Here is a 207,163-nt window from a genome sequence, read left to right on the forward strand (position 1 = left end):
TGCACTTCCGGACATGCGTAGATGCGACTTTTGAAGCCGGCGGCAGCCATTTTTGGTGCCCATAGAAGGGCAAATCGAAAAGAAAAAAATGGCCGCCGGCAGGAGAAAATATCGGAGAAAAACGGGAGACGAAGTGATACGGAGGAGCACCGGGAAAAGGTAAGTAAAAACGGGGGTTTCCCGGGGAAAACGGGGTACTTGGCAGCTATGCCCTTTCTCTGAGTCAAACAGAATCAGTCTGCTGAATCAATCACCTCCTTTCCCATTCATATATCTTGCTGTAGAACTACCAAGGTCATCTTCCAATTTCTGCTTTGAGCAGCCAGATGGCCACCACCTTCATCTTCTTGGCATTTGGCTCCTGCTTCCCCATTTGCCTGCCCAGTTCTTAACCTCTGCCATATCTGGGAGGTGGAGCTTTGTGATTATGTACCTATGGGCAGGGAACAATCCCCATAGCTTCTTTCAGATTGCCTCTTGGCCATGATTCAGCACTCAGTTTGGTCAGCATTTACCCTTTCCATAGAATTTATTTTGGAAGAGTAAAACACAAGAGGCCTGAGTATTACAGGGTTGTTGAGCATATCTACAGGAAATAAGTCACACTGGAACTGACTTCTCAGTAAATGTCTCTAGGCAGCCACATCAATGTAGGAATTAGCTGTGTTTGTGTTGAACGCAAGTGTCTCCCCACGGTGCCCATTTGGGGCAGTGGCTGTTGCAAATCAGCTGTGCAATTTGCCTTGAAGGAACCATGAAATGTTGTAGCTTTGAATTGGGTGCCAATAAGAAGGTTAGATAACAGTACAGCATGCTTCCTGATTGGATGGCTAGAACAGTATATTTGCATAAGTGAGGAAGAAGAAATATCATAGGGTGCTCATCTGTAACACTGTGCCACAGCTTTTTCTCTTGTTTCTTGTGACAGCAAAGAGGCAATAGCAGTGGGAGATGTCCCTGGTAATTGTACGGATGATTGATGTTGCCTGACTTGGTTTTCCTTCCAATATAAGATTTCTTCTTCCTCTTCTTCTTATTTCCATTATTATTTAAACAATTTTTGTACCACTTAACTACAATACCCACTGGGCAGTTTGCAAAGATAAAAATAGGCACACCTATGTAGCTAATGTGAGATAGAGTTTTGCCCTGAGAGAGCTCACCAAGCCACATTTCTTTGAGAGAAGTCATGATGGTTGAGCTGGGTAGGCCTATGTAACTTCCATAACTTTGTATAGACCAGGCATCCCCAAACTTCGGCCCTCCAGATGTTTTGGACTACAATTCCCATCATCCCTGACCACTGGTCCTGTTAGCTAGGGATCATGGGAGTTGTAGGCCAAAACATCTGGAGGGCCGCAGTTTGGGGGTGCCTGGTATAGACCATTTTGTACACTTCCAATAGACGTGTGACCACTGCTGTGCAGTTCCTTTTGTACCCAGAAGAGGGCAAAACAGGGGCAGAATGGGGCAATACAGGGCATAACGGGATGGGCTTGTACGTGCTCCGCTGAGGCATGCAGGATCCAGGAACAGAAACCCCATGCAAAATGGTAGCCACCTGTACTGCATATACTCTTGGCTCACCACCACAGTTCCTCCAGTGATACATACTTCCTTAGGTTCCTACAGTGCAGGAACCCAAGGAAAGACAGTGTTTTGATGCAATCAAAACTAGGGCCAGGGCCTTTTCAGTATTGGCCCCAACTTGGTGGAACGCTCTTTCACAGACCAGGGCCCTGTGGGATTTGTCATGTTCCGCCTGGCCTTTTGTCATGTTTGCCTGTTCCGCCTGGCCTTTGGGTTGGATTCAGTCTGACTCCTGTGTTTTCCTCCCTCATGGTTTGGATTTATGGACTACTTGAAATGAGGCTGCATTTTAAATTTTAAATTTTAATATTGTTTTTAATCTGTATTTTAATTAATTGTTTTCTTTTTTTATGTCTTATTGTAATTTTATTGGTGTTAGATACCCTGAGCCCGGTTTTGACTGGGGAGGGTGGGGTATAAATTATTATTATTATTATTATTATTATTATTATTATTATTATTATTATTATCCCCAGGCCAATTCTTACATTTCTACAAAAAACACTTGCGATGTGATTTTTGAAGACTCCTTGACCAATACCATGCAAAAGGTTGTCCCCTGATCTTTCTTTATGCATGCCACTACTGTGGCTCATGTTTGTTAGCCCAAAAATGGAAATCGTGCGAAGTCCCAACTAAAGAAGAAAGGCAACTTAAATCGATGGAATATGTGCAGCTTGCAGACCTAACATATAGAATAAGAGAACAAGAAGAACATACATTTAAAGAAGACTGGAAAATGTTTATTGAATATATGGAGGAAAATTATGTTTATTTGAAATCGTGGGCAGCATTAAGACGTCCCAGGTTCAAACCCCAGGTTCTCCAGACAGGGCGGGGGGGGGGGGAATCCTGCCTGAAACCCACAGCTGCTGTTACTAATATGGACAGTCCTGAGCTAGATGGACCAAAGGTCTGGCAGGGCAGTTCCTTGTGATTTCTTCAATTGCTCCAAGCCAAAGTGACCAGGTGATGGCATGAGATGTAAGGTTTCAATGTGCAATGGAGAGACATCCAAACCTAATAAAGACCTCCCTGCAGGCATATCCCAGCTTGAATAAAAGGCCCATTCTCTGCAACAACAACAACAACAACAATATTTTTTTATTTATACCCCGCCCTTTCCAGTCAAGACCGGGCTCAGGACGGCTAACAACAAATAATATCAACACAAGTATAAAAGAAACAATTCAGTTAAAACACAGATTAATACAATGTTAAAATTCAATTTTAAAATTAAAAATCTACGAATAAGATAAAACCATTATGAAATAAAACCTTAGGGGAGGGTAACCGTGGGGTCAGACTGCGTCAGTCCGAAGGCCAAACGGAACAGCTCTGTCTTGCAGGCCCCACGAAAAGATGACAAATCCCGCAGGGCCCTAGTCTGCTGGGACAGAGCGTTCCACCAGGTCGGGGCCAGTACTGAGAAGGCCCTGGTCCTGGTCGAGGCCAGCCTAACCACCTTGTGACTCAGGATCTCCAATATGTTATTCTTTGTGGACCTTAATGTCCTCTGTGGGTTACACCGGGAGAGGCGGTCCCGTAGGTACGAGGGTCCTAAGAAGAGGAGAAATGTTTTCTTTCCGAGCATGTGTGCTGTGTTTTTAAAACATAATGCAAGAAGCAGGCCCCTATCTCTCTGTTAATCATCTCAGGGTTGAATTTTATGTGTCACTTGCCTGTCTACTTCAGATGACATCAGTTTCCATTTGGCCCCAGCCTCTATCGGGAGGGCACCCTGGCTCCTCGTGCCTATGGTAACTCATGCAAGTATTGAGATGAAGCCCTTCAAGCATGAATAATAAACTAAAACACACTCTGGAAGATAGATTAAAGCACCCCAGCACTTTGAGATAGTGTTTGTAATGCAGATAAAGCACTTGTACTTTAATTTTCCAGCCAACAACAACAAAATAAGCAAGTGCGCAGGAAAAGCATTTTTCTTTTAAAACCAGCTCCCAAAATTATTCATATTGAAAGAAAACAAGTGGAAATGGGTTTTCGAGCAACACGGGCGGCGCGTGCAGAAAGATTATGCTCCCTTATCAGCATCGCAACTGTAACCTGTCCGTTTGAAACACGAAGCATGAAGAAGACACAAAGCTGTTTTGTAAAGGATCAGAGTGTGCTTTAAGTCCAATTAAACAATGGATTAATGGGGTTTGTGGAGGACTTGGAGACTATTGGAAGGAGAGCCAAATATGATCACAGCAGACATAAAAGAATAATTTATGGTGGGCGCTGCTGCGGTTTATATATATTACCTTTCTCTACCAGCATTTCTCCAAGACTCTTGCAGTGGGCTTATGTGGGCCTCTCCCTTCCTTCCTTTTATCTTCACAACAACCTCATAAAATAGGGGAGAGGGAGAGAGGGGGGAAGGGAGGGAGGGAGACTGCTCCAAGGTCACTTGGTGAGTTCCCTGTCAATACAGAGTGGGCTTATCTAACTTAGGTGCAATAATATCAATGGGTCTACTCTGAGTAGGACTTAGTTGACCCCCTGAGATTAGAATCAAGTTGTCTTGCTGGCATAGCTGCCAAGTTCCGGCCTGAGAAATAAGGGACTGGACCAGAAGTAGCAGACCGGAAGTAGCGCTGCCGCCATTTTGGAACTGGGCGGAGCATGCTCAGAAGCTACTTTTGATGCTGCTCTGCCCAGTTCCAAAATGGCCGACACGCCAGAATAAACCGGGGGAAAACAAAAAAACCCGTTTTTTCGGCTGGAAACAGCTGGAAAAATGGGGGTTTCCCGGGGAATACGGGAGACTTGGCAGCTATGCTTGCTGGTCCTAGCCCAACACTCTAACCTCTCAAATTTTCTATCTCCAGGGCTCACTTGAGAGGACTGAAAATTACTAAGGCCCACCTGTCACAAAAGTTGGTGCAGGGGCAGAGCCAGTCACAAACTGGTGGCAGTGTTTGGCATAATCAGCTGGCAGTTGCTGACTTTCTTTTCTATAGATACCTGATCCCTCTGTAGAAACTGCTGGGAGGGTTTGCTATAGCCTTCAAGTTCCACAGTTTAGCTGTGAGCTATTTGCATTGACATCACCACACACCACCACTTGACCAGACTAGTTCTTTTTTAGGTTAAATAACTCAGAGGTGCTTTGCTTGTGCCTCAGACCAGCTGGGAACTGGGTCATGACAAGAAGAGGGTGAGAGGAAACTCATGTCAGTTTGGAAGCAGAAGAGGTAACTAGAGCTCCAAATGAATGCAGCAACACTGATACACTGCAACCTTTTACAGATGCAAATGGGAATACTGTTGCAAAAAGCCTGCTTTTACAGCAAGGATCACTGCTCCCCTCTCCCTATTACAGTGGTACCTTGGTTCTCGAACTTAATCTGTTCCAAAAGTCCGCTCGACTCCCAAAACCGTTCAAAAACCAAGGTGCAGCTTCTGGTTGGCTGCACTCAAGCAGAAGCCGCGTCAGACGTTTGGCTTCCAGAAAACGTTCGCAAACCGGAACACTTACTTCCGGGTTTGTGGCATTCAGGAGCCGATTTGTTCGACAACTAAGCCTTTCGGGAACCAAAGTACCACTGTATATTACACCAGCTTTCACCAACCTGGGGCTCTCTCCAGATGTTTTCAACGGCATGGAAACTGTGGTCCAAAACATCTGGCGGGTGCCAGTTGCATTACACATTCCTGAACACTCTGCTTTGTCCACAGCAGATTCTTCTGCACGGATTTAAATGAAAATAAGGACCTGTTTCTCTGAGTTAAAGATACACTAGAAAAGCATGGTTCTTCTGCACTCTATTATCAACCCTGCTATGAAATGTCAGGCTCTGCACTACATACAGCCTTGCGCTTTATGCACATGCATTGAGATTTGTGTGCATTAGAGTCTTGGAGTCAGTAGTGCCCACCCAACACTGGCATTGCTGTTGCTTACCTGGGCAGCACTGAGGTGGGCCAGGGAGGCAACATTGTCAAGGCTGCATCCCCACAAACTTGACCTCAACACTGCCCTACCCCTCTGCATTCAGGTAAGCACATGAGTCAATACCACTCTGAGTTACAGTGGAACCTCGGTTTATGCCTACCTCCATTTACGAACGCCTCCATTTACGAACGCCGCAGACCTGGAAGTGTTTACATCCAGGTTCCGCAGTGTCGGGTGCGCAGACATGATCTGCACAGCTCACACATGTGCAGAAGTGATCTGTGCAGCATGCGTGTGCGCAGAAGTGCTCTATTGGTGCTTCGCGCATGCGCAGAAGCGTGCCTTTGGTGTGTGAATGCCTCGGCGAGCGAACGCCTCCGTGGAACGGATTGCGTTCGCAAACCGAGGTACCACTGTATATTCAATGGTTGCATGGATTGATCTTTCTTGGTTGATTTTCCTGAGGAAAGTACATTACTACTTCACATAGTAATGTGGAAATGTGGGGGGAAGAACCTAAGACTAGAAAAACAGAGAAAAACCAAAATTAATTGAATCATCTATCTCAACTTCTGAAGAATGATTTCTACAGCAACCCACATGGACAACATTTGAAGAAGCCACCTCCCCAATGCAAAAACAGAGCCAAAATGAAGACAGTGATTTACCCCCAGACAAGGACTAGAAAAGATGGGCTTTTTACCTGATCCGAGTGAGCAGTTTGTGTGCATGTGCATATTTGCCAATAAAGTAAGATTGTGATTATTTGAATTAACAACTCTGATCATGTAGAGCTTCGTAAAGGCACAAGAGATGAGCTTAGTGGAAGAAGAAAGCATGTGGCAGCAATGCTCAGGAAGAAGAAGAAGAAGAAGAAGAAGAAGAAGAAGAAGAAGAAGAAGAAGAAGAAGAAGAAGAACTGGAGGCAAAGCTGAAAGTAATAGTTGCTATTGGACTAGTAGCTAATAAAAAGCCAAGAGGCCCAAAATCTACACAAACTCTCTTCTAGAGCTTGTAGTAAAATCCATTAGAATACTGTAAAGCTCTGCACTTTTATTGCTAGTGTTCCAGGAAGGTTTTCTCTCCCCCCCCCTCTGCTTTTAACCGTTGGCTTGGTAACAGCAGCTGTTACTGTCAGGGGTGGCATGAGGGCAACAGCAACACTTATCTCTTCAGTTCTTCAGGAGAGCCTCACAGTGTCTCTGGCTGGATGGCAAGATTTAATAACAGCAGGACCCTCCCTAGAGGAATGCCACCGTTCTTCTCTCAGGTTACGATCTCGTACATAATTTGGCGAGGCTTCCTTTGCCCACGTTTAACAGACAGGCAAGAGGGCAGACCCCTGGGCTGGGCTGCCCCTGCACTGGGCCAGCCAACAGGGGCCGTTTTGACGCAAGATGGTGAGAAAGCCAAACGTTGGCTTAGCAGAGCGCCGAGGGCAAGGGCCACAGCTCAGCGGGAGAGCATGTGCATTGCATGTCAGAAAGGCCCCCAGGTCCAATCTCTGGCATTTCCAGTTAAAAGGATCAGAGTGCAGGGGATGGGGAAGCTCACATTGCCTGAACCTCATAGGAAGCCACTTACCTATAGCTCCTCAATGTGACCTGCGTTCCTGAATAATAACAATAAAGGCGCAGTGTTTAAACATGGCTACACAGAGGGATGAAGCAAAAGAAATAATACAATAACAGCTAGCGGTTGTGAGATGTTTTCAGGAGCACAGAATGGTAAATTAAACAAAGGACCAGGCCTGTGAGCAAGCTTACAATCTGATGGGGAAAGAAAATGAAGGATCTAGAAGGAACACAAAGGGAAGCGAAGGATGGAGTAGAAGAAGAAGCTAATTGACGGAGGCCAGGGCGGGGTGTGTGTGTGTCTTCTTCCGCCGCTGTTTTAAAAAAACCAAACCTGATGGAGATGTTCTAATCAAGAGGCAGGGCATCCCGGAGAGAAGGAATGAGAGGAGGGGAAAGGGCGCCAACCCAAATAACAGGAGAGATGCCAGTTTTGACAAGAAGCTCTGTGTGTGAAGAGCTCTGTGTGGATAGAGCAAGAGGGAGGATAAAGAAATAAGAAAGCAGAAAGATAAGAAGGACTTGGAGTATGAAGACATTTATAAGTTAACAAAAGAAGTTTAAATTGAATCCTAGAGAAATGGAATTCAATGCAGGGCAGAGAGAAGAAAAACCTGGATAAAATGAGGAGTTGGGAGGGCTGAAGAGCGGGGGATAGGGGCGGGTGTGGAGGAACAAAAACAAATGAGCTGCAGAAATTAAAATGGAGGGAAACAGCTGAAGGTAAGAAAAAGGAAAGGCCAGATAGAAAGATCATTACGATAATCGTTACCAGTCTAGACACTATAGGAGAATTAAGCAGAATCTTTCTAGTATCAATTGAAAGCAAAGAACAAGGTGGATGAGAGATATTGAAAAAGTTGAAAATTGTGAGATTTAACTGTAGCAGAAAGGGGGGGAAGAGATAGGAGACAAAAAAAAGAACCCTGAAATAATAATTATTGTTTGTTTTTTGTATCATCATCATCATCTTAGGGTGGTGGTTTTAGTTATGATGATGATGATGACTAGATTTCTTACTGGCCCTTCCCCATAGGGTCCCTGGGTGGATTACAATGATATAAGAATGCAGTGTTCGACTCAGAACAATTGTGAACTGATAAGGAAAGGAAAGTGCATTTAGATCTAAAAGAAAGAAAGGGAAAACATTGAAGGAAGAGAAGCAGAACTAGGAAGACAAATGAAAACTTCAGTCATAAATAGCAATATTCCCAAAGGAAACATTTTCCTAGAATATGAATAATGCTCAGTTGCATTACAAAATCAAGCAGCCTTTCTCCAAAACACTTGGAAGAACCCGCACTCAGGTCCAGCTTCTGGGCTTCCCATAGGCATCTGGTTGGCCACTGTGAGAAAATGATACTGGGCTAGATGGGCCTTTGGCCTGATCCAGCACAACTCTTCTTATGTTCTTAAGGCAGAACCAAGTTCCTCAGTGGTGGTGTCACCAAGGTTTGTCCTTATCTGGTAGTGAATATGAATCTGACCAACTCATGAGCATAATTCATCTGCCCCCTCCCCTCCCACAAGGTAAACTAAGAATTTGCAGGTGCATTTGCTAAGCAACCTTCAGACATTTTTGTAGGCTCATATGCAAAATTATGGAGCACGAGGGACAACCTTTCATTGACCAGCTAAGCAAATCACAGTAAAGTGTTGCTTTCCTTTTCAGCTTGAGTCTATTTTTTGTTCAAGTCATAGACAGTAATCACAGCTCAGACAGAGCTGTGAAAACACCCCCAGAGGGTGATTTTTAAGGCTCCAGGAATTGTGGGAAATCCCAGGGAAGCTCCAGAGCCTGTGATTAGCCTCCACAACTACAACAAAAATAGATGAAATTGTGAGGAGCAGTCAATAATAATGATAGTAGTATGTTAAAGTACAGTCATTTTTATGAGTCAGTTTAGACTCTGACCCCTCCCACACACACAATGTCACTATTTCTGAGTACGCACAGTTCCTCACAGAGCTTTGTGACATGTAGTTTTCCAGGCGCCTGGGTATGCAGCAAGGATTTCAGGTGCCCTGAAAAGTAAATGTCTCAGGATGTATAGACATCACACTCCTGGTGCTGTTTAGTAAATGAAGTTCTGTAGCTTAACGGTAGAGCATCTGCTTTGCATGCAGAAGGTCCCTGGTTCAATTCCCGGCATCTCCAGGAGAACATCACCCAGCTGAAACTCTGGAGAGCTACTGCCATTCAGCGTGGACCAGAGGCAGCCAACATGGCGCCACCTAGATGTCATTGGACTACAACTCTCACTATCCCTGGCCATTGGCTGGGGCTGATGGGAGTTGGAGTCCAATAACCTCTGGAAGGCACAACACTGACTCACCCTGGTGTGGACAATAATAAGGCTGCTTGTTATGGTGCAGCAAAACTGATGTGCTTGTTAATAGAGAGCATGGAAGGCCATAGCTGCCAAGTACCCCGTTTTCCCCGGGAAACCCCCCGTTTTTACTTTCCCGGTGGTCCCCCGTATCACTTCGTCTCCCGTTTTTCTCCGTTATTTATTTTTTCTGATTTGTCCTTCTTTGGGCACAAAAAATGGCTGCCGGCGGCTTCAAAAGTCGCATCTACGCATGACCGGAAGTACGTAGACACGACTTCTGGTGTTGGCAGCGGCCATTTTTTGTGCCCATAGATGGGCGGGGCGACACCGGAAGTTGCGTTGACGCACTTCGTCATGCGTAGAAGCTACTTTTGAAGCCGGCGGCGGCCATTTTTGGTGCCCATAGAAGGGCAAAGCGACACCGGAAGTTACGTCGACACAACTTCCGGTGTCACACGGCTGCCGGTCCCGGATTCTGCAGTCCGGGACTTGGAAAGTAAGTGGAAGGCTCAGGTGAGAGGCTGCAAGGAACACAGCACGGGGTCAGGAGAAGATCAAGCCCGGTTGTACATCTTCTAAATCTTATCCAGAATGCAGTGAAGTCTCTGAATTTGGAACTGGGCTTCGAAAAATGACAAGACTATTGCTGAGTTCCAGACTGAGTTCCTATCATTTGTTTTCTTAGATAAATTTGTGTTTTTTCAATAATAATAATAATAGAAGATATCTTTGATGAGAGCTGTCAGACAGGCAGGGATAAGAAGAAGAGTATATCAGGAGTGGAAAGATGACAGCTGTAGATCATAAATGCAAAAATGATAAAGGAACAGACAAGGGAGCCCAAATGAAGTAAGTAACTAGAAATGGACCCAGAACAGAACTCTGCAAAACATAATGAAAGGGTTAGAGGGCCTGTCATTTAGGAAGTTAGATGAGAAAGGTACAATATTGCCTTCTTACACAAGAATAATGGGAACAATAAGGGGAAGCTCCTGGTTTAGGATTTTGGCCAGTTATGAGCTATGGGTATGAAGAAGGGCCATTGCTCAGTGGTAGAGCATCAGCTTCTCATGCAAAAGGTCCCAGGATGGATCCCCAGCATCTCCAGGCAGGCTGAGAAAGATTCCCCAGAGCTCCTGACAGTCAGTGTAGACCATTCTGAACTCAATGAGCCAATGGTCTGGCTCACTACAAGTCAGTTTCCGATGTTCTTATATTCCAAACATCAAGAAGCAAATTAAGTCTAAAGCCACCTAGTGACTAAGGTATGTAATGAAACTATCCATGCTTCTCCTCCACACCCTTGTGTTTTAAAAAATTAAACAAAACAAGTACCATTGAACTAATGAACATTTGGTAACTGAGGTCATCAGTTACCAAATCATCTCTTAATCTCAAAGGTATCTGTGTAACTGAACTAGAACACATGGTGATTGGAAGAGAGGGTGGGAGGAGGGGATTATTGGCTTGCTTTCGTTCTTGTTTCTAGTGGTGTGTGTGTGTGTGTGTGTGTGTGTTTAATATACTGTATTTTTGTGTTGTGAACCACCCTGAGATCTATGGGTGGAGGGCGGTATACAAATTCAATAAATAAAAAGTAATGAAAATTAAAAACATAGCTGTCGGTCTTGCAAGATTTCTCAGGCAGAGTTTCAGCAAATGAACACTGAGGTTTTAGGTACCAATTGGGCATTTGGCAATTGAACCTACTCACCAATAGAAAGAAGATGTCATGGGTTACTGTTCCACATTCAGTATCAACAGAATATGATCTTGGCGATCCATCCCACCCCCACCCCCTGTAAAGTAGCTAGAATCTGCCCCATTTCTCCCCCCCCCCATTTCATAACAATTCTCTCTCTCTCTCTCTCTCTCTCTCTCTCTCTCTCTCTCTCTCTCTCTCTCTCCCTGTCTAGTAGTCCTTGCACTGATTTTCACCAGTTACAGAAAGTGAAATTGAGACTGCAGAGCTGCTAAGATAAACCGGGGGGGGGGGGGTTGAAGAAGTAGGGAGCATAGATCTAGAGGTTGTGTGTGTGGAAATGACTGAGAGGCAGAGGAAGGGAGAGGGGCATTTTTCACAGAATCCTTCTTCCCTTCCAGCCACTTCTGTCTGCAGAAAGCATGCTCAATTAGGTTCTGGAGAGACCCCCAGCACAGCGTAGGAGTGAGTGTTGGGAGTGGGGAAGTCTGCAGTGTGAAAGCGAAATCACCTCTCCCCTCCATAGGATCCTCTGCTGGATCCCGGCACCTTTCCATGAACAGAAAGAGCCCTTTCTGTTTGCAGAAGGGAGACTCTGCATTTGCAAAGGATTGCATGTCCCCAAAGCTGTGGGAAGCACGGCTGTAGCCCTTGTTCCTCTCCCACTCACACCATCCTTTTGACGGTCCCAACATGATCTTATAGAGAAGAAAAGACAGGGACCCTGGGGGCCTCTCTGCCGCACCGCCCCCAGTGCTTTGTGAAGAAACAGAAACTGTCTCTGCACTGGCATCAGGCAATTGGCCACCACTCAAGGGAAGCACAATTTTCTGCATGCTGACACTTTAACAGGATGGTGACATGACAAGGAACCATCAGTCGCAGCATTAGCCAGAGATGAGGACAGAGAGGTACAAGAGTAAAAGGGGAGCATTTAGCTTTTCAGAAGCTGCCCCCATAATTTAAGTGTCAGTACTCAAATGTTAGGTCAGCTGTTTTGATCAAATGTCAGGAGGGATGGTGTGCCAGGGAGTTGTGCTTCGCACTTATCTGACACCGCCGAATAATGGGAAAATATTCCAAAGTGACACATTTTTGTCCCCAACCTTTTTCGAAAGAGAGAGGTGGGAGGAGGAGGGAGAGCGAGAGAGCGAGAGATGAATCAAGCATGAATTGGCAATGGCCCTACGTTGTTTCAATAAATGTGAAGCTTTTTCTTGCGGGGCACATTTCAAAAATGAAAACAGTGGTAGGCCAACCTAACCAGAAAAGAAGCATGATTTGTATATCCCTGCAGATGTTTTCTCTTGATCTTTCTTAGGCAGCCAGCTTTTCTTCTTAAGAAAGACACTGCTAATTTGCCAGCCCCACGTGACTTGAACAGAGCACAATTCTGTAACCTTTTAGCATTTCACGCAGAGTACCTGTGTGTGACTTACTTTTGGCTCATCAAATTATGCAATGATGACACGAGACCCTGATAAGATGCTTTAAATAGTATATGCCAGGAATCCATTCTTATGAGGTCCAAACTAGACACAACAAGGAATCGGGATGGCTTTCTCCCAATGGTTTGTGGTTGTCGCTTACTGGGGGTGGGGGTGGGAATGCCTTGGAGGCTGTAGTCAGAAGTGGAAGAGGACTGGGGAGCAGAAAAGCATTGGGGAGAGAACTGTTTAACCCTTTCTCTTACTGCCAGATTCATGCCCAAGACAGTCCCCCCAATCTACTTTCCTGTAAAGAAATACAGGAACCCCTTTGTCTAGGAGAGCCCTCTGCAATCTAGTCCCCTCCAGATGTTGTTGGACTATGACTGAGCTGGCTGTGGCTGCTGGCAATCATGGTCCAAAATATCTGGAAGTCAGTAGATTGGTGAGGGCTATGCTAGAGCATCAGAAATTGAGCTGAGCATCTCAGATCACTGTCTATTAAGCTCAAATTACATGGTTTCTGGACTTCAATTACTTTTTCTCTGCTTTTTTTCTTCTAGGCATGCAGCATCAATGGAAGAACACCCTTCTTCCATTGTTTCTTATGTAATTTTTTATTATTTATATTTATTAGAAATATAAATATGCCCTTCAATATTGCTACATCCAAGTGCAGAAAGTCACTAAAACAATTTTAAACAATACAGTGGTACCTCGGGTTACAGATGCTTCAGGTTACAGACTCCGCTAACCCAGAAATAGTACCTCAGGTTAAGAACTTTGCTTCAGGATGAGAACAGAAATCACGTGGTGGCGTTGTGGCGGCAGCGGGGGGGGGGGAGATTAGCGAAAGTGGTACCTCAGGTTAACAACAGTTTCAGGTTAAGAACGGACCTCCAGAACAAATTAAGTTCTTAACCAGAGGTACAATAAAAAGGCAGAATTGAAAACAGCCATGTCAAACACATCAGGGTAGAGAATATCAGGAAATCATGGCAGTGAAATAAAGCACAAATTTGGAAAGCCTGGAAAAAGAAAAAGGGTTTCACTCAGAGCCAAAAAGACATAGGAGTAGGCATGAAGCAAATCTCTATGGGGAAGCCATTTCAAAAGCAAGATGCCACTGCTAACAAGTCAACAACCACCTAACGTTTGACAGTAAGGGTCCCCAATATGGGTCTCTGAGTGTGATTTTTGGTGTAGGGACTGATTTATATGAAGAACATGCTCCTTGCCACCTCCAAACTGATTGTTCATCTGCTGGGAGGAAATAGAGAGAAACTGAGATAACTTACGTCACATAGATGAAAAAGCATCTTGGGGAAAGTGAGAAGCCCTCTTTATGATCTGTTTATAGTTAACACACCTGGATAGGGATGCGGCTGAGCTCTCTGGAATGATGAGCGCTTTGGGCCTCTGATGCAGTTGGGTCGTTTCTTTTTTTTTCCAACCAAGCCCCACCTTGAAAGCCTGGACTCATTGATTCATTGTAGGGAATAGTATAAGGAGCCCAAAGACACCTGGAAACCTTGTCAGGTCACCACTTCTGTTGTTGTGCAAATGTTCAGGGAGGCAGGAGAGGATATATTGTATAATTATATCCTTTCCAACTTGTGTTAACAAGTTCTACAATTTAGCAGAGTAGCACTCCCCTTTTAAACTTGTGCAGCGGATAACGTTTGTCAGGCTTGTATAAGCCTCTAAAATAAGTTTCCTAGTATTTTCCCCTTTAGTCCCTCATAAAAAGAATAGACACAGTCTTGCATAAAAGTATATAAAATAGTTTACTCACATTCTGTTCGCAAATGGATCCCAGAAGGCAGACTTAAGTTACAAAATATATACACCTGGAATCTATCCCATAATGAGATATGTCCTTTGTCCTCTCTTGCCTGGAAGCCAAGAGAGCATCTCAGGCTAAGCAGATGTTGCTTCTTCGAAGAGTGGAGTCAGAGAGAGATATGGCGGCATCTGCTGAGGTATTTTGTTACCTGCACAGGTGAGGCCACGCCCATCTCATCACATGCAGAGGAAGTTTGTCCCAGCCCAGAAGAAAACAGGAAGTTGCGACTGGCTGGTCCAGACATCCCCTTTTTATGTCCACTCTAGGGATGTTGTATTTGACTGCTCTGTGTTTCACATCCCATAGTTGTTCCCAGCGTTCAGATTGGCTCTCCTTCTCCGAGCCTGACCCCTGGGTCGTTCTTTGACCATGTACAAATTTGTGTACAAGACTGGACTTTGCCTCTGACCTACTGATTTGACCCTTGACCCAACCCTGACATATGTTCCTGCTTGGTGATTGTATTACTTTTGCGACTTGCCATGCAATATGACCCACTGACCATTTCAACTTGCTCTGTCCTACTTTCCTCGCTGCTTCCGCTCCAGACACTGCTCTCCATCGGAGGTGGCTGGTTAATATATTGCAGTGGTGTGCACAGTCTGGTAAGACTGCTGGGTTAAGGGGAAATTAAAACTTAAGGTTTACTATGCACGGTAAACAAAGTTATTCTAAGTACTGTGTAGGCTGACATGTGGCCAGGATGGAGCCAAGAAGTTAGCACCAGCACATGCTACATCAGGCATAGGCAAACTCAGCCCTCCAGATGTTTTGGGACTACAACTCTCATCGTCCCTAGCGAACAGGACCAGTGGTCAGGGATGGTGGGAATTGTAGTCTCAAAACATCTGGAGGGCCGAGTTTGCCTATGCCTGTGCTACGTCATACTCATACTGGCTTGGACCAACTAACTTGGGGAAGAAGCAGGAAGTAAAGTCTAAACAGAAGTGATCTGCTTCACCAGCAAGTGGTTAATTAAAGAGGAATCAGTGAGGGAAGAATGGGTTGCCTTTCTATCGCCCCCAACTGGTTCAGGTAATGTATTGCAAGCATCCATCCCATACATACTGCCCATGGCTCAGCATGATGCAGTAAAAGGAAACAAAATGTAGAGGAAAGGATCACAGAACTCTGTATAAGACAGATTAATCCTTTGATTCATGTAATATGTACACAACATAAATGGTGTTATGTTTTCACTTCAGTTGCCTGTGGAGCATTTGTACTCACTGAGAAGCAGGATGGTCCAGGAAGCGAACAAACAGGCTTAGATCAAAGGGGTTGTCGTCTTTCTCAACTGTGGTCTCAAAAAATAATTGTGCATGAAACATAACATTGCATCATTTTCCAGAATGTAAAACAGAAATTGCAATGCTTGATCTTGCACCATGGTTATTCTGAAGACGCATGGGTAAAAGTCATAATTTTTAAATTGCCATATAAATTACCGGCTGTAATAAGTGTCTTGCAATGATGCTACAAGTGTGGGTTCCTATATAGAGAAAAAAGAAATAGTGTTAAATATTCCTACAGAAGAAGAGGAGCCAGAGAAACAAACTGATTTATTTATTCCCCGCCAAGTCTATTAACTTTCCCATAAAAATGCCCGAGGCAAATGAACAGCCAAATGTTTAAATACAAAAATCACACAACATCAATATGAAAAATCACATTAAAGTCATGTAACACCCTCCCCACACCCCAACACACAAATAACCCAAGAGCAGTGATAACAATATCCCAAAGTTGAAACACATTACGAGGTTAGTTAAAATCTAAACTAAACAGCAAGTGGTTTTTAAAAACAAAATTGCTTTTACTTCCCAGACACAACACTGAGCATAGTGATTATTGTTGCTTTCATTTGTTTGGAGACGGGGTGCCAACTTGAATAAAATATTGCGGGGGGGGGGGGCAGGTAAGCCCTGCCCCGCATAACCGACCACATGATGTGGTGCGCACACACCATTTCAATGGCAATGCCCATCAACTTGGGGGGTGGCCCCCTCAAATATTTTATTGTAGGGGCCAAGGAGTTGGCTCCTATGTCTGTTGGACAGACAGACGTGAAATCTGTGCCACTCCAGATGTTGTCAGACTCCAACTCTCATCAACCCCAACCATTGGTCAGGGGAGATGGGCACTGGTGTCCAATGACATCTGGAGAGCTACAAGTTTCTCATCCCAACACTGTGGAGATCTCTCAGTGCCAGCATATTATGTGCTCATGCAAGGAAGGGTCATGTCCATAATATCAGTTTTAACCTAGTATTGCTCTGTGTCTGGAAAACCACCACAGGACCATGCCTAACATTTGCAGTTTGGGAGCATTTATATACTTTTCTATATATGAGCATATTCATATTTTGTATTTTTATATTTATTTGTATAGTTTCTGTACTTATTTTTGCATATTCTGCTTTTGTTCAAAATAAGAGGATGCAGCAAATTCTTTTTTCCATTTTCAGAGCAGCACAGGATAGCAACTGCATCTGGAAACTCTGTGTGTGTGTGTGTGTGTTGAAAATCAGTCAATTTGTAATTATCTTGCACATGCTTCCTGTTTTACGTGATCCGATCTCATGACCAACAACATCTGGACCATTCTTGTCTCCATAATATGTGCCTGGCTTCACCACAGTTATCTATTGCTAGAGAGATCAGCAATGAAGCACAGTTGATAAAGGAAAGCTGGCATTTATGAACTAGGGAGACAGTAAATAAATGTAAAATGGTTTGTTGAATTGAGCAGTAGGGTGCCACAAGAGGCGTCGCAAAGCAGACTGGCTTTCACACCGTCTTTCTCCAGTTTTCCCAATCATAATTTTTTGTGTGTTGGTTTATATGCGACAGTGGCTGCAAGAATTTTAATAGCATCAAATTGGGAAGGAGAAAAGATACCAACAAAATTGGAGTGGCAACAAAAACTAATGGAGTACGCAGAACTGGCCAAAATATCAGGAAGAATAAGAGACCATGCAGATCAAGCATTTTTTAAATAAATGGGGTTTATTTAAAAATTATATAAAAGATGGCAACAACATAAAATCTGTGGCAGCTTTTGAATAACTTCTGTTATACATTGAATGAACAAGACTAAGAAAGTACAATATCTTAGCTAAGCAATTATTTAAAATAGATACAAATAGTGTGCTAGATAAATAAACATTCAAAGCTAGATGGAATTGGCGGGAAGTCAACAGAACTAGAAGAAGACTGTGATAAAGTGTAATAGATATTGTCAATTTTTTGATGTTTATTTGTTATGGATAACTTTGAGTTTGTGTTATTATTGTTTTTCTTTTTAAAGTTCAATAACGCAATTTTAAAAATCTGTGTTGTGTGTATGTTGAACTTACAGCAGTACTAACAAGGCTGGTGGGCTTCTGGGGGAAAGTAGAGACTTTCCCAAAATGCCTTCTGGTGGTCCCAGTAGCAGAAGGCTGACTCACTGCTGTTGACTGGGAAGGAGTAGGGGAGGCAGCAACAGGATCACCCCTGTGACCAGGAATGCTTTTTACTAGCTCTCGTCAGAACACCAGCTACAGTCATTCATAGACCACGGCAGCCTGACCACATTGGACCATGTATTGGTCTGATTACTGTCATGCACTTTATGTGGGGCTGTCCTAATATCTGGTCCTGAAGCTTCAACTGGTCCAGAACGCAGCGGCCAGACTGCTCAAAGGAGCAGAACACTGGCAACATGTTATACCGCGGATGAGAGAGCTGCACTGGCTGCTAAGTTGTTCCTAGGCCAGGTCAGGGGCGGAGGAAGGGGGTGCGGTGGGGGTGGCCACCCCGGGTGTCTTCACTGAGGGGGGTGACATTTGGCAGTTGCGGGTAGGTGGCGCACCGAAACTCCGCCGTCGGGGCTCGCTCTGCCCCTGGCTGCATGCGCCACTCCATGCACCCGAGCGGCTATCTTGCACCTGGGAGGGCACCCTCCGCGCTCCACCCCTCTCGGGAGCACGCCCCGCCCTGGGCAGCATGGGCATATGCTCCGCTGCTGGGCCAGGTTCGAGGTACTTGCATTAATTCGCAAAGCCCTAAACAACCTGAGCCCAAGAGGGCTATCTGATTCCTTATACTCCACCTTGATCACTGAGATTCTCTGATGGAGCACTTCCAGTGGTTATCCACACCCCTGAAGTTTCGTTGGCCCTCACTAGGGGCAGAGCCTTAAGTGTGGCAGCCCATGTCCTGTGGAACTCCCTACCTGGAGAAGAAGCAAGGTGAGATACCAATGCTGTAAGCAAATTTGGGTTGCGATGCTTTGGGCATCCCACAGTTTGTGCAGAAACAAACAGTATAACCCGAAATGATTGGCTGCATAATCACTATTTTAATATATTACATATACCAGAACATAATTTTGATTTTTCCCCTCCCCCATTTTGCAGATGAGAAACCAAATCTGTGCGACATTACCCAGAGAGCCAATGGTAAGAAACCAGAACTGCAAAGTCCAAATCCAGTTCTCTTCTCTTGAGCACACCAGCTTCCTCTAAATCCAGGTGCAGACGGTTCCAGCTCCTCTTCATAGCTTCATTTTAAAAAGCTGCCTTCCCAGCACTGGCGGAGGAACGGGAGTGCGAAGGAAGCGGACCACCCCCAGCATCACTATTCTGGTAGGGAGCCATCATGGAGGCCTTCCTGGACACGCGCCGTGCACGGACCAATCACCATGCCCCCACAGGCGGCATGTCACGCAGCCAGAACGTGCACCACGCCCCTGCAGGTGGCGCGTCATGCCCTCGCAAGCGGCATACCATGCCCCTGGGATGCGTGCCACGCCCCCAGGGGCACCAGCCACACCCTGCCTGCTCTCCGCCCCCAGTAGTGGAGCATGCAGCTTTGCCACTGCGAGATGTACTCAAGGTTTAGAAATGTTTAAGGGGTTTGTGTTTAAAATTGGCCACAACATCCACAGACTGCCTTTCTTAAGTGTGCATAGTTTAAAACTGCAAGCTTGCTTCAATTTTTTAGTTTAAAGAAACCATGTTGGACCTGATCAACTTAAACATGGCATGTTTCTTAACACTCAATTTGGAGCCACCCAGAGTGGCTGGGGAAACTCAGCCAGATGGGCGGGATATAAATAATAAATTGTTGTTGTTGTTGTTGTTGTTGTTGTTGTTGTTGTTGTTGTTATGTAAGTTCATCTCATCTTGCTGAAATTAACTATAGCTTTTCCCAGTTTAGATTATTCAGTCCTGGCATGTAAACTAACACACACACTCTCTCTCTCCTCTCTCTCTCTCTCTGTGATATATTTGGCTATTTGTTATGAATGAGGATCCAGAAGTTGCAATACTTAATTCTTTACCATTCTGGTCACTGGTGATTAAAATTCTTTAGTTCTCTTACAGTGTTAAGTGGCTCTGATGTCGAGCAAAAATGCTTCCCATCCAACCCTGTTAGGCTTTGATGCACGGCACTGAAAGAATCTGCTGAGAATGCCTTTGAAACACAGCCATATATACATGGGCATACATATATCATACCCAGGCGCATACAGATGCAGGGATTACTATATAAATAACATTTACAAACAAACAAAAAAACCTGTTACACGCTACACTGGGTTCATGAATTTATAGCACATGGCACCGAAGCAGTCGGAAAAACTGTAAACTATAAAGAGGGTTTACACAATTCCTTCATTTATCAAGTTGCAATGAGTAATTTGTTCACCAGGCAGGAAGGAGGAAATATGCACAGCCAGAATGTGTATGCATCTCCAAGGTTCACGGTAGAGATTGTCTTAGAAAACACACACATGATTTGAATTCCAACTTGAAAGAACTCGGCAGCAGTCCCAGAGCTAATGTTATTACAGCAGCAACAGAAGTACTTTAAAACCTAAAATCTGGACCCGGCTCACGCAAAAGCAGCCCATGGAACCTGGAAGGGCACACCCATGTTATAGTTAAGGGATATTCACAGTAAGGGAGTTCTAAGCTGCATACCAGAAAACTGCAGGGTGTTACAGTCACATATTCAGGTACAGTCATACCTCGGTTTAAGTACGCCTCGGTTTGAGTACTTTCAGTTTATGTACTCCACGGACCTGTCTGGAACAGATTAATCCACTTTCCATTACTTTCAATGGGAAACTTCACTTCGGGTTAAGTACACTTCAGGTTAAGTACTCCATGGACCATCTGGAACAGATTAATCCACTTTCCATTACTTTCAACGGGAAAGTTCGCTTCAGGTTAAGTACGCTTCAGGTTAAGTACAGACTTCCGGAACCAATTGTGTTGGTAAACCAAGGTACGACTGTAATCAAGATTGCCCTTACTACCCGAGAAAGTAAAGCAAGTTTGGGGAAGTGAGTTGGTTTCACAAGAGCTCCACCTCAGCTTTAATTGTGCAGCCAGAATTCCCTGCCATGCGGCTGAATCCCATCCCTAAAGAGTGACTGTCTGGAAGCACCCTCTGATACAAGTTGAATCTTGTGGTTGGGGAATTCACACCAAGCTCCAGAGCTAGGAAGGATACTGAGTCTTCAGGGGGGGTTGTTTGGGGCGGGGAGGAGGGGGGGGAGGACAAACTCAATTCTAAAATGGACCACCCTCGACTGCCTACCTTCATGGGACTCACTCGTGGCAGGAGGGGGCCTGTGGAGGGAGAGTTGGAAGAGGGTGGAAATATGTTATGTATACTTTGTTTCTTTTACTCTGAAAAACTTAATAAAAATATTATAAAAAAGGAAGGATACCGAGTCTTAATTTAATTCCAGAGATATGAATTTGAGTCAACTTGCCCCAGCAGGTTGAGCCCTGTTTTGAAATGGAAGAAAATGACTGTTTTGGTGGTTGAAATACATTACAGAGGGTCAGAAGACATGGAGTGTGTTTTGAGCTCTGCAACTAATGCGCTGCCTGACTTTGGGAATTTCATCTCAAGCTTCCTATCTGAGAGGGAACCTTATCGACATCGATCTCACAAAGGTAACTTGGACTGACAGCTCTAAAGCATGTGTCTTGAGATTATTTCTTTGCTGTTTCTCCCGTTTTCATCTATTCCAAAACCCAGAAAACAATAGTAGATAAGATGGGGACTTAACAGGTATGTTTAAGGGAACTCTTACCTCGCTGTAACAAAAGCAACCCTTCAGCCTTAGTTCTGCAGGTTGGCGTGATCAGAGTTAATGAAGATTATTGATCCAGTCATATTATCCTGAATCAACAATTCTTGCTTACCCAGGCAAGTAATCTCAGTGCATGTAAGCCACACATCTTTCTTTACTATCTCAGATCATGGCTTGTTTGCTATGAATTATGAACTCTAACCATATCAGAATGCATGCTATTATTTACACAGTGGTTAGCAACTGGCAGACCCCGGTTTCAACTCTTCCAAGAAGGATTGCCAGCTGGCTCACCAAAGAAACCCCTATCCCAGGTTATCTTCAGTCTCTTCAGACAAGAATAGCAGCAGTCGTTGTCACGGGAGCTTTACACCTGCCTTGGTGCTTCCAGGAAGCTTAATAATTGGGAGTTGGCAGGGGGCAAGATGAGGATTTGAAGAATCGCACAGGTAGATGCTAGCTAATCCATTTCCTGTTTATTTCTTCCAGGTTATTACAGAATGGGGAAATGCTTGCACAGTTTCCAGGCAACCACTCATAATTCCTTTTATTTTCCTCAACCACTTTGATGATGAAGGGCTTATCTCCACATTAAAGAAAAATAGTATGTTGTCCTCTGCTTCTAAGATTGCATCACTTCAGCAAACAAGGTTGTGTGTGAAAAAATGTGTGTGTACCATGTGTGTAAGGAAACCAAGTTATCTGTGGCCCATAGGAACTAACTCGTAGGGGATGCGGTTCCTTCACCCCCCCCAATGAAATATTTGAGGGGGCCAGTCCCCCCAAAAAAAGTTGATGGGCATTGCAAGGCAGGGCTTATCTGCTCTCTCCCCAATAAATTGTTCAATTTGGCACCCCTGCTCTGGCCTCACTTTCTACATCAGAAGCCCAATTTCATTCAGAAGGTAACCTGGATGTCTTCAGTTGTGAATAGCTCCTGCTGGTTTTTTTTTTTGTTTTGTTTTTTGTTTGCTTGTTTGCTTGCTAGGATGTGGCCCTCCAGATACAGTGGTACCATTCATTCTGGAGGTCCATTCTTAAGTTGAAACCATTCTTATCCTGAGTTGCTATTAGTGAAAGCGCGGCTCTGGCACGCGACTTCTGCTCGCATCCCAGGGCAAAGTTCGCAACCGGGAGCAACTACTTCTGGGTTAGCAGAGCTCGTAACCCGAAGCATGCGTAACCAGAAGCGTTCATAACCAGAGGTACTACTGTATTGCTGGACTATAACTCCCATCGTCCCTGATTACTGGAGGAACTGTAGTCCAATTTCATCTGCAGGGCCACCAGTCCCCTATCCCGATTTAAATTTTTGCATTGGTTTTATTGCTTAATTTTAGCATGAACAGCTCTGAGAGCCATAGCCTGCATGATAAAAAAAATGTGTAAAACCAACAGCCCTTTCACTGAGTTCTGACTACTTTTGTTTCTCTTGTGGCTGATGATAAAAGTCTCTGGGTACCCATGGATAGAAATATGTTCCCACAACCCCCCCCCCCTTTCGGACCACATGGGTCTGTAGGTCTGTGCACATTTGCAATGCATTTTTAAAAGTGCATAATACATGTCACATGCTGTATCTGGGAAATGGATTTCTATTCCCAGTGGAGAGTATGAATTGTGTAATTTTCATCCTCGCCATCCTGTCCCAGTGCAAGCTGTTCAGATCTTCCTTTTGTTTCAGCCAAGGCCCCATGGAACACTTGAGCCGGGTTTGGGCTCTGGGGTCATTGCTAAGCAGTTTCCCCTTTCATCTCTTTTAGCGCTGGCAGATGCATCTTGAAACAAACCTACAAGGTGCAGCTTTACAGCATCCCCTTATTCGCTGGCACCTTTGAGACTCCAGTTCATTGATAGCAATAAAACCACATCATCAAAAATAATACAAAATAATAAAAACCTTTTGAACAGGCTTTGGGCTCTGCTGCGCTACTTGGTGATGGATATTCATCTTCCTGGAAATTGTGCTGCTTGATTCAGTGCTGCAGTATGAAAGCACCAGCTGCCTCCCTAGCCTTGTTAACCCACTGAGTGCCAATGCTGTACTCTTTGAACAAATATGACATTTTCTAATTGATGCAAAGTGGTGTGTGTGTGTGTGTGTGTGTGTGTGTGTGTGTGTGTTGTTCAGGCTGCAAGCAAATCACGCATATGGTCAGAGGAATCTTCTGCTCCAGGAGTGAGGTAGCACTGTATGTTTACACATATGTGGGATGTGTCACAGATGGCAAAATTAGTTTTGTGACACTGGTGGCCCTCACAGGGGCCTCCAAAAGCTGCCCTTGGGTCTAAGCTTCCTTTTTGTGGTTAGGGTGGATGGTGCTCTAATTGCATTTGATGTGATTCAAAGGAGTTCCTGTTTTACCCTTTAGTAGTTTTGGCAATTATGGTGGGTTTGCTCCAGCAGAAAGAAAGCTTTGCTCATCTAACACAATAAAAAGTGGCTTGCCACCAAAAATGGGCAGGACTTATTCCATATTGACAATATACTAACCAATCAGCATGGACATGGAGAAGCAGCAAAAAAAAGCAAAGGTGTCATGAAGTGGCAAGAAAAGTATAAGCAAAGCTACTTTCACGCATCTACAAGGGATGCAGATTACTGCCGTTGCTGTTCTGTTTATAAACTTTGAACACTCTGTAGCCAAATGGGCAGATACTCCTCCCCTATCCCCAAAAGCAGAGGGAGATATTCATTGGCGCCATTGCATGAGTGAGGGATTGTAAAATCCTTCCTCCCTCCCTTGCTGCACTCCTGATCAAGGTCCTTCACCCCACCCCACTACAATTTGGAGGTGGGGTGAAGGAGGTGAAGACAAAGCTATTTAGAAATGGAAGGGTTAAAGTGATGGAGTCAGTCCCTAAAGAGGAAAGAGAATACAGGAAAAGGAAATGTGCAGAGCAATCTATATACGCCAGAACAACAGTTTGATAGGCCATCTATACCTAGGGAAATTGCACGGCTATTTAATTCAATTAAAAAAACATCTGAGTTGGGGTAAGAAGGATGCTGAACAAGAAAAACATGAGAGGGGATCTTTGTTCATGATGACATGCTAATGCCCTGTAAAGAGTAACTGGACACAGTCTGGTTACTCCATAGTAACTCTCTCCATAGTAACTTATCTTTGCATTAGCAACCATTCAAGGTACAAAAGCTCTTAGTCAGACGATGTGAATTTGGGTCACCCGTGTAACAACTCTGTAGCAACTAACAATTTTTCTCTTCTGCAGTTTTGCAACTGGCACTTCAAACTTTAGAGCCATTTTGCCCATTGTCTGCCATTTTGTGTAAACATTTTGTCTGTATGTAGCTCAATATTTGTGGTTGTTGTTATTGTTGTTTGCTAATGATGTTGTCTTTTAAATCATCTTCACATTCAAAGACTTTTCTTTATTCATTTAGAGCTTTACAAATCAAAAATTGATTTGCTCCATTTTTACAACTACCCTTGTGAAATTTTGTGCAATGTAACCAGCTTTATTAATAGTCTTACAATGCATTACATATACAGTGGTACCTCGGGTTAAGAACTTAATTCGTTCTGGAGGTCCGTTCTTAACCTGAAACTGTTCTTAACCTGATGTACCACTTTAGCTAATGGGACCTCCTGCTGCCGCTGCGCTATTTCTGTTCTCATCCTGAAGCAAAGTTCTTAACCTGAGGTACTATTTCTGGGTTAGCGGAGTCTGTAACCTGAAGCATCTGTACCCTGACGTACTACTGTATATAGCACATCTCGTAGACTAGAGTAAATTGAGATGTCAATCATACACACATACCCACACACAAACATATACTGTACTTGTCTTTTCTTACATAGCTATAAACCTTAAGCTTCAGCTGTGTTAATAACCGCATAAAAAGTAGCATAAACAAAGATTATTAACAAAAAATATTAACAAAAAATATCATAAAAACATTGGACTTCCTGTCAATTCCTGTTGTATGCTTTTATTCCAATAGTGAATGTACCTACCATTATTAATCTATTCTTTATATCTTCTCTAATACATTCTTACAACAATTTGTACCATTGAACTTATTTCTCCTATATTTCTTTATCCAGATATACCAATGGTTTTTCGTCTATAGCAGCATTTTTTGTCTATGTAGTTCAATATTTGTTGGTTCTGACTAATTCCCCCAGTTAAGCAAGCATGTATTGGCTTTACTAAACGAGCACTGACATGGTACAATAACCACTGTAACAATGTCTCCATATTAAAGATATCCAAAGTTACAAATCTGTGGATTCGCATGTAACATTTGTGTTTACATGCACATGTAAATGGAAAACCAGCAGGTTTTGAATGATCTATTAACAGATCATTCGAAAATACAAAAATATGACAAATACAAACGGAGGAATATGAGAAGGAAAGTAGGCATGTGACTTTAAATACCACTGAAACCTAATGAATTGGAGTCTGGAGTGCCAGATTCTCAATGGCTGGTTGTTTCATTGATGCCCCCTTAACATATGCCAAAGACAAGGCGCAACTAGATTAACCTTTGTGCTAATGGTTTTAGAAATAGGGGCAATAACAGATTCTGTGTCAAATCCTGCAAATTCATTGCCGGCTGAATGAATAATGCAAATGTTGTTTCATCTAATAAATGAATCACATTTGATGGATTAGACACAAACTCCAATCAACATCAGCAGAAGCAGTAACTGATTATGTGAGAGAGTGTGCCCTGTGTTTACTAAGGCATCCTCAGATGACTGTAGCGGAATAGGAAAAGGGAAAAAGGCAGTGGAATTAGGGAAGGGGTTCATGGGGAATTAAAATGAGCCATGAGGTTTGGGAAAAAGTCAACCAGTCTAGTTCTGCCTCTTCACAAATGAGTGTGCCCTCTACAACTAAGTAAATGGGGCTTGATCCATTATTATGCAAGGCCATTTGTTAAAATGGCTCTCTACTGAGTTCCAGCATTTTTGCACTTCGGCAACACAAACATCGCCAAGAAAAGGCAGCGTTTACCCGGGCTTGATTCATTAGAAGTCGAGATCACCAAAGACTTCCAGCATCTTTTAAAAATTTGATTAAAGCGTGTGAAAAATGGAAGGATGCTTCTCACCTGTGTGTGTGTGTGTAACAGACCACCTCTCTGTAAGTGTGGTTATATCTCTATTGCAAGGATTGGTTGTGTACCAGTTCAACTCAAAACTGCAAATTGTAATTTATAAAAAATACATGTTAAAGATCTCTGCACCCCTTCACAGAACTACAATTCCAAGCAGAAGAGATAACTCTCTAAACCAGTTTGGATCTATGGTGTAGAAACACCCTTACATCGCTTACGTGTCTGAAGATTTACAAGTCCCTGGGCAAGAATTTTCTGGACACCCTTAAGCAGGTGTGTCTGTGATTCTACATGAGTTCGCCTTCACGTCATTCACACATGACATTCCGTGCCCAGAACCACACAAGACAGTGCCCATTGTCAATGCACAATCTTCACTGGAGGAAGCAGCAACAGCACTGCAGATCACTACATGTTTGCTTGCATCGAGGCGTTAAAGCATAAGAGTTTTCTGTAGAAACAGCTCATAAGCTACTGGAGCATTCATTGAGAAGGCAGCATCTCTTTATAAGCTCTACATCAAAAGCAGTACAAAACAACTCTAAACCTCCAGGCTACTGTGGGATTATACAGTCATGAAATACTTTATCCTGCCTTAAAAGCTGTCTTTGACTTTCCGCCTTGGGCAGTTTTTAGAAAAAGGGCCCTGCTCCCAGCTGCACAGTGGCAAAAGCTGAGCTTGCAAGATGTCTTTCTGAAGGAGAAATGCAGACACCCCAAATTTTATCCAGCCCAGAGATCTAGGGCAGATAAACTAACATTAAAATATCTCTGCCCGCTCCCCCATGTTGCCTGATAAGTCATCCTTAGGATAGGCAATTGCTGGAACACCTGCTGCTTAGTGGCTGGAGGAGAAAGCTAGCTCAGAGCAGGAGAACATTTACTGGGAAGCTGTGATTGTGCCAAGAGCCGCAATATGCTTTTATCACATGTTAGAGAACCGGTAAGCTATGCTGTGATTTGGACGCACTGCCATGGAGATGCAGGAACAGTGTTGGCTGGGACATCGCATTGCTCCCTGCAACAGGCCAAATTGATATTGTCAGAATTGCCTGAAAGAAATGGTGCTATGAAGAAAAGAGACGAGGCAATGCAGAAAGGAATAGGCTTGCTTTTCAATAGCTGGGGTCAACAGGACAGGGAACAAATTTAGCATCCACTCCAGTGGTGTCATCACAAGTACATAGGATTTCCTTTCTGCCATATAGGGTAATGGTTGCCATTCACTCCTATGGAGAAAAATTAAGTACTGCATTTGCAGAAAGGGCAAATTCTGCTCTAGCCCAATCAGAATTGCCCTCTTGTGTGGAGGAGCTCTACAGACAAACATTGGTACTCACCGGGACCTTCCTGTGATGTGCTTCGAACATGCAAAGGCAAGGGGCATGGTCTCCAGAGGTCATTGATGACTGAGGTTTAGGTCCACGTGGCCCTGTGATCTACAAACACATATTCTTTCCTTGTGTGATGTGAGAGGCCCTCATTTGCTTCTGAACCTAGAGCAATGCTATGCAGATGAAGAGATGGGCTGGTGCAGAATAGGAGCAAGCTGGAATCTGATGGGCTTAGCAAAGCCCAAATAACAAGTTCAGCCCCTCTATCTTTAGCCAGGGGTGGGGAACTTCCATCCCACAGGCCAAATCAGGTCTGCCAGCCCAACCAATCCAGCCTGCATCACCCAGCTTTCTGGTTGCATCACCCCTGATGTCACTGACTTGACACCAGATGTAGGACAGCTGCAGCTGCCCAGGAGCAAATGGCAATGCACAGGTTAGGGTGTGATGCTAATTATTCCTTTGCAACGGGTCTTTGATTGGATATTGTTCCAACCCAGCAATGAATGCAAGCCCTGCTGCTTTCTAGCAGGCTCAGATCCACCTGGTGCTATATGGTATCAGGCGATTGACAGGTAGATGGACCTGCAGAAGGGTGGCTAATTTTTGATTTGGCCATGCCGGACAAAAGTGGTTCTCAACTCCTGCTCTATGGTGTCCGCAAGCATCCTATAAAGTCCACGAGCACACTCATTTACTTTCCCCCATATAAAAATTGTGGTTGCCATTCATTCCTTTTTCCTATAGGGAGGGAGAGCACTGGGGCTGTTTGTCCATCTAGTTTAGTACTGTCTACTCTGATTGGCCACAATCCTCCGGGGTCTCAGACAGAGGTCTTTCACATCACCTGAGAGGCCTTTTTTAACTCATCTGCTGCCATTTTAACTGGATTAAACCTATGAGTACTCTGTCACTGAGCTATGCTCCCACTGCAATCAGAGACACTGTAGAGCAGGTATCCCCAAACTTTGGCCCTCCAGATGTTTTGGACTACAATTCCCATCATCCCTGACCACTGGTCCTGTTAGCTAGGGATCATGGGAGTTGTAGGCCAAAACATCTGGAGGGCCGCAGTTTGGGGGTGCCTGCTGTAGAGCAAAACCTGCCCTACTTTTAATAGTGGCTGGCCTGAGCTCCACAGGCTGCGATTCTGCAGGGCAATGCAACACACCACAGCCCTTTCTCCAAACACACCCTCCCCACTTTAACAATGAGCTTTTTTGCTACTTTCCAAACCCTGGTTTGCTTTGTGCTATCCAGTTCCAGGTATGTCACTGTCAGCCCCTCGTAATTGTTTCTGGTTAGCCAACCATGTTCAGGATTGGCTTCCCCAGTGGACATTATCTCCGAAACACATTTGGGGCTGAGAGGAAAGGGCAGGCTGTCGCCACATTCAGGCTAGCCAAAGTGTCAGTCACCTTTCCTGCTATGTTGATCCAGACAGAGACATCTAAATGCAGAAACTCATCCAAATGGCAGTGTGTTCATCTGCTACCAATAAGCCTTCTGTTCCAGGGAGGTAAGAAATGCACGCAAGTAGCCAATATTCTATGAATCAACTTTAGCAGCTGTTCTTACACATAGGTTCTTTTACCAGGTCTACCATCCAGGGAGCTCAGGGAAAACTCAGACTTTCTGGGAAAGATACGGAAACTTCAGCTCCCTCACAAGTATCTTAGTTCCTCAAATAATCACATGCATGTCAGTTGGAATGAATCATGAACCTCTTCCTTTTCCTTGCAAACTCCACCTCCCTCCAAGTGCCTCTCAAGGCAGGGAAAGGTTTTCCCAAAAGCCTCCACATTCTACAAACACATAGCAGTGATTTCCAACAGAGGGGAATGGCCTAGGGCAGGCATAGGGAACCTTTTTGACCCAGACCCTTTACTCCCCACCCTACCCCCATCCCTATGGGCCAACACACCTGTCAATCATCTGATGTCCCAACCAACCACATCAGGTGACTGACACCTGTCAAAGCTCCTTGCGCAGTGCTTCCCAAACCACCAGCTTCAGAAGTGTTGCGAAAGAGTTTCACGTGCATACATGAAGTGTGGGGAATCGTTGGCCCTCCAGATGTTGCTGAACTACAACTCCCAGAAGCTCGAGCAAGCATGGCCAATGGCCAGGGATTTTGGAAGTTGTTGTTCCCCACACCTGATACATGATGCCATTTGTAGGGCAGGTGTTTGTAAGCTGCCTGAGATGACCTTGCAAGCCAGATGTGAAGGCCTGGAGGACCAGGGAACCCCAGCTCCGCCCTGGAGGCTGAGGACAAAGGCTTGCTACCATTGCCTCCTAACACCTGCTGTCTAAGACAACCACCTCTTACTCATAGTAAATGGCAGGCCACTGTGCCAGTTATGTGCAATGAGACTGCGGCTGGAGAGGGGGTGTGGCCTGAAGAGTGGCCAAATGGACAGAGAGGGAAAGCTGGAGGGCCACACTCAGTCCTTGAACCTGAGGTTTCCTGTGTGTGCCTTACAGTTTATATTATACTGGGGGAGAGCGGAGAGAACCTGAACAGAAAGCTCTCCTGTCACAGAATTACTTTCCAGCCCACCTGAAAGCGTTGTTGATTATGTTCTATTTTTGCTGTGCCTTTCCAAAGGACAAGAAGGTAATAGCTCCTTCCTTTTTGAAGCTATAGGGTATGTGCTTTCCCTATCTTGGCAGTAAAAAGGTCTTTTCCTCTGAACTGCTTCTAGTTGCCTATGTTCTTCTACTGCGTGTTGAATTGCTTCAGTGTGGCTATCTCTGCTCATTACAAATGGAGATGAGGGTTTCTGTTGAAAATGCACCGCAATTACCAGCAGTATATTCAGAAGGTGGCATTGATTTGACAAAGGTTAGGAAAGTAAATAATTAAATAATAAAAATAAAAATAATAAAAATAACACTTAGGTATTTATAGGGCGCATTTCAAGTGTTTCAAAGTGCCTCACTTATAATACCTCAGTAATTCTTAGAAATGTTCCGCAACATTATCCATATTGCAGGAGTGGGTGTTGAGACTGAGAAGAGCTGTTTTCCTAATGACACTTAGTGGGTTTGCGTGGCTGAGGTAAAACTGAAAATGGGCTTTGTAGTTTGGCTAGTATGTATAGATGAGGCATATGACAGGGATGGGGAATTGTTTTCGGTCTGAGGGCTGCGTTTCCTTCTGGGGAAAAATCTCTCCGGGGGTCTCATGCCAGTGATGGGCGGCGCCAGACACAAAAGTGGACAGAACAAAATCTACCCTCCTTTAATTTGAGCCCATCTCGTGTAGTCCTCCTGCCTGCTGAAGGCAGCAGAAAACAAGGCCATGTCCACACCATACATTCAAAAGCACTGTTATACCACTTTAAACAGTCATGGCTTCACCTAAAGAATTTGGGAGCTGTAATTTGCTAAGGGTGCTAAGAGTTGATAGGATATCCCTAATCCCCTTACAGAGCTCCCTGTGATGAGGAATTGTTAAACCACTCTGAGAATTGTAGCTCTGTGAGAGGAAATAGAGGTCTCCTAACTACTCTCTTTTTTTTTTAAAATATATTTTTATTAATTTTCCAATTAAAACCAATTATATCACATTCATTATTTCAAATTATACACATATATATATATCAATCAAACCGAATGTTATGCCAAATCGTCTAGAGAGTTTTTTATTTGGGTTCCCATGCTTCAAGAAATTGGGGATTCCTCGCAACCGTCCACTGCCGTCTTTTTTCTAAAGTTCAAATCGTCCTCCAAGTTCATAATAATCCAGATCTTCCCCTTACAGTCACATAGATGTTTTCCACTTTCAACCGATTGTTTCCCAGCTGCTGAGATAAATATCAAACAAGGTTTCACAGATGTTCTTTCTCCTGTGTGGGTTAATCAGTCCAGCCTCCCCATAAATCTTCTTGGTCTGGAGCTCCCTGTTGCGTCGACTCTCAACACGAAGCAGCGCCATCTTAAAAAAACTCAAATCACTTTCGTTTTCTCTCATAGCCATGAAGATTAACGATCTTTATAGAATTTACAGCTTTTCCAGGCAGAAGACCCAAACATCAAACCATAAACTCTTGGTAAATTAATGGATCTCCTTGCCCTATAGCTGAGCTTAGCTTCAGGTCGCTGCTCCAATTCAAAGTGCGTCACAGCTCATAAATCCTCCGAACGCGTCCAGGACTCCTTCCGTCCGACTAGGGGGGGGGGCTTTTCTCATCGGCAACTCCACATCTTTAAAAAATATGCTCAGTAACAACAGTTTATAAAGTTCAACTCACACAGTCTTTTGCTTCTCTTTCACTCCAAACAAGCCAGGACATCGCGTCTGGGAAGGTACGAAGTAACTCATATGAAGAAAAATAAAAAAAAAACTCAATTCCCTTATCGCTCCGTCCCCATCAATCCTTCTTCCAGATGATATACAGCCTTTGACTCCTCTCCCTCAGCAGCATAAATTTCTCAGCAGTAAACAGCGCTTCTTCCCCTCCTTCTGAAGTATGTCCATAGTTTTAAGCCTAATTATCTTCTTTAACCATGGAAATCCCCGCCATGCAGATTAGCGTCCGGGAGTCCTGGCCCTCGTAAGTGCTTTTCAGCCCAAGCTCCCCCCACTCCATAAACAGTCGGAGTGGGTCTGGGGGCATCGCGGGCCAGCGGCCCCTCTCCGTAACCCCCGGAGAGGGTAGGGGGTTGCCATTTACTCCCCTAGCAACCGCCAAATTCCTTACGAAGGTCAGAGGGATGGAAAACAGGTCCGCCATTCCTGCCGGCGGAAACCGGAACCCGAGGTCTCCTAACTACTCTCAGAAGGGACCCAAGTGGCACTGTGGGTTAAACCGCAGAGCCTAGGGCTTGCTGATCAGAAGGTTGGCGGTTCGAATCCCTGTGATGGGGTGAGCTCCCATTGCTCGGTCCCAGCTCCTGCCAACCTAGCAGTTCGAAAGCACGTCAAAGTGCAAGTAGATAAATAGGTAAAGCGGGAAGGTAAACGGCGTTTCCATGTGCTGCTCTGGTTTGCCAGAAGCGGCTTTGTCATGCTGGCCACATGACCTGGAAGCTATACGCCGGCTCCCTCGGCCAATAATGCGAGATGAGCGCGCAACCCCAGAGTCGGTCACGACTGGACCTAAGGGTCAGGGGTCCCTTTACCTTTAACTACTCTCAGCACCCTTAACAAACGACACCTCCCATAATTCTTTGGGGGAAGCCATAACTGCTTAAAATATTATCACAGTGCTTCAAATGTATGGTGTCAATGTGGCCCAAGCCTTTGCCCTCTTCTCTGTGCAGATAGGATTAACCAAAGTTGTAGTATATTCAAAAGTAACAGACACCATTCACGTGGCTTAAGTCTGCACTTGTTCGCTGTTGAATCTTCACACCTTTGCCTACAGATTCCTTTTCATTAGATTAATAATTTCAAATTAACATAAGCAGCAGGGCTGTCAGTCATCACATAAGTCATGAGTTTGAATATCAAACCAGGGAGCGCCAGAGAGGAAGGAAATCATTAATTACTTTTCTGTAACTGACACATGCTTTTTTCTACTTGCTTTTTTTTAAATGACATTTTCTCTGCCATTAGTTTACTGTGAGCATCTTCAGCGCTCCCCCTGCTCCCCCTTGCAGCCATCTCCCTCAAGAGCAAAATTAAATTTAAACTGCTAAAGTCAGACCTTTTCTGAAGTCAAGATAATCTTTAGAATAGATTTTTTTAAAGGTCGTTTTGAACTTTGTCGGAGCATACAGGCATGGAACAGAGACCCAAGCCATTCAGCTAAATAATGCCATCCAACTAGCTCTGTCACTATTACTAGGAGAAATTCATCACTTACTTGAAATTGTCTTCTCCTTTCCTTTCCCTCTACATACCATTTTCTGAGAACCACTCAAACTAAACATCTCGCACAAAAGCCAGGATCTTTTCAGAGCTCCCAGTTTTGGCTAGAAATAAAACCCAGAACAGAAGATTTAATTCAGGGGTTGGCAAGGTTTACCTCACCTGGGCCGGTTCACTCCATGGGCTGGATCACACACACGATTTCTGGCGTCTGTGCAGACACGATTTCTAGCACAACACGCAGGGACTCACCAAGCGGGTGGCTTGGTTCGGGGGCAGCTTGTGGGCTGATTAAATGACCCCCATGGGCCACTTGTGGCCCATGGGCCTTAGGTTGCCGACCCCTGATTTAATTCAACTTTTCAAGCAGCCTATTCAGGGAGTGATCTCCGCAGCCTAGCACTGCCCAACAGACATGTAAGGTGGCTCACCAAGGGTTGGATAATCTTCATTACTATGCTTGTCCAAGTTTCCAAAACGACAGCTTTTCAAGTGCTTACCAGGCCTCAATTCACAGCTGGTGGAGTGCATTGAACTTGTTGAAATGAGAACTGTGCTATAACATGTCTTCCAGTTTCTTTTAAGTTTTCTTCCCCTTTGAAAGAGGCTTACATTTCTCTCCCTCTTTCTCGGAGCACTGTAGAATTTGGGTGAGTGTAGAGCAGGCATCCCCAAACTTCGGCCCTCCAGATGTTTTGGACTACAATTCCCATCTTCCCTGACCACTGGTCCTGTTAGCTAGGGATCATGGGAGTTGTAGGCCAAAATATCTGGAGGGCCGCAGTTTGGGGATGCCTGGTGTAGAGCTTATCATATCATTGTTAAATGGCCTTTTCTGACAATTAATTATTTCACCAGTGCTCTATGGCCTTCCAAGGTTGCCTGCGATCCAGATCTAAGAAATATGGCAACTCCCCCTGAGCTTTAGTTGAAGCTGGGGAAGTTGGCTACTGAGCAACTTACCTTGGATAGATAATTCAGGATGTAAGAAGGCATTGCTTTCCATTCTGACCCATGTTTGTCACATGCAGCGCCATTCCACTTCCGCTGCAGTTCGACTTCTTACAAAAACTATGCTATTTGTCTTGCTGTCTGCTGTGGTAAAATTTTACGTAACCAATTACATGATGATTGTGTTTTTCCACACCGTTCATTTCAATGCAAAAGAAACACAATGCAAATTGGGGGGGGGTGTGGAGTTATCAATCACATATTGTTTGAGAACAACAACATTGAATACCAATCACTTTCACTGGATTGATTTCCATTCCAGACATGGGGCAAATAAGTAAATGTCTGGCAATTTCCACTTTTTTTCTGATGGAGTTCTTTGGCGTCCCTAGAGAGCACTGGTACTGCTTTCAAGTGAAGTTCTTTGTTTTACCTTTAAAAATGAATAAGTAATCATGTCACACCAACTTCTTTAAAAGTTTGTTTTTTAAAAAAACACCATTCACTTTAACAAACAACAACAACAACAGGTGCCAGATCCACAATAAACAGCCTTCCTGCAGTCTCATGCCTACTGATAACATCCTATGACTTTTGGGTGTGCTTGTGGGACCAGATGTAGGGAGTGGGGTTATTGGTTTGTTTGTTTTTTGTTTTTATTGTGTCTTTCATGTTTTTATCTTGTATTTTTTATGCTGTGAACCACTCTGGGATCTATGGATGAAGGGTAGTATACAAATTTAATAAATAATAATAAAAGATAATGCTGGAAAGCCCAGGTGAGGGTGTCATGAAGTTTTCAGGAAATGTGGGCTCCCAGGTAGGCTGCAGAATGCAGAGCACCAGAGAGATGATTTATAAACTGGATACTCTCAAAGACCACTAAGTGGCCATTAAGTGCAACAAAGCCCCAGCACATGAGAATTTCTTACATAGAATCATAGAATCATAAAATCGTAGAGTTGGAAGAGACCACAAGGGCCATCCAGTCCAACCCCCTGCCGAGCAGGAAACACCATCAAAGCATTCTTGACCTATGCCTGTCAAGCCTCTGCTTAAAGACCTCCAAAGAAGGAGACTCCACCACACTCCTTGGTAGCAAATTCCACTGCCGAACAGCTCTTACATACTTTCTCTCTCTTTTGGAAATTTTTTAATGTAGTTTCTTTTCTCATATATTTGGAGAGCAGTGCAGAAGCAGGAAAAAATTTCAGCCCAGGACTAGCTGAGACACAGTATGGACATAACCAGTTTAGAATCAGCATGTTTTAAATAGTCAGTTCATCAAACCAAGTAACAGGGTTCCAGTTTGCCAAAACCAGAAGGAACAAAATGTCCCAATTATTTTTCCAATGGCAGAAGTATGTTCCACCCACTATAAAAAGGTAAAGGTAAAGGAACCCCTGACCATTAGATCCAGTCGTGACCGACTCTGGGGTTGCACGCTCATCTCGCATTATTGGCCGAGGGAGCCGGTGTATATTTATATACCACCATTCATCAAAATTTATTTCAGGGCAAGTTACAATAATCTTTTTTTAAAAAGCAATACAATATGGTTGAAATTGTGCAATACAATTCAACACTTTATATTCTGCAGTCCCACCTCAGAGCTCTATAACAAGGCAGCTACTTACCGTACATAGCACTGTGTCATACTACACACTTAAAATCCCAAATCTCTATCTCCCAGTTGTTCCTTATCTGCCCAATGGGATTAAGTGGCCCACCTCAGAAAGATTTTGTGAAAATAATGAACTGGAGGAATGTGAGCATTGGTGGTAGCTCAGTCCTCACCATGTTACGTGGCTGCTCTGTCTCATTTCTTTCGGTGGGATCTATTTCCAAGGAAGCATGTTCAGAATTAGATACCAAGAATTGATTTCTGGACGGCCTAAAAAGAATTGATTTCTGGACGGCCTAAAAGCTAGGGCAAGGCAACATTTGTGGGGAAGCGGGTGATATTTTGAAAGCATCAGAGTTCCCACAGTTGAGCCAAAGCTCTGGTGTGAAGCTGAGAGCCAGAGAAAGACAGAAACTTCCTGTTGGGTTGTCTCTCTCTTTTACAGGCTCCTTCTGCACAAAAACTTTATTCCTGTTTCACACAATGTAATTAACCACTGGGATTGCCCCTGCCCCTGCAGCGCTCACACTTCCTCAGTAGCAATTATGCTCCAGTTGAAATGTAGCTAATGAAGGAACGCTGAGCACCAATTATACTCGCTCCTAAATGAAAACAACATACCTTGCAGTGTAGAAGGCAGCAGGATAACCATCTTCCTTCTCCCCACCCCCAGCCCTTTTCTGCCTAGAGAGTGTGTGTGTTCCCCCCCCCAATTGCTTCCTTACAAGGTATAAAGCAAGGTGGGAACATTCCAAGCAAAGGATTATGAGGTGGTCTAAATTAACTCTCCAGTCAGATGAGAAGCGGGGAAACATCAGAGCAAAAACCCAGGAGTACCTGGCTACATTAGTAAAATTATAAAGGAAAGCTGAGGTGTGAATGGAACAGAAGCAGTCTCTTCACTGCCTGTATGAATCAACAAAATTGTTTCTGTTGTACTTGTTCTCCTGTTGCAAAAGGTATGCATGAGGAAGCCAGTCACAGCTGAAAGTGTGCAGCTATAATCGCCTAAAATGGGAATATAAACACTTCAATGTGCCTAGGTTTGAAGCCTTAACTTGACAGCCCCGCTGAATTCAGTAGGACTTATTTCTGAGTAAATGCGCATAGGGTTGGGCTGTATGTCTGCTTAAGTGCTTTTCTACGTTGGGGTCCAAAGAAACAACTAACCAGTCTTTGCTATTGTTGTTGTTGTTTAGTCGTTTAGTCGTGTCCGACTCTTCGTGACCCCATGGACCATAGCACGCCAGGCACTCCTGTCTTCCACTGCCTCCCGCAGTTTGGTCAAACTCATGTTCGTAGCTTCGAGAACACTGTCCAACCATCTCGTCCTCTGTCATCCCCTTCTCCTACCGTGTTTCTCATATTATAAGTCATGTCTTATAATCTTTTTTTCTCAAGAAAATAAGCCTATGGCTTATTTTGGGGGGGGTGTTTTATTATTTTTTAAAAAAATTACAGTATGGTACCTCCCCTGTCCGGCGCCCGGAACTGGCTGCTGCTGCGCTGCTGGGCGCGTTGTCGGCGCTTCAGCAGGGCACGCTGCTGGGTCCCGCCGGGTCGGGGCTTCACGCGGCGCGCGCTGAGGCTCTTGCCGGATCCCGGCTCGGAGCAGCGCGCGCTGCGGCTCTTGCTGCGTCCCGCAGCGCCAGCGCCAAGCGCCAACCCAGCAGCGGGACCGGCGGGACCTGCAGCGCGCGCGACAGGAAGAGGAGGGACCAGCGAGTGGCAGCCGCGGCGGCCAATGAAGGCTCGGCCGGGTGTTTTTTGTCGTTGTAGCTGCGTCCCGCTGCGTCCCTCCTCTTCCTGTCGCGGCTCGGCGCCCGGAACTGGCAGCTGCTGCGCGCGTTGTCGGCGCTTCAGCAGGGCACGCTGCTGGGTCCCGCCGGGTCGGGGCTCCACGCGGCGCGCGCTGAGGCTCTTGCCGGGTCTCGCCGCCGGGTCGGGGCTCGGAGCAGCGCGCGCTGCGGCTCTTGCTGCGTCCCGCCGCCGGGTCAGCGCTTGGTGCGGTGCATGCTGCTGGACATTTTGGAGGGGCAGCAGCAGCCGATTCCGGGCGCTTACAGGCATCTTCCTCTTCCATGGCGCCATCCAGACCTGCTCCCACCACTACGGCTTATTTTTGGGGTATGTCTTATATTTCTTCAACTCAGGAAAATCCTGCCATGGCTTATTTTGTAGGGATGACTTAAAATATGAGAAACACGGTAGTGCCCTCCATCTTTCCCAACATCAGGGTCTTTTCCAAGGATTCTTCTCTTCTCATGAGGTGGCCAAAGTATTGGAGCCTCAGCTTCACGATCTGTCCTTCCAGTGAGCACTCAGGGCTGATTTCCTTAAGAATGGATAGGTTTGATCTTCTTGCAGTCCATGGGACTCTCAAGAGTCTCCTCCAGCACCATAATTCAAAAGCATCAATTCTTCGGCGATCAGCCTTCTTTATGGTCCAGCTCTCACTTCCATACATCACTACTGGGAAAACCATAGCTTTAACTATACGGACCTTTGTTGGCAAGGTGATGTCTCTGCTTTTTAAGATGCTGTCTAGGTTTGTCATTGCTTTTCTCCCAAGAAGCAGGCGTCTTTTAATTTCGTGACTGCCGTCACCATCTGCAGTGATCAAGGAGCCCAAGAAAGTAAAATCTCTCACTGCCTCCATTTCTTCCCCTTCTGTTTGCCAGGAGGTGATGGAACCAGTGGCCGTCTTTGCTATTATCTTCCATCAAGTATACATCTTCTTCCTCCAAAGAATCCTGCTAACTGTAGTTTAAGGATGCTGGGAATTGTAGCTCTGTAACAGGTAAACTACACTTCTCAGGATTCTTTGGGGAAAGTCATGTGCTTTAAATGTACGGTGTGGATGTGACCATCAAGTTTGCCGTGTGGTGGGGGGAAAATGCTATGATAACCAGGTTTGAGTCTAGCTAGACTAGGGCTATGTAGACACTATACCTCAAAAGCACATTCTAAGTGCATTCTTTCCCTCAAAGAATTATGGGCACTGGAGTCTGTTAAGAGTAGCCAGGAATTGCAATTCTGTGAGGGCTCAAATGCTGAAAGTAGGTCTATTTCTAGCATTGAGGTGGGGGAGTTGGAGAGGAAGAAAGGGAAGCCTATGGGCCTGGAAGCAGTAAGAGCTTATTTTGACACCCCCCACTTTCTTCCATCTTCCTTAAATCTATGAATAGAAGAATGTTCGTAGATTCTACCTGCAGATAGGGTGCACATGCATTTTCTCCTTCTCCCTGAACAACCCAAGGATTAGCAAAGAACAAAGACATGTTGCACTGTAGGCTAATGATAATCACAGGAGACAAGTTTTTTCCACGAATTCCCATAAAGGTTTGTCATCACTGAAATTAAGCTCATTGATGAACCTGGGGAAAATGGAATCAATGCGTACCTTCACCACTGTGCAGACTCCTCGTTCCAACTCAGTTATCTGTGTCCTGAAAGAAAATGGCATGATTGCTGGCAATGAGCTTCAGAAGGGCGGCAAAATAATTCATACCTTTGTCTTAAAACATAATGGTGGCCATGTTTACATCATCAGCAACAAGGACAGTTGCTCCAGTGTCCCTGTTGCTGATGATGTAAGGGGGAAGTAAGGGGGAAGCTGTCTTAGGGAAGGGGAACCCTTTTCACCCCAAGGGCCATAATAATAATAATAATAATAATAATAATAATAATAATAATAATGATGTATTATAATTTTTTTATATACCCTGCCCATCTGGCTGGGTTTCCTCTGTGATGAGTAACAAGTAACTAAAGAGTTAACTGTGTACTGTAGCACCTGACCACTGAGGAAGATCATGTTACAGAATGTACCAGAAGTGTTTCTGTATGTTGCAGTTGGTTTCGTTTCTGCCTGGGAGACGGTCGCAAGATGATGGGTGCTGCCTGAGTCGATAATAAAAGTGAAACTGTCCTGTCCTTTGTTTCGGATCGTTGCTAAGGCAGCAGAAAGACGGCTGACAGGCTTATCTGGAGTTTTCCCACGTCCTCTGCCTCGGCGCTGCTGGCTGGTCCCACGACCACGTCCGCTGGGTTGCCTGGCACCTGGCTGAGTGACCTTGGCTGCTTCCGGAGCTGGGCAGAATCTCGCTACGTGCCCAGGCTGCTGGCACCGATAGCAAAGCCTTGTTGCGCACGCACTCACAGTGGATTCCTCAGTGCTTTTTACTGCACCCCCACTGGCTTCTCTGTGCCCATGGCCCCCCTTCTCAGCCGATTCTTTCTGGCGTCTCAGTTCCTCATCCGCCAAACGCCCAGAAACGTAAGCAATCGTGAGTTCAGATTCAGGCATTGACTCAAATGTTAAACACAAATGTTCATAGGCGTTTCCCAAACTAGACAGCAAAATATAAACTTTTTCCTTCTCTTTGAACACAAGCTCATGCCGCTGCAGCTTATGGAATGCATCAATCACATTGGCAATGTGCTCCTTAATGGGTTGCCCTGGTCTCAGTCTCAACTCAAAGAGATGCCTCATAGCATGCAGCTTAGCTCCAGCTGTTTTTCTCTGATGGACCCTTTCCAAACTGTCCCAGGCTTCCTTGGCATTTTCAGCATTTTGCACATAGGGCAGTTGTGTAGCATCGCAGCTCATGACAATGGCACATAGAGCCTTATTGTCTTTCCTGGTTTCTGCTGCAAACCTCTGTGCTTCAGCTGCTGAATTATCAGCGACAGGGGTTGGAGGATTTAACACACAAGTCCACAAATCCTTTCCCAGCAACCACATTCTGGCCCTTTCTCTCCACTCTGCATAGTTGTCGCCATTCAACCTCTGGAACGGCACGACAAATGACTCCTGTAGCTGCTCCGCCATCTTGTCCACCCCCGGGCTCCGTGTCCAGGTACTCACTCAGAATAGCTCACGTTGCTCCTCCGGGTAGACTGCGGATCCCAGCCTTCTGGTACAGGGTCTTTCTGCTAGCGAGTGCATCTATTGATTGCCGACTGCAAAACAACAGGTTTCTCCCAGCTAGCTCTTTACACCGGCTTTCTCCACGGCTTTTACAGCTGCAATCACCTTTTATTGCTTTGGTGATTGATTAGGTTCTATGACCCATAACCTGTGACGCGTATAGGGCTCCGTTGAGTTGTTTATGACTCAATTAGGAGCCTCTGATTATCGCCCGGCGCGCTTCCTCTCCGCTTCTCTGCTTCCGTAGAACCGGGCTGGCAGTAAAACACACACACAGCAGAGATCTTCTTCTCACACAGCGAAAGCTTGTATAGCCGTTGGATAAAAAGCCTCTTAAGAACACACAGAGTCCAAAGTGTTCTTAATAACTACTTAAGTTTATTCTAGAGAGAAAATAACAAACAACCTGGTGAGAGCGCAGACATCTTGCGACCGTCTCCCAGGCAGAAACGAAACCAACTGCAACATACAGAAACACTTCTGGTACATTCTGTAACATGATCTTCCTCAGTGGTCAGGTGCTACAGTACACAGTGTTTGCAAAATTGCCAGAGATGGGGCTGAGCTGGTAAGCGTTACTGTTGGGTCTGATGGTCTGTTTGTCCTAGATGGGAGGGGGCAAGCAGGTGCAAGTAACACTGGTGATGCTCAGGCTAGAAGTGCCAATACCCCAAAGGGCACAGAGGGCGCTATACATAAGGATTGTATTCATGCTTGGCACAGGAAATATTGTCATATGTCTTTTCCTTATGTGCAAAAAGCCCCTGATTTTGTCAAAGGTTGCAGGTTCAAGCCATGTCGAAAACACCTGCAATGCCGCGCATGTGCGAAAGCGAAGACGAAGAGATGCTCTTATCCTAGGTCTGAGAGGAAGAGCACAAAGCCATTTCAGTTAGTGCACTTGGATATTTCTGGGCCTATGTCAACGTTAAGTTTAGGTGGTTCAAAATATGTTTTGTGTCTTCTGGATGATTTCAGCCATTTTTCCTGGGTCATAACACTGAAAGAGAAGGGGGAGGCTGCCAGAGTGATACAGGAGTGGGTAGCCGAAGTAAAACTACAGTTCTCCGTCACTGTCCAGTGTTTTCAGAGTGACAGGGCGGGAGAGTTTTTGAGTGCAGAACTACAAGGGTTTTTCCGAAGCAAGGGAATTAGGCACAGAAAAACCGCTCCTTTTAGCCCACAGGAGAATGGTTTAGCTGAAAGGAAATTTAGAACGCTGTCTGAACTGGTGGAGGCAACGTTGTTTGATGCAGGACTACCCCAGAAGTTTTGGGGGGAATGCTATAAATTTGTGAATTATTGTTCAAACCGCGCTTTTAATTCAGTTGTGGACAACACACCCTACTACATGTTGTATGGCAAAGTTCCGAAGGTGCACTATTTCAGAACTTTTGGGTGTGAGGCTTGGGTTCTAATTCCAAAGCAGAAGCGCAGAAAGGGAGGATCAAGATCCAGAAAAATGATCTTCTGTGGTTACGAACCAAACTCAAAGGCTTGGAGGTTTGTACCAGCAGAGGGGGACCAAACCCGGGTTCACATTAGCAGGAGTGCTACGTTCTGTGAACAAGAGGGCTGGAGACGCATTCATGCTAACCCCGAAGTTCTTCTTGACTGGTCTTCAGGTTTTGACCAGGAAGAGGAAACTCAGGTAGCTGATGCTGGAGTTCCAGGTGCTGCAGGACCAGATCCAGGTCAGGTAGCTGGTCCAAGTGGTGTAGCTCCTAGGGAAGTGAAGCGAGTAGTCAGAAGCGCACCGACTTCACCCCAGGTCAAGCCTGGGAAGTACAGCAAACGTGGTAGGTCACCCACTTCACCCAAAGCAAGCCCAGAGGGGGCTGCAAAGCGTAGTAGGTCTCTTGACAGTGCTGCTAGTCCGAGAGAGCCACAGTCAGAGACAAGCAGTTCGGATTTTAGAGGGGGAAGATGTGGGACCAAGGCGTTCAAAACACACCACGAAAGGTAAACCACCTGAAAGGTTTACAGCTGTCAGTGTATGGGCGAACCTAGCAGTGTGTGAGCCTGAAAGCTTTGAAGAGGTGCAACAGTTGTCAGTAGAGGAAGCTAGGAAGTGGAAAGTTGCAATGGAGAAAGAGTTGAACTCCATGCAATCTCTTGGTGTGTATAGCCTAACACAGTTGCCAGAAGGCAAGAAAGCAGTCAGTTGTAGGTGGGTTTACAGGCTGAAACCCACAGTGACTGGAGAGCCTCAGTACAAGGCTAGATTAGTGGCTAGAGGTTTTACTCAGAAGAAAGGAATCCACTACACAGATGTCTTTAGTCCGACTTCGAGAGCGGAATCTTTCAGGATGCTTTTAGCGACTGCAGCGCAGAGAGGCCTAGTGGTCAACCACTTTGATGTGGACACCGCTTATTTGAACTCTGACCTCCAGGAGGAGTTGTACATGTTACCTCCTCCAGGGTTTGAGAGTGACGTGCCAGGTCAGGTGTGGAAGCTGCACAAGTCGATCTACGGTCTGAAGCAATCCGCTAAAAATTGGAATTCATGTCTTGATTCTGTTTTGAAGAGCCTAGGTTTCAGGAAGAGTCTAGCTGACAGTTGTCTGTATCTCAGAGGTGAAGGAGAACAGCAAGAACTGTTGCTTGTCTATGTTGATGACTTGATCTGCTTAGCAAAGAGCCAGATGCAAGTGCAGAAGTTTGCAAAAGAGCTAGGCAAGAGGTTCAAACTCAAGAATCTAGGTGCAGTGAATGTTTATCTAGGTGTGCAGATAGACAGAACTGAGGATGGAAGTTTTTTGCTCAGTCAGAAAGGCAAGATTGAACATTTGCTTGAGAAGTTCAGAATGTCTGATTGTAAAGGGGTCAGAACACCCATGGAGACAAACTTTGTGAAAGATTCACAAGTGAAGGACAAAGTAGCGTTTGAGAGTCCTGAAGTGTTTCAGTCAGCGCTAGGGAGTCTGTTGTATTTGTCACAATGGAGCAGACCAGATATTGCTTTTGCAGTCAATTTGCTCAGTAGAGAAGCATCGAATCCTAGCGTGCATGCTTGGAATGGCATTAAGAGAGTGCTTAGGTATTTGCAGGAAACCAAAGAGTATTGTTTGGAGATGTCAGCACAAGGTGAGCCACAACTCACTTGTTTTGCAGATGCTGATTGGGCCAATCAGGAAGACAGGAAGTCAGTGACTGGTTTGGTAGTCAAGTTTGGAAATGCCCTGATTGGTTGGCGGTCGCGCAGGCAAAGCCTAATAGCAATGTCTTCCACGGAAGCCGAATTCTGTGCGTTGTCTGCGACATGCACTGAATTGGAGTACTACAGATGTTTGGTCCAGGAAATCTGGGGTGATTGTAGCCAGCCCATCACTGTTTGGGGCGACAATCAACCATCTTTGAGACTGGCGGAGTCTGGACAGTTCAAAGCCAGAACCAAACACTTAGACATCCGCTTCCGAAACGTATGTCAGAGCATACAGGTAGGCTTGGTGAAGTTGAGGTATTGTCCAAGCCAAGAGAACCTAGCAGATGGGTTCACAAAACCCTTGAGTTTCCAACGGCATGGGGAATTCTGTGAAGGGTTGGTTTTGGGGTAAGTTTGGATACCCGCTATCCCCAGTGTTCAGGTGAGAGGGGGTGTGATGAGTAACAAGTAACTAAAGAGTTAACTGTGTACTGTAGCACCTGACCACTGAGGAAGATCATGTTACAGAATGTACCAGAAGTGTTTCTGTATGTTGCAGTTGGTTTCGTTTCTGCCTGGGAGACAGACGGTCGCAAGATGTCTGCGCTCTCACCAGGTTGTTTGTTATTTTCTCTCTAGAATAAACTTAAGTAGTTATTAAGAACACTTTGGACTCTGTGTGTTCTTAAGAGGCTTTTTATCCAACGGCTATACAAGCTTTCGCTGTGTGAGAAGAAGATCTCTGCTGTGTGTGTGTTTTACTGCCAGCCCGGTTCTACGGAAGCAGAGAAGCGGAGAGGAAGCGCGCCGGGCGATAATCAGAGGCTCCTAATTGAGTCATAAACAACTCAACGGAGCCCTATACGCGTCCACAAAAGTTGTGGCAGCAAAATAATTCATACCTTTGTCTTAAAACATAATGGTGGCCATGTTTACATCATCAGCAACAAGGACAGTTGCTCCAGTGTCCCTGTTGCTGATGATGTAAGGGGGAAGTAAGGGGGAAGCTGTCTTAGGGAAGGGGAACCCTTTTCACCCCAAGGGCCATAATAATAATAATAATAATATGATGATGATGATGATGATGTATTATAATTTTTTTATATACCCTGCCCATCTGGCTGGGTTTCCTCAGCCACTCTGGGCAGCTCCCAACAGAATATTAAAAACACGGTAAAACATCAAAATTAAAAACTTCCCTAAACAGGGTTGCCTTCAGATGTCTTCTAAAAGTCAGATAGTTGTTTATTTCCTTGACATCTGATGGGAGGGCGTTCCACAGGGTGGGCGCCACTACCAAAAACACCCTCTGCCTGGTTCCCTGTAACCTCACTTCTTGCAGTGAGGGAACCTCCAGAAGGCCCTTGGTGCTGGACCTCAGTGTCCAGGCTGAACGATGGGGGTGGAGACGCTCCTTCAGGTATACTGGGCTGAGGCCATTTAGGGCTTTAAAGGTCAGCACCAACACTTTGAATTGTGCTCGGAAACATACCCCTTGCAGCCATCCTTCTGGGGATTTTGTGCCATGGTGGATGTGACCAAACAAAAAAGTGGGTGCAACCACTTCTCTCTCTGTGTGTCCTATACACACGCATGCATTTTTACAGACACATGTATAAATGCACACACCCTTTCTCACACATCCACTCTACCCAAAGGCTTCCAGAATGCCACAATAAAACCTGTAAGTCCTTAAGATGGCCCAAGACTCTTTGTTGCTTTGACTGCCTTTGACCGCCTTCTACATCCTTAGATTTATAAACAGACACAAGAGATAAAATACAGGAAGCTGTCTTCTACTAAGTCAGAACACTGGCCTGTCTCATTGTCTGCACTGACTGGCAGCAGTTCTCCAGGCATTCAGATCAAGGTCTCTCTCCGCCCTACCTGGAAATGCTAGGGATTGAACCGAGGCCTTCTACATACAGCAGGTGCTCAGCGACTGAGCTATTGTCCTTCCCCAACAAGTTAAGGCAAGGGCAGATATAATAATTCAAGGATTTGTCTCAGCACCCTTGCCCCACTTCCACCCCACTCCTCTCTCCCATCTCATGGCTATCCATTTCTTCCCCAGCTGCCTCCTTCCTGTCTTGCCGCAGGCAGAGCGTAGCAAGGTGCTAAGGGCAGCTGCTTTATGAAGGGCTTCGGGATCCTTCCAATTCCAAAACCCCACATTCAGCCATTGATAAAACATTACATTATGATGGGTAGCCAGCCTGCATTATTGCCATCTGTAGTTCATGATTCCTCCCCTTAATGAGGCTGCCGTTGAGAACCATACATAATCGGAAAAGATACTGATGCTAGCAGTTTCCTATTACTATAAAAATTAAAGCAGTCAAATCATTACCGCATAAAAAAGATTGTCTTTTTTAAAAAAAGAAAACCTCAGAAACCTTCACATTTGTCGGAAGTACTTTTAATTTTCCGTTATTTAGTTCTTCGGGCACTAGAATGGCCCGGTTCCCATCCATGCAACATAATTCTGTGAATTTTACACTGAAACCTGACAACACACTGCCCTCTACTGTATTTTTCCCGCAACTGGCATGTTAAAATATAAAAAGGAAGAGCCTGTCTGCTTGACTGCACCCATCCTTTGGCATAAATGGATACCAGCAGATGGGTTGTTTGGATTTATCAAAGGCTAAAACCCAAAACGTCTGTGCAAGAGTATCAGGATTACAGAATCCAAGACAGGAGAGGACGTTCATGCTGCTGGCAGCTCACAAGTTTTCTCTAAAAGCCATTGTATCTGTTGAGAAACTGACAAGATATTAAAGGAGATTTTCTCTCATTTTTCCATTTCACACCCCGTTCCTCAAACTCCAGATTCCACACTGATCCAGCATTTTCCTAGGAGACCAAAAGTGATAACTAAGACAGATAAAACTGAGTAGATTTCAATAACCACGACTAATGTTTTGGAGAAATGGTTTGGGAAACATAAGAGCATATCTGGGTAATCAGTAAACACATGTAGCAACTGCAGCTTAGCCATTTGGTTTTATAGACTCATGAATCCTCCTCCAATTTTGTTTCATGTCCTGCTTGTATACAAAAAGATTCATGAAATGCCAGGGCATGCCTCCATATAAGAAGGGATAGTAGTCTAGGTGAGTGTTCCTGGGCTCATTTGATAAACTCAGGCAGTCAAGTCATGTATTCACAGCAGTGACCAGAGGAGAAATGAATGCTGGGAGAAGCACAGAGAGAAGAAATGTCATGGTGCATCTGCAGCAGCACAACCAAATGACTTCATCTGCCCTAGCTGCAACAAAACATGTCTGTCCTGCGTCAGCTACAGCAGGAGCTGCAACCTGCCAACAGCTTGACCTCACCCCCAAAGGTACACTCCTCCATTGTCTCCCAAGACAGACAGATGCAAATTTTGCTTTGATTTAGAGCTGGATATTTGACCTCTTTGGTACAGAACGTACATTCCCTTCAACATTTTATGGATGGATCGAACGCATTAAATTTAACTATGGACAATATTAACAGTCCCATACCAAGTTCTTTACTGCAGAAGTACTTACCAGAAGCAAAAGGCAATGGCTGATCTCGTAACTGGGAACAGGAAGGTATTATAATACTTCTAAACTTTTAGTTTAGTTCAAGATGGGATTGGATTTTTTTCCTGCATCATCTTTCCTGCATTTTGGAGAGTGCATTTCCCCAAGTCACCTGGTCTGGGCAGAGGCAGCTCAAGACATTTTGGTGTCTGAGGCAAAAGCGGGTGGCCAAGCACAGCGGGGTGGCAAACTCCACAAGGGCATCTCCTCAAGAAGCCCTCACCAAGCCTCACAAGCCTGCTGGGTGGGTGGAGCTTCTGAAAAGGAGATTGGCAGCAAAGCTGGACAGCAGAACACTCTGCTGCTACCAAAGCGTCCCTTACTTGGGTTACTTCTGTGGTGGCACTGAAGCAGGCAGGGCACTTGCGGGGGGCGCCACCTCTTCTGTTTCCACCGCCTGAGGCAGCTGTCTCAGCCCTCGTCATGGGTGAGCCAGCTCTGGGTCTGGGGGAATGTTGGATACACATTAAACAAAGATGAAACACTGTCTGTGATGGAGAATGCATTCTATTAACAGTATTTGAAATAAGTTTTGTGTTCATGTAAGTTCCTGTAGTGGGACGCAGGTGGCGCTGTGGGTTAAACCACTCAGCCTAGGGCTTGCTGATCAGCATAGCTGTCCACCCTCCCTTTTTTGCGGGAAACTCCCTTATTCCAAGCCACAGCTGTCAACTTTCCCTTTTTTGCTGGAAATTCCCTTATTCCAGCACCGTTTCCCACTGCTATCCTGGATTGTTAGATATACCGTAGACTGTCCCCGGGACAGGTGAGGCTGCTGATCCCTTACTGTCAAATCCGAAAGTTGACAGCTATGCTGATCAGAAGGTAGGTGGTTCGAATCCCCGCGATGGGGTGAGCTCCCGTTGCTCGGTCCCAGCTCCTGCCAACCTAGCAGTTTGAAAGCACGTCAAAGTGCAAGTGGATAAATAGGTACTGCTCCAGCGGGAAGGTAAACGGCATTTCCATGTGCTGCTGTGGTTTGCCAGAAGCGGCTTTGTCATGCTGGCCACATGACCTGGAAGCTGTACACCGGCTCCCTCGGCCAATAACGCGAGATGAGCACCGCAACCCCAGAGTCGGTCACGACTGGATCTAATGGTCAGGGGTCCCTTTACCTTTAAGTTCATGTAATGACACCTTGGCTAATTTCCCTTTTTACATTTCTGTAATGGTGAAATGACCATTTGCATGTCATCCTTTCAACGACAAATTCACTAAATCTATTTTCAGTCTAGCGAAAAATAAGCATAAGAATTACATCCCAAAACTGTTTGTGGTAACTCAGAGGAAGTTAAGCCCGACAGAGTTCAGTATGAATAGGATGACGTCCTTAAGTATGTGCTTAACTCTTCCATTGAAATCAATGAGACTTAACCATGCATAATTTTGGTTGAATTGCCCCGTTGCAGTTTGCATTTGCACATTAGTCCTCCAGTCATGGAATTATATCTGCTTCAATTTTGCTTCACCCAAACTGCAAATGTTGATTAGGAAAATGAGTGATTGTGGTAGTTTCTGAGATCACTCTTCAAAGAACAAATGAAAGGGCAAAATGGTTTCTGGGGCACTGCATTCTATGGGAAGAGCACTCCGGTAGCAAAGAGAAAAACCATGTAAATAGAATTTAAGAGACCAACTGCTAATACATCTGCGACAAAAGACAATGTAAAAATCTGTGTTTTTGAATTATTATCTGACCTCCCTGCTGTGTATACTTCAGCTGCTGCAGGATAAAATAAATTGGCTGCTCGAATAGAACGGCAGGAAATGTTTGAATATTCCTTACCCAGAAATGTTAACCTTTTGTTGTAGCTGGCCTTCCTGTCAAAGCTAAGGCTATGCCTTTAGCAAGGAAAGAATCTGGAGCTAAAACAAAAATGGAACTAAATCTGGTAGGGATGTGCCTTGTGTACCCCCAAATAATGAGGCGAATCTGGGTGATCCAGGGTAGTATTTAATGTTACCAAGTTGAGTCATGCCATTGACAAGGCTTGTTGAGGAGGATCTGTAAGGTGCTTAGCTTTCTGATTAACCATGTTGCCTCAGTTTTCCCCTTTTTCTTTTCGGGACTGTCCCCCCAGAAACTAGAAGAGGAAAGTGGATTTCTATTTTGCCACATCAAAATGGTAAAGTCTGCACTTGCAAGAGAATCACTGCACCTATCTTTCTGAAATTTACCGTAATAAGCTTCAGCCTCTCAGAATGGAGGGCCAAGGCTGAAATTTGTATCCAATTCTGGCAGAAAATAAAAAAGTTAGAGTTTGATTTTTTAAAAATAAATATATACTAAAGGTTCCCTGTGTGCGCGCACACACACACACACACACAAACCCCTTGATTGTTCTTTCTTACAGTTGGCAGGCTCAATCCACTCTAGAAGGGTTCTTCTGCCTACAAATTCCTTCCACTTATGTGAAAAGGGGGGGGAAGTTACAGCCATTTTTACATTCTCCATTAAAGTCAATATGGGTAAAACAGAGCTCCTGACTATTGTGTTGTTTGTTACAATATATTTGTTCAGTAACTTGCCAAATATACATAAACCTTTAAAAACAGAATTGCTAATAAAACAGAAAGAATCTACAGTATATCAACAATCAACTCTAAGTAGAACAAAAAGCAAAACAAAGAAAAGAAAGACTTAGAAGGCAAGATATTCACAAATCTCAGTTCACTGGGAATCCGAGGCTTCTACTGTGCTTGCTAATAAATAATAATTGTTACTGTAATCAATAGGTAGAATTCAATATCGTGCTCTTCCAAGCATTCTGTCTTTGCAAGCATTGCAGCTTGTGAGATGGAATCACCCCCCTCTCCTCTCCTCTCCTCTCCTCGTACACTGTTCTTGGGGTTCTCCTGCCCTGCAAGACAATTTCAGGGTAGCACAGCGGAACGAGAAGGGGCAAAGCCCCACAGGAGAAAAGCCACATAAATCAGTCGCTCCCTGATCGGTACTTTTGGTTTAGATGGGGGCATAAGACTCTTAATCTCGGGGTCACGGGTTCGAGCCCCACGTGAGGCAAAAGAGTCCTGCGTTGCCGGGGGTTGGACTGGATGACCCTCGGGTTCCTTTCCAACTCTAGAATCCAACCATGTTGACGTGCAAGTTTGTTTCATCTTCTCATTCTTTTTGCTGGGCACCAATGCTTTCCTGGTGTGCCAGTAAGTGAGTAAACAGAAAGGAAAAATAAAAATAAATGAGCACCCTTCCCCCTAGCCCAAAGGCACGTTTTTTACCTCACAGAGGAACAGACTATAAATCCCAAAATCCTTTGGATCTGGGAAAAAGGAAGAAGCCAAGGACTACTAGGATATCCCAGGCTGCCTGTTTCCTCTGGCTAGTCCCAGAGGGATTTTTTTTTTGCTGAAGGGCAGCAAAAAAATAAATTGATTTTTTTTTGAAAAATCTGGACATTAAGAGAAAATCAGGAAAAATTATAATCCCATTACAAAATAATAATAATAATAATAATAATAATAATAATAATAATAATAATTCCTTTAAGAGTCGGACACGACTAAACGACTAAACAACAACAACAGTAGCACCTTAGAGACCAACTAAGTTTGTCATTGGTATGAGCTTTCATGTGCATGTGTATCTGAAGAAGTGTGCATGCGCACGAAAGCTCATACCAATGACTTACGAATTTTTCGACCTACAAAGGTGCCTTCGGAACGGATTAAATTCGTAAGTCAAGGCACCACTGTATACAGCTTGGGGTTTTTTCCCCTTTACACTGTTTCCGTTTCTCTTTTACTCTCTTATTTACGTCTCACCATGTTTAGTGCCTGTATAATTATGTACTTTTGGAACTTTCAATAATTTTTTTTTAAAGTTATACTGCTTATTTGGCTTCTCTTGCTTTGCTTAAAATAGCTTATTCCTGTTCCTTCATCGTCACCAAAGAGTACATTGAAGTGGAGAATTCAAAAATGTTTTAAGCCATGAGCAAAATATTCCCTTCGCTCCTCACCTCTGAAACAACATTTTTTTTGTCACAGAAGACAAAAAGCCTCCCCAAAATCCTTGGTATGTGAAAAATCCTACTTCCTCCCCCTTTTAAAAATTTCATTTATTGAAAATCAAAGCAGTGCATACAAAACACTCAAAGTCAGAAAAATACTGTCAATCCATTCAGATACAGATACATGGTGAATTGCTGCACATCCCTTAAATCTAGAACCAGAATCTCAGACCTCCTTAGCTAGAACTAAGTTCCCAGTCTAGAGCTTCTTCCAGATGTTGGTGTAATACGAACAATGGGTTAAATCACACAGCACTTGGTCTCTTGTCTAGAGTTAGCATATCCCCCACATCTGGATGTTCAGAGATAAGAGAGCAGATACACTGGGTTACCATAGCAACACCAGCAAGGTGGAGGGTAGGACTTGCTGAGTCATTCACATCTGCATGTGGGTATAACAGTCTCTAGGGCAGGGGTCCCCAAACTAAGGCCCGGGGGCCAGATTCGGCCCAATCGTCTTCTAAATCCTGCCCCCGGGTGGTCCGGGAATCAGCATGTTTTTACATGAGTAGAATGTGTCCTTTTATTTAAAATGCATCTCTGGATTATTTGTGGGGCATAGGAATTCGTTCATATTTTTTCCCAAAATATAGTCCGGCCCCGCACAAGATCTGAGGGACAGTGGACCAGCCCCCTGCTGAAAAAGTTTGCTGACCCCTGCTCTAGGGCATTGCTTTCATTTTGTCCTGTTGCATGTTTGTGTCCTGTCCTGTTTGCTGTCAGGGTCTGACTCTGAATCTCCAAGAGTCGGGGGAAGAGGCTGTGGGTTTTACACAGCAGCATTGGCAAGTATGGTGATCGTGTTAATAACTCACTCTGTACATATGTATCTGTATTTCAAAGTCCAGAAGAACTGTATATATTAGATAGCATTATTTAGCTTTGTTTTGCGTCTGGAGACAACACTTTGTTACAGTGGTACCTCGACTTACGAATGGGGGTAATGGCCACGCGCTTATGAATGTCTTGACATCCGGGGGAAAACAGCAGCGGTTTTAGATAGGGTTGCTTCGACTTACAATTTTTTCCGTTTTCAATGCATTCGTATGGGAAATCGCATTTCCAATGGCGTTTTCCGACTTATGAATTTTTCGACTTACAAAGGTGCCTTCGGAACGGATTAAATTTGTAAGTCGAGGCACCACTGTACTTTGAACTGTGTGGGAGAGGAGCTTTTCTAAACCAGAGACTCTGGAAGAAGCTGTTCTGCTGGAAGTGGGAAATCTCTGAAGACACCGCTGGGGCTGAGGTGTGGTGAACTGCCAACTGACTTCCACAAGTCACCAACACCAAATAGGTGTTCCCGGTGGGATCGCTGTTCCTAATGCATGCAAGATTCTCTTAAGAGTCCAGGTGATGTCCTCTGCACCAAAATGCTGGGCTGAATTCCTTCTCATTGTACAGTGATGCTTCGCTAGACGAATTTAATTCGTTCCCCGGGTCTTTTCTTATAACGAAAAATTCGTCTAGTGAATCCCATAGGAATGCATTGATTGATTTATTTTTTGCCCATAGGAACGCATTAATTGAATTTCAATGCATTCCTATGGGAAACCGCGATTCGCTAGACGAATTTTTCATAAAACGAATTCTTCTAGCGAGGCAACCTCCGCTCGAAAAATCCTTTCGTTAAGTGGATATTATGTTAAGCAGGGCATTCGTTAAGCGAGGCACCACTGTATGTGTGTTTTACATAATAAAAAACGATTCAGAATACTTTGCAAAGTAGTACTATTTTCACCATTTGGGGGGGGGGAAGGAATTAACACTGAGAAATAGGCTCAGAGTCCATTAACCTGATATGCTTGCAGAAGCCAGTACAAGGGCTCCTGCTAGCACAGTAGGGCTTCCCCCTCTTCCTCCCATGTGTCCCCCATATCTTCCCCAAATCCACTCTGGAGGGTCGGGAAATCCTACAGAACACTGGGGGAAGAGGGGGCTTGTTCCATCTGCTAAGCAGAAACACTTGCACTGACAGAACAATCATCATAGTATGCCGTCAAATTCTTCCCATACTGAAGAATCCCCTCCAGCCATGTGTACATATACCTGTAACTCAGGATAGCACATCATGCATCTGATGAAGTGGGCTGTCATCCACAAAAGCTTCCACTATAATAAACTGGCTAGTTTTTCAGGTGCCACAAGCATAGCTGCCAAGTTTTCTCTTTTCTCGCGAGGAAGCCTATTCAGCATAAGAGAAAATCCCTTAAAATAAGGGATAACTTGGCAGCTATGGACTCCTGGTTGTTTTTGCTGTATTTTCCTGCTCTTCAGTGGATAAGTTTATCTCTTTTCAATTTGCACAGGCTGTCTGTGGGTATCCTGATCTCATACCCCTCCCAGTTTCGAAGGCAAATTTGCTGTGTGAATCACACACAGTTGCAAGTTATAATTTACTTAATGGTGCTAACATATGCGAAACTGCTTCAAAGATCTTTTACCATAATTTGCTACCGACGTTAGTAAATCCAAGATGACAGCTGTTTCCATGTCACCCAAATGACCGGATACCAATGAAGCTTGCGACAGTCTTCTCTGGAATGGCTGCCTCATTTCATCATTACGCCTGCAAAGTAGATCAAAAGCCCTTAGGATAAATATCTAGGGCTGCCTTCCAGCATATGATTGATTCATGTGGTTACCTACGTAAGGTCAACCCATTACCATCTATTTCAACAGAGGTACCAGTTCCTGGTTTTCTCCAATGGGTGCCTTCAGCACCTCAGATGCATTTTTGCATTTATTTTCAAAATACTTACACTGACTTTCCAATGCAATTTGCTCAGGGTACGCAAAAATGTACAAAGCTGCTTTATCCATTTCAGCTCTGACATTGCTTACAATGATTGGCCATTCCAAGGTTTCAAGGAATCTTTCCTAGCCTTACAAGAAGAGGCCAGAGATTGGACCTGGAACCTTCTGCATGCAAAACCTGTGTTATATCACTGAGCTATGGAAGTACAAAACAATAAAAAACATGAAACCACAAAGTTTGCAAAAGCTCATAAAATAATTAGGAAAACATAACTTTAAAGAGCAACAGAAAAAAACTTATTCAGGAGTGGTCTGCACCTGGTTTTCTTACTTTTGTTTGTTTCAGCATAGGAAATCTGTACTGTTTGAAGTGATCCTAACTGCCAACTTTCCCCTTTCCCCTTTTTTGCATTTTCTCTTATTTGATCAAAATATTATGGCTACAACTGGACAGAAGTTTAGACATGCAATATGCCATCTGTGCAATTTTTATGCGTGTATATAAACTCCCAAATACTTTCTCCCAAGCACTGATCTGCATTCTATATTCTTTTTTTATATATTCCCCAGAACAGAAATTCAGCTTAAAAGAGAAACGGCATTTCTCGACACAGTCCTCCAGGTGGCAGATTTTGCCAGGTTTTTGCAACCCTGAGCTCCAAAAGCACAATATAAAAAGGACATGCATGTAAAAGTTTGCAGGCAGATGTTTTAAAGTATCGCATACATCTAGGAGAGTTCACACCATAGTCTTGTGACACGTATGTACTGTAGCATAAGTTCCCATGGGTTAGAGTCTGCTTCATCAGATATATGTGACAGCTCCACGTGAAGCTTTAAGATAAACAGTTACTATTTGCAACAGCACTACATGGTGATAACATAAAGCACACCAGTTTTGCTATGTTAATTAAGACCTGTAGTAGGACAGGAAACCATTATATGGGTTCAAGCCCAAAAGGATACAATCAAACTTCTTCGTAAGTTCAGAAATTTCATTTTCATTTTTGCTTGGAGAATGGCAATTAGGGATTTAATCAGGGATACTCCTTCAGCTTTAACATTTGTGGAAATAAGAACAGGCTACTGGATCAGTTCCGTTGCTCAACACCACTGTTCTCACAGTGGCCAACCAGATGCCTGTGGGAAACCTTTAAGCAGGATTCAAGCACAAGAACAATCTTCCCTCCTGTGGTTTCCAGCACATCGTTGCCTCCCAACTGCGGAGGCAAAGCATAGCCATCATAGTTAATAGCCGCTGAAAGCCCTCCTCCTTGAATTTGCCCAATCCCCCTTTACAGCCATCTTGGGAGGGGGCCATCACTCTCATGGGAGCAAGTTCCATAGGTTATGTGTACTTTATCTGCCCTGAATTTTCCTACATTCAGCTTTATTGGATGTCCAACTACAGCTCTAGTAGTACAAGAGAGTGAGGAAAATGTTCCCCTCGCCACTTTCTTCATGCCATGCATAATTGTATTAACTTCTGTCGTGTCACCTCTCACTTACCCACCCTTTCTCTAAGCTTAAAAGTCCCGAACGCTTCAACCTTCCTTCATAAGGGAGTTGCTCCACCCCCTCGATCACTTTGGTTTCCCATATTTGCTTCAAACAAGCAAAACATACGGTATTTTGAAATTGAACATATTGTTACGAAGGTTGCTCACCACCCAAAATCTCTGCTGAGCAGTAGCAAGATTACAGGGGGTTCCAGGGTAGTGTTTCTGCTGGGGAAATCGAGGCACAGTGGAGGCTGGTGTCTTTAAAAAAGATGGTTTGTTTTACACAGATTTACACCTAAAGTATTCAATGGAGGGGGGGTGCAGAACATTATACCCCAAGAGCATCTCTCATTGCCCCTTTCATGGCTTCAGCAAGCTTGGGTCAAAGGCAGCAGCCTTGGTCTCTCCTCCAGCCAGCACTGCATGGAGTTCTGCCTGCTTCCTCCTTCTTGTTCCCAGAACACCTTTAGACTTCAAAAAGGACACATTTTTTCTGTGACATCATGCCCTCTGACACCTTGGCAACCTCCCAAATCTCCTGTCTCTGTCTGTGCTTCAGAGTAGGTGGGGAAGGATAGCTTTTTGCATTGCCAATGGCCTCAGTGACACAGTACCTGGCTTCCCATAGTTTCTCAATAGCTCTGCACTCAGCTAACCCGGCTAGGATGGTATGCATAAGCTAACCAAGGAATTTCTTGTCTGGCACAGTTCTGCAGCTTGCATTTTCCCTTCATATCCCAAATATTATCTAAATACTACCGTCTATTGGTTTCTACCATTCACTAACAGACTCAGGTACCCCAGATCTACAATATGCAGTCTTTATTTTGAAAATACTGTAGGTAATGGAAGCCCAGCCAAGCAGCAAATGTATTTTTCTCCATACAACGCAACACTATATAGCGCAATACAAGGCAAGTGGGCACGGCAAAGGCATTTCAAGGCAAGTAACACCGGCTGTACAGTGGTACCTCTACTTACGAATTTTATGCGTTCCAAACATTCGTAAGTTGAAAAAAATTGTAAGTTGAATCCCATAGGAATGCATTGGGAGAAAAAAATCGTAAGTAGAAGCAACCCTATCTAAAAATTCGTAAGTAGAAAAAATCCTATCTAAACCGCATCCAAGATGGCGGAAGGAGCTCCATTCGTAAGTAGAAACATTTGTAAGTAGAGTTATTCATAAGTAGAGGTACCATTGTATACAGATTGTAGCCTTGTGGTTGCTTATTCATCAGTTCTTCCAGTCGATTGATAATAATAATAATAATAATAATAATAATAATAATAATAATAATAATGCTCCTTCAAGTATTTGTTTGATTTGATTTGTTTTATTTGTTTCTACAAAGTTCGTGCAGAAGTAATGCAACATCCACTATAAGCTGAGCATTTATTCTGAGTTGCATCCAACTAAAGCAGTGTGTGTGTGTGTGTGTGTGTGTGTGTGTGTGTGTGTGTGGTGTAACTTGTACAAGAGCAGCATAATGTCCCCTCTCTCTCTCTGCTCCCCTGAGATTCATAGAGTTCCAAGAGCAGATTTTGGGGGCAGGTGGGGGAGGAGAGGGAGAAGTTCCATTGTGTTCATATTGCATGCTCTGAGAGCAGGATGCTGGATTAGATGTGCCATTGGCCTGATCCAGCAGGCTCTCCTTATGTTCCTATGAAAGTGCTTTGAATAATCACAGCTCCTGCCTCCTTCCTCTGATCGCTAGATATGACACTACCGGTATTTCCTTTCCAGGCTTTCACAAAATCATCAATTCTACATGTGGTCCTATGAAAGGAACCCAGTGCGAGGTCTCATGCAAAAATAGGAGGCAATATCCATGGGGCATTTGCACAGACCTTCTACAAGACAGATTTGCAGCTTTCTAAGAATATGGTGAGCTTGGAGCTAGACACGTTCATGCAGGATCCCTCTTCGTGTTCGACAGGAAAGATGCAGATCTTACTGAAAAAATGCTATATTCATCTGAAGCCATGCTGTTGCAATGACATCTCTGATATTGGGCAGACTGGCTGCACACTTGAACTTGAGGTTTAAAGTGAACTTCTGGACTTTCATTAGGTATGTGAGCAGCACTTGTCCTGATTTCACTGCTCTTAGCTACGTCCATGATTCATTTGACATATTTGAGTGTGTTTCTAAAGCAGTAACAGGTCAAATGATTGACAACCTGGTCCTCCTGAGCTTACATCCTTGATAGTCTCTGTTCAGAAGTAAGATCCAATGGTGTCACTGAAACTTGTGTTTAGTAATACATGACATTGCATTATGTAGAACTTCCTTCTCCATAAACATTTCTGGGTTAGAGTTGCATGTACAGTAACTTCGTGGGCAGATCCAGAGCAGGCTATAAATCTCAATATGATGTAAGACACAGCTATCTTTGTGTCTTAAATCTATTTGCCCAAGAAATTTGTTATGCATGTTCCCAGGTTAACTGATCACTAATTACTTTTAATACAGAAATTATATCCAAAGTCTTCACTAAATCTGCTGTTTTCTAGCAAGATCAAGCAGGCTTTGCTAAATATATTCATGGGTCGGAAAAAGGAAGAATATTACTGAATATAATTACAGCAAATAAACAAAGAATCCTCATGCATTAGGAATCTTGTCATCAGATGCTGAAAAATATTTTGTCTGTGTTAGTTTTTTGCTAACTCCCTATTTATTCACTATTGAAAGACAGCCATATCGTTATTATTTTCCCCCATGCTAACTCCTTGATGATACCTGATGGGTGCTTATTTTTATATGTTTTGTTGCAAATATTGTGTATGTGTGTTTTAAATTCTATATTTCCTCTCTGGTTGTTTGCGGGGAGTTATTGGGTTGTTCCGGTTTTTATTTTGATTATGTATTTTGTGTTTTAACATTGTGATTTTATCTTGTGAACCACCCTGAGACCTGCGGGTATAAGGCGGTATATAAATTTAATTTAACAACATCAACAACAGTCCAGCATCTACTACAATAATAATCCATGGCTGCTGCTTAACATTATTTGCTTTGCAAATACAGAGATACAAAACAGCATTTGCCCTCATCTCTGTTTTGGTTAATCTTGCACTAGAGTAACTTGTGCAGTTCAGTAGGATAAGAGCCTGCTGGATCAGGGCAATGGGGCAACATCCAGTCCAACATCCTCTTCTCATTGTGCCCAACCAGATACTCATGGGAAGCCTGCAAGCAGCACATGAGCACCACAACATTCTGCCCACTTGTGATTCCCAGCAACTGGTATTCAGAGAAATACTGCCTCTGACAGTGTAACTAGAGATTGAGATACAATGGAGGCAGACCAAAATACTTTTAAATGTAGGTGGCAAGCCTTTCACACTTTCACATATTGAATGGTTTTTGGAACTTACTAACAGCTTCAGTGAAATGTCAAGATTGCAAAATTAACTGGAGGAAAGTAATACAGCAGGTCCCATTCTGTTGGCTAAGTAGCTATAGGATTTGGCAGAAGCACCTAGAGACTGGCTTTGGGAGCAGAAGGTCCCAGGTTCTATCCCTGCTGCCTTTCCTGGTAGGGCTGGGAATGTCCCCCACCTAAAACCCTGGAGACCTGCCACCTATTAGTGTAGACAACACTGAGCTAGATGGACTCATTGTCTAAATCAATATGCAGCAATTTCTTATGTTCCTAGAATACCAGACACATGGCCACCATGACAGATGTACCAGAAGAACAGCCTTGATACACCCATTGAGCAATCCAGCAAAGGTGTGTCATTGGGACAGTTAACTGGGGGAGTCATTGCATGGATGCATAGCATGGACTCTGTATCCTACACTCATTTAATGGTAGCATGGGCTTGTGCCAGCAGAGTGAGGCTTCTACTGATTCCTAAAGCTCTGCAGCTGGCAGACTGTGAATAAAGGATTGTGTACTTTGGGTCCTTAGGTTTGGTATGGCACAATCCAATATGGATCATGGGAAGTAAAGTCTCTACTGGGGGGAGGAGAGAGACTTACAAACCTTTGAGAATGTTACCATTAATAATGGTGTTCTGCCAAGTTTTGTAGCATGGCAAAACAGGTGTTCTTTACCATCCCACATAAATGGCATTACTTCATTTGCAGCTTATACATCTATTTGACAACAAAACCCAGTGCGAGATGCTTGTGCAATTTCAGAGACTCCATCAGCAATAGAACTATTACAAAACACACCAGAACCACCTCACCCAGTTGTGGCAATTTATGATGCGTAATATTTCAGAAGCACATGGAAGCTTCGGGTAAGGAGTTCAAAAAAGGCCATTCAGTCTAATCAATGGAAGGTAGTGTTGCAGCCCATTAAGCAAACAAGACTGAGGATAAGATTATAATTAATACAACTCCAAATTATTTGCAGTGTTTCCTGGATGCCTCAGTAACATGCCGATAGAAACCAAATTCTGATTCAACCAGTTGAAGATGCTCTGCAGTGTGTGCTCATTTTGTGCATATGCTATAATCACGTAAACTTGTTTTATCAGTTCTGCAGTGAGGTGAATGGCATTGAATGAATTTGATTTTGAAGAAGGTAGTAGATTTCAAATATAACTATCAATGTACTTAGATACTTACAGTTTGCGTGGTCCCTATTCAAGTATTACTGTCATACAGTGGTTGGACACAGAGGAATAATGGGGGAACCAGATGGGGAACCCCCAAGGGAAGAAGACTCGGATACTGGGGATTGGTGGTGGGGCAACGATGAGTGGCCAGAGCAAGAAGACTGGGAGGAGGTGTCAGAAGCTGAAGAGGTAACAGGGCTTGGTGAGCTAGGAGTGTCTATGTCAGAGAGAAGTCCAGAATCAGAGTCAGAAGCTGAAGCAGGAGAATGGGATAAGGGAGAGCAGGAGGCAGAGATGATCCTGCTGTGACGAGCTCACCTTCCACCTTGTTTCCCAGAATCAGAAGAGGCATGAAAAGGGCAGAGAAGAGGTTGTCTTCACACAGGAGCAGTCTCCACTTGCTTGAAAAAAGCCCCGGAGAGGAGGGGACTTAGACAGCTGTGGGGAGGTGGGGACTTTCAGTCTCAGCAACTAATCCATGGGGCATGACCTACCGGGGATGAGCTGCTGTGCTTATAAGGCTTGACACTCCACCAATTATAATCTGGTGAACCGGGTTTGATTCCCTGCTCCTCCACATGCATTTGCTGGGTAACCTTGGGCTAGTCTTAAGTTCAGTTCTCCATATTTGCATATAAGTTTGCATTTTTAAAAAAGTCTTCATGAGAATTCACCAGCATTTCAGTGTGATTTTTTCCTAGTATCCATTTTCATATGCAATTTTCTGCAATATACACACCTTCTGATTCCCCCCCCCAGGTTTTAGGCATGCCCAGTAATTAGCCTTTTGTGGGGGAAAATGTCTAAGTTAACAAAATGAAATTACAGGTTATTATTTTTCAATGGAGTCTCATGTGGTCCTACATGTGGTTGCTGAACAACTCCAGACACGCTTGGAAGAAGCGGACCATTTGGATCCCTTCCAGTCGGGATTCATTCCTCATCATGGAACTGAAACTGCTTTGGTCGCACTGGTTGATGATCTTTGGCGGGCTAGGGACAAAGGTGAGAGCTGTTTCCTGGTTCTGCTGGATCTCTCAGCGGCTTTTGACACCATCGACCATAACATCCTTCTGGACCATCTAGAGGGGTTGGGAGCTGGGGACACTGTAATATAGTAGTTCCGTTCCTTCCTCCTGGGCCGTGTTCAGAAAGTGGTGGTGGGCGATGAGTGTTCGAACCCCTGGGCTCTCACTTGTGGGATGCCTCAGGGCTCTGTCCTCTCCCCCATGCTTTTTAACATCTACATGCAGCCGCTGGGAGAGATCATCAGGGGGTTTGGGCTGGGTGTTCATCAGTATGCAGATGATACCCAGCTCTACCTCTCTTTCAAATCAGAGCCAGTGAAGGCGGTGAAGGTCCTGTGTGAGTGCCTGGAGGCGGTTGGAGGATGGATGGCAGCTAACAGATTGAGGTTGAATCCTGACAAGACAGAAGTACTGTTTGTGGGGGACAGGAGGTGGGCAGGTGTGGAGGACTCCGTGGTCCTGAATGGGGTAACTGTGCCCCTGAAGGACCAGGTGCGCAGCCTGGGAGTCATTCTGGACTCACAGCTGTCCATGGAGGCGCAGGTCAATTCTGTGTCCAGGGCAGCTGTCTATCAGCTCCATCTGAGACTCCATACGCAGACTGAGACCCTACCTGCCTGCAGACTGTCTCGCCAGAGTGGTGCATGCTCTGGTTATCTCCCGCTTGGACTACTGCAATGCGCTCTACGTGGGGCTACCTTTGAAGGTGGCCCGGAAACTACAACTAATCCAGAATGCGGCAGCTAGACTGGTGACTGGGAGCGGCCGCCGAGACCACATAACACCGGTCTTGAAAGGTCTACATTGGCTCCCAGTACGTTTCCAAGCACAGTTCAAAGTGTTCAAGCACAGTTTAAAGGTGCTGACCTTTAAAGCCCTAAATGGCCTCGGTCCAGTACACCTGAAGGAGCGTCTCCACCCCCATCATTCTGCCCGGACACTGAGGTCCAGTACCGAGGGCCTTCTGGCGGTTCCCTCGTTGCAAGAAGCCAAGTTGCTGGGAACCAGGCAGAGGGCCTTCTCGGTGCTGGCGCCCGCCCTGTGGAACGCCCTCCCATCAGATGTCAAAGAGAAAAACAGCTACCAGATTTTTAGAAGACATCTGAAGGCAGCCCTGTTTAGGGAGGTTTTTAATGTTTAATAGATTATTTTATTTCATTTTTCTATTGTAAGCCGCCTAGAGTGGCTGGAGAAACCCAGCCAGATGGGTGGGGTATAAATAATAAATTATTATTATTATTATTATTATTATTATTACTACTACTACATCATTTGAAAAATTTTTCACTTGAAAGAGATGGATAATGAATTGATGGCTGCAAGATATGCCTTGCAAGTTACTGGAAGAGATATTGCTCCTATTTCAGACTGTTTTGGAAAACATGGCATATTTTAAAAAATATGGGGAAATGAAAGCAAATTCTGATTTTTTTTTCATAAGAAAGTGGTAAGAAAGAGTTTTGGAACAACAAATGTCAGGATGCTGTACACAACAGTATTCTTTATATTATGAATCATTGTGTTTGATATGTATATGAATGTTGTCTTCATTGCAACTATACAATAAAGAAAAAATAAAAATTAACACAGAGGACAGGGATTCATCACTGTTGGCAGCAGCAGAACACCCAAGTACTGAGTTCACGAGAAAACACTGAGATGCACCTGCAATGAAGGAACAGGCAATGAGACAAAAGGGTTCCCTCATTTTGTATAAAAAAACATACTCTGGATTTACTTTTTGGAGTCCATCAACAGCTATTGCATATGCTCCAACATTTCTCCAATGAAAACAGGGATGTCCTATTCCATAATAATAATAAATTTATTATTTATACTCTAGCCCTCTGACTGGGTTCCCCAGGCACTCTGGGTGGCCTCCAACATAATAAAACATTAAAAATTAAAAAAACTTCTGTCTTCTGTAGGTTGTATGATTACTTATCTCTTTGGTTTTGGGGGTCACATAACTCCATATCCTCCAACATTTCTCTGATGAAAATAGGAACGTCCTAAGGAAAAGTGGGACATTCTGGTATCAAATCAGAAACTGGAATGGCTTTTGTAAATCTGGGACTGTCCCTGGAAAACAGGGACACATGGGAGGGAGGGGCTCTGCAATTGTTATTGCTTGCTATATGCAACCTCCTGCATCAGAGGAGCCATGCTTCTCAATGTCAGTTGCTGGGATACAACAGCAAGACTATTGCTGGATTAGGCCAATGACCCATCTAGTCCAGCATCCTGTCCTCACCCAGCAGCCAACCAAAAGCTTGCGGGAAGCACACAAGCAGGACCTGAGCACAACAGCACTCTGTCAACTTGCGATTCCCAGGAACTGCTATCCTCAGGCGGAATGCCTCTGACAGTGGAGGCAGAGCACGGGCCCTGTGGCTAGCAGCTGCTGATATAGCCCTCCAGGTTGGCGGCTGTCACCGCCTCTTCTGGGAGCGAGTTCCACAGCTCATGCATTTGTGTGAAAAAGAGGTTCATAGAATCTTAGAGTTGGAAGGGACCCATGGGTCTTCTAGTCCAATGCAGGAATCTCAGCTAAAGCATCCCTGGCAGATGGCCATCCAACCTCTGCTTAGAAACCTCCAAGGAAGGAGAGCCCACCACCTCCAGAGGGAGTCTCTTCCACTGCCGAACAGCTATGTCAGAAAGTTTTTCCTGATGTTGAGTTGGAATCTCCTTTCTTGTAACTTGAAGCCAGGGTGCTTTACACAACAGTATTCTTTGTATGCAAACCTCCAGCATTCAGCTTTGTCGAGTCTTAAAGGCGCTGCGACAGAGCAAATAAAACTTTTGTCTACTTTCCCCATGCCTTTTTTCCTGACATGAAAAAGTCCTACATAATGCAACCTTTCATCAACATAGCTGTCAAGTTTTCCCTTTTCTCGCGAGGAAGCCTATTCAGCATAAGGGAATTTCCCTTTAAAAAAGGGAGAACTTGACAGCTATGCATCACAGGGAAACTTGCCACATCCCCTTGATCATTTGAGTTGCCCTTTTCTGAATCATTATTATTATCATTATTTTTAAGAGAGAGTTTCCACATTTGGGTTTGCGGAGGGAAGAGAGAGAGAGCCGGGGAAGGTCCTTGGAGGTCTCCTCGAGAGTGTTGTTGTTGTTTAGTCGTTTAGTCGTGTCCGACTCTTCGTGACCCCATGGACCATAGCACGCCAGGCACTCCTGTCTTCCACTGCCTCCCGCAGTTTGGTCAAACTCATGTTCGTAGCTTCGAGAACACTGTCCAACCATCTTGTCCTCTGTCGTCCCCTTCTCCTAGTGCCCTCAATCTTTCCCAACATCAGGGTCTTTTCCAAGGATTCTTCTCTTCTCATGAGGTGGCCAAAGTATTGGAGCCTCAGCTTCACGATCTGTCCTTCCAGGGAGCACTCAGGGCTGATTTCCTTAAGAATGGATAGGTTTGATCTTCTAGCAGTCCATGGGACTCTCAAGAGTCTCCTCCAGCACCATAATTCAAAAGCATCAATTCTTCGGCGATCAGCCTTCTTTATGGTCCAGCTCTCACTTCCATACATCACTACTGGGAAAACCATAGCTTTAACTATACGGACCTTTGTCGGCAAGGTGATGTCTCTGCTTTTTAAGATGCTGTCTAGGTTTGTCATTGCTTTTCTCCCAAGAAGCAGGCGTCTTTTAATTTCGTGACTGCTGTCACCATCTGCAGTGATCAAGGAGCCCAAGAAAGTAAAATCTCTCACTGCCTCCATTTCTTCCCCTTCTATTTGCCAGGAGGTGATGGGACCAGTGGCCATGATCTTGGTTTTTTTGATGTTGAGCTTCAGACCATATTTTGCGCTCTCCTCTTTCACCCTCATTAAAAGGTTCTTTAATTCCTCCTCACTTTCTGCCATCAAGGTTGTGTCATCTGCATATCTGAGGTTGTTGATATTTCTTCCGGCAATCTTAATTCCGGCAATCTTAATTCCGGCAATCTTAATTCCGGCTTGGGATTCATCTAGTCCAGCCTTTCGCATGATGAATTCTGCATATAAGTTAAATAAGCAGGGAGACAATATACAACTCCTCGAGAGTAACCTTTAGTTTTACAACACGGGGCAGGGAGAGGCAGGGATACCTTCGCGCGGCGCCAGAATCCTGACCACCCTTTGCCTCCCGTTTTGCTCAAGGGCATAGCTGCCAAGTTATCCCTTTTTTTAAGGGATTTCCCCTTATGCTGAATAGGCTTCCTCGCGAGAAAAGGGAAAACTTGGCAGCTATGCTCAAGGGCCCATCCCTGGCGGGCGCTTATCCTACTCGCCCGCCCCGAGGAAGACCGAGGGGTTCAATCGTCCGTCTCCCTCCTCCTCTCCAGTCCCCTTCGCGGGCCCGCCCGCTCCCCTGAGGGCGAAGGCGGAGAGGGGCGGAGTCGAGGGCTTCCCCCACTGCCCATGCGCAAGCAAGGCGAGTGAGTTTACCGCCTCAGCAGCAGCCGCTGCTGCATTTAGCCATAGCGGCTCTTCGCCGCCGACACCCCCGCCGTCTCTTCTGCTCCTCATCAGGCCAGAGAAGCCAGCCATGCCGCCTCCGGGTCAGCAGGTCCGGATGCCGGACTGGGACGCTCTGAAGCTCCGCGTGCGGAGCCTGATCAGCTCCCACCGGGTCATGATCTTCAGCAAGAGCTACTGCCCCTTCTGCAGGAAGGTGAGGCGCGGAGGGAGGAAGCGGGCGTCGCCTTGGCAACGACCCCTGGAAGGGCAGCGGGGGCGCCGGAGGCCCGAGGAGGCCGCGCTGCCCGCCGCCGGGAGAGAGAGGGAACTAGGCCCCCCCCCTCACTGGGGGGAGCGCCAGCGCAGGCTCACACCGCGCGGCGGTGGAAGTGAGGGGTGGAGGGTCGGGGAAGGGGCGCGCAGACGGGGCCCTGCCTTCAGTATCCGCGAAGGCGGCCGCGCATCCTCCTCACCGGACAGCCCGCTTCCTTGAGGCTTGGCTACGGTTGCGGGGTGAGTGTTGCCGGAGTGGCTCTGCCAGCGTCGGCTCTGTGAGCGTCAAGTGACAAGAGCCTAGCAGGAATGGCGAGGGGCCTCGACCGCCCTCTGCCTAGGTGGATTTTATTGGTTTATCTAATGACAGTCATATGACATTCACCTTTTCCTTGCCCTGCTCGTTCTCGCAAGACTACCCAGATGCTTGGAAAGGCTAGTGCGAATTCGAATCTGCCTCAGTGTTTTAACTTATTCTATGCGTTAACGAGACCTCCGGGTATAGGGCAGTATTGTATATAAATTAAATTAAAGATAAAAATAATAATGTGTAGCAATTTCCGCCCCACCCCCTGGTTTTATAGTTTTAGCTTTTTGTAAACCGCTCTGAGTTTTGCTTGCAAGCAAGCTGTGTATAGATTTTAGGAAATAAACCAATAGGTTTAATCCCCCTCGCCAACCCTATGAGGTAGGTTAGCCTGAAAAGCAGTGTCTGGGCCAAAGGTCACCCAGTGAGCTGCATGGCTGAGTAGGGATTCATTCACACTTGCCTCTGACACACTAACCACTACACCATACTGTCTCTCGATGTTGACCTGGTATTGCTTTATTGAGGGAAAGGACACGGTTCAAGGTGGGCCTGAACTAGAAGTCTGAGTCTTCATAACCCACTGCCCTCCTGCTTCTGTTTAAAAAATAATCAATGCCAGGGTTTCCTAATTAATTACCAAATGGACTAAAAATTTAAAGGTGCTGTTTTGGAATGACACCTCATTGAAATAATTGAGACAACTGTGTCCAGGATCACCCTTCAGATATGTTTGTAGCTCATATGTCTTTGATTGGTTTGTGGAATCTAGTGTGATTCCTGACTTACTTTATGTGTTAGAGGTATAGAGCATAAGATTGGAAATAGAAAAGGCACTAAAACCAGTATCTATTAAATACAAATTAAATGTGGTGTTTTTTAAAGACATATTTGGGACCTGTATCTCAAAATAAGTTCACTTCAGCTGACTTGAAGATAGCTCAGCTGTGTTAGGCATTTAACTGGCTAAATCTGTCATTCAGGGGAAATACGTTTTGATCATCAGAAGCCTGTTACCGGTAAAACTTTTCAGTGGGGGTGAAGAGCCTGAAGTAATTGTAGGTGGTAAATAAATAAATAATAAGATTAATTAAGTTGTGTATTTTTCTCTCCCTTTGGTGTGTCACTCTCAGGCGCCCACATCAGAGTTTTTGAAATAAAGGCTTCCCTGATGGAACTAGGGATGGGCAACAAGTTGAACCGCAAGAGACAGTCTCTAACTTTATCTTATGTTTGTGGCTGCGGCTAATATGTATGCTTTAAGCAGATAATCTGATGATTAAAGCTTCTCATATAAAATTTTCATGAGGAACAACAAATCAGTTAGATGACATGTTCATCTCTGATTACTTGTGCACTTACTGTCATGTCACTGGAAATGGAAGTTTTGTATTAAGAGATTTGTATGATTTAATTGGTTTACTAGTCAAAATATTGCTTATGGACCAACCATAATGTTTTTAAGTGTGGTTAGTTTTTGCATGTAACATTGACATGTAAAGGAAAGGCTGAGGAAAAGAGGAAACAGAACTCTGTGTTGAGCAAGTGCTTTTTCCCTGGCCCTGTACAGCTCTTACCCTCTGTATGGAAAGTCGTAACTGGTCCAAATCAGGAAGCAATCTAATACCAAAAATGAGTCATAGCAGAGCTAAAAAATTATGTGGGTAAAAGATCATATGTTCTTCTTGAACTAGTTGTAAAGACCGAGTATGAGTATAGGCTACTGTGTGTTGAAATCCCCTTCCATTACCAGAAAACAATCAAATAACGTAGTAAGCAATTAGGGAACTGAATTGAAATGTTGATAGTGAATTAACACAAGTAAAACCAGGTAATAGTTGTCTAAATAATAGTACATTAAAGGCGCAAGCGAACAATAGAGTTAGAAGGTAAATAAAGATGTCTGACTTGTTGAGATTAGGAGACTATGTGGCTCTTTAGATACATAGTACTTTTTTAAAAAGCTGGTGATTGTTTCTTCATGCAGCATTATTTGGCTAACCATATAATAGAATTAAATATTATGTTTTCCCCCACTGTCAGTTGTAAGTTACAGTAAGCTGTTTTTCAATGTGTAAGGAAAAGACACAAAAATAAAAAGTATTGAACCCAACAGACAATTACTTGGTTGGTTAGTTCAAAGGAGAGAATTTCAATCCCTCCCTTGTTAGGGTTTAACAATGTAAAATGTGTCATTTATAATTAGCGTATAATGCATTGTACTGCTTGGTATATTTATGAAAGGTTGTATTTAACATCACAATAAGAAGGCATCATGAGCAACAGTTCTCTCCCATCCCCTCCTATTCCTGAGCATTCATGAGAAGCTTCTCTGTGGGGTTTGGGGGAACCTACCAAACATTATGGGCTGTGTCTTATGATGCTGTAGTGCAAGGGGGAAATAGCCTACTGCTGAGATCTTTGGGCGAGTGTTGCAGTATTCCTTTGCCTGATTTGGGGTGATTTCACCTCCCGTTGTAACCTTGTTAAGACACAGCCCACAGTGTTGGGCAAGTTTTTTCCCCTGATCCTGCTGGGGAGGGGGTATGGGCGGGGAGGAAAAGATTGGTTGCATAAGGTCCTTTCCACTCTTGTGGTGTTGGATGCAACTTGAAAGTCACAGAGCAGGCATCCCCAAACTGCGGCCCTCCAGATGTTTTGGCCTACAAGTCCCATGACCCCTAGCTAACAGGACCAGTGGTCAGGGATGATGGGAATTGTAGTCCAAAACATCTGGAGGGCTGAAGTTTGGGGATGCCTGTCACAGAGCAATTATTTCAAATTTTTCTCTGATGTATCTTTTTAGTGGAGCTTACACTCAGATGAGTGTGCATTAGATCACAGTCTCAGAAGTAGAAATGCCTTAGTTCTTTACATTTGTGAATATATGTACAGTCGTACTTTAGTTTTCAAACGCCTTGGGAGTCGAACGTTTTGGCTCCTGAACGATCAAAAACTGGAAGTGATTGTTCTGGTTTTTGAACGTTCGTTGGAATCCAAATGTCCAATGCAGCTTCCGCAGCTTCCAATTGGCTGCAAGAGCTTCCTGCAGTCAATCAGAAACCGCACCTTGGTTCCCGGACGTTTTGGAAGTCGAGCGGACTTCCGGAATGGATTCCATTCGACTTCCAAGGTACGTCTGTAATACTAGAGATAACTGTAGATTGCTACATGCGGTATGCTTGGTTCTAGTGTTTCCAGGTAGCACATAGATCACCTGAAAAAAGCAAGGAGCCATTCAGAAGCCACCAAGACCCTGTTTTCTTGCTTGCATATAGACAGCAGCAAGGTGCAGAAGTGCATCTTGGATTTGAGTGTTGTATGTAATAGTATTCACAGGAATTATCATTCTCTAATGATATAGACTGTCATACACAAAAATATTCACATGTAAAACATTTTGAGTAAATCCTTGTCCTTTCATTTCACTCATCCCAAATGATAATAAATATTCCACACTCTAACCACCTGAGCTATCCAGAGGAGTTGTTTTCAGTGTTCCTCAAAGCATTTTTCCATTTGGAAAAAAAAGTGAAGAGAAGTCTTCAGGGGACAGTTCCGAATATTTTTGCAAGGTTTTTATCAATGCAGTGATACAGGTTTTCTGGAAAACATTAAATTAAAAACTTTCCCCATTACCCTAAATTGATTGGCTTATGATAAGCAAAACCAAATGCAATTTAAGCATGTTATTATTTTTATATGCTGTTTAAAATCTGTCAGAATTTTTAGTGGCCAAAATTACAGTGCAATCCTATGAATCTCTGCTCAAAAGTTACTGCCATCTAAAAGTGTATAGGATTGCGGGCTAATGTCATTGGGAGTTTATGCATTCATTTTAAAATTTGTTTTGTTGAAATACTTATGTTTTAAAACATAATTCAATAGCATGCACTTGTTACAATTTTAAGAAAAAACAAAGTCGCAGAAAAATGACACAATTTTAGCAGGAACAAAGAGCTCTAGAGATAGTTATTTCCTAGGTATAGAAGCCACAGCTTTGCATACACAGGGTCATGGGTTCAAATGTCAGCATCACCAGCTGGGAAAGATCCTTGGAGACATGCTGCCAGTTGGTGTAGACCAGGCACCCCCAAACTGCGGCCCTTCAGATGTTTTCGCCTACAACTCCCATGATCCCTAGCTAACAGGACCAGTGGTCAGGGATGATGGAAATTATAGTCCAAAACATCTGGAGGGCCGAAGTTTGGGTATGCCTGATGTAGACAATACTGAGCTAGATGGACCTAGTGGTCTGATTCATTATAAGGTGGTTTCCTCTAGTGTGTGGCTGGCTGCTTTGAATCCAGGGAGTTGGCCTTTCTATCCCTTTTTTACATTCTCTGTAGTAGTATAGCCCAGGCCTGCAGAGCTTCATGTTGTAACCATTTGGCAGATTCCCTCATAGGCCAGTCATCTTGGATGATAAGTACTGGTGAATTGGATGTGGCTTAGAGGTCATTGCTGGCTGCTGGTTCTAATTATGGGTGCTTGTTAGTTTTAACTTCTGCTGTTGGTTACGGCTTCTGCCACTTTTTAAGTTCTGCTATAGGTAAAGATATAAAATACCTTTGAATGTTAGGGGTGGAACATTCCCCCCGCCCCAAAACTGATGTCGGAGTGAGACAGGTAGATACATGGCTGGATTGACTGCTTACATGGCATATTCCTGCAGAAAGCAGGTTTGAACTCCCTGCCCATCAGCTGATGGGTGTGGAGTTCAATTCTGCTTAGTTTTGCTGTGCAGCGAGTTCCCCACAAGGAACTCATTGGCACAGCTGATCTTCGCAGAAAATGAGATTGAAGTCCCCACCCGTAAGCTGATGCTCAGAGAGTTGAATCCTGCTTTGTTTGGGTGCACAAGTGAACTTACTTGTGCAACCTATCCCTGCAGAAAGCAGGATTGAACTCCTTGCCTATCAGCTGAACACACACACACCTGTCAAAGTTGAGCCATGGGAGGTGGGGATCTAGCCTCCTAGGCCATAAAGCTTCTCCACTCCTGGTGTAGACAATATTGACCTAATCAGTTAAGACAGCTTCCTCTACTACATCTGTGAAGCCAAAAGGTCAGATAGAATTATTGCAATAAACGTATATGAATTATGACAGAGTTTCTCTACAGAAAACATACACATATACTGGGTGAAGCCCAGTATGGGTCATACTTGAAGTAGACACATTGAAATCAATGGACTAGTGCTAGAATTTTATCTTTAATGCACAAACCGCTTATTCTAATCACTGTAGCACGTTCTTGTTTTCTGAGGTTGTAATAAACAGGCAAATACACAATCACAAATAGTCTGGAAACTTGAGTTTTGTGAAAGGATTGTCGCATATGCCCATCACATTCAACAGCAATTTTTTAGCATGCCTGTAGGATGCCTGCCTGGCACCTTCGTTGCATATCTTTAGGCAACAGGCAAAAATGTACCGGTATCTCCATAACCAGGCCTTTGGCTGATTTGACATTCTGTGGCCTTTTAAATGTGTTTGTGGGAGGGGAGTTATTGGTTTGCTTTGGTTTATTTTATGTTTATTTTATGTTATTTTGTGTTCTCATTTTGTATTTTTATGTTGTAAACTGCCCTGCGGTATTTGGATAAAGAGTTGTATACAAATTTAATGAATAAAATAAAAATAATAGTGCATGAATATAAATATGTGCGCAAGAATGCATATAATTAGTATCCAAGTCAGCATGATTTATGTTACAAAATCATAATTGGCTTATAAAGTAGCAGTCATGGGAGCCTGCTAATTAGCTTCACAGCAGTTTTTAATGTAGGTGAACTGGTTTAGAAAAACAAAAAGCAGATCAGATGCCAAGAATTGTTCTGGAAAGTAGAGTATCACACCAGACTCTCTTAAATACAGTAGTACTGTTCATTTAAACTACCACAGTAGCTGCTTCTGTTGAATATTACACTAGCAATATTTATATTAAATTATCATTTTATGACAGAGGAAATAATTCAAGGGTAAAATAAGCACTTGGCAAATGTTCCTATGCAGTTTTTCCTTAATATTGGGCCTGCAGCTTGTGGCCCAGAAATTATGGCTTTGTTGAAGGGAGGACTTGTTTCCATCCGCTTGGTGCCTTATTTCACCCTTGTTAACATCCTTAAAATGGTTAAGAAGAAATAAGAAGCAGGAATTGCTTATTACTAAGGCTAAGCCTTGATAATACCTTCACCATCACTCCAGCATTTGCAATTGCCTCATAATGTTGATCAGGTTATGCCACTAAGTGTAGCACCAGTCATTTAGGCACCTAACCAGTTCCATTTTACATTGCACAGTTTCATCAGCCTAGTGGGTTGATGAGAATAAAGCAGGTTGATGAGAATAAAGCACTTGGTATAACACAGATGTACAGTGGTACCTCAGGTTACAAACGCTTCGGGTTACAAACTCCGCTAACCCGGAAGTAGTACCTCGGGTTGCAAACTTTGCCCCAGGATGAGAACACAGATTGCACACCGGCGGCGCGGTGGCAGCGGGAGGCCTCACTAGCGAAAGCGCACCTCCAGTTAAGAACGGTTTCAGGTTAAGAATGGACCTCTGGAACTAATTCAGTTCATAATCCGAGGTACCACTGTATTCTTAATAAAATATCTTACAAAGAGATAACCAGTAGATTTAAATTATCTAGCTTTCTGCCTCCATAAATTGCTTTCACTTGATGAGTGGCATTAATGGGGGAAAAATATCTGCTACAAAATAGTATTTTTTCTCTTGGAGAATATGTATATATTTTTAATAATATATTAAAAATATTCCCACAAAAGGTCTGTCTTACAACCAGCTTTGTAAGAGGTTTGTGACATTTAACTTCCCAATCTTATAAAGGCCTACACATAAGAAATTCCCATTCAGTTCAGTGGTGCTTTCTATGAAGCAGGTGGGTATGGGATTGCAATGCTATCCAGCCCCACAGAGGTGGTGGGAAATGGGTTAGGATAGCACATAGTGATCGCTCTGCTAGTGGAGAGGAGCATTTCTGGTGGGAAGGCTATGCCCTCACCAAAGGAAAACTGCTCTTGGCGGTTCTTTCAGGACAGGATGCCAGTGGCTTTGTGTGCTTTTAAATTATATAAAATAAAACTAGCAATCTTCCGTATAATGTATCATAAACGGTTATAGCCAACACTTGTTGATTACCTACAGATGCACTCTATAATTTCATAAGAGAAAAAAGCACTATTATTCAAAGAGAAATAAAGGTTCAATTTTTATGCCTTTCCCTGGTCTCACTTAAAAACAAAATATTTTTTTGCAGGTGAAAGATCTCTTTCAATCTTTGGCAATAGAATACAGTGTTCTGGAACTTGACAAGATTGGTAAGTAAAATTGACTTGCTATTTCATTGTTGATAACCATAGATACATTACACACCATTTTACTGAATAAAGGCGTCCTTTCAGTCTGTATGAAAGAAAACAACTCCCAAAATGTATTTTTTTGGCAAGTTACTTAATTTTGAATTTTAAGTAAATTAGTTTTGTGTTGGGAAGTAAAATTTTGTCTTTTTTTGGAATTTTGAAGGACTGTGTCTGCTCTGTTCTTATGAAGCTGTTTCTGTTGCAAATGTAAATGTACACTCCTTTATTTCAAATATTGTCTGTTGTATTGGTTACTGACATATTAATGATTGACATATCTAACCTTCAGAAATAAAGTTACTGAATCATTGGCAAGAATTCTAGTACCAGTTATAATCTGAGTTTATTGTTGAGCCCAGGCATTCTGAGATTGATAGTGCTAATTCTGATCCATCCTGGGGAATTGTTTCAGAAGTTCCTGCTCTTTCTTATTTCTTTCATCTATTTTGTACTGCATTGGCTTAGTTTGGAGTGAATGTTTTGGCTTTTTAAAGCATGGTTGTATGCTTGCTTACTCAGTAAAATCCACCGTTCATTGGGGCTTTCACCTAGATAATGTTATCTTTGTAAAATTGATTGCACAGAGCTCTCAGGCAGATTCAAAGGTAACCCACAGGTAAGATGAGAACTTGCTTAATTCTTTTTACCAATACAGTCGTACCTCGGGTTACGACCACCTCGGTTTGCGAACAGTTCGGGTTACGAACTGCGCAAACCCGGAAGTGTTTTCGCCGCGCATGCGCGAAAATCGCGCTTTGCGCATGCGCAAAATGGCGGCGCCCATCGCGCTCGGTTTGCGAACTATTCGGGTTGCGAACTGCGATCCGGAACGGATCGCGTTCGTAACCCGAGGTATTACTGTATAAGATGACCAAATTACAGTCATACCTCGGTTTAAGTACACCTCGGTTTGAGTATTTTCAATTTAAGTACTCCGTGGACCTGTCTGGAACAGATTAATCCATTTTCCATTACTTTCAATGGGAAAGTTTGCTTCAGGTTAAGTACGCTTCAGGTTAAGTACAGACTTCCGGAACCAATTGTGTTTGTAAACCGAGATACCACTGTAAATGTTTTCCCATCACCTCTTTTGTGTGCTGCATGATCTGGACCAATACAGCAACATGATGCTAATTTTGGATTCTTTTAGTTTAATCAGTGTGTCAGGTGCCAAAACATTAAATGAATAGTTTGGTTTGATGCACATTCTGCTTCACTTTTCTCTGCATATATATTGTCAGCAAGTTAAAAGAAAGCTATAGTAATAGTAAAATACAAAACTTTTTTAGATACAACCAATTAACAAAGTAACTGCTGCCTTCATAGGTTTGTTTTTGTTTGTTTTTGTTTTGAACATTCATTTGTTTTGTTGATATCTCATTTGTCAGCTTCATTGGAGCCTCAATCTAGGTCAAAAGGCAGACTAGACTAGAACATTAAAAACGGGTACATTTGGAAGAAAGGGCTGGTGTTGTTTTGAATATGTATTCAGTTTTAATATGCATTGAAGTTGAAAAGGCAGGCTGAGGAAACAAGTGAGTTCTTGTCTCTTATATGAAACCCTCATACAATAATTGAACACGAGGTTTAGTTAAATCCTTTTGAACTATATCACTGTATCCTAAGGCTTACAATTCTACAGAGACATAATTTTATGAGTTTATAATTGAGACTGATCTTGTGTTTGAATTACGACTTGAAGTACAAAAAGGATTCTACTTAGGCCCAGTTTGCTCTAAAATTGCATCATAGCTAAAAAAAAGCCATGGTCTAACATGAATGAGCAACATGCTTGGAGCTCACTTATTAAATTGTACCCACCCTGCTTTAGAAAACATATTGGAGGCTGGTTTTATGCCCCTGCCACCAACCCAACTGAGTGCTCTTTTGCGTGTATCGTTAAGCAAGTCTGCAGTATATTTCTTCCTAGCTTTGGAAAGAGAGAAGCAAGGGGGTGTCATTTCAGCAGTGTGCATCAACACTACTCATTTGTGATAAATCCTGGTTTATATTAAATGTGGTGTTATGTTACATGTGAACCAGGCCTTAATGATGCAACGTTAAGGCTTTGAGGTTGTGAGGATCTAAAGGTGGTTTCACCACCCATCTAGCACACTGCTGGGCTTGTGCTGGCAGGTTGGAGGAGTGCTCTTGTGCCTCTCCATCTACTTTATGGAGATTAAAAAACAACAACTTCCCCCTCCATTGGAAACAGTGTGAGTGGAAGAATAGGAAGAGATTTAGACCAGTTTGTGAGCTGGTCTAAATCTCTCTGCATTTGGGGGACATACTGGAGCACTGGGATAGTTTTGGATCCAAGGCACTCTGTCTTCGGTTAAGCCACAGCCACGAAAAAGGGGGAGGGGAAAATTTGACATCGGAGCTCACAATCTGATGTCAGGGAGGAAGATCTGATGACAGATCCCCTTCTCTACCACTACAGCATCTTCCATAGCCATGTTGCAGCCAATGTTGGGCCAAACCATTGGCTAAGGCCAAAAGGTGGGCATCCTCCCAGGGGCCATAGATTGCTACCTCAGTTTAATAGGTCTTGCCCTCTGCACAGTGCTTTGTAGATTGATCAGTTTATTTATTTCTCAGCATTTCATACTGTACTGGAATATTAGATTTTGGATTTAGAGAATTTCCAGGTTCCTATTAGATTCATGATGTTAAATCACTTCTTTCATGTAAACTGCCCAGAATGAATGAATGAATGAATGAATGAATGAATGAATGAATGAATAATTGTATCTGCAATCTGCTGCATTGCTGGAACTGAGGCACACTGATCAATCTTATATAGTTAGCAAAGACCGGTAAACTGCAAAGCATAATTTATGAAGTGCCACTTTTATCATAGCTGGAGGAATAGTGTCTTGCAATGCATAGATCTTTGCAGAGTTGTAGGTTTAAATTCTTCCCTCCCTCTTCTCTCTTAGATGAGGGACCCAGCATTCAAGAGGTGTTGCTAGAATTGACAGGTCAGAGGACTGTTCCTAATGTATTTGTAAATGGAACTCATGTGGGTGGATGTGATCAAACTTTCCAGGTAATCTCGCTCTTCCTCCTCTTGGCATGAAAATGAATTGTTATGAGATAATGATTATGCTTTTGTAGTCAGCGTCTCCAAACTGTCACTTGTGCTATCTTGTTATACAATACATAAAGTTTGGAATTCATAAAGTTGCAACTATCCTTTGTATCAGGCTTGGGAACTAGATGCAGAAGTAAGAAGCAAGCAGCCACCCTGTTTTATATGGGTTCTTTTTATCAGGAGGACTTCAGGTTACATTATTGATATCTACATTTCCTAGTAGTGCTCTTTCATTGTTGTTGTTGTTGGTTTTTTAGATGTGCAGCCAGAAACTATGTATGTTTTCTTTTGCCTTCTATGCTCTTTCCCAATAAAGAGTGTATAGAATTGTGGTACTAGCTTTAAGTTTTCTTAAAGGTCAGGCAAGTGCTGGGATGCAGAAGGGTTTCCTTATCAGGACAGCTGATGAGTAAATGAGTAAAACAGCCCCTGATCTTAAAACATCTGTACTTCTATGGGTTTGTATCCAACAGTTGTACTGCTCACAGAAGGCTCTTGGATTTAGTGGAGGATTCAGTGAATGGAATGGGGAGGGATGTGTTTTTGGCTGAGTTCCCCTTACTTCTGAGACACCCCATGGCAAGGTAACCCTCTGGAGTAGAATGGAAGGTGGTGCAGGGCACTACAGGAAAAGGTAGAATTTGTGGAAAGTTGCCTCCTGCTCCTGCTAGATTAAAGAGCTGTCCATTTCTAGGAAGAGAGCATTGGATATAACTTTGTTGTAATATTAACAAAGTATTCTGTATTCTGATTTCTGTATCTTGTGTCCTTTTTACAGGCTTACCATAGTGGCTTATTGCAGAAGCTTTTAGGGGATGGGAAAGGTGAAGAGATGGAAACCTACGATTATGACCTAATTGTTATTGGTGGTGGTTCCGGTGGGCTTTCATGTTCTAAGGTATGAACTCTACAAACAGGTTCCAAGCATATAATGTGATTTCATATTTTCCAACCTACTCCTTACATTTTTAAAAATCTCATTCACAATATAGTTACCTCAGCAGCATTCCATAGGTATCTGAGTGGAACCACAGTTCAAACAGCTTGCCTAAATCTTTTGACCCTGCAGCAAAAGGGCTAAAGAAACCTGGCTGGATGTGTGGATGTGGGTGGTGATGTTTCTCTGAAGTTGCATTCTTCAAAACAAAGCGGATTAAGTTTCATTGAATTAAGTGGACTTTACTTCTGAGCAAGCATGCATAGGATTGTGCTATCAAGACTATTATGTTATCTCAGAGCAGCCAAGAAAAAGGGGGTGTTTGTATATAACAGCAATAGAAAACCTGTGACCTTCCAGATGTTCTTAGAATCCCAACTTTCATCAGCTGCCACCAGTGTGGTCAGTGAGTCAAGGATGATGGAAGTGGCAGGGCAACAGCATCTGGAGGGCCACAGGATCTAAGTTAGCTTTACATCCAAGTTAGCTTTACATCCACGTTAGCTTTAAATAGACCCTGGGTCTAATTACTACGAAATAGCTCTTGAGGATCTTGTCACCTGCTTCTTAAGAAATGGATTGCTAGGTTTTGTTTTGTGTTCGAGAACAGTTGTTCCCAAACATTTCTCCTTGTGGATGACTTGAAAATGGCTGATTCTCTTGGCATACCACTTAATGATTTTCTGCCTTGGGGAGAGATATTGCTATTGTGATAATTTAATAAATAAATAAATAAATAAATAAAGTAAAATGCACTGTACAAGATACTATGTGAGTTTTAATTGTGTTTTTATTGCTTCTTTTATTTCTTATATTGTAATTTATTGTACAGTCGTACCTCGGGTTACGACCACCTCGGTTTGCGAACAGTTCGGGTTACGAACTGCGCAACCCCGGAAGTGTTTTCGCCGCGCGCGCGCGATCGCGCAATTTGCGCATGCGCAAAGCGCGAAAATCGCGAAAATCGCGCTTTGCGCATGCGCAAAATGGCGGCGCCCATCGCGCTCGGTTTGCGAACTATTCGGGTTACGAACTGCGATCCGGAACAGATCGCGTTCGTAACCCGAGGTATTACTGTATTATAATTTAAATTCCATAGAATTTAAATTGTTAAACAATAAAATATAATACAGGAAATAAAAGAGGTAATAAAAATACAATTAACAATCAAAATACGTATTTAGTGTGCCACAGACCACCTAGATGAAGCTTGTGGATCACTGATGGTTGTTCAGTAGTAAACTGGTTTGAGAATTAAACCATTCATAACGCATGCCATATGTTTAAGTTTAACACCCCTTCTTCTCTTGGAGAAGGAAAAGGATAATAAGTGACAGAAGTCTCTTTCACCTGTATATCATGATACTACCATGTTTCCCCGAAAATAAGACACTGTCTTATATTTATTTTTCCTCAAGAAGACACACTATGGCTTATTTTCAGGGGATGTCTTATTTTTTAATCACGTGTCCAGCCTCACCTCTTCTTGGCGCCCTCCAGAACTGCGCCTGTCACTATGGCTTATTTTATGGGCATGGCTTATTTTCAGGGAAAGAGGGCACAACACACCTATTGTACATATTTAGCCAGTGGCAACTTCTCTTTCACATTTTGCATTATCCTCAGTTTGAACATGGAATGTATGGGAAATCTTTGCATTCTACAGAGAGTGCCGGGGGGCATAGGTGAGAGTCCTAGGAATAAAACTGCTTAGAAAATAACCCTAATGTGGTAGAACAAACCAAGATTTAAATCAACTGTGAGAGGTGAAAAAAGAAGTGTTTCATGTAGGGTGTGTCTATGTGTGGGAGAAGTAAGGACATATAGCTAAGAATGCTAGTGTGAATTATGTGCTAAATTGCTGTGTTGAAGAAACATGAATAACACTGCATTTCAACCAGTGGCTGTTCTCTTCCTTGTCACAAATGGTAACTTTTCTGTTCCTTAGGGCATAACTGTTTTCACGAATGTGAACTGTTAAACTGCACCTAAAAAGGGACAGTCTTCTATATCTGCATAGGTCTGATGTTCATTTGTTTGTTATTTACAGGAAGCTGCCTCCTTAGGAAAGAAGGTCATGGTTCTAGACTACGTTGTACCAACACCTCTGGGTACAACATGGGGTAAGTAGTGATTTGAATAGATTTCAGTGATGCTACTTGGTCAGCCGCCTAACATGCTGGGGGTTGTTCATTCATTAGTGTCTGTTTTGCTGTGTGCTCTTGAGCATAACATATAGTCAATGTGATGGCTTTCTCATTTCAGCTTTCTTCAAATCCTCAGCAAACCTCTCTTTAGATCTGTGTCCTACAAAAAGTATTATTTGGCTAACGTTTTTGTTAGTATGGGAGGACTTGAATATTTCTCATCAAAGAAACTCTTAAACATATGCAACACAAAATTGGAACCATGGCCATGATGTTCCTGTTACATAAGCACATACTGATCTTGTGACTGTGGCATTGGCTTCCTCGTTTAAGGTTACGGCGGCAGAATAATGACTTTAACAGAGTCAGAGTGCAGTATAGCATAGAACAAAATGTCTGGCCTATAAACCTGTTTCTCCAACTTTGATTCTCCTTCAGTGTATTCTAATGACATCATGTGTTTAAAAGACTTGATATGATTAACTCCATGAGTATACAGTGGTACCTCTACTTACGAACGGAGCTCCGTCCGCCATCTTGGATGCAGTTTAGATAGGATTTTTCCTACTTACGAATTTTTAGATAGGGTTGCTTCGACTTACGAATTTTTTCTCCCAATGCATTCCTATGGGATTCAACCTACATTTTTTTTTTACTTACAAATGTGTGTTCGGAACGCATTCGTAAGTAGAGGTACCACTGTATTGCCAGTCAGTCAGTTGGTTCCAGACATGCAAATGGGAGGGCCTCTAATCCAATGGAGGTTGCTGCTGGAGGGAAGTAACTTTTGCCAATCCCTCTTTCCTTACCTGCAGCTCACAGTCTTCCACAGTGTTCCAAATGAACTCCCAATCCTCCAGAGCAGCTGTAGGTGGGAGAAGGAATGGGGGGCTAATTTCTGCTCCAGTCGTGGTTGGTCTGATCCAGCCCAACAACTAGTAGCAGAGATGTTGAAGGTTTGTTGTAGAAATGTTGACTAGTTCTTATTCTGTAAGGTTATCTGAAGCTTCACTGTAAGCCCTGGAAGTTCACTACTACTGGCAGTTTCACAAATAGCTCAGAGGGCTTGTGCAATCCCCTGGTGGCATGACAGGATTCCTTGCCAAAGTTGATTGTATCTGAGATATGCTTAATGTACACTCTTTGTTTCTGATATTATTGGGATAGAATTAAACCTTTCAACAGCCATTCAACCACTGGATTTTATGGACTCCTAGTGATGAGTGTCCATGTAAGTTTGCAATTCATATTTAAATCTTCCTGGTGTATAACCTGCATGGTTATGCACCATCTAAGATCTTTGGATGTGTATTTCGTAGCTTCTTCCTTTCCCACAGGCATGTGTTGCTCCCCACCATGTACACATGCTGTATATGGAATCGGAAAATTTAGTCTTTTTTAGTTTGCTAAAGCCATTTCTGCTAGTGTGAGGCTTGTTAGTAAAACATTCCATTGCATTTCACTTTCAATTTGTATACTGCCTTTCTATGTTACTATACACAAGGTTTGCAGCAACAGAACATACAACAAAGAACTCAACACATTATAGTAATCTGATCCAATTCAGAAAGTCACAATAAAACATAACTTTAAAATGTAACTACTTATATCAAATAATTTCATATTCAGTAATCAATATCAAGTGCCTCCTGTTTCTCTTCTGTCTGTGAAAGGATACGCAGAACAGGGCAAAGGCAGGAAGCCTAAATATGTGAAGCTGTGTCAGTTGTCAAGTCTTAACCACCTTTAATACTGCAGCTGGAACTTTGGTGAGGTTGGGGAAGAGGGCTCACCAACATTGCCCTTTCATTGCTGCCAGCCTCTTGTGTAGGATATAAGAGGAAGCTGGCTGTGAATAATCAAGCCTGGTGAGAAGAGTCACTCCCTCTGAACTTAATTTAAGCCAGACTGCCGAGGTTTGGAGTGCAGTCAAAACCAGCAGCTAGAGCTTTATTTATTGTGTGTTACCTTCCCCCCCCTTTGTTCTTACATATTTAAGCCTAGATTATTAGTTTTGCAATAATGAATTGAATCAATGTTTGATGGGTTGTTTATTTCAGTGTTTCTCAACCACTGTTCCGCGGCACACTAGTGTGCCGCGAGACGCTGGCTGGTGTGCCGCGACGTGCGGCAACGAGAAGGGCGATTTGCATTGTCATGTGCCTGGCGGCCGCCAATAAACAACAATGACCCGCCAGAAAGCAATATTTCTCCTCCTCTTTCCCAAAGCTCAGTGCAAACGAGCCTGGCGGCCGCCAATACACAGCACTTACCCGCCGGAAAGCAATATTTGGCAAGTGTTTCTTACAGTCATAATTATAATATAGGGCGGCACAGAGTTAAAATTTTTAACTTTTTTAATGGTGGTGTGCCTCGTGATTTTTTTCACGGAACAAGTGTGCCGTGGCCCAAAAAAGGTTGAGAAACACCGGTTTATTTTGTCCTATTTGACACATTTTGTAAACTGGAAGACATTTGTTGCAAGCAGCTTTGGGCATAGCTCCATTTGAAAGTAGGCATATAAATAAATAAACTTGATCAATAATAAATGTTGCTCGGCATGCAGTAAGGGTTTGTGTTGTTGACCATGTATGTAAGGTATTTAAGATACGGCAGCAGTTCTGTGCATCATAATAGTAGGTCTTACTTAATACAGTACAGTTAATGAGAAGTTTCTTAATTAAATATACACTTTGCATTTCAGGACTTGGCGGCACTTGTGTAAATGTTGGCTGCATTCCTAAGAAGCTGATGCATCAGGCAGCCCTGTTGGGTCAGGCACTGCGAGATTCAAGGAAGTTTGGCTGGGAGTATGATCAGCAAGGTTTGTAAGAAAGCAAATAATGTATTTTTTTGCGGGGGGGGGGGAGAGCAACAGGTGCATTTTTATCTTTGGGACCAAAGCCCTGAAACTGGTGTACTGTAATGTTAACTAGGCTACTAGCATGTGCTAGTGAAGGAATGTAAGGAATTTAGGGTGCTGCTTTCTCCCCCCCCCTTTCAGTAGGCTATTTAATGGCAACAAGTGATTGTTTAACATAAACATGTGCTTGTCTTCTTTATACATCAGTATTTGGAATCCTAGAGAGTCACTTGTCACTATCTTTTCAAAAGTTGAAAAAATATATAAAAAAATTGTTCCAGTAGCACCTTAGAGACCAACTAAGTTTGTCATTGGTATGAGCTTTCGTGTGCATGCATACTTCTTCAGATTAAGAAGTGTGCATGCACAAGAAAGCTCATACCAATAACAAACTTATTGGTCTCTAAGGTGCTACTGGACGGAATTTTTGTTTCTACTACGCCAGACCAACACGGCTACCTACCTGTTTTCAAAAGTTGTTGGTGTACGCAAATTTTATTGCAACTACTGTCTGTGTATTTATCTGCAAATATTGAAACGCGAGACCTATGAGATCATTGTGAGTACAGTACCTGCATTTGTTTCAGTGGGGTAATGCAGCCCAATCCTGCTATCTGCTCGCTATATGAAAATTCACTTATCTGCATTTAAAGACTTCTGCCCAAGCCTCACTATATGCTCCACAGAGTCACATATATGAACATCTGGCTTCCTTATTTCCTTGTTTTTTGTGCTGTGCTGGTTGGTGGCAGCCATTTTCAGGCAGAAACCATGGGGTAGGGGGAGCAAGATCAGACTAATCAGAGTAGGAACAGTCAGCCAAATTTGTTTGTTTGTTTGTTTACTTTCTCTCTTTCTTGTTGATTGGCTGCAGCGATTTCAGGAAGAAACCATGGAATGGAGGGGGGGAGGAGAGTGAGCAAATCTCACATTGGAAGTGTTCTCATAAGAAATAATGGAAATTGTGGACTCATTATGCAAATGTGTGACTAATGATTTCATGGGAAGGCATTGTGTTCATTAAGCAGCATATGCATGTATTGATTTCATTGATGGGATCTGATAAATTAATTTTTGTATGAACATTTTAGTTAAACACAACTGGGAGACCATGGTAGAAGCAATTCAAAATTATATAGGATCATTGAACTGGGGATATCGGGTCGCCTTGCGTGATAAGTCTGTGACATACCTCAATGCCTATGGAGAATTTGTTGGACCACACAAGATTAAGGTACCTGCAGAACATTGTCATTGTTGACATTTGATCTATTCAGAAGTGTTGCTTATATAATCATTACTGTGTGTGAACAAAATAAAAAAATTCCTTCCAGTAGCACCTTAGAGACCAATGAAGTTTGTCATTGGTATGAGCTTTCGTGTGCATGCACACTTCTTCAGATACCAATACGCACACGAAAGCTCAAACCAATGACAAACTTCATTGGTCTCTAAGGTGCTACTGGAAGGATTTTTTTTATTTTGTTTTGACTACGTCAGACCAACACGGCTACCTACCAGTAACTGTGTATGAACAAGTTAAAGTGATAGATTAGGAAAAGCAATGCTGTTTAACCTATTTTGTTTCAGTTGCAACTGTATGGTCTTGTACAGGCATCCCCAAACTGCGGCCCTCCAGATGTTTTGGCCTACAACTCCCATGATCCCTAGCTAACAGGACCAGTGGTCGGGGAAGATGGGAGTTGTAGTCCAAAACATCTGGAGGGCCGAAGTTTGGGGATGCCTGGTCTTGTACAACATCGAACACCTCAAAAGGTATTACACAAATGACATAATGGATAGATGATTAGCCACAAATGAAGTTGCTCTGCTGAATAAGTTTTTTCCTAAATACTGAATTAATTAAACTAGGGCAGATATTTTGCTCTGTGAAAAGAGGCAGTTGAGAAACAATAACTTCAGTTTGTACTAAGTTGTAATTGCAAATTTAATTCAATACTGTAACTACATGAAGATTATTTTAATTTTAGTGTTAATTATTCACAAGTAAAACAACATAAAAATCTGCATGATGTAATACTGTATTGGTTGATAGATTATTCAGATCAGTGTGTCTTACTGCCTTGTAAGTAATTCTTGGTAAAGTAATTTGCTGGAAATATCTTGGGGGAAATGCACTGCTGTGTGGAAGAATACCAGTTCTAAAACTTTATTTCTGTTGACTAGGCAACCAACAGAAAAGGTCAAGAAACTTACTGCACAGCTCAGACATATGTTATAGCCACAGGAGAAAGACCTCGATATCTAGGTATCCCAGGAGACAAAGAGTACTGTATTACAAGGTGAGCTTGAATTAAATGATTGCTTTTCGGTAGATTAAAAGGGCTTCTCAGTATTTAAACATTAGTGCTAATACTGTTTCATTTTCAGCGATGATCTCTTCTCTCTGCCCTACTGCCCTGGAAAGACTTTGGTTGTGGGAGCTTCTTACGTAGCATTGGAATGTGCCGGATTTCTTGCTGGACTTGGTTTGGATGTCACAGTTATGGTACGCTCTATCCTTCTTCGTGGCTTTGATCAAGAAATGGCAGAGAGAGCAGGAGCCTATATGGAAACCCATGGTGTAAAATTCATCAAGAAGTTTGTTCCTGTTGAGGCAAGTATCTCCCCTGGTTACATCAGATAGGAAAACGCTGAGGTTTGAAATCCTTTTGTGCAGCTTTGAGCAATATGGCATATGTGTAAACACTGTTGAGGGGGGTTTGCCCTGCAAAGGCTAATGAAGTGAACATTGTAATAAAACAGTATTATGTGGGTTGAGATAAAATTCCTAAGTTTATGACTGTTCCATGCAGGTTGTAAAGTTGGAGGAAGGCATGCCTGGAAAACTGAAAGTGATTGCAAAATCCACTGAAGGAATACAAATGATTGAAGGAGAATACAACACTGTAAGTGCTCTGCGCTTGTGATTTTTGTTTTGTTTTGTTTAAATTTATTATTGTGGTGGGGAGGTTGGTAAGTTAGTTGTTCTTAACTTGGCACTGCTGACATACTTAGGCCAGAATTTAGCAGTAACTGCTGCTGCACAGCCTGGTGCAGCACTCTAACCCTAGCACTTTTGCAACAAAGTTCATTACTGGATTGCTCCCTTTTGCTGTCTGTCTAGGTTCAGTCATAGAGTTGGCCAGATGGTAGCATGTCATGAGCATGTTGGAATCTAGTTTTATACCCTGAATAGTTTTTGAACTCCTTTTTAAACCACATGTGGGGAACCTTGGGCCTAGGAGCCAAATGTGGCCCTCAAGGCCTTATCAGTGTGGCCATTGGGTACTATTTCCATGCCACACCCCTCACCACCCTTGTGTCACCCCCTCCTTGTGTGTGTTTATGCCTGGTTCGAATATGTCCTTGAACTCGATAACTGCTCTTGTTTGCCCCAATGAAGGATGGAGAGGGGTGTCAGTGTGTAAAGTAGCTCTGTCCAATTGCTCTGTCGACTTTTGCCTCTGGCCCCACACTCCACTGGCATGTAGCCACCTGTAATTGCCTAGAAGGCAGTGCCACCCTTGAACTGGAAAAACAACAACCCCCCACCCCTGGTTTAAACCAAATAGTGCTGCTTGGATTACATGAGAGACTTTTCAGTACAGGACCACCAAAACAACATACATGATTCTTTTTTGTGCAGGTTTTGATAGCTGTGGGCCGTGATGCTTGTACTAAAAATATTGGCTTGGACAAAATTGGTGTGGCAGTTAATGCAAAGTAAGTATTCCAACTCTTTAATTAATCTTGGTACATACTGACATTTGTTTAGAAATCAGCTTTGGTCTTTTAACAGACTTCCTAGAACATCTACTTTCAGAAGTCTATTCTAAATTATCAACTAGAACCCATGAGCTCTTAAGGGTGAAACTAGGTATCTTAAGCATGCTGACAAAATTAGTTTAAAACTAGCACTTTATGCTTATAAATTCCTGCATTTTACTATTACCAGTTGTTAAGTTGCAAATCCATCTGTAGAGCATGAGAATCTTAATCTCGGGGTCGTGGGTTCAAACCCCACATTAAGCAAAAAGATTCCTGCATTGTAGAGGGTTGAACTATATGATCATCATTGTCCCTTCCAACTCTACAATTCTAGGAAAACCTGCTTAATTTTTCAGTTTTGAAACTTAACTACAGCAGTCTTTATTTATTTTAAATTAGTATGAAGCCAAGCAAGAGAGTCCACTTCCCATTAAATTAGTTTAATTTGTTTTATAGCTTAACACCTAGAGAAGCATCTGATATTATTATATTAAGGATTAAACGTCATATAGCCCAATGAGTATGGCTGTTGGAATCTGCTCATTGTAGAGATTGATCTGGCCTGACAAGTATGAAAAGTTGTGTGGTACTAGATGTTAATTTTCTTCAATATAGTGCTAACCAACTAGTATTCTGATGTCTGTCTTTACATATAGTAATGTCCAAGGCCGCATGAGCAGATTTCCCTTTGCTCTCTTTCCCGTGTCATCCTAAATCTGCTCCAGAGGGTCCCCAAGCGCTCTGGAGCAGATTGGTTTTGGGGGGGGGGTGTTGCCGCAGGAGAGAGAAGAGGAAGTTGTTCCCTGAGTGGATTGACTTAGTTGGATGTCTCTCATTATTAAGTGTTATCAAGTGTAATCAAATCGTAGCACTATGTCAGTGTTAACTTTCCCCCCCTTCCATGTAACAAGGAATGGCAAAATACCTGCAAACGACGAAGAACAAACCAGTGTGCCTTATGTCTATGCTATTGGAGATGTTTTGGAAGGAAAGCCAGAACTTACACCAGTTGCCATACAGGCAGGCAAGCTGTTAGCTCGCAGACTTTTTGGAGGGAGTAATATAAAGGTAAACGTGCGATTTCTTATGGTTATTACTAATTGCATGTTCAGACAAATAGTTTTTTGAAATAATCTTCTGGTATGGTTAAGATGCTTGGAATTGGTTTATACTTAAAGCTATTCCATGTTAGTGTCACCACTTTTAAGTAATTTCTGGTCAAGCCTATGCACCATATCAGTTGCTAATACCGTGTTTCTCCAAAAATAAGACACCGTCTTATATTTACCGTGTTTCTCACATTTTAAGATGTGCCTATAAAATAAGCCATGGCACGATTTTCATGCTTTGAAAAAATATAAGACATACCCCGAAAATAAGCCATAGTGCTACCGTAAGTGCAGTTCTGGAGGGCCTCGCCAAAATACCCAGCAGCGCGCGCCGCATGGAGCCCCGAGCCAGCGGGACCCAGCAATGTCCGCAGCGCGCGCCATGTGGAGCCCCAAGCCAGCGGGACCCAGCTGAAGCGCCGACAAAGCCTCAATCGTCCTGTGCTGGGAAACGTTGTGGCTGTGGGGTGGTGGAGGTTACTCTGGCTACCCGGCACTGCTCCTTTCACCCTCCGCTGTTCGTGGCGTGCAACAGCAGCAAACTGGAAGGACCAAGCAGTGCCTCGTGGTCTGCAGAAACGCTCACACAGTGCAGGATTGTTTTCCAATTATCTCGGGACAGTCGCTCCACGTGGAGCCATAACTTGCCTTTCTCTTTCACCATGTAGCGCCAGCGATTATTCCCCTCCTCCCTTTCTGCCCTCTCTCTCTCCCCTCCTCCCTTCCTTTCCCCTTGGCACGGGACCCGCTGAAGCGCCGACAAAGCTCCTGGCAGCGCTGCGCAGAGCGCCCCGAGCCGCAGCAGGAGTGGGTGGGGGTAACAGAAGTCGGAAGTGGTGTGTCTGCCGCACGCCTTTCCTCTATGGTCTCTACGGGTGCTGCGGAGGGAACCTCCTGGTGGAATTGCGCTCGCCCCTGGCTTTGCATGGAGCGCTGCCGAGCGGGCGAAGCCTGGGACGCCCCGGGAGGGAGCAGGAGGCGGCGGCGCCTGCGGCGGAGACAAGAACGGGACGGCGGAGAGGCCGAGAGCCACGGTGCTCCTGTGGCTCAGGGCGCTCTGCGCAGCGCTGCCGGGAGCTTTGTCAGCGCTTCAGCGGGTCCCGCTGGCTCGGGGCTCCATGCGGCGCGCGCTGCTGGGCGCTTTGTCGGCGCTTGAGCAGCAGCATCAACTTAGCGGTTAGTTAAAAAAAAAAAATAAGACACCCTCCCGAGAGTAAAAATAAATATAAGACATGTCTTAAAATGTGAGAAACACGATATTTTTCCTCAAAAAAAAAAACCACGGTGGCTTATTTTCAGGGGATGTCTTATTTTTTTATTAAGTATGGTACAGTTTAACCTACAAGGTTAAACTGCCTATCACTATGGCTTATTTTCGGGGTATGGCTTATTTTCGGAGATACACGCTAGCATTGGACTTACGAATCTCAGTGGAAGGCACTGATCCCTGTCCAACTTCTGGTATAGCCACAGCCATTTTTTGTATTTATTTATATGCCACTTGATTACAGTAGTCTCTAAGTTGAGTTGTGATTGTATGGTGACTATATTATGTTGCTAACAAAATTTGGAAAGTACTACATGGGCTTTTACATGAATTGAATTTTGGAAAAGTTTCCAAGGAACTCTTCTCATTATGAGACTTTTGTGGGTGAGCTGAGAGTTTGTTGGACCCTGTGTGAGAACCCGGAGACTGAGATGGTGTGTCAGAAGGAAAATGAGTTGATACTGATTTTTATATATTGGTAACTTTGTATTACTGTAACATTTGTACGTATATGTAACACTGTATTTTTCTAATATTTTGTTTAAGTTGTCTGTTGTTGCTTCAGTTTTCTGTACACCGCTTAGAGATATTTATAATATATTAAGTGGTATAGAAGTTAAATAATCAAAGCAAATAATGAAAAGGATAGAGTGATTGCCAAGGAGAGAGACATATTGAAGCATCCTGAGAGTTAGTGGGGTGGGGTGAGCTTGGAAACATATACAGTCGTACCTTGGTTTTCAAACAGAATGAAACGACTTCTGAAACATTCGGAAGCTGTGCCAGATGTTTGGCTTCTGAGGCAAAGTTTGCAACGTTTGAGTTCTGAGTTGTTCATGAACTAAGCTGTTAAAAAACCAAGGTACGACTGTACAGACCAGTATCTGTGCCCTGCTTTAAGTGTTAAGCTTGGGCTGCTGCTTTTGCTGCAAGAGTATATGCTATTGTTTGTACTGTGGCCAGTGCAAGTTTTATAGGATGGTTGTTGCATTTTCACCCCAATTGCTTTCAATTTTAGTGTGACTACATCAATGTACCAACTACTGTGTTTACACCTCTGGAATATGGCTGTTGTGGATTATCGGAAGAACGAGCCATTGAACAACTTGGACAAGAAAATTTAGATGTGAGATTGAAGTCTTAAAACTTTGCAATTAAATATGGGTTCTCTTCAGGGTATTAATATATGTGCAATCATATTGTGCCTCATAATCTAGTTTATTTTTGTAGGAACATTAGCTGACCTGTCCTCACAGCCCTGTTTCCCTAGCCCAGTGTTTTTACTGGTGGAAAGGTAGTCCCTAGCTCTCTGTTGAGGTTCACTCTTACACACAGGCTTTTTCCTTGACAGCATAAATGTAGGGGTGGGGACATTCTCCCACATGCTTTTTTCCTTTTCCTTTTTGCAAGGATAGGAATAGCAGCTTCCCTTTCTTTTTCATCCCGAGGGTGTAGGTTCCTGAGATGCTTGCACGCACCACTTTAGAGATACAGTATTGTAAAAAAGTGCAAGGGATATTATTAAAAGTGAAGCACAAAGTCATTAAAGGGAAAACAAACTTTAAAAGCCTAACTTTCTTTTCCAGGTGTATCACGCGATGTTCTGGCCACTTGAATGGACAATACCCAACAGAGATAACAACACTTGCTATGGAAAAGTAATCTGCAATAAGCTTGACAATGTACGTATTCTGCTCTAAAAACATTTGTTTTCTTGCATTTTCCTATTTTCCAAAATATAAAGAAAGCCAGGGGACATCCTCTTCAAAGTTGTGTGGATTGTTCTGCCCAGGGTGCTAAAATGTAGGAACAGAGAGTTGCCCTATAGCGAGTCAGACCATAAATCCATCCAGTTCAGTATTATCTACACTGAGTGGCCATCCAGATTTTCAAGCGAGAGACTGCCGTAGCCGTACCTGAAGATCCCAGGAATTGAATTTGGGACCTGCTGTAAGCAAATGCTGTACCACACTGACCTACAGCCGTCCTCCAAGTGTACAGTAACTTAATTTATCTGTTCTATTTTAAAACTGTACTAAAAGCAACTTGCAGCTTCTAATTCCCTGGCTTTATTTCTTTATTGAAGCCACAAAGCAGCTCAGCTTCTTGGAAGCGTCCAGCTGAAAATACCCTAGTGGTGCACAACTTGGCACAGCTAATGAAGTTGTCTCACCCTAACTGGATTGTAACCAACCCTGTTGTCTAGACTCCACAACATTCCCTAAACATTCAGTCCCTGAATGGATGGGGTTGATGGGACTTACAGGTAATCCAGAGTATATGGAGGGCAGCACATTGGCTATCACTGGTGTAGTGACACACTTTCAATTAACATAAATTCATAGTGTATTTGAAAGGTAAGGTTGCATAGTTCTATATGTATTTAAGTTTGGGTCTGTAAGCAAAACTGCATTCATGCATGAGGTCAAAACTCACTATCACACTGGAAGCAGGAATCTAGGCAAAGCTTTATGAAATATGCTACTGCTCTTCTGAAATGGTTTTCTTAAAGTAGTATGAGAAAATGTATTCTTGTCTTCTGTTTTTACCATGCATAACCTTCATTAGTGGAGCTAAGTCATCAAACTAATTATAGGAAGGATGAAAACCATCCTTCCTATAATTCCAACCAGCTTGTTGGGGTTAGACCTGTTCCATCTTCCTTTCATGTGGTGGACAATAGAACTAACCCTTTTCATTGGTTTCTGCCCAACTTCTCATTAATGTGATGTATCAGTGGTTACCTTTATTCTCATTTATTTGCACAGTGAGTGAATACATTTTTATATGAGCTTGTGGCTTAGAAATGAATAGATACTAATAATTCAGTTTAAGTACTTTTAATAGCGGGTCTAAGCATCTCACTTTTGTATTTTTTCCTATTCTCGATTGGTGTAACATACTTTATTATTATTATTATAAAATTAAACTTTATTAGGTTTTTCCTTGATTTCCTTGATTGTCTTTTTCCTTGATTTCTTCATTTAGCATACTTGGGAGAAAAATTTCCGGTTCTTTCCTAAATGATATTCTAACTATCTTTTTTAACTATCTATAGATTCCATCCCAAAAAGTCTATTTTTTTACACCTCCACCAAATGTGCATAAACGTTCCGACTTCTTTGTTGCACCTCCAGCAGATGTTTTTACTTCCTTTATATATCTTAGCCAATCGCACCGAGGTCAGATACCACCTAAATTGCATCTTATATATATTTTCCTTTAGGTCGTAACTTGATATAATTTGGATATCTCTTTGCCATAAGGACTTCCGGTTTTGCCGCGGAACGCGGAGCACGCTCTTGCCGAGAGCTCTGAGTCTCGGTAAATTAATTCAGGGGGAAAAGGGGGGGCAGACGGCTACCCGCACCCCAAAAAAGGTTAAGGAGGCGATCCTTACCTGAAGTTGCCGGTGGTGCCCCTGAGGAACTCCTGGCATCCCTCGCCAAAAGGCTGAGGAGAGGGGGAGTCCTGGGCACGGAGGCGCTGAGATCAACGTCCCTGCTTTAAAGCCTGCAAGAGCGACGCGGCCAAGACGGTAAAATTTCTTTTGCCTTCAATTTGCCATATACCGGAGCGTGGGTTTGAAAAGAGAAGAACGTATGTAGAAACCCCCCCCCCAAGAACTGTGCCTTATCAACTCAGCAAAAAACCGCTGAAAAGGGGGAGTGAGGGGGCAGAGAAACGTAAGGAAACAGTGCTTTTTTAAAGAAGTTAAAGACGCTGCCGGAGCAAAAGTGGTTTGAGTTAAAGACAGTGAATTTAAGAAGTATTTTAAAAGAAGTCTTCCGTATATTGAGATACAGTACATGCATGCAAATGAACTTTGCCTGGGAAGCAAGGATTAGTATAAAGATAACTGCTTGAGACTGAGCAATTGGAAAATAAAAGAAATTAGTTTATTGAGGAAAGCGGGAGACTAACGGGCTGTAGCGTGTGTGTGTGGAGAAGAGAGAGACTGAATTTTTAAAAGGGAATTATTAAAATGGCGGATGCCTCACTACAGAAATGATTAAGCAAAAAAGCTGAAAGAAGAAGCAGGAAGTAGGGGGAGAGTTGGAGACAAGGAGAAGTGTATAAAGAGAGACTGTAAATCGACTGTGCCTCCAAACAGCGACACCAGAGGAGGAAACTAAAAAGACAGGCAATACCAAGCAAAGTGCCACCTGGTGGAGAAAGAGGATATTACAAGCAGAGAAGGAAAAAAAGGAAAATGCCACCCAAATTAATAGGAGTAGGAAATCAACAACAAAGAAGGAACTCCACAATGGAAGCAGAAATGGACTTGAAAGAACTCATTCTAAGTTTAAAAGGAGACATAGGAGAAGTAAAGAAAGATTTGACTGAAAAAAGATGAGTGACAGGATGAAATTTTTGGAAGACAAAGTGGACAAAATGGAGGAAAAAGTAGACAAGGGTGTGAAAGAGAGAAAGGAAATAGGAAGTGAACTGACTGAAGTACGAGAGAAGTAAAGCGACGGAAACAGAGATAGAGGAAATGAAAAATAAAATCCAAGCACTGGAAAACAACATCAAAAAAGCCAACAATGAAAAGAATGAAAGTAAGAAAGAAACGGAAAAAATGAGGAAGGAACTAGATGAGCAGAGAGCACTGCAGGAGGCTGCTCTTGATGCCTTGGCAATGATGCAATTAAAAATTAGAGAAAAAACATTGAGGTTTCAAAATGTACCAGAGAAAGAGGGTGAGGACATTGAGAGAATAATTGTGGAAGAGGTTGCGAAATGGTTGGAGGTGGAGATAGAAGGAATTGAAGAAAGAGTGGGAAAGACTTTTAGAGTAAACTCAAAGAAAGCCAAAGCCAATAATTGGCCAGGGGACGTTTTAGTATCGTTCACCACTGGATGGCTGGTGGAAAAGATCTTGAAAACGAAGGGGGAAAAGAAATTGAAGATAGAAGGAGTTGAGATTGTGATATTGAAGGAGGTCCCCCCCGATTGATTCAGAAGAGAAAGAAATATGACTTTTTGACGAAACCATTAAAAAAGAAAAAAATTGTATTTCGCTGGGAGTATCCATCTTTTTTCTATAAAGGGAAGCAGAGGAAATTCGAGATAGTAGGAGAAGCGGACATATTTTGGCGAAAATATTGGCAGGAGCTTGGGGGAGAGAAAATAAGACCGGTGGAAGAACAACAAGACAGCAATGCGGAGGAAGAAAATGAAATTGGAGCGAGTGAAGAAGAAGAAGAAGAAGGATTGATTCAAGAAACTTAATTGTAATGAATTGTTTAAAAGGAACCACAGGGGAGGGGAGGGATAAAATTGTAAAACATTTCGATTGAAAATAGGAAGGGAAAGCTCCCCTGAAAAAAGCTATTATTATATCTACTATCAATTCAGCAATACAGAGATTGTGGCTTAGCAGTGAGGAAAAGGCATAGAGAGTGATTTTCTCTTGATTGAGCAGTAAGTATATATATATATATATATATTGATAATAAATTAATAAAATAAAAATGAATTTAAAAATAATCTCATGGAACGTGAACGGTTTGAATAATAAAAAGAAGAGAAATAAATTGGGGCATGTGTTAAAAAAATCAAATTGGGATATTATCTGTCTCCAAGAGACACACATTAATAAAAAACATGAGAAAATTCTGGAAAATGGAAAATTAGGAAAAGAAAAGGGAAAAAGTTGATAATAGTGGGGATATATGTACCCAATGGGGGTAAAGTTAATTTTTTTTTAAGAATTAGAGGGGGAATTAATTGGCTATGCGGAGGAAAATATGATTATAATGGGCGATTTGAACGGAGTTATGAATCCGGAGTTGGATAAATCAGCAAATAAGGGGAAAAAGAAAGAAACAAACCTCCCAAAGAACTTTTGTAGAATGGTTGAAAACTTAGATCTTGTAGACTCATGGAGGTACAAATATCCAATCCGGAAAGAATTTACATATTGCTCCTCATGGCACCAAGTAGCAAGTAGGATTGACGGAATATGGGTCTCTAAAGACATAATAAGGGAAATTGGGAGAGTAGAAATACTCCCCAAGACGCTAACAGACCACAACCCGATAACGTTATGTTTGGAAAGGAAAGAACAGGAAAAGAATAGAAGATGGAGAATGAATGTTTTTCTTTTAAACAATGAAAAAATTGTGCAGGGAGCGCGTGAGTTGATGAAAGAGTATTTTGAGCTAAATTGTAATGGGGAAGTAGATCTGAAAACGGTTTGGGATGCGGGGAAAGCAGTGGTGAGGGGTTATCTCGTCCAACAAAATAAAATTGAAAGAAATTTGAAGGAAGAAAAGAAAAGAAAATTAATGGAGGAAATAAAGAAGAAGGAGAAGATATTATATAAGACAAAGAAATAGAGCAAGAACTAAAGATTTTAAGAACAGAATATGAAAATATAATAGAACAAGAATTGGAGAGACAAATACAATTTTGGAAATACAAGCATTTTGAGTGGGCCAATTGTCAGAAGTATGGGAAGGAGTCAGGCTCTGGGGCCTGTAGTGATTTGCAGGACTGGGGCATGCCTCAACTTGTGCTGGAGAAGCAAGGCGTGGCCACACAGGTGAAGTCCTCAGCTTGTGCTGGAGAGGCAAGGAGTAGTCCCCCAGGTGAGGCCACTTGAGATCTCACTGCACCTGGTGGCAGGAGCTGGGAGGGATAAAAGCCCAGCATTTCCCTTCAGCTCTTTGCCACAGCAATGCTATCCCTGCCTGGTTGCATCTGGCCTCCTGCTCCTTGGACCCTCGCCTTGTCGACGCCTTGCTCCTCGACCCTTGGACCTTCGCCTTGCTTCTTGTTCCTTGGACCTTCGCCTTGCTTCTTGTTCCTTGATCCTTCGCCTTGCTCCTGGGACCCTTGCTTTGCCTTCGCCTTGCTCCTCTACCCTTGGACCTTTGCCTTGCTTCTTGTTCCTTGAGCCTTCGCCTTGCTTCTTGTTCCTTGAGCCTTCGCCTTGCTTCTTGCCCCATGGACCTTCGTCTCTGCCTTGCTCCTTGACTCTGCAACTGCCTGCACCTGTTCCTGCTTCTTCACCACCATCTTGCCTCTGGTCCTGACGTCCGCCGACCGGACCGTGACAGCCAATAGACCAGGGAGGCTACTTGCGTGGCAATTAAAGAAAAGGAAAATGGAAAGGTTAATAAACAGATTAAAAGTGGAAGGGACGGGGATTGAAAAGCCCAAAGAAATTAGGGAAGTATTTGAGAAATTCTATTCTAACCTTTGTCGAAAAGAAGAAGAAAAAGAAATGGGAGAATATATAAGTAAAGCTAAATTATCTAAAATAGCAAAAGAAAAAGTAGCTAAAATTAATGAAAATATAACAGAAATAGAAATTAGGAAAGTAATACAAAAAATGAAAATTGGTAAGTCCCCGGGGCCTGATGGAATCCAGATAGAATATTATAAAAAATTAGATGACATATTAATAGTGGATTTGAGTAAAGTAATGAATGAAATTTTGAATAAAAGCATAATACCGGATTCTTGGAAAGAAGCAATTATAACTTTATTACCAAAACAAGATAGCGATTTGGATTCCCCAGTAAATTATAGACCTATATCCCTGCTAAATTGCGATTATAAAATATATTCAGGAGTATTGACCAATAGGATAAATTTAGTATTAAATGAAATTATTCATGAAAATCAGGCGGGATTTGTTAAAGGAAGGCAAATTAAAGATAATATTAGAAATATAGTTAATATAATTGAACCTTTAGAAAACGATAGAGGAAAGGAAGCGGCAATTCTGACAATAGATGCGGAAAAGGCCTTCGACAAGGTGTCGTGGGCCTTTCTAAGGAAAACTCTAGAAGAGCTAGGAATCGGGGGGGAATGAGAAGGGGAATTGGAGCAATTTATGAAGAACAGAAAGCGAGAATTGTTGTAAACGGAATTACATCTAAAGAGATTCGAATTAATAAAGGTACAAGACAAGGATGTCCGCTATCCCCCTTGCTGTTTATCATAGTATCAGAAATTGTATTGAAGAATATAAGAGAGGAGAAAGGAATAGAAGGAATTAAAATAGGATACAGGAGATATAAGGTAAGAGCGTTCACGGACGACATAATCATCACCACTGAGAATCCACTGGAAAGTATCCCCAAGGCACTTGAAAAGATAAATGAATTTGGAGAATTGGCAGGGCTCAAAATAAATTGTAAAAAAAGTGGCATTCTTACAAAAAAATGTAGAGGAATTGGATCGAAAAAAATTACAAGAATTAACAGGAACTGAAATTAGGGAAAAAATAAAATATCTAGGGATCTATATGACGGTCAATAATATAAATTTATTTCAAGAGAATTATGAGAGAACTTGGAGAGAGATAAGGCAAAAAATGGAAATGTGGTCCAAATTGAAGATCTCCTTGTTAGGTAGAATTTCGATAATTAAGATGAGTGTCTTGCCCAAGATGATGTTTCTGTTTCAGAATCTACCAATTCTGGGGGGCTCAAAATGCTTTGACAATTGGAAAAAGGACATCAGTAAATTTATTTGGGAAGGAAAAAAACCAAGGATTAAATACAAAGTGTTAATAGATAAAAGAGAGAGAGGAGGGTTAAGTCTTCCAGACTTAAAGTTGTATCATGACGCAGCTGCATTATATTGGTTAAAAGATTGAGTTGAATTAAAAAAATAATGAAATATTAGATTTGGAAAGTTCCAGGTTGGGGTTTGGATGGCACTGGTATATGTTGAGAGACAAAATGAAAGTATTTAACAGCTTTTGGAACAATATCATACGAAAATCAATATATAAAGTGTGGAAAAAAATATAAAGCAACATTGGAGCCGAAAACACCTTGGTGGATATCGCCTAAAGAAATAATAACAGTTAAAAAAAAACAAATATGGAAAATAATTGGCCAGTGTATAAAGATTTGTTAAGAGAGATAAATGGGACCCTGAGGTTAAGAGAATATAATGAAGTTCGGAATTATTGATTATTGTAATGTTTGGTTGCAATATTTTCAAATTAATGAAAGATTTAAAAAAGACAATACAATTGGATTTGAAAAAGAAATGTCTAAATTTGGGGAAATAATATTGGAGGGTAAAAATAAATATATAAAATATATATACGATTTGATATTGGAATGGGAGACCAAAGAAGAATTAACAAAAAATGTAATGATCAAATGGGCGCAAGATTTGGGAAAAACGATAATGTATGAAAGTTGGGGGGGGAGATTGGTGTAACATACTAAGGTAGTGTCTGGTATGGTAAAGTTGATTGCCATCTGTATTCGTGTTGGAATATTGGAAACTAATTCAATATTCAGATTGCAGGGGTTTTTTTTTGCAAATGATATACCAGAAGTAGGCAGAACATCTAGCAAATAAGCAGCTGCCTACAATTTAAGGGAAAATACTAACTGGGACAACTTACCTCTCTCTTCTCCCTCCCCCTCCCCTTTTATTTGAAGAACCGTGTGATAGGATTTCATGTTCTTGGACCTAATGCAGGGGAAATTACACAAGGCTTTGGAGCAGCAATAAAATGTGGTCTCACAAAGGAATTACTTAATGATACAATTGGTATACATCCAACTTGTGCAGAGGTAAGCGTTTCAGTACCACTCTCATCTTAGAACATACATTTGTGGCATTTTGAACTGATTTACTTCTCTACGATAACTTAAGGATCTCCTATCTTTAAACAAACAGCCACTCCTTGTTCTGTTACATCTCTTTGTTGCAACACGTGTGTTCTTTTTTTCTCCCCACTCCCTTGTGATTCTTCTCTCTCTCTGTGGTCCTGGGATAAACACTGCCTAGGAGGCATGACACTGAACATTACTCTTTAAAACAAGTCTTTGAAAACATATTTATAATTTTTTGTGCTTAAAGAATCACTGCTACCCTTTTTTTTACACATTGGGGATTGACGCTCACAGTAAGATAATTCTGTGTTAGGTTTTTAGTCCAGTTACACAGTCGCAGCCAGAATGGTGTTGAATGGAATCTGGATTTCTGAATCGTATTAATAAAAATAATTTGTGGATTTTTTCCTCTCCCTCGCAGGTGTTTACTACAATGGATATTACAAAGGCTTCGGGGCAAGATATCACTCAGAGTGGCTGCTGAGGTTAAACCCTGCTGTTTTAAACTGTTTCCTGTTGGTCCCACTTACCTATGTTGAAGATTTTAGGAAGCATTCAGATATACACAGGTAAATGAATATCTGAATGTTGTATTTTGCTACCACAAACATTGATTTTATAAAACTTCAATGGCAGGTGGTGGTGTCTGCAGGAAATGGCAAAACAGCAGGGGGTAAACTTAATCCTGACTTGCTTAGAAATTGCACTTTTGTGTATTTTTGAAGCTTTGGCTCTGAACCCCATCTGGAGGCGAGTCATGGCTGATGACTTCTATGCAAAGTTGGGAGAACCTATTTGTCCAGTCAGTAGAGATTCCTTCCAGAGGAACTTCTGAATCATCCAAGTGAAGTTTAATTCTATTAATTTCAGGGCTTTTGTACAAATGCAACAGGCACAGTGAATGTATAGTTAATAACATTGGCTAGCAACAGCTATTGACCTTGATGAGTCAGTAGTGCATTTTGTTAATTGTTAACCTGAATTGTGAGATATGTTTGCAATGTCTATAAATATCCCCGTTTACACGGTCGTAAGTTGGAGAGTGAGTTTACGAAATTAATGTGTTATGTCCCTATATGTATCATAGCTCACAGGACACATAATGGGATGACTTGATTTTTTTTTTATCAATAGGTACATGGTCACCAGAGAAAGCAGACATCCTAAGTCACAAAATTATCACTCTTACCATTTTTTTGGCGTTTCTCTAGTTTTTCCTTAATAACTTTACCCCAGATTTGACTACTCAGAAAAAAAAACCCAAGTAGAGTCTAAATTGTTTTATGGTAATATTAATATGTTCCCTTTTTATGCAATAAGTACATTGTTTCAGCCATAAAATGGAATGCATTTGGTCTAGATTAATTGTATGCAGGTGATTAGCTTGAACTGTGTCATAGCAATAAACACTGGTTTATTGTGCTTTATAAAAAATTCCAGTACAGTGAAAACATGAAGCCCCATTGGCATTCCCTACTTACTTTGAGGAATGTATGCTTGAGTTTAGTTTATTCTGTGATTAAAAAGTATCTTCTGAAATGCATTATTTCATTATCTGTCCATTATCATATGAACAGGTTTTTTTTAATCTATTTATGGTGTATCATGAATTTAAAGTTCAGTAAATGAGCAATGTAATTAGTTGTGCACTGTCCTGAGGAAAAACTTACCTCTTTTCAAACAGAAATATCTCTTACGACTCAACATTTGGAGACCCAGAAAAGCTTATGGGATGGGCATGTTACTTCCCCATGCCCCATCAATCATAAAAAAGCATCGTCCAACAGTATGAGCAGTCTAGCCTTAATGGCAATCATCGTCTTTTCTCTTACTGGGGCACTGAGTATGGTGGGTGGGGGAAATGGCACAAAACCTAATGTTTTAAAAGGGTGTTTTAATAGTGGTGTTGGAAATATTTTAAATACAGAAACTTGAAGCCCTCAGTTTTCAAATGCACAGAAATTCTAAGTGTAAAATTTGCTGTTGCTGTCCCTCTTAAGGATGCTGCAGCAGAGCTGACTGCTAATCTAAGAGGAGGAGGAGGTGCCTACTGAGTCAGTGAGCTACAACTGTTTTACCAAGATGTAAAAATATTTTAAAACAAAAATCTGTTGTTCACAAAAGGAATATTAATAGCAACATCAGACATCAGAAATTGTACATGCCTTACTGGAGGCAACTGCTAGATAGCAGATGTGATTCAAAACAGATTTAGCAGGAAGAAGACGATGTCATTACACTGAAAGTATTAGCAGCATGTGAATAATTCCAAATTAAAATCAAAGTATCAATGCAATTTAAATTTCCGCCTTTCTCCCTGCTTTTACCAGTGATTTTAAACTTTTTTTTTCATAAGCAGGGATAAACATGGGCAAACTTTTTCTGTAAGTTGACTGCTAATATGCTCTTCTGATTCCATAACCTTCCATGTTATTCATTACGCTAGTTCTCCTTGGGGCTTCTTCACAAGCGTATACGCACAAAGGCAAAAACTGCACACTAAGGCAAAGCAAATTTTGTAGTGTGGCACACACTATGCGCGCGCGCACACACACACACACACACAAATCTGCCCTGTGGGAAGGATTGCAACAGGGGGATGCAGGCAAAGACCCACTCTGAGCCTGTGCCAGCTGGACTGTCCGGTGCTGCAGAGTCTTTCTACTACCAACTGCCCTGTGGGAACGAGCCTTGTGACCTTCTTGTATGTTCATATTTTGTGTGTGCTTATAAAATTGTAATGTTAATTTGTATGCCATCTTGGAGGGATTTGTATCCTGAAAGGTATAATATAAAAAATTGTAAAAAAATAAATAAAATTGAAGCAGTTGCTGAAGGGTACAGTAGCCATGCTCTCCACGTGACAGGACTCCCATCACATATGAACTTGTAGGAAACCTGCCAGTCGCTGCTTTCCAAACACAATATTCAATTCATCAATATAAACACTTGTGTAATATGTGACCTGACGAGTGAACACTGGGTGTGTGTTTCCTTCATATTTCTTGTTCCCGTTCTTTGGTTGAGCAACAATCCTCTCTTCACACGGGTTAAGAAACAAATTGACTAATTTTTTTTGGGGGGGGGGGAGTCCTCAGCTTCAGAAGTCCTCAGCTTCAAAACACTAAAGAAGCCTTTATAGACCATGCCTCTTACTTTATGCATTCTACAGTAGTTCAGGTCAATAAGAAGAAGTAGAGTACAGGACCATGTTAATAATTACATTTTAGCTAGTTTTTTTTCAGTTTCTATCTCTGAGAAAATCAGTAAAAGAAAGGCTGAGACCTTACATGATTTTGGTTTATGTTTTAGCTAAGTTTTGATAGCTGAAAAGTGCTCTACATTTTCAGCTGTAGTTTAAATGCTTCAGGAAAACACAAGATTGACTTTCTGAAGGTGTGGAGCATTACAGATCTTTGCCCAAGGCTCTTGTCTATTTTTATTGGGCCAGCTCTGTTGACAGTGTTGGGCAATTAGTTCTATCTTGAACAGAGTTGTGAAACTCCCAAGGATTTTGTTCCTGATAACACCGTTACGGGAAGGCATGATCAAATTTTAGATTAAATACATAAGCTCACACCAATAGTATTTGTCAAAGTATTTAAAACTTTTGGTAATATGTAATTTCAGGACAGCTCAGTTGGTAGACCATGAGACTCTTAATCTCAGGTTGTGGGTTTGAACCCCATGTTGGGCAAGATTCCTGCACTGCAGGGGTGTTGGTCCCTTCCAACTTTGTGATTTGATGCCAGCTAAATTTGGTGTATCAACTAAAGCATTGCACATGCAGAATAACTTCCACTACTACAAAAGAACTTGCCCTTCTACCCTATCTGCCCCTCCCAATCTGTTCTGGGTTTCCCCCCAACTCTGGGGCAGTGTAGGGTGGGGGAGAAAGGGAAAGTTCCTTTGTGCTCTACAATGATTTAGTTATATAACCATACCTCTGTAAATTATGTTAGTCCCTTAGCATAACAGGCCATGTTTGGGTAAGCATATGATTCTATTGCCACGTTAACATAATATTGTAAATGAAGCTGTGTTGGCCCATGGGAAATTCTGTAGTCCAGGCACGTCAAACCTGCGGCCCTCCAGATGTTTTGGACTACAATTCCCATCTTCCCCAACCACTGGTCCTGCTAGCTAGGGATCATGGGAGTTGTAGGCCAAAACATCTGGAGGGCCGCAGGTTTGACATGCCTGCTGTAGTCCATATTAAGGCAATAGCTTACTTCAGCCAACCAAAATGACAAAATAGTGCACACATTTTCTCAACACCTAAAACGCTTCATTGGACTCGATGGTAAGCTGAGCAATGTGGGCGAGAGAATGGTCCAGTGTAGAAAACCACGTCTGCGTTGGCTGAACTTCCAGTGGAATGGGTGAGGAAGCCAACCTGTTGCCCTCTAGGTCTTTGGGATAATTCCCGCCAGACCAGCACAGCTGACACACAGGGTTGATGGGAGTTGTAGTCCAAAACAAGGGTACCAGGTTGCCCTCTGGGAACATGAAGCATTAGCATTAGTAAAGCCGGAAGCACTGTTACCGTATCAATAGCAGACCAGGGGTTGCACTAGATGACTCACAGGGCCCCTTACAATTCTATGGCCACTGTGGAAACGGGATGGCCGGCCCATTGGCCTGATCCAGCGGGCTAGTCTCATGTTCTGGTTAAGACAAGTCCCTCCGGCGATCAGGCTTTGCCCTAGAGAGGAGATGGGATTTCCTTGCTGTGTCTCGTGCTCCTTCCTGCACACTAAGGCAAAGCAAATTTTATAGTGTGGCACACACTTTACACGTACATACATGCGCGCGCGCACACACACACAAATCTGCCCTGTGGGAAGGATTGCAACAGAGGGATGCAGGCAAAGACCCACTCTGAGGCCTTTCACGGGAGGACCAGGTTGCGCTACCCGCCCTGCTGCTGGGAACCGGCGCACGTGCCCGCCCTTCGCGTGCCTGCAGCAGGAGATGCGCCTCGGGCTCCAGGCAGCTTCCAGAGAAGCGAAGCCCCGCCGCGCCGCCCTTTCCAGCGGCTTCACCTCGGCCTTGGGTGGGAAGGGGAGAGCATAAGCATCCCGGCGTGGACTGCCTTGGGCCCCGTCAGGCCCTGGCTGCTTCTAGGCAAAGCTACGCTGCCCGCCCGGCGGCGCGCAACAAGAAAGCCGTCGGTGGGGGAAGTGCGCGCGCCCTCCTTGGCCGCCCACGCTCCTGGAAGGTTCGGGCGGGTTCCGGAGGTGGAGGGGGCGCGCGGGCGGTTGCCATTCCCACCTTGCCATCCCCAGGGCCGCGGTGTGAGAGGTTTTTCCTCTGGAAGGGCGGCGCCAGGCGGCGAGGGGCTCTTCACACCGAAGCGGGAGCGGGAGCGGGAGAGGCTGCGGCAGCCTTTCGGCCAGCAGGAGACAAGGCAAGGTGCCCCTCAGCATCCTGGGACCCTTCTCTTCCACACAGCCTTCCCTTCTGCTCATTCCGCAATCCGCCCCCCCCCCCCAAAGCAGAGCAGGATTAAGACCTTGAGAGAACCCAAGCACTTGGGAGGTTGGGGTGTTCCCATATTATATATGCATCTAGTTCAAAATATAAACAACAATAAACCATAAAATGAAACGAAATGAAGTGAAGTGAAACCTACAGTAAAATGGAAAATAAGGCTTATTTTTGTGTAAATGTAAAGGTAAAGGGACCCCTGACCATTAGGTCCAGTCGTGGATGACTCTGGGGTTGCGGCGCTCGCTTTTGGCGAACCAGAGCAGCACACGGAAATGCCGTTTACCTTCCCACCAGAGCGATACCTATTTATCTACTTGCACTTTGACGTGCTTTTGAACTGCTAGGTGGGCAGGAGCTGGGACCGAGCAACGGGAGCTCACCCCATTGCGGGGATTCGAACCGCCGACCTTCTGATCAGCAAGCCCTAGGCTCAGTGTTTTAACCCACAGCACCACCCGTGCCCCTATTTTTGTGTACTTCCACTTTACTTGTATTTGGGGTGGGGGGTGGGATCCTCCCCACTTTTCTAATTGCAAAGTCCTCGATAAGATCTTCAAAACTAATGTTACATTCCATTCCATACTTAGTAGAGATAAGGCATCCAGCCTGGTAGGGGTGCCAACTTGAATAAAATATGGGGGCGCAAGTAAGCCCTTCCCTGCATAATCGACCACATAATGCAGTGCACATTATGCCATTTAAATGGCAATGCCCCTCAGTTTTGGTGGAGCACAGTGCCCTCAAATATTTTATTGGGGGTGGGGCTGAAGACCCCTTGGCCCCTAGGACTTGGCTCCTATGCAGCCTGCCTTGTTTGTAGTTGTTCTGTTGAGATTTTCAATACACTTCAACTGAGAAAATGAATGCTCAGCAATTTGTGGCCGTTAATGTTAAAAATCTAGCAATGGAATACTGCCGTGGTGCCCCCTTCCTTTGATGCCCTAAGCACATGCTTATTTTGCTTAATGGTTAATCCTGCCCTGCCCTGAATTCCAGGATGGAGGAATGGTGAGCGACGCACCTGGTGCCTGGAACTGCCCCTACCCACCTTCTGCCCCAAATTTACTAATAGTAAGCAGCAGTACAACTGCTGGACTGGGAACTGTGGCATCACCTAATATATCTTATTGTGCTGCCTTTGGCCCAGCAAGGGCACTGGCTGCTTCTTGTTCTTTCTGTAGCATCATCTGTGCACATGGTGCTTTGCAAAGGTCAGGTGTGAGAGGTTCCCTGTCCCATGGGGCTAAGAAGGAAGCCAACAGCAGCAGAAGTAGGGAAATGGTGGAGGAAGGGGAGGGAAAACCAGGCAGGGTTAAATAGAGGATTATTTCCATTGCACATACTTTGTATTCGTTACAGTAAATGTAGCATTGGCTACACACACACACACACACACACAACTGGCCTAAAATGTAGCCAGGTTTGTTTATTTATTTCTCAGTTCAGATCAGAACTGATTTGGGGAAGAACACATCAGAACACAGTATTTCCTAAGAAATGGCAGGATAGATATTACTGTGACTAACATTGTTGTGGGTATACCGCATCCCAAACCAGTGGTGGGGGGACACAGTGGATGCAGAGTAAATGGGAGTGTGTACATGACCACTGTTTCTGGAAGAAGTTGCCTTTTGTTCTTCTGAAGAGCTGTTCTGGAGCTGACTAAAGGCTCCTCTAGTCCAGTATCTTGAGACCGCAGCAGAGCCAGCCAAATGCTTCTAGGAATTCTTCAAGCAGGGAACGAAGGCATCCACCCTTCCCTCATCAATTGAGACCCCAGCAATTGTTACTCAGGCAGTGCACTGCCTTTGAACATGGAGCTTCCATTTAGCAAAGATAGCTAATAGCGGTTGGTACACCTATCTTTTCAGGACCTGGCTACATAAAGCCTTTTAAATATAATCAGAGATCTAGTAGCCATCAACACATCTTGTAGCAGCAAAGCCTATTAGTTAACTATGTATTGTGGAAAGATGGGCTACCTTTATTTTTGTCTTGAATGTACCTCCAGTCTGTTCTACCAAATGATCCATAGTTCTAGAATGGGGGGGGGGCTTCTGTCTTCTTCTCAACACAATTAATAACGTAGTACATTCCAGCTCTTCTCTATCTCCATCATTTGATGAAAAAAATGCAGATTCCATGGTAAGTGGATATCAGCAACAAAGACAAACTAGGCAGTTATTATATTAGGGAAAATGGAGATAAATTTGGGTTTTAAAAAGTCAGTACAAGCCAAACTGGGGGGTAAAGTGTCCTTAGAGAATAAAGCCCCATCTTCAGGTGCCATAATTTCCTCCAGTTTCAGATCCTGCTGTTTGTTTTTAATGTTACTTATATTGACTACCTGCCTTCAAAAAAAGAGTTTATTTTCTTGTTATGTTTTATTGCTTTAATCCTTGTTGTGTTCCACCTTAACAGTCTTTACATTAACAGTTAGCAGTTACCATATTGGAAGGAGTGAGGGCTTGGTACTACTGCAAAAATAACAGGGCAGGAAAGCAAACTTGGAACTATTCTATTTTATCTTAACAACAGCCTGTGATAATTGCTAACAATTTATGACTTCCACCAGCAACCATTCTTATAAAATGTTGATTATCTATAGACTACAGTGCAACCTCCATAAACAAGGAGGTAAGTTGTGCATCCTTCAAAGCCCTGGGTTTTTGTTTGTTTGTTTTTTAGTATTGAACTGGGTTCCTGGAGAAACATGATGCGTGCACAAAATCCAAGCTGTTTTTACAAATGGGATTTTCCACTTCTTTATGTAAATTCATGTTTTTGGTTTTTGAATTTCAGGTAAATGTTTTATTGATTACTAGTATGGTGAATCTTCTGCACCAACCAGAAATCAGCATAGGGTCTTATTTGTTCTGCACCTACTAGCCAATAGCTTTTGGTAATGGATATAGGCCAAGGGATTACCAGTGCTATAAAAAAGCAAAAACGAAGAGGTTCCAAGAAAAAAAGGTGAATATGGTACTATATTAAGATTCAACATATTAACTTTTAAATTATCCTTTTGGGTTTATCTGCATGTAGCTTTGAAAACCTTTTTGAGTTGTTGTTGTTGTTGTTGTTTAGTCGTTTAGTCGTGCCTGACTCTTCGTGACCCCATGGACCATAGCACGCCAGGCACTCCTGTCTTCCACTGCCTCCCGCAGTTTGGTCAGATACAGGGCCGGCCCTACATGTAGGCTGGGTGGCGCAGGGCACCATGGCGCCGGCCTGCCAGGAGGGCGCCGCGAGCTACGCCGGTCCGCTGGCCGGCCGGTCCGCTGCGCAGCTGCGCCCATCCGCCCACCGCGCTGGGAAATGGGGTGGGAGGGCACCGGAGAGATCGCGCTGTGCCTGCCCGCCCGCCCACCGCGCTGGGAAACAGGGCGGGAGGGCACCGGAGAGATCCGGCGCACCATGGCGCCAGGGGCGCTTAAGACGGCTCTGGTCAGATACATGTTGGTAGCTTCGAGAACACTGTCCAACCATCTTGTCCTCTGTCGTCCCCTTCTCCTTGTGCCCTCAATCTTTCCCAACATCAGGGTCTTTTCCAGGGAGTCTTCTCTTCTCATGAGGTGGCCAAAGTATTGTAGCCTCAGCTTCAGGATCTGCCCTTCCAGTGAGCACTTGGGGCTGATTTCCTTCAGAATGGATAGGTTTGATCTTCTTGCAGTCCATGGGACTCTCAAGAGTCCCCTCCAGCACCATAATTCAAAAGCATCGATTCTTCGGCGATCAGCCTTCTTTATGGTCCAGCTCTCACTTTTTGAGTTATGCACCCTTATATGCCTCATTGTCACATTTCTTAAAAAAAATGGGTTGGATTCAAGTTGGGTTCAATTTTCTAAGTCTTTAACCCCTTTCTGCTATTTGTAGATTTGTGAAAGCTGATGGTGGGTATTCAGCAATAAGTTGCACTCCTCTCAGCACGTTATAAAAGGCACCCCCTTTCTTATTATTTCATATGTCCATATACTGAGCCCTAAAACAATCCTGAAAAGCACAATAAATATACGCCCGCCCCAGAGCTGAAAGACCAATGCTGAAAGTGTCACGTAATGTCAAATGTAGGCTCCTGCAAACAAAAATTAGTTAAAATGTTAAGTCCTAGTAAAATCAGATTAAGGCTTTCTTTTTGAAAAACCTCTTAACTAGGAAAATGCATTTTTCCTAGGCACTTTAGAAATTTGTTTTGTAGAAGTTTGTGGGTGGGTGGGGGTGTACTTTCTGGCATGCTAGACTCACTGGGATTAATGCATCCTAATGCTTAAGGCAGGAATGTACTTAGCTTTCAGGAACTTTTAACTAGCCTGTATCCAGAAGAGACCTCAGTTACCGGTACAGTTCCTGCCTTCTGCTCAAGGCAATAGCTTGGCAGTCTTTCCAGCATTCCTGCAGTCAGGCGTGTGTTTCTTGTGTGCTTGGGATCCTGCAGACTGTTTGCTGTGTTTTGTTGGTGTGCCTGCGTGCCTTTTGTTCCAAGTTGTACATTTTAGTTCCCCTCAGGAGGGAACATATTTGTTCTTGCGATTGTTAGAGCTGGCTACTGGAAGCCAAAGCTACGTTGCTGATTTTGCAGTTATATTATGTTTGATGTGTTCACCTTTTACTTCTATTTTCTGATTGCTAACTGCCAGCAAAGTAAACCCAGCATTTTTTTTTTTTTTTTGAGATTCCATCGGTCCAGTCGTGACCGACTCTGGGGCTGCGGCACTCATCTCACGTTATTGGCCAAGGGAGCTAGTGTACAGCTTCCAGGTCATGTGGCCAGCATGACAAAGCCACTTCTGGTGAACCAGAGCAGCACACGGAAATGCTGTTTACCTTCCCGCTGTAGCGGTACCTATTTATCTACTTGCACTCAGGCTTTTCCCCCATTTAACCACCTGTGGACCATTATTTGTCCTCTATCCCCTTAATGGCCCATCCCCCAGGCAATGACCTCATGAGGAAGCTAGCCTGGTTTATATTTTAACACTTGCTAGGATAATACGGATTAGAAGTCTGACGCCCACAAACTCATAACAGATGCAAGATATAAGATGACCTAGTTTCTGAGGAACCATAATGTGGCCCATAACTCATAATAAAACATGACAATCGTGTTATTTGTGATTAGCTGCATGGTCCTTCAGCTGTGGAACCATTTTGAATTAAATGTATAGTTAAACTGGTACTATATTAATTTTATTTGGGATATTTTGCCCTGTGGTAGAATTGCTGGTATATCTTTCTGTTGGTCTTTACACTTCTCTGTAAAAAAGGAAGTAATTATCCTACCAACTTCTCTAAATTTCATGTATATTTTAATATGTCAGACTAAACACGTGATAGATGGGGAGGGGGAATATTCCGTGATCTAGCAAGGAACAAAAGCTGTCAAAACCAGGCATTTGTATGGTTTGCACTTCTAGATTAAGTGCGTGCATACAAAATAATATACAGGGGAGAAACTCCTGCATTTATTACGCAAAATATTACTTCTTTTTCAGAACATTTAATTTTTTTAAAAAAAAATTAAATTAAATTTTCAAATTTTACATCTCAAAAAGAACATCTTGCATTACAGCCAACAACTTCCCTCCCTCCCCTTCCAAGGTTCTTTTAATTTGACCACCATTCCAGCATATTTTTGTATATTCATCTAATTCAGTTCTCCTATCTTAAAAGGTAAAGGGACCCCTGACCATTAAGTCCAGTCGTTACCGACTCTGGGGTTGCGGCGCTCATCTCACGTTATTGGTATTGGAATATAATATATATATATATGCTAAGAATAATATTGGAGAAAACTGGATATTGTAACTTGCTTAACCTAAATCATATATCCCAGTTTTCAGTGGCCCTTTAAAGTACGCTTCACGCAGAGTATACACAGTCAGAAGTTGACCTGGCTAAGAACACACCACCAAGAGCGTAGGGAATTATCTCCCTTATATGAAACCCCTTACTAACTGCACACTTGTAAAAGTATGCAGATGAAAATACAAACGGTTGGGTTTCTTTAACTGAAAAAACAAACTGACTCTAAAGAGACTTTAAACTAAAGATAAATGCTTTCTCCCACATTCCCACAAACTCCCACATAACTCCCATTAAACTACCCAAGAATTAACAGCATTCTAGCATTATAACTAAGCAATCATACTAAGATTCAACTAAGGAATCTCTTAAACTAAGAACAACTGAGAGAGTGGTCTACTTAGAGAGGAATCAAACTGAAAGAATTTAACTAAGAGATGCAGAAGGCTTTCTGGCAGAGCCTTATATACAAGAAGCATAGCCCACGCCTGTGGGCAATTAACAGAAATCACCTGCACCTGTTTCTCTTAAACAGACAGTATTTACATTAGACCGGCTCTAAAGTAACGACTATTCAAAAAAACCAACAATTGGCCGAGGGAGCCGGTGTACAGCTTCCAGGTCATGTGGCCAGCATGACAAAGCCGCTTCTGGCGAACCAGAGCAGCACACAGAAACACTGTTTACCTTCCCACTGTAGCGGTACCTATTTATCTACTTGCACTTTGACGTGCTTTCGAACTGCTAGGTTGGCAGGAGCTGGGACCGAGCAACGGGAGCTCACCCCATCGTGGGGATTCGAACTGCCGACCTTCTGATCAGCAAGCCCTAGGCTCTGTGGTTTAACCCACAGTGCTACCAGCATCCCATTCTCCCATCTTACATCCCTTTTAAATATAAAAATATTCATTCAGTAGCACCTTAAAGACCAACTAAGTTTTTATTTTGGTATGAGCTTTCGTGTGCATGCACACTTCTTCAGATACACATTTTACATTGCGTTTTCAACTGTACGCAATTATTTTCTACATACTCAGCAAAAAATTTCCACTCCTCTTTAAATACCTGTTCTTCTTGCACTCTTATTCTACTTGTTAGACCTATTAACCCTGCATATTCTATCATCTTACATTGCCAATCCTCCTTGATAGGGACCTCCCTCACCTTCCATTTTTGGGCTAACAAGACCCAAGCCACCATTGTTACATACATAAATAAGTTTTTATGACAACTGGGTACCTCTATCTGAACCATTCCTAACAGGAATGCCTCTTGGGGTTCTTTTTGGGTGGGTGGGTGTTTTAAACATTTTTTTCATCTCATTATATATCATTTCCCAATATTCTTTAACTTTTTTTGCATGCCTACCACATTTGAAAAAAGGTCCCTTCCATTTCTTTACATTTCCAGCACAAATCCAATTCCACTTTATACATCTTAGCTAGTCTACTCAAGGTTAGATACCATCTATTAATCATTTTCATGTAGTTTCTTTTTCTTTTTCAGAACATTTTTAGGCAGGCTTCCTCAAACTTGGCCCTCCAGATGTTTTTGGCCCACAACTCCCATGAACCCTAGCTAGCAGGACAAGTGGTTAGGGATGGTGGGAATTGTAGTCTCAAAGCATCTGGAGGGCCGAGTTTGAGGAATCCTGTTTTTAGGCATGCTTTGCCCTATAAGCAATCATGGCTGAAAGCCATATTAAAATTTAGAGTCATGGGAAAACAAAAGTATTGAATTCTGTGGTTTTATATGAGGACACAAATCTTTTTTTCCTTAGTAAGTCTTAAAATTAGGTGAATGCAACCTCACATGAGCAACAACACATGACATATTACACTGTGTCATGATTTATTTAACAGAAATAAAGCCAACGTGGAGATGCTATTGTTTCATCATGTTAAATGTGGTTTCTCTTCCGTTTTCACAAACTGCATTGTAGTATACCGTATTTCTTACCTAATCCAAATTTCTATTTCATTATTGTGAAGATTAACTTTTGAAGATGAGGTGCCTAGAATTGAAGAGCATCTAAAACCAAAGGCGATACCACCTCAAGTGTAAGTATATTTATACATACATACATACATACATACATACATATTATCTCTGGAGATCTGTCTCGAATAGAATCTAAAAATCTAAAATTTGTAGCATATGAGCACCCTTGTCACTATCCTGAGTCTTGTATACCAAATATGTTTTAATTCTGTTTTGCTAGCATTTTTGTGCCCGAAAACAATTTTTCCACTCCAAAAAAAGGGTACTTTGATTGTTTATTTGTTTGGGTTCACATACTATATAAAAACTTGCTTTATTTCATTCCCTCCCCACTTGAATTTTAGAACTTTGAGTGCAATGTGGCCAGTGGAAATAGGGTATGCTTCAGTCAGTACCATTTCCCAAGTGCTGTTTATGTATGTCTCTAAAAAGTTAAATTATTCTTCCTGCTGCAGATTTATAGGAAAGGGCACTGCCTTTCTTTCCTTTGGCTTCAGATTAATTAAGAGCTACACCCAGCAAGGTTTAGATATCATTGGAGGTAAGAAGATGTAAATTCTACCCAGTTAAAGATAAAACACCTGTAGAAACATTAGGATCCACCTCCCCTTTCTTTTGTGTATCCTTCCAGTCATATAAATCTAGAAATGTTGTTTGAAGTCATGGCCTAAAACCATCTTCTTCACAATTCCTTTTAGCAACCTATAGTAACAGGAGCAAACGACTGGTGTTGTTAGATGGGAAAGGATTTTTCAGTCTGGATTTGCTTCCTACTAATCGTTTGGGTAAGGTAAATCTATAGTCTGCTTTCAATTTCATTTCACATTTGTGTGTTACTTTCAGGTGGAAGAATTAAACAAAGTACCAAATAGTGTGCCCACTAAGAGCTTTATACCAGCCTCTGCCACTTCACATTTGACTAGTGTCTCTAATGATCTGTCTTTTTGTTTATTTGTTTTAAACTATTTTTCTGATGACATTCGGCAATATTCAACAAGTAATTGTGCAATGGGTCTCCCTTGTGTGTGTCGTACTGCAGGGGGTTGGGTTGAGAGAAACCCTACAACAGATTTAGGAGGGGTGGAGTGGGGTGGGGAAACCCCGTTGTGCGATGAGAAATCCTTGAGTTGACAGAATGCCCGCCTTAGTGCTACATTGAATTCCACCTTTAAGGGTTTTGTTTTCAAGTGTATTTTCATTTTGTGTCAGTCGTTTTGATCAAGTAGCCCAGATTTCTCCCTTTAAAAAAAGGAAACAGAACATTAATTTCAGCATTAATGTTATTTTTTAAAATCAAAGTAAGTATTAGATGTTGTTTATTTTCTATTCCTGTATAGTGTGTACTGTACTTATACATGTCAGTAGCATTGTGAGGGGTGTCAGTTTGCATTTCTTAGTGCAGAGAGTATTGATCTGATGTGTAGAGATCTATCCTATTCTAATTAACTCAAGAGGGTTCTGGAAGCTTCTCGACCTTCCAATCGGCAAGCCCTAGGCTCTGTGGTTTAGACCACAGCGCCACCCGCGTCCCTTATAGCAAATTAGTGGTGGATTTATACTGGACTGCCCAGACATCATTCCACTTCATTACTTGTTCTGCGATGTTTAATATCACATAGCTGCTGTCTGGAAGGGCAGCACAACAAAAGTGGGGCTAAATAAATAAATAATTGGAACATTTTTGAGTATGAAAAGTTACAGGATTTCAGCTGGAAGTCACAGCCCTGTGTACATGCAGGTCCCACAATCTGCCCATTAATTCAGCCCATTAATTCAGCTATCCAAATGTAAAGAATTGTGCCCAAACATCACTATACACGCTGCAGATTTAGCCCTCTTCCTTACTTCCTTGCTTGTTTGTGGTTACTGGGCAGTGGCAGCAATTTTTGGGAAGAAACCATGCAGGGAAGGAGCAAGTTCAGATACAATGATAGAATCATGGAATTGTAGTGTTCGAAGGGACCCTGAGGGTCATCTGGTCCAATGCCCTGCAATGCAGGAATCTAAGCTAAAGCAAAGGAGATCAGGAGAGATCTGACAGATCAATTTCTCCTTTGTCTCTCTTTTGATGGTTGGCTGCAGCCAAATCAAGAACAAACCATGGAGAGAGACTGGGCAACTCCCAGATTAGAAATGTTCCCATAGGAAACAATGGGAGTTATGGACTCATTATGCTAGTGCTTGTCTAATGAATGATTTCCAGGGAACACATTGTGTTCTGTAAACTGGACTAGCATTTATCTTAATCTATTCTTTGAGGTCTCCTAGGTGAGGAGCCATTCATATTGATAAATCTGCTCTATTCAGTGCCCAAAACCTTTTCCCTCTTTCTGTTCTGCTAGATACAAAGCATGAAATTGTTCACAATCCTATACCAACTCAAGTTAGTCATGTTGAACATAATTTTAAATATTTCTTCTATTGAATTGTAGAATATGAATTTTCTACTGATTTTAATGACTGTCTCCTGAGTAGTTCCATTGAAGATGGAGCCAATAGTATAAAGCAGTTGGATTAGCTGAGCTTGTATTCAACTACTTGCCAGGAAGACATAGGAAACCAGAAATTCTATGCTGGTGATTGAATGGACTGGTGGAAGAAGACAGATCTCGCCACCTCTCCTCTCCAGATCTACTTGGTGGAAGGCTAGTTAGAAAAACCTGCCTGCTAAGTGGTAGCACCTTTGCTGGCTGCCAGAGGAGAACACTTCCCTTTCTCTGTAGCCAGCATGGAAACACGTGCTAGTACTGTAGCGCCTTTGCATCTTGTTTCCCTCACCCCCTCCCTATCTAGTAATGTTTGTGGATTTATTTACAAGGCTAGATTAGATTACCAAAGTATTATTATTATTATTATTATTTTTAAAAACCTTGTTTTTGTTCAACTTTTCAGTTAGAAGAGAGTTGGAGTTTCCAAAGTCTCAGCTCAGCTCGGCAAGAATCATCACTTACTCTGAAAAGTATAATGTCTACTTTGTTCTGCAAAAAGATTTCTCAATTAAGGTAAAATTGTTTTTTTTTTGTTCTTGATACAAATGGTTTTTTTTCTCATGAGAAGAGAAACGATTTGCAGATTCTGGCAGCAAAGTAATAGGACTTCAGTATCTCCCTGTTAGCGAAGATTTAAGCAGCATGTGAGCATATAGAACTAGCTATATGTCACTTTCAGAGAAGTGTAACCGAGCCCAAGCATTTTATTTTAAAGTTCAAAGCAGCTTGAGGAAAAGGGAGTTCTGAGTAGAGAAACTGGCTGCGGAAAGTGTTAAGTGCTCCACTTCCATGTGCAACACCTCTGCTTTAAATTACTCACTTTCAAAGCCACATTTCACTTTTAAAAGCAGTGTTGAAGCTCAGTTGCATGCCTTTGCATGTGACATGTGAAAACTGTTGTCTGCTTGAGCTGCCCCTGTTTACCTGAAACTCCAGGTTTTTGGTAGCTGTCCCTGGTAATCTACTGTCCCTGCTTGTACAACCATCCCCCTCCCCTTTTTTTCCTTTGACTGTTTGGGGAGATTTTGTGGGTGCCTTCTAAACATTTACAGAGCAATCCTAATTATTAAGCTTTACTAATTATAGGAAGCCAGTGTAATTCAGGCTAGCATAACTCACATCCACATAAACTATCCCATTCCAAATTCAATTCAGGAGCTTTCGGCAAGGGCTAATGCCAAGTGTAGGGGACCAAGTTTTGAGGTGTGGGCCCTGAGTCACATGAGTAAGCTGAACAGGGTTTGGAATAGGTAAAAGTCTCTCTTTGCCCCAACCTGCGCCTGCTCCTCCTCTGGAATGTCCCTTTTAGTTCAGCAGCATCTGGCAGACCAAAGGTTTCCCATACCTGCCTTAGCACATTACTAGTAGGTAAGGCTTAGTCATGCTGGCCACATTACCCGGAAACTGTCTGCGGAGAAACGCCAGCTCCCTCAGCTTTTAGAGTGAGATGAGTGCCGCAACCCCAGAGTCACCTGCGACTGCACCTAACTGTCAGGGGTACCTTTACCTTTAAGCTTTACTGAATCAGTGGGCACTACGCTTGAGTAAGCATGCTTAGGATTGCAGTGACAGTTTTGCTCTGTAACCGAAAGCACAGGCATCCCATTTGCTTTTTCATTCAGTTCAGAGAGACTGTTGCAAAGGTAATGAATACAAGCCTACAGCAGTCACAAAATAGCATTTAAAGAGGTTCTGACATTGATGCATCTGTGAGGATAGGAATGAGACAGGTCCCTATTTCCACTTGCATGATGCTAGAATTTTCAACACTGCTTATTGCTTTGGTAATCCATACAGCATTTTTTGTCTACTCTCCCATATCTGAGCTTATCAATCTGGTTTGCTTGTCACAGCAAGCCAAACTATAGTGTTGGTGGATGTTGTTCAAAATTCAGAGTTTGAAAATACCGTATTTTTCCGTATATATGACTAGGTTTTTCCCCCTAAAAAATAATCTCCAAAATTTGGGGGTGCCTTATACACGGATAGATCTTCCCCCATTTTCTTAAACTGGAGTCCTCAAAAATACATGGGGGCGTCTTATAGACAGAAAAATGTGGTATAAATGTATCAGGAGACGTATTGTCTCAAAACTATGCAGGATGTTGCTTTCCTTTGGGTTGCAAGAAAAAACAGGTTAAAAGTATATATTATAAACTGAGGGAAAGATTTAGGATTGCTGGTAATGTTTGATATTTTGGAGTATATCTGGACAGTGAGTCATAATTTTTTCATTGTACACTAGTATAGAAGAAAATTCTTTTATAGTAATAACCAGATGGTACATGACAACAAAAAAGTTCCATAAAATGAATGCAGTGCTTAAAACGTGAATCTAATACTGAAAGGGGTTTTCCCCCTCATTTATAGTGAAAGCATGAGAATGCAAAGAAATTTTGGATACAAATTAAACAGGCCATGGAAATAATAATGCAGAAATAGTAATAATACTAAATTATAATGCAGAAATAGTAATAATAATAATAAATTAGAACCCACTTTATTTTTACTGACAAGGAAAGAAAGTATGTGCACATTAAAGAGAGTTAACGTTAAATGTTATTTGGAATGTTGTAAAATACAAGATCTTTGACATCAGTATTTGTTTTTTTAAGGTTTACAACAGGAATTATACTGAGACTTGTTCAGCAGAAAATCCAGGTTTTGGACGGTTAACCTTTATATCATTCAACCCAGTGAGAGATGAACTCATCGGTGGAGGAATCAGGGGAGTAAAGGTATTGCCATTGTCATTTTATTTATAAGCCACATTTTCCACAAATAAATCTGTGCACACAGTGAGTTCACAGAAAAAAATCAAAATACAACAAGAATACATAGTAAGCCATATAATAACAATGCAACATAACACACACAAACAAATCGCCAGCAATTAACAGTTCATTTGACCTAAACATTTAAATAAACATACACATTACTAATAGATCAAGTCAAAATATATATTAAGCAACAGTTGCTCTTTTGGCAGCTGTTCCCTTCTGAAGGCTTTTTAGGGCTGGATGGAGGGGCAAGACAAGTAGAGATAGCCATCCTCTGATGTCCAACATAATCAGTTACTCCTGTGGAAACAGCTCCCTTCTTTTTTTTTACAAATCATTTTTTATTGATTATCCAATAAAAACAGCCAATTAACATATTCATCAAATCATAATAATAATCCAATTAAAAACAATAAAATAAAAAAAACCAAATTACAATCCAAATTATTAATTATTAATTTTTCTGGGCTTCCCATAGTCTGGACCTCTGAAGTATGTCTCCTGGTGTCTTTCGTTCTCTCCTTGTTTAATTACCTCTCTAATTTCCTCTGTTGAGATCGGTGTTTCCAGTAGTGACCTATTTTCTTGTGAAATCTCATTTAATTTATGTTTTTTTATATATATTTTCTCTTTATTTTCCTTAGGTGCCTTCTAAAGTTCTTTTAAAAAATTACAAAAGTTTTTCCTTATTTCTTTTGGGTCATCTATTATTTTATCATCAACCTTAATTTCACTTATAATATTTTCACTTTGTTTTTTCCTCAGTTGCCAAACCAGCAACTTCCCAATTTTATTTGCAGACTCAAAATTTTTCTGTTTTAGCAGTTTGATGTTCCATTCAACTTCTTGATTTACAATAATTGAGAAATGAGATTGCAGCAGCTTTGCCCCTTGTCTTTTATCTTTATCAAGTCTTTCAAGTCTAAGTAAAGCTGTGCAGTTGAATACTTAATTATAAATAGAAGTTCATCAATCACCTCTGCAATCCAAACACCAGGATGAGAATCTCTTTGAAGTCTGAGCTTAAACACCAGGGACTGTATTGCAGGTTTTTTCTCAGTCTTCTTCAGTCCAGACTATGTCTGTTTATTGTCCAAATCTAATTATTTTATCAAACAGATATTTTTGGCTATGAGAGTGACTTCGGACTGCCAGCTGTGTCGTGCTCTGGGACCCAGCGTCCTGCCACTTGCACCTTGATGCAAGCTGACAATCTCGGACAATATGCGGGTCTACAAGACAGTCCTCCCCCACCCTGGGGAGTCTGCCAGGGCTAATTATCCCCATATCAACCCTGAATTACTGGCATGGCTGAGGTCCAATCGTGTGGGAGCCAGCCATTTCTCACCATCGGAAACAGGAATCTGGAAACAGCTCCCTTCTGAAGGGATGTAAAAACAATACAGAGGCCTGGGCAAGTGGGTAGCAAAATTCAAAAATGACCTGTGCAAAAGAGGAGAGAAAGGCTAGCCTGCTCCCTGCATGGTATCTGTTTTGTAACTAGCCAGACTCAGCCATAGAAATGTCATTTTGTGGTGGGTCCCCATGGTGTTTTCCAAATCTACCCGCAGGCCCAATAAGTTTGGCAAACCCTGCTTTTGTTTGTTTGTTTGTTTATTATTTGAAGAGTCAACTTCATGATTCCATGGCAGCTTACAACACTGGATACTTTCAGGCATATACAAAACAATCCTTGTAACATTTTAGACAGAAGGCACCTTGGAAGCTGGTTAATCACACCAATTCCGTAAAGAGGTGTGCTTGAAAGCATTGTTGCCAGTCAGTCTTCAGCAGAGGGGACATTCTAAAGGTGCATGAACACTAGAATTATGTTTTCCTGCATTACGTTTGAAGGCATGACACCAAATTAATGTAACTGGGAAGCTGCATGTTTAGGGGTACTGATCAGGAAAATCAGGATAAATGAGGCCTCTTAATTTTGTGAACCACTCACCGGAATCCAGATTTTATCACTTATTTGTATATGCATTATTATTCCATGGAAACTTCTGATTATGTCACTTGGTAATGAACTATTGAACATTAATATTGATTTCTGATCCACATAAATATTTATTATTCTTTTTCTACTGAATTAGGTGGATTAAGTTGAAGAAGAAGAAAAATCTTTTAATGCTTGTTTGGTACAGAAACCTGTAAAACTATCATTGCAGCTCCCTGATGAATAGTTTGCCTGCTAATAAAAGATTTTTTGAGAATAGATTAATTGGGGGGGTTCATTAATTATATAATACATATTTCTATTTTAAAAGAACATGAGGATTTCTTCTGTCTGGTTCTAGCAGTGTCCTTCATAATAAAAAAATAAAATAGCACACTTTCTGAACTGTAAATCCCTTGCCAAAAGGATTTTGACACAGTTCAATCATATGCATATTTACTTGGAGATAAATCTCACAGTGTTCCAAGTAAGTGTCCATAGGACTGCAGTCTTAAACTTCTAAATTTCCAGCTGATGCTATTTAAGCTTTTCAACTAAGTTTATAATATTTTCTCTTTTAGATTTGGAAGTTTAAAGAAAAGAGGATCTCAGAAGAATCTAACATCTTTCCAATGTGCAATTATGGCCTTTTCCCCAGGTACATGAGTTTGTTTGAATTTTGGAATGAGCATTTAGACTGGACAGACCAGACCAGATGCCTGTATATGTGCACCTTATTTCTTTGATGCAACCCATCACAATTTATGTATGTGAGTTTGAATATATAAATATGTGGAAGTATAACTATAAAGTATCCCTTTCCATTTGTGATTCAAGCTTTCTGGTGCTCATGGAGCCAAAATATCACTCACACACAAGCAGACTCAGAATAACCTTAGGTTTGCATATATGCAAACATTGTTCAGAATATACATGGTGGACCAACACCCCTGTCCTAATAGCCTCATCATAACCATAATAATGTTGAGGGACTTAGAGCAGGGGAAATGGGCAACAGATTAAGAGAGGAAGAGACACATAGATGAGAGAGAGAGAGAGAGAGAGAGAGAGAGAGAGAGAGAGAGAGAGAGAGAGAGAGAGAATGAAATATCATATTGTCTCAATAGATCAGCTCCTGGTTAATACTGAGAAGCTATTTTCAAATATGCTTGGGGCAGAAGTGAAAGTTTTTAATTCAGCTAGGATCTGACAGGTGTGTGTCTACCCCCCCCCAAAAAAAAGTTTACACAAATTCTATTTTAGCTCACAGCTTTGCAAATGGAATGAAAATGTTTACTTAGGCTGAAATCCTATATGCTTGCCAAGGATGAGCTCCATTGAGCAGATCTCTTGGCGGGCTTTGGGCAGAGATGTGGAGTGAAGTGTTCGGTGACATGTTGCTGCCAGACTTTTATAGAATGATGAACAATTTAATGCTGATTTTTTAATTGTTTTTGTTGAAGGTATTGCTTGTATCATATTTGATTTCAATTACAGAATATTGTTTTATATTTTCATTGATGTGAACCTTTCTGGGCCTATTGATAAATAAATAATAGTATGCAATACATTTAGCAGTGTGTGGCTGCTTCCATGACTTGAGTCCAGAGTTTTCATGAGCAGATTTTGGTTCATGGGATGCTCCAACTGGATGGAGGAAGGAAGGAGGTGATTTTTGCTGATTCCTTCTTCCCTCTGTAGCCCCTGGTGATGCTTGAAAAACTGTGCTGGAGGGTTGAGGAAGTGACCCTGGCTCCTGCAGCTGAAAAGGAGAATTTGTGTGAATTGCTTCTTTCCTTCCACCATTGGATCTCGGTGTCCTTTCCACAAACAGAAGCAGCCCTTCCATTTGTAGAAGCAACACATTGGATCCAACCCTATATTTCTTGCTCAGTAGTGACAGTTCATATAAAACATCTGGCTCTAGCAGATTTTCTGTTTTTATCAGATTCAAATAATTCCCACAGTATTTTCACATTGCTATGTTTTATTTATATATACATATATATTTAATGCAGTAGAGAATATCCACACATGGGGAAAAGGTGGTGCACAAATATGGATTTTGATGTCCTTATGCAAAGATACTACTGCTTTTCTGAATGCCATTTCACCTGCTACAACATCAAAGGGAAAATGCTATTCGAGATACCAAATGCACATACAACCGAAATTACCTCTTGTGTCTACTCATCTGACGTTAACGTTTTGGTTACTTCCTGCAAAGGCAATGAAAGTAAGTTGTCCCAGAGAAGCTGCAAATAATCCACTGTTATATTCATACTTATCTCCTTATTTTATAGCACATTTTATTGCTGTTAAGTAAAAAAAAAAAAATACAAGGGTTTAAACCAACAGTCTCCCATTACTGTTAATTTAAATGTGAAATTTGTAGGAGTACTTATTTAAAATATTTGTATCTTGCCCTTTATCATCACTGATTTCTGGAGGGGTAAATTCATAAAATTAAACCTCAGCAGTGAAATACAATTCTTAAATGACAGCAACTAAAATGCCATGGTTCAAAAATATTCTTTATAGCAGCAGGGCAGACTTCATCCTTCCAGTCTGAAGCTATGAAACTTATAACCAGCAGAACCCTGGGCAAATCCATAAGCTTTCAGTTGGCACCAACCTTGGCAGATGGGTTGCCACCACAGAGCAGGCTGCTTATCGCATCACTGCATAATGAACTTTTTGTCAGACGAGACCTCAAAAGGGCCTCTGACAATCGCAATGCATGGTTTAGTACAGGAGGCACTTCTTCAACCAAATTAACACATTTCATGTAGGTATTTTATACATCATTTAAACCACCCATATCCTGCCTTTCCTTCAAAGTGCTCAGGATGGCTGCCAATAAATATAAAACCACAAGCTACCAATGAAAAGTTTGTTAAGCAGCAGCAAGAAATAAGGAAGTGTTTAATGAGATACAAGCTTTCACACAGAAACTTAATGGGGACAGTGGATGACAGATCAACAAGGTACAATGCATCCTGCACTATCTCCGCATGGAATTACCAATGGCAGACCGTACAAAAATAACTAGATGCACTCTTAGAGAGGTAAATAGGCCCTGAATTGGCTCTGATTCTATTGCTCATGGATCCAGAAGACACTATGGCCACACTTGGCAGTCCAGGAAAACTGCTTTCTTGCTGCTGTGACTACTCTGCTAACAGTGAATTTTATAATTTGGTGGGATAAAACATTTCTCTTTAGTCAAAGTTCTCAGTTTTGGCGCAGTCATGAAGAGATCAGTTGTGGAAGTTTGGTTCCCGTCCCCCCACAAAAAAAAAAAAAAAAAGACAAGAATTTTGGAGTTCACGAGTCACAAGCTAACTGTTAACTCTTTAGAGGAATGTTGTTGTTTAGTCGTTTAGTCGTGTCCGACTCTTCGTGACCCCATGGACCATAGCACGCCAGGCACTCCTGTCTTGCACTGCCTCCCGCAGTTTGGTCAAACTCATGTTCGTAGCTTCGAGAACACTATCCAACCATCTTGTCCTCTGTCGTCCCCTTCTCCTAGTGCCCTCAATCTTTCCCAACATCAGGGTCTTTTCCAAGGATTCTTCTCTTCTCATGAGGTGGCCAAAGTATTGGAGCCTCAGCTTCACGATCCGTCCTTCCAGGGAGCACTCAGGGCTGATTTCCTTAAGAATGGATAGGTTTGATCTTCTTGCAGTCCATGGGACTCTCAAGAGTCTCCTCCAGCACCATAATTCAAAAGCATCAATTCTTCGGCGATCAGCCTTCTTTATGGTCCAACTCTCACTTCCATACATCACTACTGGGAAAACCATAGCTTTAACTATACGGACCTTTGTCGGCAAGGTGATGTCTCTGCTTTTTAAGATGCTGTCTAGGTTTGTCATTGCTTTTCTCCCAAGAAGCAGGCGTCTTTTAATTTCGTGACTGCTGTCACCATCTGCAGTGATCAAGGAGCCCAAGAAAGTAAAATCTCTCACTGCCTCCATTTCTTCCCCTTCTATTTGCCAGGAGGTGATGGGACCAGTGGCCATGATCTTGGTTTTTTTGATGTTGAGCTTCAGACCATATTTTGCGCTCTCCTCTTTCACCCTCATTAAAAGGTTCTTTAATTCCTCCTCGCTTTCTGCCATCAAGGTTGTGTCATCTGCATATCTGAGGTTGTTGATATTCTAAAGTATTCCTTTAGAGGAATTCCTTTAGAGGAATACTTAGTACCAAATGGATTTATAAGCAGGCCAGATTTGTCTGTGGATTTTAGAACTATTTACTACTTTTATGAGATATAGACCTCCTGCAGCATCCACTAATTGGGACTTCAGATTTGGAGAGTGTTATCAGTAGAATTTAAAGCTGGGTTTTTGCAGATAGAATTATTTAGGGATATGGCTTAGATCCAAGAAAGATATTGCAATGATAAAGCCAGACTAGATGTCACTCAGGTCTCTTTCAGCTTTAGAATTTTATGACCTTACATTACTGGAGAGTAATTTGCAGATATAGAGTTGGATCCAAGTCTTTGTACAATGTGCAGAAGGAGTTTCTACCAAATCTCTTTCTCTGCACTTCTCAAAACCCAAGCTACTGAAATCCCCAAATCCCACTCCTAACTCCTCACGCTTTCAGCCAAACCAAAAAGTAGTTTATGGAGCTATCATAAATGGTAAGGCAACAAGTCAGATCCCCTCTTTACCCTTGTAATTCAAGCACTAAACATAGGATAGATCTTGACAGAACAGTGCAAAGCTGGAGACTGGACTGTCCTCCTTAGCCAAGCAAATAATGAGTTTCCTTGCACAGAAGTGGAAGGCATATCGCACCCTCTCTAACATCCTAAAACTGCAACTAAAGAAGCCATCATAAAAGGAAGGCATTGACATACCCAATTTCAAACACTGATTTCAATAACAAAACCTGTGGATCCAGCTCTGTATTCATAACTGTATTGTTACAGTTTTACTAATTTCGTGTTTTCCTGTTGTTATTTTTTTTTTACCCAGTAAAATCTTGGAGTGACCAAGGCTGCTTGCTGCACACATTTCAAGGTCATTCCAAAACTGTCACAAAGCTTCTGCTGCACCCAAACTCTACCTCTTTATTTATCTCTGGATCTCTAGATGGATCAGTCAAACTCTGGTCATTTGATACAATGGAACTTTTTTACAGGTAGTTTAAACAAGGTAGTACTCCCTAATTTATAGATATATGGGCTTATATCTGGAGGTGCATCCAGTTCATACATTTTACACACCAGAATATTGACTAGCATTTCATACAGCTTCTAAAATACAAATGTTGTAATCCTTTGTATACTTACTTGGGAATAAGCTCCGTTGAACTCACTGGAATTGATGTCTGAGTAAACATGTATAGGATTATGCTATGAATTTGTTTTGAAATCCCCCCCCCTGAATATATTGATTGTTAAAGATAATGCATCCCTTACTTTGTACAATTCACTGTAAATCGTTCAACAAATTCTATAATTATAATGACTTTTAAATGGCTTTTGCAGGAGCTGGTGTTATATATTGCTTATAGTAGCATTTTTCTGTTATATTTGCATATGATACAAACAGTAATTACCTATTGTTACAAAGTTCCTTCTTTTTGCTGGCTGTTTGACAAATGTGCCAAACTGACCAATGATGTTGTCCTCATCGACTTAGCATCAGTTTTTGCACATAAGGTGGATGACGAGGACAATTTTAATGAATTTGATGTGCTTCCAAGAGTGTCGTGTTATGAATTTCAACCATGGAGTGGCTGGGTGCAGAGGAGTGAGTGGTGGGAGGCACTAGCTGGGGAACCCCCAAGGGAAGGAGGCTCAGAGACAGGGGGTTGGTGGTGGAAAGACAATGAGTGGTCAGGAGGAGCAGACAGGGAGGAAGAGGTATTGGAAGCTAAAGAGGCAACAGGGTTTAGTGAGCAGGAAGAGGCTGGGTCAGAGAGCAGTCCAGAATTAGAGACAGAAGCAGAGGCAGAGCAGAGGCAGGCTGCTGAAGAAGCCAGGGAATCTCCCCACTCCTGCTTCAACCAGCTTCCCTCCCCCTGGTCCCCCAGAACATGCAGAGAAATGAAGAGGGTGGAGCAAAGAGAGACAAGACAACAGAGCCTTAGGCTGCTGGGGAAGGACCCTGGGGAGGATCCTTAGAGAGCAATGGGAAGGCAGGTACCTTCAGTCCTCACAACTGCCTCACTGGAGCAAGACATAGTGGGAAGAGTTGCTGTGATCACTAGGCCTGCCCTGTTTTGGTTTCTTTGAATGAAGAGTTAACTTCACTGACACCATGTGTTTTATGGCTGATCTACTCCTAACTCCAGCTCCCAGCACTTTTCTTCAGCTCACATCTGGCCTATTATACCATTCTTTTATATCCAGCATATCACCATTCAAAGAAGGAATACGTTGGATTGGCACAGTGGATGATAATTTTCTGTACTGCTGTTCTCCCCGCAATCTTCATATATATGATCTGAATTCATTTACTACCTTTTGGACTCGTTTCAACAGTCCAATAACTAAACTCTACGTCTGTAGTGCACATGAGAAGTCCAGCAGGGTGGTTGCTATGGGTGCTGACAACAGGTATGCTGAAATGTTGGGATTTCTGTAAAAAAAGGTTTATTAAAAAGCAAATTATTATTGTTTCCAGTGTGGACACATTGTGATCCTTCCCAAAATAAATATATTTATATTACTATCTGGACGATATAACTCTGAAGCAAATGGTTCAGAGTCATTCCATGCATATCTACTCAGAAGTAAGTCCCACTGAGTTCAGGAGGACTTATTTCCTGGTAAGTGTGTATTGGACTGTATTGGACATACTATCCTTATGCTAGTATCTAAAACTGAAAGCAGTTTCCTAAATAAAGACAACTGCATATATGGGGCCCTATTATGGGAATGTAAAAGAGTTCATTTTAAAGTGTATACCAGTGTTTCCCAAACTTGGGTCTCTAGCTATTTTTGGACTACAACTCCCATCATCCCTAGCTAGCAAGACCAATGGTAAGGATGATGGGAATTGTAGTCCCAAAACAGCTGAAGACCCAAGTTTGGGAAACACTGATGTATATAACAGTTGACCTATAGTTTATTGTTTTTGTTTTTTTAAAAATACTGTTTGCTCTCTGTTTTCTTTCCAAAGTTTAAGAATATTCTCACTTCAAGATGGGGAAAAGTTATGCACAGTTCTGCCACCTCCTTATCCGCCTCTGATCCAGCCAGTTCTAAGTTTTACCTACAACAGAGCCAGTGGAACTGTTTTCTTCCTCCTGACACCTTCAGAAATATGGGTCTACACAGTAAGGTAATCATGTTAACCATTTCGCTTGCCGTTCCAATTACTGCATCAATCCAACTCTTACACAAGTGTCGTTCACAATTTGTTCAGCGGGTGAGGAAGCCCTGATGAATACAGAGAGAAAATAACATCTTTTATCACTTCTGCAGCAACTGCACCGGCTGCCTGTGATCATTTGCACCAAATTCAAGGTGTTACCGTAGTGCTTACAGCCCATCATGGCATCAAATCCATATATCTTACCTGATCACCTCTTTCCATATTAACTCCTTTCTAATTAAGATACTATGGCTAAGAGCAGGCATCCCCAAACTGTGGCCCTCCAGATGTTTTGGCCTACAACTCCCATGACCCCTAGCTAACAGGAACAGTGGTAGGGGAAGATGGGAATTGTAGTCCAAAACATCTGGAGGGCCGAAGTTTGGGGATGCCTGGCTAAGAACTACACTGTTTACGTTCTTTGCCTTAGATGAAATCAGCAGCAGCAAGAAACTTTACAGCAATTAAGAACACAAGAAGAACCTGCTGGATCTGGTCAGTGGCCCATCCAGGCCAGCATCCTGTTCTTACAGTCAGTGGCAGAGAGCAGTCCCGGGGGCGTAGCGTGCCGCCCGCATGGGTGTGGTGTGCGTTCTGGGAGCGTGGTGCACGTTCTGGGGGTGTGGCGCACTGCCTGCAGGGGCGTGGGGCACGTTCTGGGGGCGGAGACAGCTGCGATGGCACCCTGCCGGGATCGCGCTGCCGGGGGCGGCACGCTCCCACCACCCCCATCTTCCTACGCCCCTGTTTACAGTGGTCAACCACGTGCCTGTAGGAAACCAAGAAGCAGCACCTGAGCACCAGAACACTCTCCCCTCTGGCAGTTTCCAGCTACTGGTATTCAGAAGCTAGTAACTACTGATGGACGTATCTTCCATGAATTTGTCTGATCCTCTTTTAAAGCCATCTAAGTTGGTGGCAGTCACTGCCTCCTGTTTGAGTGAGTTCCATAGTTTCACAATGTGCTGTGTGAAGAAGTGCTTCCTTTCATCTGCCCTGAATTGCCCAGCGTTCAGCTTCCTTGGATATCCATGAGAACATGGGAGAAAAACTGTTCTCTGTCTACTTTCTCCATGCCATGCATAGTATTATAAGCTTCTATCCTGTAGCCTTCACTTGCCTTTTTTTTCTAAATGAAGAAATCCTAATTGCTGCAATCTTACCTCATTGGGCAGTTGCTATATCAACCTTGATAATCTTGGTTGCCCTCTTCTGAACCTTTTACAACCCTACAACATCTTTTTTTTTGAGGTATGGTGACTAGAACTGTGCAGGTTAGGTAGCCGTGTTGGTCTGACATAGTCAAAACAAAATAATTTTAAAAAATAAAATAAAATAAATTCCTTCCAGCAGCACCTTAGAGACCAACTAAGTTTGTCATAGGTATGAGCTTTTGTGTGCATGCACACTTCTTCAGATACACGTGCAGTTTTTCAAATGCGGTCTCACCATAGATTTGTATGGCATTATGTTATTGTCCCTAAGGGTGTGGAATTATCTCCCTTGGAAGTCAAGACCTGTGAGGCAGGCTACAATCCTAACCCTTCACTGGCTGGGGTGGGGATTGATGGGCACTGTATGCTCCTCAGCCCTACCAATTTGACTGGCCAGGGCAAAAAGGGGTGGATAGGAAAGGAAAATGCCCCTTCGCTGTCCCAACTTCTAGACAGGCATAGTGGAGAGGCTTAGATTGAGTCTAATTGCTACCATGTGATAGCAGTACTCAGCAGATCCTATAGCAGCCAAGCCCCACTCCCCAAATGCTCCATTTCAGGACTTTCCATTGGCAGGGATATCGCCAATGGTAGCTTCTGCCTTCCATTTGGGTGGCTGCATTGGGGTGTTCCTGGTGGGGGCTTCTCTTCTGATAGAGCCAGGCAGGACTGGACACCTCCGCTCTATCCAAACTGCCTCCAGCATGGCGGATCTGGGATGTAGATTGCTCTTCTTGGCAGTTTGCTAGCTGGAACTGTCTATCTGTCACTGGGTGAAGATTGGGGTCACGGGGTAGGAGAAGCTTCCACTTGCAGGTTACTATTGGGGTACAGTAAAGGTAAAGGTAAAGGGACCCCTGACCATTAGGTCCAGTCGTGACCGACTCTGGGGTTGCGCGCTCATCTCGCATTATTGGCCGAGGGAGCCGGCGTATAGCTTCCAGGTCATGTGGCCAGCATGACAAAGCCGCTTCTGGCAAACCAGAGCAGCACATGTAAACGCCGTTTACCTTCCCGCTGTAGCGGTTCCTATTTATCTACTTGCATTTTGACGTGCTTTCGAACTGCTAGGTTGGCAGGAGCTGGGACCAAGCAACGGGAGCTCACCCCGTCACAGGGATTCGAACCGCCGACCTTCTGATCAGCAAGCCCTAGGCTCAGTGGTTTAACCACAGTGCCACCTGGGTCCCTATTGGGGTACAGTAGCAGAGGGCAATTCAGTCAGCACCATACAACCATGTGGTTGCAGGCAGGGTAACAGTGGCATAGCTTCAGTGCCACTTTTTATCTGTTATAAGATAGGACCAGCTTTCATCTCCCTCTTTGATTGACTCACATCCATCATGGGTGGCTTTCCACAGAGAATCATTTCACTAGCCACTGCTCTTTATGAACTTTCAAAGCAGCTGTGAATCCCGCTTTTTCCATGTGGTTATTTATTTACTTATTTATTTAGCATATTTGTTATGCACCTGTCACCAAATGGTCCCAGGGTGAGCTACATATAGCAATAAAGCAGTAACTTAACAATATCATATGTACAATATTACAATATTAACATGTACATAGAACATTCCTAACAGCCTAAAAAAAAAAACTAAAAAAAAGCAGCTGATGAACAAATGCCAAAAATTCAACATTAAACTTCTCCTGGAGGTGAGGCTGGAGTCCTGGAGGCTGACTGAATGCAGGGATTGGCAAAATTATTGTTTTGCTGGCTGCCAAATTATTTTAAATGTCTTGTTTGCTGTAAAAAGTATGCTAGTCTCATTTTATTGTGGTTTTATGTTGTGTTGTGGTACTTTTACAGAAACTGCTTTGAGCCAAGGAAATGCAATATTTAAATATTTAAATATTTTAAATAAAAAGTATTTAAAGTATTTAAATATTTTAAATAAAAAGTAGAGTAGGTTAAAGAACAGGGCATTTATAATTTGAGGCAAAGAATATGTGTTTATAGGCCCATTCTTTACTTCAACTGCAGAAACAGAAAGAACTTGGTGAAGCCTATTGCAAAAGGTGTAGGCTGAATTTACTGTTCCAGTTTACTAGGCACTTCTAGCTTGTGCTTCTCAATCACACTCATCCAGCCATTGAAGTTGACTCCAGTTCCCTCTGTAAAACCTTTTGTTGTGCCCTTTCAGCTCTTGCCAAAATGGCATTGTCTCACACAATGTGCTCAGTGAATTGTAGCATTTTTGGCTTAAACATGAGCCCTGGTGATTGATAGTAATCATCCATCCTTAATTCCAAAGAATTAGTTTGGATTAACTCTCGAGAGATTTTTTCCCCCTCTATTGGGTAATGTTAGCAAGTGACATTGGGGATTTTTGAAGCACCTGAAAATTTTACTGTTATTAGGTGCTGAAGGTTTTTAATAGAAGCAAAAAAATAAATTTGCTGATGAGTAAGATAAACTTGCATTCTCAGTATAATATTGAAAACAGTTGATTGGTCAGTTGGTATGTGTTACTGCAAGTTAAAAGGTATAGAAAAATGAAATTATATTTTTAATGTTCATTCTAAGACAAGGAGGCAGTTAAGTGAACATTACATAAAAATACTACATAACGTGTCCATATTGACCTATTTGAGGCACATTTTTAATGGTGGGTATCACCTCCTACTCAGATTTTCCTGGCCAAAGGTGTGGGGACCATTCCTGAAGTGGCTTATGGGAAAAGAAAGGCTGAGCAATTCCCAAAATGGAACATGATGTGGGGAGAAAACCCCAGAATGAAAACAAAATGAAAGCCTGAAATATGATGAATGCATTTCCTCTGCAATAGCCTATCTGGTGTTAACTTTTGAAGCAGGGTTAGTTAGAATCTGACCATAGTGGTTTTCAATATTTTTATTACTATTTTTTTTTACATCTATACCCCACTTTTCAGACTTTTGTGGTTTCAGTTTTAAAAAAACTTTGGAATGTTCAAACATTTCTATTTTTAGAATAGTTGCATTTCACATTCAGCAACGTTTCTTGTGGGTGTGAAATGGAAACCAGTGCACCACTGTGCACACTAACATTTTTCGTATATAGGCTGCCCCAAAATCTCTCCAAAGGGCAAAATACACTAAGGCAGGGCAAGAGTTATTTAACAGAGATAAAATCATGATTGATCCTGATAAAGAAGTGGGACGCTTAGAGCATATTAATATGTTCCCTAACCAGCCATAAGGGGTGTGTTCATTTCTAATCCAAGAATGATGAACCTGCCAGCTTACCCCTTCTGAGCAGAAGACAGACAGGCTTGTCTTTAAAATTAATCACCCCTCTTCCTTGAAGCCTTGAAAAGCAACATCTCCTTTTTGCCTTTGTTCTGGTCAGTTTCAGCTTCTCCGCAGCTTCATAAGTAAAGTAAACTGGATAAAGCTATCAAGTACTGAGCTGAACTTGCTAGGTTAGTGGTTTTGAAACGTGGAAACTCATAAGGGATTCCTCAATGAACAGACTGATAACAGCAGACAAACGTGTACAAGCTTGTGCGCTAGTATTCATGTTCTGTAATGAGCAGCTGGAGGAGAAAGTTGTTTGTGTTCTGTGAAACAGTTTAAATGGGTCACTGGAAATGCTCAATGGTCCGCACACCTTAGAAGATAATGTCCCTCTGCTGATGTGCAAGGATTTCTCATGTGACAAGTCAATGTGGAAAGGGCTGGGTGAAGCCAGGAAGTTTTATAACGAGTCTTCTTGGGAGTTGTGAACCTTTTCAGCTTGTTTTAATTAAGAGAGTTTCTCTCGATTACATCAGAACTATCTAGCAGATGAAAAATCTTTCAAGCAGCTATCTAGCTGCTGAGGCTTGGCAGCATTTTTTTTTAATCCTTTCTACTCAGCAAGGGTGTGTGTGTGTGTGTGTGTGTGTGTGTGTGTGTGTATGAACATACAAACAGAAGAATAATGTTTTTCAGCACTGCTTGGCAGTATGAAGAAGGCCTGTGCATACTTTTTCCTTTCAGCATATTTAGGAATAAGATCTGAATGAATGGACATACTAAAATACAGTAGCTACAATAGTTTCACTGTCTTGATCAGGTATTCCCAAACTTCGGCCCTCCAGATGTTTTGGACTACAATTCCCATCTTCCCCAACCACTGTGGTCCTGTTAGCTAGGGATCATGGGAATTGTAGGCCAAAACATTCAGAGGGCCGCAGTTTGGGGATGCCTGGTCTTGATGGTTGATTGCATATGGTAATTGCAGAGGACCCACAGAATCTAGACAGTATCTTAATTTTCATCTTCTGGATTTCCAGCATACCTGATTTCTTTCCTTTTAAAAATCAAGTTTATTAAAGGTTTTCAACCTAATGTATGATAACAATCAAACTAAACTAAAGAGAATTTAAAAAAAAATCCAATATATCAAATAGAAAAAACTAAAGAAAATGTAAAATACATTAATTATGATCCTCATAAAACACAAAATTATAAATATATGTAGCACTCAGTATACCTGATTTATGAATTGCTTGTCTTCTGCAACATTTTGTAAAATCCTGTACAAATGATAACAATCAAGGACTAACAATAGTTTGGATGGGAAGGTGAATTTTGCCAATTCTGTCTTACCTTGAAGCCCCCAGCACCACCATCCACTGACTCTGGTCCTGGGAGTTGGGGAACCCTCCAGAATATTGTGGGAGATGGTGATGGGGGCTACTGGAGAAAACAGAAGAAACCACCTTCTCATTTCCTCTGCCAGCAAGCTCCTCCTGCTGAATCAGAAGGACCTTTTTCATCCAAGACACAAGTTAGCTCCATGGCAAAGAGTGCCTTTTACCAACACCAGCTGCATTTATTCCTGGGCCAGAGGTAGTAGTAGTAGTAGTAGTAGTAGTAGTAGTAGTAAATTATTTATACCTCGCCCATCTGGCTGGGTGGCTCCCAACAGAATATTAAAAACATTATAAAACATCAAACATTAAAAACTTCCCTAAACAGGGCTGCCTTCAGATGTCTTCTAAAAGTCAGATAGTTGTTTATTTCCTTGACATCTGATGGGAGGGTGTTCCACAGGGTGGGCACCACTACCAAGAAGGCCTTCTGCCTGGTTCCCTGTAACCTCATTTCTCGCAGTGAGGGAACCGCCAGAAGGCCCTCGGTGCTGGACCTCAGTGTCCAGGCTGAAAGATGGGGATGGAGACGCTCCTTTGGGTATACTGAGCCAAGGCCATTTAGGGCTTTAAAGGTCAGCACCAGCACTTTAAACTGTGCTCGGAAACATACTGGGAACCAATGTAGGTCTTTCGGGACTGGTGTTATATGGTTTTGGCTGCCACTCCCAGTTACCAGTCTAGCTGCCAGTCTAGTTTAGTCACAGTGGTCCATGCACTGGTAGCTTCACAGTTGGATTTCTGCAATGTGTTTTATATACAGGTAGGTCTGCCTGTGGGCTTGGATTGTGAGTTGCAGCAGGTACAGAAAGCAAAGGTAGACTTGGTGGCTATCCACAAACATAACACCAGTTCTGTAGGAACTGCACTGACTGTCAGTTAGCTACCAAGCTCAGTGTGTTGCATTGACATGTAAAGTCCTACACGACATTGGACCTAGGTGTTTGCTCGACTGCCTACCCTTGTAAACACCAGCCTGGTATTTGAGATTGGGTGGACATTTAAAACCCTTGTAGAGATATTTTTCTCTACTCAGGCATTTGGTTAGTTGATTGGAGATGTTTTGTCACTCTCCTGGTGCTGTAAAGTAAGTTTGATTTATTGCTGTTGCGGCTTGATTTATTTTTTATTGTTTTATTTCATTATGTTTTTATTTTGTGCCTTGCTGTGGGAATGAATTTAATAAGCAGTGGGTTCTAAATTACCTAAACGCAGCACAGGTCTAAATTACCCAGACACAGCAAAGTGTTTAGGTACTTTGAATTTGGTTTTTAAAATACTGAAAATATCACTCAGATGATTTTTGTACAAAAGTAGATGATATGACTTCTGTATTATGTAAGTGAGTTAATACCATTTGTTTTAAATATAGCAAGAATGACAGACTTATTATGTCCCAGTTTGTTCCTATTGTTTGGTAATAGAGCTAACAGTGATTCATTTTACACATTCAGTGGGATAATGCATAATTGCAAATTAACACGTGACAAACATAATGCTTGAACTCATGATGAGCCATTCTAATAGTCACATCCCTTAACGCCTTGAGAAAATGGGATTGTTGCCTAATTAAGTTACACCCATTGTTATTGATGCATTGAAGATTACTATCAGGAACTTTGTACATACTAAGGAACAAATCTGCCGAAAACATTAACACCGAATACAATTATTATTTTTTAAGTGGGTAATCTGGCCCAAAGGGAGAGGCTGCATGGTGAAATTAAGCAGATGGAAACTTAATGAACTCAGAGTTGTATTTGATGTAGCGCTATGGCAAAGGTTCCATTGGTGCAAGGATTTTCCTTGCAAAACAGAACATTCTCCCCCCCCCACCCTCCTTAAATCCGCTGTGGGGATCCCCAAACCCTCCTGGGCAGATCTGGGAATGGTGTGGGCCGAGGAGAGGAGGAGGTTCTCATTGCACTATCAAGAAATCTTTGTGTTGCCTTCCACTAATGCAACAATCTCATTGAATTTGGCCCTCATTGCCTTAGGCTGTGTACAAAGCACTAAGCAAAGTACTGAGGAGCTTGTAGTACAGAATACCAGACCCTCCAAGAGTCCCTATATTCCAGGAGGAACCCTGGATTTAAAGAAGTCATCCCGATTTCTTATTTGATCCCGGAAGGTCCTGCTTTTCCTTAGGTAAAGGGTAAAGGGACCCCTGACCATTAGGTCCAGTTGTGACCGACTCTGGGGTTGCAGCACTCATCTCACATTATTGGCCAAGGGAGCCGGCGTACAGCTTCCAGGTCATGACAAAGCCACTTCTGGCGAACCAGAGCAGCACATGGAAACGCCGTTTACCTTCCCGCCAGAGCGTTTATCTACTTGCACTTTGATGTGCTTTCGAACTGCTAGGTTGGCAGGAGCTGGGACTGAGCAACGGGAGCGGGGATTCGAACCGCCGACCTTCTGATTGGCAAGCCCTAGGCTCTGTGGTTTAACCCACAGCGCCACCTGCGTCCCTTTTCCTTAGGATGTCCCTATTTTCATCAGAGAAATGTTGGAGGGTATGGAGTTATGCAACCCCCAAACCACTATACAACCTTTAGAAAACATTTGACAAGGCAGCACTGTATAGGGAAGTTTTTTAAATGTTTAATGTTTTATTATGTTTTTATGTATGTTGAAAGCAGCCTGGGACAGCCCAGCCAGATGGGTGGGTATAGATAGTAAAATATTATGGTTTGTTGAGACGGAGGCACTCTTCCCTTTTGTAGCTAATGTTCAAATGTTTCTTCCTTAATAAGTAGCAATGAGCTAAATCTAATGGCTCCCTGCTTATATAAACTACCATAAAAGTTGTCCAAACTGCCCTAAAAGTGAATTTTTAGCATCTTATGCTACAGGGTATTTAATAATGAAATTCTGTTCTATTAACCCTATTGATTTTCAGTTACCTTATGTAACTGTGATTTGTGGTGTAATATGCAAGGATTTGAGAGGTTATATTGCTTTGAGGTTTGACTAACTAGTTCCTAAACTGTTTCTAATCTAATATTGTAAATGTCACTGTCATTTTTAATAGAGGATGTGCTGTTTATTCTGGGAGAGTGCAGTTTGTGCATATGCATACCAGAAGCCATAAAGGAAAAATCCAGCAATCCTAGGATGTGCCCATTTGAACCGCAATAAATAAATTTTGGATAGTTTCCAGCGGAATTTGAGTGGAACTTTTGCTTGGCTTCCTTCTCAGAGGTTTGGCCAACCTCTCCTGAGATGCAGTGGTCATGTGACTGTGCTGCGGCTACATCTAGGAAGCGTTCATTTTCACTGGCTTCTTGCAAGAGAACCTCCAAGAGGGAAGTTGACCGTGAGTTTTCACCCTGTAGGCATGAGGGCAGCGTGGCTGTCTTGGTTTCCCCCCTGCCCTCCTTTCAGGCAATGAAGAGGTGGAGGAGGGGTTCAGCTCTTCCCACCTGTTCTCTGCAAGGGACTTCAAGTCATTGTTGAAGAAGGCCTTACCTTTGCGGATCACTTCTGTGGGGAGGGGATAGCACCCCCCAAATGCAAGTCCCTCACAATGAGGTTTCCTTTTCCAGAGAACTTTAACTTTTTGTTAGTGTGGGGGATGCCTGGAGCCCCCAAAGCTTCCTACTCCTTGTTCAGGTGCCTTCATCTCTATGATAAAATTGAGGAGGATTTCTTGAAGGCCAGAAAGACTCTTGCATGATCTCACTTCAACGTTAGAACAGTAATTTATGAAAGTTCAGAATGTTGTTTAACACCTGAAATGTGCTTTGATTCTAGGACTAATCCGGCATGTAGAGCAGCAGTATGGACTATAGGAGAGCTACAACAACACTTGCATAGGAAACATCCCCTTGCCTCGTAAGTTTCCTTAATCTGTTCAGTAGTCTTTCTAATTGTTGTTGAACTGCTTTTTCATCTGGCGTAGGCTTCAGTTCATTAAACATTTTTGTCTGTTCAAGCCCTCTTTGGTTGCATTGGTAGAGTGTATTAAGCCAGTTAATTTCTTCAGGAATAGTTTTGAAGTAATTTCATTCCACATGTCTAGAGCACCATATGTGATCCCTAGTCAGCAGGGAGTAATGAATGTGAACAGAATTATAAAAAGGGTTTACAGATAAGATGATGCTTATATTCAAGAGATTTTACATGCTGAATATTTCTTACATGGCAACAGAATCCCCTGTCCTGACAGCCTGGGGTGTCAGAATGAATTATTCACTTCATTAGTGGGTTTGGACTTCAAGCAGACCTACAGAGGTCTGACTGAGTCATAAACTCTGCTTATGGGAGAAATGACATTTGCATTTTGATGAAATTTCAGATGAGCAACAGGGAAAAAATTGTTTTGAACAAGTCACTGTCTTAGAATGGTGTGTTGATAAGGCTATAATGCACGTATCACACACACACCCATAAGGAGAAAGAAAAAACACATAACAATATTATTATTGTTTTAACATGTTGATGTTTACTGTCCTGGGATTCTTTGGGAGGAAGGGTGGGGTGCAAATGTAAAAATAAATAAATAAACACCGGTAAATAAATAAATATTTTAATTATTAAAAAGCAAAAATTATCTGAAAAAGGGTTCTTTCGGCATATATAGTTTTCTGTGACATTCCATGGGCCCCAGCTTTTTGAGACCCATGGCCACACATGGGATTTTGAGAGAGAGGGGGGGGGGAGATGTGGGCAACACCACAAAATTGCTGTTTCGACAGGCTTTGCCAGTAGCAAATTGTTGGCACTAACCCCGCTTGCTCACACTTTGTGTGCTTCTTGGGTGCTGGAATAAGGTTACTAGACATCCCCGGTTCCCAGGGACAGTCCCCAGATTCACCAATCTGTCCCCGGACAAAATCTGTCCCTGGAGTGTCCCCGTATTTTAATTAATGTTCCCGTATTTATGCCTGGGGACTTCCGGAGAGGCAACATGGTGGGCGCCATGGCAGCAAGCAGCACTGGAGGTCCCAGCCATGTCAAAGTTCCAGCCAGCCAATCCGCAACTTTACTGGCCAATTTTTTTTCATGAAATACTGGTCTCATGTCGCTCGTATTGCATCCAGTATGTGCTCCCACCTTTGAAGTTGCTTCAATATGTCTTCCTAGCTGTATTCAGAAGAATGAAATTTTTCAACATACTCGAAAAAGAAATTTCAGGACTTCACTGAAATGCGAATGCCTCTGCAGCTTGTCTTCGCCATTGTGCTACTTGATAGATGAAGGAGTGGTGTTTGCAGATAATCAGGAATTTCTGGTTCTCGGCATGCAGGTAAAAAACCAGATGATATACCAGTATGCGTAAAATTAATTTAATCAACTAGATTTGTACTAGGGTTAGTGTGTATACATATGCATGCTTCACAGGGGTTGGAAATGCAAATGCTGAATTGACAAATATTTACAAATTTGTTGCTGAAGGATGTCCATAGGCTAAGTTAGCTTCTCGTGGACTAGTGTTAAAAGAAACTAGCACCCTCCAGAATATGTTAACCATTTTAATCTGCTTTATGCAGTGTTCTGCTATGGGGGATTTTTCATCTTCTTCCTTGAGGAACTGCCTGAGGACAGAGGTGTGCATGGGCAGGGGAAATAGGGCATGCTTTTAGAAATGCAAAGTGGTTACAAAGACACCCAGAAAAGTTTATTAAGATAACATCCAAATGTAGTCATATGAAATTTAAAATCCTCAAATCAACAGATTATGCAATTGATACAAAGCATCCTTACATTATTGTTGGTCATTCATCCCACTTTTTCCTACTCTGGCAGGCAGTGTCTTTCCACTGTCATAGCCAGAGGTCTTTTCCTGATTGGTCTCCAGAGGTCCTTTTCAGGATCCCTTACATTTTAGATGCCAGGGTCTGAGGTGTGTGTTCTGCTCCCTGAGCTTTATAGACCCTCCCTTGATAACAGATTGGGAAAGATGTCTGCTTGAGACTTGGCCAACTGCTGCCAATTACAATAGATACAGTGGTACCTTGGTTCCCAAACGGCTTGGCTCCCGAACAAATCAGCTCCCGAACACCGCAAACCTGGAAGGAAGTGTTCCAGTTTGCAAATGTTTTTTGGAAGCCAAACGTCCATTTCGGCTGTCGGCATTGTTTCTGGGGCCAATCAGCCAGTCAGAAGTCATGCCATGGTTTGCAAATGTTCTTGAAGTCGAACGGACTTCCAGAATGGATTAAGTTCGGGAACCAATGTACCACTGTATTGGGTTAGCTGATCAATGGTTTGACACAATCGTATAATCTTAGAGTTGGATGGGATCCAAGGGTCATCTAGTCCAACCCCCTGTAATCCAGGAATCTCAGCAAAAGCATCCATGACAGATGGCCATCCAACTTCTGCTTGAAAACCTCCAAGGAAGGAGAGTCCACAACCTCCCGAGGGAGACTGTTGCACTGTTGAACAGCTCCAACTCTCAGAAAGCTTTTCCCACATGTTTAGTGGGAATCAGTGTACAAATAGCCCTTTCCGCTGTAAGGAGGTGAGCTATGGTTTCTAAGTCAAGAAGACAAAACAAGGACACCAGGAAGCTGAACAAGGCCAGAATTTAATGTGATTAGTCCCTATGAGGAACAGGATATTGGGCTACATAGTCCTTTGGTCTGATCCAGCAGGATAGGAAGGGAGATTAGGGGATTAGGGAACCTCAGCAGAAGTTTGCAGGGTCAAGAAGAGGAATGAGCATGAAGGAAGAGCAAAGGTCTGACTTGGTGTGCTTTGAATGGGAAGTGGATGTAGTGGCAAGGGGGTGGGAGAGAACCAATCACGGTGAGGGGAAATGAAGAGAGAAAAGCAGCCAATAAAGTTATCTGGGCTCTGGACATTCACTAAACTCAGCAGGGGAGCAACAATTCCAGGTTAGCTTTTAAGGATTCCAGGTTAGCTTTTAGGAAGTCCAGGATTTGAGTCCATCCTTCATGGCTGGTTCTGACACTAGGATATAGCTAAGGTAAGCTTTTCATTTAGTTACTCAAGTCTGCGTTTCCAATGGATAGCGATGAGTTTGTATTCATTTTATATATTTATAAAAATTAGGATGTATTTCACAGCTTGTGGGTTGATCCTTTCAAGCCAAATAAGCATTAATAATGATATGTGTAGTTTTGTTATTGTTTTATCAGCAATAATAATAATAATAATAATAATAATAATAATAATAATTTGTCATGGTAAATTATGAGAACATTAAAAAAGAAGCACGACCACAGAAAACAGTCAAGAGATGTTGTGTAAAACCCAGTAAGAAACAGTCAGTTATAGTCAGCATTTTGAAAAGTAAGATTACTTGTAGGTATGCTTCTGTTATACTCTCACATAAAAGTCAGACTTCCACACAAATGCATCTCTAGCTGTTTGGCTACATAACACATATGTTCAAGAACAATTTCACAGATTGCTGACCCTGAAATCTGAAACATGAATGCTACAGCAGTTTGCAACAAAGCATTAAAAAACCTTGTGTAACTTCTTTCATTATGGAGTGATTTGGCACCTGAAACTTTGTTTGTAGATCTAATAGTTAAAAGGAAACAGGTTGAGTACAGAAAGTACAGTAATTGCAATTATCTTACTGATCAACTGTCACTGTGCTCTAAAAAACTGCCTGATAGTTAAGAAATTTAGAAATTTGATAGTGGACAGATTATGGGGAAAAACATTTTAGAGCATAATTCACACAGTGCCCTCCCCACCCCCTGCATGTGAAGCTGCACCTGGGGGAGGGGATCAGCATAGGTCTCAATGGGATTATTTTCCATCTCTCTTTTACTTTATAAATTTAAGTGTACATAGATTTCCATGCATCAGTCATCAATGAGAATAGGAGGCCAGTAATTCACCCATCTTCCTCCTTCCCATTGTACCACCCTGCAAAATATTCAAGTCTCATGGAAGCTGTCTAGTCTTTATTTATTTATTAGAACAGAGCAATAAATAATGTTCTGGGGTCTCCATGTCTTTGACTTTATAGGTGCACTCTAATATTATGGCATTCTGGGGGAAAGCTGTGGGTGTTGGTAGGTGTGGGTGTTGATGGATAATGTATGTATGTGTGTCAGATTTTGCATCTCATCCAGCACCGAGGGTCTTCTGGCGGTTCCCTCACTGCGAGAAGCGAAGCTATAGGGAACCAGGCACAGGGCCTTCTCAGTAGTGGTGCCTGCCCTGTGGAACACCTTCCCATCAGATGTCAAGGAGATGAGTAACTATATAACCTTTAGAAGACATCTGAAGGAAAGGGACATTTTTAAGGTTTAATATTTTGTTACTTTTTTATATATGTTAGAAGCCGCCCAGAGTAGCTGGGGCAACCCAGTCAGATGGGCTGGGTACAAATAATAAATTACTATTATTATTAAAGGATGGACGAATTCTATTTCTCCATACATCAGTACAGAATTTGGTTTATTATGAAATGACTGCTTATACAGATCCGGTAAGTACGCTTTTTTCTAATCTTACTTTTTATCAACAATATGTAAAAAAAAGTTTGTTTTAGTTTAAATATAACCTTTTAAAAAATACTGCTTATTTTTGAGAACTGTCGGGATTGTGATAAGATCATCACGTTACATTAATTGGTCCAAAAAGACTGCTACAAGAAGTGCTCTACGTGTATTATCTTGAATTGCTAATTGTCCTCCGCATAGCATATATTTTAGAGGGTGAGGTACATCAAGTGCACTTAATTGCCATAATCTAGTTGTTCCATGTTTGCACAAAATTTCCTCTAGGCAGGGCAAAGCTGGGAGTAGAAAGGCATGCCCCTTTCCACACAAATTATCCAACTAATTCCTTAGTTATGCAAAGACTAGCCATTGAGGCCCATAAGTGCTAGCCCTCTCAGCAAAAGGGAATTCTGGCAGGCTCAGCTTGTCCGACCAGTTTGAATCATTATAGAGCCGCAGTCTTAGGGAGCAGGGTTCTTAAGAGATCATCGAGAGCAACATATCTCATTAAAATGTTAAAGGTTAATACGAAACATTATTGTGAAACCTAAACATACCAGCACCTTTCCAAAGAGTATATTAAAATGTGCTCTAAGTGGCCCGCTGATTCGGTTTCTTTTTTTTTAATTTTTAATTTTATCCATTCAGGAACTGCTATTTTAAAATATAAACATCAATTGGTTTAGGTGGTCCATTTAAGACACGATGTGGCCCATCAGCAGCTAATAATTATGTGCCAGAGCCCAAGATGCAAACTGATACACTTCAGAAGCTTACCTGGTCTGGAGCTCGTTTCGCAAGTGAACACAGGAAACGATACCATTGTTTTTACAAGGCTTGTGAGTAATGAGAACAACTGGGTGCTAGTGTGAGAATATGTCTGCGTGTCACATTCATGGAAATGCTAGAGCTATTGTGCTGTGTCAAGCTGCAGTTGCTGCAAAAACACTGCTGCATGGTTGCTCTCTGGGGCAACCTATCAACAAATGTGAAACCTTTTTTGAATGGATTTCAGTGCCTGCCAATTTGCTACCTACCTAGATTCAATGTTTTACTAGGTACTAGTGTCTGTAGCCCCATACCTCTCCTCCTACAGCCCACCCCAGTCACTTAGGTCTGTGGTTGAAAATCTGTTGCTGATGTGCCCCCACACAAGCTAAAAAACTGTTGTAACTTGAGCACTTGCTTTAAGCATTGTGGCACCAGTTGTCTGAAATCCCTTAGAAATGAAACAAGCCCCAACTTGGTTATGTTTTTGACTTCTGTTGAAAACTTCTTTTCTCCCTTGCCTTCCCAAGGTAGCCTATTTTATCTTTCCAGTTTTTTAATCCTTGTTGAATTTTATGTTTTAATACTGTTTTGTGACTCGTTTTGTTTTATTCTACTTCTGTGGTCACTTTTTATGCTGGTTTATTGCTTATCTAAGGGACACGGGTGGCGCTGTGGTCTAAACCACTGAGCCTCTTGGGCTTGCAGATCGGAAGGTCGGCAGTTCGAATCCCCATGACAGGGTGAGCTCCCGTTGTTCGGTCCCAGCGCCTGCCAACCTAGCAGTTCGATGGCATGCCAAAAACTGCAAGTAGATAAATAGGTACCGCTCCAGCGGGAAGGTAAACGGCGTTTCCATGCGCTGCTCTGGTTCGCCAGAAGCGGCTTAGTCATGCTGGCCACATCACCTGGAAAATCTGTGTGCAGACAAACGCCGGCTCCCTCGGCCAGTAAAGCAAGATGAGGATTGCAACCCCAGAGTTGTCTGCAACTGGACTTAACTGTCATGGGTCCTTTACTTTTTTATTGCTTATCTATACTATATTCTGTATATTTCCATCTTATCAGGTGGAGTTGGTTTTTGTTGGAGATAGTAAGCTGCTTTGTGCAAGGGCGAGACTAGGCCTTTTTCAAACAAATAAACCCTTTTCTTATAGTCATTGCAGAAGCTGTGTAAAAGGAAGAATCGGGGTGAAGGAAGATGAATGGCTTGATAAGATTGTCATGAAGGAATGTTCTACATAAAGGGGTGGCAATCTGAACGCCATTCTTTTCTTGACTATAAGTTACTAGGCATAAGTTACTAGACCTATAGACAGAAAGAACAGTGAGTTTGTATATACCAAACTAAAATGATATACCTCTTTCAGAGCAATTCACTCTTCATTGGTCTGACATCTGGAAGTGTGGATGTTTTAAATATAAATATAAAACAAGACAACAAAACAACTTTGTATGGAAAAGGTGTGAAATATCATGGTGAGATCCTTTTAAAATAATTTAATGTACATACAAATAGGAAGAATGAAACCATAGCCTTTTTATAGTAAAATTGTTAATGTATTTTATGGAGATGATTTGAACACATTGGTGCTGCATTCCTACACGTATGTCTGAGAAGTGATGACAGGATTGCACAATAAATCAGCATCAAAAAATAAAAGTTAAAACATTGTTCCTGAGTTTTACTCAGGAAATTATGCTGGTATAAAGGGCATGACTTAGCCAAAGTAAGGACTTTTAAGTGAAGAAATTGTTCAACACACCTTTAAATCTTTCCCACTGAAGACAGTGGGATTACATAGAGGCTAGTTTTGGCAGAGCAGCTAAATGGTGGTGACATGATTTCAGGTCAGGCAGGCCCTGTCCTTGTTGAATGTCCAGCAGGCATTTTAACTGAATTCTAATCCTATCATTTTAACTGATCATTTTTGTCCTAAGGAACTTGTATACTGCTTAGAGACTATTGCAATTAAGCAGTATATAAGTGGTCAAAAATAAATAAATTAATAATCAGACATTTGTCGCCCCCCCCCCAAAGAACCTCAGATAGTGCAGCCTGCTTCTACTTTCACTTGAAATAAGTCCCTTTGATTTCCATAGGATTTATAAGTCTGTGTGCATAGGATTCCAAACTAATTCTTTTGTCAGAGAAATCCTTAAACTAAACTGTGTTGGCCTCATAATGTTTTGGTGGCCTGGTTTGTACACCCTGGTAAGCCATAGCCTGAAATAAGGCTATGGCTTACAGAAAATAAGCAGCGTGCTCAAACCATTCCCACCTTACTCTTCCCATTGCTGCAACAAAACAAATCACAGTGTTGGCTTCATATTACATGTGAACCAGTGCCCCTGGTTGTTTCTCTCTAAGCAAACAATGAGCATCAAGCCAGGAACATCAAAGAAAACATAGTTGTATCAAAAGTCTCTGACAAGTCCAAGAGAATCAACAGGGTCACACTCTTCTGGTGCCAGTTATCCACCAGTGTGAGCAATGAAGTGTCAGTCTCACATCCAAGCTGGAAATCAGATTGGAATAGATGCAAATAATCACTGTCATAAAAGAAAATGTGGAGTTGGTCAACCATTACACATTCAAGGACTTTTTTTGCCTGAAAGAAAAAAAGATAGTTATTTAGATCCAATGGGACAAGCAATGGCTCCTTGATAAAGAGTTTCACAATTGCTTCCTTGAAAGGAGTCAGGACATCAAATTTTCTCATGGCATTTTTAATCACAATGATCCAGATCCTTTCTCCTGGTCCAGTAGATCTAAGCAGTCATGGTGGACATGAGTGCAGCAAATGTGGCGGCAATCCTCACTGCTCCAAGTGTCTTGAATAAATATCTTCAAGTTGCACAAATTGGACACAGTGGCTGAATATCTGCAGAAGGTGTGGGGAAGCTTCCTCTCTCCAGTCAAGTTTCCTAGGGCCAACATGACCAGAGTGGGGCCAAAACACACATCATTCTCACACGGGCATCGAATTATCATGCAAACACCTGCCATTTTGTCTGGTTTCTCTTGCTCTCTCACCCCCCCACTTCACTTGCATTTCACCTCTCTGCGCTAAGAAAGGCCCACTGCACAACCATATCACTTCAGATCACACTAGGCATGGACATTGGGCAGTGTGCTCCTCTCAGCAGATGGCTGAGCTTTAGCATCCTCCAGCCTCTCCTCTCACATGCAGCAGGAGGCATAGCAGGCCAGTGGACCAAGTGAGAGAACAGACAAACAGTGGCCATGACATATGGAAGTAAGCAAAGCGAAGCCAGAATATTTTAGTAATAAAGTTGTTGTTAGGTTGCAGAAAGAAATGGAAACAGAATAAAGCTTTTTTGGTCCTCTAGCACAACATATTCTGCTCAGGTGTTGGTGTTGTGCTAACATAATTATTGAGCAGACATCATTCTGTCAGAACACTATAAGTAAATGAATGTGTGTAGTTCTAATCCAGGCATCCCCAAACTGTGGCCCTCCAGATGTTTTGGCCTACAACTCCCATGATCCCTAGCTAAGAGGACAAGTGATTAGGAATGATGGGAATTGTAGTCCAAAACATCTGGTGGGCTGAAGTTTGGGGATGCCTGTTCCAATCCATTAAATTATCTCAATAGATCTTTTCATGACATAATTGTTTCTTCAAGGGCACAACTTCTTATTGGGCGTCCTGTGAACAAGCCTGCAATCCTTACCTGAGAGTCAGCCACACTAAATAGCTGAATAAGCATGCATAAGATTGCATGGTCATCCTCATTCTATATTTGGATATGCATGGTATCCAATGAGAATATCGATTACTTCAGAAAATTATTGATGCAGTTTCACATTCAGCTGTTAATACAGCTTTCTGGCCATGAATGCATGACCTGAGCAGCTATTTCGTGATCAACAGTAGCACTGACCTTTCCCATGCCTAACCTTGTGTACAGAATTAGCTTGCCATTTAATTCCACCCACTTAGTCCATAGTAGATCTTTCAAGTTTTACTGAAGTTCTGTAATACATTTCAAAAATGATTCACACTTTCATTCTGTAGGTGCTGACTTGCTAGTAACCTATTTTTAACTAGTTGTTACTAGTAATGGGTTCTCTCAGTTCATTTCAAAAAAAATTGCACTCTTTTATATTGATAGAACTTATAAAAACAATGAAGAGTTCAGAAAGTTACAAAGAAGTAATATATCTTATCCGTAAACTTCTGTTTTTTTGAGATGAATGAAGGTTGGAACATTCTGTATTTGAGTTTCAATGGCCTGGGGGGGGGGTATCTGGTTAGAACACAATTCTTTTCCTTTGGGCCTATTTTATAGTTTAGATAGGATCGAACCAATTGTGTTTTTTTTTGTTTTGTTTTTTAAAAACATTTTTTAAAACAGTGGCAAGAGTCAAATCACTTGCTCACTTGATCAACTGATAAGTGCCGATTTAGGGCCAATCTGTACATGATAGAGGCAAACCTAACTCTGCCTCAGTTGTGAAGAAAGTAAAAGTGGATTGGTAAAGTTCCAATTTTAAGAGTAAAAGAAGCACCCAAATGAGTGCAGGATTCCCACCCACCCTGAGCAGCTTATCCTCCAGTGTTACTTTACCCACTGGAGAGAGAAGTAGGGTGAGGGAAGACCGGGGGGGGGGGGACCCAGTGCAGACACATCATCATTATAACCTTTTTCTGATTGTGCACACATTGTTTGGGAGTGGGTAAGGTGAATGAATAGCCCACCCCTGGCCCCTGCCAAGGCTGCTCACAGAGCCATGCAGACCTTAAATCCACCACTGTTCTGGCACATGAGATTATCATTTCCTGACAAGGGTGCATTCAGAATCTGAAATCGGATCCTCAAATTCACAAATTATATCAGAGTATTCCTTTTCTTTAAGGGAAGAATGAAGAAGAAGAAGAAGCTTTCTCAGACAAGTACCACAATGGCCCTGTACTGGCAGTGGATTCCTGCAAGAATTATTCTCTCTTTTTAAGTTGCGGGTAGGTGAATAGTTTAATGTTACCTTTTGTAACATGGGAAAAGGAAGACAGGACATGTGCTATGAAATCCATAAATCTATATTATGGCTGCATGCCCCCAGACCAGCATCCAGCAGAGTGGGGCAAATGCCAGCACCCACCACTGCTGACACCAGCATTATTTTAACCTTTTCTTTTTAATAAACTTTTCTTTAAAAAATCTCCACCCTAAAAAGAGAAGTACTGGGTAGGAGGGAGATGGCTTCAGGCAAAGCTGGCATGCTTTATCATAATTTCAGTATTTTGTTGCTGCTGCGGTTTGTTGCTGTTGTTGTTTTTCAGGTGGGGTATCACTCTTGTTAAATACCTTAGTATTTGGGGGGGGGGACGGGGACTAAGTGGAAATGAATATTATCACCTGCCTCAAAAAGAGTACAAGTCTCCATTTTGCCCATTGTGAAATATGATAACTTGCAGGTATCCAGTGAATTTTTATTTATTTATTAAGCATGCACCTGGAGATAGAGAAATGCCTGTGTGCATGGAAGAAGGTTGCAGAGTGGGGTGGGGTGGGGGGAGTGATTTAGGGGAGGGGCAAAATAATACAGCCTAGGCACATTCCATTAAGCCCCACCCACTGGTGTGGGCAACAGCTGCAGAATAGCAATACAGTCAATATCTATTTGGGTTTTAAAATGAGTGTGTAGAATCCAATCGCCCATGCAGAAAAACAAATCTGAACGACCTGCTTGTGTTTCTTGAAGCATCTCATACCAGAGGCATGGGGGATTAGATTTAGCTGGCAGGTCAGATCTTCATTTACCCCAGCCCCTGTGGGTCGACTTTGTCAGGTGGTTGATAACGTTCACCAGTCAATCACAACAAGAGCAGGTAATTTCCTCATCCACCCACCCCCGCCCTGCCTCTGCAGAGAAAGATATTTGGATTCAAAGCACTTCCTTCAAATTGCAACCTCTAGGGCAGGGGTTCCCCAAAAAAATTTCTTGAGGACCCCTCATCGAGCCGCTATTGTGACAAGGACCCCCATTGATTTCTAATCCTAAAATTAAAAAGTGAGAGCCAAATTAAGAGTCTTTTTATATTTTATATTTATACGTTTTTTACAGTTACAACAGAGTACTCCATCAGTATACAGTTAGTTTTAATTTTCAGTTCTTAATGAGATGAGTTAAATCTGTCCTTTGAGTCCATTATTTCTGAAATATTAGGTTCCAAACTTGAAACTTTCACTCTGAAATCCGACCGCATGTCGAGCCGATTCCTATATTTGTTTTTCATGAAACACATGGAAGAAAATGCTTGCTCACACCGATATGTGGTTGCAAATGGAAGGATCTTTTTCATTGCCTTATCTCCAAGTTTCTTGTAGTCCTTGCGGCATACAGCAGAACTACTGCCTCTATCTAATTGTAGTTTTGCGCTAGACTCTGCTCATGTAGGAAGCGGCCAAAACAAAAAATCTGTTATCATACGAAATATAGTTAATATTTTTTTTTATTCTAATAGGATCTTGAGGACCCCTCTGGCATAGCTCGCGGACCCCTGGGGGTCCCCGGACCACCTGTTGGGAACCACTGCTCTAGGGGGGAAAAGAAAATGGAGCATTTTCTCTCTCCAGGGGTAGTGGAATGGATTCAAAGCACTGGAGGAAGATATTTGACTCTAAACCACTTCTACCTGACCCCTTGGCTATACTAGGGAGTTCCCAATACCAGCTGATTTTGGGGACTGCGTTTTGAAGCACTGGCAATCAGCTGATTGACACCTGTGGAGGGCTCTTTTCAAGCACCTAGAATTAGCTGATGTCTAGCTGATAGTACGAGCTTCAGCTTCAAAGTGCCTCTTCGGCAACAAGCTAAGAGAGAGGGGTATTATATCTAGAAATAGAGAGGTTGTGGTGCTAACAGGTAGAATTAGTTTTGGGGTGTGTGCTTTTAGCCCACTGAAATCAAAGAGTGTGGCCAAAGTATTTGAAAACAATTTTTAAATAGGAATTTAAGCAAGAAATGAATAACGTGGGGAGGACAACCATTTTCCTTCAGCCTCCCATGTCCCTTCTCAATCTGTTCTGCAGAGTCTCTTACCCCCTCTGGATAAGATTTAAACAGACATGGAGGGCTGCAGGGTGGAGGGGGAATGACTTAAAACTACAGTGGTGCCTCGCTTAACGAATGCCCTGCTTAACGAAATTTCCGCTTAACGAAAGGATTTTTCGAGCGGAGGTTGCCTCACTAGACGAATGCGTTTTATGAAAAATTCATCTAGCAAATCGTGGTTTCCCATAGGAATGCATTGAAATTCAATTAATGCATTCCTATGGGCAAAAAAAAAAATAATTCAATGCATTCCTATGGGATTCGCTAGACGAATTTTTCGCTATAAGAAAAGACCCGTGGAACGAATTAATTTCGTCTAGCGAGGCACCACTGTACTTCGCTCCCCATTCTGCTCCTGGAAGTCGTACCATCAGCTGAGCACCACTGTTGGATACTAGCTTGTGTGTCTTTTATAATTTTGTTTTATTTCTCAAACATAGGATTTCATTCATTTAACACAAACAATGAAAAGGTTAGAAAAACCATCATCCTGTAATCTGGAACCTGGTATACTCAGTGCTAAACTGAACTTCACATGAAATGTGTATGACTTAATTCCAATTTGCTTTAGTGCTGTGTGGATCTTGAAAGTAAGCTTCTGAGAAGAGTGAGTTATATTCTGTCTTAAGACTATTTCCCATGATGTTCCCTTTATTTTCTAGTTCAGATTCCACGATAAAGCTATGGGATACACAGAAGAATTTGGTGGCAGATATCACTCTTGATAACACTTTAAGCACAGCCTGTTTCCTGAATAGTTCGGGTGATATTTTACTGTCTTTCAAAAATGATATTTACGTCTTGTCTCACAGTAAGACACTGGGCTTATTGAATGCAAATATTGATGCCTCTAGCATCTCAGCAACAGGTAACCTTTATCATTATATTAACAGAATTTCTTAATTTTTAAATAATATTTCGTACTCAGGCAGTCTGATCCCATCCATTTTTACTCAGAAACAAGTCCTACTATATTCACTGTGGCCTATTCCTGTGTAAGTGTGTACAGTATAGGACTGCAGCCTTTTCTGCTAATTGGTGTATAGCAGGCATGTCCAACAGGTAGATCGTGATCTACCAGTAGATCAGTGGTTGTCTGCAGTAGATCACTGGGAGATCATTGGCTCCCTCCTCAAAGAAGCTGAACAACTGTGGCTCCCCTTAAAAAAGCTCAACATTTTACCTCCTCCCTGAAAAAACTCAACAACTTTGACCTGAAGCCCCAAAAAAGGGGGTAGATCACTGCCAGTGTTTAACTCTGTGAGTAGATCGCAGTCTCTTGGGAGTTGGCCACCCCTGGTGTATAGGATAATTTTGCATGATACAATTAGCAAACTTACGTCTAACCAGCATTTAGTATTCATCTGTACACCAACACTAATTGGTATTAACATAAACCAAGGTTTCTGTCATAACCATGTTTTGAAATGGGGTTTGAACTCTTGGTCTGTGTCAATCATGGTAAGTACGGATGTAACAGTAACCTAGGGCTGACATACGTCCTGGAATTTCTGACAGGTGGCACTTTGTTCTGAATTGTCTTGGGCAAGTCAATCGAGAAATCCTGTTTTGTACATGGGGGTTTGCTCAACAATTTTGGGTTCGAACCTATTATTAAAGATGAAAAGGATCCATTCTGGAAGAGGAAGTGTACTTTGCAAATTGGGAACCAGACTCAGGAAACCATGGTTTTCAGGGAAATTGTGTTATGCCTACCCTGGCTCATTGTGGTATCTTATTTGGCAGTGTTCATTTGAGCGAAGAACACAAAAATTAGTTATTGATAACCAATATGCATGTGAAAAACAACTCAAATTTCTTTTTATTGCTTTCAGGGGTATAGTGCTAAGTAAAAATTGTAAATAAAATGAAAGTGGTTTAACATTACGGTTTCATGTTGCAATGTGAATGCTGCAATATAAATGCTGCTATCATGATCTCTTCTCCAGAATCCTATATTTTTGAAAGTCAACCTCCAGAAGAGCTAGAAAGAGAGAAAACGTACATCTCCAAGCCGATTGAGATGGCATCATATCTGGTATGTTGTAACTGACACAGCATTTTTAGCAACATGAAGAAACAGAGGTTGCTTAAATACTGTGCTCTTATTCACTAAACTGAATTGCATCTAAAATCATGTGCAAAGTCTGCCATCCTCTGTTAGATGCACTGCATTGCAATAACTGCAAAACTAACGTACGTGACACCACAGATTTTCTGAGGAAAATACAATCTTTGAACAATCTTCCTAACAATACTATACTAGCCACTATGGATGTGGAATCTCTATATACCAACATCCCACACAATGATGGTTTACAAGCCATAAGGAACACCATTTCAGATAAAACCACAGCGGACTTTGCTACCAAACTCTGCCACTTTGTCCTTACCCACAACCACTTCAAATTTGGTGATGACCTGTTCCTCCAGATCAGCGGCACAGCCATGGGAACCCGCATGGCCCCACAATATGCCAACATCTTCATGGCAGATTTAGAACAACGTTTCCTTAACTCCTACCCACTCAAACCTCTCCTGTACCTGCGATACATTGACGATATTTTTATTATCTGGACACATGGACAACAGACCCTGGAAACCTTCCACCAGACATTCAATGACTTTCACCCCACCATCAACCTAACAATGAACCAATCTATGCAAGAAATACATTTTTTGGACACTACTATAAAAATACAGGATGGACATATAGACACCACCTTATACAGAAAACCAACTGACCGACAAACATATCTACATGCTTCTAGCTACCATCCCAAACATACCAAACAATCCATCGTATACAGCCAGGCCTTACGTTACAACCGCATCTGTTCCAACTCTACAGACAGAGAATCTCACCTAAGAGATCTACAGCAAACCTTTTTAGAACTAAAATACCCACCTGATGAAGTTAAACAACAGATCAACAGAGCCAGACAGATACCTAGAGAGAACCTGCTGCAAGACAGACCCAAAAAAGAAAATAACAGAACACCACTAGTCATCACATACAGCTCCCAAGTTAAAACAGTACAACGCATCATCAGAGATCTACAGCCTCTCCTGGACAATGACAGCTCCCTTTCTCAAGCTCTGGGAGGAAGACCTTTCATTGCCTACAGACAGCCACCCAATCTTAAACAACTCCTCACCCACAATAATACAACCACCAGACTTAACATGGACACTGGTACCAGAGCCTGCAATAAACCCAGATGCCAACTTTGCTGCCACATACACCCAGACAATACCATTACTGGCCCCAACAACATCCAACATACCATCTCAGGACTATTTAATTGCTCATCCTCTAACATTGTGTATGCCATCAAATGCCAACAGTGCCCTTCAGCTCTCTATATTGGACAAACAGGCCAAACCCTACGCCAAAGGATAAATGGACATAAATCTGACATCAGGAACCAGAAGACAGAAAAACCAGTAGGAGAACACTTCAATCTCCCAGGACATTCTATACAAGATCTCAAAGTAGCTGTCTTACTACAAAAGAATTTCAGAAATAGACTGGAAAGAGAAGTTGCTGAATTGCAACTTATCACCAAGCTCAAAACCATGGAGGGACCTGGTTTGAACAGAGATATCGGGTTCCTATCTCATTATACATGATAAGCGATCTTCAGCCATCTCCACCCTTGCTTTTTCATGCAAAACCATTTGCAGTCGTTTCCGGTCATCAACAGCTATCAGTCAGTCAATCACCCATTTCCACCACCCTTCTGAGTGATCCCCCCTCCCCCTCCCCACCCCTCCCCACCCCTTCTCTACATAAGTGCCTGGAAACTTCCATTTCACTGTATCTGAAGAAGTGTGCATGCACACGAAAGCTCATACCAAAATAAAAACTTAGTTGGTCTTTAAGGTGCTACTGAAGGAATTTTTTTATTTTACTGCAAAACTAATATCTGTTTTAAAACTTGGATTTGGAATCTGTCATTAGCAAAATATATTATTTTTTTCTGTATGATATGTTGAAAACTAGATTGCCACAGTTTATTTTAGTAAATTCAACATTATGTAATGTTTCTAGATTTAATTTATAGTAGATAATTTTTTAGGAGCTGCTTTACTTTGGTGCAGATCAATTTCTGTATAGGATCAGATTTCACAAACTTGCTATAAATTCATAGTATTACCCTCTTAAGTCCTTAAGGCTAAAATATGATACCCATATACTTGGCAGTAAACCTAGGTGGAATCTACACACATATAAAAACCACTCTGAAAATGCTTTCTAAAAAGTTTTGACAAATACGTTGAATTTTGCAGAGCTCACTGTTTCCATCTAGTGTCACATTTGTATATTACACTTTACAACTCATTTAAAACATTTTATTTGCTGCTGTGTAGCTGAGTCCATAATTTAACTCAATGGGACTTACTTCTGAATGTATTTATATATAGTACTGAACTATGACTTGAACACACTGAACATCTGTAACACATATTCCTGTTCATTAATAGCAATATTATAAAAAATAGACTTTTATCATGAATATCTTTACTATTTCTCTAGGTACCTTACAAGGGATATGCCTTCACTGAAGACTTCACATCAGACTTGTTGGTTTTACCAAAGAAGAAAGGAAAGGTTGGGTTATAGTGTAATGAAGCATATTTTGCACAGTTATGACACAGATCCTTCAGTATCACAAAAAGACACCTATATCAAGTTTTAAGTTATATCAACAGCTATTTAAATTTAATTGGCAAATAATGAATTAATCCATTAAAATGCATATAATTAGGTGTAAACAAGTAATTTTAGATGTTCAATTATAAACAATTTTATAAAAATAATAATAATAAGCAGATTACATGCATTTGCTATTTTTTCTTCCCTATTAGCCAGTCTGCAGATTACCAGTGGCTCCCTCAGCAATCTACTGCTCTCCCTGTACCTCAGATGTTTCTCTGAATATATTTGATTGCCTGCTCCAACCTGGAACTCCCGACTTAGAAGAACATGATAAAGCTGAAAGTAATGGTTTAAATATAAATATAATCATGGGGGCTGTCCTTTTAATGATCTTTGGGTTTGCTCTCCCTTCCATCTTGGAAACCTATCCCAGCGTTTCTCAACCACTGTTCCGCGGCACACTACTGTGCCGCGAGACGGTGGCTGCTGTGCCGCAACGTGAGGCAACGAGAAGGGCGATTTGCGGCCGCCAATAGGCAGCGCTGACCCGCCAGAAAGGAAGCCGACCAGGTCAGTCTGGAGGGCGCGAGGGCGCGAAGGGTGTTCCTCCGTCATCTCCTCGCGCTCACTCCCTGAGCGAGGCAGCGCTTCATGGCCGAGGCCGCCTCCTCACGCTCTCCCCGCGCGCTCAATGGAGAAGGCAGCGGCGCAGGGCGGCGGGGACTCTGGAGCAGCAGCAGCCCCGTCCAGCGGCGGCAGGAACAGCAGCAGCCGCCCCACCTCGGCGGGCTCCTCGCCGTCCTCCTCCGCCAGCCGGGGAGGGCTCTCGGGCCACCAAGGAGCAGCGGCGGCGGCTACACCAGCGGGGAGGCCGGAGGGAGGCGGCGGTGGCGGCAGCAGCCCCAGCTCAGCCGCGGCCAGCCCAGGAGGGAGCGGGGGGCTGGTGGCAGGCAGGACGACGGAGGCGGTGCTCGAGGGCTCTCTCAGCAAGTACACCAACCTCATCCTCCCTATTCCTCAGTCCCCCACCCATTCCCAACCCCCAGGATTTGCCCCGTCTTTTAATGGTGGTGTGCCGCGTGATTTTTTTGACGGAACAAGTGTGCCGTGGCCCAAAAAAGGTTGAGAAACACTGACCTATCCCAAAGCAGTGCAAGTGTTTTTTTCCCTGGCATGGCAGAGCCTGTTCCTTATCCGCTTGCTTCAGCACACAACACTAGAAGTCCTTTGTGACTGAGAGAAGCTGGGAACTGGTTTTGCCCTTTTCTACCTTGCATCTTGATTGCTCCTGTCCATTCCATGGCCCCGTTTCCATTTCGCTTCCATTCCCCTTTTGTTCCCTTGGTTGCATCTACAGTGCTTCTAACCATAGCTGAGGAACGGTGTGAACTGATTAATTGATTGGCTGCCTGTTAGGGCATGTTATTCTGTTCACAGTCAAAAGCACATCTGAGCGAAGCATGGGCTCTATCACACTGGTCTTCGGCTGGTAGGTCAGGACCCAAAGCCTGATTTGAGGTGGGTCATAGCAGGAGCACTGCTACCATGCAAATATGTGGTATAAGATTAAGAAATGGGTCCCCACATGCATGTTTGGATTTTAAAAGGGTCCTGGGTCTGGAAAGGTTGAAGATACCCCACCCTCCCCACTTTGGTCTAGTAAAGTCTATCTCCCTAGTCAAAAGTTTCATTGACTCTTTGTGTAAGATTACAGGGAGCAGAAGCAATGGACCTGATTGAAGTTCTCACTGTTTTCTTTCCTCAGTGTCCGAAAGAATGGTTGTGACAGATGATAAGAAGTATGTGCCTGGGCCAAAATTTCCAGCACAAACTCGTTTAGAAATACCTTTCTTTGGAGTTTCTCCATGTTCATCTCTTGTCTTTGAAGAGCCCAAGACAGAAACACAACCTAAGGAGCAGGTTTGTATTACCTCCTTTGTGGCTGACTTAACCATACTGATAGAGTAGCAGGCTTCACTCGGAGAGTGGAAAAACAGAAGCTATAGGTTTCTTTGTCTTAATATCCTGGGCATGCATCCCCTTTTAAAATTTTCATTGGAGCCAAGTTTATTATATCATTGGCTTACTATACAATTTGAAAAGAAATGTTCCTGCTGATTTGAACTGAAGCATACAGCAATACTCCATATATCATGTGATACATGACTCAGATAGACTTGGACCCCTTTAAGAGACAGAGGGCCAAGGGACACCACAACCTCTCATCTGTGGCTAAGGGGGCACTTTCCCCCAGTACTCCTAGAGTTGCTAAGAGAGCAGGTGTCTCTTCGAAACATCAGAAGACTGCTTTCATTATGGGCTGAGTTTTCAGCCCCACTTCCTTGGCTCAGAGGACCTCAGGGGGGACTTCTGTCTGGTATGATGCCGGGGAAGATCAAGGGCAAGAAATTTCTGCCTTAATAATCCCGATTCCATATGTGCACCATGTAATTTATGATCCTGTACTAGATTTTGAGCGTGGCTTTATTTTAGGAGTCTTTTGTAAGATGCTATGGCAACATGGTTTGGACTATAAAGCAGGATAGAAGAATTCTAAGTAAGTAAACAAACAAACAAACAAACACCTCAGAACATTTGCTCTACTACTTAATTTTAATAGCGGTGACCTCTTATGTATTGATTCCCTGAATTTGTAGACAGATGGCCAAAACAGAGATGTTACGACTACTTTATACCATATGTGGACAAGGTTTTCCCATCAAGGGCAAAAAGCCACAGGGAAAATTATTTATAAGGCCAGATAGCCAAGAACACTCTTGCAGAACACACTATGCTCACAAGAGGGGCTTAAGGATTGCCTTCTTTGGCACATGTCTATTAAATGGCAGCTTCCTATGACCTTGATTGAAAAGTGATCAACTTCACCAGGTCCCATAAGTCCAGATTCAGCAATTAGCTATTCTGCTTCACTTGTAAGCTAATATTGTTGAGAGGGAAACATCTCCTTTTGCTCTCTCACCCTTTCCTTCTTAGCTGTCTGGACTCATAAAACATGGAATGTTTCCACATTTTTTGATTTAGCTGGGGTCTACATTACAGTTATAGAATTGCCAGATTTTATGTTGCTAGACCTTTGGAGATCTCAGAAAATATGTGTGTTTTTAAGCGTGTTGGAACTGAATCTTCTTCTTCTTCTTCCTGAAAATTAATGCTGCTTTATTGCTTGTTAAGGTTGCTTCAACAGAGAGTGAATTACCCATTGTGGAGCCAGTACAGGAGATTATAAGTAAACAGCTGTATTCGATAGAAGAAACAGTCCCAGAAGCTCCAGAAGATTCGGGAGCTGCTGAAGCTCCAGAAGATTCGGGAGCTGCAGGAGCTCCAGAAGATTCGGGAGCTGCAGGAGCTCCAGAAGATTCGGGAGCTGCAGGAGCTCCAGAAGATTCGGGAGCTGCAGGAGCTCCAGAAGATTCGGGAGCTGCAGGAGCTCCAGAAGATTCGGGAGCTGCAGGAGCTCCAGAAGATTCGGGAGCTGCAGGAGCTCCAGAAGATTCGGGAGCTGCAGGAGCTGCAGGAGCTCCAGATTCAAAGCAAGCGACTACCCAAAATTTGAAGGGAAAAAGGAGCCTAGAGTGCTTAGATTTAATTCCACACATAGGTATTTCAAGATGTCTACTTCCACTACAGTGGTACCTCACAAGACGAATGCCCTGCAAGATGAATTTTTTGCAAGACGAATGTGTCTTGTGATCTGATGGTGACTCGCAAGACGAATTCGTTTTGCGAAAAATTCATCTTGCGAATCGCGGTTTCCCATAGGAATGCATTGAAATTTAATTAATGCGTTCCTATGGGCAAAAAAAGAAAATTCAATGCATTCCTATGGGAAACCGCAATTCACAAGAGGAATTTTTTCGCAAAACGAATTGACTCACGGGACGAATTAAATTAGTCTTGCAAGGCACCACTGTATTTGCTTTCAGTGAAGTTCCCCTTCCCTTTTCTTGACCACTCCCCCCCCATGCCTCAGTGTCACAATTAGGCTTGAAAGATGCCTTGCCTTGGCTAGAAAAGGAGGCTTTGTTCAAACCTAGTTTCAACAGAGGGGCAATTTCAGGCCAGTTGCAGCTGGGGAGGAAAAGATTAGCCTTATCTATCCAGCAGAGATACACACTCCTGTACATTGAAATTCTCCCCCACCAGCCCCACTACAATTGGACTTGAAAGAAGCCTTCTATTATAGTCATAGGAAAAAAATGTAAGCCTAATTACTGGCACAAGAGTTTAAGAACATCTTTTGTTTTAGTTTCATTCTTTTCTATGAGAAGAGGGCATTGGAGGGCATTCCTTCAACTGAGGATGATATGTCCCCTCTGATACAGAGTCCAATTCTTCAGGTGCTTCTCCAGAGGCAGGGCTAACCTTCTGTTCTGAAGAAGTGTGCATGCACACAAAAGCTCATACCAATGACAAACTTAGTTGGTCTCTAAGGTGCTACTGGAAGGGATTTTTTAAAATTTTGTTTCTTCAGTTCCAGATCAATCCTGCCTCACACGCAGAATGCTTGGTTCCTGCTGGAACTTTCAAGAGGCTGGCTGTTTTCCTTCTTCAGGCCTAAACTTTTAAAAAATCATTTCCTTACAGCCTGTTTCCCTCCCTGCCCCTTTCCCATTCTCAACCCATCTCTCAATGCATTGAGCACAGACTTGAAATGGAGGACCACAAACCAGCAAATGGGTTTAGGAGCCTTCCCTCACTCCACTTGCATCAAGAAAAGCCCTTTGCCAGGTAGCGCAATGGCACTGCATCCTCTTCTTCAGCACCAATAACTACCCCCAGAAAGCACCCATGATAGACAGTTCTGGATCAGTGGCACCACCTGTAGCTCATCCAGAAGCACCCCAACTTCTTCCCTTTCATATAGGGCAGGAAGAGGACAATAGCATGACCAGCCTTTTGAAGAGGGCCAGCAGAAGTTGGAGCACTGCAAGTCCAGTGAACTGGAACAAGGCCAGGTGCCAGAGGAAGCCAGGGAATAAGTACTCAATTTAACACAAGCCCAAGCTCACTTTAGAGACCTCCCAGAGTTCATACAATGAGCCAAAGACTTAGTGGCTCCATGAGCCCTTCCATCAGAGGCAGCCAGTTCCTTATGTATCTGCTCCATGCCTCATTCACCCCCTTAAAAACACAAGAAGAAGAGAACAAAGCAAAAATTGCTGCATTGATAGAACAAGACATAAACTTAAGAAAATCCACAGTTCCCATCCAGGGATCTCAGACTGCCCTTTGTCCAAATGGCTTCCTTCATCTGCCTGACCATGAGCGTGTGTCCTCCATGCAAAAAGACCAAACATCTCCAGAGATTCAAGGCAAGTAGAAGATAGTTCTCTAAACTTGTCATAGCATAAAATATCCCCCAGGATCCTCTACCTTGACGTGGATGCGCAAAAAAGAGAAAGAAAGCGTCTGAAGAATTGGACCCTGCCTATCTCTGCCAGCTGTTAATCCAAGGTTGAAAGAATGCTTCTCATGTCAGAGCTCCACAAGAAAATGTCTTCTGCATGCAGAAGGGCACCTTTAGATCCAACCCTTTATTTTCATGTAACTGGTGTGAAGTCTCATAAAACTGAGAGGCTTTTTCATCATTTTTTGTAGATTCTTTAATATATGAAACAACCAAAGGAAGATATTTGAGCAAATACAGACTATTTGACCATGTAAAGGTATTAATCATCATGTTTAATATTTTCTTCCATGTTAATGATGTTTAAATTCCATTGATTTAAACAGAAGCATTGGTCATAACTAACTCCAGTTGAAAACAATAAGCAAAAAGATACTTAATATTGGCCAAACTATATCACTAATTTACAGGGATGATTTTGGGTGTGTGCTTTCTAAAGGCTATCTTACTAACTTACTACATAAATATCCCAGTGTTGATGTGAAGTATAAGTTTCACACCAAATGAAGCATGAGTTCTCAGCTATCTTTCTCTGGAGATCAAAAGTATAAGACAAGAACATGACAAGCACTTAAAACAGGCATAGGCAAACTTGGCCTTGCAGATGCTTTTGGACTACAACTCTCACCATCCTTGACCACTGGTCCTGTTAGCTAGGGATCATGGGAGTTGTAGTCCCAAAACATCTGGAGGGCTGAGTTTGCCTATGCCTGACTTAAAACAAAAGCAGCCTACAGCTCTCTGCCAGCTTCAGACTCTCCTTTCACGCTCTCTCCTAGACAGAACAACTAGGAGGTGATTCTTAAAGATACAGCAACACCAATTTATTGAGTTTTTGGTACTTCAGAGCAGAGGTTGATTGAAAATTACAGTTCTCTTAATTTTTTACTTGCCCGATTTACTGTAATCTCCAAAATGTTAAAAGTTTTCTTCTTTCTCTCTCTGCTGTATCATTCTTAAGCTCGGTAACACAACCACAGCATAGGCCAAAACTTAAATCAGAGCTTACTGTGCAATGAAATAATGGGACGCGGGTGGCGCTGTGGTCTAAACCACTGAGCCTAGGGCTTGCTGATCAGAAGGTCAGCGGTTTGAATCCCCGCGACGGGGTGAGCTCCCGTTGTTCGGTCCCAGCTCCTGCCCACCTAGCAGCTTGAAAGCACGCCAAAGTGCAAGTTGATAAATAGGTACCGCTCTGACGGGAAGGTAAACAGCGTTTCTGTGTGCTGCTCTGGTTCACCAGAAGCGGCTTAGTCATGCTGGCCACATGACCCGGAAGCCGTCTGCAGACAAACGCCGGCTCCCTCGGGCTATAGAGCGAGATGAGCGCGCAACCCCAGAGTCATCCATGACTGGACCTAACAGTCAGGGGTACCTTTACCTTTATGCAATTAAATGGTAGTTTCAGAGATATGGAAGGATGGGTCACTGTGCAACGCACAATGAGAGGAGAGATTTCCCCCTCCACGCTCACTTCATTGCGTACTGAACAGCGATCTAATGAACATTGCATCCACCACATGATTGTAACATACAATCAGTATGATTTTGGTTTTTCATGTCCGTTCTTAGTTTGACACATGGAAGTTGCCTTTGGAGACGACTGAAGTTAAGGAAACAGTGTAGGTCTCTGAGGTATATTTTGAGCTATCCAGCTCAATCCTGGGTAGAGAGAGATGTGGCCCGAGTGTTCAGGCATGGCAGTTGAACATTGCATCCACTTCCAGCATTAGCATCTCTTCTGTGCCTGTATCAGATGACTTCTAAAGCATTGGTCTTGGTCCTAAAGTTGGCATTGGTGCAAGACTCATGAATGCTGCCATCTTCTCTGTCGCAGAGCTGTGTTCCTGCCCTGATGATACAAGGTGTGTCCCATCAATGTTTACCTCAAGGTGGGACTGTGCTGCTTTCTGCTGTGGGGCTCATTTCCCAGATGCTGGTTGTGCTGCTGTTGCCATGGAAGAGCTTAACAGAAAGAAGCAGCACACTACATTTGCAATGTTTGAATATAAGGCAGTGGTGACCAAACTCGGCCCTCCAGCTGTTCTGGGACTACAATTCCCATCATCCCTGACCACTGGTCCTGTTAGCTAGGAATGATGGGAGTTGTAGTCCAAAAATAGCTGGAGGGCCAAGTTTGGCCACCACTGATATATGGGGTTTCTAACTGGGACAAGTAGTTATATCATGTTTCTTATAATTATGTGATATTATGAAATATGCTGCATAATTTTTCAAAATCTGTGTGATATGCTTAGGAACCCAAGAAGCTCATGCCCAAGAAGCTCCTGAAAATAGGAAGGTTGAGTCTCAAAACGATGCGGACACCCAAACATACAAAAAAAAGTTTGCTTGCAAAGGTACTTTTTGTTATTCTAACAAACGAAAACATTATCTGGATATTTATAATTTTAACTCAATTGCCGGTTGTTGGGGTGGAGATGAAAGAAAGTTTGTTGTCATTTACATAGTAACTTTGCATGAGAGACATATATATATATATATATATATATATATATATATATATATATAAGTTTTACAATTATATACAATAACAAATCAAATGAAAAGGAAGAAAAAGCTGTACCATACAAAAAAGAAAAAAGAACCACAGGTATCCATTTGCAGCTTACATTTCTCAAATAAAATAACATTTTATACAAATTGTCAACCTAGCTTTGTATCTCAAGTTGCTGCATTTTTCTTCCTGGCCTGTGTTTTCCTCTTAACCTCATTTTCCCCAACTCGACTTCCTCCTCTCTCTCTTTTGGTTTTATTTCCCATCCAATTATTTTCGTCCCGTTATATGTTCTGCCAGATACCTTTTTCCATTTAATTTTTAACTATACTCTTACATCATGGTTGCGTACCCTCTTGTTGCATTTTATAATGGTAATCTACTAGTTTTCCCTTTTTTCATTTTGTTTTCTCTTTGGTCTTCTTTACTTAAATTTTACAGTACTCTTTCCTATAAATTATAAATTTTTCCAATTCTTTTTGAAACTTTTGTTGTTTTTGATCCCTGATTCTCCCCGTTAACCTCGCCAGCTCTGAATATTCTATCAGCTTCTCTCTCCAGTCTTCTATCATTGGAACTTCCATTGTTCTCCACTTTTGCGCTAAGATAACTCTTGCGGCCGTGGTGGCGTACATGAAAAGTTTGTGATCTCCTTTCTTTATACTTCTGCTTAAAATTCCTAATAACATTTCTTCAGGTCTTTTTGGGAACGTGTATCGTAACAGTCTTTTTAATTCATTATATATTTGATCCCAATATGTCTTTACCTTTTCACAGAGCCACCACATGTGGTACTTTAATTAAATTTTATTTAGTTTTGTGGAAATACAATATATTTTGTTCCTTTATGACTGTTCCTCCTTATCAATATCTATATCTGAATTTCTTTCTTCTTCATCAATGCTTTTCTCCTCTCTTTCCCCTAACATGTCTTTCTCATTATCATTCTCTTCCCCTCCTATTGCCCCCTCTTCACTACTCTTCTCCATTCCTAAGGCCTGTCCGTATTTCCTTCTAAATTTTCCTATATCATTCTGGTTTTTAACCGTAGTTCTTATACCTTTGTAGTAGAAGGTGAGTCCAACCGGGTTTTCCCATCTAAAGCCAATATCATTTCTCCTCAATACTTTGATGAACTCCCAGAATTTTTCCCTTTTGCGTAACAGTCTGGTAGGCACCTCTTTAAATATGATTATTTCCCTCCCATCGATTGCCAGTTTGCTTATAAAGCTTTGTCTAAGGATTCATTCCTTAAGAACATCAAATTGAACATTACTAAACAATCCCCCGGGAGTTTTCAGCATGAGAGACACTTTTTTTTTCTTCCTCCCAAAAGAGAACACTTCCAATAATATGGCTTGGGTATACTAAGATACCTTTTACATATTAATTTCTTTCTTGGATACTGGCAGCCATTCCACCTGGCTGCAGCAGACACACAGGTGAGGCAGCGCACCCACTCCATTGGGTCAATTGGGATAAGCTGCTATTTGATCTTCCTTCTCTGGAATTGTCTCCTGGCGACTGTTCCAACTGGTCATTGCGCAAGGAGAAAGCTTTGGAACCCAAATTCCAAAGGCTTGTTTTTATTTCTCTTTCCATACCCCCCCTTTTTTCACCCTGTCTTTTAAATTGTACATTTGAACACAGGGCATTATAATTATTTTAAAAAGAAATAACAAGGTCCATATTATTGGGGAATGAAGGAAAAATGAGAGCCAGCTAATTTTCTTCAAGAAACGAGCATACAGTGGTGTCTCACTAGACGAATTTAATTCGTTCCACGGGTCTATTCTTATAACGAAAAATTTGTCTAGCGAATTCCATAGGAATGCATTGAAATTTTTTTAAAAAAATTTTTTCCCATAGGAACACATTAATTGAATTTCAATGCATTCCTATGGGAAACCGCGATTCGCTAGACGAATTTTTCGTAAAACGAATTTGTCTAGCGAGGCAACCTCCGCTAGAAAAATCCTTTCTTTAAGCGAAAATTTTGTCTTATGGGGCGTTTGTTAAGCGAGGCACCACTGTACATAGAGTCTGCCCCCAAATGCAGCACTTCTGCATCAGACAGTTTGCTACTAGAACGTGGGGCATGGTTGGTTCATCGTTGGGTGAAGTGAGGAAGGGGAAATGCAAGCCAAGAACTTAATTTCAGTGGTGTTGGTACTTCTCACTGTGCAGTTATGGGCATGCTTGAGAACTGCAAATGACCCTTCACACTGCATCCAAGCCTCTGGCCACAGGAGTAGCGATACCACTGCTTGACAAAGGTGGACTGTAAGTGACCATTCCCATGCTTTTGTTCAAAGTACTGGAGTTACAAGTGCAGTGGAACTACAATTCTCTTTCTAAGCAAAGTGGATTTGCAAGTCCTGGTTATAATTGAATGTAGTTGGTGTCAAAATGAAAGCAAACCATGGAAGGGAGGAAGGGAGGGAGGGAAGGAGGGTGGGGGTGGGAGTGCCCAAGAATAAGCTTCTTCCAGCATCTCAACCATGGTGCACCCATGATTGTCTGTATGGCTTGTCCTGCAGAATGCTTGCTGCGGAAAAATGACTTTCCTTCTCTTTTGCCCTCTAGAGTGCTATGAGATCTAGAGACCACACATACGCCTCATGTCCCCAATCAGCTATTTCTGTTGGTAAGATCATATGTAGGGAAGACAAGAATAAAAATAAAAATGAAGAAGTAATATTTCACAGTACATTTGGGGAAGACATTGGTTTAAAAACAGAAGTTGGAATTCACCATCGTACTAATTTGATTGTTCTGTCAGCACAAGCATTTTTGCTTGCCCCCCTTATCCCCACCCTGTGAGCTTTTCTGGGTATTGTCTCAACCCCCAGAGTGAACTTGGGGAGATATGGGGCATGCTGGAGAGGGAGAGAGGAGGGAAAAACCCCCATTGCACTAACTGGAGTCCTCTCCTGGCTTCTGCTAGTACAAAGGGTTAGTTGAATCCGTTCCAAAGTACCGCTTTTTGTTTTGTTTTGTTCCATAGTACTTTTAATCTTTAGAGATGAATGAAGACAGTATTTAATTGATATTTTATTTATTTATTTATTTATTGAATTTATATACCGCCCTATACCTGGAGGTCTATTTCTGAACTTTTTAATGCCTTTTGTTTGTTTTTTTTAATTGCAATTATCTGTTGAGTTTATGGGAATACTATATTCTGTTGGGAATCTTGTATAAACTAATTCTTTTCCTCTGCCTCATACATTTCCATTTCAGATTCAGTGGGTTGGATCCAGGCTAACTGAGCAGTCCTAACATGGCAATAGTGAGGGAGATACCACCATCTTATTAAAATTACAATTGCCTTCCTTTTGTTGGTTATTCTACCAGTTGCAGCAACTGGTGATAGCTTGAGTTCCTAGGAAAAAGCCTTACGCTGTACAGTTACCATAAATAACCAGAAGATGGAGCATAGGCTACACTGTTTGAAAAATGTGAAATTTGTGAACTCAGTTACTTGTTGAACACTGTAGAGCAGTGGTTCCCAAACCATTTCCCCCATGGACGGCTTGAAAATTGCTGAGGTTCTTAGCAGACCACTTAATGACTTTTCTGACTTGTCACACCAACTGCAATGTGTTGTGCTAGATGCTGTATGATTTTAAACTCTTATTGCTTCTTTCATTTCTTATATTGTATTTTATTATATTGCAATTTGCATTTCGTAAAATTCAAACTGTCATGCAATATAAGAAAGAAAAGAAGCAATAAAAATACAACTAAAAAACAATATGCCTATTTAATGCAAGACATGCCATGGGCCAACTGGATGAAGCTCACAGTCTATGGGTAGTCCAGGGACCACAGTTTGGTAACTCCTGCTGTAGAATGTTATGGTCATCCTCTTGCCAAAGAGAAGCATAGTGATATGCCTGGTGAATTGTGGCTAAAAGCAGCACAAATAAAGACTCTGTATTCTCTTACATAGTAAGCACCATCACCCTAAACTTACTGAAGGCCAAGTTTAGAACTTACATAGCTGTATGAATTCATTAGTAATTCTATTCATAAAACCTCAACACTATACTTAAATTCACACTAGTATGTAATCTAATGTTTAAAAATGCGAAGAAGGAGATATATGAAGGATATGTAGTATTTTAAAAATGGCAGGTAGCCATGTTGTTCCATTAAAAAACCAAAATCAAAAGTAACAGTAGAACGTCCAACTACTATTAGAACCAACTAAAAAGTTAATGATGAATTGAAGTGCGTGGGCTGCAGTTCCATCAACAGTTTCATCAGTCTGGATATTAAAGAAACAATTGGCATGGGGTCAGAAAAGACTAGTCTTATTTTCTCTGTAAGCCGTCTTGAGTCCCTGTCAAGAGAAAAGGTGGGGTATATAGATTGCTATACAGTATTTTGTAATATTTTTTTAAAAAAATGGAATGGAGGAGACATTCTATTTTTCCAATCTCTCTCTCTCTCTACCTAGTGGTGGCATGAAAGCCTATGTCAGCAGTTAAGTTGGTTCTGTTCCAATTAGTGCTAAAGGCAGAACCCGATAACTGCTTGCATTTATATTTTCAAAGAGAGAGCAGTTGCATGTGCTTGTAGTTTTAGCCATTGATGCAACCTTAACTGTTTTGGGGTTTGTTGCTCCTTGGCTCACAGAAGCATTTCCCCAGTACTATGTTTTCATCATAAAAAAATTCCTTCCAGTAGCACCTTACAGACCAACTAAGTTTGTTATTGGTATGAGCTTTCGTGTGCATGCACAACTGCAACAGGTTGACGACTGCAACAGGTTTATCACACCTATCAGCCAATCACCCATTTCCACCACCCCCTCTCACTATATATAAGGCTCTGGTGACTTCTGTTTCAGTGTATCTGAAGAAGTGTGCATCACACGAAAGTTCGTACCTATAACAAACTTAGTTGGTCTCTAAGGTGCTACTGGAAGGAATATTAGCCATGCTGCCTGGGGCTGATGGGAGTTGGAATCCAAAATATCTGGAGGGCACCAATTTAGGGAAGACAGCTAGTGTATAGGATTCCTGCCTTGAAATGGATTCTGTGGAATTTCCAGCAGAACTTGCTATAGATTTACAAATCTCTGCCACGTATGACAACTTGGGTAGGAGTATTACTCTGGAGCAGGGTAAATTAAATTAAATTAAATTAAAGAGTATATGTAATCTGCATGTAACAACAGATTCAATTTGTTTAGAGGGCCAATACCCCAAAAATGCTCAGGGGTATATAATCATGTACATATGGATTAAATACAAAAGCAGGTAAGAAATGACTGTAGTTTTGTAGTTAGTGTTGCCTCTTGAGTGCTGACCTTGGGACCTTGAAGTTTTAGCCATATAAAGGCTTTCTAATTAAGTAAGCAAATGCCTATCAATATTTATGATTCATAGTTTCAGGCACAGCCTCTCTATATTAATCCAGTCAAAGGCAGCAGAAAGAATGAGAGAAAGAACAGGCAAGATTCTTTCTCCTGGTTCCTCCTGGTTCCTCCAAGGAGAAGAACTGTCGCTCTTGTCTAGAAATTCTTGGATCCACTGGAGAATGCCTTTGAGTCACCATGTTTTAATTGGGTTGGATCCTCAATGAGTCTTCCTCCACCATCTCAGTGAGGGAATCAGAATGAGAAAAACAGAAAAAGCATAGACTCTAGCTTCCATGGTTAATAGAATCAGCAAGCTGGCCCGACATTCTTAAGCAGCCACTAAGCTGAAATCCAAAATATTAAAATGGTTAACTGCTTATCCTGGATGGAATAGCTCTGATACTTCCTTAAGTAGAAAAAAATGTTGTCTCTTCTGAAAAGGGGCAGCAGGGAAGGCAGGAGTTTCTCTTTGGATCAGTGTCCAATCAGCACCCATCAGGGCCAAGTTCAACACTGCAAGTCAGTCTATGATTTTACCAAAATTCCCACCATTGCATGGGTACTGACCATTGTTTCTTTTGGAATTAAAATTCACTCCATATGTTAAGAGTGGGTCCAAAATTCACCAGCTTAGATTACAGGGGTGTCAAACTCAAATTCATCGGGGGCCGCATCAGCAGTTTGGTCACCCTCAAAGGGCCGGTTGTGTCTGTAGGACTATGTGTCCACTCTTTATTATCATAAATTATTGTCACTGCATTCAATTATTACTGTTTTTTGTAATAATGTAAGCTCATTCCCGCCCCCACGTGGATCACATTCCTGCGTCATGGCGCGTGTGTGGGAGGGGATGTAAACGAGGGAAATTTGAACAAAAGGTGGGGATCGACGGCTTCCGGAGGGGGGGGGGCTCAACTAAACCTTCGGCAGGAAGGAGAAAGCCACTGCTGGGATTAAAAACCTGCAGATGGAAAGAGGGCTTCCCTCTCCCGCCCTGCGCACACCCAAACCCCGCTAGGCAGGATGCCACATGCTGCAACCCACTCCGTGCTTTGGAGAGGGCCAGGAACATGCGGTGCAGTGCCAACTCCCTGCTTTGCTTTTGCATCCTCCCTCCTCAGCGCCAGAGTCCCTTCCCCTCGCGCTGAGGGAAGGCAGCGGATTTCCCGAGGAGGAAGGCGGCGGCAGCCCCAGCGGACGTGCATTTTCGCCTCAGAGCTTCTCTTCCCCCCACCTGCGCTGTTGTCGTCTTCACCGCCGCCTCTCCCTACCGGGACTGCAGGCAGAGGAGGCTTGAAAACCTCCCCCCCCCAAAAAAAATTCCCCTCCCACCTACTCAAACCGCGAGGCAACTCCATCTGGAGCCCTACATCACGAGGGGCTGAGAGGAGGCGGCGGCAGAGCGGGAAGAGCAGGAACCCGTGCCGTCGCCGCCGCCTCCCTCCCGGCCGCCCCCCCGGGGAGCAGCTCCGCCGGAACTGAGAAGCCAAAGGGCGACTCGGGGTTGGGGGGCAGAGCAAAATCCAGGCACCCTCCCGAGTGTCTATGAGGAGAAAACGGGGGAAGAGGGAAGAGAAACCCGGCTCCATCAAGAGAGCGGCTGTTGCGCTTTGCCTACTTCCCCCTCAGGCTCACTCCGCGTCCCTTTGGCCCGCTCGCTCGCCCACCTCCTGGATGCAGCCGAGGAGAGGAAGGGAAGCGGCAGGCGGTGGCTCCCCAGTGCCGCCTCACTCGCTCTCGGAGACAACAGCAAAGCCTGCCAAAAAAAAAAATCCAGCGCTGCTCCGTCCCGGCACCAACTTTGCCGGCGGCGCCTGTAGGGCTTTCCTACCTCCTCGGCGGGCTTCCTCCTCCTCCTCCTGCATCTCACTTCCCCGTCTGGCCACTGTGCCACCGCCTCCCTCAGCCTCATTCGAAATTGAAATTCCCTGGCCAAGGCCGTCAGCGCGGCTCCAGCGCCCCGGCCTCCGCCTGCAGCCCCGCCCCCGGTTTTGACCCTCGGCCAATCGCAGGCTCCAGAACTACTTTCAGCGGTTATTGTCGGCGGCGGCTACGCGGGCCACATGACGAAGTCTGGCGGGCCGGATTAGGCCCCCGGGCCTTGTGTTTGGCACCCGTGCCTTATAGGATTAAAAGTCTGGCCAGAAGTGTTTAATACTTCCAAGGCACAGATGCGCCATTAAACAGAGAGTGATTATTTGGTGAGAAACGTTTGTTGACAAATGCAAAACACCACCCATTGATCTCATTGAAGATAACAAGGATAACTTTAGCAAAAAGAAAAGATTAGTCATTGGCTTGAAATTCACATCCCATGCCCTCTAAGGTTACAAACAATTAAAGCTGTTTACATGGGATGGCTGCTTCCTCTGAAAGCAATCTTGGGGTCCGGCTTACAGAGGGCTGTTGATCCAAATTTTGTCTCTATGGACTTTTTCATCACAGTACACTCCCCCCTCCCCCAGTGACGCTGCTGCTGCTATTGTGATGTAACATAAAGCTCATTATAAAAAAGGGTTTCTCTCCACCAGTTTGACAACATCATACTCAGGCAAAGCAAATGAAGGGCAAAGGAAACTGAGCTAAGGTTTTTAATTCCTATACTATTTTTAAAATTGTAGTTGCTATCTCAAGCATTTTCTGAAGGCTGAATATTTGTGCAGCATTCTGACAGGCTAATGTTTTCACAATATTAAATGTTCTGAAACTCTGTAATTGAAGGAAGCACCGTGGAGAATGCTTTGTTCTTTCTGCTTGAAAGATATGACAGTAGAATAGCTGTATAATAATATAATATAATATAATATAATATAATATAATATTACAATACTATACAATATGAACTGTTGATCTCATCAGTTGAATAAAGGCAATGACTTTAATCAAACTCATTAAAAAAAATTCTTTCTGGAATTAGCTAATATATAGTGCTGTCTGTCAGCATGTGACTTGTAGGTGAACCTCTTTTACCAGTTAAGGTTGCTTCCTCTCCTTTGCCAGTAGGAGTGCCTTATGAGTTAAATTCTGCTCAGCTGATCCTCTAGCTGTTGGGGGGGGGGGAATTGACAATCCATTAGACTATCAATAAAACATGAAGTATTCATGAGTGCGTTCGTAATGAGGTGAACTGAAGTGATTTGGGACAGACTCACAATTCCAAGCCACACCATGGCATTAACAAGGCTTGGTTCACACACAATGCTAAGCCATGGTTGTTTAAAGTATGTTTTATATAGGAATGTCTGAACCCAGCCTAGCAGACTGGTCACTGTTTGTTTTCTGACCTTCGGCAGCAATGAAAAGCCCTACTTTCATATGGGAAATAATGTTTCTGGAAAGAGGGTTTCATAACAGGCAAGAAAAAATAGACTGCTTGTCTCATCCTATTCCAGAGCAGGATAATTATGTAATATTAATTAATGGCTAAGTAAATATGAACCACATATACTTGATTTGGTTCCTGATTTTCTCTCTCTCTCTTTGTAACAGGACAAAAACAATCCCCTGCCCTTGGGACTGAGGTATGGCATACTGTATTTGTATTCAGAATACTGGGATTGATTGTATGTTTTAGAATTTATTACCAGGATGTTATGCTTTGAATGATTGCTGTTATGCTTTGGGATTTTGAAAACTACTTGAAACAGCAAAACCGAAAAGGTCTCTCCTCCACTTATACCATACACTTGCTCTTGTTTTGGTAGCTTTGTCATTGGTAGCCTTGCCTCCTGTCAATAACCAAATTGTCCTCACCCAGGCAAATGTGTATAGAGGTACATTATTTATACACAAAGCAGCATACATCACTTTAGTCAGAACCTCCCATCAACCCACCTGACCCATAAGGGCATAGGTGGCAACTATCCAAGGCTTATAGCTAGCTCCCTTCTCTGAGCCAAGATCCCAGGGCCCACAGATAAGCATAACATCAAAGCAAGCCAATTACCATGTATCACAGCAAGTGCATAAACACAGGGGAGCTCATTGTTGCTGCAACTACCAATTAGTTTCAGGCTTATCCTGACTACCAAGATAGGGTTTGCAGAGCTTCTGGAACAGGCCCACCTTTGCGTCAACACATACTGCAAATGTTTGGATTCCCCAAGCCTCTCAGTTGTGCATGGCTGGTGTCATGTGGTTACGTAAAGATTGAAAGAGCAGGTTTGCTTTTAGTTATGTTAGAAATTGTTGGGGATTTTTAGTGGTGGTGTGCATCTACGTAAATGGGGCAATGGGAGAATTTCCATAATCTTTCCTGATGAGTGCGTATATAGGATCATTATTTTAAAATTTACAACCTCTGTTTTTGTGTGTTTTAGGGTTTGGTACTTGCTGACAAAAGGTATGTGTGATGAAAGTATGATTAAAACATGTATTTTTTCACATGTAAGGAACAAGATTTGTTTCTCATTTCATTATCATTTGTATACTTCCTTTCTACATCGCTTGGCTCAAGGTGGCTTGCTCATGCCTTGTGGCGGGCAGCCACACTCTGCTACAGCAATAAACCAGTAGTGTAGCTCACCAGCAACAGGTAACCCATCCTGTAGAGACTATTTTTGTAGAGGCCATTTTTGTGGCCTTTTGTGCCCAGGTAGCTTTGAGTTACAGGTCACTAAGCCCAGCCCAGGATGGGCATGCACTAAGGAAAGAGAGCTTAAAGTTGAGAGAGAAGACTACCAAGGCGTTAATTACTGATGGAGCTTCCCATCTCCCTGGGAAACAACAAATCTTTCCTTGTGGGGGGTTGATGGAGAAACATGAGCTGTCCGCCACCAGGTAATGGAAGTTGGGAGAGGGGAGCCAACACATGTTGTTGTTGTTGTTTAGTCGTTTAGTCGTGTCCAACTCTTCGTGACCCCATGGACCAGAACACGCCAGGCACTCCTGTCTTCCACTGCCTCCCGCATTTTGGTCAAACTCATGTTCGTAGCTTCGAGAACACTGTCCAACCATCTCGTCCTCTGTCGTCCCCTTCTCCTAGTGCCCTCAATCTTTCCCAACATCAGGGTCTTTTCCAGGGAGTCTTCTCTTCTCATGAGGTGGCCAAAGTATTGGAGCCTCAGCTTCACGATCTGTCCTTCCAGTGAGCACTCAGGGCTGATTTCCTTCAGAATGAATAGGTTTGATCTTCTTGCAGTCCATGGGACTCTCAAGAGTCTCCTCCAACACCATAATTCAAAAGCATCAATTCTTCGGCGATCAGCCTTCTTTATGGTCCAGCTCTCACTTCCATACATCACTACCATAGCTTTAACTATACAGACCTTTGTAGGCAAGGTGATGTCTCTGCTTTTTAAGATGCTGTCTAGGTTTTTCATTGCTTTTCTCCCAAGAAGCAGGCGTCTTTTAATTTTGTGGCTGCTGTCACCAACACATATGTGGTCCTTATTTCTTTGGGTGATGTGTAGCCAGAGTAAAATATTTCTTTAGGATTTAAAATATTTATAAATGTTGAAGGAAAAAAAATGTAATTAGAGCAGCTTATACTATAGAGCATAACCTGAGCCAGATGTCAGAAATATTCCTCTCCTCTAATTATAACCAGATATACTGTATATATTATACATTAGATAGATAGATGATAGATAGATAGATAGATAGATAGATAGATAGATAGATAGATAGATAGATATACTGTAGAATGTTTTACAGAGAATTGTACATGCTGAAAAAGTATTGTAAAAACAATCAGAAGCCAGTGCTGCTATTTAAATTTTGTTTGATGAATCAACAACTATTGTGGAGGAAAGCTGGATGTATTTTTCATCATTTGCTTGAAGCTTTTTTCTTCTTTTTTGATCCTTCAGTGAATTTCAAACTAGTTTGCTTGCACAATGAATGATAAGGGCCTGGGGGTTTGCATTTCTGCTACGAACATCCAGAGAATTTTTTTAATCATGCATGCAGTGGTGCTTTCTGTGGTCATTTCTCAGCTGCCGTAGCCCTTGCTTTCATCCTGTGAGGTTTTGAAACTGTTTCTAAAGTTCAGGGCAGGATGAGGATGTGAATACAGTGGTACCTCGGTTTAAGTACACAATTGGTTCCGGAAGTCTGTACTTAACCTGAAGCGTACTTAACCTGAAGCGAACTTTCCCATTGAAAGTAATGGAAAGTGGATTAATCCGTTCCAGACGGGTCCGTGGAGTTCTTAAACTGAAAGTACTCAAACCAAAGCGTAATTAAACCGAGGTATGACTGTATTGATTCTGTTTGAATCCCACCATTTACTACAGGGGTCCCCAGACTTACCGTGCGGCGGGCCGGTGCCCGCCGCGCCGACTGCGCAGTGGGCCGGAGGGAAGGGTAGTGCGCGCGCAGCGGGCCGGAGGGCGGGGGAGTGCGCGCCCGTGCGCATGCGCACACGCACACGGGCGGGGGGGAAATCGCCGAAAATCGCTTGTGCGCATGCGTATGGGCCTCCCCCGACCCGGAAGTGCACCAGAAATGACCTCTTCCGGGTCGGGAGAGGCCCATACGCATGCGCACAAAGGATTTTCGGCGTTTTTTTGCCGATTTTTTAGATCGTCGCTGTGCCGCGTGCCATGAGAGCGGGCGGCGGCAGCGGGCGGCGGGGGTCGTCGCAGGCCGGATTGGAAGGCCGATTGGGCCGCATCTGGCCCGGGGGCCGTAGTTTGGGGACCCCTGATTTACTATATAGAACCACATCCTCGGTCCTTGTGGTTCAGCTCAGGTGAACAGGATGCTCCGAGACCCATCTAAAATAGAGTTCAGTAGCTAAAGTAGAAAAATCTATCACATAATGTATCCAAAATATAGAAGCTGTTTAAACTTTACTAAATGTTCCAAGGTACAAAAAATAAATGTGACGGAGATGTTTTTTGTTTTTGTTTTAAATTTGAAGCCTGTCCAGTGACAAAGCTGTTGTTAAAAGTTCATAGAAAAAAGGGATTTGGGACTTTCAAGTGCAGGCATCATGCGACAATATGTATCTTAGAACACAGGTTCAAAATGCAAAGTGAATTTCGCAGCTTCTCCTGATCTACATTTTCTAGATAAAATATTATAAAGAAAAGAAAGTCTTCGGGGTGTATGGGGGCGGGATCAGAATTAATTCTTTCCATGAGTGAGTCCCTCTCTCTCTCTCTCTCTCTCTCTCTCTCTCTCTCTCTCTCTCTCTCTCTCTCTCACACACACACACACACACACACACATTTGCAGAGTTAAAGCTATCATTCCTTTTTCATCTACTTAAAAATGTATAATGGAGTACTGTGAACTCTAATACACAGATTTCTAGAAGTCTAATTTGTTGCCAGCTGTGTATATCAGTATGATGTGGGAATTTATGCCTCGTCTATTTTTATTTTCCCAGCGTGATCATTGCATGGGCACCAACTATTATTTATGACAGACATTTACAATCTTTGCTTTTACAATTTTTTAATTGAGATTCATAGATTCAGTTAGGATTTCATGCCTGTAAGTAGTAAACTGTGTGACTCAGAAAGAACTCATCGTGGTACTTGGGTTGAAGTCTGACTATAAAGAATGAATTTAGCGGGTAGCTATGAAAAGCAAAATGACTTTGTGTATAGACATGTATCTATATTATAACACTTACTTTAGGGCACGGTTCAGGGCTTAAATAAAACAGATTGCATAATCTGCAAAAGTTTAAATGTTCCTCCCTTAAATGGAAAAACCTGCCATGGCTCTATGCCAAGGAGAATGGGCACTGGAATTTGTTGCTGCTAGGGTTATAGCTGTGGCCACAGGGTGAGAGGTAGCGCTGTTGAGACATGGCTGCCTCTGGGGTTTCTCCATATCTCTTCCCTGAATTTTCAGCATCCTTATTCATTCATTCATTCATTCATTCATTCATTCATTCAAATGTATACACCACTTGAATCTAAATAAAATAAAATCCTCAAAGCCATTTACAGATTTTAAAAATCAAGAAAAAATTGCAACTATACTTAAAAACATACAAAGGCAAAATACTAAAACAGATTAAAATTACCTCAGCGTTCCACACATCTGGGTAGGCTTGTCGAAACAAGAATGTTTTAGCAGATGCAGATTTTTTTTTCAGTGAAGGTTCCTGCTGGATATCAATAGGCAGAAACTTCCAAAGTGTAGGTACTGCCACACTTAACGTTCAAGTTCTTACAAATGTGATACAGGTATTATGCAGCTCTGGTGAGTAGTGCAGATTCTGCTGATTGAAGTGGTCGAGTGGGCAGCTGTGGAGTAAGGTGAGCTGGTAGATAAACTGGTCCCAAACCGGTCATTAAAGAAATCTCCAGCCATTTTATTTGTGAGAAGGAAGCTTTACAATCAGTTCTTTAGCCAGTGTAACTGACAAGCACCGAGGCACTTGTTTTTAAATTTTGTAAAAATTAAACGTTTTGTTATTACTTCTGAATACAATCACACAAATTCAAACCTATTCAGCGCTCTACATTTAGGTTATTGATGTTCTGCATGGATCCTGTCCCCTGCTTTCTATCCTGTTTTTCAAGAACGAAAGACTTATTTCAGGGGAAGCTTAGCAGTTAGCATCATGTTAGTATCATCACAGTAGGCTCAGTCATAGGTTCTTGCCACATCTGGTAGAGTCTCAGCAGAAATAGTCAGGTGGGGTAATGACAGAACTTTCAAGTTCAGGTTAAACAGCTTAGCACCTTGGATAGCTCCCAGAGACTGGACCATGCTTGTGGGTATGGGTGTCCTTCCCTCCTTAGGCAACATAGAGCCAACTGAGAGGCAGACAACACCTCTTCTGCTGCAGGCCCCACCTTCTAGAGCAGGCTTCCTCAACCTCGGCCCTCCAGATGTTTTGAGACTACAATTCCCATCATCCCTGACCAGTGTGGTGTAGTGGTTAAGAGCGGTAGACTCAGAGTGTTTGTTGTGGGGGAGGAAGGGAAAGGAGAATGTTAGCCGCTTTGAGACTCCTTCGGATAGTGATAAAGTGGGATATCAAATCCAAACTCTTCTTCTTCTTCTTCTTCTTCTTCTTCTTCTTCTTCTTCTTCTTCTTCTTCTTCTTCTTCTTCTTCTTCTTCTTCTTCTTCTTCTTCTTCTTCTTCTTGTCCTGCTAGCTATGGATCATGGGAGTTGTAGGCCAAAAAAATCTGGAGGGCCGAGGTTGAGGAAGCCTGTTCTAGAGTCGAGGTTGAGGAAGCCTGTTCTAGAGTCGAGGTTGAGGAAGCCTGTTCTAGAGGGAAAATGCTGCCTGTACTCATTGTCTGATTTTGCATTCTTCAGCTTCTGCAAAGCTGAGAAGAGGGTGATGTGGCTCAGAGCTTTTCCTCACAGCCAGAAGATGGTGGTTGCATCATCTGGTCAGTAGGGCACAAATTTTCAACCGAGAAAATGATGCTTTAGAAAATAAAAAATTTAAAATAGGATCAAGAAGATGCGTAGTATACTTGGTATCTAGGATGGCTATTGTCAGCATTTTCATTCTTCCAGTATTGTGCAATCAAGATTCTTACAGTTGTTGTAACATACATAAATAATGTCCATTTTTCTTTTGGTAGCTCTTGATTTGAGATATCTAACAAAAAGGCTTCAGGGTGTGCAAATGCATTAAAAATATTGGGAAATGACATACAATGAATTGAAAAAATATATGCTTAAAATGAATTTTGTTAAACACCCTAAAGCAGGGGTCCCCAGACTTACCGGCGTTTGGGCCGGTTCCCACCGCGCCGATCGCACGGCGGGCCGGAGGGCGGGGGAGTGCGCGCCTGTGCGCATGCGCATGGGCGCTTACTGGCACGGCGACGCGCTTCCAGGGTGGGAAAAGCGCCGGAAATCCGTTGTGCGCATGCGCGTGGGCCTCCCCCGACCTGGAAGTGCACCAGAAATGACTTCTTCCGGGTCGAGAGAGGCCCATACGCATGCGCACAAAGGATTTTCGGCGCTTTTTTCCCAACCCGGAAGAGCGCTGCCGCGCTGCGCGCCGTAAGAGCAGGCGGCGGGCGGCGGGGGTCGTCGCGGGCCAGATTGGCAGGCTAATTGGGCCACATCTGGCCCCCGGGCCGTAGTCTGGGGACCCCTGCCCTAAAGCATCGATGCATTAAAACGTAACTTAAATTTGAGTTATAAATCTTTTTATTTCATAGGCCCCATCCAAGAAAGAAGACCGTCCCGCCGGAAAATGAAGGTTATGAGAGCTCTTATGAAAGAGATATTGTAAGGTACAGTGTTTTTAAAATTAATTCGTATTTACATGTTAATAACCTGCCTGTCTGTCACTAGGGATGCTCTGTGTGACTGATGCTTCACCAACAAATACTATGGGATGTATTCAGCTGGCTTTTACTCAGAGTAAATCAACTGAAATTAAAGGGTCTACTCTGAGGGAAAGTAAATTGAACACAGCACTAAAAATACTAATTAGGGACTGACCCTAAGCCTCCAAGGAGCTATTGGATGCTGCCAAACTCCCTCTCTGACAGCAGAGTGAACATAAAAAGGGGGCACTTCAGGGATGTGCCAGGGGTGTCTTAGATCCATTGGACTCAACATCCCTTCTTCCCACGTGCAAGGCCTGGCTTCTTATTAATGCCAGTCAAAGTGAGGGAAATGGAGTGGCTTAGGAAGTACTGGTTCCTCTGTTGTGGAATCTCATATACCATCACCACCTTAAGATCGCTCTGTTAAAACAACAACAAAATCAAATTCAATGGAAACTAATGCAGCAGCATATAAATACCCACAGCCAAATGCCTGATGAAATGCTTCAAAACTTTTAATCACTTAGTTAGCACTGATTGTATATAGCACAGCTCCTTGGGAAGGAATTCAAATGATACTGTCTTAGTTTTATCCGCCATGCTCTCCTTAATCATTTCCATCAGCACACCACCCGCCCAACAAAAGTAATTCCAGCCATCCAGGAACAGCTTGACTGGCATGCAGGGTTCTTGCTGCCTTGCATGCAGAAATCAAGGTGACAAGTGTAGCTGAGGGCGATGGATTTTGGCATGCCTCCAAGTCTCAGATTTTTATGTACGTTTTGCATCATTTGCATTCAATTTCCCCGTAGCCTTAGGGAGACTTTTATGTGCATTTTACATATTTTAATTCCTCTTAAGAATGTGTGAAGTTTAAATAAAATCCACCCTGAGTGGAAATTGAATTTTATACAGTGTGTGTGTGTGTGACTGAAAGTGACGGCACATTAGTCAGACAGACAAGCAGTCCTCAAATCACCTGGTATGGAAAGCTGGAGAGAAGTCCTGCCCTGATCTCACATTGGTCCAGGCAGATAAGACCATGTGTGTCCACTTGGGAACCACAGCTCATTGGATTCCTCCACCAGCCCTAATTCAAACTAAACTCACAGTAGCATATAACTTTGCACTTTGTTTAGGGTGGTGGCCTGGAGGAGGAAACAAAATGAACGAATTCGCCAAGCAGAGGAGCGGCGCCTGATACAAGAACTTGCGAAAAGGTCGTGTTCCCGGAACCACTGTTTCACACCTAGCAACTCCCAGCAGTGTAAGGCGGTTGATTTCATTAACACATTGTTATTAAATGTAGAACTTGGGGGAGGGAGGCATTAGGAATGACCTGTGCCTAAAGCAGGCTTAGGCAAACATGGCCCTCCAGATGTTTTGGGACAACTCCCATGATCCCTAGCTAACAGGACCAGTGGTCAGGGATGATGGGAATTGTAGTCCCAAAATATCCGGAGGGCCGAGTTTGCCTATGCCTGGTCTAAGGCTTTGCTCAGTTGGTAGATCACGTGGCTCTTAATCTCAGGGTTTGGTGTTTGAGCCCCATGTTGTGCAAAAATGAGTCCTGCACTGCAGGGGGTGGACTACTAGATGATCCTCGAGATCCCTTCCAATGCCATGAATCTATTATTCACAGCATTGGAAGGGGTCCCTTCAACTTTACAATTCTATGGTTCTTCCGTGAAATAGGTGTCAGACTAAAGCAGAAACCATGACTAAACAGAGCTGTTTTCTTAAATGTGCTCTTTACATTGGGCAGGCATTTGAGGCCATTGATTGAGGTCTTAGCCATCTTTAACACTGAGATCCCCTGCAATTGCACAGATATGTAGTAAGATCTGCAATTTATGTCCTATGAGACAGGATTTGAACCAGAGAAACTGCTGAGAAGAGTCTAATAATAATAATAATAATAATAATAATAATAATAATAATAAATTATTTGTAACCCGCCCATCTGGCTGGGTTTCCCCAGCCACTCTGGGCGGTTTCCAAAAGAAAAATAAAATACAATAATTTATTAAACATTAAAAGCCTCCCTAAACAGGGCTGCCTTCAGATGTCTTCTAAAAATCTGGTAGCTGTTTTTCTCTTTGACATCTGATGGGAGGGCGTTTCACAGGGTGGGCACCAGAAGGCCCTCTGCCTGGTTCCCTGCAACTTGGCTTCTCACAACGAGGGAGCCACCAGAAGGCCCTCGGTGCTGGACCTCAGTGTCCGGGCAGAACGATGGGGGTGGAGACGCTCCTTCAGGTATACTGGACTGAGGCCACTTAGGGCTTTAAAGGTCAGCACCAACACTTTGAATTGTGCTCGGAAACGTACTGGGAGCCAATGTAGATCTTTCAAGACCGGTGTTATGTGGTCTCGGCAGCCGCTCCCACTCACCAGTCTAGCTGCTGCATTCTGGATTAGTTGTAGTTTCTGGGTCACCTTCAAAGGCAGCACCACATAGAGCGCATTGCAGTAGTCCAAGCGAGAGATAACTAGAGCATGCACTACTCTGGAGAGACAGTCTGCAGGCAGGTAGGGTCTCAGCCTGCGTACCAGATGGAGCTGATAGACAGCTGCCCTGGACACAGAATTGACCTGCGCCTCCATGGACAGCTGTGAGTCCAGAATGACTCCCAGGCTGCACACCTGGTCTTTCAGGGGCACAGTTACCCCATTCAGGACCAGGGAGTCCTCCACACCTGCCCGCCTCCTGTCCCCCACAAACACTACTTCTGTCTTGTCAGGATTCAACCTCACCATCCATCCTCCAACCGCCTCCAGACACTCACACAGGACCTTCACCGCCTTCACTGGTTCTGATTTGAAAGAACTGCTTGTTGTTTATTTTGTCCATATTTCCGGTACAGAAGAGGATGAGTTTACTTTTGAGGACCATCCTGCTGGTACCATGCATGCCACTGTGGAACATGTGTAGCCCCTCACAAGTGTCAGCAGAACTCTCAGCCCACCACCCTGACCCTATGCTTCCATCTGCATTGCACTGCATTCAGGCCATTTCCCCCTCCCTACATGCCCATTCTCCTCAATGACTCTTCATCCAGCTCTACTCTTGCTTTTTCTTGGAATAGCCTGCATACTGGGGACTCCTCCCTTGGGCAGAAAGACCCAGCCACAATGCTGAGATACCTGGCAGCACCATGGGGACCTAGTGGGAGAATGGGAGTCCTGCTGGCACCATGTGGAGCAGTTTCACATCTGTCACATTTTTGCAACAACGAAGAGATTAAGCCAGGCATCCTCAAACTTCGGCCCTCCAGATGTTGTGGACTCCAATTCCCACCATCACTGACCACTGGTCCTGTTAGCTAGGGAACCATGGGAGTTGTAGGCCAAAACATCTGGAGGGCCGGAGTTTGGGGATGCCTGGATTAAGCGGAGCTGCCCTATGAGTGGAGAACAAAGAAAAGGACAAGAGAAAGTTTATTTCTACCCTCTACTTCTCTTTGGTACTTAAATCTAGACGACATAAAAAGCAAATCGGTTTTAGAAGTTATGATTCATTCATTGCCAGCATGTTTCCAGCCTTGGTTTACTTGATGATGGCTTCTGTTCTAAGTGACAAGGAAGGCTGAGCCTGTGGTTTACATCTGAGGCATGCATTTGAGAGGGAACAAATCCCACCATGTCCGAGGGCCTTCCTTCAATTCTATATAATTATGGCACCGGCAATTTTAAGTCAAGTGCACACCCTTTCCATGTCACCGCAGACAGATGACATCAACAAAACAGATTTGATAATTAAAACAAAAGCTTCCCTTTAGAATTTTTCTAGTTATACAATATTATACCACAAAACAGATGTCCGAGCTATTTTGCTGGTGAAATATAGCAGTTTTACTTGAATCCTTGAACATGTGAGCAGACTCGGTAACGTGAACAAGGCATCACAGGTTAGCTGAGTGATAACTCGATGTAATTTAAACACAGAATGGTGTATTTTAAAATAGGCAAAGTGGTAGATTACTCACCTTTAATACATGCCTTCATAACATATCTCAAAATTCCAGAGCAATTCATAATTTTTATTTAAAAAAACAAACCCTTTCATTCCCTTTGGCCATAAATTTTAGCACGGGTATGATTTTTTTTTACTTGAAGACAAGCTCATTCTTTTGTGCTTGAGGACATATTCATTCTTATCCAGAATCTCATATTCTGCAACAACAAAGCTATTTTAAATGTATGCAGTAAGGATTTGACCATGCAAGCACTGCATGCATGCAGGTACACTGTTAACATGCCAACCTGCTTGGCTACAGATTCATAGCATGCTAACATTTCATGCTGGCAATAAGATCTGACTTAAATGCGATTCTAGGTACATGTAATCTTTCACAGGTAAGTTTTTCTTGTGCACCCATCATCCTGTTTAAATTAGGCCCACAGACAAGTGAAATACAGTGTTGTGTTCCATACAGTGTGCACCATGACTGGCAGCTGCTTTTGTGAAAAAATACCAGGACAGCAATGCCTCACAAACAAAAAGGGCTTCAGTGTGATAAGAAATGCAGGTGATACATGAAAGGGTGTGTTTATAAGGTTTGGTATCAGCAGTTCGGCATTTTTCTCCATGAGTATACGCAAATGTGCATAAAATAGCAGTATTTAACTCAGTGAGTACAACCCAGAGAAAGTATACTGAGCTTAGGTCCAATTGAAAAATCATTGGAGCAAATTTTACAAATGATGTGGAGCATATTCATCCTTTTAGAGTTTCTTCTCATCTTAATTACCTAGATCAAAATCTACAATCATCTGATAACTTCCCTGAAAGTTTATACACCTGGATGAAGCCTTACAGGCAACACCCTGGCCGTCCATACACAGTGATGGAAGAGACAACAATCAATCTCCCTAGAGATTTCCCTTACAGGTAGAGGAAACATTAAAACATTTCTGTGGGGTTATTTATTATTATTATTATTTGAATTATTTTTTAATTCCTCATAAAATGTTTTGCAAATGTCTTGCAGTGTTTCATACAAATCAAAGTTCTATTGCCCTGAAGTTAAAGTGATTGTGCACTAGCCACTCTACTGGAATGTTAGTAAAGAGCATCAAATCTAGCAGAGCTAGACATCCCCCTTCAATTTGCTTTTTCCCAGATCTCTCTTCAAGGCTCTGTATTTAAGCTAGGTTTAAAGAAGCATATGGGGACAACAGGATGGCTATCTTGTCCAGGTCATCCATTATATGCAGAGAGGATATTGTGCTAGTATCCTGGCACTGAGACCCAAGGGAGTATTAGACAAAGGATTACATGCAGTTGGTGCACATTTCACCCTTATCATGTGAAAAACCTCAGAGGCTGATCCTGTTGATGTTTTCCTGGAGGTATGTCCCATTGTCCATTGGGGCTTCTTCCCAGGTTAAGTAAGCATTGGATTGCAGTCTGAGATCAAAACACCTAGAGGTTTTTTTTTTAAAGTAACATTTATATTCACAAACTATGCTTCTATGTATTTTAAGAATTCTGGCTTGCATTATTTTAGAGATCAGTGTAACCTATTACAGTATATCCATAGGCTGGCCTGGGGAACATCAACCACTCAAGATGTAGACATAAAATTGTATCATCCCAAAGTGAAGTTCGATAAGGAACACAAAATAAACAGCCTGCATGTAGAGAAGAATTTGCAGCCAACTCAATCAATCCCAGCCAGAGGGTATGTTTGGAAGATAATATTTGTTCCTGTGCCAACTAGGTCCTTGTGCCCTTCTTCTCAGTCTTACTGATGACAGAAGACAGCATCACATCTTCATTTCATGGAAGAAAGAACCTTGATTTTCACCATGGTTTTTGTTTCCAATCATCAAAGGTTTGATGGCTTTTTAAGCAAAAAAATGGACTGTGTGATTATGGAAGAAGACTCACAATTCTGCTTCCTTTAGAGAAATGCAGTCACAGAAAATACATTGGTGCTGGTTAACTAGATTATATTACATACAGGGATTACACTATTTTTCATTGTCACTAAAATGTGCAAATGTGGAATCTGAACTGGACAGGCAGGCAGAATTCAGCAGAACATTTTTATGGACACTTATTTAAAAATATATCTGGTGACACAGAGTCCTGAGACATATCTTGGGCAACATTAGTGCAAAATTATGTTCCAGTGATGTCACTAGGGCTGTGTACACCTTGTACTTCTGAGGAGGCACATTCTTTCCTTTAAAGAATTCTGATCACAGTAGCTTACCCCTTGCAGAGTTACCAACAACCCATTAAAAAAACTATAATGCCCAGGATTCTTTGCAATGAAAAATTTGCTTCAAATGTGCTTTAAAGATATACTGTATACCCAGCCCAGGGCATTCCAGAATCCAGATGGGAGTCTTTGCGAAGGTGTCTAATTGCAGAGATAGCGCTGGTACAATCCTATCTCTCCAGTAGTTATTTAAGGGAGACAGTGGAGATTTCATCCTCACATTTGTTATACATTCATGCACATATACCGTATTTTTCTGTCGATAAGACGCCCCGATGTATATGGCACCCCCTATTTTGAGGGACTCCGATTTAAGAAAATGGGGGGGGATACTATCTGTGTATAAGACGAGCCCAGATTTTGAACATTATTTTAGAGTAAAAAAAACCATAGCCTTATACACGAAAAAGTACGGAATGTACATATACATACAATACATAGTGTATATACTGTACATCAGGGTGGGCCAAGTGGACTGCAAGTGTACTTCAACACAGACCCCATGGGCCACACACTGCCTTGTCATGGGGTGGGGGAAGCAGGGCCCAAATTTGACGCCTCCCAACTATCTCCAAGCTCCCTTCTCAAAGCTGGCTAAGCAAGGCACTGGGCTATGGGAAGGAGGCACAAGGCTCTGGCAGGGTCCTAGAGCCCTCCCACCTCATTCCCAAAGCCCAGTGCCTCGCTTACCCAACTTTGGGAAGGCAGTATGAGGGCTGTGGGGTGGGGCATCAAATGTTGCTGAGGGCTACCCAAAAAGGCCTCAAGGGCTGCGTGTTGGACTGCCCTGCTATATAATCTAAGCATTTGCTACAGTTACAATCACCATCATCCCTGGTGCAAAAAGCCTCTGGAAACAGCTGGTAATCCGGCATTCCACAGTAAATATTTAGGAGCCCTGAAAAACCACAAAGAGGCCTCTCTGTTACCATGGGCATCACAAGGTAAGGGGTGGACAGAGGAAGCAGCTTCAGTTCTGGGATACATTGGCATCAGGCAAACGCATTATGAGCCAGACTTGAACTTTAGTGGAGTTTTGTCTCAGCTTGTAATGAACTGGGAGTGTCGACTCTTCAGTTTACCATTATGAGCCCCATAATTCTGCACTTACATGTCATCGCTATTGCTAACAACGGTTCTCAGCATTATGAGACACAACCTTTGGATATAGTACAGTATGAAAACCATGTATTTTCCCCATCCCTGCTTTTGATTGCTAGTTGTTTTTAAGTCCCATTGTCAGCATTCCTTAGGGTTAAAAATGACTGTTTACCACTTGGTGATCTGTCTTCTTTCTTTCTTTCCTTCTCTCTCTCCAGGAGATTCATCTTAGTGAATGACCCAGTTGGAGTACCTTCTACTCCTCCTTTGAGCCCACTGGAGAGCAGGTTACTCAGTGCTCGTTTCCCTAAACAGAAAGAAAAGATTCTGAATTCTCTCTGCACAAATGTATAGGAACCATTCTAGGCTTTGCTTTTATTTTCAGCAGCTTTGTCTTAGTGAATGAGATGCCTTCATCATCTGCTCCTTCTATAGGTCCATTGCGCATAGCTTTCTTCATTCTTTTCTCCCAAACTTGTGGGCACAGTGCTGTCTCGTTTCATATTGTTTGAACTGGTCTCCAATGTTGGTTAGCCAAGAAATAACACCATATTCCAACCCTCAGTTAATTTTGCAGTATTAATTATTTTTATGATGGCCTGTTTGTTGCTCTTAATTGAGTCTTACTTGGATAGATCATAAATTATTTTCCTCAGCACCAAGCACTATTTAGTAAATAAGTACTAATGGCCAAATGGAAAACTTCTTATATGAATTACTAATCGAGTTAAAAGCCAGAGATCTGATTTGTGCAAATGTCCATAGCCTACGGTTGTGAGAAATTTTGTTTTCCTGATAGAATGAAGTACTACACTTTCGTTGATGTCAGCCTCACTTGGGCTTTGGGTGAAACTTCCAGTCCTTCCTTACAAACTACACACAATCTTGTTCTCTTTCTTCCACTCATCTTCATGCAAGAAATAGAATTAGCTCCTTGCAAGGGGCATTACAGGAAGCACTGTAAGTCTCACCCAAAGTTCAAATGAGTTGTTTTTAATTTGCAAGTAGACTTTGAGCAACTATTGACATGTCTACCACTGTCACCACCACATCTTTTTGGGCTGTCCACTTGGCAACCTGGTGATCCCTTCAAGTGGATGCTGTTTCTCCTTCTTGAAGACAAATTGGTGTAACTACATGAAGAATCCTTGTTTCTCCTGATAAATTATGATGTGTAACATCATTCAGAATTGATTCATCCATGTCGATACTAATGGAGATAGTTACCTTATGAAGATTCTTCTGACTCAAAAATAGTTTGGAACGTCAGCTGTCACACTACTCAAGTCTACCTAATTGAATTTCCTTCCCTCTGGAATCCTGATTTTGAGGGAGCATTAAGACCACTGGGTTCTGACTCTTAAGACACCTTAATATATGCTAATTGAAGTGGTACAAAGATGGTGTAGCTTGCAAGTTTCAGAAAGACCACAGAACTCATATAGTTAACTCAAAGATTAGCTATTGAAGCTACTATATCTAATAACTGAGGCAGGAATAAAAGTATAGGTAGCAGTAACAGGACTTAGAAACTATGGTTTGTCCTAAGCAAGTTTCTTTGCTATTTCCTGCTTCCTTTTATTGGTTGCCTTCATTCAGTTGCCCTTATTCCCAGCTGTCTCAAAGTTGCCTAAAGAATCACCAGAGAAAGTCAGTATAATTTTGCTAAATAAAAAATGAGATGTATGTTTAAAAGCTTTGATCAGTATTTGTCTTTTCTGTGTGCAAGATCATGTTTTTCAGTTGTACTCTAAGCATTTGGCTAGTCTTTGAGCTCTCTTCCAGATACAGTTCAATATGTCTGGTTGCTATATATCAGGCATGTCCAACAGGTAAATCGTGATCTACCGGTAGATCACTGGACGTCAGTGGTAGATCACTGGTAGATCACTGGCTCCCCCAAAGAAGCTGAACAACTGTGGCTCCCCTAAAAAAAGCTCAACATTTTACCCCTCCCTGAAAAAAACACACAACTTTGACCCGAACCCCCAAAAGGGGGTAGATCACTGCCAGTTTTTAACTCTGTGAGTAGATCACAGTCTCTTGGGAGTTGGCCACTCCTGCTATATATCATAGATACACACACACACACACACACACACACACAAACATTAGGTAGGACTGGTGTTACCCTAAAGTAGCAAGAAGTGGTTTCTTCAGGCCACAGGGTCCAGAAGGGGCACCACTTTTCTGCCCCTATGTATCCTCAATAAAATGAACTTTGTGTTGTTTTTATTTCTCACTTCAAGTGTTAAAATGGCTTAGGCATGCACTGAAAAGCATTGTCCTTGGTTTCTCTTCAGCAACAAACACTCTTCTTATTTCTTCCTAAGCCTGGAATCTCTAAGCAGGATTCAGCAGTATGTTTGCAATTATTCTGTGCATATATATATATATATATATATATATATATATATATATATGTATACATACATATACAGTATGTTAATGGTTTTGATATTTTTTCCCCTCCTAACATTTAGTTTTTATGGGATCATCACTTACTCTAAAGGCCAAACTGGGCATGGCTGAAAATGTATCTTTGTACTTAACATGCGGCAACGTAAGATGCCTTCCCACTGCAAACAGTAACCTCAAATGAGCAATTTTCATGAGGTCCATTGCAGTCCCTCCCTATCTCATGTGATCCCCTCCCATCTGCTGTATGCATTTTTGGAAAGTTTATGTTAAGTGCAACTTCCCAGTTGGCCTTAGGTTTAGGGGAGCTGCATATCTTAAAACATTTAAATAACTTTAAAAAATTGCTACCAATTTATATTTATTGTGAATTTCCCTATCCGCTGGAACGTAATAACTTGGTTAAGGGGCCAATCTTTTCCCCAGCTGCTGAACCCTATTCTCCCTTCACTATTGGCATTCTCCCTATGCACTGAGAGTGCAGCATGATCTATGGGGCACATAAAGGAGGTGCTGGATTCAGGGCCAGATTTAGGTTTGAAGAGGCCCTAAGCTACTGAAGGTAATGGGGCCCAGCTGTCCTTTCTCAACAACAAATTGTCACTGTTTCTTGTGTTGAATATATGTTATATGGTAATTTGTGGACCTAATAGGTATCTAAAGGTGGCAAGAATACACAGAGGAATTATACCAGAAAGATATGGAGGTCTCGTACACCCCAGGTAGTGTGGTTGCTGACCTTGAGCCAGACATCTTGGAGAGTGAAGTCAAATGGGCCTTAGAAAGCACTGCTAATAACAAAGCCAGTGGAAGTGATGATATTCCAGCTGAACTATTTAAAATTTTAAAAGATGATGCTGTTAAGGTGCTACACCCAATATGCCAGCAAGTTTGGAAAACTCAGCAATGGCCAGAGGATTGGAGAAGATCAGTCTACATCCCAATTCCAAAGAAGGGCAGTGCCAAAGAATGCTCCAACTACCGCACAATTGCGCTCATTTCACACGCTAGCAAGGTCATGCTCAAAATTCTACAAGGCAGGCTTAGGCAGTATGTGGACCGAGAACTCCCAGAAGTGCAAGCTGGATTTCGAAAGGGCAGAGGAACCAGAGACCAAATAGCAAACATGCGCTGGATTATGGAGAAAGCTAGAGAGTTCCAGAAAAACGTCTATTTCTGCTTCATTGACTATGCAAAAGCCTTTGACTGTGTCGACCACAGCAAACTATGGCAAGTTCTTAAAGAAATGGGAGTGCCTGATCACCTCATCTGTCTCCTGAGAAATCTCTATGTGGGACAAGAAGCTACAGTTAGAACTGGATATGGAACAACTGATTGGTTCAAAATTGGGAAAGGAGTACGACAAGGTTGTATATTGTCTCCCTGCTTATTTAACTTATATGCAGAATTCATCATGCGAAAGGCTGGACTAGATGAATCCCAAGCAGGAATTAAGATTGCCGGAATAAATATCAACAACCTCAGATATGCAGATGACACAACCTTGATGGCAGAAAGTGAGGAGGAATTAAAGAACCTTTTAATGAGGGTGAAAGAGGAGAGCGCAAAATATGGTCTGAAGCTCAACATCAAAAAAACCAAGATCATGGCCACTGGTCCCATCACCTCCTGGCAAATAGAAGGGGAAGAAATGGAGGCAGTGAGAGATTTTACTTTCTTGGGCTCCTTGATCACTGCAGATGGTGACAGCAGTCACGAAATTAAAAGACGCCTGCTTCTTGGGAGAAAAGCAATGACAAACCTAGACAGCATCTTAAAAAGCAGAGACATCACCTTGCCGACAAAGGTCCGTATAGTTAAAGCTATGGTTTTCCCAGTAGTGATGTATGGAAGTGAGAGCTGGACCATAAAGAAGGCTGATCGCCGAAGAATTGATGCTTTTGAATTATGGTGCTGGAGGAGACTCTTGAGAGTCCCATGGACTGCTAGAAGATCAAACCTATCCATTCTTAAGGAAATCAGCCCTGAGTGCTCCCTGGAAGGACAGATCGTGAAGCTGAGGCTCCAATACTTTGGCCACCTCATGAGAAGAGAAGAATCCTTGGAAAAGACTCTGATGTTGGGAAAGATTGAGGGCACTAGGAGAAGGGGATGACAGAGGACGAGATGGTTGGACAGTGTTCTCGAAGCTACGAACATGAGTTTGACCAAACTGCGGGAGGCAGTGCAGGACAGGAGTGCCTGGCGTGCTATGGTCCATGGGGTCACGAAGAGTCGGACACGACTAAACGACTAAACAACAACAACAAGGTATCTAAAGCCATTTCACATAACAAAACATGTGTTTTATCAAAGTAATTGTTGAACTGAAATACAATTAAGAAGACGTATATTAATAGTAAAATACTTTTAATTTTTTTGGGGGGCCCCAAGAGATCAGGGTCTTAAGCTATAGTTTGTTTAGCTTATACGTAAATCCGGCACTGGATGGATTAGACCTAACATTATATTCCCCTATTTTGCAGAGCTGCGTTTTCTTCTCGGGTCATTTTTCAAAACCTTGCATCAGTTCTCAAAACAGCAGCACATTCAAACTTTAAATGCTGTGCTATTTCAAGCACAACTTGAGGCACAGAGGTTATAATTTGCTTTGCGCACACACGCACACACACGCAGAGAGAGAGAGAGAGAGAGAGAGAGAGAGAGAGAGAGAGAGAGAGAGAGAGCCCTCTCCTCTATCATGACACTGGTGGCATTTAGTTAAAGCTCTGAATAAAGCACATATGTATTCCTTGTGTTTTTTTAAAAAAGCAGCTGGGCAGTGTCCAATATTGCTAGGGAAAACTTTGGCAGCGCTGAATTCGCCTGGACCAGGCATCCCCAAACTGTGGCGCTCTAAATGTTTTGGGACTACAACTCCCATGATCCCTAGCTAAGAGGACAAGTGGTCAGGGATGATGGGAATTGTAGTCCAAAACATCTGGAGGGCCGAAGTTTGGAGATGCCTGGCCTGGACAGTATTGAATCCTCTTTTTTTATTTCACTCTAAATGGGAAGACCTTTAAACAGCCAAAATGTCTTCATAGGTGAAGGCAAGTGGCAAAGCAACCTGGAGCAAGAGACTGTGGCAGCCCCCCCCCCAGCCTGATACCCTCTAGATGTTCCTGAACTACAACTCCCATCATTCCTGGCCATTGGCTGTGCTGGCTTTGGCTGGTGGGAGTTCCAGGCAGGGGGATATTGGAGAAGAGATGCTGGAAGGAAGCCGAGTGGTTCCTCAAGTCATGTGCTGAGCCATTCCTTGCCTTAAAGTAGGGACCAGGAACCTGTGGCCTGCCAGCTGTTTAACTACAATTTCCACCATCCCTGACCATTTGGCCCGGCAGACTGGGGCTGATGGAAACTGGAGTCTAACAAGATCTGGAGGGCTGGAAGTTCCCCCTCTCTGCATTAAAGGAAATGGGAGAACAGGATGCAGAGGGCAGGTTTACATCACGGAAAGCCTTGATTATGCAGATGGTGTTAGATATGAGCAATAAAAAGCCTCGCCTTCCCCATTAAATGTTCTTAGACGTCTACATGCTGGGCACTTTCCCTGCATGACTAAAGCAGGGGAATGATATACTGCAGTGTTTCTCAACCTTTTTTGGGCCACGGCACACTTGTTCCGTGAAAAAAATCACGAGGCACACCACCTCCATAAGACATACCTCCATGCCCTGTAGAGCGAGACCACCGAGCGCCCCAGCCAGCCAGAGGGGCCTGGAACCGGCTGCTGTTGCTGCTGCTGTAGCAGCAGGGAGCGCGCGGAGCGCCCTGCAGCGCCTGGCCTCTTCTTTTGGGGGGGGGCTGCCCGAGGCCTGCCGCCTCGGTGCCTGGAACCGGCGGCTGCAGAGCGGAGCGCTCCAAAACGGCGAGCGCTCGGAGCGCCCTGCAGCCCCTGGCCTCTTTTCTTTTCTTTTTTGCTGCCCAAGGCCGGCAGCTGCAGAGCGGAGCGCTCCGAAGCGCCGAGCGCTCGGAGTGCCCTGCAGCGCCTGGTCTCTTCTTCTTCTTCTTCTTCTTTTTTTGGGGGGGGCTGCCCAAGGCCGGCGGCTGCAGAGCGGAGCGCTCCAAAGTGCCGAGCGCTCGGAGCCCCCTGCAGCGCCTGGCCTCTTCTTCTTCTTCTTCTTCTTCTTCTTCTTCTTCTTCTTCTTCTTCTTCTTCTTCTTCTTCTTCTTCTTCTTCTTTTGGGGGGGCTGCCCAAGGCCGGCGGCACGTGACAAGGCAGCAAGTCGCCCTTCTCGCCGCGGCATGTCGCGGCACACCAGCCAGCCTCTCCCGGCACACTAGTGTACCGTGGAACAGCGGTTGAGAAACGCTGATATACTGTACCACTACAAAAGCTTGGAATGCCAGCAAGATTATTCCCTCCACTTACCTCCAGTTTGGGAAGCCCTCCTAGGGGCTCTTTTCTTCCATCTATAACCTATTTCCTTTTCTTCTCCAGCCTGCAAGTGTCCTTAGAAATATTGGCAAACATGATTCCCTCGCCTTCTCAGCAGGTCTCTCCCTCTCACTGCCGCCAGGGTTCTCACCACACACATGCACTTCGGTAGCAGCACTCCTTTGCTGCATCCCTAGTGCATGTGTGTGGTGAGAAATTGACCAAGTTGCAGGGTCAATTGCACTGGTGTAGCCTCGACTGCATGCACTTCTGCTGCATCGCTGTCACATGCTACTGTCCAACAAAGCGTAAAATACATTTGGCATGGTGGTCTTGTCAGTAAGTGCCGAAGTCATTGCTACAGATTCCCCCCCCCTTTGTTTGCATGCTTGGTCAGTAGTTTAGGAGACGGAAATAGAGAAAAGGGCACTTGGAATTACTATGTCTGCTCATATCACTAATTCTGTGTGCCCCAAGTTACGTTGACCTAGCCTTGAAACTGCTGGTAATCACAGAGGACTGGGATGTAGTAGTTATGAATAAGAAGATGGCTCTTCTGTGGGTTGGTGTCTCGTTTTGAGTCAAAACAGAAGTCATTTAAAACATTTTTAAAGAGCTACAGTTGGGCAGATTTCCCACATAGGTTTATTTTTCTTCTTCTATTAACAGTCTCCTAACCAAAACCACTGGCTGGAGCCTAAAGGGGAGGGTTATTTGATCTAACTAACCTTCCAAAAATTATGTTACCTGTATCAAGACTGGCAAAGCACCTGGATGGATGGATGGGGGTGAAATGGTCAGATATTTTGAAAGAGAGTACCATTTCATTTTTTTGATATGTGTATATATCACTCCTTTCACCAGTAAAGTTCTTTTATTTATGAGATTTCTCTCCCACCCTTCATCTCAAAAGTTTGAAGGGCTAGTCACAACAATGTAACATGCAGCCTAACAATAACCTACAATGAAATACATCACCTACCATGTTTCTCCAAAAATAAGACACCGTCTTATATTTATTTTTCCTCAAAAAACAACAACACGGTGGCTTATTTTCAGGGGATGTCTTATTTTTTTTTATTAAGTATGGTACAGTTTAACCTACAAGGTTAAACTGCCTATGACTATGGCTTATTTTCGGGGTATGGCTTATTTTCGGAGAAACACGATATCAGTTATATAACCCCCCAATACATTCTAAAGGAAGGCCTATGTAAATCGGCCCTGAGTGCTCACTGGAAGGACAGATCGTGAAGCTGAGGCTCCAATACTTTGGCCACCTCATGAGAAGAGAAGACTCCCTGGAAAAGACCCTGATGTTGGGAAAGATTGAGGGCACAAGGAGAAGGGGACGACAGAGGACGAGATGGTTGGACAGTGTTCTCGAAGCTACGAACATGAGTTTGACCAAACTGCGGGAGGCAGTGGAAGACAGGAGTGCCTGGCGTGCTATGGTCCATGGGGTCACGAAGAGTCGGACACGACGAAACGACTAAACAACAACAACAACAACATGTAAAGGAGTGTGAGTCTGACACGCTCTGTCTCGAGAGCCAGCTGGGCCAAAGAGCTGCATATTGGTATTCATGCTGCTCTCGGTCATTGGTAACCGAGAACAGCACACAAATGCTAATCGGGTTGAAAGTTGGAGAAAAGGGACGTAGGAAGAGCCTGGAGTCTAAAGGGGAGGGACGAATTGGGAAATGTGCCTTTTCAGATGCACGTCCTCCAAATGGCTTCTAAGTAAAGTGTGTGTGAGGTGCCCTTCAGCAGATAAAGGCTCTAGCATGGGCACCCTCAGATCGACATTCTCAAAGCAGTGACTTAGAAACAGAGATATGAAAGCTAGGAGCTAAATGTCACCTTAAACCTAGGTTATGGGCGCAACGACAGAATGTCTAGGCGCACTTTTTAATAACAAGAACACAAAGCTGAAAATGAATGAACTGCAACTAAAATATTACGTTCATTTTTTCACACGGTCTAGTCCTTCCCCTGCCCACCCACCCCCTAATATTCTTAAGAGGATCTCTTCTCCAGTCTTCAGAGAGTAGTTGGAAATGGGAAGGCAGAAAAAGGTCCTCCTCTCCTTCCACTCTGCAGTTTAAATCTGAAATCTTAGGCACAGTACTGCGCCCAGAGCTCAGAAACTGCCCGAGCTAATGAAATTCCCTGTCACAAAATGTGCCTAGAATAATGGGAGTTTCAAACACTGTCTCAAAGGCCAGCACTGCTCATGCCCCCGGTCCACTGGATTATGAGCAGATAGTTTCATTATAAACTAAACTACTCCTACGTATCATAAATTAAACTATCTTAGGTATATATTTTTTCCCCTACGCCTGATGCACACTCACACACTGGGTCCTTTGAACTGTGATGGGGCCTGTCCCTTCTCTATTCAAAGAGCTGAGAGGACAGAAATTTGCTTTGGAGGAAACATTTCTTCTGAGATCATTCCTATCTCTCACACAATATAAACACCCATGATTCCCCCCCCCAAGGGTTTCACTTGCTAAATCTAGAATCCAACTACGCACTGATTTTTTACCTCCCATGGACTGCAACTTCCTAGGGACAGGGCAATATTGCAATTTGATTATTTGATCACTCCAGAAAGTTGCTGAGTACATACTGCCGCAAACTCAAACTTTACGGTGACCCATAAAAAAAATGAAGTTGCAGGTGTGCAACTTCCAATACAAGTCACTGGTTTTCTTGTTCAAAGGCAGCTTAAAGTTGGGGGGTTTCAGCAAAACTGGCAGTGTTTGAATTGGAGGAAAGTACATCTGTTTTACTCAATTGCAAATCTGGGAGAAGCATAGCCAGCACTTGTACCCTAACACTGTTTATTGGTATAATAAAAGACAGCTCAGTCTCTATTTCCATTACTCTAAAAACATATTCTTGCTATTAAGGTAAGATACTAATAAGTTATAAGCACCATTGTAGAAATTTATTTATTTATTTGTCATGCTTTCATTTCATTTAGCTGAAGTTTGGTGCTGATTTTCTACAAACTTTGAACTCTCTCAGGCTTCATAGAAATCGTAGGGATTTTTATATTGCTGTGAGCTTTTCTGTGGGGGACGGGCAGCCCGGAGGCTGCTTACCTGTGTTCCTTGTGATTCTTGGATCCAACAAGGATTCAATTGCTGGAATAGCCAGGCCATTTCCTGGTGAGGTAATGGCTGGAATATGGCCATTAAGGTAACAAAGGAAGTGGCTCTGTGCCAGAAGTAAAATGGATGGGGGCGTGGCTTCCCTCAACTGTCCGTTAATGAGAAAGACAAAGACCAGAGTTGAGGTGTGGGAGCTAGCAGCTAGAAGCATGCTGGGCAGCTAAGAGACAGAGCCATTGCTGATTTCTGCTGGGATCCAAGGCTGCGGCTATGGGAAAATCAAGACCTTATTGGGGTATTAATGCTGTGAGCGCCTTTAATGCTGTGAGCACCATATGTCCTAAAGATATCACCTTCTCTGCTGTCCCTAATTCTGATGAAGCCAAAGCCTGAATAAGCGCCTGGAACCCCGGAAATCTCACACCACTCAGAGAATTGGGATAGCATGCAACAATATACTTGTCTGATGCTATCCAGAAACTAATAAAAATTCTTGAGCAGGAGTGGCTTTTTAACATGATTAAATTCTCCGTGATGTGGACATCTTGATTTTTAAAATCTGCAGCGTTACATTTTAAAATGTAAATGGCAAATAAAACCTTCACTTGCCAGCAGCTCTATTAAGATGGTTTCTGTGCTATAAAATAGAAGTACCGTGTTTCTCATATTTTAAGGCATCCCCAAAAAATAAGCCATGACAGGATTTCTAAGGGTTAGTGAAAAATAAGACATACCCCGAAAATAAGCCATGTCGTGTAGCCCCGACCGAGCGAGAGGCGAAGGCGCGGGACCCAGCAGGAGCTCCCTGCCTGCTTCCCCGAGCCGTCGCGCATCGGGGGACAGAGCCGAAGATCGGCGGGCGCTCCTTGCTGGGCTTGACAAGCCCGGGAAACAGCGCCCGCCGATCTTCGGACCTGTCCTGTGTGACAGGCGGGGGTGGGGGGGGAAGCGGAGATCATGCTCCGCTCTCCCCCCACCCCCGCCTGTCACCGAAGATCGGCGGGCGCTGTTTGCTGGGCTTGACAAGCCCGGCAAACAGCGCCCGCCGATCTTCGGACCTGTCCTGTGTGACAGGCGGGGGTGGGGGGAAGCGGAGATCGTTCTCCGCTCTCCCCCCACCCCCGCCTGTCACCAAAGATCGGCGGGCGCTGTTTGCTGGGCTTGACAAGCCCGGCAAACAGCGCCCGCCGATCTTCGGACCTGTCCTGTGTGACAGGCGGGGGGGAAGCGGAGATCGTTCTCCGCTCTCCCCCCACCCCCGCCTGTCACCAAAGATCGGCGGGCGCTCCTTGCTGGGCTTGACAAGCCCGGCAAACAGCGCCCGCCGATCTTCGGACCTGTCCTGTGTGACAGGCGGGGGTGGGTGGGGAAGCGGAGATCGTGCTCCGCTCTCCCCCCACCCCCGCCTGTCACCAAAGATCGGCGGGCGCTCCTTGCTGGGCTTGACAAGCCCGGCAAACAGCGCCCGCCGATCTTCGGCCCTGTGCTGTATGACGGGCGGGGGTGGGGGGAAGCGGAGATCGTGCTCCGCTCTCCCCCCACCCCCGCCTGTCACCAAAGATCGGCGGGCGCTCCTTGCTGGGCTTGACAAGCCCGGCAAACAGCGCCCGCCGATCTTCGGCCCTGTGCTGTATGACGGGCGGGGGTGGGGGGAAGCGGAGATCGTGCTCCGCTCTCCCCCCACCCCCGCCTGTCACCGAAGATCGGCGGGCGCTCCTTGCTGGGCTTGACAAGCCCGGCAAACAGCGCCCGCCGATCTTCGGACCTGTCCTGTGTGACAGGCGGGGGTGGGGGGGAAGCGGAGATCGTGCTCCGCTCTCCCCCCACCCCCGCCTGTCACCAAAGATCGGCGGGCGCTCCTTGCTGGGCTTGACAAGCCCGGCAAACAGCGCCCGCCGATCTTCGGCCCTGTGCTGTATGACGGGCGGGGGTGGGGGGAAGCGGAGATCGTGCTCCGCTCTCCCCCCACCCCCGCCTGTCACCGAAGATCGGCGGGCGCTCCTTGCTGGGCTTGACAAGCCCGGCAAACAGCGCCCGCCGATCTTCGGACCTGTCCTGTGTGACAGGCGGGGGTGGGGGGGAAGCGGAGATCGTTCTCCGCTCTCCCCCCACCCCCGCCTGTCACCAAAGATCGGCGGGCGCTGTTTGCTGGGCTTGACAAGCCCGGCAAACAGCGCCCGCCGATCTTCGGCCCTGTGCTGTGTGACAGGCGGGGGTGGGGGAGAAGCGGAGATCGTGCTCCGCTCTCCCCCCACCCCCGCCTGTCACCGAAGATCGGCGGGCGCTCCTAGCTGGGCTTGACAAGCCCGGCAAACAGCGCCCGCCGACCTGTGCTGTGTGACAGGCGGGGGTGGGGGGGAAGCGGAGATCGTTCTCCGCTCTCCCCCCACCCCCGCCTGTCACCGAAGATCGGCGGGCGCTCCTTGCTGGGCTTGACAAGCCCGGCAAACAGCGCCCGCCGATCTTCCGACCTGTCCTGTGTGACAGGCGGGGGTGGGGGGGGGGAAGCGGAGATCGTGCTCCGCTCTCCCCCCACCCCCGCCTGTCACCAAAGATCGGCGGGCGCTCCTTGCTGGGCTTGACAAGCCCGGCAAACAGCGCCCGCCGATCTTCGGCCCTGTGCTGTGTGACAGGCGGGGGTGGGGGAGAAGCGGAGATCGTTCTCCGCTCTCCCCCCATCCCCGCCTGTCACCGAAGATCGGCGGGCGCTCCTAGCTGGGCTTGACAAGCCCGGCAAACAGCGCCCGCCGACCTGTGCTGTGTGACAGGCGGGGGTGGGGGGGAAGCGGAGATCGTTCTCCGCTCTCCGCCCACCCCCGCCTGTCACCGAAGATCGGCGGGCGCTGTTTGCTGGGCTTGACAAGCCCGGCAAACAGCGCCCGCCGATCTTCGGCCCTGTGCTGTATGATGGGCGGGGTGGGGGGAAGTGGAGATCGTGCTCCGCTCTCCCCCCACCCCCGCCTGTCACCAAAGATCGGCGGGCGCTGTTTGCTGGGCTTGACAAGCCCGGCAAACAGCGCCCGCCGATCTTCGGCCCTGTGCTGTGTGACAGGCGGGGGTGGGGGAGAAGCGGAGATCGTTCTCCGCTCTCCCCCCACCCCCGCCTGTCACCAAAGATCGGCGGGCGCTCCTTGCTGGGCTTGACAAGCCCGGCAAACAGCGCCCGCCGATCTTCGGCCCTGTGCTGTGTGACAGGCGGGGGTGGGGGAGAAGCGGAGATCGTTCTCCGCTCTCCCCCCATCCCCGCCTGTCACCGAAGATCGGCGGGCGCTCCTAGCTGGGCTTGACAAGCCCGGCAAACAGCGCCCGCCGACCTTTGCTGTGTGACAGGCGGGGGTGGGGGGAAGCGGAGATCGTTCTCCGCTCTCCCCCCATCCCCGCCTGTCACCGAAGATCGGCGGGCGCTCCTAGCTGGGCTTGACAAGCCCGGCAAACAGCGCCCGCCGACCTGTGCTGTGTGACAGGCGGGGGTGGGGGGGAAGCGGAGATCGTTCTCCGCTCTCCGCCCACCCCCGCCTGTCACCGAAGATCGGCGGGCGCTGTTTGCTGGGCTTGACAAGCCCGGCAAACAGCGCCCGCGTGCACTTTATTAAAAAATAAGACATCCCTCAAAAATAAGCCATGTCGTGTTTTTTTGAAGAAAAAATTAATATAAGACATGACTTATAATATGAGAAACACGGTATGTTTCAAGCAGATGTGAGCACCTCAAGCAGGGAGGAATTCTGCAGCCTGTAATTTGGCTTCATCCCACCCTAGCCTTGCTTTGAAAAATAAAGCATCTGCTTTTTATTTTTAATTGCACTACCAAAGAAGATAAAAGAGGTAGAAATGATTGATTTCCTGAAATCTATTTTGGAAATGACCAACGTGTCATTGAATAACCCTAAGCATCCAGCCTGTGTCAAACACTTTCCAGGGATATTTTCCGAAGCATGATTCAGAAGGCTTTTTGCTAAACAGCGTGTGGCTTTAAAATTTCTATTCCTAAACAGATGTGTCAGCAGTTCTACAATATCGCTGGCCTAGAATCAGCATACTGAATCTAAACTTACTGTTTCTTCCCCCTTCAAAAAAAAAGTTTAAAGCTGGCAAGTGATTGGTTGCCAGTTTCATCCTCCTCCTGGTCATTTACCAAAAGTGAAACATATACAACCAAAACAATATTATAGGCATACATTACTTCTATAACATATACCCCTAGAATAAAGTACTGTATGTTTTTAAGATAGTTTCCTGCCCATTCACAGGGCTTATCCACATTTACAGTACCTTTTGCCCAGATCAGTGATGGCGAACCTATGACACGCGTGTCAGACGTGACACGCAGAGCCCTCACTGCGGGCACGTGCGTCGCGCTGTTGTTGTTATGCCCCCCCCCCATTTGTTCTCCCGCTCCTCCCCATGCTACAGCTCGTCTCCGCTGTTAAAACCGGATCCTTTTTTTTTTTTTTGGTGGTTGTTCCTAGTAGCCAGAGATTGTGTTCAGCGATTGGTCTGTTTTTCAATTTGCTGAGTCAGTGGCTGTTTCTGATTGGGTGCAACAGGCTCATTTTTTTACCCTTTCTGTGCTGTTTTTATTTGGCACTTTTTAACCCTTTCTGTGCCTTTTTTGCGCTTTGGCAGACTGTGTCAGTGCTGCATGTTAGTTCCAGCGAAGGTATTATTCGTCATTTATTTCTGTTCTCTTTCCCCCCAAAAAAAGTGCAGTAGCTTTGGGGCACCCCCCCAAATGCAAAGCAACTTTTGCACCCCCTAAAAAAGCTCAACAATTCTGGGCACTTTGTGATAAATAAGGGTTTTTTGGTTTGGTTTGGTTTGGTTAAATAATTAGTTTTTGGTTTATTAAATACAGTTATATATTACAATTATACATTTTTGTTATTTAAACTATAAATATTGCGAAATTATGGTGTTTTTTCTCGAAGTGACACACCACCCGAGTTATGCTCGGTTTTTTGGAGAATTTTGACACACCAAGCTCAAAAGGTTGCCCATCACTGGCCCAGATTTTTCCAGGCAGAGGTCTGTGCTTTAACGCTCCGTGTCCAAGTAGTGGCTTGTGTGTGGGGGGGGGGGGTGTTGCCATGAGATTTCCCCAAAAAACCTGCTCTTTACAGCTGAATCAGAGCAAATGTCAGTTCAGGTTTTCTGCAGATTGCCATTTGCTTCAACTGAGCATTAAAGAATGGGTTTTCGGAGGGGGGGGGAACCACTCTTGGACATGGAGGTTTCAAGTGTGGATTGTGCCTGGAAAGTGCAGAGGAAAGCTATGTGTGGATAAGCCCTCAGTGACAATCTTTGCTTACTTTACAGATATCAAGCGCACTATACATGTACTCGGAAGCATTGTGACCTCAGACTCATTTCTCACAGAACAGAACGTGCTTCATCTTGCAAGTGAAAGGCATTCTGCAGATGTTCAAAGATTGCTTGCCTTTAGGTTTCTCCCCTCCCTGCCCACTTTCAAAAATGTACAATCTCCATTATCCAAGCAGGAAAGGATACTTAAAAGGCACTAACACTGCCACAAAAAAACTCCCACGTGATTCAGCCAAGAGCAATGATTTCAGTGGGTCTCACTTGAATGTGATTAGGATCTTTTTCTTAAAATAGAAAATCCATAATAGCAAATAGAACTATTTCACTGTATCAAACAAATCATATACTGTAGTTCTATAAAAATCTGAAACTGGGGAAAGTTGGCAACACTGAACATACTGCAGAAACCAATATTGTTTGCATTTATGGCAAATCCCACTGTATTCCTAAAGCTGCTGGGATTTATGCTCATGGCTACCTGGGATTGTTTTGATTCTGAATCCCTTTTATGGCAGATACTGTTGTCTCCATCTCATGACCCTTTATGGACTCAAGAATGCACATGTGGGGTCCTGTTTTATAGGTTTCTAAGCTTTGAACACCCAAGAGGATTGTAAGGTGAAGCTCCTGTAAACACAAGACACATAGACTTGCTCTCCCCATTGAACTGGATGTGAAAGCACATGTATTTTCCACTTGAAAATACTGCATAACAGCAGGGGGGAAATTATGCCCAGGCCTATTGTGATAGGGCTCCATCAATCCAGTTCAAATTACTGATTGAAATGCCAAGCATTGCTTTGAAAGATGAGGTGTCATTCCTTCATTCCCATAAGCACTTACCGGGCATTGCACAGATAATAAAACTTTTAACTGTATCAATACGATTCTCCCGGGGGTAACCGCAGACAACATTCCTGTAAACTGCATTGTTGCTTGGATTTCAGCAGATGGCACTCTTATAAAAATGCAAATTTTTTGAAAGGCAATTTGTTTAGTCAGGCGAAAAGGTCTGACATGTAGGTGTGAAATCAAAATACTGTCAGGAAAAAATTCTTTCTGGCAGCACTAAAAAGGGGAGAAATAATATGCATCCAGCTTGCTCACCTCTGAAACAGGTCTGGTATTTGACTGCATTCACACATCAGTAAGCCAGCCTCTGGGTTGCTGAGACATGAATATGTGGGCTCTAAGAGAGGAACTTCTCTCTCTCTCTCTCTCTCTCTCTCTCTCTCTCTCTCTCTCTCTCTCTCTCTCTCTCTCTCTGCCATGCAAGGACCTCAGAGCAGTCCACACATTCATGTGGTCTGCATAAGCCATAGTTTGGCTGACTGTGATGTGTGAACCAGGCCACTGTGATCATGAGCAGGAAAAGCAAAATATTTTGTTTGAATGAGTACTGGGGGAAGCTAAAAGGGACGTGGGTGGGGCTGCGGTCTAAACCACCGAGCCTCTTGGCATGGGCGTACCCAGCACGGGGCAAGTGAGGGCAGCTGCCCTTACCTAGAAGCAGGGCCGGCGGGGTTGGTGGGCAGAGGTGGAGGCGGAGCACAGCCCGGCGGAGCGCAGGTTCGGCGTTCCCGCCTGCCGCGCTGCGCCCTCCAGCTTCCCGAGAGGTGGCCGAGCTCCGTGCTACAGCCTGCCCTCGGCCTCCCTCCACCGCATGGTTCCCCCGCGGTCGCCAGGTGCGCCACTGACGCTGCCGCGCTCCTTGGGAGCGCGGCAGGAGCTGGGATGGAGCGCGGCTGCTTCCGCCCCGGGCTTGCTGGTGGGACCGTCGGCGCTGCGGCGTCTCTGTAGTTGCCAGAGGCCGCGCTCCTGGGCGCCTGCCCTGGGCCTCCCTCCTCTGCATGCTTCACCTGTGGCCGCCAGGTGCGCCGCCGGTGCTCCTGCACTCCTTGGGAGCTCGGCAGGAGCTGGGAGGGAGCGCGGCTGCTTCCGCCCCGGGCTTGCTGGCGGGGCCAGCGGCGCTGCAGCGCTGTCTGTTATTGCCAGCGGCCGTGCTCCTGGGCGCCTGCCCTCCACCGCGTGGTTCACCCGCGGCTGCCAGGTGTGATGTCGTCGCGCCCGCCAGGAGTGCTGCTGCCGCCGCCACGATCTTTGGCGATCGCTGGCACCCACGGAAGAGGAGGCCCCAAGCCTGACGCCCCGGCGGAGGGAGAAGAGAGAGTTGCCTCAGCGCTCACTTCCAGGCCGCCTCTGTCGGCGGAGAAGGCCGCCCGCCACCCCCAGAAAGGCTTCCTCTTGAGGAGGAAGGCGCCGGGCAGGGAGGAGGAGGAGGAGGAGGCCGGGCTGGGATCTAGAAGGAGAGCCAGGCGCTGCGAGGATACGTTATTTTTTATTATTTTCATTTTTATTCTTACGTCATCATCACCATCATCATCATTCTCCGTAGCCCCGCCCACGTTCCCACTTTGTGGCCCCTCCCCTCCCGTGCCTTGCCCCCCCCCCTAGTTTTGATCCTGGGTACGCCCCTGCCTCTTGGGCTTGCCGATCAGAAGGTTGGTGGTTTGAATCCCTGCGACGAGGTGAGCTCCCATTGCTCGGTCACAGCTCCTACCAACCTAGCAGTTTGAAAGCATGCCAAAAAATGCAAGTAGATAAATAGGTACCACTCCGGTGGGAAGGTAAACAGCATTTCCGTGCACTGCTCTGGTTTTGGTGTTCCATTGTGCCAGAAGCGGCTCAGTCATGCTGGCCACATGACCCGGAAAAACTGTCTGCGGACAAACGCCGGCTCCCTCGGCCTATAAAGCGAGATGAGCGTCATCTGCAACTGGACTTAACTGTCAGGGGTCCTTTACCTTTACAGTGGTACCTAGGTTTATGAACACAATTGGTTCTGGAAGTCTGTTCATAAACTAAAGTGAACTTTCCCATTGAAAGTAATGGAAAGTGGATTAATCCGTTCCAGACGGGTCCGCGGAGTACTCAACCTGAAGCATACTTAACCCAAAGCATGGGTGTAATTGGTTCCGGAAGTCTGTTCATAAACTGAAGCGTTCATAAACTGAAGCGAACTTTCCCATTGAAAGTAATGGAAAGTGGATTAATCTGTTCCAGACGGTCCACGGAGTACTTAAACTGAAGCGTACTTAACCCAAAGCATGGGTGTAATTGGTTCCGGAAGTCTGTTCATAAACTGAAGCGAACTTTCCCATTGAAAGTAATGGAAAGTGAATTAATCCGTTCCAGATGGGTCCGCGGCGTTCGTAAACCGAAAATTCGTAAACCGAGGTGTTCATAAACCGAGGTTCCACTGTATCTTTTTAGAGGAAGCTACTGATGGACCTTCTTAATTAGCAGTGTGCCAGGTGCCATGTAAGAACATGTTGAATTTCAAGCAAGTGCTACACTGCTGTTGAAGTATAGCATAGTACAAAATGGCAACAGGGGAAAAAAAGACAGGGCCACAACATGGTCTGGGCAAGCCCTCCCCCCATCATGCAAATAAAGCACCTAAATCAGCCATGGCAACATCTGATCACAGATAGCAGCTCTTTCCAGCTCTCCTCTGTTCACAATGGATGGAAGGGTGGGTTCTGTCCCCGGCATCTAATGAACTGCGGTTATGTTTAAGAGGTGCGTGTTCAGTGTTGGGAAGACTCAGCCACTGTAAACAGGATCTGAGCAGGGAGAGCAATCGGTCTCTTGTGCAATGCAGATTTTTTAAGGAATGCTGCACCTGCTCTTGATGGACTGAAAAGAGCTCGCTTCAGATTCTAATACAGATAATAAGGCTCATTTGAGAGTCTTCAGAAGTCATCATTTAGCCTACTTCACCGGATGGCAATGAGGATGAAAGGAAATTATATATTGGACAAATATATAACATTATGCTTTCTGTGACAGGAGTTACTCCATGCTTTAAGATCTTCAGAGAAGCAGCCCTGGGGAGCGAGGCAGTAGTGCCACGCAGGGCATTTTTAACAGTGGGCACAAAACTTTGGAACTTCCTCCTGGGGAAAATGCAATTCTACCCACTCTCTGCTCATTTTTTAATGCTACAGGAAGAAATGAGGTTCTTTGAATAAGAAGGTAGCACCTTTCCTGTCTGTTGTACTGGTTTCTTTCTGCTGTTTTCTTGTCATGGACGTAGCCCCCCTAGATCAAGTAAATCAATAAAAATACTTAACTGAGGTTCTGCCTCCCCATGAAGCCTGCCCCCCCAACATAAATCCTGACTATGTTCATGTTTGTTGGTTGTTCTTTTTACTGCAAGTAAAAAAAAGTTTTTATCATCTGCTTGTGTGTTTTGATAGGTTGCTTTTTAAAAAATTATCTATTTTTTCTTTAAAAGTGCATTCAGTTTTAATGACATCAGGCCTTGTGTACATCCTTTCGGCTGGGAAAGGTGGGGAATCAGGGTAAAGGTAAAGGGGCCCCTGACCATCAGGTCCAGTCGTGTCCGACTCTGGGGTTGCGGCGCTCATCTCGCTCTATAGGCCGAGGGAGCCGGCGTTTGTCCACAGACAGCTTCCGGGTCATGTGGCCAGCATGACAAAGCTGCTTCTGGCGAACCAGAGCAGCGCATGGAAACGCCGTTTACCTTCCCGCCAGAGCGGTCCCTATTTATCTACTTGCACTTTGACATGCTTTCGAACTGCTAGGTTGGCAGCAGCTGGGACCGAGCAACGGGAGCTCACCCCGTTGCAGGGATTCGAACCGCCGACCTTCTGATCAGCAAGCCCTAGGCTCAGTGGTTTAACCCACAGCGCCACCTGGGTCCCTGGGGAATCAGGGTATGAATATTCAAATCCGCAAGTGAACACAAGTGATTAAACAAATACTATGCAATCTACTGAGGTCATTGAAAGAAAAGTGGGGTGTAAATCAAATGTAATAAATATAATACCGATGAAGCCCTTGCACACAGACCCCACGAAAACCACCTTTACCCAAAAATAGAGAGATCTGTGTTTGCAGCATTATGGAGAGGAAATCACGTTCATTTCTTTTAGAAATGTTTGGGGGGGGAGCGACTTTCCTGAGGCTACCAAGGCCATAGGACAAAGATTGAAGGCAAACAGTCTGGTTCTTCTGTCAGGTTTACATAACCTGCTTTGATTTTTCTCATCACAAACAGCCAGCTGAATCATTGTTTTTGCTCTTGCAGAATTCCTCTCTCCCCATACAATGCCATAGATACTTTAGACCTGGCCAAGGATATCAGAAAGGATATTGCTTCACCCACTCTCTTCCACAAGCGGTGGAAAAATTGGGGCAGACTTTTTTTCAGAGGAGAAAACACACTGGAGACTTATGGCTCTGTTAAAATCTCTTTTCTCACCATGATAATAAAGAGACTGTGGGTAGGAACACAGAAGCGAGAGCACATAGGCAGGCAGTGCCATATTCACAGGAATGAAGTCATATTCATAGCAAGCACTTTTGAAATCAGTGGGTTTAAGTTTGTCGTCATGATGAACAAGCCCATTCTGTCAGTGAGTCTCCTTGGGAGTATGACTTAGATACAGCCTCAAAGGAACAGCAGCAACCCTAAGGCTTCAGTGCACACTTACATGTAAGAAAGTCCCATTAGACTCAGTAGGAGTTACATCTGGGTAAACAGCAAAGGATTGTAGATTCAGGTAGGTAGCTGTGATGGTCTGACACAGTCGAAATAAATAATAATAATTAAAAAAATTGTCCAGTAGCACCTTAGAGACCAACTAAGTTTGTTCTGGGTATACGGCAAGCTTTCATGTGCATGCACACTTCTTCAGATACTGAAAAAGCTTATACCCAGAACAAACTTAGTTGGTCTCTAAGGTGCTACTGAGCAAAGGATTGGGAAGCGCAAAGCAAAACATTTCCCTCCAAAAATATCTTAAAGTCTTCGTGCACCTAAGCAGCGTGAATTTCCTCTTCTACCCTACAGGTGGAGGTAAGTTGGTCACCATAGTGATCTGCCTGCCAATAAATAACGTGGTGAAAAGTGGGGTAGATGAATGAATGATCAATGTGTAAACACCACACAAGCAAAACAAGATGAGACCAGGATGAATTTAATTGTCATATAACAAGCAAATCAGAGAAAATGCTCAGTAACAAGGTTATTATTGTTATTTATTAAATTTCTATACTACCCTTCATCTGAAGATCACAGGGTGGTTTACAAAATAAATAAAAATAAAAATACACACCATACCCTCAGAGTTTAAAATGCCATAGATCAGTGTTTCCCAAACTTGGATATCCAGCTGTTTGGGGCCTAAAATCCCCATCATCCCTGACCACTGGTCCCGCTAGCTAGGGCTGGTGGGAGTTGTAGTCCCCAAACAGCTGGAGACCCAAGTATGGGAAACCCTGCATAGATGGTTTAGTCAAAGGCTTGCCATATCGTCTGGAGGAGTTGCAATGCCAAGTCTGAAAATAGGCCTATAGAATTAAGCAGGAATCACCTCTCAGATGAAGCAATGGCAAAGGGTTAGAGACTAAGGGACTAAAGGTTTGACCAAGTATTTGACCAAGGGCAAAGGGCTTTGAGACTAGTCGGATTCCACTTCCCAGCAAGTTGTTGCTCTGCAGACCATGTGTGGGGAACCCAGGGGTTCTTGAACTCCAACTCCCATCAGCCCCAGGCAGCTATAGTCCAGCAATGTCTGAAGGGTCACAGGTTCCCCATCTCACTGGATAGTGAATAGCAGTACAGTGGAACCTTGGTTTTTGACTTCCAAGGCGTGTTCGAAAACGGAAGCATTCACTTCTGGGTTTTCGGCGTTCGGCTTCCAAAACATTCGGCAGCTGAGACGTTCGAAAACCGAGGTTTGACTGCACTATCAAAAGCCGTAGATTTGGAGGTAGAATCACAGAATTGCAGAGTTGGAGGGGAGCCTTACGTTCATCTAGTCCAGTGGTGTCCAAACTTTTTTCAAAGAGGGCCAGATTTGATGAAGTGCAGGGCCATAAGGGATAACCAAAGGGCTGACCCAAGTTGTTAACCTTTTTTTTAGGATTGAAGTTGTTGAGTTTCTTTTAGGGTTCAAGTTGCTGAGGGTTTTTTTTAGGATTTTACCCCAGGAAATAAACTGCCACAGGGGCCGGATTAAACTGACCGGTGGGCCAGATTAGGCCCCTGAAACAGACTTTGGACATGCCTGATCTAGTCCAACTCCCTGTAATGCAGGAATCTCAGCTAAAGCATCCATGACAGATAGCCATCCAAGCTCTGCTTAAACCTCCAAGAAAGTCCACCACCTCCTGAGGAACTGTTCTAGATCAATTCCCTGTGGGAAGTCCAGATAGAGCATCTCCACCAGATGTCCTTAAGCATAATCTGAAGACCGATCCACCAAGGAGCAACTTTATACCACGTTGGACCAAAGACCCATCTACTTCACCATTGTCTATGGGTCTCCAGGATTTCA

At 43.2% G+C, this 207,163-nt stretch overlaps 2 protein-coding genes and 2 long non-coding RNA genes across 5 annotated transcripts; 2 read left to right on the plus strand and 2 right to left on the minus strand.

Moving 5' to 3' along the window:
- Positions 1-63,292: 63,292 nt before the first annotated feature.
- Positions 63,293-66,506, minus strand: LOC148686947 (uncharacterized). Its single transcript, XR_015948459.1, has 2 exons — positions 66,286-66,506; positions 63,293-63,505 (listed from the first exon to the last, which is right to left on the minus strand). It is a non-coding gene; the product is annotated as an uncharacterized LOC148686947 (long non-coding RNA).
- LOC118080754 (thioredoxin reductase 3) lies at positions 66,256-101,891 on the plus strand. Of its 2 annotated transcripts, none has more exons than XM_035106482.3 (16): positions 66,256-66,511; positions 74,163-74,223; positions 77,208-77,317; positions 78,141-78,260; positions 80,350-80,422; positions 83,151-83,270; positions 84,401-84,543; positions 85,497-85,612; positions 85,701-85,926; positions 86,126-86,218; positions 86,959-87,035; positions 87,992-88,148; positions 90,475-90,582; positions 91,043-91,138; positions 98,879-99,013; positions 99,477-101,891. In XM_035106482.3, the coding sequence occupies exons 1-16, from the start codon at positions 66,386-66,388 to the stop codon at positions 99,543-99,545; spliced, it is 1,830 nt and encodes a 609-aa protein (XP_034962373.2). In that variant the 5' UTR covers positions 66,256-66,385; the 3' UTR covers positions 99,546-101,891. The 2 variants fall into 2 exon arrangements, with proteins under 2 accessions (XP_034962373.2, XP_060127383.2); XM_060271400.2 differs by having other exon boundaries at positions 66,506-66,810.
- A 1,347-nt stretch (positions 101,892-103,238) lies between these two features.
- LOC118080053 (uncharacterized) lies at positions 103,239-185,111 on the plus strand. Its single transcript, XM_088663274.1, has 33 exons — positions 103,239-107,521; positions 112,342-112,410; positions 112,807-112,892; positions 113,050-113,136; positions 115,244-115,353; positions 117,456-117,578; positions 120,144-120,220; positions 121,581-121,798; positions 124,554-124,719; positions 125,936-126,142; positions 126,708-126,869; positions 136,492-136,572; positions 137,824-137,986; positions 141,083-141,157; positions 141,857-142,009; positions 143,309-143,417; positions 146,824-146,926; positions 149,685-149,890; positions 150,972-151,060; positions 153,563-153,637; positions 153,895-154,027; positions 155,451-155,605; positions 156,878-157,304; positions 159,305-159,372; positions 161,372-161,473; positions 164,218-164,278; positions 170,492-170,523; positions 171,322-171,344; positions 177,100-177,174; positions 178,353-178,480; positions 181,972-182,107; positions 182,760-182,900; positions 184,766-185,111. The coding sequence occupies exons 1-33, from the start codon at positions 107,454-107,456 to the stop codon at positions 184,899-184,901; spliced, it is 4,044 nt and encodes a 1,347-aa protein (XP_088519400.1). The 5' UTR covers positions 103,239-107,453; the 3' UTR covers positions 184,902-185,111.
- On the minus strand, positions 121,175-126,062 carry LOC148686948 (uncharacterized). The gene is made up of 3 exons (XR_015948460.1): positions 125,962-126,062; positions 124,871-124,908; positions 121,175-121,324 (listed from the first exon to the last, which is right to left on the minus strand). It is a non-coding gene; the product is annotated as an uncharacterized LOC148686948 (long non-coding RNA).
- Positions 185,112-207,163: the final 22,052 nt, after the last annotated feature.

The sequence above is a fragment of the Zootoca vivipara genome, chromosome 2 (assembly GCF_965207765.1).
Source record: "Zootoca vivipara chromosome 2, rZooViv2.hap1.1, whole genome shotgun sequence".
NCBI classification, from domain to species: domain Eukaryota; kingdom Metazoa; phylum Chordata; class Lepidosauria; order Squamata; family Lacertidae; genus Zootoca; species Zootoca vivipara.

What these genes read in the sequence shown, in the direction of transcription:
- LOC118080053 (XM_088663274.1), top strand. Translation starts at nt 107,454, where the DNA reads ATGGATATAGGCCAAGGGATTACCAGTGCTATAAAAAAGCAAAAACGA. An exon ending in GAGGAATCAGGGGAGTAAAG is followed by an intron (nt 117,579 to 120,143) that starts GTATTGCCATTG and finishes TTTCTCTTTTAG; the next exon opens with ATTTGGAAGTTTAAAGAAAA. An exon ending in CCCCTGCCCTTGGGACTGAG is followed by an intron (nt 170,524 to 171,321) that starts GTATGGCATACT and finishes TGTGTGTTTTAG; the next exon opens with GGTTTGGTACTTGCTGACAA.